Below are 220,655 nucleotides of genomic sequence, written 5' to 3' on the forward strand. Positions count from 1 at the left end.
CCCTCGCCGCCCTCGGGGCGGTCCTCCGGGTTTTACATCAGAGAGTCCCAGAAGGGCTTGGCTTAGGAGGGACCTTTAAAGCTCCTCTGGTCCAGCCCCGCGGCAGGGACATCGTCAGCTACAGCAGGTTGCTCCAGTTTAACCTGGAGTGGTTCCAGGGATGGAACAAACCTCTGGGCAACCTGTCGCAGTGGCTCCCCAGCCTCGTGGGCTTCCTGTTCTAAACCTCCCTCTTTCAGTTCAAACCACCCATCCATGTCTTGTCCCAACAGGCTCTGCTCAAAAGTCTGTCCCCAGCTTTCTTCTCCCCCTGCCTCCAGGTCCTGGGAGGCCACCAGGAGGTCTCCTGCAGCCTTCTCCTCTGCAGGCTGCCCAAGGCCAACTCTCTCAGCCTGGCTCCCAGCAGAGGGCTTCCAGCCCTGCCAGCACTGCTGTGGCCTCCTCCTCTGGCCCTGCTCCACCAGGTCCATGCCTGTGCTGTGCTGAGGGCTCCAGAGCTGCCCCAGCACTTCAGGGGAGGTCTGAGCAGAGCACAGCAGAGGGGCAGAATCCCCTCCCTGCCCCTGCTGCCCACACTGCTGGGGATCAGCCCAGCACAGGCCGGGGCTGGGCTGGCAGTGGTTGGTGTCAGCTCTGCACCCCCAGGTCCTCTCTGCAGTGCTACTCTATCTCTTCACCCTCCAGCCTGTACTGATACAGGGGCATCCTCTGGTGCTGAGGTGCAGGACCTCACACTGGGTGATGGGGAACCTTTTGAGGCTTACATGGCTCAGATTCTCCAGCTTGTCCAGGTCCCTCTGGATCCATCCTCTCCCTCAGGTGTGCCAGCTGGCTGTCAGCTGCAGACTTGCTTGGTCCCACTGGTCATGCCATTGATGAAGGTATTAAAGAGCACTGGTCCCAGCATGAACCCCTGAGGGACAGCACTCATCATTGGTTTCCACCTGGACATCACACCCCTGATCACCATGTCTGGATGGGACCATCCATCAAACTCTTTATGCACCAGACAGCCCCCCTATCCCATCCACATCTCTGCTTTAGGGAGCAGGGTGTTGTGGAGAACCATGGCAAAGGCTTCACAGGAGTCCAGACAGATGGCATCCAGAGCTCTTCCCTGGTCCCTCTGCTGTACTCACCCCACCACAGAAGGCCACTTGAAAGCCATGCTGCCTGCCTTGAGCCATTGCTCTGTCCTGCATGGGCCTTAGCAGAGCTTCCAGGAGGATCTGTTCCATGACATTCCCAGGCAGGGAGGTGAGGCTGACAGGTCACGAGTGCCCAGGGTCCTCCTTTCTACCCTTTTCAACACTGGCTGGGATGTTTCCTTTCCTCAGGCTCCAGGGCCTTCACCTGACTGCCAGGGCTGTTTAAACAGCATGGCAACTCCAGCAGCCAACCCCACAGCACTCTGCAAGGCAATGTCCAGGTTCCTTAGCTGGTCATGAACTTCATGATCTGTAATGGTGGAAAGGACTTTGCCTTCCCAGTCCCATTCTTGCAGTCCATCAACTCAGGAGGTGTAGGAAGAGAAGCTGATGATGAAAACTGAGACAAAAAGGATGTGGGATACCTTAGCCTTGCCCTCATCTGTTGTTGTCAGCTTGCTGCTCTTGCTCATTAGGTTTGTCTCACCTTCATCACTGGCAGGATGATATTGCTGTCCCCAGAGGAGCCCACCTGGTGGTCTGCTTTGCCTGTGGGCAGCAGAGCCACCATCAGAGAGCTGGAGCCAGACAGTTGCCTTCTCTGGCTGCAGCAGCTTTTGCCTGATTGCAGTGAGCTTTTGCTGGGTCCTGTCTGTGATTTTGCCTGGTTTACACTGTGTGTAGCTCTAGAAAAACTGGTGGTGGCTGCTGATGGAAGGTGGCACTAGCAAGGCAGGGGGTGCCAAAAATGTCTGCTTGCCCCCTGGGGTGGCAGAGCTGGCCTGGTCACCACCTGCAGCACCTTTTGACCCCACTCTCCCTGGACCAAACTCAGTTCTCTTGGGCTGAAAGGGGCCCTGCTGACCCCAAGACACCCTGCCTGAACCAGCACAGCAGTTGTGTGCTTCACATTGTGTGTGCTTGGGTTGTTCCCAAAGGCTGAGGTTGGCAGAGATGTTGGTGCACATGGAGCTGGCAGGGATGTGTGCATGGAGCTGGCAGGGATGTTGTGCATGGAGCTGGCAGGGATGTTGTGCACATGGAGCTGGCAGGGATGTGGTGCACATGGAGCTGGCAGGGATGTTGTGTACATGGAGCTGGCAGGGATGTGTGCATGGAGCTGGCAGGGATGTTGTGAACATGGAGCTGGCAGGGGTGTTGTGTACATGGAGCTGGCAGGGATGTGCACATGGAGCTGGCAGGGATGTGTACATGGAGCTGGCAGGGATGCGCACATGGAGCTGGCAGGGATGTTGTGTACGTGGAGCTGGCAGGGGTGTTGTGCACATGGAGCTGGCAGGGATGTGTGCATGGAGCTGGCAGGGATGTTGTGAACATGGAGCTGGCAGGGATGTTGTGAACATGGAGCTGGCAGGGGTGTGCACATGGAGCTGGCAGGGATGTGTACATGGAGCTGGCAGGGATGTGTACATGGAGCTGGCAGGGATGTTGTGCACATGGAGCTGGCAGGGATGTGCACATGGAGCTGGCAGGGATGTGTACATGGAGCTGGCAGGGATGTTGTGTACGTGGAGCTGGCAGGGGTGTTGTGCACATGGAGCTGGCAGGGATGTGTACATGGAGCTGGCAGGGATGCGCACATGGAGCTGGCAGGGATGTTGTGTACGTGGAGCTGGCAGGGGTGTTGTGCACATGGAGCTGGCAGGGATGTTGTGTACATGGAGCTGGCAGGGATGTGCACATGGAGCTGGCAGGGATGTTGTGCACATGGAGCTGGCAGGGATGTGCACATGGAGCTGGCAGGGATGTTGTGTACATGGAGCTGGCAGGGATGTGCACATGGAGCTGGCAGGGATGTTGTGCACATGGAGCTGGCAGGGGTGTTGTGCACATGGAGCTGGCAGGGATGTGTACATGGAGCTGGCAGGGATGCACACATGGAGCTGGCAGGGATGTTGTGTACATGGAGCTGGCAGGGATGTGCACATGGAGCTGGCAGGGATGTTGTGCACATGGAGCTGGCAGGGGTGTTGTGCACATGGAGCTGGCAGGGATGTGCACATGGAGCTGGCAGGGATGTTGTGTACATGGAGCTGGCAGGGATGTGCACATGGAGCTGGCAGGGATGTTGTGTACGTGGAGCTGGCAGGGATGCGCACATGGAGCTGGCAGGGATGTTGTGCACATGGAGCTGGCAAGGATGTTGTGTACGTGGAGCTGGCAGGGGTGTTGTGCACATGGAGCTGGCAGGGATGTGTGCATGGAGCTGGCAGGGATGTTGTGCACATGGAGCTGGCAGGGATGTTGTGTACATGGAGCTGGCAGGGATGTGCACATGGAGCTGGCAGGGATGTTGTGCACATGGAGCTGGCAGGGATGTGCACATGGAGCTGGCAGGGATGTTGTGTACATGGAGCTGGCAGGGATGTGCACATGGAGCTGGCAGGGATGTTGTGCACATGGAGCTGGCAGGGATGTGTACATGGAGCTGGCAGGGATGTTGTGCACATGGAGCTGGCAGGGATGTGTACATGGAGCTGGCAGGGATGTTGTGTACATGGAGCTGGCAGGGATGTGCACATGGAGCTGGCAGGGATGTTGTGCACATGGAGCTGGCAGGGATGTGTACATGGAGCTGGCAGGGATGTTGTGCACATGGAGCTGGCAGGGATGTTGTGTACATGGAGCTGGCAGGGATGTGCACATGGAGCTGGCAGGGATGTTGTGTACATGGAGCTGGCAGGGATGTTGTGCACATGGAGCTGGCAGGGATGTGTACATGGAGCTGGCAGGGATGTGTACATGGAGCTGGCAGGGATGTTGTGCACATGGAGCTGGCAGGGATGTGTACATGGAGCTGGCAGGGATGTGTACATGGAGCTGGCAGGGATGCGCACATGGAGCTGGCAGGGATGTTGTGTACGTGGAGCTGGCAGGGGTGTTGTGCACATGGAGCTGGCAGGGATGTTGTGTACATGGAGCTGGCAGGGATGTGCACATGGAGCTGGCAGGGATGTTGTGCACATGGAGCTGGCAGGGATGTGCACATGGAGCTGGCAGGGATGTTGTGTACATGGAGCTGGCAGGGATGTGCACATGGAGCTGGCAGGGATGTTGTGCACATGGAGCTGGCAGGGGTGTTGTGCACATGGAGCTGGCAGGGATGTGCACATGGAGCTGGCAGGGATGTGTACATGGAGCTGGCAGGGATGCGCACATGGAGCTGGCAGGGATGTTGTGTACGTGGAGCTGGCAGGGGTGTTGTGCACATGGAGCTGGCAGGGATGTTGTGTACATGGAGCTGGCAGGGATGTGCACATGGAGCTGGCAGGGGTGTTGTGCACATGGAGCTGGCAGGGATGTTGTGTACATGGAGCTGGCAGGGATGTGCACATGGAGCTGGCAGGGATGTTGTGCACATGGAGCTGGCAGGGGTGTTGTGCACATGGAGCTGGCAGGGATGTGTACATGGAGCTGGCAGGGATGCACACATGGAGCTGGCAGGGATGTTGTGTACATGGAGCTGGCAGGGATGTGCACATGGAGCTGGCAGGGATGTTGTGCACATGGAGCTGGCAGGGGTGTTGTGCACATGGAGCTGGCAGGGATGTGCACATGGAGCTGGCAGGGATGTTGTGTACATGGAGCTGGCAGGGATGTGCACATGGAGCTGGCAGGGATGTTGTGTACGTGGAGCTGGCAGGGATGCGCACATGGAGCTGGCAGGGATGTTGTGCACATGGAGCTGGCAAGGATGTTGTGTACGTGGAGCTGGCAGGGGTGTTGTGCACATGGAGCTGGCAGGGATGTGTGCATGGAGCTGGCAGGGATGTTGTGCACATGGAGCTGGCAGGGATGTTGTGTACATGGAGCTGGCAGGGATGTGCACATGGAGCTGGCAGGGATGTTGTGCACATGGAGCTGGCAGGGATGTGCACATGGAGCTGGCAGGGATGTTGTGTACATGGAGCTGGCAGGGATGTGCACATGGAGCTGGCAGGGATGTTGTGCACATGGAGCTGGCAGGGATGTGTACATGGAGCTGGCAGGGATGTTGTGCACATGGAGCTGGCAGGGATGTGTACATGGAGCTGGCAGGGATGTTGTGTACATGGAGCTGGCAGGGATGTGCACATGGAGCTGGCAGGGATGTTGTGCACATGGAGCTGGCAGGGATGTGTACATGGAGCTGGCAGGGATGTTGTGCACATGGAGCTGGCAGGGATGTTGTGTACATGGAGCTGGCAGGGATGTGCACATGGAGCTGGCAGGGATGTTGTGTACATGGAGCTGGCAGGGATGTTGTGCACATGGAGCTGGCAGGGATGTGTACATGGAGCTGGCAGGGATGTGTACATGGAGCTGGCAGGGATGTTGTGTACGTGGAGCTGGCAGGGGTGTTGTGCACATGGAGCTGGCAGGGATGTTGTGCACATGGAGCTGGCAGGGATGTGTACATGGAGCTGGCAGGGATGTTGTGCACATGGAGCTGGCAGGGATGTGCACATGGAGCTGGCAGGGATGTGTACATGGAGCTGGTAGGGATGTTGTGCACATGGAGCTGGCAGGGATGTTGTGTACATGGAGCTGGCAGGGATGTGCACATGGAGCTGGCAGGGATGTGTACATGGAGCTGGCAGGGATGTGTACATGGAGCTGGTAGGGATGTGTGCATGGAGCTGGCAAGGATGTTGTGTACATGGAGCTGGCAGGGATGTTGTGTACATGGAGCTGGCAGGGATGTGTGCATGGAGCTGGCAGGGATGTGTGCATGGAGCTGGCAGTGATGTTGTGCACATGGAGCTGGCAGGGATGTTGTGCACATGGAGCTGGCAGGGATGTGCACATGGAGCTGGCAGGGATGTGTGCATGGAGCTGGCAGGGATGTTGTGCACATGGAGCTGGCAGGGATGTGTACATGGAGCTGGCAGGGATGTTGTGCACATGGAGCTGGCAGGGATGTGCACATGGAGCTGGCAGGGATGTGTGCATGGAGCTGGCAGGGATGTTGTGCACATGGAGCTGGCAGGGATGTGTACATGGAGCTGGCAGGGATGTGCACATGGAGCTGGCAGGGATGTTGTGTACATGGAGCTGGCAGGGATGTTGTGCACATGGAGCTGGCAGGGATGTGCACATGGAGCTGGCAGGGATGTTGTGTACATGGAGCTGGCAGGGATGTTGTGTACATGGAGCTGGCAGGGATGTGCACATGGAGCTGGCAGGGATGTTGTGTACATGGAGCTGGCAGGGATGTGCACATGGAGCTGGCAGGGATGTTGTGTACATGGAGCTGGCAAGGATGTTGTGTACATGGAGCTGGCAGGGATGTTGTGCACATGGAGCTGGCAAGGATGTTGTGTACATGGAGCTGGCAGGGGTGTTGTGCACATAGAGCTGGCAGGGATGTTGTGCACATGGAGCTGGCAGGGATGTTGTGTACATGGAGCTGGCAGGGATGTTGTGCACATGGAGCTGGCAGGGATGTTGTGTACGTGGAGCTGGCAGGGGTGTTGTGCACATGGAGCTGGCAGGGATGTTGTGTACATGGAGCTGGCAGGGATGTGCACATGGAGCTGGCAGGGATGTTGTGCACATGGAGCTGGCAGGGATGTGCACATGGAGCTGGCAGGGATGTTGTGTACATGGAGCTGGCAGGGATGTGCACATGGAGCTGGCAGGGATGTTGTGCACATGGAGCTGGCAGGGGTGTTGTGCACATGGAGCTGGCAGGGATGTTGTGTACGTGGAGCTGGCAGGGGTGTTGTGCACATGGAGCTGGCAGGGATGTTGTGTACATGGAGCTGGCAGGGATGTGCACATGGAGCTGGCAGGGATGTTGTGCACATGGAGCTGGCAGGGATGTGCACATGGAGCTGGCAGGGATGTTGTGTACATGGAGCTGGCAGGGATGTGCACATGGAGCTGGCAGGGATGTTGTGCACATGGAGCTGGCAGGGGTGTTGTGCACATGGAGCTGGCAGGGATGTGTACATGGAGCTGGCAGGGATGCACACATGGAGCTGGCAGGGATGTTGTGTACATGGAGCTGGCAGGGATGTGCACATGGAGCTGGCAGGGATGTTGTGCACATGGAGCTGGCAGGGGTGTTGTGCACATGGAGCTGGCAGGGATGTGCACATGGAGCTGGCAGGGATGTTGTGTACGTGGAGCTGGCAGGGGTGTTGTGCACATGGAGCTGGCAGGGATGTTGTGCACATGGAGCTGGCAGGGATGTGCACATGGAGCTGGCAGGGATGTTGTGCACATGGAGCTGGCAGGGGTGTTGTGCACATGGAGCTGGCAGGGATGTTGTGTACATGGAGCTGGCAGGGATGTGCACATGGAGCTGGCAGGGATGTTGTGTACATGGAGCTGGCAGGGATGTGCACATGGAGCTGGCAGGGATGTTGTGTACGTGGAGCTGGCAGGGATGCGCACATGGAGCTGGCAGGGATGTTGTGCACATGGAGCTGGCAAGGATGTTGTGTACGTGGAGCTGGCAGGGGTGTTGTGCACATGGAGCTGGCAGGGATGTGTGCATGGAGCTGGCAGGGATGTTGTGCACATGGAGCTGGCAGGGATGTTGTGTACATGGAGCTGGCAGGGATGTGCACATGGAGCTGGCAGGGATGTTGTGCACATGGAGCTGGCAGGGATGTGCACATGGAGCTGGCAGGGATGTTGTGTACATGGAGCTGGCAGGGATGTGCACATGGAGCTGGCAGGGATGTTGTGCACATGGAGCTGGCAGGGATGTGTACATGGAGCTGGCAGGGATGTTGTGCACATGGAGCTGGCAGGGATGTGTACATGGAGCTGGCAGGGATGTTGTGTACATGGAGCTGGCAGGGATGTGCACATGGAGCTGGCAGGGATGTGCACATGGAGCTGGCAGGGATGTGTACATGGAGCTGGCAGGGATGTTGTGCACATGGAGCTGGCAGGGATGTTGTGTACATGGAGCTGGCAGGGATGTGCACATGGAGCTGGCAGGGATGTTGTGTACATGGAGCTGGCAGGGATGTTGTGCACATGGAGCTGGCAGGGATGTGTACATGGAGCTGGCAGGGATGTGTACATGGAGCTGGCAGGGATGTTGTGCACATGGAGCTGGCAGGGATGTGCACATGGAGCTGGCAGGGATGTTGTGCACATGGAGCTGGCAGGGATGTGTACATGGAGCTGGCAGGGATGTGTACATGGAGCTGGCAGGGATGTTGTGTACGTGGAGCTGGCAGGGGTGTTGTGCACATGGAGCTGGCAGGGATGTGTACATGGAGCTGGCAGGGATGCGCACATGGAGCTGGCAGGGATGTTGTGTACGTGGAGCTGGCAGGGGTGTTGTGCACATGGAGCTGGCAGGGATGTTGTGTACATGGAGCTGGCAGGGATGTGCACATGGAGCTGGCAGGGATGTTGTGCACATGGAGCTGGCAGGGATGTGCACATGGAGCTGGCAGGGATGTTGTGTACATGGAGCTGGCAGGGATGTGCACATGGAGCTGGCAGGGATGTTGTGCACATGGAGCTGGCAGGGGTGTTGTGCACATGGAGCTGGCAGGGATGTGTACATGGAGCTGGCAGGGATGCACACATGGAGCTGGCAGGGATGTTGTGTACATGGAGCTGGCAGGGATGTGCACATGGAGCTGGCAGGGGTGTTGTGCACATGGAGCTGGCAGGGGTGTTGTGCACATGGAGCTGGCAGGGATGTGCACATGGAGCTGGCAGGGATGTTGTGTACATGGAGCTGGCAGGGATGTGCACATGGAGCTGGCAGGGATGTTGTGTACGTGGAGCTGGCAGGGATGCGCACATGGAGCTGGCAGGGATGTTGTGCACATGGAGCTGGCAAGGATGTTGTGTACGTGGAGCTGGCAGGGGTGTTGTGCACATGGAGCTGGCAGGGATGTGTGCATGGAGCTGGCAGGGATGTTGTGCACATGGAGCTGGCAGGGATGTTGTGTACATGGAGCTGGCAGGGATGTGCACATGGAGCTGGCAGGGATGTTGTGCACATGGAGCTGGCAGGGATGTGCACATGGAGCTGGCAGGGATGTTGTGTACATGGAGCTGGCAGGGATGTGCACATGGAGCTGGCAGGGATGTTGTGCACATGGAGCTGGCAGGGATGTGTACATGGAGCTGGCAGGGATGTTGTGCACATGGAGCTGGCAGGGATGTGTACATGGAGCTGGCAGGGATGTTGTGTACATGGAGCTGGCAGGGATGTGCACATGGAGCTGGCAGGGATGTTGTGCACATGGAGCTGGCAGGGATGTGTACATGGAGCTGGCAGGGATGTTGTGCACATGGAGCTGGCAGGGATGTTGTGTACATGGAGCTGGCAGGGATGTGCACATGGAGCTGGCAGGGATGTTGTGTACATGGAGCTGGCAGGGATGTTGTGCACATGGAGCTGGCAGGGATGTGTACATGGAGCTGGCAGGGATGTGTACATGGAGCTGGCAGGGATGTTGTGTACGTGGAGCTGGCAGGGGTGTTGTGCACATGGAGCTGGCAGGGATGTTGTGCACATGGAGCTGGCAGGGATGTGTACATGGAGCTGGCAGGGATGTTGTGCACATGGAGCTGGCAGGGATGTGCACATGGAGCTGGCAGGGATGTGTACATGGAGCTGGTAGGGATGTTGTGCACATGGAGCTGGCAGGGATGTTGTGTACATGGAGCTGGCAGGGATGTGCACATGGAGCTGGCAGGGATGTGTACATGGAGCTGGCAGGGATGTGTACATGGAGCTGGTAGGGATGTGTGCATGGAGCTGGCAAGGATGTTGTGTACATGGAGCTGGCAGGGATGTTGTGTACATGGAGCTGGCAGGGATGTGTGCATGGAGCTGGCAGGGATGTGTGCATGGAGCTGGCAGTGATGTTGTGCACATGGAGCTGGCAGGGATGTTGTGCACATGGAGCTGGCAGGGATGTGCACATGGAGCTGGCAGGGATGTGTGCATGGAGCTGGCAGGGATGTTGTGCACATGGAGCTGGCAGGGATGTGTACATGGAGCTGGCAGGGATGTGCACATGGAGCTGGCAGGGATGTTGTGTACATGGAGCTGGCAGGGATGTTGTGCACATGGAGCTGGCAGGGATGTGCACATGGAGCTGGCAGGGATGTTGTGTACATGGAGCTGGCAGGGATGTTGTGTACATGGAGCTGGCAGGGATGTGCACATGGAGCTGGCAGGGATGTTGTGTACATGGAGCTGGCAGGGATGTGCACATGGAGCTGGCAGGGATGTTGTGTACATGGAGCTGGCAAGGATGTTGTGTACATGGAGCTGGCAGGGATGTTGTGCACATGGAGCTGGCAAGGATGTTGTGTACATGGAGCTGGCAGGGGTGTTGTGCACATAGAGCTGGCAGGGATGTTGTGCACATGGAGCTGGCAGGGATGTTGTGTACATGGAGCTGGCAGGGATGTTGTGCACATGGAGCTGGCAGGGATGTGCATATGGAGCTGGCAGGGATGTTGTGTACATGGAGCTGGCAAGGATGTGCACATGGAGCTGGCAGGGATGTGTACATGGAGCTGGCAGGGATGTGTACATGGAGCTGGCAGGGATGTGCACATGGAGCTGGCAGGGATGTGCACATGGAGCTGGCAGGGATGTTGTGCACATGGAGCTGGCAGGGATGTGTACATGGAGCTGGCAGGGATGTTGTGCACATGGAGCTGGCAGGGATGTGTACATGGAGCTGGCAGGGGTGTTGTGCACATGGAGCTGGCAGGGATGTTGTGTACATGGAGCTGGCAGGGATGTTGTGCACATGGAGCTGGCAGGGATGTGCATATGGAGCTGGCAGGGATGTTGTGCACATGGAGCTGGCAGGGATGTGCACATGGAGCTGGCAGGGATGTGTACATGGAGCTGGCAGGGATGTTGTGCACATGGAGCTGGCAGGGATGTGTACATGGAGCTGGCAGGGATGTTGTGCACATGGAGCTGGCAGGGATGTGCACATGGAGCTGGCAGGGATGTTGTGTACATGGAGCTGGCAGGGATGTGCACATGGAGCTGGCAGGGATGTTGTGCACATGGAGCTGGCAGGGATGTTGTGTACATGGAGCTGGCAGCGATGTGCACATGGAGCTGGTAGGGATGTTGTGCACATGGAGCTGGCAGGGATGTGTACATGGAGCTGGCAGGGATGTGCACATGGAGCTGGTAGGGATGTTGTGCACATGGAGCTGGCAGGGATGTGCACATGGAGCTGGCAGGGATGTGCACATGGAGCTGGCAGGGATGTTGTGCACATGGAGCTGGCAGGGATGTTGTGTACATGGAGCTGGCAGCGATGTGCACATGGAGCTGGTAGGGATGTTGTGCACATGGAGCTGGCAGGGATGTGTACATGGAGCTGGCAGGGATGTGCACATGGAGCTGGTAGGGATGTTGTGCACATGGAGCTGGCAGGGATGTGCACATGGAGCTGGCAGGGATGTGCACATGGAGCTGGTAGGGATGTTGTGCACATGGAGCTGGCAGGGATGTTGTGTACATGGAGCTGGCAGGGGTGTTGTGCACATGGAGCTGGCAGGGATGTTGTGTACATGGAGCTGGCAGGGACATTGTGCACATGGAGCTGGCAGGGATGTTGTGTACATGGAGCTGGCAGGGACATTGTGCACATGGAGCTGGCAGGGATGTGCACATGGAGCTGGCAGGGATGTTGTGCACATGGAGCTGGCAGGGATGTTGTGCACATGGAGCTGGCAGGGATGTGCACATGGAGCTGGCAGGGATGTTGTGCACATGGAGCTGGCAGGGATGTGCACATGGAGCTGGCAGGGATGTGCACATGGAGCTGGCAGGGATGTTGTGCACATGGAGCTGGCAGGGATGCGCACATGGAGCTGGTAGGGATGTGTACATGGAGCTGGCAGGGATGTTGTGTACGTGGAGCTGGCAGGGATGCGCACATGGAGCTGGCAGGGATGTTGTGCACATGGAGCTGGCAAGGATGTTGTGTACGTGGAGCTGGCAGGGGTGTTGTGCACATGGAGCTGGCAGGGATGTGTGCATGGAGCTGGCAGGGATGTTGTGCACATGGAGCTGGCAGGGATGTTGTGTACATGGAGCTGGCAGGGATGTGCACATGGAGCTGGCAGGGATGTTGTGCACATGGAGCTGGCAGGGATGTGCACATGGAGCTGGCAGGGATGTTGTGTACATGGAGCTGGCAGGGATGTGCACATGGAGCTGGCAGGGATGTTGTGCACATGGAGCTGGCAGGGATGTGTACATGGAGCTGGCAGGGATGTTGTGCACATGGAGCTGGCAGGGATGTGTACATGGAGCTGGCAGGGATGTTGTGTACATGGAGCTGGCAGGGATGTGCACATGGAGCTGGCAGGGATGTTGTGCACATGGAGCTGGCAGGGATGTGTACATGGAGCTGGCAGGGATGTTGTGCACATGGAGCTGGCAGGGATGTTGTGTACATGGAGCTGGCAGGGATGTGCACATGGAGCTGGCAGGGATGTTGTGTACATGGAGCTGGCAGGGATGTTGTGCACATGGAGCTGGCAGGGATGTGTACATGGAGCTGGCAGGGATGTGTACATGGAGCTGGCAGGGATGTTGTGCACATGGAGCTGGCAGGGATGTGCACATGGAGCTGGCAGGGATGTGTACATGGAGCTGGCAGGGATGTTGTGTACGTGGAGCTGGCAGGGATGTTGTGCACATGGAGCTGGCAGGGATGTGTACATGGAGCTGGCAGGGATGCGCACATGGAGCTGGCAGGGATGTTGTGTACGTGGAGCTGGCAGGGGTGTTGTGCACATGGAGCTGGCAGGGATGTGTACATGGAGCTGGCAGGGATGCGCACATGGAGCTGGCAGGGATGTTGTGCACATGGAGCTGGCAGGGGTGTTGTGCACATGGAGCTGGCAGGGATGTTGTGTACGTGGAGCTGGCAGGGGTGTTGTGCACATGGAGCTGGCAGGGATGTTGTGTACATGGAGCTGGCAGGGATGTGCACATGGAGCTGGCAGGGATGTTGTGCACATGGAGCTGGCAGGGATGTGCACATGGAGCTGGCAGGGATGTTGTGTACATGGAGCTGGCAGGGATGTGCACATGGAGCTGGCAGGGATGTTGTGCACATGGAGCTGGCAGGGGTGTTGTGCACATGGAGCTGGCAGGGATGTGTACATGGAGCTGGCAGGGATGCACACATGGAGCTGGCAGGGATGTTGTGTACATGGAGCTGGCAGGGATGTGCACATGGAGCTGGCAGGGATGTTGTGCACATGGAGCTGGCAGGGGTGTTGTGCACATGGAGCTGGCAGGGATGTGCACATGGAGCTGGCAGGGATGTTGTGTACATGGAGCTGGCAGGGATGTGCACATGGAGCTGGCAGGGATGTTGTGTACGTGGAGCTGGCAGGGATGCGCACATGGAGCTGGCAGGGATGTTGTGCACATGGAGCTGGCAAGGATGTTGTGTACGTGGAGCTGGCAGGGGTGTTGTGCACATGGAGCTGGCAGGGATGTGTGCATGGAGCTGGCAGGGATGTTGTGCACATGGAGCTGGCAGGGATGTTGTGTACATGGAGCTGGCAGGGATGTGCACATGGAGCTGGCAGGGATGTTGTGTACATGGAGCTGGCAGGGATGTGCACATGGAGCTGGCAGGGATGTTGTGTACATGGAGCTGGCAGGGATGTGCACATGGAGCTGGCAGGGATGTTGTGCACATGGAGCTGGCAGGGATGTGTACATGGAGCTGGCAGGGATGTTGTGCACATGGAGCTGGCAGGGATGTGTACATGGAGCTGGCAGGGATGTTGTGTACATGGAGCTGGCAGGGATGTGCACATGGAGCTGGCAGGGATGTTGTGCACATGGAGCTGGCAGGGATGTGTACATGGAGCTGGCAGGGATGTTGTGCACATGGAGCTGGCAGGGATGTTGTGTACATGGAGCTGGCAGGGATGTGCACATGGAGCTGGCAGGGATGTTGTGTACATGGAGCTGGCAGGGATGTTGTGCACATGGAGCTGGCAGGGATGTGTACATGGAGCTGGCAGGGATGTGTACATGGAGCTGGCAGGGATGTTGTGTACGTGGAGCTGGCAGGGGTGTTGTGCACATGGAGCTGGCAGGGATGTTGTGCACATGGAGCTGGCAGGGATGTGTACATGGAGCTGGCAGGGATGTTGTGCACATGGAGCTGGCAGGGATGTGCACATGGAGCTGGCAGGGATGTGTACATGGAGCTGGTAGGGATGTTGTGCACATGGAGCTGGCAGGGATGTTGTGTACATGGAGCTGGCAGGGATGTGCACATGGAGCTGGCAGGGATGTGTACATGGAGCTGGCAGGGATGTGTACATGGAGCTGGTAGGGATGTGTGCATGGAGCTGGCAAGGATGTTGTGTACATGGAGCTGGCAGGGATGTTGTGTACATGGAGCTGGCAGGGATGTGTGCATGGAGCTGGCAGGGATGTGTGCATGGAGCTGGCAGTGATGTTGTGCACATGGAGCTGGCAGGGATGTTGTGCACATGGAGCTGGCAGGGATGTGCACATGGAGCTGGCAGGGATGTGTGCATGGAGCTGGCAGGGATGTTGTGCACATGGAGCTGGCAGGGATGTGTACATGGAGCTGGCAGGGATGTTGTGCACATGGAGCTGGCAGGGATGTGCACATGGAGCTGGCAGGGATGTGTGCATGGAGCTGGCAGGGATGTTGTGCACATGGAGCTGGCAGGGATGTGTACATGGAGCTGGCAGGGATGTGCACATGGAGCTGGCAGGGATGTTGTGTACATGGAGCTGGCAGGGATGTTGTGCACATGGAGCTGGCAGGGATGTGCACATGGAGCTGGCAGGGATGTTGTGTACATGGAGCTGGCAGGGATGTTGTGTACATGGAGCTGGCAGGGATGTGCACATGGAGCTGGCAGGGATGTTGTGTACATGGAGCTGGCAGGGATGTGCACATGGAGCTGGCAGGGATGTTGTGTACATGGAGCTGGCAAGGATGTTGTGTACATGGAGCTGGCAGGGATGTTGTGCACATGGAGCTGGCAAGGATGTTGTGTACATGGAGCTGGCAGGGGTGTTGTGCACATAGAGCTGGCAGGGATGTTGTGCACATGGAGCTGGCAGGGATGTTGTGTACATGGAGCTGGCAGGGATGTTGTGCACATGGAGCTGGCAGGGATGTGCATATGGAGCTGGCAGGGATGTTGTGTACATGGAGCTGGCAAGGATGTTGTGTACATGGAGCTGGCAGGGGTGTTGTGCACATGGAGCTGGCAGGGATGTTGTGTACATGGAGCTGGCAGGGATGTTGTGCACATGGAGCTGGCAGGGATGTGCATATGGAGCTGGCAGGGATGTTGTGCACATGGAGCTGGCAGGGATGTGCACATGGAGCTGGCAGGGATGTGTACATGGAGCTGGCAGGGATGTTGTGCACATGGAGCTGGCAGGGATGTGTACATGGAGCTGGCAGGGATGTTGTGCACATGGAGCTGGCAGGGATGTGCACATGGAGCTGGCAGGGATGTTGTGTACATGGAGCTGGCAGGGATGTGCACATGGAGCTGGCAGGGATGTTGTGCACATGGAGCTGGCAGGGATGTTGTGTACATGGAGCTGGCAGCGATGTGCACATGGAGCTGGTAGGGATGTTGTGCACATGGAGCTGGCAGGGATGTGTACATGGAGCTGGCAGGGATGTGCACATGGAGCTGGTAGGGATGTTGTGCACATGGAGCTGGCAGGGATGTGCACATGGAGCTGGCAGGGATGTGCACATGGAGCTGGCAGGGATGTTGTGCACATGGAGCTGGCAGGGATGTTGTGTACATGGAGCTGGCAGCGATGTGCACATGGAGCTGGTAGGGATGTTGTGCACATGGAGCTGGCAGGGATGTGTACATGGAGCTGGCAGGGATGTGCACATGGAGCTGGTAGGGATGTTGTGCACATGGAGCTGGCAGGGATGTGCACATGGAGCTGGCAGGGATGTGCACATGGAGCTGGTAGGGATGTTGTGCACATGGAGCTGGCAGGGATGTTGTGTACATGGAGCTGGCAGGGGTGTTGTGCACATGGAGCTGGCAGGGATGTTGTGTACATGGAGCTGGCAGGGACATTGTGCACATGGAGCTGGCAGGGATGTTGTGTACATGGAGCTGGCAGGGACATTGTGCACATGGAGCTGGCAGGGATGTGCACATGGAGCTGGCAGGGATGTTGTGCACATGGAGCTGGCAGGGATGTTGTGCACATGGAGCTGGCAGGGATGTGCACATGGAGCTGGCAGGGATGTTGTGCACATGGAGCTGGCAGGGATGTTGTGTACATGGAGCTGGCAGGGATGTGTACATGGAGCTGGCAGGGATGTGTACATGGAGCTGGTAGGGATGTTGTGCACATGGAGCTGGCAGGGATGTTGTGTACATGGAGCTGGCAGGGACATTGTGCACATGGAGCTGGCAGGGGTGTTGTGCACATGGAGCTGGCAGGGATGTGCACATGGAGCTGGCAGGGATGTTGTCCACATGGAGCTGGCAGGGATGTGTACATGGAGCTGGCAGGGATGTGTACATGGAGCTGGTAGGGATGTTGTGTGCATGGAGCTGGCAGGGATGTTGTGTACATGGAGCTGGTAGGGATGTTGTGTACATGGAGCTGGCAGGGGTGTTCTGCACATGGAGCTGGCAGGGATGTTGTGTACATGGAGCTGGCAGGGACATTGTGCACATGGAGCTGGCAGGGGTGTTGTGCACATGGAGCTGGCAGGGATGTGCACATGGAGCTGGCAGGGATGTTGTGTACATGGAGCTGGCAGGGATGTTGTGTACATGGAGCTGGTAGGGATGTTGTGCACATGGAGCTGGCAGGGATGTTGTGTACATGGAGCTGGTAGGGATGTTGTGTACATGGAGCTGGCAGGGGTGTTCTGCACATGGAGCTGGCAGGGATGTTGTGTACATGGAGCTGGCAGGGACATTGTGCACATGGAGCTGGCAGGGATGTTGTGCACATGGAGCTGGCAGGGATGTGCACATGGAGCTGGCAGGGATGTTGTCCACATGGAGCTGGCAGGGATGTTGTGTACATGGAGCTGGCAGGGATGTTGTGCACATGGAGCTGGCAGGGATGTTGTGCACATGGAGCTGGCAGGGATGTGCACATGGAGCTGGCAGGGATGTGTACATGGAGCTGGTAGGGATGTTGTGCACATGGAGCTGGCAGGGATGTTGTGTACATGGAGCTGGCAGGGATGTGCACATGGAGCTGGCAGGGATGTGTACATGGAGCTGGCAGGGATGTGTACATGGAGCTGGCAGGGATGTTGTGCACATGGAGCTGGCAGGGATGTTGTGTACATGGAGCTGGCAGGGATGTGCACATGGAGCTGGCAGGGATGTTGTGTACATGGAGCTGGCAGGGATGTTGTGCACATGGAGCTGGCAGGGATGTGTACATGGAGCTGGCAGGGATGTTGTGTACATGGAGCTGGCAGGGATGTGCACATGGAGCTGGCAGGGATGTGTACATGGAGCTGGCAGGGATGTTGTGCACATGGAGCTGGCAGGGATGTTGTGTACATGGAGCTGGCAGGGATGTGCACATGGAGCTGGCAGGGATGTTGTGTACATGGAGCTGGCAGGGATGTTGTGCACATGGAGCTGGCAGGGATGTGCACATGGAGCTGGCAGGGATGTGTACATGGAGCTGGCAGGGATGTTGTGCACATGGAGCTGGCAGGGATGTGCACATGGAGCTGGCAGGGATGTGTACATGGAGCTGGCAGGGATGTTGTGTACATGGAGCTGGCAGGGATGTGCACATGGAGCTGGCAGGGATGTGTACATGGAGCTGGCAGGGATGTGTACATGGAGCTGGTAGGGATGTGTGCATGGAGCTGGCAAGGATGTTGTGTACATGGAGCTGGCAGGGATGTTGTGTACATGGAGCTGGCAGGGATGTGTGCATGGAGCTGGCAGGGATGTGTGCATGGAGCTGGCAGTGATGTTGTGCACATGGAGCTGGCAGGGATGTTGTGCACATGGAGCTGGCAGGGATGTGCACATGGAGCTGGCAGGGATGTTGTGCACATGGAGCTGGCAGGGATGTGTACATGGAGCTGGCAGGGATGTTGTGCACATGGAGCTGGCAGGGATGTGCACATGGAGCTGGCAGGGATGTGTGCATGAAGCTGGCAGGGATGTTGTGCACATGGAGCTGGCAGGGATGTGCACATGGAGCTGGCAGGGATGTTGTGTACATGGAGCTGGCAGGGATGTTGTGCACATGGAGCTGGCAGGGATGTGCACATGGAGCTGGCAGGGATGTGTGCATGGAGCTGGCAGGGATGTTGTGCACATGGAGCTGGCAGGGATGTTGTGTACATGGAGCTGGCAGGGATGTGCACATGGAGCTGGCAGGGATGTGTACATGGAGCTGGCAAGGATGTTGTGCACATGGAGCTGGCAGGGATGTTGTGCACATGGAGCTGGCAGGGATGTTGTGCGCATGGAGCTGGCAGGGATGTGCACATGGAGCTGGCAGGGGTGTTGTGCACATGGAGCTGGCAGGGATGTGCACATGGAGCTGGCAGGGGTGTTGTGCACATGGAGCTGGCAGGGATGTTGTGCATGGAGCTGGCAGGGATGTTGTGTACATGGAGCTGGCAGGGATGTTGTGCACATGGAGCTGGCAGGGATGTGCATATGGAGCTGGCAGGGATGTTGTGCACATGGAGCTGGCAGGGATGTGCACATGGAGCTGGCAGGGATGTGTACATGGAGCTGGCAGGGATGTTGTGCACATGGAGCTGGCAGGGATGTGTACATGGAGCTGGCAGGGATGTTGTGCACATGGAGCTGGCAGGGATGTGCACATGGAGCTGGCAGGGATGTTGTGTACATGGAGCTGGCAGGGATGTGCACATGGAGCTGGCAGGGATGTGTACATGGAGCTGGTAGGGATGTTGTGCACATGGAGCTGGCAGGGATGTGTACATGGAGCTGGCAGGGATGTGTGCATGGAGCTGGCAGGGATGTTGTGTACATGGAGCTGGCAGGGATGTTGTGTACATGGAGCTGGCAGGGATGTGCACATGGAGCTGGCAGGGATGTTGTGCACATGGAGCTGGCAGGGATGTGTACATGGAGCTGGCAGGGATGTTGTGCACATGGAGCTGGCAGGGATGTGTACATGGAGCTGGCAGGGATGTTGTGTACATGGAGCTGGCAGGGATGTGCACATGGAGCTGGCAGGGATGTGTACATGGAGCTGGCAGGGATGTGTACATGGAGCTGGCAGGGATGTTGTGTACATGGAGCTGGCAGGGATGTGCACATGGAGCTGGCAGGGATGTGTGCATGGAGCTGGCAGGGATGTGCACATGGAGCTGGCAGGGATGTGTACATGGAGCTGGTAGGGATGTGTACATGGAGCTGGCAGGGATGTGTACATGGAGCTGGCAGGGATGTTGTGCACATGGAGCTGGCAGGGATGTGCACATGGAGCTGGCAGGGATGTTGTGCACATGGAGCTGGCAGGGATGTTGTGTACATGGAGCTGGCAGCGATGTGCACATGGAGCTGGCAGGGATGTGTACATGGAGCTGGTAGGGATGTGTACATGGAGCTGGTAGGGATGTGTACATGGAGCTGGCAGGGATGTTGTGCACATGGAGCTGGCAGGGATGTGCACATGGAGCTGGCAGGGATGTTGTGCACATGGAGCTGGCAGGGATGTTGTGTACATGGAGCTGGCAGCGATGTGCACATGGAGCTGGCAGGGATGTGTACATGGAGCTGGCAGGGATGTGCACATGGAGCTGGCAGGGATGTGTACATGGAGCTGGTAGGGATGTTGTGTACATGGAGCTGGCAGGGATGTGTACATGGAGCTGGCAGGGATGTGTACATGGAGCTGGTAGGGATGTTGTGTACATGGAGCTGGTAGGGATGTTGTGCACATGGAGCTGGTAGGGATGTTGTGTACATGGAGCTGGCAGGGATGTGTACATGGAGCTGGTAGGGATGTTGTGTACATGGAGCTGGCAGGGATGTGTACATGGAGCTGGCAGGGATGTGTACATGGAGCTGGTAGGGATGTTGTGTACATGGAGCTGGTAGGGATGTTGTGCACATGGAGCTGGCAGGGATGTTGTGTACATGGAGCTGGCAGGGATGTTGTGCACATGGAGCTGGCAGGGATGTGCACATGGAGCTGGCAGGGATGTTGTGTACATGGAGCTGGCAGGGATGTGCACATGCAGCTGGCAGGGATGTGTACATGGAGCTGGTAGGGATGTGTACATGGAGCTGGCAGGGATGTTGTGCACATGGAGCTGGCAGGGATGTGTACATGGAGCTGGCAGGGATGTTGTGTACATGGAGCTGGCAGGGATGTGCACATGGAGCTGGCAGGGATGTTGTGCACATGGAGCTGGCAGGGATGTTGTGTACATGGAGCTGGCAGCGATGTGCACATGGAGCTGGCAGGGATGTGTACATGGAGCTGGCAGGGATGTGCACATGGAGCTGGCAGGGATGTGTACATGGAGCTGGTAGGGATGTTGTGTACATGGAGCTGGTAGGGATGTTGTGTACATGGAGCTGGCAGGGATGTGTACATGGAGCTGGTAGGGATGTTGTGCACATGGAGCTGGTAGGGATGTTGTGTACATGGAGCTGGCAGGGATGTGTACATGGAGCTGGCAGGGATGTGTACATGGAGCTGGCAGGGATGTGTACATGGAGCTGGTAGGGATGTTGTGTACATGGAGCTGGTAGGGATGTTGTGCACATGGAGCTGGCAGGGATGTTGTGTACATGGAGCTGGCAGGGATGTTGTGCACATGGAGCTGGCAGGGGTGTTGTGCACATGGAGCTGGCAGGGATGTTGTGTACATGGAGCTGGCAGGGACATTGTGCACATGGAGCTGGCAGGGGTGTTGTGCACATGGAGCTGGCAGGGATGTGCACATGGAGCTGGCAGGGATGTTGTCCACATGGAGCTGGCAGGGATGTTGTGTACATGGAGCTGGCAGGGATGTTGTGCACATGGAGCTGGCAGGGATGTGCACATGGAGCTGGCAGGGATGTTGTGCACATGGAGCTGGCAGGGATGTGCACATGGAGCTGGCAGGGATGTGTACATGGAGCTGGTAGGGATGTTGTGCACATGGAGCTGGCAGGGATGTTGTGTACATGGAGCTGGCAGGGATGTGCACATGGAGCTGGCAGGGATGTGTACATGGAGCTGGTAGGGATGTTGTGCACATGGAGCTGGCAGGGATGTTGTGTACATGGAGCTGGCAGGCATGTGCACATGGAGCTGGCAGGGATGTTGTGTACATGGAGCTGGCAGGCATGTGCACATGGAGCTGGCAGGGATGTTGTGCACATGGAGCTGGCAGGGATGTGCACATGGAGCTGGCAGGGATGTGTGCATGGAGCTGGCAGGGATGTGCACATGGAGCTGGCAGGGATGTTGTGCACATGGAGCTGGCAGGGATGTTGTGTACATGGAGCTGGCAGGGGTGTTGTGCACATGAAGATGGCAGGGATGTGCACATGGAGCTGGCAGGGATGTGTACATGGAGCTGGCAGGGGTGTTGTGCACATGGAGCTGGCAGGGATGTTGTGTACATGGAGCTGGCAGGGATGTGCACATGGAGCTGGCAGGGATGTTTGTGTACATGAAGCTGGCAGGGGTGTTGTGCACATGGAGCTGGCAGGGATGTTGTGCACATGGAGCTGGCAGAGGTGTTTCTGTACACAGAGTGCCTGCCTGGGAATGAAGGTGTATGGAGGTACACCATGCAGAGCAGGGAGTCACCTCCCAAAGCAACAGGAGGCAGCCTGCCTGGCTCCTGCACCTCCCATCTCCTCTACATCTCCTCCCAGCAGCGCCAAGGCAGGCTGTCCCTGTCAAGTGACATCGAGGACCTGAGGACTGCTCCCTCTCTCAGAGGCTTGCTTCAGCAGGGCAGTGAGGCACCAGGACTGCATGGTGTCAGCAGCTCATCCATGTGTGGAAGCAAGCAGCTGAAGGGTGGTATGGTGCAATCCAGGATCACTAAGGATCATTTTCCATCATCCAAGATCAGTTGCCTTGCCCATGGGGGGCGTTGGTGTGTGCTTGGGGAGTGGTGGCAGAGATCTGTTTGCATCATGGCCAAGGTGTCTGAGATTGACACACATTTGTTCTGATACTACTGGTACTGTGTTTAACAAGAGAAGCAAGGCTGGCATGGTTAAGGCAAGGACTTGTGTGTTTACAATGCAGGAGGAAACAGCTGAGCTAAAAAGCTGACTTAGTGGTCGGGTGGTCCCTGCAGGCACCTCATGGAGGGCACATGGGAGCTAGAGGTTGGCCAGCTGGCTGTGTTCATTCATATATCAAAGGAAGGGGAAAATCATGCATTTCTTTGACCTCATTATAGAATCACAGTGACCCCCTGCACCCAGCAGGGACATCCTCCCCTGGAGCAGGCTGCCCAGAGCCCTCTCCAGCCTCCCCTGGAACAGCTCCAGGGATGGAGCCTCAGCCACCTCCCTGGGCAGCCTGCTGCAGTGTTCCAGCAGCCTCCTGGGGCAGAACTTGTTCCTCACATCCAATCTCCATCTGCTCTGCTCTGCTCTGAAGCCATTGCCCCTGCTCCTGTCCCTGCAGGCCTTTGGGAACACTCTCTCTGCAGCCTTCTTGTAGCCCCTTCAGGCACTGGACCCTAAACCTGAACACAAGCATCTTGAAAGCCTTGCAGAACAGGGCCAGAAGCATTCCTCAGCACATGCTTGAGTTGTAGCTTCTCATTCACATCTGCCAACATGCAGCTGACACAGGAGGCAGGGCTTCAGATTCGTTGGTCAAGGAGTGAGTAGTACTTTGCCAGCACAGTACCTGACACCAAAACAAGGCACAAGAAGAATTTCAAGCAGCCCCCTCCCTGCAGAAGTTGTCTTCTGTTCTTCAGTGAAACTCTTTAGTCTGAAAACTGGAAGAGCATTTGCTGATAGATGTAGGCTGATAGATGTAGGCACCACAGCATCCTTACACCTCAAGGTCTCTTTGGACTGACTGTAGAAGAGGGCCTGTCAGATGATGTTCCCAAGAAGGTTACAGTTTGTCTGGAGCATAGGAAGCTGCTCCAGTGCAGGGATTTAAGCAGATTAACATTTCCTCAGGTGCTTGGGTACTTCACTCAGCTGTGAGGCAGCACTCTAGGATAAAGCAACTCCACTTTGAATCCTGTAGCTTCACATCTTTCCCATGCTCAAATGACATGCAAAGTTGGCCCAGTCCAGCTGGCCTGACCTTTTGGTGCAGCTCAGCACCAGCTCAGCACATCTGCTCCCACTCACACTGAGTGATGCCATCACTGAGAGAGCAGCAGCGAGGAGGCTGCTGCAGAAAGCAGCTCATTCAGGTGAGCAAGGCTGAGTCAGGCTGGGAACTGGCTCTGCATGAAACACCTTCAGAGTGTTTTGTGGACAAAGGGCAGTGGCACAGGTGAAGCTTTGTGCTTCTCTTCCTGTGTGCCCTCGTGGGGGTAAGGGCTGCATTTTGTCTGCACATCAGAAGTAATCCAGCTCTGCCCCTTCACACCAGTGCTGTGCTCAGGAGCTTTAGAGTGGGACACAGGCTGCTTGGAGGTCCCCTTGGGTTTACTACTTCAAGTACAGAAAGGTAAGTTCAGATGCTTGCTTCCAAAGGCAGCCATCAGGTTTATGGTGGCTGCCAACAGGCCCTCATGCCCAAGCCTTTGTGCTTTGTCCAGGCACTGCCACAGCAGAAGCTGCTCAGGGCCTTGCTTTCATGATGCCTGCTGCACAGCATCAGCTTTCCTCATGTCCCTACACCTCTGCTACCAGCTGGCCAAACCTGGGCTCCTGTGGTTTTTGTAGGTGTGACTGCTTCTCCCAAAGCTGAGTCTCAGCATGCTTCACCCTCCTGAGAGCTCTCCCTCCTCATGCACCCTCAGCACAGGCTGGCACCTGCTGCCTCCTGCCCAGAGCAGCACTCCCCAGGCCGTGAGCCTGCCAGGCTGCTTCCCCTAGCAGGAGCTGGGGGGCTGCCAGCTCAGACACAGGATCACAGCGTGGCTGGGGTTGGAGGCTTGCTGAAGGTTAGCACCTTTAGGGACTTTGAAGGGACATTGACTCTAGGAAGTGTAAGTTGGTGTGCTGCTGGTGTGCACAGAATAACTCTTGGGGGTTTGCATCTCCCTGCCTCGTGCCCAGGGTACTCTTATTGCAGGAAGATGACCCTGTGTGGCTGTGGTCTGAGTGCCAACAATGTGTGATCAATACTAAGTGGTTGTTCAGCAAATGCTGAGTAAACAGTGGTTACTGTGGTGGTTTGGGGTGAGGTGCCTTTATGAAACCAAAGTTGAAGACCTCCAGAGGCTAGAGAGGTCCAGGAGGTGGACTGGAAGGTGTATTTCCTTCCCTGCATCATATAAAACTGGCTGCAGAGTCACTTTTCATCCCTTTTCCCTCCCTCTCTCCTCCCAGGAGGACACACAGGATGTTATCTCTTGTGGGGAAGGCCTGGTGTCAGCCTTGGCAATGCTGCCAGTTAAGCCTGGAGCAGTCTAACTGGGGCCTGGGGCTGCCAAGCTGAGCTTTAGCTGTGTCACAATGGTTTGGTAGGAGTGATAGAGAGGCATGGGGACGGAGAGGGGGCAGGGGGCTTGGGCTTGTTGGCCTGGTTTGAGGTTTGTGTGAAGCTATGGCTCAGTGTGGTTCTGTGTTAAGCCCAGACCATGGATTCTGTGCATTTGATATGCTCTGTTCTGGTTTACCCTGGCCAGTCCTTACTGTGAGCTTTTTTGTCTTCCCCCTTCTGGAAGAGGTAAAAGAGTGAATCTGCCTGGCTCTGAACCAAGCCACTCACAAATAACACAACATACTAACCAAAATGCTGCTCTGCCTGAGCTGCAGCAGGGCCAGGAGAGGCCTCTGCAGAGCCACAGAGCTCAGAGCTGTGCAGTGTGGGGCCTGGGTTTGTCTCCTTTGTGATGCAAGCAGATTCATTTAGGCAATAGGAGCAAAACCATGTTTGGCCTGAAAGTCATCAGGGTGAGATGGGATAGGTCCCTGCTGTGACCCTCTGCTTTTCTAGGCTCTCTCTGTTCACATTTGTTGGAGCTCTCTCCTTTCTCTTTCCTTTCCCTGGGTCTGCTTTTGGCTCTGGTTGGTTTGTGTCGTGCCCCCTGTGTGCTCTAGCAGTGAGTGCCTGCACTGCCTGCAGCAAGAGCAGAGGCCCCATGTGGAGTGTAGCTCTGGCTGGCTTGTCACTTCTGAGGGACAGGCCATGGGAAGGACATTGCACTGGAAACTGTGAGCAGGGAGATAAGGGGGTTTAAAACAACAGGTAAATGAGACTGGAATGTTAAATGGCATTCTCAGGACAAGCAGCTAGGCTGTGAAAAGGCTGATGAGATTAGAACCTTTAGCAAGCCTCAGAGGCAGTCTCTGCAGAGGAGATTGTTCCTTGGGTGTAGAACAGCTACAGTAAGATGGTTAACCACCCAGGAGAGTTCTGCAAGCATAAGCTTCACAAGAAAGCAGTGCCAGGCTGCGAGCTGCTGACACATCCTGCACCCTGAGCAGGTGTGTCAGGGCAGGAGCTCAGCTCAGAGGGGCAGGAGGGTGATGTCTGTGCTGACACATGTCTGATGCTCAAGGGCTTTGTCACCACCATCCCAGGTGTGGATAGGTTTGGGGCATGCCAGACACTGGCTTTGTCTTATGTAATTCTGCCAGCTCCTTTCTAAATGTTGACTTTGTGTCATCAAATTTTAAAGCTGCAAGTGTCAGCTGATAGAACCTTTGCCACAGAGGCTGGGACTGCCTCAAGGCCATGTCTACAGGAAGGACCTCACAGTGCTGCTGAACACTCAGGGAAAATGAGACGATGTGGCTTGCTCAGTGTCACAGGGGCTAAACACCAAACTCCCTGAGACCACTCCACCTGCAATTACAGACAACTTAGACACAAACCCCAGCCTGATTTGGGGGTGATGGTAACTGGCTGTTGGCAGAGAAGCTCTGGGAATGTGCAGCCACGGCCTGTGCCCTGAAGCTTGATGGTGTTTGGCTGAGAGGGTCGCTGCTGGGTTTGCAGCCTTAGCCTTGCCATGGCTGCTGCCTGGGGCACTTCTGGTGGATTCCTGTAATCATTACAGTCAGCCACTGCCTCCACACAGCATGGTCTGCAAATACAGCAGCCCTGCCTGCCCTTCACCTCACCGAGCAGTGCAGACCACTGCACGCTCCTCACTGCACCGCCAGCCCCTGCTGCCACCTCCTGCGGCCAGAGCCCCTGCACAGCGCCAGAGGCAGGGACTGCTGGGGACTGCTGTGACAGCAGCTCAGCCACACCTCGGAGAGCAGCTTGGCTTCACAAGGTGGAGCACAACCTGCTGACTCAGCCCATCCCATGGCTCTGCAGTTGCTGCATGGGACGCCAGAAGAGGACTGTGCCCTTTCAGCAGCGTTTCACCACCAGCAGCAGCTGCTGCGTGGCCACAGTGTCTGTGACTGTGGAAATGTGGAGTGTGCTTCCTCAGCTCTGCCACGACAAGAGATTCACAGCTTCACAGAGTGCTGGGGCTGGGAGGGAGCCTCCAAGGGCACCTTGTGCAACCCCCTGCAGGCAGCAGGGACAGCTCCAGCCAGAGCAGGCTGCCCAGGGACACAGCCAGGCTGAGCTTGAATGGCTCCAGGGATGGAGCCTCAACCACCTCCCTGGGCAGTCTGTGCCAGAGTCTCCCCAGCCTCCCTGGGCAGAACTCCCTCCTGAGCTCCAACCTAACTCTGCCCTGCTCCACTTCCAAACCCTTGCCCCTTGACCTATCCCCACAGCCCCTCCTGAGCAGTCCCTCCCCAGCCTGCCTGCAGCTCCCCTGCAGATATTGAACTGCAGCTGAGGTCTTCCTGGAGCCTTCTGCATGCTGAACAGCCCCAACTCTCCCAGCCTGTCTTTGTAGGAGAGGTTCTCCAACCTCTCTGATGATCTTTGTGGCCTCCTCTGGACCTGCTCCAGAGCTGGGCACAGCACTGCAGGTGAGGAGATTGGCAGAATCACCTCTCTTGGGCTGCTGGCCATGCTTCCCTCCACACACCTGAGAGTCTGCTTACAACCAGGCCTCACTGCCTCTGCAATCTCCTCACTGCTGCTCCCTCACTTGCTCCCCACACTGCCCCTTCCTAGTCTCAGACACACACTCCTCCAGCAGCACACAGTGAGCCCAGCTGAGCTGCTTAGGAGCCGAGTCAGTGCTCTGCCCATACCACTGGCACACCTTGCCAGCCTCCAACATTGAGCTGACCTGAGAGCCAGCCTGCCAGGGGCTTGGGTAAGCAGGACAGCTGTCCTGTGGGGCCACCCCACTCCTCTGGCCACCCAGCAGGCTCACACAGCCCTTCTGCCTGCATGCTGCACACACTGTGTGCCTCACCACCACCTCACCAGAGCTAACAGCTTCTGCTTGCCTCTGCCCCCAGGGGACACACCATGGTGCCTGGTGCTCAGCAAGTGGGAGAAAAGATGTGAGGAGAGAGGAATATGAGCAGCATTGGTAAGAGCCTTCCTGTGGTGATGGAGGGGGCAAGGCTCAGGTGAAAGTCAGCTGGGTTGGTGCTGAAGCTTCCCTCCCTGCCTGTGCTCTTTCCAGCAGGGCCACAGAACGGTGTGGAGGTCCCATCCTACTCCCCAGAAGATTTGCTTTAGAGGTGCTAATAGGATCAGTGCTGGGAAGGAGATTAGAAAACTGAATCTGAACATTTTGTTTCAAGTGAGTGGATTAAGTTGTGGCTGTGGTACAGTCAGGCATCCACATCCACACTCAGGAGCATAACCATGGAGTCATTGTTCAGAAATGCTCTTTCCCTCTCCTTAAATCCACTTAGTTTTCACAATGTAATGAGATGTTGGGCTAAACATTGCCATTAACATTCTTTGAAGGGCTTTGCTTTTTCCTGACCTCTGAGGGCTGCCAAGGATTTTGTAAGGGCTGTGGTTCACCCAGAGGTGTTTGTGCCTTAGCTGCCCCTGCTGGTGTTAGAGCTGGGCACACTGCAGTGCAGAGCACCCAGCTGACCTCAGTCTGTTTCCTGGGAGCACCTGGCCAGTGCTCACAGTACAGAATCATTCAGGCTTGGGATCATCAAGTCCAACCTTTAACCCTGCTCTGCAAAGGTCACCCCTAAACCATATCTCCAGGCACTACATCTGAATGGTCACATCCAGGGTTGGTGACTCCTCCTCCTCCCTGGGCAGCCTGTGCCAGTGTCTGACCACTCTTGCTGTGAAAAATGTTTCCTAATGGCCATCCTAAGCCTCCCCTAGTGCAGCCTGAGGCTGTTCCCTTTTGTTCTATGGCTAATTACCGGTGAGAAGAGACCAGCACCAACCTCCCCACAATGTCCTCTCAGGGAGCTGTAGGGAGTGATGAGGCCTCCCCTCAGCCTCCTCTTCTTCAGACTAACCAGCCCCAGCTCCTTCAGTTGCTAAAAGCTAACCACAACCACATCAAACCAGTTTAAACTATGGTTTAATTTGTGCCTGAGGTGGCCAGATGGCACCAGCAGGGAAGTTCAGCTCCTGGCCTGTGTGCAGCTGTGTCCACTGCCTTGTGGTGCTTCCCTGCTGCCATGGGGAAACACAAGTCTGCCAGCTGGGCAAACAGGAAACAAACAACTGTTGATGGGGTCCCTCAGCTTCCCCCCTGCACTGGAGGAGCAGAAGGAAGACAACACATTACTAGGGACAGGTCCAGGAGTGCTGCAGAACCTCTCCTGTGAAAGAATTGAGGCTGTTGAGCCTGGAGAGGAGAAGGCTCCAGGGAGACCTCAGAGCTGCAGCTCAATACCTGCAGGGGAGCTGCAGGCAGCTGGGGAGGGACTGCTCAGGAGGGGCTGTGGGGATAGGCCAAGGGGCAAGGGTTTGGCACTGGAGCAGGGCAGAGTTAGGTTGGAGCTCAGGAGGAAGTTGTGCAGAGGGAGGCTGGGGAGACTCTGGCACAGTGTTTAAGTCTCTTCCAACCTCTTCCAATCTGTGAAGGTAAAAAGGAAATAACCAAGGGGAATTAGAGGTTCCATGGGTCTGGGATGTGGCTGGACATGAGGCTAGTAGGAAGTCTGCCTTCTCCCTGGAAGGTCTGGCACGTGGAAAGGTTGGAAGGAACAGGGAAGCTGACAGAGGAGATTCATTGTGAGGATAAGGGAGTCTGAGGCAGAGTCTGGTTCAGGCTGCAAGTGCTGTGAAGTCATCATCTGAAACTTACTGCACTTGGAGGGAACAAATCCATTCCAAATTTCTCATAGCTGTGCAGCACATGCAGGAGGAGAAGGTGCTGGGCTCTCCCCTACCCCTCAGGGGGAAAAGGAAAGGGAAAGGGAAAGGGAAGGGAAGGGAAGGGAAAGGAAAGGAAAGGAAAGGAAAGGAAAGGAAAGGAAAGGAAAGGAAAGGAAAGGAAAGGAAAGGAAAGGAAAGGAAAGGAAAGGAAAGGAAAGGAAAGGAAAGGAAAGGAAAGGAAAGGAAAGGAAAGGAAAGGAAAGGAAAGGAAAGGAAAGGAAAGGAAAGGAAAGGAAAGGAAAGGAAAGGAAAGGAAAGGAAAGGAAAGGAAAGGAAAGGAAAGGAAAGGAAAGGAAAATGGAGAGAGAAAGCAGTGATCAGGATCTTTACTGGGCAGGCAAGAGTGAAGAGATTCCTGTTCTAGCATCAAAGTCTTCCAGAGAGACCTGCAGGGCAGGGAAGTCTGCCTGGAGAGGAGCAAGCGAGAAGCTGCACTGCGCTGCGGGGCTGTGCAGCAGGGCTGCCGCTGCCACAGAGGCAAGGACCCTCTGCAGGGGGGCTGGAGGCTGCTCCCACCTTTGCTTGCCCCTTCTCCAGCTGTGCACAGAGGAACAGCAATGACATTGCCATCGGTAAGTGCCTGCAAGTGACCCACCTGGAGGAAACCCTGAGAGGAGCAGAGGCCACCACATCCCTTCCCCGGTGGGTTTATGGGTTGCTGGGGGCAGGGAATCTGACTGCAATCAAGAGCTGTGAGTAACCTTCTGTCAGACCTGAGCCTTCCTGCTGCCACACCTGTGCTATCCAGTCCTGCTAAATGCTTGGAGCCCTCTGAGGTGTCTCTGGTTCCATGCTGTGTTATGTGCATCTCTGTGTGTAGCTGAGGGCTTCCTGTCCTGTCCTGCACACCCAGGACACATGGCTGGAGCAGAGCAGATTTAGATTGTCCCTAAACACCTCTGGGTTTCAAGCCAGTTGTCAGAGCTTTGCTTGGAGCCTCTTTTGTTCAGGCTTCTGACAACACTGGTTTCTTGCAGGCTTGGTTTAATGTATTGGAGTGGTTCCCATTTCTGTAGCAGTTCTGTTGTGAGGATGTGAGGATTGCAAGCACACAGAGCTGTTAAAGCAAGTCCAGGAGGCCACAAAGATGCTGCCAGGGCTGGAGCAGCTCTGCTGGGAGCACAGGCTGAGGGAGCTGGGGCTGTGCAGCCTGCAGAGGAGAAAGCTCCAGGGGGACCTCAGAGCTGCCTGCCAGGAGCTGAAGGGATCCTGCAGGAAGGCTGCAGAGAGACTTCTGCTGAGGGGGTCTGGAGCCAGGCCAAGGGGGAATGGTTTGGAGCTGAGGCAGAGCAGGGTTGGACTAGAACTGAGGAAGAAGTTCTTTAGTAGGTGGTTGGTGAGACTCTGCCCCAGGCTGCCCAGGGAGGTTGTGGCTGCCTCCTGCCTGGGGGTGTTGAAGGCCAGGCTAGATTAGGCCTTGAGCAGCTGAGCCTAGTTGAGAGGCGTCCCTGCCCATGGCAGAGGCTTGCAGTAGATGATCTCTGAGGTCCTTTCCAACCTGAGCCATTCTGTGGCTCTGTGATTAGGAAGAAGTTCTTCAGTCTGAGGGTGGTGGAACACTGGATCAGGTTGCCCAGAGAGATGGGGCAGGCCCCATCCCTGAATACTATTCAAGGCCAGGCTTGAAGGGGCTCTGAGCAATCTGATCTAGCAGGGAATGTCAGTTGCAGTGGGGTTGGACACACTGACCTTTGAAGGTCCCTTCCAACCCAGTGTGTTCTATGGTTCTGTGGGCATTTGGCTGAGCAGCTCTTACGATTTCTCCCCAGCCATTGTCTGGAGGAGCAGAGGAAGAAGTGCCATGCTGGGCAGAGCATGGCCAGGAGCTGCTGGGGCAGCACGAGGCAGCTTGCCATAGCTTGCTGGGAGCTCTTTGTACCTTACCACGTGGTAAGATGGGTGCAGAAATGGGAGCCTGTTGATCCTGAGCATTGCTCCCTGGTGCTACCACTGAGCCCACGTCTAGGTCAGGCTGCTTTCCCTTGAGGAATGACCTGGGGGCCTTAGACCAGATCAAAGGAATAGATGTTTACAGTTTGTCTCCCACCCAAACCCAACAGTTGGAACCCACTGGCAGCAGGGGAAGGTCTGGGCACCTGAGTTACTAACACCAAAACCCAGTGATCCTTTAATGATAAAAGAGGCTGCACTGTAAGCAGAAGAAAGAATGAAGCAGTTTCCAACAAACATTTGAGGCTCAAACTGAAGCTGATAAAGTTCTGCAGAACTTAATTAAATACTCATTAAACCATTAAACACTCAGCAGTCAAAACACATTTGCAGCACCCAGAGAAGTTGCCTGGACTGCAGCAGTACTCCCCCTTCTCTACTGCCCTGGGGGAGCTTGGCAGCACATGCCAGCCCCAGGAGACCTTGTAAGCTGGAGGGTAGAGATACACTTGAGAGGTTCAGCTTGGAATTCCCATGGGCAAAGAACAAAATGGGAGCTTGGTGCCCTGCAGCCTCATTGAAGAGGCTAAGCCCTGCAGGGTTGTATGTAAGGAGCACCCATCCCACAGACCCACAGAACTGTCAGGGCTGGAAGGGAGCTCAAGGCTCAGCCAGCTCCAACCCCCTGCCATGGGCAGGGACACCTCACACCACAGCAGGTTGCTCACAGCCACCTCCAGCCTGGCTGCAAACACCTCCAGGCAGGAGGCTTCCACCACCTCCCTGGGCAACCTGGGCCAGGCTCTCACCACCCTCCTGGCCAACAACTTCTTCCTCACAGCCAATCTCAATCTCCCCACTTCTAGTTCTGCTCCATCCCCCCCAGTCCTATCCCTCCCTGACCCCCTCCAAAGTCCCTCCCCAGCTTGCTTGGAGCCCCCTGCAGATCCTGGAAGGTCACCAGAAGGTCTCCTGGGAGCCTTCTCCTCTCCAGCCTGCACAACCCCAACTCTCTCAGGCTGTCTGCAGAGCAGAGCAGCTCCAGCCCTCTGCTCCTCCTCCTGGCCCTCTGTGGTGAAGGCACATTATGCTCAAATACTGAATCTTGTCCCAGCATGTGGACAAGTTCCCCCCTCCTTCAGGAGGAAGACAAAAGCCAAGGCATTAGCCAGGCCAGCAGGCACCCAGCGCATGCAGTGCTGGTGCAAACACCAAGGATGGGCATATCCTAGCTTCAGGCTTTCTATAGGCTGAAGCCAGTTGTCTATGACAGTGCCCATTGGTCAAGCCCAGCCTTGAGGGATCCATAAGTATCACCCCAGTTGGTAAACAAGTTGCCCCCTCATTCACTTTGTCTCTGTGCTTGCTCAAGAGAGCAACTCTTGAGCTGCAGCCTCTGCCATTGAGCTCATTGTTGTTAGCTTCTGTCATACCTGCACCATACTGAAAGCCTCTGCATCGTGAGAAGCAATCGTGAGGATCATCTCCAGAGGGAGGACCTTCCCTGCGCTCGAGGAGCCCAGCGTCGCTACAGCCAGTCGTACCGACCGGGAGAGCCCACCGTGCCACCGGAGGGCTGGACCGACCCCCGAGGGTAAGATCTGCCCAGCTGCCAGGGAGAAGGGACTTGATCGATACCGAGTCCACGTATGCCTAGCCCTGCCACAGCAGGAGAGGAGCCGTCACGTGTGCTGCTCTGAGCCCTGTGAACCTCAGGGAAGACTGAGGCATTGTTCGTGCCTATACTGCACTGAACCCGGGACCACTCCGAGAGTCCCGCTGCTCCTTTAGGCTCAGTGAACGAGAACCCGCCGCCTAGCGCCGCCGCATTCTCTCCCCGAGGCTGTTTGCATCAGCCCCGAGAATCGCCGTGGTTGGGCTGACCCCATAGCTTTGCCTGCTGCCGCGTCCTCCGAGCCTGCCTACCAGAAACCGTCACCCCGCCTGTCGTGCGAGCCGACTTTGAGGGCCAACCCCATGGGCTGACCCTAACCAGGACCGATCCCTGCTGTCTGGAGGGAATCGACTGTGTCCTGAAGGGAACCTGCTTCTGCGCTAAGCCCAGGTTCCATTATTCCCTCTCCACTGCTGCAGAGAGAGGAGACAGTAACCCAACGCCGCCGACCAACTCGACTAGGAACCAGCCCAGCGGCAGTAGTCTGCCAGAGCCCCACCTTGCTACAAACAACAGCTACAAGTATCTTCCACCTGCTTTCCATCCACTAGCACTCAGTTCAAAGTATCCGCGTCCAGCAGAGTAAGTGCTGATGCATAGAGAGATTATAATACTGCTGTATAGAGCCAGAAGCCGCCCGCGTCCCGCCGAGTCGCCGTCTAGTGGCCAAGCGGTGGAACTGCACCCTTTGTTATATAAATAGATAAATAATCTGTGGATAGTTCAATTAAGTTCTAATCATAACACTAAGCTACTTATGGAATATATTTCACGAACGTGCACTAGAACATGGTTACAAGTTAGTGATTCCTTGGTTATTAAGAATTTGACCATTAATAACAATAATCTTTTCATAATTCATATTCCATATTCATAAATTTAATAACCATCACAGCCAGGGAGGCCCAGCTCCCCCCCAGCTGCCTTGGTGAGCACAGGGGAAAGGAGGTGGCACTGTGCTTCCTTGAGCCCAGCCCTGTCTGGCCCTGTCCCTCCTGACCTGCTGCCCTCACAGCATGGGACAAGTATGCAAGCAAGAGCAGTGGCAGGCAAAGGGATTAGGCTCCTGAAAGGGCAAGAGATTGCAATTAGCTGCACAGGTGGTTCCCCCTCTGAGAGCTCTCATGAGTGACTTGGGCAGTGCCCTTTATCCCCAGTTAGGAAGGGGCAGAAGCACATGGAGAGGAGGGGAAGGGAAGGGGAGGGGAAGGGAGGGGAAGGGAGGAGAGGAGAGAAGAGGGAAGGGAAGGGAAGGGAAGGGAAGGGAAGGGAAGGGAAGGGAAGGGAAGGGAAGGGAAGGGAAGGGAAGGGAAGGGAAGGGAAGGGAAGGGAAGGGAAGGGAAGGGAAGGGAAGGGAAGGGAAGGGAAGGGAAGGGAAGGGAAGGGAAGGGAAGGGAAGGGAAGGGAAGGGAAGGGAAGGGAAGGGAAGGGAAGGGAAGGGAAGGGAAGGGAAGAGAAGAGAAAAGAGAAGAGAAGAGAAGAGAAGAGAAGAGAAGAGAAGAGAAGAGAAGAGAAGAGAAGAGAAGAGAAGAGAAGAGAAGAGAAGAGAAGAGAAGAGAAGAGAAGAGAAGAGAAGAGAAGAGAGAAGAGACAAGAGACCTTCAAGATCAAGTCCAACCTATCAACCAATCCAGCACCACCTAATCAACTCAACGATGGCACCAAGCACCCTATCAAGTCTCCTCCTGAACACCTCCAATGATGGTGACTCCACCACCTCTCCAGGCAGCCCATTCCAATGGGCAATCACTCTCTCTGTGTAGAACTTCTTCCTAACATCCAACCTGAACCGCCCCTGGCACAGCTTGAGACTGTGTCCTCTTGTTCTAGTGCTGGCTGCCTGTGAGAAGAGACCAACCTCTGCCTGTCTACAACCTCCCTTCAGCTGGTTGTAGAGAGCAATAAGGTCACCCTTGAGCCTCCTCCTCTCCAGGCTAAGCAACCCCAGCTCCCTCAACCTCTCCTCACAGGGCTGTGCTCCAGACCCATCACCAACTTTGTTGCCCTTCTCTGGACTCGTTCCAGCAAGTCAACCTCCTTCCTAAACTGAGGGGCCCAGAACTCGACACAGCACTCAAGGTGTGGCCTAACCAGTGCAGTGTACAGGGGCAGAATGACCTCCCTGCTCCTACTGGCCACACTCTTCCTGATGCAGGCCAGGATGCCCTTGGACCTCCTGGCTGTCTGGGCACACTGTAGGCTCATGTTCAGCCTACCATCAACCAGCACCCCCAGGTCCCTCTCTGCCTGGATGCTCTCCAGCCACTCTGACCCCAGCTCTGCCTGGGGTTGCTGTGGCCAATTGTGACCAATTGGAGGTTTTCAGGAGGAGACTTGATGGAGTGCTTGGTGCCATGGTTTAGATGTTTGGGTGGTGTTGGATTGGTTGATGGGTTGGATGTGATGATCTTGAAGGTCTCTTCCAACCTGGTTTGGTTTATTTGTTTATTCAAGGTGCAGCATCTGGCACCTGGATGTGTTCAATCTCCTGCCCTTGGCCTCTGCCCATCTGCCCAGACTGGCAAGGTCCCTCTGCAGAGCCTCTCTACCCTCCAGCAGGTCAACTCCTGCCCCCAGCTTGGTGTCGTCAGCAAATTTACTGATGATGGACTCAATGCCCTCATCCAGATCATCAATGAAGATGTCAAAGAGCACAGGGCCCAGCACTGATCCCTGGGGGACGCCACTGGTGCCTGGCTGCCAGCTGGATGTGGCACCATTCACCACCACTCTCTGGGCTCAGCCTCCAGCCAGTTCCTAACACAGCTCAGAGAGCTGCTGTCCAAGCCAGGGACTGACAGCTTGGCCAGCAGTTTGCTGTGGGGGATGGTGTCAAAGGCCTTGCTGAAGTGCAGGCAGACCACATCCACAGCCTGCCCCACATCCACCAGACAGGTCACCTGATCATAGAAGGAGATCAGGGTGGAGAGGCAGGACCTGAGCCCTTGGCCATCCTTCAGGTGTGCAGTGATTGCCCCCAGCATAATCTGCTCCATCACTTTTCCTGGCACTGAGCTCAGGCTGCCAGGCCTGGAGTTTCCAGGTTCCTCCATCCGACCCTTCTTGTGCATGGGGACCACATTGGCCATTTCCAGTCACCTGGGACCTCTCCAGTGAGCCAGGACTGGAGGAAAATGATGGAGAGTGGCTTGGCAGCTCCTCTGCCAGCTCTCCCAGCACCCTAGGATGGATCCCATCCGCTCCCATGGACTTGTGAGTGTCCAAGTGGCTCAGCAGGTCCCCAACTAATTCCTCATGGATTTCTGGGGCACTACACTGCTCCCCGACCCCATGGCCCAGCTCAGGAGGCCACTCCTCCTGAACTCCTGCCTTGCTGTTAAACATTGAGGCAAAGAAGGTGTTCAGGACCTCAGCCCTTTCCTCCTCTGCAGTCACCCTGTTCCCCTCCAGGTCCAGTAAGGAGTGCAGGTTCTTCCTGCCTTCTTTTTAGTGTTGATGTATTTGTAACAGTGCTGTTTGTTGTCTCTCACAGAGGTGTTCAGCTTCAGTTCCAGCTGGGCCTTGGCCTCTCTAATTTTATTCCTACATAATCTAACAGCTTCCTTGCACATACCTGGAGAAGCCTTCCCCTCCTTCCAAAGGTGATACAGCCTCTTTTTTCCCCTTACATCCTCCAGGAGCTGCTTGCTCATCCAGGCCCAGAGCCTTCCCCTGGGCTCATCTTTGGGCACGTGGGAACCGCCAGTTCCTGTGCCTTCAAGAGCTCCTCTTTGAAGTAGCTCCAACCCTCCTGGACCCCTTGGCTCATGAGGGCTGGTACCCAGGGGACTTTACAGACAAGTTTCTTAAACAGGCTGCAGTTTGCCCTCCTGCAGTCCAAGGTGAAGGTTCTGTTGGTGCTCCTCCCTATCTCCCTGCATATTGAAACCTTCACTATCTCGTGGTCACTGCACCCTAGGCAGCCTCCCACCATCACCTCTCCCACCAGCCCTTCCCTACTGGAGAGCAGCAGGTCAAGCAGAGCCTGGCCCCTGGTAGGCTCGCTTAACAGCTGTGTCAGGAAGCAGTCCTCCATGGGTCGGGACGACATATGGGTCCCTCAGTACCCCCCAGGAGAGAGTCCCCAACAACTATAACCCTTCTCCTTCTCTTTGTGGAGCTGTTTGTTACAGCTGGTGGGGACTGCTTGGCCTCAGGCTCCCCTCGGGATGGCTGCTCCTCAGCCCTCTCATCCCCACTGCCCTCAGCCTGCAGGGCCTCATACTTACTATGCAAGGGCAGCGGAGGAGGAGGAGAGGGTCAGGGTGGATTCCTCTTGCCACCCCTGGCAGGGACCTGTATCCATGCCTCCCTGTTTCCAGGGACCCTTCCCTCAGCAGGGGAGATCTGCAGAGCCTGCTCCCACAAATCTAACTCCCTTTTGCTTTCCCTTATTGACCTCACCTAGACACCTCCTCCTTCAGCTCTGCCACTTCCTCCTTCAGCTCTGCCACCAGGCTGAGGAGGAAGTTCACCTGCTCACAGCTGGCACAGCTGTTCTCTCCTTCCCCCTCTCTTCCAAGTGCCAGGCTGAAGCAGTCTCTGCAGGTGGCAGCCTGGACTCCAGCATTCTGATGCAGCAGCTGTCTGGGCAGGTGCTGTGTCTCCGGCCCTGGTCCGAGTCGCAGCCTGGCTTCAACCTTGGAGTGAAAAATAAAATCATTTTTAAATTATTATTTTTTTTAATGTTATTCTTTGGTGAGCAGCAGAAGGCTCTGCAGCCACAGCAGCCTCGTGCACAGCCCAGGTGGCTGACCTCACGTTCCTGACCCCACGCAGGTTGCGAGAGCAGGATCCTGCCGGACCCCTCTGCCAGCCAGGAGTCCTCCCGACCCGCAGAGCCCTGCAAGGAGAGCCAAAAGCCAGGCAGAAAGCTCTCGGCTCAAGCGGAGCGGTGCTGAGCGCCGGTCCTGGTCAGCTCTCAAGCCAAAATAATGGAGAGCAGCCTGGCAGCTCATCTGCCAGCTCTCTCAGCAGTGCAGGATGGATCCTGTCTGGTCCCATGGACTTGTGGGGATCCAAGCTGCTGAGGAGAGCTCCAACCACCTCCTCATGGAACATAGGGAAACTGTGCAGCTCCCTGGCTCCTTCTGCCAGCTCTGCAGGCCAGCTGCCAGGAAGACATTCTGTCCTGCTAGTAAAAATTGAGGCAAATAAGGTGTTAAGTACCTCTGCCTTTTCCTCATCCTTTGATACAACATTTCCCTCCATGTCCACCAAGGAGTGGAGGTTGCCCTTGCCCTTCCTCTTGCTATTCATGTATTTATAGAAGGACTTTTTGTTGTCCTTCACAGCAGAGGCCAGGCTAAGCTCCAAATGTGCTTTTGCCTTCCTAATTTTCTTCCTACAACACCTAGCAACATCCTTAAACATTCCCTGGGTTGCCTCCCCTTCCAAAGATGATACACCCTCTTTTTTTCCCTTAGTTCCTTCAGAAGCTCATTGCCCATCCAGGCTGGCCGTCTGCCCCAGCGGCTCATCTTCCGGCACATTGGCACAGCCTGGTCTGAGCCTTCAAGAGTTCTTCCTTGGAGCAGGTCCAGCTCTCCTGGACCCCTTTGTTTACAAGGGCTGCCATATCCAGGCTGAAGAGAGCTAGAGCTAATGCAGGGATGGATTAAGATGAATAGCAGAACATGAGGAATAGTTTTCCAGCCCCTGCTTGCAGTTTCTATGAGTATCTCCAGACTCAACTAATCTCACCAAGCCCTTGACTTGTAGCAAATGTGAGGCACTCCCCCTGCCCCCTTCAGCTGGGCTTTAGCTGTCTGATCTAATCCCTTGTGCTTGAGGATTTCATCTGGCTGCTCCTTTCCCAAGAGTGATTTGGCTGTCAGTGTGAGAGGAACAGGAGGCCATTAATGGGTGGGTTTTGAAACTGGGCTTGGAGCAGAAGGCTGCACCAGAGAGTTCTAGGAGGTCCTGGTAATCAATATGTGACCCCTGCAAATAAAGCAGCCCCCTCACCTGCTGTCCTCTGCAGCAGTTAAAGCTCATCATGGTGAGTCACGCTTCATCCTGTGGTGATAAGGTGGTGTCAGGAGCAGCTGCTGCCTTCTGGAGGCTGCTTTTGTGTCACTCAGAATTCATCCTCAGGTTTATTTGTTCAGACTATTAAATACTTACTGAGTGACTCTACCCTGACCTGAGCAGAGAAGACCACATTTGTGTAGCTCATCGTCCAGGGACAGGGAACTGCTGGAGAGAGTGCAGGGGAGGCTGTGAGGATGCTGAAGGGCCTGGAGCAGCTCTGTGAGGAGGGAAGGCTGAGCCCTGGGGCTGAGAGCCTGCAGAGGAGAAGGCTGAGAGGGATCTGAGCAATGCCTGTAAACATCTGAGGGGTGGGGGGCAGGAAGGGGCCAGGCTCTGCTCAGTGCTGTCCTGGGACAGGACAAGAGGCTGTGGACACAAACTGGAACCCAGGAGGTTCCACCTCAACTTGAGGATGCTGTGTGAGGCTGCTGGAGCCCTGGAGCAGGCTGCCCAGAGAGGTTGTGGAGTCTCCTGCTCTGGAGACTTTCCAACCCCCCCTGGATGTGTTCTGTGTGCCCTGCCCTGGGTGCCCTGCTCTGGCAGGGGGCTTGGACTCAGTGATCTCCAGTGGCACCTTCCAAGTCCTTCCATTCTATCTGTGGTTCCTCTCTTGCTGTCCTGCTGCCCCTAGCATGGAGCCTGTATGCAAACAGGAGGAGTGCCAGGGACTGGGTTCCTGAAATATTTGAGTGCAGTGAGCTGTTCATGGAGCTCCAGCACCTGGAGTGGGGAATGAAATACCTTGCAGAACCCTCATGCCCTCCTTGGTTACACCTTTGTATACTGAGGCACACCAGAGACAAAAACCTCAGGAGGATTCCCAAGTGTCTCTCCAGGGACTCACAAAGACAATCCACAGCAGCTAGTGCTTAGCCTTTAGGAGCTAGGCCTAAATAACCTGCCTTAGGCTGCTGAGGACAACCTGGAACAAAGGCCTCCACCACAGGAAGCACCGAAATTCCTGCTTGGCTGGGACTTCTAGGATTGGAAAGTTTCCTGCTGTCACTCTTTGTGCCATCAGCCTCCCCTCTAAGCCTGCCTGCATACAGGGTATGGGCTCAGGATGCACTGAGTCAGGCTGAGCAGCTGGGCATGGGCGACAGAGAGCCAAGAGGGCTGGAGGCCTTCTGCCAGGCTCAGGGGGAGGATTCCCTGCCCAGGGAGATGATTCCCTGCCCAGGGTGATTCCTGCTCAGGGTGACGATTCCTGCTCAGGGTGATTCCTGCCCATGGTGATTCATGCTCAGGGTGATGACTCCTGCTCAGGGTGATTCCTGCCCAGGGTGATTCCTGCCAAGGGTGATGATTCCCTGCCCAAGGTGATTCCTGCCCAGGGGGAGGATTCCCTGCCCAGAGTGATGATTGCCTGGCCAGGGTGATGATTCCCTGCTGTGGTGGTTTAGGCTGGGTGCTGGCCTGGAAGCCACTGCACAGAACACACCTGGGAGGTCCCAAGGGGTGGGCCCAGCCCAGGGGGTGGTCACAGGCAGGTATTTCATTCCCATAATGCCCTGCTCCCCTATAAAGTGTCCATGCAGGGTCTTCACTTCCTCTTTTCATCCCCAGCTGCTGCCTAGGTCAAATGGCTGAGCCGCCTCCCTTGGGCCTGCCCAGGCCCAAGGCTGGGTTGGGGGAGGAGAAAGAGCCCCGGGGGGTTTGGGTGTACCCCCGGGTGGGGATGGGATGTTGTTGGGCATGTTGTGGGATCTCTCTCTCTGTCATGGTGCTTGTGGTTCTCTGCAAAGCTTTCATTGTGATTTGCTTTTAAATTGTTTTTTTTTCTATTTTAACTTTCCATCACTTTTGCAATCCCTTTGTCTGAGTCATTGTTTCAGCACGTGGTGGGGAGAGGGGGTTTGCCCCAACCCATTACACCTGCCCAGGGTGATTCCTGCCCAGGGTGATGATTGCCTGCTCAGGGTATCACGGTATCACAGTATCACAGCATAGCCAAGGTTGGAAGAGACCTCGAGGATCATAGAGTCCAAGCTGTCACCACAGACCCATGACTAGACCATGGCACCAAGTGCCACATCCAACCCCCTCTGGAACACCTCCAGGGATGGGGACCCCACCACCTCCCTGGGCAGCACATCCCAATGGCCAATGACTCTCTCGGTGAAGAACTTTCTCCTCACCTCCAGCCCAAACCTCCCCTGGCACAGCTTGAGACTGTGTCCTCTTGTTCTGGTGCTGGGTGCCTGGGAGAAGAGACCAATCCCTTCCTGGCTACAACCTCCCTGCAGGGAGTAGGAGAGAGCAATGAGGTCTCCCCTGAGCCTCCTCTTCTCCAGGCTAAGCAACCCCAGCTCCCTCAGCCTCTCCTCACAGGGCTGTGCTCCAGACCCCTCCCCAGCTTTGTTGCCCTTCTCTGGACACCTTCCAGCAGCTCAACCTCCTTCCTAACCTGAGGAGCCCAGAACTGGACACAGGACTCAAGGTGTGGCCTCAGCAGTGCTGAGCACAGGGGCACAATGACCTCCCTGCTCCTGCTGGCCACACTGCTCCTGATGCAGGCCAGGATGCCCTTGGCCTTCTTGGCCCCCTGGGCACACTGCTGGCTCATGTTCAGGCAGCTGTCAATCAGCACCCCCAGGTCCCTCTCCATTTGGCAGCTCTCAGCCACTCTGACCCCAGCCTGTAGCTCTGCCTGGGGTTGCTGTGGCCAAAGTGCAGCACCTGGCACTTGGACTTGTTGAATGCCATCCTGTTGGCCTCTGCCCTTCTGTCCAGCCTGGCAAGGTCCCTCTGCAGAGCCCTTCTGCCCTCTAACTGACCAACATCTGCTCCTAACTTGGTGTCATCTGCAAACTTGCTGATGACTGACTCGACCCCCTCATCCAGATCATCAATGAAGATGTTAAAGAGCACAGGGCCCAGCACTGCTCCCTGGGGCACACCACTGGTGCCTGGCTGCCAGCTGGCTGTGGCACCATTCACCACCACTCTCTGGGCTCAGCCTCCAGCCAGTTCCTAACCCAGCTCAGAGAGCTGCTGTCCCAGCCAGGGGCTGACAGCTTGGCCAGCAGTTTGCTGTGGGGGATGGTGTCAAAGGCCTTGCTGAAGTGCAGGCAGACCACATCCACAGCCTGCCCCACAGCCCCCAGGCAGTCACCTGATCATAGAAGGAGATCAGGGTGGAGAGGCAGGGCCTGAGCCCTTGGCCATCCTTCAGGTGTGCAGTGATTGCCCCCAGGATAATCTGCTCCATCACTTTCCCTGGCACTGAGCTCAGGCTGCCAGGCCTGGAGTTTCCAGGTTCCTCCATCCGACCCTTCTTGTGCATGGGGACCACATTGGCCATTTCCAGTCACCTGGGACCTCTCCAGTGAGCCAGGACTGGAGGAAAATGATGGAGAGTGGCTTGGCAGCTCACCTGCCAGCTCTCTCAGCACCCTAGGATGGATCCCATCTGGTCCCATGGACTTGTGAGTGTCCAAGTGGCTCAGCAGGTCCCCAACTAATTCCTCATGGATTTCTGGGGCACTACACTGCTCCCTGACCTCATTGCCCGGGTGATGATTCACAGGGAGATGGTTCCTGCCCAGGGTGATTCCTGCCCAGGGAGATGATTCTCTGCCCAGGGTGATGATTCCCTCCCCAGGATGATGGTTCCTGCCCAGGGTGATGATTCCCTGCCCAGGGTGATGATTCCTGCCCAGGGTGATTCCTGCCCAGGAAGCTGATTCTCTGCCCAGGGTGATGATTCCCTCCCCAGGATGATGGTTCCTGCTCAGGGTGATGATTCCTGCCCAGGGTAGTTGCTGGCTGTGGCACTTGGCTTTGTACACTGCTGCAGAGTCCATTTTCAGACTCACCCCCAGGCAGAAATAGGTGACCTACTTTTCAGCCCTGGACATCTGCTAGCTGCAGACCATCCCTCCCTCTCTCCCTTAACCCCTTCTTCTCTTCCTCCCTCCCTCCTCCCTTCTCTGCTGAGCATCTGCCATCTACCAGCCCTTCCAGGGAGTGCTGCTTGTCCTGCAGACCACCTCAGGCCTGGGGGACCCCTCGGCAGCCCCAGGCAGATAATGCAGGAGGCATTGCTGACACAGAGGTGCACACGTGGCATCAAAGAGGGCTGCAGGCCAGCCTCTGCCACAGGTCACCCGAGCAGTGTGCCCAAAGTCACCCGGTCCCAGGTTGCAGCTGGGAAGTCCCAGGGCACCTCACATGCAGGTGGCCCAGCCAGCCCTGCTGCTGCCAGCCCTGCTGCTGCCAGCCCTGCTGCTGCCAGCCCTGCTGCTGCCAGCCCTGCTGCTGCCAGCCCTGCTGCTGCCAGCCCTGCTGCTGCCAGCCCTGCAGCATTGCTGGGAGAGTTTCCTGGAGGATCTGGACCATCAGCAGCCATCAGCAACCTCACAGGCCCAGCTCAGCAGCCAGCAGTCAGCAGCACCCCTGAGGGCAAGATCAAACAGTCCTGCTGCTGCTCATGAGTGGAACAGAGGAGTGCAGCTGGATGGAGCCTGCCCTGACCATCCTCCCCAGCTGCCTCTCTGCTCACCAAAAATGAAAGCAGGTTATGAAGTCTCTCCATTCAGAGCCTGCCCTTGTACAGCAGTGCTGATTCCTCACAGAGGCCTCCTCTGCTTTTACAGCTTCACAAATTGCATCTGGCTGCAAGGCAGCCTCCAAAGGCATCTTGTGCAAGCCCCTGCAGGCAGCAGGGACACCTCCAGCTAGAGCAGGCTGCCCAGGGACACAGCCAGGCTGAACTTGAATGGCTCCTCAACCACATCCTTGATCAACCTGTTCCAGTGTCTCACCACCTCCTCCTCCTGGCTCCCAACCACCCCATGGGAATTCCAGAGCTGGGGAGGGGTGGTTGGAAAGCTGCAGCTGGGAGAGGGGTTTGGTTTGCTTTTTTCCCCTCTCTGTGGGGGAGGCAGAGCTTGGCCTTCTCTCAACCCACCACAATCTGCTAGAGCCTAGGGAAGCTTCACAGCAGGCTCTGGGCAGGTCACAGCCATGGCCAAGGCTCCTTGGGTGAAGCTCAACAAGGCCAAGGGCCAGGGCCTGCCCCTGGCTCCCAACCACCCCATGGGGAGCTCCAGAGCTGGGGAGGGGTGGTTGGAAAGCTGCCGCTGGGAGAGGGACCTGGGGGGGTTGGTTGGCAGGCACTGAGCAGGAGCCAGCAGTGCCCAGGGGGCCAAGAAAGCCAAAGGCAGCCTGGCTTGGGTCAGAAGCAGGGTGGGCAGCAGGGCCAGGAGGGGATCATCCCCCTGTGCTCAGCACTGGGATTTGAGGCCACAGCTGCAGTGCTGTGCTCAGCTCTGGGCCCTCCTGCAGGAAGGACCCTGAGGGGCTGGAGCCTGTCCAGAGCAGGGCAGCCAGGCTGGAGAAGGGCCTGGAGCCCCTGGGCTAGAGGAGGGCTGAGGGATCTGGGGGGGTTGAGGCTGGAGCAGAGGAGGCTGAGGGAGAGCTCCTTGCTCTCTGCAGCTCCCTGCAGGGAGGTTGGAGTGAGGAGGGGGCAGCCTCTGCTCCTTGGTGCCAAGGGCCAGGAGCAGAGGAGATGGTTGCAAGCTGCCCCAGGGGAGGCTGAGGCTGGAGAGGAGGAAATCTTTCTGCCCTGGAAGGGATCTGAGCCCTTGGCAGAGGCTGCCCAGGGCAGTGCTGGAGGGTGTTCCAGCAGCTGGGGTGACCTGTGGCAGAGGCTGGCCTGCAGCCCTCTTTGATGCCACGTGTGCACCTCTGTGTCAGCAATGCCTCCTGCATTATCTGCCTGGGGCTGCCGAGGGGTCCCCCAGGCCTGAGGTGGTCTGCAGGACAAGCAGAACTCCCTGGAAGGGCTGGTAGATGGCAGATGCTCATCCCTAGGGGTGTCCCAGCAGCTGTGGGCCTGGTGCTCAGGGCCATGGTTTGGTGCTGAGCCTGCAGGGCTGGGTGGGGGCTGGGTGAGCTTGGAGGCCTCTTCCAGCCAGGTGTGCTCTGTGATTCTATTCACTGTGCAGAACTTCCTGCTGGTGCCCAACCTAAACCCCCTTGTGGCTCTTGCAAGCAGTGCCAGCTCTGTGCCTGGGCTCTGGGCGCTGTGGTGCTCGCCCAGGCTCTGGCCTTGCTGCTCCACAGCATTTGCAGGTGTGCAGGTCATAGTATCATAGTATCATAGTATCACAGTATCAGTCAGGGTTGGAAGGGACCACAAGGATCATCCAGTTCCAACCCCCCTGCCATGGGCAGGGACACCCCACACTACATCAGCCTGGCCACAGCCTCAGCCAGCCTGGCCTTAAACACCTCCAGGGACAGGGCCCCAACCACCTCCCTGCACAACCCATTCCAGGGCTTCACCACTCTCATGGGGAAGAACTTCCTCCTCCCCTCCAGCCTCAATCTCCCCACCTCCAGCTTCATTCCATTCCCCCTAGTCCTATCACTGCCTGAGATCCTGAGCAGTCCCTCCCCAGCCTTCCTGGAGCCCCCTTCAGATCCTGGAAGGCCACAATGAGGTCACCTGGGAGCCTTCTCTTCTCCAGACTGAACAGCCCCAACTCCTTCAGTCTGTCCTCACAGGAGAGGTGCTCCAGCCCTCTGCTCATCCTCCTGGCCCTGCTCTGGACACCTTCCAGCCCCTCCACATCCCTCTTGTCATAGGGGCTCCAGAACTGGAGGCAGTACTGCAGGTGGGGTCTCCCCAGAGCTGAGCAGAGGGGGAGAATCACCTCCCTTGCCCTGCTGGCCACACTTCTCCTGCTGCAGCCCAGGCTCTGGCTGGCTTTCTGGGCTGCAAGTGCACACTGAGAATGGGTGCTGTGGGTGGTGGAGAGCAGAGTCTGCGCTGTGGAGCAGTGCAAATGCCTCTCGGTGCACGGCGGCGCTGGCCGCGCAGTGTCTGCCCCTCACCAGCAGCAGATGGCAGCTTCGGATCGAGTGTGGAAGTGCTCTGCCCGCGGCTGGGGCCGGCAAGCGGCGCAGGGGTTGGGGCAGCAGCGATTTGGGAGATGGCTTTAAGCTGCGCAGCCGAGGGGCAGCCTGGCTGCCCAGCTCTTGCCAGTCTTGGCCCTCCAGCAGGGGCAGGGCAGCCTGTGCCCTGCAGCAGCCCAGCTGAAGGTGCTCAGGCGCCTCGGGGAGGGCTGAGAGGGGTCCACTGTCCTGCTGGAGCCTGCCCCTGCCGATGCACTGCTGCTGCTTTCTACTCCTCTGCAGGGCCCAAGTCCTTTACTGACTTGGGTGCTGCATCCCCACATGCCTTGGGTGCTGCATCCCCACATGCCTTGTGTGCAGCTATGAGCTCCCAGGCGGCTCAGGCTTCCCATTTCCCATGCAAGGAGAGGAAGCCTCCAGCTGTCTCATTAGCTAGAAAATGAAAGGTTGCTCAGAGCAGACCCTGCCCTCTGGACAGGAGAGACAAAGCTGGTCCTGGTGTCATTGAAGCAAACTCTGGGTTTGTGCAGCTGCATGAGGAAGAACACAGCTTAGAGCAGGTGCTGCTTGGACAGGAGATTCCCCAGCCTGGCTCTGCCAGCTCCTGGGGCAGCTTTGAGTCCCCACAGAATGCTGCTTGTGTCCCTCAGGCTTCTCTGCCCCAGCTCAGCAGAGACATTGAAACCTGTGGCATGGAGCACAGCTCAAACAAGAGACAGTACAGAAGTGATGGAGACAGGGGAGACAAGGTACTTCCACCTGGGGACTGGGAGAGCTCTGCAGCAGCTGCTTTCACCTAGCTAGAATCAAAGAGAATTAGTTAATTCCCAGGCACTCACTCTAAGCATATGGAGGAAGTGTCACTGTATGGCTGGAGATCAGTCACAGGGGCACAGAATCCATCTGGTTGGCAGAGGCCTCCAAGCTCACCCAGCCCTGCAGGCTCAGCACCAAACCATGGCCCTCAGCACCAGGCCCACAGCTGCTGGAACACCCTCAGGCATGGGGACTCCAGCACTGCCCTGGGCAGCCTCTGCCAAGGGCTCAGATCCCTTCCAGGGCAGAAAGATTTCCTCCTCTCCAGCCTCAGCCTCCCCTGGGGCAGCTTGCAACCATCTCCTCTGCTCCTGTGCCTTGGCACCAAGGAGCAGAGGCTGCCCCCTCCTCACTCCAACCTCCCTGCAGGGAGCTGCAGAGAGCAAGGAGCTCTCCCTCAGCCTGCTCTGCTCCAGGCTGAACACCCCCAGCTCCCTCAGCTGCTCCTCCCCAGCCTTGTTCTCCAGACCCTTCCCCAGCTTGGTTGCCCTTCTCTGGCCCTGCTCTAGTCCTCAAAGTCCTTGGAGTGAGCAGCCCAAAACTGAACCCAGCACTCAAGCTGTGCCCTCCCCAGTGCCCAGCACAGGGGCACCATCCCTGCCCTTAAGCCATTATCTCTGCACACCTGCACTGCTCTCCTGAGAGCCAAAGCAGGCACTAACAAACTGCTGGTGCAGCCACACAGCTGAAGCTGCCTGGCAGAGCTGCTGATTCCACCAGCAAATACCAGGGGTTCCTGTTGCAGAGGTTCTAGGGCTGAGGAAAAGGAGCAGCAGCTCATTCCAGGACTTCATTCTCCAACAGAAGTCTCTCCCTGGGCAAAGCTACCTGAAGCAGAGCTGCTTGTTGTGAGAGCCCTGGTGCAAGGGAGAGGCTCAGCCCCTGGGGGAGGGGAAGGGGCAGCTCTGGAGCTGTGCTTCCTTTGGGCAGTAGAGCTTGGTGAGCAACTCTTCCCAGCTGGTAACTCTGCCAGCTTGGGGCTTTGCATCAAGGCCAGCTCACCCTTGGGCACTGCAGTTGGCTTTTGGCAGCAGTCAGCTGAACCTCCAGCAGCCTGGCACAGAGGCACCAGCACAGAGCAGCTCTCTGCTGCCTCTGCTCAGTGCCCAACCTGCCTGCACCAGCTGCATGCTGCTGCAGCTGTCAGCAAAAGGACAGCATCTGCTTTGGTGGCCTTAAGCCTAAAGTTTGGTCCAGGAGCCCAAATTCTGCTTGTGGGGAGGGCCACAAAGATGCTGCCAGGGCTGGAGCAGCTCTGCTGGGAGCACAGGCTGCGGGAGCTGGGGCTGTGCAGCCTGCAGAGGAGAAGGCTCCAGGGGCACCTCAGAGCTGCCTGCCAGGAGCTGAAGGGATCCTGCAGGAAGGCTGCAGAGAGACTTCTGCTGAGGGGGTCTGGAGCCAGGCCAAGGGGGAATGGTTTGGAGCTGAGGCAGAGCAGGGTTAGAGTGGAGCTGAGGCTGCTGAGACTCTGGCACAGGCTGCCCAGGGAGGCTGTGGCTGCCTCCTGCCTGGGGATATTCAAGGCCAGGTTGAATGAGGCCTTGAGCAGCCAAGGTTGAGAGGTGTCTGTGCCCATGGCAGGGGGTTGGAGCTGGTGATCTCAGGTCCCTTCTGATCTAAGCCATTCTGTGATTATGGGATAGGTGTCCAGGTCAGACAAAGAGGCCAACAGCCCTGAAGCATCCTGCAAAGGAGGAGGATCAGAGGCAGATCCATTGCAAGATGCAGAGCAGCCTCGAGGTCTCCTGGCTTGCAGTGCTGCCAAATGGCACTGGGGGCTCAAACACCAACCTCTCCTGTCTGCACCATGCCACTGGCTTGTCCCCATCAGTGCTGACACTTGCAAGGCTGGCAGGGGGCATTAACCTCTCATCAACTCCCTTTGTTGGTGTGTAGGTCACTAACCAGATAGTGAGCAGAGGGCTTGGCTGCCCTTGGCAGCTTTGATTACATTGTGGCCAAGACAGCCAGGGGCATCCTGGGCTGCATCAGAAGGGCTATGGGGAGTAGCTCCAGAGAGGTTCTCCTCCCCTTCTACTCTGCTCTGCTGAGGCCACATCTGCAGTCTTGTGTCCAGCTCTGGGCCCCTCAGTTCAAGAGGGGGAACTGCTTGAGAGAGTCAGTCCAGAGGCACAGAGCTGCTGCAGACAGTGGAACCTCTCCTGTGAGGCCAGGCTGAGGCAGCTGGGGCTGGGAGCTGGGAGCAGAGCAGCCTGAGGGCTGCCCTCAGTGCTGGGGATAAAGCTGTGCAGGGCTGGAGCCAGGCTCTGCTCAGGGATGGCCAAGCACAGCACAAGGGGCACTGGGGGCAAGCTGGAGCAGAGGAGCTGCCAGGGGAACAGAAGGGAAACCTTTGTCCCTGTGAGGCTGCCAGAGCCTGGAGCAGGCTGCCCAGAGAGGTTGTGGAGTCTCCTGCTCTGGAGCCTTTCCAACCCCCCTGGATGTGCTCTGGGTGCCCTGCCCTGGGTGCCCTGCTCTGGCAGGGGCTGGGCTGGGTGAGCTCCAGAGCTCCCTTCCAGTCCCTAATGTTCTGTGATTATTTTGGCTCTCAGGTTGAGATGGTAAAGCTCACAAACCTGAGACAACCAACCCTGACTGCAGAAGTCAAGCCCAAACTAGGCTCTAAGGAACTACTTTTCAGTTCACCATAAAGTGAACAAATCATTAGCTAAAATATTTGCTTGCCCTTACTTTAATGTTGACTGAAAAGATCCTATGCAGTTCAGAAAGACATTCAGGCCTCACCTGGTGTAGTACAGACACAGAAATGATTCACAGAGTCACAGAGAATCACAGAATGCTTGGAAGGGAGCTCAGAGCTCAGCCAGCTCCAGCCCCCTGTCATGGGCAGGGACACCTTCCACCAGCACAGGCTGCTCAGGGCCTCATCCAGCCTGGCCCTGAACCCCTCCAGGCAGGAGGCAGCCACAGCCTCCCTGGGCAGCCTGTGCCAGAGTCTCCCCAGCCTCACTCTCAACCATTTCTTCCTCCTCTCCACTCTGTCTGCCCTCCTCAAGCTTAAACCCATCCAAAGCCACTTTCCCTTCCCCCCCTGCAGGCTCTGTAAGCCCCCAGCACATCTGGCCAGCCTCAGAGGAAACAGACTGCAGGGCAGTGTCCTTCAGAGGAGGCAGAGGAGGAGTCCTCAGGACAGAGGCACCTGGCAGGACTGTGTCTCTGGGTGTTACTATTTCTTTTGCCATCTGGTGAAGGCCTGAAGCTGTTTGGCTGGGTTCCATCTCCTGATGAGCAGGCAGTGTTGCAGTACACTTCTTGGAAGTTAGGATTCAGCCTTCCCTGCACCTTCTAAAGACAAGCAAAAAGGTAGGGTGAGGACTGCACTCAGAATGAAGCACAGCCAGGAGTGAGTGAGCGAGCTGCAGCCAGGCAGCAGCTTAGGCTGGGGCTTGTCCAAGGCTCTGTCCTAACTTGGCCATTTGGTGAGGTGTCCTCAGCACTTGAACAGCAACTGTGGTACCTCTCACCCAGGGAGTGCCAGGCACCCTCATCTGCTCCTCCTTGCATTGTTTCATTTCCTGACACTGCTGGGCACCACTTGCAGCACAGTGATCAGCACAGCTCCTCCTCTGCACACACAGGCACTGGCCAGGACGTGCTGGAGGCCAGCAGGACGCAGAGATGCTGACCACGCTCCCAGAGCTCCACAGTGTGCTCCAAGGGCTCTGCTGGGGACACAACAGCTCTCCACAGCCAGAGCACTTCTAAAGACCAAGAGACAGAGCTGGCATAAAATGAATTATTGAGGTTGGGGAAGACTTCATGCTCACTGAGCCCAGCTGCAGCCCTGCTCCCATGACCACTGAGCTACATCCTGGAGCTTCTTGAACACCTCCAGGCATGGTGACTCCACCACCTCCCTGGGCACCAGCTTGTCCAAGCCCCTGCAGGCAGCAGGGACATCTCCAGCTGGTGCAGGCTGCTCAGAGATGAGATGCTGCTCAGTCCCAGTGCCCTAGAGGAAGCAGCTTCTCAGCAACCAGCAGCAGCAGCAGGCCGTGGCTGTCCAGCTGACCCCAGGCTTCACCCACCCAGGGGCTTCCTCCCCTTGGAACACCGAGGCTGCAGGGTTGGGACTGAGCGCTCAGCTCTCAGCCACAACACAAACTGCCTTGGGCTCAGTTCCAAACTTTGCAGTGGGATCCAAGCCTTCAGGTGAGGTGGTTAGGGCTGGAACAGCTGTGGCTCTTCAGAAGCTGAGCGGCTCAGCAGGACAACAGAATCAGTGAGTGGAGCTTTGCAGCCATGCAGGGTGAAGAGGGCAAAGGAGTGAAGTGTCCCTGGCTGGAACTGCAGCAGAGAGCAGCTCAGCTCACAGAGTCCCTCTGCATGGTGAGCAGGCACGGGGCACAGTGGCATTGGATCACCAGCTGCTGCAATGCCCAGCAAGTGCTGCCCTGCAGGAGTACAGAAGATGTCCTCTGGATGCACACTCCTGATGCAGCTCCCTCAGACGTGGTCACCTGGAAACCCTTTGCTTCACCAAACCACTAGCACTGGTTCAGAGCTCTGCCAAGCCACGCCCAGGGCACCTGATGATGCCCTTGGCACACTGCAGGCTGCTGTTCCCCAGCTCCTCACAGCCTGTGGAAATGGGGGGCATCTTGGTGAAGAAGATGAAGATTTAGCCATGAAGGCAGGGAAAGCTCCTTTGAGTGTCACTAACACCCCCCAGAGCCTGTCCTTGAGCTACCTGCACAGGAAGGACAGATCTGAACTGATCTCAAAACACAGACTGATCATCTCCTGCAGATGTCTGAAGCAGGCACTCGGATTGGCATCACCAGAGCTGAGCTGAGGAAGTGCCACCCACTGCCCAACCCCTCTGCAGCAGCAAGAGAGAACCAAAGCTTACACTGAGCTTTTGTATTCCCCTAGGGCCTGATTCCAGCTCCCTGCTCCCAGCCAGGACCTCTGCTGCCCTTGCCCTCCAGCACTCTGTGGGAGTTTCTCTCCTGATGCCAGCACAGCCAGGCAGCAGGGAGGGCTCTTGTCTCCCCTCCTTCTTCCCAAGGCCTTTTCTGCCTGAACTCATTTGGGGCAGATTTTGATGGGAGATGAGTGCAGTGTGTGAGCTATGCAGGTAACATTTTGCTTACAAACCAAACCACTTCCCTCCTTTAAATGACCAGAGGTGAAGCACAGCATTCTACTGGGGACAACGAGCAGGAGAGGAAGCAATGCTCTGAGCAAGGCAGCACAGGGGAACATCCCAGAGACCTGCACAGGGAGCTGCTGGGCTCTGGAGAGAGCACTGGCACTGCTCTGTGAGGGGCAGCTGCCAGGGCACAGCCACCAAAGCCTCTGCAGGCAGGCAGGAGCTGGGTTTCATCACAGCTCCCATGGGGAGTCTGCAGCCTGGCCCTGCAGATGTGCCCCCAGCTTCACACAGCTGCCCCCACACAGCCACCCCAGTGGGGAGCTGCCTGCCCTCACCCTGGGACTCACCCAGGGGCTTTAGGCCTGTTTCTTTCTCAGACCCAATCAGCTCCAGAACTGGCCCTGCACAGAGCAAGCAGGAGGCCTCTGTGCCACAGACATGGGGAAGGGCAGGAGGCCTTTGGGCCTGGTGGAGCTGCAAGCTCTGTCCAGAAGTGTTGAGGTCAGGTTTGAAGTGCAGGTCCCAGGACAGGGGCTCTGCTGTGGGCATTCAGCTCACCTGCCCGCAGGAGCATCTGGGGGCTGTGATCTTTGTAGCCCTGGTGAGCCCAGCAGCAAGCACCCAGGGCTGCCTGTGCTCTGCCAGGGCTGCCTGTGCTTTGCCAGGGCTGCCAGTGCTCTGCCAGGGCTGCCTGTGCTCTGCCAGGGCTGCCAGTGCTCTGCCAGGGCTGCTTGTGCTCTGCCAGGGCTGCCTGTGCTTTGCCAGGGCTGCCAGTGCTCTGCCAGGGCTGCCTGTGCTCTGCCAGGGCTGCCTGTGCTTTGCCAGGGCTGCCAGTGCTCTGCCAGGGCTGCCTGTGCTTTGCCAGGGCTGCCAGTGCTCTGCCAGGGCTGCCTGTGCTCTGCCAGGGCTGCCTGTGCTTTGCCAGGGCTGCCTGTGCTCTGCCAGGGCTGCCAGTGCTCTGCCAGGGCTGCTTGTGCTCTGCCAGGGCTGCCTGTGCTTTGCCAGGGCTGCCAGTGCTCTGCCAGGGCTGCCTGTGCTCTGCCAGGGCTGCCTGTGCTTTGCCAGGGCTGCCAGTGCTCTGCCAGGGCTGCCTGTGCTCTGCCAGGGCTGCCTGTGCTTTGCCAGGGCTGCCAGTGCTCTGCCAGGGCTGCCTGTGCTCTGCCAGGGCTGCCTGTGCTTTGCCAGGGCTGCCTGTGCTCTGCCAGGGCTGGGGGAGGGGCAGGACCTGGCCCTTCACTGCAACCTGCTGGCTCCTCTGGGAGCAAACCTGCAGCTTGTTCAGCCCCCTGCTCCCACAGCCTGCCTGGCTCTGCTCCCAGCCCCAGCCCCTGCCCCAGCCTGGGCGCGGGGCAGGGCGAGTGCAGAAGGCGATGGGGGCTCAGGCTGCCCTCCCCACGGGCTCACTTCATGCCAGCAGCCAGGCACACAGCAGGGAGAGTGCAAAGTAAGTTAAAAAAATCAATTTATAAATATTCTTCCTCTGTACAATTTCTCACAGCCCCAGCCCCCCCGCCCCCTCCCCCCCCTATTCACAGTTCCTTTATTTCAGAACTCCCCAATTCAGCTTCGAAACCATAAAATAGAGTCTTTAAAAATCTGTTCATATCTTCAGCTATTTACAGGGCAAGGTCCTTCAGTGGGGGTCAGGAGGAGTCTGTACAGGGCGAGGGGGGCGGGGGGTAGAGGTGGAAGTAGCTCCTCTCGGTGGCGGGGGAGGGCGGGCAGCTCTCCTCGGCGGACAGGTACTGGCTGCGCGGCGTGGGCGGCGGGGGGTAGGGGTCCGAGTCCGAGTTCAGATCCGTGTAGTATTTGTTGGCCTTCCACCTGCTGGGGGCGCAGTCGCTGTCACAGACGTCCGTGCTGCAGGGGGTGGTGGGGGGCGCGATCCCGCGGATCAGGTAGGGCCTGCAAAGCAAGCCCGGGAGCGGCAGCGTCAGCGCGGGGGGGGCGAGGGCTCCGGACCCCCAGGCCCCGGCCCGGCTCCGGCAGCCTCGGCACAGGGGCAGCCGCACGACGGGAAGGACCTAACCGTGCGGGGCTGGGACGGCAGCGCTGCCCCCAGCTGCTGAGCAGCGAGGAGAGGGGAGGCAGGGGAGGGGAGGGGAGGGGCAGGGGGGGAGGGGAGAGGGAGGGGCAGGGGGAGGGGCAGGGGGAGAGGTTCAGAGAGGTTCGGAGAGGAGAAATTAACCAGGTTAGAAAAGACTTTTGAGGACCTCCAGAGCTCCTCCAGCCCAAGCCCTGCCCCCAGCAGGGACATCCTCCCCTGGAGCAGGCTGCCCAGAGCCCTCTCCAGCCTCCCCTGGAACAGCTCCAGGGATGGAGCCTCAGCCACCTCCCTGGGCAGCCTGCTGCAGTGTTCCAGCAGCCTCCTGGGGCAGAACTTGTTCCTCACATCCAATCTCAGTCTGCTCTGCTCTGCTCTGAAGCCATTGCCCCTGGGCCTGTCCCTGCAGGCCTTTGGGCACAGTCTCTCTGCAGCCTTCTTGTAGCCCCTCCAGGTCCTGGCAGGCTGCTCTGAGGTCTCCCTGGAGCCTTCTCCAGGCTGCACAGCCCCAACTCTCCCAGCCTGCCCCTACAGAGGAGGTTCTCCAGCCCCCTGACCAACTTTGTAGCCTCCTCTGGACCCTCTCCATCAGCTCCAGGTCCTTCCTGTGTTGCGGGGCCCACAGCTGGCCCCAGCCCTGCAGCTGAGGTCTCCCCAGAGCAGAGCAGAGCAGAGGGGCAGGATCCTCTCTCCAGCTCTGGCCACACTGCCCTGGTGCAGCCCAGGCTGCCCTTGGCCTTCTGTGCTGCCAGTGCCCATTGCTGCCTCCTGGCCAGCTTCTCCCCCCAGCTTCACCCCCAAGGCCTTCTCTGCAGGGCTGCCCTCAGTCTCAAGAACCCCCAGCCTGGATTGATATTGAAGGTTGCCCTGACCCAGGTGCAGGACATTGCTCTTCTTGAACCTCATGAGCCAGCAGTGCCCAGGGGGGCAAGAAGGGCAGCAGCAGCCTGGCCTGGAGCAGCAATGCTGTGGGCAGCAGGAGCAGGGCAGGGATGGTGCCCCTGGGCTGGGCACTGGGGAGGCCACAGCTTGAGGGCTGGGTTCAGCTCTGGGCTCCTCACTCCCAGAAGGTCATTGAGGGCTGGACCAGGGCCAGAGAAGGGCAAGAGAGCTGGGGAAGGGTCTGGAGAGCAGGGCTGGGGAGGAGCAGCTGAGGGAGCTGGGGGTGTTCAGCCTGGAGCAGAGGAGGCTGAGGGAGACCTCATTGCTCTCTGCAGCTCCCTGAGAGGAGGCTGCAGGGAGCTGGGGGCTGGGCTCTGCTCCCCAGTCCCAGGGGACAGAAGGAGAGGAACTGGCCTGGAATTGTGCCAGGGGAGGCTTGGGTTGGAGAGGAGGAGAAATGTCTTTGGTGTCAGAGTGGTCAGGGCCTGGCAGAGGCTGCCCAGGGAGGTGGTGGAGTCCCCATGGCTGGAGGGGTTCCTGTGGCCATGGCTCCTGGGGCCAGGGTTTGTTGGGCACTGTGGTGTTGGGCTGCTGGTTGGACTGGGTGATCTCAGAGAGCTTTTCCCACCCAAACAATTCTCTGGCTCCTTACCTCACTAATCAGCAAGGCAGCACTGACAGGCACCAAACCCTCTGTGCCCAGAGGGTCACAAAGCCAATGGTCAACACCAGCCCTGAGCTCCCCTCCTTCAGATGGGCATTTTCTAATGAGGTAAAGTCTCCACACCAACATTTTGCTTCAGATCCCAAGCTAAAGGCCAGAGCAGTAGAGGTTTAGCACCACCTGCATCTGAGCTGTACCTGTAAGATCTTGTGGTGGAAGGAATGTTGGAGGAGTAGAAGATCTCTGCGTTGTACAGGGAGCGGTCAGTGGCTGGGGACGGAGGGGGGTTCAGGATCTGGAGGAGAAGCAGAGTGAGAGTTGGCTTAGGGACAGAACTCATTCCCTGTGCTTCACTCATCCTCACTGTAGTCTCTCCTGGATGCCTGGGTGGGTAGCTCATGATGAGACTTTGACCCCTGGCTTGGGTACACCACAGGCCTTCCAAGCTGGAACAGTGCAGGAACACAGCCACAGCGGTACCTGAGCTGCAGGGCTGGGCAGGGGTGGACATCAGCCCCAGTTCTGCTGACTCCTTGGCCAGGACTGATCCCATCCTCAGCAGATGCTAATGGCAAATTCTGTTCCAGCCCCTAAAGAGCAGTCCAGAGCAGGGCCAGGAGGCCAGGGAACCCCTCTTGGTTGGCACTCTGTGGCACATCACAACACAAAGAGACTGCACAACACAAAGAGCTTGACAGCTAAGAGCAGCCTGCCCTGGCCTGGGTGTGCACACACAGGACTTGGGGTAAGCTAGCACCAGGAAGAGGCTGCTTATGCTTCAGAGCCCTTTGGGAAGAGCCCCTGAGAGCCAGCAGGACACTGCCCCAAAGCCAAGGCAAGCTCTGCAGCCCTGCCTTGTGGAATGACAGCCTGGCTGTGCATGGAGGGGCTGGCCACTGATGCAAGCATCCTGTCCTGTGCCTCTGCTCTCCTCTCACAGCAATGCTGCAGTGGGCTTCACTGTCCAGCAAAATGACTCCTGGCCACTGAGCTGAGCTCAGCTCACTGACAGGGACAAGCCCTGCACCCACACTGCTGTGAGGGGAGAGGAGCCTCAACACTCCTTTTGAGAGTGTCTCCCCACACTCAGCCTCAGTAGGCCCCAAGAGCCCAAACTGCACACCACCCCCCCAAGAGAGGCCTCACTGCCCCCCAGCAGCAGAGCCCTCTAGGCCCAGGGGCATGGCAGCAGAGTAGCTTCTTGCAAAGGCTGCAGAAGGCCACAGGAAGGCTGCACCCCCCCCAAGCCAAAGGGACACAGCAGCTGCATGCTGCACACAGGGGGATGCGGGATTATGGGGTGGAACAACACAATGACAACCTCCTGTGCACCCCTCTGGGACTGCCCAGGCCCCTGGACCTCTCTGGTACACTGCTGAAATGCTGCTGAGAAATCAGCTCCACAGGCAGCAGCCTGACTGCCAGCCTGAGAGAACAGCAGAGCTCACTCCAGAGCTGGCCCCAGAGCTGCAGCTGTGGGCTCAGCAGAGTGGAGCAGAGGGGCAGAATCCCCTCCCTGGCCCTGCTGGCCACACTTCTGCTGCTGCAGCCCAGGCTCTGCTTGGCTCTCTGGGCTGCAAGTGCTCCCTGCTGGCTCCTGCTGAGCTTCTCCTCCCCCAGCACCCCCAAGGCCTTTTCTCCAGGGCTGCTCTGCAGCCAGTCCCTGCCCAGCCTATAGCAGTGCCTGGGATTGCCCTGCCCCAGCTGCAGGACCTTGCCCTTGGCCTTGTTGAAGCTCCTGAGGTTGTCCTGGGCCCAGCCCTGCAGCCTGCCCAGGTCCCTCTGGATGGATCCTTCCCTCCAGCTGTTGGCAGCACCACACAGCTTGGTGCTGAGGGAGCCTCAGTGCCACTGCCCAGGGCACCAACAAAGATGTTCAACAAGCCTGGTCCCAGCACTGATCCCTGAGGGACTCCACTTGTCCCTGGCCTCCACTTGGCCATGGCCCATTGCCAGCCACCCTTTGGCTGCAGCCCTCAAGCCAGTTCTGTGTCCACTGAATGCTCCTTCCCTGGAGCCCTCCTGCCCCAGCCTGGAGCCCAGGATGTGCTGTGGGGCAGTGGTGAAGGCTGTGCTCAGCTCCAGGGAAGCAGGGGGCAATGGAGGGGAGGGCATCTGAGGCCTGGGGGTTTGGCCTGGTTGGGGGAAGGGTTTGGAGGGTGATGGCCTAGTGAGGTTTTGAAGAAGCCCAGGCTGGAGCTGGGCTGAAGCTGCACATGGACTGCTGTGTGCTTTGTTCCTGCCCTAGTTGTGAGCAGTGCTCCCATTTCCATTCCCATCCCTCCAGTCCTGTGTCCAGCCTTTTTCTGCCTCCTCTGGGGAGGGGCAGAGAGCATCTGTCTGCTCCCTACAACAGCACTGCTCAGGAGGGACAAGCCCTGTTGGGTGACAAGGTGCTGGCCAGCAGCAGCCCCTGCAGCTCTCTGGACAGTTCCCATTCCTAACACTCATCTCTGAATTCATGGAACTCCTACCCAGAGGCCACAACTCTGTCACTTGCACCAGCTGAAAGCCAGAAGCTGAGCTAAGTTACAGCTGAGCAAGGCCAGGCCAAGGGAACCCTGCCCTCCCCCTGCACACTCTGGCTTCCTGGGCCAGCAGTGGACACCTGCTTTAGGCAGCCAGACAGACTTTGTGCTTGCACTCCAGTCCTGTCCTGTCTTGTCTCTGCTCCACAGGGGCCACTGCCACCAGAGCTTACCAGGGACAAAGGAGGTGGCACCTCCAAGGGGGTCAAGGCAGAAGCAGCCCAGGAACAGCCCAGCTCATCAGAACACTTCAGGTACCACACAGCATTGTGTAAAAGTGAGGGCCCACAGCAAAGCCCCTGCAGGAAGCTCAGCAGGCCTGTGTGACACCCAAGGACACACTGCTGTGAGCATCCTGATTGGTAGCAGGCATTTGTATCTTCCTGTCCTTCCCAGGTGTGCTGTCAAGACGTACCTGAGGGTAGAAAGTGGCTTTAGTGCTGGAGGAGCTACTCGAGGAGGCTCCAGTAACATGGTTTCTGTCATACAAGGGGGCACCACTGCTTCCTCCCATGAGACTCATGGAGCTGATCATGGACTTCCCACAGGAGATGCCTGCAGTGAGACAGAGAAGGGACCAAGGTTAGGAGAAGCACAATCAGCTCTACCCATGCAACCCAGAGAGCAACTGCCCAGGCTGGCACAGCTGCTGCCCTGTGTGCTCTGTCACACTGCAGCACAGCAGGGCACACCCTGCTCTGTGAACAGCTCTCTGCAGCACTCAGCTCCTCACAGCCTGCTCACACTCTGCTGAGCATGGAGTCTCCAGAACACCCAACCCAAGCCTTTCACTCCAGCTGGTAACCAATCACACTCAGGGCAGCTCAGGTGTTTGCAACAGCAAAGCATTACACAGTGCCAAGCAAAACAAGCCACAGACCTCCACAGTCCTCATCTCCATGCAAAGAAATTCACCTGCAAGTACAGGAGGAGCAGCTGAGGGAGCTGGGGGTGTTCAGCCTGGAGCAGAGGAGGCTGAGGGAGAGCTCATTGCTCTCTGCAGCTCCCTGAGAGGAGGCTGCAGGGAGCTGGGGGCTGGGCTCTGCTCCCCAGTCCCAGGGGATGGAAGGAGAGGAACTGGCCTGGAATTGTGCCAGGGGAGGCTTGGGTTGGAGAGGAGGCAAAATGTCTTTGGTGTCAGAGTGGTCAGGGCCTGGCAGAGGCTGCCCAGGGAGGTGGTGGAGTCCCCATGGCTGGAGGGGTTCCTGTGGCCATGGCTCCTGGGGCCAGGGTTTGGTGGCCATGGTGGGGCTGGGCTGGTGTTGGACTGGATGAGCTCAGAGGCCTTTTCCAAGCCAAAGAATTCTGTGTTTCCACATGGACAGCAGCCAACATTAACTACTGGCACTGAAAGAAACATTTTGAATATAAAGCATTGCTTAAACTGCAAATCATCAGAGGCAGAAGGAAGGAAGCTGCAGTGACAGGAAAACCTTCTCCAGCCTGTTCCCCTCCACCATTCACCCAACTCAGACGCCACCTCTGCAGCTTCTCCCTGGCAGGCTGTGGTGCTGGTGGAAGAGTTTAGCTTCAGAAGCTTGCAGGAACCTTTCAGATGCAGGAAATGTTTATTAGAGGCACAGTGACCAGCACCAGAACAAGAGGACACAGTCTCAAGCTGTGCCAGGGCAGGTTTAGGCTGGAGGTCAGAGAAGTTCTATACAGAGAGAGAGATTTGCCATTGGGATGTGCTGCCCAGGGAGGTGGTGGAGTCCCCATCCCTGAAGGTGTTTAGGAAGAGCCTGGCTGAGGCCCTTGGTGCCATGGTTTAATTGATCAGATGGTGTTGGGTGATAGGTTGGACTAGATGATCTCGAAGGTCTCTTCCAACCTGGTCTGGCCTGGCCCATTCCATTCCATTCCATTCCATCCCATTCCATTCCATTCCATTCCACTCCATTCCATTCCATTCCACTCCATTCCACTCCATTCCATTCCATTCCATTCCATTCCATTCCATTCCATTCCATTCCATTCCATTCCAGTTGTGGTCACCATTCCTGACAGCTCTGTTGGAAGTCAGCCATCTGACACGTGCAGAAGACACCTACAGAGGTATGACCCCCTCTGCTCAGAGCTGTCCTCTGACAGGACAAGAGGCAATGGACACAAACTGGAATCCAGGAGGTTCCACCTCAGCATGAGGTGTGAGGCTGCTGAGCCCTGGGGCAGGCTGCCCAGAGAGGTTGTGGAGTCTCCTTCTGTGGAGACTTTTCAAACCCACCTGGATGTGTTCTGTGTGCCCTGCCCTGGAGGTCCCTTCCAACCTCTACCACTCTCTGATTCTATGACTTTAACCATCCTGAACAGGCGACAAAAACCTGTGGAGACCCTTGATGGACAGCACAGACACAGGGACATCTGAGCACAAGCCAGAAGGAAGAACTGGAGGGAGCTCTCAGCAGGAGGCTAAGGGTTGCCTGGCAGAGGCACTGCAGTGCTGCAGAGGGTCCCTGCTCTGCTGGGTGCTCTGCAGGCCCTGTGCATCCCCAGCTCTGTCACCCCCACCACGAGCTGCTGTTCAGAGGGGATGTTTTCACTGCTGAATCTCTATCCAAATGAGAGACACCTCTGCAGGTACAGCCTAGCAGCTGAGGAGATGCCTCCTGGAATGCCTCAGGTCTTGCTTGTCTGATCCAAAAGGCAGATTTACACCAACCCCCTTGAGCACAGCAGTACCACTGCAGGCTGCCCCCCAGCACTCTCAGCCACGCTGCCAGGGAGCCACTGCTCTGGCACCGAGGAGCTGCAAGCCCCTTCCCATCCTTACCAGTGAAAGTGCCATGCTGGGAGCTCCCTGGAGCAATAAAGTTGAGGGGGACATGTGGGGTGCCGCTGACATAGTCGTGCGGGAAGGGGCTGTTGGGGCCGGCGTAGCGCTGGCACACCACGCGCTGGCACACGAAGTACATCCCCCCCATGACAAACAGCGAGAGGATGATGCCAATCACAGGACCAATGGCACTGCTGTGGGGCTGGGACACATCTGAGGCTGGCTTGGTCTTCTCTGGAAGGAGAGCAGGAAAACAAAGGAGGTGGTTAAGAGGGGGCAGTGTGTGGGGAGGTCCTGCATCTGTGGCAGATCTCAGCCCTTCACACAGGGCTCTGCAAGGACCTGCTGCAAACTCAGCACCTCCAGCTCCACAGCTTCTGATTCCAGGCTCTGGGCCTCCCCTGCCCTCCAGCCACACCAGGCAGTGGCGGCAAGGAACATTCCTCTCCTAGCAATTCACCTCTAACAGCACCACTTGAGACAAACTCTTATGAGGAGCAGCTGAGGGAGCTGGGGGTGTTCAGCCTGGAGCAGAGGAGGCTGAGGGAGACCTCATTGCTCTCTGCAGCTCCCTGAGAGGAGGCTGCAGGGAGCTGGGGGCTGGGCTCTGCTCCCCAGTCCCAGGGGACAGAAGGAGAGGAACTGGCCTGGAATTGTGCCAGGGGAGGCTTGGGCTGGAGAGGAGGCAAAATGTCTTTGGTGTCAGAGTGGTCAGGGCCTGGCAGAGGCTGCCCAGGGAGGTGGTGGAGTCCCCATGGCTGGAGGGGTTCCTGTGGCCATGGCTCCTGGGGGCAGGGTCTGGTGGCCAGGGTGGGGCTGGGTTGATGTTGGACTGGGTGAGCCTGGGGCCTTTTGCAACCCAGCCAGCTGTGTGATGCAGTGAAAGCAGCTGGCTGTGCAGGGCTGTGTCAGGGGGCAGCAGGGGACAGCTCACCACAGAGCAGCTCGTCGGAGCCGTCGATGCAGTCGGGGAAGGAGTCGCACTGCTGCTTCAGGAGGACGCACTGCCCGCTGGCGCAGCGGAACTGGCTGGGCAGGCAGATGGCTGCAGAGAGACAGACACAGGTGGCTGAGCTGCACCCTCAGAAACCCACAGCACCTGACACCCGAAGCCACAGAGCGTTCTGTGTCCTGGGCAGGGAGGCAGCAGATCAGAGATTCATAGAGCAGCCTGGGTTGGAAGGGACCTTGAAGATCATCCAGCTCCAGGCCCCTGCCATGGGACAGCTCCCACCAGCTCCAGGCCTCATCCAGCCTGGCCTTCCATCGCCCCCTCTGGCCCCTTACACCTGCTTAGGTAGGCCCCAGCACAGCTGCTTTGCTGCTGTGTGCACACTTCTCTGACTCTTCCTTCTTGCTGCTCCCCATCCTACTCAGCAGGGCTACAATGAAACCCTGGTCCTTTGCCAGCAGAGCCCTGCTGGAGCAAAGCTGGGCTCAGAGCAGCAAGGATCTCTCACAAGAACTAGCAGACTCTTGCTGATGTCCTGGCAGGTGAACCACGCTGACTGCTGCAGCCCTGTGTGACATCAGCTTGCCACACCACCACCACACTTCTCATCTCTGCTTCAGCAAGGCCCTGACCATGAACTCTGAATCTGTCAGCTCCAAGCACAGCAAATGGTCACTTACAAGGGCCAGGCCTCAGCAGTCCTGCAGGGCTCTGCAAAGTGAGGAAAGGCTCTTTTCTTCCAGAGCAGCCCCATGCTCCTGTTTTGCATTCCTGCTCTGGTGGCTCTGTGAAGAGGGCCTCCTGAAGAGCCATGCTTGCTGTGCCTCAGTTGGCAGAGCAGCTCTCATCTTCAGAGAGCTAAATTATCACTGCAGGAAAACCTGATCTGGAGTCTCCAAACCCATCAGCTCCTGATTTGGCCTGCTCTGCCCCCAGGAAGTTTGATGTAGCTCCAGAGTGTCCTACAGCATGTGCAAAGCACTCACGTGGTGACAGAAGGTTCTGGAAGCATCTGGAGCTCCCATCACACCACCTAGGGCCTTGCCCCATTCCCTGTAGCCCATGACTGCTGCCCTGGATGGGCTCCTGACACTTTGCAGGGCAGGAAGGAGCTTGGTGTGGGCTCACAGCTGGCTGCTCCAGCTCTGCCTGGACACCAGCCATGGCAGCTGCCAGTTTTCCCATCAGTTTTCCCACGTCCCCATGCTCCTGCCCCTGCTTCTCTCTGGGACTCAGGTCCTAAGCACACAGAGCAGCTGAAGTAGCAAAAGCTCCTTAGACCCCCCCCAGGACTGCCAGCATCAGCTTGCTGGGGGGGACCTCCCACACCAGCCACCTCAGCCTCCTGCTGTCAGCCAGCCCAGCAGCAGCCCTGCCCAGTGCTGGCCCTGCCCAGTGCTGGCCCTGCCCAGCTCACTCCCTGCTCACTGAGACTTTCTGCAGCTCAGGGCAGCTTGGCACAGCCAGGGGCTGCTCCTAGCAGGCAGAAGCTGCTGGGGACAGTTCCTGCCAAGGGATTGCAGCCCATGGAGGACACCTTCAGGAGCAAGCTGAGGGATCCCCAGGGCCTCTTCTTCCCTGGGCAGTGTCCCAGCAGGACTCTGTCCCTTCTGCCTTCCAGCCTGGTCCCTGTGTTCCTCAATCCAGTTCCTGCATCCAGCTCCCACCTGCTGCTGAGTCCAGTCTGGGACTTGCCCAGTGCCTGCCCCCAGCAGCAGTGGTGCCAACGGTGCCCTCACTGCCACCAGGGCTTGGGGCCCAGGCTGGTTTGTGTCTCTCTGTCTCTATTTCATTGGGTTGTTCTCATTCCCACCCCAGCTGGGTCAGTCTTTTCCTAGCCCACCAGGCTCTCTCCCTACCTCCCTTTGGGAAGCAGAGGGGTTCCTAGAGAGCCTCTGGCACTCAGCTGCTGGCCAGCCCAGCCCTGAGCCTTGGCAGAGCCACAGGATGAAGTCCTTCTCCCTCTGGCACCTTCAGTGACCAGTGCAAGGTGAGGTGGACACCAGGGAACAGTGTGAGTGCAGACTGATTCTGCAGGAAGAAAGCAGTGGTAAGCCCTGCTGGCTTCTTTCCTGTGTTCATCCTGAACAAGGATTAAAGATCACAGAATCACAGCCTCACACAGGGCCAGCTCAGAAGGGACCCCAGGGCCCATCCCCAACCTCTCTGGGTGGTGGAGCAGCTGCAAGGAGCTGGCCCAGCCCCCTGCCAGGCTGAGCCTCCACACTGCCCAGTGCAGGGCATCCACTGCTGCCCTGGGGAGATGATTCCAGTGCCCAGCTGTGCTCATGGGGAACATTTCCTCTGCAGCCCAAGGGGAATGTGCCCAGCAGGGACTTGTCCCCAGCAGCCCTTGGCTGCCCCAGGGGACTCTGTCCCAAGGCAGTCTCCATCCTCCTGGAGCCACCCTTGGTGTCCTGCTCCATGCTGCTAAGGTCTGCCTTGACCTTCTGCTCTGGGAAGGTGATGGGAGCAGAGGAGGTGCCCAGCCAGCTGCTCCAGTGAAGAGCAATGCACTGGCCCAGGTGTGGTACCCTCCCCAGCCTACCCCAAATCCATTGCTACATGGTCAGCAACTTCTGTAGCTGCAGAGGAGCTTCATGTGAGCAAGGAAGGGGGAGAGCAAGGCAGGACCAGGAGGGGCTTAGCTGAGTCCAGTCTGCCGGTTGCACTCAGGGAACACCTCTGCGACGCCGTGAGCCTGCTGGCTTAGGGCTGCTCCCCCCCGCGAAGCGAAGGGCCGGCCCCAGCAGGGCAGGAGCGGCGCTCACCGTGGCAGTCGGCCTCGTCGGACTTGTCCTGGCAGTCGATGTCTCCGTTGCAGCGCAGGTGAGCCTCGATGCACTGCCCCCTGCCGCACTGGAACTGCGCCGCCGAGCACAGCGGGCAGCCCTGCTCGTCGCTCTGGTCGTCGCACTCGGGGAAGCCGTCGCAGCGCCACGCCATGGGGATGCAGTCGATCTCTCCCGTGGCACAGGTGAACTGGTCTGGGGAGCAGGTGGGAGGCTCTGCAGGAGGAGCAAACACAGCCACCTCAGGCTCGCTTTCACCTCTGCATTTCGCCCCTGAGGGTCAAACCCTTGCTGCAAACTGAGGCTCCCCTGGGCTGTCGAGAGCAGCTCTGCCGTGCCCGAGGCCAGGCTGTGCCCAGCAGGCAGCCAGGGCCCCAGCTGCACCAGGGGAGCTGTCACCAGCAGCACAGGGAGGGGATTCTGCCCCTCTGCTCTGCTCAGCCCCCACCTGCAGCACTGCCTCCAGCTCTGGGGCCCCCAGCACAAGCAGGACCTGGAGCTGCTGGAGAGGCTCCAGAGGAGGCCACCAAGGTGAGCAGAGGCTGCAGAACCTCCCCTGTGGGGCCAGGCTGGGAGAGCTGGGGCTGTGCAGCCTGGAGAAGAGAAGGCTGCAGGGAGACCTCAGAGCAGCCTTGCAGTGCCTGAAGGGCTCCAGGAGAGCTGGGGAGGGACTCTGGACAAGGGCTGGGAGTGCCAGGCTGAGGAACAATGGCTTTGAGCTGGGAGAGAGGAGACTGAGAGTGGAGAGGAGAAAGAAATGGTTGAGAGTGAGGCTGGGGAGACTCTGGCACAGGCTGCCCAGGGAGGCTGTGGCTGCCTCCTGCCTGGAGGGGTTCAGGGCCAGGCTGGATGAGGCCCTGGGCAGTGCTCACAGTGCTGCTGAACAGAACTCACCTCCACAGGTCAGGAGATTCTGCAGGAGCACCAGGTGCTCAGGGCAGGAGCACCTTGGGGTCCCATCCCCTTTGGCAATGCAGATGTGTGAGCAGCCACCATTGTCACGGGAGCAGGGGTGCACAGCTGGAGGAACAGAGAGGAGTTACTGGCACAGCAGAAAAGACAACTGCCTCTGGCTGGGGCAGTCACAAAGCCACTCACAAGCTGGCTGAGCAGCCAAGATGTCCTGCAGAGCAGTAGGGCTCCTGAAGCAGGAGGCCTCAGTTTAGTGCTCCAGAGCTGGTTTGCTGCTTCCTACCTCTCCCAGCCCCCATGACATGGAGACCTTACAGGACTCCTACAGTGAGTGTGGGAGCTCATGTGAAGGGAATGAGGAGGCAGATGTGAGAAGGTGGCACTTGGAGTGCTCCTGGACAGCACACCTGCGTTTCCAGGGCAGAGGGGCATCCAGAATCAACATCTGTCACTGCAGAATGGCAGCCCCCAACCCCTCAGGAATCCTCCTTTCATCCTGAAGAGCTCTCAGGGTCCAGCCACTCCACTTCCCTGCTACTTCCAAAGCTGCATGGCAGCACACATCCATTTGCATCAGACAGGAAGCTCCAGAGTTGTGTTCCCCAATTTGTTGGCCAGAAGTGCAGGGTCCCTGAAAGCCCTACATGAACATGGGGTGGGTAAGAAGCACAGAGCTGCAAGGTCTCTGTCTGAAGACCCCAGGCCAACAGTCAGAAGAGAAGAGTGTGCTGCCTGCTGAGCACCTGCTGAAGTGATCTGTGGGGTTCCAGCCCCTGTGATCTGTGCTGCTGGAAACAGGGGCTCCTCAGGAGGGCCAAGAACTTCCACAGCCACCACAAGGACTGTGACAGAGCTGTGCCCACCTGCCCAGGCTGCTCTGATGCCTGCTCTCACCTGGAACAAATTCACCCACCCATGGACAGCATCATGTCCTTGCATGGCAGCCTGGGCTGCACACAGGAGCCTGGCCAGCAGGACTAGGGAGGGTCTCCCACCCCTCTGCTCTGCCCTGGTGAGACCACACCTGGGATTCTGTACCCAGTTCTGGGCTCCCCAGTTCAGGAGGGACAGGGACCTGCTGGAGGGGAGGCAATGGGGATGCTGCAGGGCCTTGTGACTGTTTGAGGCTACGCCTTTAAGACAGGGACACCATGGCCGAGTGTTTCATAAACAAAGGACAGGTCTAAAGGGATTTCATTGGTGGGTTGCTAGAAAGCAACTTTAAGCTCTGAGTCCAGCAGAGACTTCAGGCAGTCTTGCACTTTTCCCTCCTCCTTTTGCAGCTTGTGGCTTCTAGGCTCTCTGCCAGACTGGCCTTGGACTGACAAGCCTGAGGCCTGCAAAACCTACTAACAGTTTGCTCTAATTTATAACTGCTTTTAATTAACAACTGCTCCTTTCCTCTCTTTCTAACCCTCTCTGGGGAAAAAGGGGAGAGAAGGGGGTACAGGGGGGGAGCCCTCCTCCTAACTGGGGGAGGGGAATCTCATTCCTGTGTTACTGTGTTGTATATTTCTGTGTATGTATTGTAAATACTGTACAGTGTGTGTATATATATCTATCTATCCTGCACTCCTTAATACTGCTTGTAAATGCAGCATCCCTTTTTGCTCCTCTGGCTGTGGTTAGCTGTGGTCATTTCTTTCCTTCACTTGGTGGAGGGGAGAAGGCTGAGGACCTGCCCACAACCGGCCTGCAGCAGCTGTGTGAGGAGGTGTGAGCACCGGAGGCGGTGCCTTTAACAAAGGGACACCATGGCAGAATGTTTCATAAACAAGGCAGGTCTAAACGAGTTTCATTGGTGGAGAAGCAGAAGCTCTGCCTTAGGGTTTGATTCCCAGTGGGACTTGTCTCAGGTCAGTCTGGCACTTTCTCCTTCTGCAGCTCGCAGCTCCTGGGCTGTCGGCCAGGCTGACCTTGGAAAAAGACAAGGCCTCTGCTAAGACATTTGCTCTAACCATACTTCTGCTTTTAATTGACAAATTATTCCTTTTTCTCTCTTTCTAACCCTCTTTGGGGAAAAAGGGGAGAGAAGGGGGTACAGGGGGAAGGGAATCTCATTCTGTGTTACTGTGTTGTGTGTTTCTGTGTATACATTGTAAATATTGTAAATCCTGTCTATGAACCTGCATCCCCTGAACTGCTTTGTAAACACAGCACACAATCCCTTTGCTAATCTGGCTGTGGGGTTTTTTCCTTTCAGTTTTCTTCCCTTCACTTTACAGGGCAGGGAGAAGGCCTAACCTTCCCCTCCAAACCCTCGACAGGAGGGAAGGCTGAGAGCCCTGGGGCTGAGAGCCTGCAGAGGAGAAGGCTGAAGGGAGATCTCATTCATGGCTGTAATAAAGATCTGCAGGGTGGGGGGCAGGAAGGGGCCAGGCTCTGCTCAGTGGTGCCCAGGGACAGGGCAAGAGGCAAACTGGAGCCCAGGAGGTTCCACCTCAGCATGAGGATGAACTTCTTTGGTGTGAGGCTGCTGGAGCCTGGAGCAGGCTGCCCAGAGAGGTGGTGGAGTCTCCTGGTGTGGAGATTCCAGCCCCACCTGGATGTGTTCTGTGTGCCCTGCCCTGGGTGCCCTGCTGGAGCAGGGGGGTTGGGCTGGGTGAGCTCTGGAGGTCCCTTCCCTTCATGATGCCATGATTAACCCAACACAGTGCTGGAGACACTCCTGAGGAAGGGGCTGCTACCAGGAAAATACAGCCAGGTGTACTCCACAGACCCACAGAACCTTGGGGGTAGAAGGGACCTCTGGAGATCCTCCAGTCCAGCCCTCTGCCAGAGCAGGGTCACTTGTCTGGACAGCAGTGCCCCTGGGCTGTTAAAATCTCTTTTGTAGCAGTGCTGAGAAAACTTCTTTCTGCATCATTAACCGAGGAGAAATGGCACAGAGGAAGAGAGACACTGTGGAAGGAGAAAGGCCACCTGGGTGAGGACCTGACTCAGCATCTGCTCCAGCTTCAGCCACAGCCCTGCACAGGCTGGGCTGGAAACACTGCCAGCTGCCAGAAGCTCTGCTGCATGGCACAGAGGTGCTGCCAGGTGGGAGCCTTCCTTCTGGAATGCAAAGCACCCCACACAAACGTGCCCTCAGCCCAGACAACAGGCAGCAGTCCTTCCACAGGTCACTCAGCAGCCTCCCTGCTTCCCACAGCCGGGTTGTGCTGTGGTGTTCTGTTTCACAGCGCTGTGGAGCAGGGCAAGGGGGAGGCTGTCACCTGGACAAGTGACTGCTTTAGGACTGCAGGAGCTTGGTGGGAGGTGGTGGAGTCACCATCCCTGAAGGTGTTCAAGAAACCTGCAGACATGGTTGAGTAGCCATGCTGGTCTTAGGTTGATGGTTGGACTTGGGCTTCAAGGCCTTGTCCAGTCAAAACACTTCTGGCTCCCTAACTCCAGACAGGGAAGGTCCTGCCTGTGTGACCCCTTCCAGCAGGGAGCTCCACCTCTGACAGGAGCTTCCTGCCTGCGCCCCCTCACGGAAGGCTGTGACATCATCTGAGCCAAAGCAGAGGAGACAAGGCAGCACAAGGCTCTTCCTTCCTGTTCAAGGCTTTCCCAGGTCCTATGACTGGTGTTACTGAGAGCCCAGTGAGCTCAGCACCAGGTGAGCCTGTACAGAGTGACTGAGCACCCTGAGATCACACACTCTGGACAGCAATGAGGACCTTATTTCTCCTCCTCTTCTACAACAGCAAGCAGCCCCTTTGAAAGGACTCTGTGGCTTACTAAAGGCCTCCTGAGCAGCACTATTGCAGTACCGAGCTGGGTGAGGCCTTGCAGAGACAGTGAGCAAGGGTGAGAGCCCTCAGCCAGGGAAGGGACTCACAGAACTCCTCCATGTCGAGCTCCTCCACAGCATGAATGCCAGTCAGGTGAGCGATGCGGCCCTGGATCCTGGTCCTCTTGTAGCCATTGACCTTCTCCACCCTCTCAATCATCTGCTGCTGACGGTCAATCCAGTACAGGTGGTTGCCCAGCACCGTCAGCCCCATGGGCTGCAGGATGTTGGAGTCCTCCAGGGTCACGCGGTTAGCACCTGGGGCAGCACGGGAGAGCAGCTCACGCCGGCTGCCTGCAGCTCACACTCACACCGGCTGCCTGCAGCTCACACTCACACCAGCAGGCTGCAGCTCACACTCACACCGGCTGCCTGCAGCTCACACTCACGCCGGCTGCCTGCAGCTCACACTCACACCGGCTGCAGCTCACACTCACACCGGCTACCTGCAGCTCACACTCACACCGGCTGGCTGCAGCTCACACTCACACCGGCTGCAGCTCACACTCACACCAGCTGGCTGCAGCTCACACTCACACCGGCTGCGTGCAGCTCACACTCACACCAGCTGCCTGCAGCTCACACTCACGCTGGCTGCCTGCAGCTCACACTCACACCGGCTGGCTGCACCTCACACTCACACCAGCTGCCTGCAGCTCACACTCACACTGCCTGGCTGCAGCTCACACTCACACCAGCTGCCTGCAGCTCACACTCACACCAGCTGCCTGCAGCTCACACTCACACCGGCTGCAGCTCACACTCACACCGGCTGGCTGCAGCTCACACTCACACCAACTGCCTGCAGCTCACACTCGCACCGGCTGCGTGCAGCTCACACTCACACCAGCTGGGTGCAGCTCACACTCACACCGGCTGCCTGCAGCTCACACTCACACCAGCTGCCTGCAGCTCACACTCACGCCGGCTGCCTGCAGCTCACACTCACACCGGCTGCCTGCAGCTCACACTCACACCAGCTGGCTGCAGCTCACACTCACACCGGCTGCCTGCAGCTCACACTCACACCGGCTGCCTGCAGCTCACACTCACACCAGCTGCCTGCAGCTCACACTCACACCGGCTGGCTGCAGCTCACACTCACACCAACTGCCTGCAGCTCACACTCGCACCGGCTGCGTGCAGCTCACACTCACACCAGCTGGGTGCAGCTCACACTCACACCGGCTGCCTGCAGCTCACACTCACACCAGCTGCCTGCAGCTCACACTCACGCCGGCTGCCTGCAGCTCACACTCACACCAGCTGCCTGCAGCTCACACTCACACCAGCTGGCTGCAGCTCACACTCACACGGGCTGGGTGCAGCTCACACTCACACTGCCTGCAGCTCACACTCACACCGGCTGCCTGCAGCTCACACTCACACCAGCTGCCTGCAGCTCACACTCACACTGCCTGGCTGCAGCTCACACTCACACGGGCTGGGTGCAGCTCACACTCACACCGGCTGCCTGCAGCTCACACTCACACCGGCTGGCTGCAGCTCACACTCACACCAGCTGCCTGCAGCTCACACTCACACCAGCTGCCTGCAGCTCACACTCACGCCGGCTGCCTGCAGCTCACACTCACACCAGCTGGCTGCAGCTCACACTCACACTGCCTGGCTGCAGCTCACACTCACACCGGCTGCCTGCAGCTCACACTGGCTACCTGCAGCTCACACTCACACCAGCTGGCTGCAGCTCACACTCACACCGGCTGCCTGCAGCTCACACTCACACCGGCTGGCTGCAGCTCACACTCACACCGGCTGGGTGCAGCTCACACTCACACCAGCTGCCTGCAGCTCACACTCACACCAGCTGGCTGCAGCTCACACTCACACCGGCTGGCTGCAGCTCACACTCACACCGGCTGCCTGCAGCTCACACTCACACCAGCTGGCTGCAGCTCACACTCACACCGGCTGGCTGCAGCTCACACTCACACCAGCTGCCTGCAGCTCACACTCACGCCGGCTGCCTGCAGCTCACACTCACGCCGGCTGCCTGCAGCTCACACTCACACCGGCTGCCTGCAGCTCACACTCACACCAACTGCCTGCAGCTCACACTCACACCAACTGCCTGCAGCTCACACTCACACCAGCTGGCTGCAGCTCACACTCACGCCGGCTGCCTGCAGCTCACACTCACACCGGCTGGCTGCAGCTCACACTCACGCCGGCTGGCTGCAGCTCACACTCACACCAGCTGCAGCTCACACTCACACCAACTGCCTGCAGCTCACACTCACACCGGCTGCAGCTCACACTCACACCAACTGCCTGCAGCTCACACTCACACCGGCTGCCTGCAGCTCACACTCACACCAGCTGGCTGCAGCTCACACTCACACCAGCTGGCTGCAGCTCACACTCACACCGGCTGGCTGCAGCTCACACTCACACCGGCTGCCTGCAGCTCACACTCACACCAACTGCCTGCAGCTCACACTCACACCAGCTGGCTGCAGCTCACACTCACACCAGCTGGCTGCAGCTCACACTCACACCGGCTGCCTGCAGCTCACACTCACACCAACTGCCTGCAGCTCACACTCACACCAGCTGGCTGCAGCTCACACTCACACCAGCTGGCTGCAGCTCACACTCACGCCGGCTGGCTGCAGCTCACACTCACGCCGGCTGCCTGCAGCTCACACTCACACCAGCTGGCTGCAGCTCACACTCACACCGGCTGGCTGCAGCTCACACTCACACCGGCTGGCTGCAGCTCACACTCACACCAACTGCCTGCAGCTCACACTCACACCGGCTGCCTGCAGCTCACACTCACACCGGCTGCCTGCAGCTCACACTCACACCAACTGCCTGCAGCTCACACTCACACCGGCTGGAGCTCACACTCACACCAGCTGGCTGCAGCTCACACTCACACCAGCTGGCTGCAGCTCACACTCACGCCGGCTGCCTGCAGCTCACACTCACACCGGCTGCCTGCAGCTCACACTCACACCAACTGCCTGCAGCTCACACTCACACCAGCTGCCTGCAGCTCACACTCACACCGGCTGGCTGCAGCTCACACTCACGCCGGCTGCCTGCAGCTCACACTCACACCAGCTGGCTGCAGCTCACACTCACACCGGCTGGCTGCAGCTCACACTCACACCGGCTGCCTGCAGCTCACACTCACACCAACTGCAGCTCACACTCACACCAACTGCCTGCAGCTCACACTCACACCAGCTGCAGCTCACACTCACACCAGCTGCCTGCAGCTCACACTCACACCGGCTGGCTGCAGCTCACACTCACACCAACTGCCTGCAGCTCACACTCACACCAGCTGCCTGCAGCTCACACTCACACCAGCTGCAGCTCACACTCACACCAGCTGCAGCTCACACTCACACCGGCTGCCTGCAGCTCACACTCACACCGGCTGCAGCTCACACTCACACCGGCTGCCTGCAGCTCACACTCACACCAGCTGCAGCTCACACTCACACCGGCTGCCTGCAGCTCACACTCACACCGGCTGCAGCTCACACTCACACCAGCTGCCTGCAGCTCACACTCACACCGGCTGCCTGCAGCTCACACTCACACCGGCTGCAGCTCACACTCACACCGGCTGCCTGCAGCTCACACTCACACCGGCTGCCTGCAGCTCACACTCACACCAGCTGCAGCTCACACTCACACCGGCTGCCTGCAGCTCACACTCACACCAGCAGGCTGCAGCTCACACTCACACCGGCTGCAGCTCACACTCACACCAGCTGGCTGCAGCTCACACTCACACCGGCTGCAGCTCACACTCACACCAGCTGCCTGCAGCTCACACTCACACCAGCTGCCTGCAGCTCACACTCACACCGGCTGCAGCTCACACTCACACCAGCTGCCTGCAGCTCACACTCACACCAGCTGCCTGCAGCTCACACTCACACCAGCTGCCTGCAGCTCACACTCACACCAGCTGGCTGCAGCTCACACTCACACCAGCTGCCTGCAGCTCACACTCACACCGGCTGCCTGCAGCTCACACTCACACCAGCTGCAGCTCACACTCACACCGGCTGCCTGCAGCTCACACTCACACCAGCTGCCTGCAGCTCACACTCACACCGGCTGCAGCTCACACTCACACCAGCTGCAGCTCACACTCACACCGGCTGCAGCTCACACTCACACCAGCTGCAGCTCACACTCACACCAGCTGCCTGCAGCTCACACTCACACAAGGGCAAGCAGATGGGACACGAAAGCCACCCCTGGCCAGCAGCCACCAGCAGCCAGGCTCTGTTACAGGGCACTGTGTGCAGCCCCTCAAGTTTCTGCCAGCTTTGGGGCCTAGAGGTTCACAAAAAATCTGCCCCCCCCAGCAGCAGCTATGCTGGAGCCTACAAGCAAGGCTGGAGAGCAGCTCAGCTCCACTGCAGGTGCTCAAAGCAAACCATTTGCCATGCCAAGCAAGAGGCAAGGACACCACCCCAACCCCTGCCACGTCACACCACAGACAGAACCCTGCAGCAGGCTGCCCAGGGAGGTGGCTGAGGCTCCATCCCTGGAGCTGTTCCAGGGGAGGCTGGAGAGGGCTCTGGGCAGCCTGCTCCAGGGGAGGATGTCCCTGCTGGGTGCAGGGCTTGGGCTGGCTGAGCTCTGGAGCTCCCTCCCAGCCCAGCCCATGCTGTGGTGAAAGACTTGAGCTGCTCCACATTCCCAGCCCGTGTCAGGAGCTTGTCCCCTCTGTGGCTGTCTGACCTTGAGTCGCTGTTAGGTGCTCACAGGTGACCTGTCCCTGTGAACAAGGGAGCCCTGCTCTCCTGCCTCAGTACAGCAGAAGGGAAGGATGGGACTGCATGACAGGAGGGGAAGAGGCACCCAACACTGGGGATCAGCCTCTGGCAGGGGGCCAGCACCAGAAGGGCCACAGCCCAGTGTCTGCTGCCTCACAGCCTTTAGGTCACTCTGCACCTCCTCTGGGGCTCCTTTCCTGATACACTGATGGCAAGGAAAGAACAAATCCCAAGCCAGGGGGATGCCAGCACTGGGGGGGATCCTCTGTGCTGTGCTGCTCCCCAGAGGAGTCAGCCCAGGTCACCACTTGTGCAGCACTGTCGGCAGCTTTCCAAAGCGGGCTGTGAGGAGCCACTGCCACAGCCCTGGGACAAGGGCAGTGAGCTGGCACCTCTGCACTGCCCTGCAGCACTGTTATTCCAGGGGAGCTGCCTCATCTCCATGGATTAGGAGAAAGCCATTCTCCTTCCTCTGTTTGTCAAGCTACCTGGATTTGCTAAACTCCAGAGAAAGAAGAAACCAAGGAGGTGATTCAGGGGCTCTGTGACCAGCCCACAGCTACTGACAGCTGCTCTTGCAGAAGCTCAGAATATTCCAGCAGCCAAATGCTCTCCCCTGGCAATCAGTGCAGACACATTCACCCCACTCACAGCAAGGGTGGGAGCCCAGCAGCTGCTGCCTCTGCCCACACGCAGCTGGCACCAGCACACACAGACGTGCCGGGGTCAGCATCAAAGGGGAGCGATGCCCTGCCCCCCAGAGCTCTGCCTGCTGCCACATACCTGACAGGTCACAGCTCTCGATGCGCTTCAGGTCTGCATCCACCCAGAAGAGCTTCCCCAGCTTGTTGTCCACCACCAGGGCCACAGGGCGCAGCAGCCCCGTGGTGAACAGCACCTCCCGCTCCGTGCCGTCCAGCGCCGCCCGCTCGATCCTGGGCGCCCGCTCCTGCATGTTGGTGAAGTACATGTACCTGGGGAGGGACAGAGCTGCCTCACCCACGGCCCAGGGGCACCCCTGCCTTGCCAGGGGCAGCTCTGCCTTGCCAGAGACACCTCTGCCTTGCCAGGGGCAGTGGCTCACACAGGAACTGGGATGACTTGCTCCCAGCTCTGTCGGCTGCCCAACCCCAACCGCTTGCCCCTCAGCTCAACAGGACCTCAGGGAACTGCTGGAGAGAGCCCAGCCCAGAGGCACAGAGCTGCTGCAGGCAGTGCAACATCTCCTGTGAGGCCAGGCTGAGGCAGCTGGGAAAGCCCTCTGGAGCACCCTGCTCGCTTTCCTCAGTCCCAGAAGCTTTTGAGGTTCCCATCAAGGGAGAGAACCCCAGGAGGTAAAATCTGCTGCTATCCTAGCAGGAACCCTTGTGTCACCGAGACCCCCTCTGTGCTCCTGCCAACTCCTGTTTCACATGGCCCAGCTCTGAGCCAGGGCCCAGCAGGCAGCAGCACAGCTCTCTGCTGGGGGGGCTGTGCCCTGTGGACAGGACAGCACGTGGACATGCTTCTGCCTTGCTCTGCCCACCCGGGGCAGTTCCTCACCAACCACGAGGCTGTGCCAATGGCTCAGTCCTCAGCCAGCAAAGGAGAGGACAGCAGAGAAGGGTGAAAGGGCCTGGGAGTGCTGATGGACACCAGCAATGTGCCCTCGTGGCAAGAAGGCCAAGGGCATCCTGGGGTGCATCAAGAAGAGTGTGGCCAGCCAGGCAAGGGAGGCTCTCCCCAACCTCTGCTCTGCCCTGGTGGGGCCATGTCTGGAGCACTGTGTCCATTTCTGTGCTCCCCAGTTCAAGAGGGACAGGGAACTGCTGGAGCAAAGGGCTACAAAGGTGCTGAGGGCACTGGAACAGCTCTCTGGTGAGGAGAGGCTGAGAGCCCTGGGGCTGTTTAGCCTGGAGAAGAGCAGCCTGAGGGGGGTCTCATAAATGCTGATCAATACTTCAAGGGTGGTGTCAGGAGGATGGGACCAGGCTTTGTTCAGTGGTGCCTAGTGACAGGACAAGGGGCAAGGGACACAAACTGGAACGTGAGAAGCTCCATCTAAGCAAGAGGAAAAACTTCTCTAGTGCCAAGTGTGGTGGAGCCCTGGAGCAGGCCACCCAGAGAGGTGGTGGAGTGTCCCTCTGTGGAGACATTTCACACCCTCCTGGATGTGCTCCTGTGGAACCTTCTCCAGCAGAGCCTGCCCTGGCAGCGGGGTTGGGCCCCACCATCTCCAGAGACCCCTTCCCAAGCTCCCACTCTGCTTTGGTGACCTCACAAAGCTCGCCCCTCTGGCCGAGGCGCCCCTCCCAGTCCAGCCAAGCCCTTCCCCTGCGCCCCAGGCAGCCGGGAGCGGGGCGGGGGGCACTGACCCCCGCTCGGCGTTGAGGGCGATGGCGCGGGGCCGGTCGTGCTCCCCGCGCAGCACCATGCCCAGGGCCTCCCCGCTCAGCCGCTGCACGTTCACAGAGTTGGTGGCCTCGCAGGTCCAGTACAGGGTGTGGCTGTACACATCGATGCTGAGGTCGTGAGGCTGCTTCTCGGGGTTCTGGCTCTGGTTGGGGGTGCTCATGACGGTGAAAGGCTGTGGGACAACACAGGAGGCACAGCGCTGGTTACTGACAGCAGAAGGCCGCAGGGGTCACCCACCCAGGGCCCACAGCCACCCAGACCACGCACAGGAGAGCAGCAGACAGAGGAAACACAGCACAGCTTAACAGAAAGGGATGGAACTCGAACTGTGGAGTAGAGGAGGAAGCTGTGGACAGGCCCCAGCACTCCCCAGAAAGCAGTCCTGGGGCCTGCTGTGAGCAGAACTGATCGGCAGTGGGTGGAAGAAAAGGCTACTGGATGGTCATGCATGGAACAGGCTTGAAGGAAGCACTGCAAGAAAGAAGGCAGCTCCTGGCCAGCCCTGCCCTGTCACACAGGCAGCTGAACAAGCCTCTGTCTCTTGCCAGAGCCTCTTCACTCCTTTAGTTATGGTGTCAGTAGGTCAGACCTGCTTTCTCTTAAGAATGACTCTTTAGGAAGCTTGATTCTGTTTGCTGCCACGGCAGAGGGCTCCAGCTCTGCCTCACACCCACCCTCACACCCCCTCAGCTCACAGAGTCATGGAATGGGCTGGGCTGGAAGGGAGCCCAAGCCCTGCCCCCAGCAGGGACATCCTCCCCTGGAGCAGGCTGCCCAGAGCCCTCTCCAGCTACAAAGATGCAGAGTGCTGAGGGGCTTGGGGCTGTTTAGCCTGGAGAAGAGCAGCCTGAGGGGGATCTCATCAGTGCTGATGAAGGGTGGTGTCAGGAGGATGGGGCCAGCTCCCTCCCAGCCCAACTAAGCCACTCCTGACCAGCCTGTTTCACCGTGTTGAGCCCCACCACAGACTGCTGTGAGGAGAACCAGGGCCTGTGAGAAAGCCTCTAAAGGGAAACATCCTTCCAGTTGTTTAGTGCTGCACAGGCTCCACTGCCAGCCCCACTGCCCCTGGGACACTCACACTGCTGGGAGGACTCCCAATGCCGAAGGAGCTTTCAGAGGGGACTGCTCCTGGTGACAGAGCTGTGGTGAGGGACAGAAGTGGCTTTGCTTCAGTGTCTTCAGATGGCACTGCAATCCCTGAACAGTTCACATGCCAGGCTCAGCTTAAGGCAAAGGAACTGCAGCCTCCTGAGAAGGAGCTGCCCTCAAGCTGCAGATAAACCTTGCCTGGGCACACAGCTCCTGCAGAGCTTTGGCTCACCTGCCAAGGCTCTGTGTGGTGGCTCTGTGGAGGGGTCCCTGCTGTGGGGACAGCAGGAGGAGGCAGCAGGGCTGGCAGGCACATTTCTGCAGGGTGCAGGAGCCAGCTGGGCCGCAGTGTGGCTTAGGCAATGCAGGCAGCCTCAGCTTCACCTCTTGCTGTTCAGCAGCTGTGCCCATTGGGGGATCTCAGAGCACATTTCTCACTTGCTGGCTTTCCTCCTACCCAACCCACCTCCTTCTTTTGCTTCTCTGGTGGGCTGAGAGTCCACACATCCTGCCTGCATGTCAGCTCTGAAAGCTTGGGGCCTTTTATGGCTGCTGCTGTCTTTCAGATGGCATTTGGAGACGAACTGCTGCTCTGGGAAGCAAAACCGATCGCTCCCAGGCTGCTGTGCTGCAGGTCTGGTGTTCAGGGCAGGGTTAGACTGCAGAGTAGAAAAAACTTCACTGAAAGGCTTCTCAAAGCCTGGCACAGGCTGCCCAGGGAGCTGGCTGAAGCCCCATCCCTGTAGGTGTTTATGACACAGAGATGTGGTGCCAGGGGTTGAGCCCCAGCCTCGAAAGAGTTTGAGGTCGGACAGGGTGCTCTGACTCCATCACTGCTGACAGCCCCATGCCCCCCAGCTGGGCTTCAGCTCTGCACAGGGAGATGCAGGCTCTCTGCCCTTGCTGTACAGCTCTAGCTCTGCTCTGCTTTGACAGTGGGCCCAGAAAGAGATTTTCTCCTGGTACCAAAGGAAACATCTCCCAGGGATGGAATTCCTCTGCCTCATCTGCAGAGAGCTAACACTTGCAGGGGATCTGCATCTTCAAAGCTGTCTGCCCCAGGTAAAAGCAAACACTCAGCAAAGGAACTCCTGTTGCAATTTGCACCTAGCAAGTCCCAAAGCAAAGCTAGAGGACAACAATTAGCACCTACACAATCCCAGAAAGCAAGAGCAAAGCCTTCTTCACGATTCAGGCTCAGCCCAGCCTGCTGCTCAGCCCAGCACACCTCCTCCCACTTCTCAGACTCATGGCCACAAAAGGAAGAGAGCAGGAAACCTCACAGGATCACAGCATGGGCTGGGCTGGGCTGGAAGGGAGCTCCAGAGCTCAGCCAGCCCAAGCCCTGCACCCAGCAGGGACATCCTCCCCTGGAGCAGGCTGCCCAGAGCCCTCTCCAGCCTCCCCTGGAACAGCTCCAGGGATGGAGCCTCAGCCACCTCCCTGGGCAGCCTGCTGCAGTGTTCCAGCAGCCTCCTGGGGCACAACTTGTTCCTCACATCCAATCTCCATCTGCTCTGCTCTGCTCTGAAGCCATTGCCCCTGGGCCTGTCCCTGCAGGCCTTTGGGAACAGCCCCTTCAGGTGCTGGAAGGCTGCTCTAAGGTCTCCAGGCTGAACACCCCCAGCTCCCTCAGCCTATTCCCACAGGGGAGGTTCTGCAGCCTCTGATCATCTTGGTGACCCCCTCTGGACCCTCTCCAGCAGCTCCAGGTCCTTCTAGTCCTGAGGGCACCAGAACTGGAGGCAGTGCTGCAGGTGGGGTCTCAGCCATGCTGGCTCCTGCTGAGTCTCCCTCTTCTATCCAGTTCCTCCCCCTGGACAGTTTTGGATGGCAGCATCCCAGAGGTTCTGGCAGGAGCCAATTCAGGGCAAGGGCTCCTCGGTGCAGGTGACAGAAAGGGAAAGGCAAGCACAAAGCACAGCCAAAGCCCAGCCCAAAGCCACAGACACTGTGGGGACTTGCCTGGGAGCCATCATCTTTGGCCCTTTTGATGATGTTCTGCCGTCCATCCACCCAGTAGATGAATTTGTCCAGGGGGTCGTAGTCCAGGGCCTTGACGTTCCTCAGCCCGTGCAGGGGCAGGATGAGGTCTGGGCTCTGCTGGTCGTCAGGGATCATCCTGCTGATGGCAGACTTCTGGCTGAACAGCAGAAAGCTGGCAGGGGCTGAAAGGGGCCACAGGAGGATGGGTGAGGAAATGGGAGCCACAGAGGGGACAGGACATGCAGACAAACCCCCGAGAGACAATGCCATTCCCCGTGGAAATGGAGGGAATTCCTAAGCAGAGATCTTAGCTGTGGAGCCAAAGATGTCCCCTCCTGCACTTCTGGAGTCAGTGTGCAGCCCTGCACCCAGAGCACTGCTCCAGACCTCCACTCTGCCCAAGGGACAAGGGGCAGCAGGCACAGCACAGAACCAGGTCACTGACTCCATTAACCTCACACTGCAGGTCCACCATGGAGCCATACCCCTCAGCACCACATCGCCATGGCATTTCAATCCCTCCAGGGACAGGGACTCCACTGCTGCTATGGGGAGCCTGGGACAGGCCTTGACAGCCCTGTTGGGGAAGAAATTGTTCCTCAGAACTAACCTGATCCTCTCTTGGTGCCCCTTGAGGCCATTTCCTCTTCTCCTAGCATTTTATTACTTGGGAGGAGAGACCACCCCCCACTTCACCCCAATCTCCTTTAGGGAGCTGTCCAGAGTCTCCTTGTCTTTGAACAGCCCTGGGTCCCTCAGCTGCTCCTCCCCAGCCCTGCTCTCCAGACCCTTCCCCAGCTCTGTTGCCCTTCCCTGGACCTGCTCCAGCTCCTCAATGTCCTTCTGCCAGTGAGGAGCCCAGAGCTGAACCCAGCCCTCAAGCTGTGGCCTCCCCAGTGCCCAGCCCAGGGGCACCATCCCTGCCCTGCTCCTGCTGCCCACAGCATTGCTGCTCCAGGCCAGGCTGCTGCTGCCCTTCTTGCCCCCCTGGGCACTGCTGGCTCAGCTTCAGCTGCTGGCACCCAGCACCCCCAGGGCCTTTCCTGCTGGGCAGTTTGCAGCCACTCTGCCCCCGGCCTGGAGCCTGCCTGGGGTTCTTGTGACCCAAAGGCAGGACCCAGCCCTTGGCCTTGCTGAACCTCACACAGCTGACCTCAGCACATGGATCCAGCCTGGCCAGGTTCCTCTGCAGAGCCTTCCTGCCCTCCAGCAGATCACCTCTGCCACCCAGCTTGGTGGGCTCTGCAGACTTTCTGAGGGTGCCTGGATCTCCTCATCCAGATCAGTGATGCAGACATTAAAGAGACCTGGCCCCAGCACTGAGCCCTGGGGACACCTCTGGTGACCAGCCCCCAAGTGCAGTTAACTCCATCCCCCACCACTCTCTGGGCCAGCTTGAAGCAGGAGCTCTTTACTCAGCAAAGACTACAGCTGTCAGATCATGAGCAGCAGAATGGTGTGGGAGGTGTGGAAGCTCTGCTGCAGCCCAGGGAAGCAACACTCCCAGCTCCTCCCCTGCCCCCTACGTGCTCACTTTGCACAGGGCACCAGATCAGTCAAGCAGGACCTGCCTTTCATAGCCCCATCCCTTCTGCTAGGGAGAATGCCAGCAGCTCTGCTGGTTCATGTGCTCAGGCCAGCAGTCAGCTCTCTACTCATCTGCAATTGCCACAAGGAGCTCAAATTCCTACTGGCCAGGCAGTGAAGTGGCAGGCTCCTAATGCCACACACAGGGGGAAAGCAAACTGGGCAGGGACTGGGAAAGCTTCAGTCACCTGGTAAGGAAACCAAGAGAGATCAGACCTGAGAGCCCTGCTCTTCCTAAGGCTGGAAAGCAAACCTTCAGCCCCGGGGCACAGCACAGAGGGGGGCACAGAGCTCCCTCCTCACCACCTCTGGACTCGGAACCTCCGCGGCGGGCCGCGAGGGCCCTTCCCCTGTCCCCAGCAGAGGCAGCAGTGGAGCAGGCCGGAGCAGGCAGGACTCACAGGTGCAGTTCCTGCTGTTGGGCTCCAGGGTGTAGTGAGCGGCGCAGCCGCAGCGGAAGCCGTTGGGGATGGCCAGGCAGAGGTGCCCGCAGTGGCCGTTGTTCTGCACGCAGTCGTTCAGGCCGTCCTGGCGCGAGGAGTGGAACACCAGGATGTCCATCACGAAGTCCAGGTGGCCCTGGATGAGGGTCCTGTTCTTCCCGCTGGTCTTGTCTGCTCTCTCTATGCTGTGCAGGTTCCAGTCTGTCCAGTAGATGTAGTCACTGTACTGGGTGAGCCCGAAGGGGTGCGGCAGGTCGTCGGCGATGATCTCTCGTTCCTGCCCTGCAGAGGGAAGGGCTCTCAGCAAAGGGGCAGCTCCCAGGCCGCGGGATTAGCACTGTGACTGCACTTCTGCAAGCAAACCCCCCCTCCCCCAGGCAGCAGCCCGGGTCTGTGATCAGGCAGCGTCTGCTCGAGGGCTAACAGCAGCACCTGCATCCAAAGCCCTGATCCTGCGCCCTGCTGCGCGGTGCGGTCTGACACTGCGCACTGCCATGCCCTCCACTGCTGCTCTCACACCACCACCCCGGACTGACCCTGCAAAACATGTGCCAGAATGCCACCAGCTGCAGGAGTCACTTGTGCCAGCCCAAGGCCCAATTAACATCCACAGCAGCAACACCCTGCAGCCAACCCGAGCCCCCCGGCGCAGCACAAACCTTGAGCCACGCAATTCAGCATCCAGAGACCACCAGGGAGGAGGAAACCACCTGCCTGGCAGACACCACAGCACCCCCACACTGGGTGGCTCAGTTAGCAACAGTCACAGCAGATTTAGCACCTCCTGGAGCACGAGGGGGCCTCTGTCAGAGGTGCACTGCTGACCCAGGTCAGGCTCACTGCAAACCACCTCCCTAAACACAAAGCTCTGCGGATAAACCTCTCCTGCTTTGCTGCAAAGGAAGATGCAGCCTTCAGCAGCAGCATCTCCTCCCACCCTGAACACCCAGAACACCTCATTTTCCTTCCCATGGCCTCTCCCATTTGGCCCAGGCTGGAGGAAGAATGAAGAGCCTGCACACCAAAGCATGGAGCCGTTTCCCTCCAGCCACTGAGCCTGCAGGAGCCAGCAGGAAGGCTGGAGAGGGAGGCTGTGTGGGAGCCTGTGGCGAAGGACAAGAGGCAACGGTTTGAAACCGGAGCAGGGGAGAGTTGTGCTCAGCATTAGGAAGAAGTTCTGTACTCTGAGGCTGGTGAGGGCCTGGAACAGGCTGCCCAGGGAAGCTGTGGGTGCCTCATTCCTGGAAGTGTTGAAGAGCAGGCTGGATGGGGCCTTGAGCAAGCTGGGCTGGTGGGAGGTGTTGAGATGGAGGAGAAGCTCCCAAAGGAGTGATGGCTTTGCTCCTGTTGGCCAAGGTTCAGCTGGGCAAACACTCACCCCCCACTTCAGAGGGCTGCTGGGGTTAGATGTTTCCAGCAGCAGCATTCACTAGCACCTCTCCTGCCAAGGAGGGGGGCACTGCACAATGCAGGCCAAGCCTAACAGCAGCTCCTCAACCCAGGAGCCCAGTGGCTGGAACACTGTCAGCTCCAGCGCTCATCCCTCTCTTTCTCCCCACAAAGGAACACTAAGAGTAGGTTCAGCTTCAGTTCCACTCAGCATAGCTGGTGTCAGTGCCATGGCTCTGCTCACTGCCACAGCTTCTGGTTCAGCCTTGCCTCTGGCTATTTCATTTCTCCAAGCATAATGCATCCCAAAGCAACAAATGCAAGCAAGTCCTGCCACAGACAGCACTGAGCAGAGCCTGGCCCCTTCTTCCTGGCCCCCACCCCTCAGATATTTGCAGACATTGCTCAGATCCCCTCTCAGCCTTCTCTTCTCCACACTCACCAGCCCCTGGGCTCTCAGCCTTTCCTGACACAGCTGTTCCAGGCCCTCCAGCATCCTCACAGCCTCCACTGGACTCTCTCTCCTTGAACTGGGGAGCCTAGAACTCACACAGTATTCCAGATGTGGCCTCACCAGGCCACAGCAGAGCAGAAGAACCTCCACTGACCTGCTGGTCAGAGTCCTCTTAATGCACCCCAGGATACCATTGGCCTTCTTGGCCACCAGGGCACACTGCTGTCCCATGAAGAACTTATTGTCCACGAGGACTCCAAGGTCCTTCTCCATGGAGGTGCTTAGCAGCAGACCAAGCCCCATGCTGCTGCATGGTGCAGGCAATGCAAATCGTCACATGATTTGTAGGAAGGGCTTTTTCATCTCCTTAACCATTTAACTCTCCATTTCCTCTCATGGTGAAAAGAAGACTCCAGAGAGACTGTGCCCAAAGGCCTGAAGGGACAGGACCAGGGGCAATGGCTTCAGAGCAGAGCAGAGCAGATGGAGATTGGATGTGAGGAACAAGTTCTGCCCCAGGAGGCTGCTGGAACACTGCAGCAGGCTGCCCAGGGAGGTGGCTGAGGCTCCATCCCTGGAGCTGTTCCAGGGGAGGCTGGAGAGGGCTCTGGGCAGCCTGCTCCAGGGGAGGATGTCCCTGCTGGGTGCAGGGCTTGGGCTGGCTGAGCTCTGGAGCTCCCTTCCAGCCCAGCCCATGCTGTGAGTCCACAGCACCACCATGCACCGCGCTGCCTGGCGGCCGCCCCACACTGCTGCTGCAGAGCACCACACCTTACCCAGCATATTTGATGACTCAATCATGCTGGTGTCCAGGTCAGTCCAGTAGAGCCTCTGGTCCACATAGTCGATGGTGAGGTCGTTGGCACGCCCCACCTTGTCCACCAGGGTGAGGCTGTTGGTGCCGTCCATGAAGGCGCGCACGATCCTGGGCTTCCCGCCCCACTCCGTCCAGTACATGAACCTGCAACACAGCAGCCCTCAGCTGCACCTCACCTCTCACACTGCCTGCCGCTTCTGGGGGCAAAACCCCATCGCCAGGGGAGGGCGGAGGGCAGGTGGTGCTGTGCGGCGTGAGAGCGCCCTGGGGCTGGAGAGAGGCAGCTCTCGGTCTGCCTCTGCAGCCCCTCGGAGCCCCTGCTGAAAGGGAGCTGGAGGCTGCCAGGACGCTGCCCCCCGCAGCACCGCACACACAACCCCCCGCAGCAACACTGCTTACCCTCTGGTGGGGTCGAGAGCCAGAGACCTGGGGTTGTCCAGGTCCTTCCAGAGCAGCACCTGCCTGTGCTGCCCGTCCAGGCGAGCCACCTCGATGCGGTTGGTGCCGGTGTCTGCCCAGTACAGGTTCTTGCCCATCCAGTCCACAGCCATGCCCTCGGGGTAGTCCAGCCCGAACTCCACCACGTGCTCCACCGAGCTGCCGTTCAGGAAGGCTCTGCTGATGGTCTGCAAGACAGCAGGGCACAGCTGGGCAACAAACACCCCCTGGGGAGGCTGCTGCCTACGGACACTGCCCCAGGGGCAGAGGAGCTTAGCTTCCAGAGAGCTGCCGGCTCCTGCTGCCCAGCCCCAGGCACCTCAGCAGGGCATGGTTTCAATGCACCTGCAGAGTCCTCCTTGCCCCTCCTCTGTTTGTACTCCAGGTCTGTGGCTTTTCACAGAGGACTGAGCCTCTTGCAGTGTTTTCCACCCCAGAGCACACAGCTCAGAGCAGTCTCAATGCAAAGGTTTCCCCTGATCAGCCAGCTGCAGCAGTTGGCTGCTCTGCACACAGCAAAACCTCACTGCTGTGCAGGGCTGGAGCCAGGCTCTGCTCAGGGATGGCCAAGGACAGCACAAGGGGCACTGGGGGCAAGCTGGAGCAGAGGAGCTGCCAGGGGAACAGAAGGGAAACCTTTGTCCCTGTGAGGCTGCCAGAGCCTGGAGCAGGCTGCCCAGAGAGGTTGTGGAGTCTCCTGCTCTGGAGCCTTTCCAACCCCCCTGGATGTGTTCTGGGTGCCCTGCCCTGGGTGCCCTGCTCTGGCAGGGGTTGGGCTGGGTGAGCTCCAGAGCTCCCTTCCAGCCCTTGATGTTCTGTGATTCTGTGCAAACAAGTCCCAGGGCAAGGACTGAGCACACAAAATAAACCACTCCTGACAAGGAGCACTGAAACAAGCCCCAGGCAGATCAGGCAGGGGCAAGTGCCAGGGCCAGTGCCAGGGCCAGTGCCAGGGCCAGTGCCCAGCGACCTGCCCTTGCTGCCAGCATCAGCAAGCCTCCTGCATGCAGCCATAGTGCCTCAGCAAGCTGACAAAGGACCCTGGCAGGGTAAGCCTGTGGGAGGGCAGGCAGGAGAGGAGGGCAGTGCTGGGTGCCCAAGGGGGTGGGAGAAGACCACAAGCTGTGAGCAAAGCTGCAGGGGACAGGGGGAGTGCAAGGCCTTGGCTGAGAGCTGCTCAGGAGGCCACAGCCAAGGGAAATGTGCTCCAGCTCTGAGGGGAGGGAGTGGGGACACAGGCACTGGAGCAGCTCCAGGGGCTCACCCTCCAGCTGCTTGAGCCAGAGGTCTGCAGCACACCACTGGCACTGGCACTGCCCCTCACCCCCAGCAGCACACCACTGGCACTGCCCTCACCCCCAGCAGCACACCACTGCCACTGCCCTCACCCCCAGCAGCACACCACTGGCACTGCCCTCACCCCCAGCAGCACACCACTGCCACTGCCCCTCACCCCCAGCAGCACACCACTGGCACTGCCACTGCCCTCACCCCCAGCAGCACACCACTGGCACTGCCCCTCACCCCCAGCAGCACACCACTGGCACTGCCACTGCCCTCACCCCCAGCAGCACACCACTGGCACTGCCACTGCCCTCACCCCCAGCAGCACACCACTGGCACTGCCACTGCCCCTCACCCCCAGCAGCACACCACTGGCACTGCCCTCACCCCCAGCAGCACACCACTGGCACTGCCCCTCACCCCCAGCAGCACAGCACTGGCACTGCCACTGCCCTCACCCCCAGCAGCACACCACTGGCACTGCCACTGCCCCTCACCCCCAGCAGCACACCACTGGCACTGCCCTCACCCCCAGCAGCACACCACTGCCACTGCCCCTCACCCCCAGCAGCACACCACTGGCACTGCCACTGCCCTCACCCCCAGCAGCACACCACTGGCACTGCCCCTCACCCCCAGCAGCACACCACTGGCACTGCCACTGCCCCTCACCCCCAGCAGCACACCACTGGCACTGCCACTGCCCCTCACCCCCAGCAGCACACCACTGGCACTGCCACTGCCCTCACCCCCAGCAGCACACCACTGGCACTGCCCCTCACCCCCAGCAGCACACCACTGGCACTGCCACTGCCCCTCACCCCCAGCAGCACACCACTGGCACTGCCCTCACCCCCAGCAGCACACCACTGGCACTGCCACTGCCCTCACCCCCAGCAGCACACCACTGGCACTGCCACTGCCCCTCACCCCCAGCAGCACACCACTGGCACTGCCACTGCCCCTCACCCCCAGCAGCACACCACTGGCACTGCCCTCACCCCCAGCAGCACACCACTGGCACTGCCCCTCACCCCCAGCAGCACACCACTGGCACTGCCCTCACCCCCAGCAGCACAGCACTGGCACTGCCCTCACCTCCAGCAGCACACCACTGGCACTGCCACTGCCCCTCACCCCCAGCAGCACAGCACTGGCACTGCCCTCACCCCCAGCAGCACACCACTGGCACTGGCACTGCCCCTCACCCCCAGCAGCACACCACTGGCACTGCCCTCATCCCCAGCAGCACACCACTGGCACTGCCCCTCACCTCCAGCAGCACACCACTGGCACTGCCCTCACCCCCAGCAGCACACCACTGGCACTGCCCTCACCCCCAGCAGCACACCACTGGCACTGCCCTCACCCCCAGCAGCACACCACTGGCACTGCCCTCACCTCCAGCAGCACACCACTGGCACTGCCCCTCACCCCCAGCAGCACACCACTGGCACTGCCCCTCACCCCCAGCAGCACACCACTGGCACTGCCCTCACCCCCAGCAGCACACCACTGGCACTGCCCCTCACCCCCAGCAGCACACCACTGGCACTGCCACTGCCCTCACCCCCAGCAGCACACCACTGGCACTGCCACTGCCCCTCACCCCCAGCAGCACACCACTGGCACTGCCACTGCCCCTCACCCCCAGCAGCACACCACTGGCACTGCCCTCACCCCCAGCAGCACACCACTGGCACTGCACTCACCTCCAGCAGCACACCACTGGCACTGCCCTCACCCCCAGCAGCACACCACTGCCACTGCCCTCACCCCCAGCAGCACACCACTGGCACTGCCCTCACCCCCAGCAGCACACCCCTGGCACTGCCCTCACCTCCAGCAGCACACCACTGGCACTGCCCTCACCTCCAGCAGCACACCACTGGCACTGCCACTGCCCTCACCCCCAGCAGCACACCACTGGCACTGCCTTCACCACCAGCAGCACACCACTGGCACTGCCCTCACCCCCAGCAGCACACCACTGGCACTGCCCCTCACCCCCAGCAGCACACCACTGGCACTGCCCTCACCCCCAGCAGCACACCACTGCCACTGCCCTCACCTCCAGCAGCACACCACTGGCACTGCCACTGCCCTCACCCCCAGCAGCACACCACTGGCACTGCCACTGCCCTCACCTCCAGCAGCACACCACTGGCACTGCCCCTTACCCCCAGCAGCACACCACTGCCACTGCCCTCACCCCCAGCAGCACACCACTGGCACTGCCACTGCCCTCACCCCCAGCAGCACACCACTGGCACTGCCCTCACCTCCAGCAGCACACCACTGGCACTGCCCTCACCCCCAGCAGCACACCACTGGCACTGCCCCTCACCCCCAGCAGCACACCACTGGCACTGCCCTCACCTCCAGCAGCACACCACTGGCACTGCCCTCACCCCCAGCAGCACACCACTGGCACTGCCCCTCACCCCCAGCAGCACACCACTGGCACTGCCCTCACCTCCAGCAGCACACCACTGGCACTGCCCCTCACCCCCAGCAGCACACCACTGCCACTGCCCCTCACCCCCAGCAGCACACCACTGGCACTGCCCTCACCCCCAGCAGCACACCACTGGCACTGCCACTGCCCCTCACCCCCAGCAGCACACCACTGGCACTGCCACTGCCCTCACCCCCAGCAGCACACCACTGGCACTGCCCTCACCCCCAGCACACCACTGGCACTGCCACTGCCCCTCACCCCCAGCAGCACACCACTGGCACTGGCACTGCCCTCACCTCCAGCAGCACACCACTGGCACTGCCACTGCCCTCACCCCCAGCAGCACACCACTGGCACTGCCCTCACCCCCAGCAGCACACCACTGGCACTGCCCTCACCCCCAGCACACCACTGGCACTGGCACTGCCCTCACCTCCAGCAGCACACCACTGGCACTGCCCTCACCCCCAGCACACCACTGGCACTGCCACTGCCCCTCACCCCCAGCAGCACACCACTGGCACTGGCACTGCCCTCACCTCCAGCAGCACACCACTGGCACTGCCACTGCCCTCACCCCCAGCAGCACACCACTGGCACTGCCCTCACCCCCAGCACACCACTGGCACTGGCACTGCCCTCACCTCCAGCAGCACACCACTGGCACTGCCACTGCCCTCACCCCCAGCAGCACACCACTGGCACTGCCCTCACCCCCAGCAGCACACCACTGGCACACTGGCACTGCCCCTCCAGGCACTGCATCACCCTGCCCTCAGCACTGCTACTGCTGCAGCAGAGCCCTCAGAAGCTTCCACAGAGGCTGTGGGAGAGGCTGTGGGAGAGGCTGTGTGTGCCCTGCAGCCACTGCAGTGAGCCTGTGGCTTCAGCACATGGAGAAGGAGAGTCTGATGGCTGTTGGTTAGCCTGTGGGGAGGCTGGGCAGAGCAGCTCAGCTGCAGGGAGCTGAACCTGTCCTTCTCTCCCACTCTTTGTGCAGAGGACCACTGAGCAGCAGCCCAGCACTCGCTGCAGCATGCAGCTGGGCCCGAGCCAAGCAGGCCAGGAGCTGGCAAGCCCTGGGTGGCACACTGAGATAGGCAGCCTTGGGGGCACTGGACAAGCTGCCTGGCCCCTTCTGTGCCAAGCTGGAGCCACAGCCTGACAGCAAGCAGTGCCAGGCTGACCTGCCACGGGGGGCAGCTTGCCTGCCAAGTCAGCCCTGGGAGCAGGCAGCAGGCTGGGGGGGCTGCCAAGCAGGCTGCTCCACCTCTGAGGCCTGAGAAGAGGCTTCCTGCAGTAGGTGCAGAGGTGGATGTGGCACTTGCAGCACCCAGGGCTGGGGCATTAGGCCTGAGCAGAGAGCTCTGTCTCTGGGCAGGAGGATGCCTGCCCCCAGCCGTGCATTCACCAGCGCCTCTGCCCCTGTCTCCAAGGGCCCCCCCGGATGCAGCTCAGGGACAGCACTGGCAGCTGCAGGCCAGATCCTGTAACAGGGAGGGAGCTCAGTGAGCTCAGAGCAAGCTGCTGAGGGGGGGCCCATGCCAGCCATACCTTCAGGCTGACATCAGTCCAATAGATTCTGTTGTCAGAGACATCGAAGTCCAGGGCAGAGGCTTCCTTCACCCCGGTGAGGGGGATGGCCACGTCGTTGTTGTTGGTCTCCAGGGAGATCCTGTGGATCGCTGCCCTGCTGGTGAACACCAGGAAGGCCTCAGGCACGATGCAGGTCCTGAGGTCACTCAGCAGCTCCAGGCCCATGGGACAGGCACACCTGGCCTCCTGGGGTGTAAAGAAACACAGGTGGCTGCAGCCCCCGTTGTTCTCTGCACAGGGATTAGTGCCTTGGGAAAACAAAAGAGAAGGACAGAGAGATTGGTGCACTGTGGAGAAGGGGAAGGGGAGAGCTGAGCAGGCAGCTGCACACCCAGGGGCTGCTCCAAAGTGCTGCTGTGCTCCTGCCCAGGATCAGGCAGCAGGGTCTGGCCCTCAGCAGCACCAACTGCAGCCAGGGAGCCCAACAGCTGCCCTGGGGCCAAGACAGCCACAGGCACCCTAGGAATAACAAACACAGCCACCCTGGGGCCAACAAACACAGCCACCCTGGGGCCAACAAACACAGCCACCCTGGGGCCAACAAACACAGCCACCCTGGGGCCAACACAGCCACCCTGGGGCCAACAAACACAGCCACCCTGGGGCCAACACAGCCACCCTGGGGCCAACAAACACAGCCACCCTGGGACCAACAAACACAGCCACCCTGGGACCAACAAACACAGCCACCCTGGGGCCAACAAACACAGCCACCCTGGGACCAACAAACACAGCCACCCTGGGACCAACAAACACAGCCACCCTGGGGCCAACACAGCCACCCTGGGACCAACAAACACAGCCACCCTGGGGCCAACACAGCCACCCTGGGGCCAACAAACACAGCCACCCTGGGACCAACAAACACAGCCACCCTGGGGCCAACACAGCCACCCTGGGGCCAACAAACACAGCCACCCTGGGGCCAACAAACACAGCCACCCTGGGACCAACAAACACAGCCACCCTGGGGCCAACACAGCCACCCTGGGGCCAACACAGCCACCCTGGGGCCAACAAACACAGCCACCCTGGGGCCAACAAACACAGCCACCCTGGGACCAACAAACACAGCCACCCTGGGACCAACAAACACAGCCACCCTGGGGCCAACAAACACAGCCACCCTGGGGCCAACACAGCCACCCTGGGACCAACAAACACAGCCACCCTGGGGCCAACACAGCCACCCTGGGGCCAACAAACACAGCCACCCTGGGACCAACAAACACAGCCACCCTGGGGCCAACACAGCCACCCTGGGGCCAACAAACACAGCCACCCTGGGGCCAACAAACACAGCCACCCTGGGACCAACAAACACAGCCACCCTGGGGCCAACACAGCCACCCTGGGGCCAACAAACACAGCCACCCTGGGGCCAACACAGCCACCCTGGGGCCAACAAACACAGCCACCCTGGGGCCAACAAACACAGCCACCCTGGGGCCAACACAGCCACCCTGGGGCCAACAAACACAGCCACCCTGGGGCCAACAAACACAGCCACCCTGGGGCCAACACAGCCACCCTGGGGCCAACAAACACAGCCACCCTGGGACCAACAAACACAGCCACCCTGGGGCCAACACAGCCACCCTGGGGCCAACAAACACAGCCACCCTGGGGCCAACAAACACAGCCACCCTGGGGCCAACACAGCCACCCTGGGGCCAACACAGCCACCCTGGGGCCAACAAACACAGCCACCCTGGGACCAACAAACACAGCCACCCTGGGGCCAACACAGCCACCCTGGGGCCAACACAGCCACCCTGGGACCAACACAGCCACCCTGGGGCCAACACAGCCACCCTGGGACCAACACAGCCACCCTGGGGCCAACACAGCCACCCAAGGTCCTCCCTCCCTCACTGGAGGCAGTGGCCAGCCTGGCTCTGTGGCCAGCTCCCCAGTGTGCCCTCTGTGTACCATCAGTGGTGCAGAGGGCTGAGCACAGAGCTGCCTGAGTGCAGCCCCCTGCCAGCTGTGCCAGCTCAGGCTGAGCAGACTCACTCACAGCACTCCCAACAGAGCACCACAACCCCAGACTCATTCCCTTGTGTGAGCACCCATGAGCAGGTGGGGAGGGGCTGTGGGGGGAATGGGGACACACCAGCTCAGTGTGTGCACTTCTCCCTCTGCTGGAGCCAGAGACTGAAGCATTCCAAAACTGTGACCAAAACAAGCCCTCTCCAAGGTCACTCTCCCTCAGGTTTCTTCTGATTCTCCCTTTTTAGGGCATAGACATTTCAGGCTCCTGCCATAACTTGCAGCTCAAGGCCTTGAATGTCCTGCAAGTGAAGCTCCATGGCAGGCTGGGAATGCCTGCCCTGGCAGGGTGCAAGCTGGCAGCCTGCTGGCTGTGAGCCTGGGGCAGCCACTCTCAGTCACTTTAACCCAAGTGATCCCTTCCCTGCTGCCCCCAGGCCCTGCAGCTCCCCTGGGGGAGGCCAGCAGGGCCCCATGCAGCAGGGCTCCATGCAGCTCCCCTGAGGGAGGCCAGCAGGGCTCCATGCAGCTCCCCTGAGGGAGGCCAGCAGGGCTCCATGCAGCTCCCCTGAGGGAGGCCAGCAGGGCTCCATGCAGCTCCCCTGGGGGAGGCCAGCAGGGCCCCATGCAGCTCCCCTGAGGGAGGCCAGCAGGGCTCCATGCAGCTCCCCTGGGGGAGGCCAGCAGGGCTCCATGCAGCTCCCCTGAGGGAGGCCAGCAGGGCTCCATGCAGCAGGGCTCCATGCAGCTCCCCTGGGGGAGGCCAGCAGGGCTCCATGCAGCAGGGCTCCATGCAGCTCCCCTGGGGGAGGCCAGCAGGGCTCTGCCATCACTGCAGGATGCCAGCAGAGGGCTGCACCCTTCAGCAGGTGCAGTGCAAGAAGACAGAGCTCCAGCTGCTGGTCTCATGCTCAGGACAAGACTGAATTGCTACGATTGAAGTGCAGCTGAAGTGTCAAAGCTGAGAGCTGAGTGCCAGTTGCCTGGGGGCAAGGTCATGGGCACCTGAGAGGGGCAAAGGCATTCTCCTGCCTGACCTCCATGGAGCCTTTGTGCAGGAAGCACATACAACAGACCCTGGAGCACCAGAGGGAAAGACTCCTACAGACTGGAGGTGGAAACTGCCTCTCCAAAGCTCAGGGAGAGCAGTGGGAGCCATGGAAGGCTTGTGTCCAGTGGCACTGAACTGGAAGCCCCCAGTGCTGTGCCTTGCTCCCCATGAGACCACAGCTGGTCTCTGCACAAGCCAGCAGGAGCTGCCTGGGAGCTGCTCCAGCCCCACTCTGTGCTGCTGCTGCTTACCAAACACTTTGGACACGCTGGTTGCCTTCAGGCCCATCAGGTCTGGAAGCTGATCAATGATGATGTCCCTGCTGGCCTTTATCTTGTGCACCCTTTCAATGCTTCTTCTCTGCCAGTCAGTCCAGTAGATGTAATCCCCCAGCAGGGTGAAGCCAAATATATGTGGAAGCTTATCCTCCAGGAGGGTCTTCCTCATGGTCCCATCAATGTTTATGACCTGTGGGATGCAGGAGGAGAGAGGGGAAATGTGGGTACAGCCCAGATGGCAAAGCTGTCACCTGGGGCAGCTCTGCCTCCTGAAATTCCCAGCTTGCTCCTGGGAAAGGAAGGTTCCCCTGGGTCTGCCAGGAGAGAAATGTACTGCATTGACATGGGAGGGACCTGCAGCTTCTGGAGGGGGTCCAGAAGAACCCAGAGGCTGCAGAGCCTCCAGCATGGGGCCAGGCTGGGAGAGTTGGGGCTGTGCAGCCTGGAGAAGAGAAGGCTGCAGGGAGACCTCAGAGCAGCCTTGCAGTGCCTGAAGGGCTCCAGGAGAGCTGGGGAGGGACTCTGGACAAGGGCTGGGAGTGCCAGGCTGAGGGACAATGGCTTTGAGCTGGGAGAGAGGAGATTGAGAGTGGAGAGGAGGAAGGAATGGTTGAGAGTGAGGCTGGGGAGACTCTGGCACAGGCTGCCCAGGGAGGCTGTGACTGCCTCCTGCCTGGAGGGGTTCAGGACCAGGCTGGATGAGGCCTTGAGCAGCCTGTGCTGGTGGGAGGGGTCCCTGCCCATGGCAGGGGCTTGGGGCTGGCTGAGCTCTGAGCTCCCTGCCAAGCCAACCCTGCTGTAGTTCTATGCCAGGACCAAGCTGCTGTGTCTCAGCCTTCTCCACAAGAAATGTGAATTGAACCTGCACCAGTCCCAACCTGCAGAGACCACCACAACCAGTGGTGCTTCTCTGGGGTGGCAGTGAGGTTCAGCAGTTTCAATCTGGCTGTCACTACTGAACTGTGCACCCAGAAGCAAGGCACTGCTGGAGTGACCTTAGGCACTCAATCATGGGCATCAGAGGCACCAGAATAGTTCCAGGGCACAACAAGGCCAAGCAGGATCTGAATGTTGGGGTTTTTCTCACTCCTGTGGTAAGCAAGATCTTGAAGATGTGCAGTGAGCTGTGACTGAAACTGCAGAGAAAGCAAAACAGCTCTGGAGATGGCTGAGCCCCAGGGAGAGGAACACAGACTGCCTGGGGCTGGGAGGGAGCCTCCAAGGGCATCCTGTGCAACCCCCTGCAGGCAGCAGGGACAGCTCCAGCCAGAGCCCAGAGCAGGCTGCCCAGGGACACAGCCAGGCTGAGCCTGAATGGCTCCAGGGATGGAGCCTCAACCACCTCCCTGGGCAGCCTGGGACAGAGTCTCCCCAGCCTCCCTGGGCACAACTCCCTCCTGAGCTCCAACCTGACTCTGCCCTGCTCCAGTGCCAAACCCTTGCCCCTTGGCCTATCCCCACAGCCCCTCCTGAGCAGTCCCTCCCCAGCCTGCCTGCAGCTCCCCTGCAGGTATTGAGCTGCAGCTCTGAGCTCTCCCTGCAGCCTTCTCCTCTCCAGGCTGCACAGCCCCAACCCTCCCAGCCTGGCCCCACAGCAGAGCTGCTGCAGCCTCTGAGCATCTCTGTGGCCTCCTCTGGAGCCTCTCCAGCAGCTGCAGGTCTCTCTTGTGCTAGGTGCCCCACAGCTGGCCCCAGCCCTGCAGCTGAGGTCTCCCCAGGGCAGAGCAGAGGGGCAGGATCCTCTCTCCAGCTCTGGCCACACTGCTTTGGCTGCAGCCCAGGCTGCCCTTGGCCTTCTGTGCTGCCAGTGCCCATTGCTGCCTCCTCTCCAGCTTCTCCCCCCCAGCTTCACCCCCAAGGCCTTCTCTGCAGGGCTGCTCTCAACCTCCTCACCCCCAGCCTGGATGGGTGCTGAGGGCTGCCCTCAGCTAGGTGCAGGACCTTGCACTTTGCCTTCTTGAGCCTCCTGAGGCTCTCCTCAGCCACCTCTCAGTGCTATTGGTTAGTTAAGTCCTTACTAATTGCTCCAATGGCTGCCCCACCTTGCTTGGTGTGAGAAAGGACACTCAGACAGTGCAGGCCTGATCAATAATCCTTGGGCAGGACAGGAAGTGATCACTTGAAACCCCAAAGTCCACTCCAGCTACTGCACAAACTGCAGCATCCTGCCCAGGCCTGAGCCATCTCTGCAAGGTCTTTACCTGAGCAGCCCCTGCCCTGCTCCCACTCCTGCAGTCTGCAGCACCTCTCTGACCACAGCATTTGTGAGGTGATGCTTGGAAATGTGTCCTGGGAGCTGCACAGTTCAGTGGCAGCTTCTCCCTGGTACCAGGGGACAGGAGAGGAACTGGCCTGGAATTGTGCCAGGGGAGGCTTGGGTTGGAGAGGAGGCGAAATGTCTTTGGTGTCAGAGTGGTCAGGGCCTGGCAGAGGCTGCCCAGGGAGGTGGTGGAGTCCCCATGGCTGGAGGGGTTCCTGTGGCCATGGCTCCTGGGGCCAGGGTTTGGTGGCCGTGGTGGGGCTGGGCTGCTGCTTGGACTGGATGAGCTCAGAGGCCTTTTCCTCTTGTCCTGTCATTAGTGCTTCATGGCTCATCCCCTGGAGTCAGGGTGGCCCCAGACAGCCCTCCCCTGATCCTAGGGCAGACCTCCTATGAATCTCAGGAGGCTTCCCTCAGCTGCAGGGCACCCTCAAGGGTCTTGTGCTGGAGGCAATGAGGTTCCCTTAGAGGGAGCTCATTGTGGCCACAGGAAGAGAATGCTAACCAACCATGGGACCATCTTCCAGCAGCAGCCAGGACAGAGCCAGCTGTCACAGGCAGCTCAGAGAATGGGAGGGCTTGGAAGGGACCTCTGGAGATCACTGAGTCCAAGCCCCTGCCAGAGCAGGGCACCCAGGGCAGGGCACCCAGGGCAGGACACACAGAACACATCCGGGGGCTTGGAAGCTCTCCAGAGCAGGAGACTCCACAACCTCTTTGGGCAGCCTGCTCCAGGCTCCAGCAGCCTCACACCAAAGGAGTTTCTCTTCCTCTTCAGGTGGAACCTCCTGGGTTCCAGTTTGTGTCCCTTGCCCCTTGTCCTGTCCCAGGACAGCACTGAGCAGAGCCTGGCCCCTTCCTCCCCCCACCCCTCAGGGATTTACAGACATTGCTCAGATCCCTCTCAGCCTTCTCCTCTGCAGGCTCTCAGCCCCAGGGCTCAGCCTTCCCTCCTCACACAGCTGCTCCAGGCCCTTCAGCATCCTCACAGCCTGCCCTGGACATTACATTTCTGGCCTGCATCAGGAATAGTGTGGCCAGCAGGAGCAGGGAGGTCATTGTGCCCTGTACTCTGCTTTGGTTAGGCCACACCTTGAGTCCTGTGTCCAGTTCTGGGCCCCTCAGTTTAAGAAGGACATTGAGACACTTGAAGGTGTCCAGAGAAGGGCAACAAGGCTGGGGAGGGGTCTGGAGCACAGCCCTGGGAGGAGAGGCTGAGGGAGCTGGGGTTGCTTAGCCTGGAGAAGAGGAGGCTCAGGGGTGACCTCATTGCCCTCTACAACTACCTGAAGGGAGGTTATAGCCAGGAAGGGATTGGTCTCTTCTCCCAGGCACCCAGCACCAGAACAAGAGGACACAGTCTCAAGCTGCGCCAGGGGAGGTTCAGACTCGAGGTGAGGAGGAAGTTCTTCACCGAGCGAGTCATTCGGCATTGCAATGTGCTGCCCAGGGAGGTGGTTGAGTCATCGACCCTGGAGGCGTTCAAGGGGAGATTGGACGTGGCACTTGGTGCCATGGTCTAGTCATGGGGTCTGTGTTGATAGGTTGGACTCGATGATCCTCGAGGTCCTTTCCAACCTAAGTTATACTGTGATACTGTGATACTGTGAGACTGTGCTACCTGTGCCTCTTGACCCGAGGAGCCCAGAACTGGCCCCACTGCTCCAGCTGTGGCCTCAGCAGGGCAGAGCAGAGGGGCAGCAGAACCTCCCTTGCCCTTCTTGATGCACTGAGGACACCATTGGCTCTCCTGGCCCCCAGGGCACATTGCTGTCCCATGCAGAACTTGCTGCCCACCAGGGGAGGGTTAAACCTTGGAGAGCCGAGCTCCAAGCACTGCTGGACTGGTAAGAAGGAGACAGTGTTGGCCTTGCTGGCTTGTGAACTATGGAACTCAGTGCAGCAGTGCTGTTGGAGGAGGGCAGAGATTTGATTAGGAGTGGTTGTTTTGACCTGGGAGGGTCAGACTTCAGACATACAGCAGATTGGTGTAACAGAGGCCCTGGTGCTGTGGCAAAGTGCTTCTGCCTTGCATTAGTTTTATAGAGGGATTCTGCACCATGCAGTGGGCACCTGGCCTGCAGCAGCTGCAGCCCCACTCAATGGCAGCACCCAGCACTCCAAGGTGCAGTCAGGACAGCTGCTCATGGCCTGGCCTCCCCATGCTGCTGCCATTCACTGGCTCTCCTCCCACACAGACCCTCCAGGGTGCAAAGGAAAGCTCTGCAGAGGCCTCACAACATGTCCAAAAGCACAACCTCCTTCCACACCTCCTCAGACACCAGCTGGGCTCAGCCCTTACCATCTCAGCTGTCTGCAGCCCAGCAGCAGCTGAGGGAAGCTCCTGTGGTGCCTTCATCATTCAGCACAAGGAGACCAGAGAGGGATTTGTTCTGCTGAGGGCTTCTGTCCTCCTCCTGCAGCTGATGCATGGATCTCAGCTTGGGTCACAGGACAAATGCAACACTGAAGCTGCTGTGCTTCCCACTCACAACAGGGCCCCCCCTGTGCCCTGGCCAGGGACAGGCACTGAAAGCCCCTGCTGAGCCTGGAGGCTTCGATGACCAAGGGCCTAAGGTGGCACTGCCAGGCTCAGCTGCAATCTGTTGTCAGGATGAAAGCACCAAAGGCCTTCAGGAGCTGAATGGAAGCAGGGGCACAAAAGGGACCAAGGTGTGAGTGACATCTTCTCAGCTGCTGCTGCCATTGGCCTATGCAAAGGGGCTGAACAGATCTGCCCCAGTCTAAGACTCCAAAGCTCCCTGAAGAAGATGAAAGCAAAACAATGCAATCAAAGTCCAGGCATCAGCACAGTGCAGGCAGGCCAGAGCTCAGCTGCAGCTGTGAAAGCAAACAGCTCTTCAGCATGCAGCTGGGATGTCTTCTGAGAGAGCAACAGAGGCAGCCCCTGGCTTCCATGCAGTAGGGTAAGGCAAAATCTGTGCAGTGGCTGCACACAAAGCTGCAGGCAAAGGGATCCCAACCCCTGGGCTGAGTTTGGCCAGGCTGTGAGCAGCAGGCAGCCAAAGCAGGATGGCAGTGGTAAAGCCCCAGGGCTGTGAGAGCCACCTGGGGGCCTTGGGGGTCTGTCACAGAAACACAGAATTGTCTGGGCTGGAGAAGCTCTCCAGGCTCATTCAGTCCAACACCAGCCCAGCCCCACCATGGCCACCAACCCTGGCCCCTGTGCCATGGCCACAGGAACCCCTCCAGCCATGGGGACTCCACCACTCCTCTGCCAGGCCCTGACCACTCTGACACCAAAGACATTTCTCCTCCTCTCCAACCCAAGCCTCCCCTGGCACAATTCCAGGCCAGTTCCTCTCCTTCTGTCCCCTGGGACTGGGGAGCAGAGCCCAGCCCCCAGCTCCCTGCAGCCTCCTCTCAGGGAGCTGCAGAGAGCAATGAGGTCTCCCTCAGCCTCCTCTGCTCCAGGCTGAACACCCCCAGCTCCCTCAGCTGCTCCTCCCCAGCCCTGCTCTCCAGACCCTTCCCCAGCCATGATTCCTCTTGTGCAGGTCCTCCTCTTGCCCTGAGGAGGAGAGGAGCTACACTCTGCTTTGCTGTGAGGGTGAGTGGGAACTGGAACAGGCTGCTCAAGTGGGTTGTGGAATCTCCATCCTTGGAGGCATTCAAAAGCCACCTGGGCAACTGCCTCCAGGCAGCCCTGCCTGAGCACAGGACCTCCAGAGACCCCTTCCAACCTCAAGCACTCTGATGCTGTGAATGGCTTCAGACAAGCCTCAGAATGCAGCCAGTGCCCAGGCCCCTCTGGCTGGAGGCTGAGCTTCTGGGGTGCTACTGTGGGTGGCAGTCAGCAGGGAGGGCCACAGACAAAATGGAGAGAGGTGGAAAGCTGCAGAGGGTAGAGTCCTGCCCCAGCAGAGCAGAGTGGAGCAGCTGTGAGCAGGCTGTACCAGGGCTATATTCAGCCACTCATTAACATTTCCAACAGCTGAAACATCACCAGCTCTCCTCAGGGCTCTGGGAGCGCAGCCAGCTCCTCCTCCCTCTGCTTTCCAGGGGCTGGATGCCAGGCAGGGGCTGGCAGACTCTGCTAAGTGGAAAGAGAAGGGCCTTGAACAGTACCAGAAATGATGGCTGAGAGCTGGGGGGGAAGGGCAGGCAACAGCTATGGCTGCCAGAGGGACCTGGGCAGGCTGCAGAGGGGGCCCAGGGGACCCTCATGAGGAGCAACAAGAGTAGGTGCAGGGCTATGCACCTAGAGTGGACAACCCTTGACATCAGCCCAGGCTGGGGGTGAGGAGACTGAGAGCAGCCCTTGGGGGTGAAGCTGGGGGGGAGAAGCTGGCCAGGAGGCAGCAATGGGCACTGGCAGCACAGAAGGCCAAGGGCAGCCTGGGCTGCAGCCAAAGCAGTGTGGCCAGAGCTGGAGAGAGGATCCTGCCCCTCTGCTCTGCTCTGCTCTGGGGAGACCTCACCTGCAGGGCTGGGGCCAGGTATGCAGCCCTCAGCACAGGAAGAACCTGGAGCTGAGGGACAAGGGGGAATGGTTTGAAGCTGAGGCAGAGCAGGGTGAGCCTGGAGCTGAGGAAGGTCCTCAGTAGTGAGACTCTGGAACAAGTTGCCCAGGGGGGTGGTGGATGGGGTTGGAGCAGCTGAGCTCTGAGGTCCCTTCCAGTCCAGCCTGTGCAGTCCTATGGCTCTGATTCTCCCTCAGGTTTTCAGGCACTTGCCAAAACAAAGGGAGAGTCAACAAGCCCCAACAGACTGAGTGCTCAACATGATTGTGATCTCCAACCTGCTCTACAAACCCCACCTGGGAGCTGCTGGGACTGTGGCTGAGCTGCTCCAGGCTGAGCTGCTCCAGGCTGAGCTGCTCCAGGCTGAGCGTGCAGGGCTGCTCTGCTCAAGGGCATCAAAGGATTAAGGGTGCAGCTGGTCAGCTCTGGGACTCCTCTCTCCTAAGCAGCAACCTGATGGCATGCCTCAGAACTCCCCACAAGGGAAAAAATGACAGACAAATACCCTGCAAATAACTGAGGGCAGCTGGGGGCCAGAGCCCAAGGCCCAGAGGCTCTCCTGAAGGGGCACTGCAGTTTAACTTAGGTGGAAGTAGCTTATTCAATACATTTGGGGGCAGCTTTACCTCCTGGAAACACTTCTGAGAGCATTCTGAGAGGCTGACCAGCAGGAGCCAAGTCTCAAGGGGCACAGGACAGCTCTGGGATGTTGGTAGTGTCCATCCTGAGCACCAGCTGGCTCCCCAGCTGCTGGCTGAGCACTCTGGCAGAGGTGAGGGGTTCAGCTTGTGACAGCAGTGTTTGCAAAGCACAAACCTTGGCTTTCTCACTTCCCCTCAAAGCCATTGCAACAGTCCTGGAACCTCTTCCCAACTCTGCCAAGTCCAAACATCTCAGCAGAGGTTCTCCTGGCCCTCTGCTCTGCCCTGCTGAGGCCACAGCTGGAGCACAGTGCCCAGTTCTGGCTCCCCAGCTCAGGAGGGACAGGGAACTGCTGGAGAGAGGCCAGGGGAGGCTGTGAGGATGCTGAAGGGCCTGCAGCAGCTGTGTGAGGAGGGAAGGCTGAGCCCTGGGGCTGAGAGCCTGCAGAGGAGAAGGCTGAGAGGGATCTGAGCAATGTCTGTAAATCCCTGAGGGGTGGGGGGCAGGGAGGGGCCAGGCTCTGGGCAGTGGTGCCCAGGGACAGGGCAAGGAACAACAACCCAGGAGGTTCCATCTGAAGAGGAAGAGAAACTTCTTTGGTGTGAGGCTGCTGGAGCCTGGCTCCCTTCCAATCCAAGGTTCCCTTCCAAGCCAAACTATTACAGACAGGGAAGGAGTAGAAAGGAAAGAGAAGACAAATGAAAATCCTCCACAATCACAGAGTCACAGCAGGGCTGGGCTGGAAGGGAGCTCACAGCTCATGCAGCCCCAAGCCCATGGGCAGGGACACCTCCCACCAGCACAGGCTGCTCAGGGCACATCCAGCCTGGCCCTGAGCCCATCCAGGCAGGAGGCAGCCACAGCCTCCCTGGGCAGCCTGTGCCAGAGTCTCCCCAGCCTCACTCTCAACAACTTCTTCCTAAAGAAAGCCAAAGCCTCTAGGCCATGCTGGAGGTTTTGGAGGGACTCTGCCAGCTGTGGCTTGCACAGAGGGCAGTGCTGGGAGCAGCACTCAGCTTGGATGCTACTTTGATCTGCTCCTGTGGCATAAAGGCACAACCTTGCTGTGGCCCTTTGGGTGTGCTGGGGAAGAGATGGCACTGGGCTGCCTTGGTTTGGGGGCTGGAGCCTGCACTCCAAATCACAACCATCTGCACTCAGTGGCCTTTCCCACAGCAAGCTCACAAAATCCCCAGACACATCCTGAAGCTTTCACCAAACCTGACACCAACAAAAGCAGCTTGGAGGCTGCCTCTGGAAGTGTCCAAGGAATGTGCAGCTCTGCATGGCTGACCCAAGCACGGCAGCAGTGAGCAACCACCCCAGCAGCGGTGATGCTGAGCAAGGCTCTCAGCCACAGCACCAAGACCTGCAAACCAAATCCACTCCTGTGAGTCAGGCCCAAAGGCAGCCAGTCTGCTCAGCACAGCCTGCAGGCAGCCCTCTGCCCCTTGCCAGGTCACACCTCACACACAGCCACAACCAGCCAAAAAGAAGCAGGAAGCCATTTGGAAGCCAGGCTCTCCTGCCAGCCTCATCCACTGCCACAGGCACTGCTGGGCACTCAGTGAGACTGCTCCAGCCTTGAGCAGGGCTGCCCAGGAGCCCCCAGCACACTGACCTGCCAGGCTGCTCCTCCAGCTCTGCAGCATTAACCTCACACAGAACCACAGCCCCACACAGGGCCAGCTCAGAAGGGACCCCAGGGCTCATCCCCAACCCCTCTGGGTGGTGGAGCAGCTGCAAGGAGCTGGCCCAGCCCCCTGCCAGGCTGAGCCTCCACCCTGCCCAGTGCAGGGCATCCACTGCTGCCCTGGGGAGATGATTCCAGTGCCCAGCTGTGCCCATGGGGAACATTTCCTCTGCAGCCCAAGGGGAATGTGCCCAGCAGGGACTTGTCCCCAGCAGCCCTTGGCTGCCCCAGGGGACTCTGTCCCAAGGCAGTCTCCATCCTCCTGGAGCCACCCTGCATGTCCTGCTCCATGCTGCTGAGGTCTGCCCTGAGCCTTCTCTGCTCCAGGCTGATGAGAGGCAGCTCTCAGCCTCTCCTCACAGGGCAGAGCTGCCAGGCCTCTGAGCACTCTCCTGGCCCTTCTCTGGACACCTTCCAGCCTGTCCACAGCTTTTTTGTACAGCATGGACCAAGAGTGCAGGCAGAGCTCCAGCTGTGGGCTGACCAGCACTGGCTAGCGTGGGACAGTGACTTCTTTACCTCTGCTGGTGATGCTCTTGCCTTTGCCAACAGGTCTCCTGCTTCTATTGCCTGGTTTCTTGCTCCCAAGGATATGCTGATCCTGAGCTTGGAGGAAGTGGTTCCTGAACACCAGGCAGCTCTCTTGAGGCCCCCCTGCCTTCCCTAGCCCATGGCACCTCTACAAGCAGTCTCTCAGAGCACACAGTGAAGCCTCCTCACCTCCAAGGCTGCAGCCCAACCTCCTGTTTTGTGCCCACTGCCCCCAGCCTGAACTCTGCCTTCCCAGGACCACTGCTGAGGCTCCAGCAGCCTCTCTCTGTCAGTGCCAGGCCCAGCAGTGCCTCCCCTGGCTCCTGCACCACCTGCCTCCAGAAGCTGTTCTCTCTGACTGCTGCTTTGTGGAGCCTGTTTCTTCTAAACCCCAAGCTTCCCAGCCTTGTTACCTGCACTCCATCCCCACCCTGAGAACTGCTCCAGGCTTCAGGAACCACCCAGCCCCCAGCTGTGGGGCAGGCTGGAGCCCAGGGTGCTGGTAGAGAACAAAAACCTCAGCCCCAGCTGTGGTGCAGTGAGGTTAGTAAGCCTCCCACAGAAGCAAAGCAACAGCAACACATTCCCTGCATTTTCTGTTCCTTTGGGTAGGTTTCATTAGCTAAAGGACAGAACATGCCCCTGTAGGCTCCACAACCTTCCATGCTCCTTGTAGACCAAGAAAATTCCCACAGCCCCCAGGGTGAGGAGAGGAACAGAGATGGCAGAGTGGTGTACAGCAGGGTGTGGTAAACCACAGCATTGCAGCCTGGGTTTGCTACCCACAGGCTGTTCATCTCCCCCAGGGGTGAAGTCCTCCACACTGCAGAAGCTGCACCTCTCCAGACTGGGTTTGCAACCATCCTCTGAAGAAATAACCCCAGAGTGAGGCCCTGAGCAGCCTGGGCTGCTGGGAGGTGTCCCTGCCCACGGCAGGGGGGTGGAACTGGGTGGTCTTTGAGCTCCCTTCCAACCCAACCCTGCTGTAATGATCTGACAAACCCACTCCTGGTGCCCTTCATGGCTCCCCACGTCCTCACAGACTTGATGAACCATTTAGTAGGAGAGAATGAAGACTGCTGCCATATCCCAGGGACCTCTGGAGACCACCCAGTCCAAGCCCCTGCCAGGGCAGGGCACCCAGAACACATTCAGGTGGGTTGGAAAGTCCCCAGAGCAGGAGACTCCACAACCTCTCTGGGCAGCCTGCTCCAGGCTCCAGCAGCCTCACACCAAAGAAGTTTCTCCTGATCTTGAGGTGGAACCTCCTGGGTTCCAGCCTGTACCCTTTGTTCCTTGCCCTGTCCCTGGGCACCACCAAACAGAGCCTGGCCCCTCCCTGCCCCCCACCCCTCAGGGATTTACAGACATTGCTCAGATCCCTCTCAGTCTTCTCCTCTGCAGGCTCTCAGCCCCAGGGCTCAGCCTTCCCTCCTCACACAGCTGCTCCAGGCCCTTCAGCATCCTCACAGCCTGCCCTGGACTCCCTCCAGTAGATTCTTGTCCCTCTTGAACTGGAGAGCCCAGCACTGGGCACAGGATTGCAGCTGTGGTCTGAGCAGGGCAGAGCAGAGGGGGAGCAGAACCTGCCCAGCCCTGCTGGCCACACTTCTCTTGCTGCACCCCAGGACCCCACTGTCTCCCTTGGCCCCCAGGGCACATTGCTGCCCCATGCAGAACTTGCTGCCCACCAGCACTCCAAGGTCCTTCTCCATGGAGCTGCTCCCCATCAGGGCAGCCCCTGGCCTGTGCTGGTACCTGGGGATACTCCTCAGATCTAACCAAGACTTCCTGCTGTTGTGTTCCACTCAACTAAAACCTCCCTTTGTGAAATCAGCACAGCCTGAGGCATTGCTGGTGAGGCTGGGGAAGATCCTCACAGCAGGACTGGCCTGGTTCTACAGCTCATTTTGTCATGTTGTCTGCTGACAACAGCAGACTGGTAGCCAAGAGAAACCCAGCCCTGGTTCCCTCAGTGCTGTGTGGGGTCAGGAGACTCTTAGGATCTTAGCTGGAGACCATGGGTATCAAAGCCTGCTGGTGCAAGGCCAGACAACAGATTACTGCTCTCCAAAGGACTTCAGAGCAGCTTCCCAGGGGCTGCAGGAGATTTGGAGAAGGACACTTCAGAAAGGCAGGGAGTGACAGCACGAGGCCAAGGGCCTTGCACTAGAAGAAGCAAGACTGAGATTGACATCAGGATGAAATCCTTCCCCAGGAGGGTGGTGAAGCACTGGAACAGGCTGTCCAGAGAGGTTCTGGAGTCTCCAAGCCTGGAGGTGCTGCAAGCCAGGTTGATGTGGCCTTGAGCAACTCCAGCAGGAGTGTCCCTAGGTGAGCTTTAAGGTCCCTTCCAACCAAAGCCTTCCTACAACTCCATGAGACACTTCCCAGCTGCATCACCACCTCCTCAGCACTCAGGTTACACTGACCTCAGAGAAGAGCTTGCACTCTGAGTGGCCTCCCTGGGGCTCAGGTGGCTGGCACCTGGATCACAGCAGGAGCAGGTGCCTGGGCTGGCAGCAGCTCAGGCCAGGGCAGGACTCATCTGCCTGGGCCCTGCACCTCCTTCCTGCACAGTGTGGACAATGCCCAAGTGCTTCTCCTTCAGGAAGATGTCCCTTGTCCAAGGAGACAAACCTGTCCAGCACCTGGGGCTGCCCTTTGCCAGCACCCCCAGCTCCCTGTGCTGGCAGCCTGGACAAGCTGCAGCCTTCCCCAGCACACTGCAGCCAGGGCTGCCCTGGCTCCCACCCAGCCGTCAGCCACAGCAGCTCACACAGCGCCAGGCAGGCTGCCTGGGCTCCCCTCTGCCTTGCCAGCCCAGGAGCCTGCTGCAAAAGCTCTCCAGCTGCCCAGGAGGCCCTGCTGCATTCAGACCCATCCCCTCCAGCCCCTCATTCAAGGGTCAAGCCCAGCTCCAGGGAAGGCTGGCTGGGTTCCACCTCTCAGGAAACACAATGTCACCTGCAGAGCTCCAAGGGTAAGGCTCCCAGTGCCAGCTGAAACCCGTGCCAGGGCCGTGGAGCACCCCTCTGCTCTTTCCCAGAGCTCTCTGCCAAGCTCACATGGTAGCAATCACTCCTTCAGCAGCCTCAGGGACTGCCAACAGCTGGGTTTTGTCTCTGTGAGAGTCCCCAGCAGGGCTGCACAGGGACCTGCAGGCACTTTTCCTGCACAAAATAGTAAAGGATTTTGTTCCCCTAGTTAGATTCAAAACTGGGCTCAAAGTGCAGGGCTGCAGCACTTCTGAAGCACTCTGCCTCAGTTCCAAAAAGGGCTCAGCACTCCTGCTCCTGCCCCCTGCTCCTGCTCCACCTCTCCTGATCTCACACAGCACTGCTGCTCCAAGGCTGCTGTACCACGCAGCGGCACAGGCTGCCCAGGGAGGCTGTGGCTGCCTCCTGCCTGGAGGGGTTCAGGGCCAGGCTGGATGAGGCCCTGAGCAGCCTGTGCTGGTGGGAGGGGTCCCTGCCCAGGGCAGGGGGGTTGGGGCTGGATGATCTTTGAGGTCCCTTCCAAGCCAAGCCATGTTGTGATCCTATGAGAGCAAAGAATGAAAGCATGGGAGAGTGTCAGGGGTGCCTCTGCCCCCTCCCAAAGGCAGGGCCTTGGATGCCCATCTGCAGGTCTGGTTCTTGTGGGCTGTTGATGCACTGTTATTTATGATCAGAAAGAGATTAACTGCTGTGCACCACTTCACCAGCAGTGGTTTACAACTCCATTGGAAAACACTCTGAAACAGCTACCAACAGCTCCAAACCTCCACCCCCCCCCCAGCATCTTCCTTGCAGTGCAGAGTCCAGGCAGGCATTCTGCACTCAGAAAAGCCCTCCAATAGCTATGGGGGAAAACAGCTCTGAAGGACTCCATCACCCCTGGGGAAGGGAAAAGATAGAGCCAGCTGCACCTTACAATCACAGAATGGTTGGGTTGGAAGGGACCAGAGAGATCATCCAGCCCCAACCCCCTGCCATGGGCAGGGACACCTCCCTGTGCTTGCTCAAGGCCTCATCCAGCCTGGTCCTGAACACCTCCAGGCAGGAGGCAGCCACAGCCTCCCTGGGCAGCCTGTGCCAGAGTCTCCCCAGCCTCACTCTCAACAATTTCTTCCTCCTCTCCACTCTCAGTCTCCTCTCTCCCAGCTCAAAGCCATTGTTCCTCAGTCTGGCACTCCCAGCCCTTGTCCAGAGTCCCTCCCCAGCTCTCCTGGAGCCCTTCAGGCACTGCAAGGCTGCTCTGAGGTCTCCCTGGAGCCTTCACGTATCAATAAGGGAATAAAGATTGGAAGGCTGCAAGGAGCAGGAATGGAGCTGGATTGGAAGGCTGCAAGGAAGCAAGGAGCAGGAATGGAGCTGGATTGGAAGCAGAAAGGAAGCAAGGAGCAGGAATGGAGCTGGATTGGAAGGCTGCAAGGAGGCAAGGAGCAGGAATGGAGCTGGATTGGAAGCTGCAAGGAGGCAAGGAGCAGGAATGGAGCTGGATTGGAAGCTGCAAGGAGGCAAGGAGCAGGAATGGCCTCTGCTTTGTTTGGCTGCAGGACTTGACCCGAGCAGAGCAGAGCAGAGGCCTCAGCAGCTGCAGCAGAGGACAGGAGCAGCTTCCCCAGGGATGGGATTCCACAACAGACCCTGTCAGCATGCAGAAGTGGGGGAAAGGGCAGGGCAGGCCATGCCTGGAGCACAGCCAACCTTAACTGCTTACTAAAGAGCTCTCAAACAAGAGCTAAATGACTAACTGCACCTACGGTGCCACCACAGCCCTGCCTCCTGCTGCTCCCACAGCCCTCTGCAGACTCACAACCCTTCTGCTTCTCTCCATGTGTGCAAGCAAGGGGATGTGAGGCTGGGAGGACTTCTTCCTTCTTCCCTGCCACTGGCCACCTGCAAGACTGAGCTGAGTCTGCTCTTGTCAGTGTCTCTGCCTCCCCCCTCTCCCCTTCTGCTCTGCCTGTGCAGCTCTGGGGCTCGGTGGGTGGCTGCTGGAGCCTTCTGTTGACTTCTGTGTGCTTGGGGTTTCCCTAACTCGGTTTTTGGCACTGCACTTCGATGCAGCTGGAGAGACACTGGGTGGCAATCTTGCCCTGAACTGGAACGGGAGCCTCTCAGGTCTGCTGGGTAGCTCCAGTCCCTGAAAGGCTCAGAAGAAAAGGGCCAAAGTCAAGCCCCAAAAGGCATTTGAGGTCTCCATTTTTAAGCAGAACTGTGGAACTTTAGGTGGCCTCCTTGGCCCCCTGGGCACTGCTGGCTCCTGCTCAGTGCCTGCCAACCAACCCCCCCAGGTCCCTCTCCCAGCTGCAGCTTTCCAACCACCCCTCCCCAGCTCTGGAGCTCCCCATGGGGTGGCTGGGAGCCAGGGGCAGGCCCTGGCCCTTGGCCTTGTTGAACTTCGTCCAATTAGTCCTCCAGGGCTTTTATCACTTCAGTTTGATCACTTCATGAGCTTCATGCATGAGCTGCAGTGCCTGGGACAGCAGGACAGAGCCATCATCTGGGCTCAGGAGCACTACCACAGGCAGAGGCTCCAGGCTGCCACTGGTGGGATCCAGTCTGCACTAGGCATACATAAACTAGAGTTCTCTTTGTCCCTGCTGACAGCAGGCCCTGAGCAAGGGCTGAGGGAGAGCAGCAGGCTGTGGCTGCACTCAGGTGCTCGTGTGAGCAGCCAGGCAGGTCCCTGCCTGCCGGGGCCTGGGTGTGCTCCGAGCAGTTCCTGCTGCAGGATGCAGAGGCACCACCCCCCGTGGACACAGCAGAGATTCCTCACTTCTGCAGCCAGATTGTCCTGGAGACACACTGTGAGGCTTCACATACCTGTGCCTGATCAGAGCATGCAGGCCACCCCTGTCCCTCCCTCCTCTGCAGCAGGGACTTTCATTGCCTGCAGCCACACGAGCCTGGCTGCTCTGCCAAATGCTTGGAGATGCTGCTGCTGGCTCCATTTGAACTGGCAGAGCACCCTGGAGGGGGGGCTGTGTGTTTGAGTCCCCCTTGCCACTGCTTTGATGTTGTTTGTAACAGGACTGTGCTTCTCTTCCTACCTATCAGAGCTGCTCCCTGTGCTTCCTGAAGGATCAGGTTTCCACTACCAAACCCAGGGGAGGCTTAGACCAAGGGGGAGGCTTAGACCAAGGGGGGGAGGCTCAGACCAAGGGGGAGGCTTAGACCAAGGGGGAGGCTCAGACCAAGGGGGAGGCTTAGACCAAGGGGGAGGCTCAGACCAAGGGGGAGGCTAACTGGAGGTCACTTTTCCACTGACATATTGCAGTGCTCAGCCTCTGTCACTCTTCCTTCCATCCAGACCCCTATCAGTTGTCCCCACCTTGCCTGCAAGGAACCAAGTCAGGACGCTGCCCCACACTGCTGTGGGTCACAGGGATGGGGAACACAGCAGCAGTGGAGCCACAGGACCCACTGCAGCTGCCACTGCCACCCAGACTGCTGAAGGAAACACAGAGACCTGCCAGGAACAAGGAGCCAGGATCCCCACAGCCCTGGCAGGCACTGCAGGGGAGGGCAGAGAACAAGCTCGAGGGGAAGGTCTGAGTGGAGGTGTCAGAGGGAACACACAGGGCCCCTGATGCTCCCTGCTGCTGAGACACCAACCACAGCTCCCTGCAGAAGCTCCAAGGCCATGGACACCAACCCTTTGTGCCAGTTTTGACACAAGTGGAGCTGGTGTTCTGCCCAGTGGTTGCCCTGGGGCTGTGCTGGGACTGGTGCTGGACACAGCGCCGGGGGCTCAGGGAGCTCTGCCTCGGTGCTGAGCAGCTCACACAGCCAAGGCCTCTCCTGCTCCTCACCCACCCCACCAGCCAGCAGCCTGGGGGGGCACACAGCTGGGACACATTCCAGGCCAGGGGACATCCTGCTCAGCACGGAGGGCTGGGGGAAGGAGAGGGAAGGGGAGGGGACACTCAGAGGGATGGCCTTGGTCTGCCCAGCATCAGTGTGATGGAGCCCAGCAGGGGCTGGCTGAGCTCCTGCTGCCACGGGAGGTGCAGAGGGAGCTCCTTGCTTTGCTTTGCCTCTGTGTGTGGCTTTGGCTTTACCTACTGAAGTGCCTTTGCCTCACCCCCTGAATTTTTTCCCTTCTCCCCTTCCCATTTTCTCCCCCATCCAACCAGGGGGGAAACAGCCAGCAGCTGCCTGGGGCTGGGCTGCTGGCAGGGGGTAAACCACAGCACTCTTGAAGGCAGGCATTCCTCAAGCACCACAGGACATCAGAGGTTGGAAGGGACCTCAGGAGATCATCGAGCCCACCCCCCTGCCAGAGCAGGGTGACTTAGGGATGATTGGTGGCAGAGGCAAGACTGAGGCTGCCCCTCCGCAGCACACACACAGTGCCCAGCACTGCCAAGGCTGGGGGGCTGTAGGCTGTGCCTTTAAAATGCAGTTGCAGAAAAGCAGAAAAGTGTAAATAAATCACTCTGGGGTGTGCAAAGGAAACCAAAAGATTGATCTGAGAGAGCTGCACCACAACAATCCTCTCCTCCTCTCTCTGCTGTTCCACTTCGCTCAGGAGACAACCTGTGTGCTCTGCCTGGCCTGGGCTAAGGCTAACTTCCCTCTCCTTCCTCTTGTCCCTTTTGTACAGGGGGCAAGAGGAGAGGCAGGGAGGGAGAAGCTGGTAGCTTACCCTGGTCCAAGGCCAGGCATTTGTATCCAAAGCAGGGTGGAAAAAACCCTGCCATTAACTGAAGGTTCTGGTGCAGCTCACTCCCAAGCCAATGAGAGCCTAAGGGAGTACCAGGACCTGCTGCCAGAACGCCTGGAAGAGAAATCCCTCTGCCAAGGAGAGCTCTGCCTCCCCTCTGAGATGCCAAAGAATCACAGAACCATAAAATACATCATTTGGAAGAGATCACCCAGCCCCCACCCAGCCCTGCAGGCTCAGCACCAAACCATGGCCCTCAGCACCAGGCCCACAGCTGCTGGAACACCCCCAGGGATGGGGACTCCAGCACTGCCCTGGGCAGCCTCTGCCAAGGGCTCAGAGGTGACAGACACCTATGCTGGCTGCAGGTGCCAAGGGCCAGCAGGGGCCATGCCAGGTGGGGTCAGTGCCACAGCCATGGGGACAGGAGGAGCATATGGTGCCCCTCAGACAGCAGCACACAGACAAGGTGTCAAAGGACAAGGACAACCAAGCTGCCTCCAGAGTCAGGGTCAAGAGAAGGAAACACTAACCTGACCAGATGCCTTCAGAGTGGACTTCAGTCATGTGGGCAGCCAGGACAACCCCACTGAGAGTGGCACTGCCCAGCAGCCCTCAGCACTGCCTGCCAGCAGAGACTTCCTATTGACAGGTCAGGAGACTACAAAGGAACTGAAGAGTGGGAAACCTCTGCTGTCCTTAGCCTGCCTGGCAGCCTCTTAACATGAGCCTTCCTGGGCCTGCTGAAGAACACTTAGCTTTCTCTCCCCAACACCAGAGAGCAGGTCCAGAGGAGGCCACCAAGATGATCAGAGGGCTGGAAAACCTCTGCACTGGGGACAGGCTGAGAGAGCTGGGGCTGGAGAGGAGAAGGCTGCAGGGAGACCTCAGCTGCAGTTCAGTATCTGCAGGGGAGCTGCAGGCAGCTGGGGAGGGACTGCTCAGGAGGGGCTGTGGGGATAGGCCAAGGGGCAAGGGTTTGGAACTGGAGCAGGGCAGAGTTAGGTTGGAGCTCAGGAGGGAGTTGTGCCCAGGGAGGCTGGGGAGACTCTGTCCCAGGCTGCCCAGGGAGGTGGTTGAGGCTCCATCCCTGGAGCCATTCAGGCTCAGCCTGGCTGTGTCCCTGGGCAGCCTGCCCTGGCTGCCTGCAGGGGGTGGCACAAGGTGCCCTTGGAGGCTCCCTCCCAGCGCAGCCCAATCTGTGAGCTGTGACTCCCACTCCCTTTCTTCCTGCTTGCAGCTGCTCTCATTTGCACACCCCCACAACCAGGATCCCATCAAGCAATGGAAAGAGCAATGCAAGCAACCTAGAGCTCCACTCTTTCAAAGCCATGGAGAGGGGAAAAGGAGGCTGTGTGCAGGAGCTGGCCCTGGCCTTTTGAAGGCAGAAAAAACAGGGAAACAAAAGGGAGGAGAAAATCAGCAGCAGCTTTCACAGTAACAGCATGAGGAGGGGAAGGGGGGAGGGAAAAGGGAAGGGGGGGAAGGGGAAGAAAAAGGGAGAGGGGAGAAAAGAGAGCAAGGGGGAGAAATCAAATACAAAACAGGGGCACATGAAAGCCGAGGAGCCTCTGCCACAGGCTGAGTGCTAGGGTCCAGAGCCAATGCCATGCTTCTTTCCTCAGCACTGGAGTCCTGCTGCACAGGGGGCAGAAGAACAAGGCCTGCACCAAGCTCCTGTGAGTGCAGCCCGTGGGAGCCCTGAGCCTCCCTGCCCTGCCAAAGCAGCCAGCTGCCTGCAGAGCTGCAGCAGCAAGCCACAGGGCTCCGGCACCACTGTGCTGGGGACACAGCCACCACTCCCATCCCGACCCCCAACCCCTGACAGCAGCACCACCAACACCCCCAGAGCCTCCCCCCAGCCCCCTGAGTGCTAATTCAGCTGCTCCCTGCAGAGTGAGGAGCAGATGAAAAGGGAGCTGTGGGCTGGGCCCCGGCCAGGCAGGAGCCCTCAGGCACAGCCTCTGCCCAGCACAGTCTGCTCCACACTCCCACAGGGCCTGCAGGGGTGGCCAAGAGAGCATCTGTGAGGGGACCCTGCCCGGGCCAGGGCAAACAGCCCCGAGAGGAAGCGGCTGGCAGGAGGAGGGCTCCGGAGCTGCGCAGCTGAGCAGCAGGAGCAAGGCTGCCTGCACACAGCCTCCCTGCTGCCGGGCGGGGCAGCCGGGCGGGGCAGAGTGGGGCAGGGCGCTGTCCAGTGGGGCACAGCCGGGAGGGGCACAGCTGGGTGGGGCGCTGCCAGGCGGGGTGCAGCCAGGCGGGGCACAGTGGGGCAGGGCGCTGTCCAGTGGGGCGCAGCTGGGCAGGGTGCAGCCGGGTGGGGCACAGCTGGGTGGGGCGCTGCCAGGTGGGGCGCAGCCAGGCAGGGTGCTGCTGGGCAGGGCGCTGTCCAGTGGAGCGCAGCTGGACGGGGCGCAGCCGGGTGGGGCACAGCCGGGTGGGGCGCTGCTGGGTGGGGCACTGTCCAGTGGGGTGCAGCCTGGCGGGGCGCTGCTGGGTGGGGCAATTTTCAGTGGGGCGCAGCCAGGCGGGGCGCAGCCGGGTGGGGCGCTGCTGGGTGGGGCACTGCTGGGTGGGGCGATGCTGGGCGGGACGCAGTCGGGTGGGGCACTGCTGGGTGGGGCGATGCTGGGTGGGGCGCAGCCAGGTGGGGCGCTGCTGGGTGGGGCGATGCTGGGTGGGACGCAGCCGGGTGGGGCACTGCTGGGTGGGGCGATGCTGGGCGGGGCGCAGCCAGGTGGGGCGCTGCTGGGTGGGGCGATGCTGGGTGGGACGCAGCCGGGTGGGGCACTGCTGGGTGGGGCGATGCTGGGCGGGGCGCAGCCAGGTGGGGCGCTGCTGGGTGGGGCGATGCTGGGCGGGGCGCAGCCAGGTGGGGCGCTGCTGGGTGGGGCGATGCTGGGTGGGACGCAGCCGGGTGGGGCACTGCTGGGTGGGGCAGCTGGCCGCACAGCTCCTGGCTGTGTGTTGCTCAGCAGTCAGGCAGCCAGGGCCTGGCTCGCAGCGCCCCCAGCGGCGCTGCCCCTGCTCCCTGCTCCCTGCTCCGCCCCAGGCCTGCCCTGGGTGTCCTTGCCGGAAGCGCAGCCCCGGGGCAAAGGCAAAGCCACAACCACAGAGCCCCACCCGACAGAGGCAGAGGGGAAGCAGAGGGCAAGAGGAAGTTTGCCCCAGCTCGTCCCTGCCGCAGAGCGTGGCTGGGAGGGGCCCCCCCAGAGCCCTGCCCCTGGGAAGCACAGCCCCGGGGGGAGCCCTGGCAGCCGCTGCGTCCCTGCTCATCAGCGCCGCGGGAGCTGAGCGGGGAGAGCCTTTCACTGCCCTGGCTTTGAAGGACCCTGCTGAAGGAGCCCGAGCCAGCGAACACTTGTCAAATGCAAGTTCAAGTGAGAGCCTCTCCTGCCAATGAAGTGTGCAGATGGCTGTGGGGGTCCTGCTGAAGCCTCCCCCCAGCCTCCATTGCCAGGGTCAGCTGGGCTTCAGCACACCTCAGCCTCCGTTCCCACAGGCTGACCCTGCTCCCCCAGGCAAAGGAGGCTGCTTGTGAGTGACTGCTCTCAGCACTGAGGCACTGAGAAAGGCTTCAGAGGCACAAACCATTTTGGTCCCATCCGCACTCCCCACACTGAGCAGAACACTTTCCCACATTGCAGGCAGTGCTGGGAGAGGCAGGGAGGCTGCTGCCTGCCACCTACCCCTCACAGCTTTCCTCCTCCTCAGGGCCCAGGCCAAAGCCTGCAGAGAGCTTTCGGCTGTGTCACAGAAACCAACTTCTGCATCTCTGCCTCTAGCCTGAGGCCTTCAGCAGCACAGCAGCTGTACCTCCCTGCCAGCCTCCTGCTCCCAACATTCAGATCACAGCTCACAACCTAAGGGTGCAGAAATTTCTGCCAACAGATACAGAGCCACAGAAGAGGCCTCCAAGCTCACCCAGCCCAGCCCCCACCCAGCCCTGCAGGCTCAGCACCAAACCATGGCCCTCAGCACCAGGCCCACAGCTGCTGGAACACCCCCAGGCATGGGGACTCCAGCACTGCCCTGGGCAGCCTCTGCCAAGGGCTCAGATCCCTGCCAGGGCAGAAAGATTTCCTCCTCTCCAGCCTCAGCCTCCCCTGGGGCAGCTTGCAACCATCTCCTCTGCTCCTCTCCCTTGGCACCAAGGAGCAGAGGCTGCCCCCTCCTCACTCCAACCTCCCTGCAGGGAGCTGCAGAGAGCAAGGAGCTCTCCCTCAGCCTCCTCTGCTCCAGCCTCAACCCCCCCAGCTCCCTCAGCCCTCCTCTAGCCCAGGGGCTCCAGGCCCTTCTCCAGCCTGGCTGCCCTGCTCTGGACAGGCTCCAGCCCCTCAGGGTCCTTCCTGCAGGAGGGCCCAGAGCTGAGCACAGCACTGCAGCTGTGGCCTCAAATCCCAGTGCTGAGCACAGGGGGATGATCCCCTCCTGGCCCTGCTGCCCACCCTGCTTCTGACCCAAGCCAGGCTGCCTTTGGCTTTCTTGGCCCCCTGGGCACTGCTGGCTCCTGCTCAGTGCCTGCCACCCAACCCCCCCAGGTCCCTCTCCCAGCTGCAGCTTTCCAACCACCCCTCCCCAGCTCTGGAGCTCCCCATGGGGTGGTTGGGAGCCAGGGGCAGCAAACACTGCCCTGGCACAGCCACCCCCAAAGCCTCAGAGAAGCAGCAGCACTGCTGTGAGGTGTGCTGGTGGCAGCAGAGTGCAGCTGCTGTCTGGGTCAGCAGGCAGCTGTGTGGGAAAGCTCAGGGTTCTTCCCGGAAGAGGAGAAAGTAGGGAGGCAAAAGCAACACTGGGAAGAGGATTTCATGGAAGGGGCAAGCTCTCCTACCTCCCTTACCCACGAGCCTGACACAGAACCTCCAAGTGCAGAGACCCACAGAGACACAGCAGGGCTGGCTTGGAAGGGAGCTCAGAGCTCAGCCAGCTCCAGCCCCTGCCATGCCCAGGGACACCTCCCACCAGCACAGGCTGCTCAGGGCCTCATCCAGCCTGGCCCTGAACCCCTCCAGGCAGGAGGCAGCCACAGCCTCCCTGGGCAGCCTGTGCCAGAGTCTCCCCAGCCTCACTCTCAACAATTTCTTCCTCCTCTCCACTCTCAGTCTCCTCTCTCCCAGCTCAAAGCCATTGTTCCACAGCCTGGCACTCCCAGCCCTTGTCCAGAGTCCCTCCCCAGCTCTCCTGGAGCCCTTCAGGCACTGGGAGGCTGCTCTGAGGTCTCCCTGCAGCCTTCTCTTCTCCAGGCTGCACAGCCCCAGCTCTCCCAGCCTGGCCCCACAGGGGAGGTTCTGCAGCCTCTGCTCCTCTTGGTGGCCTCCTCTGGAGCCTCTCCAGCAGCTCCAGGTCCTGCTTGTGCTGGGGGCCCCAGAGCTGGAGGCAGTGCTGCAGGTGGGGGCTGAGCAGAGCAGAGCAGAGCAGAGGGGCAGAATCCCCTCCCTGTGCTGCTGCTCTCCCTGCTCTGGCTGCAGCTCAGCACTCAGCTGGCTCTGGGCTGCCAGGGACCACTGCTGGCTCCTGGGAGTTTGTCACTGACTGACAGCCCCAAGGCCTTCTCCTCCAGGCTGCTCTCAGCCACTCCTCACCCAGCCTGGATCTGAGCCTGGATTGCCCTGCCCCTGGTGCAGGTTTCCAGCACCCATGGAACCAGCAAGCGGACACAGAGTGGCTTACTGTGCTGCAGCCCAGCCATCAGGCTGCCACCAAAGGCTACTGGCTTCCACAGGTGCAGAAGGCTTTGCAGCACTGAGCCCAAAGCTCTCTCCTCTGCATGCAGGAAGCTGATCCCAGCAAGGGAAGTGAAGCAGAATCCCCTCCCTGGCCTGTGGAAGAGGTGATCTGGAGCCAGAGAACCTAAGATAATTGTGCAGGGAGAAAGCAGAGCCTCAGGCAGCTCAGACTGAGAATGATTCAGCTCTGCAGTTTAATACATCCTCAGGGTTTCCTCCTGACAAATCTAGCAGGAGCTGCACCTACAGAAGCCCTTCCTCAGCACCCCACCAGACCCAATTTAGAAGCTGGCTGCCAGCTGCTTGCTTTTTCAGTCACCCCTTCAAACAAAGGTAGTACAAAGCAGAGAGTCCCTGGGAATGGAGAGGAGCTGAAGCCTTCAAGGCTACACAACAACCTTCCCACAGCAGAGATGGCTGCAGGTGAATCTCAGGAGGTAGTGGCACAGATTGCACTGAGGAAGGGATCAAAGGGGAGGTGAAGCTGGCAGCTGCCATGCTGTGGGTTCCTCACCCTGAAGCTGATGGGGCCAGCACCAGGCTGGGGGCACAGCAGTCAGGGAGGATCCCTGCTGAAGTGCATCCTGAGGAGGGTCACCCCTGAACCACTGGCTGGGAGGTTTCTGCTGGTGCACTGAGTGTCCCAGCTGACACAGGCCAGATCCCCTCCTGTGGGCTCCACCTGGGACTGCCTCCACACTCAGCACCACAGATCACTGAGGCCAGGCTGGAGGAGACCCCAAGGATCACCTGGGCCAACCTTTTGTGCTGCCAGCCTGGTTTTGCTCTGCCTCTTCCCTGCTTATTCACAGTGCTGGAGGCAAGGCCAGCCACCATGACCCTTGCACTTGGAACACTTGGGTTTAGCTCCTGGAAACTGGGAACAGAGGTGGGGGGGAGGTTCATCCAACACCTCAGCACAGCCCTGAAGCCTTTTTGCCCCAGAAGAGATTTGCCTTGGCTGTGGGAACTCCCCTGCTGCTCAGTCAGCCCTCCTTGCAGCTGCCTTTGCCCACAGGGCCCACAGCACGGAGCCAGGACCTGGCCCCTGGACTTGCAAGGCACCTGGAAGGGCTCAGCTGAAGGGACTGAAATGTGCTGCTGGCACCAGGTGCTGCTGGGGACACACAGCAGGGAGCTTGTGGCTGGCACAGCTGCCTGCAGCACTGAAGTCTGCACAGCCCTGTCCCCTGTGCTGCTGCAGTTCAGCCAAGAGGTGACACAGGTGACTGGCTGAGGCTAGGGCCTCACCCAGCTGTGGGGTACCTGCACCCCCAGCACAAGAGAGACAGAGCAGAGCCCAGGGGCAGGATCCCCTCTGCTGCCCTGCTGCAGCTCTGCCTGCAGCCCAGCACACAGCTGCCTGAGGGCTGCAAGAGGCACTGCTGGCTCCTGGGAGCTGCTCAGCACCTAAGGCTGTCATCTGCCCTTGAGATCCAGGAGCTCCTGTACTGCTTGGCTCTCTAACCACCTCTGCTCTCATCTGGCAACACAAACACACACTGGGGGAAGGATCTCCATCAAGAGAGACTCAAAACAGGGCCTCTGAAATACACTTGGAGACAACTGAGGCTTGGAGCTCTGCAGAGCAAATCAGCACAAGGCAGAAATTAGTTTTTCTCCCTGGGATTTGCCATTGTCAGTGAATCAGCCCAGAGCTTCTCCTCAGCACTCTGTGACACCATGCAGGCTCTGGATCCCTCTGCTGGGACAGGGCAGAGAACACACAAAGCTGTGTCTGCTAGGGGAGAACACTCACAGTTAGGAACTGCACTGGCTGGGAGGGAGCCTCCAAGGGCATCCTGTGCCACCCCCTGCCATGGGCAGTAGGGACAGCTCCAGCCAGAGCCCAGAGCAGGCTGCCCAGGGACACAGCCAGGCTGAGCCTGAATGGCTCCAGGGATGGAGCCTCAACCACCTCCCTGGGCAGCCTGGGACAGAGTCTCCCCAGCCTCCCTGGGCACAACTCCCTCCTGAGCTCCAACCTGACTCTGCCCTGCTCCAGTTCCACAGCCCTGCCCCTTGGCCTATCCCCACAGCCCCTCCTGAGCAGTCCCTCCCCAGCCTGCCTGCAGCTCCCCTGCAGATATTGAACTGCAGCTGAGGTCTCCCTGCAGCCTTCTCCATGCTGAACAGCCCCAGCTCTCCCAGCCTGGCCCCATAGCAGAGCTGCTCCAGCCTCTGAGCATCTCTGTGGCCTGCTCTGGAGCCTCTCCAGCAGGTCCAGGTGTCTCTTGTGCTGGGTGCCCCACAGCTGCCCCAGCCCTGCAGGTGAGGTCTCCCCAGATGTGCACACTGGATACTGCAATGTCCAGGCCAAGCTTGGAAGGGTAACTGCTGCAGCTGGAGGGAGCAGGGCAGCAAAGGGTAACTGCTGCAGCTGGAGGGAGCAGGGCAGCAAAGGGTAACTGCTGCAGCTGCAGGGAGCAGGGCAGGAAGGGTAACTGCTGCAGCTGGAGGGAGCAGGGCAGCAAAGGGTAACTGCTGCAGCTGGAGGGAGCAGGGCAGCAAAGGGTAACTGCTGCAGCTGGAGGGAGCAGGGCAGGAAGGGTAACTGCTGCAGCTGGAGGGAGCAGGGCAGGAAGGGTAACTGCTGCAGCTGCAGGGAGCAGGGCAGGAAGGGTAACTGCTGCAGCTGGAGGGAGCAGGGCAGGAAGGGTAACTGCTGCAGCTGCAGGGAGCAGGGCAGGAAGGGTAACTGCTGCAGCTGCAGGGAGCAGGGCAGCAAAGGGTAACTGCTGCAGCTGGAGGGAGCAGGGCAGGAAGGGTAACTGCTGCAGCTGCAGGGAGCAGGGCAGGAAGGGTAACTGCTGCAGCTGCAGGGAGCAGGGCAGCAAAGGGTAACTCAACCATTTCTTCCTCCTCTCCACTCTCAGTCTCCTCTCTCCCAGCTCAAAGCCATTGTTCCTCAGCCTGGCACTCCCAGCCCTTGGCCAGAGTCCCTCCCCAGCTCTCCTGGAGCCCTTCAGGTACTGGGAGGTTGCTCTGAGGTCTCCCTGCAGCCTTCTCTTCTCCAGGCTGCACAGCCCCAGCTCTCCCAGCCTGGCCCCACAGGGGAGGTTCTGCAGCCTCTGCTCCTCTTGGTGGCCTCCTCTGGCCCCTGTCAGACACTGTGACAGCTAGAGTTTGTCACCCAGCTTTTCACAACTCTGTGACCAGGGTGTCCCCTCCTGGAGTGCTGTCACAGCTGGCAGCACATGGAAACTCCCTTCCTGCCCACCCAGCTGGGCACTACATCACCAGTGAGCTGCTGAAATCTGCCTCTCTAGGGCCACCTTGCCTGCATGGGGTCTCTGTCATGCAGCCACTGTGGATGCCAGCTCACAGCATCACACACAAGCCAAAGCTCCTTTGGAAGAGGTTGTGCTGGCAGGGGGGCATCTGCTGCCAAAGCCTGAGGTAAACCCTGAGACTTCAAGCTCTGAATGTCACTTGTGGCAGTGCAGACACACCAAACACAGCACTGCCTGCCCAGGCTCTGAACCAATGCCCATTTCTCCCTCCTCCTGCAACATCCTGTAAAGACCAGGTGAAGGAAAGCCCTGAGTCCTCCCCAGGTGGCTAAGCCAAGACACAGCCCCCCTGGCAGCAGCCCTGTCCTCCCCAGGGTGCCTCACAGATGGCTCTCTTACTCACCTCGATTTTATCTGTCTTGGCATCCCCCCAGTAGAGCTTCTGCTTCTCCAGATCCAGGGCCAGGCCATTGGGCCAGCCCAGGGAGGTGTTGACCAGAACCCTCCTCTCTGAGCCATCCAGGTAGGCACACTCTATCTTTGGGCTCTCACCCCAGTCTGTCCAGTACATGTAGCTGTGAAAGAAGGCAAAACAGTGTCAGCAGCTCTGCCAAGAGCTTCCCTCTGCCCCAGCTGCACCCCCAAGCCAGCCTGAACAGTGGCATCAGTGATGGCAACAGAAAGCTTCAGCACTACACAGAATCACAGAACCACAGAGTGCTCTGGGCTGGAAGGGAGCTCCAGAGCTCAGCCAGCCCAAGCCCTGCCCCCAGCAGGGACATCCTCCCCTGGAGCAGGCTGCCCAGAGCCCTCTCCAGCCTCCCCTGGAACAGCTCCAGGGATGGAGCCTCAGCCACCTCCCTGGGCAGCCTGCTGCAGTGTTCCAGCAGCCTCCTGGGGCAGAACTTGTTCCTCACATCCAATCTCCATCTGCTCTGCCCCTGGTCCTGTCCCTGCAGGCCTTTGGGCACAGTCTCTCTGCAGCCTTCTTGTAGCCCCTCCAGGTCCTGGAAGCCATTGAAACAACTGCAAAGATGCAGTGGCCCAAAGCTGTCACAGGGAGGGCAACACTGAAGGTGCAGAGAAGACAATTCAGCACTTTGCAGAATGGGTTGGGCTGGAAGGGAGCTCAGAGCTCAGCCAGCTCCAGCCCCTGCCATGGGCAGGGACACCTCCCAGCAGCACAGGCTGCTCAAGGCCTCATCCAGCCTGGCCCTGAACACCTCCAGGGTGCACACCCAAAGCACAGGTTCAGAGCAGGACATTCTCCTCAGATGTCATCTGCTGTGCACAGAACTCAGGGGATGAAGCAAGGGCCAGGCAGTGTCCTGCCTGCAGTGTCTGTCCTGAGCTTGAGGATGGTGGCAGCAGGGTTGAGTGCCTGTGGGTAAGAGGTCAGGGGAAGGCCAATGAGGCAGCTGTCCCGGTGGGACTCTGTTCCAGACCACCCAAGCAGGATCATGAGGCAGCCAGGAGGAGTCTGGTGATGGCTGCCTGCTGCCTGGTGCAGGACTTCAGCTCCCCTGACCTCTGACAGGAACAGCACCCAGTGAGCAGCACAGGAGGCTCCTGGGGTGTGTGGAGGAGACCTTGCTGGCACAGCTGGTGAGGGACAGTGCCTGCTGCACCTGCTGCTCCTGAGCAGAGAGGGACTGCTGGGGTGTAGAAGTGGGAGGCCACCCTGGGCACAGCAGGCAGGAGATGGCAGTGTTCACTTCCTGGGGAAGTAAGGAGGGGCTCCAGCAGAGCTGCAGCTGGGACTGCCAGCAGGCAGACCTGGGCCTGCTTCAGAGACAGGAGGCCCTTGGGAGGCAGCCCTGAGGAGCAAGGAGTGCAGGAAGGCTGCACAGGGCTCAGAGGGAAGCCCTAAGGGTGCAGGAACAGGCTGTGTCCATCTGCCCAAGCTGAGTCAGAGGGAAGGGGCCTGGCTGAGCAGAGAGGGTTGGGTGCTGCTGGGGCACAGTATGAGTCTGGGGACACTGGGAGAAGGGGCAGGACACTCAGGAGGACAATAAGGCTGTTGTGAGCTGGACAGGGAGAAAAGGAGAAGGGCCAAGGCTCAGCTGGACATGAGCCTGGGTTCAGCTGCTCAGGAGAACAGGAAATGCTGCTGCAAAGCCACTGGCAACAGCAGGAGGGCTGAGGAGACTCTCTGGCCTCTCCTGGGGGCAGGGGGGGAGAGTGGCCAAGGGTGAGGACGAGGCTGAGGGACTCAGCACCTTCTCTGCCTCAGCCTTCAGCAGCCAGGCAGTTGCTCACTGGGTACCCAGCCCACTGAGCTGGAGGGTGGGCAGCAGAAGCCCCTCCAGTCCCAGAGGAGATGGCTGTGACCTGCAGCACCACTCAGGCACACACAGGGCTGGAGGGCAAACACCCAAGGGTGCTGAGGCTGGTGCTGAGGCTGCTGCTGGAGGTGCTCACCAGCCCCTTCCCAGCATTTCCCAGCAGCCCTGGCTGAGTGGGGAGGTCCCAGGTGAGAGGAGATAGCAGAGTGCCCCCCATGGACAGGAAGGGCTGGAAGGAAGGCAGTGGAACTCCAGAGCTGTGAGCGTGGCCCTGGTGCTGGGAAGGTCCTGGAGCAGCTCCCCTGCAGGGTCACCATGCAGCAGGTGCAGGGCAGCAGGCCCAGCAGGTCCTGCCCCACCAACCTGAGCCACAGCAAGGGGGCTGTGAGGGGGTGAGGGCCAGGCTGGGGCTGATCTGCACTGCAGTGAAGCCTTGGCCATCCCACAGCATCCCTCTGCAGAGCCTGGCTGCCCTTGGCCTGGCTGGGGTAGGGGCTTGACTGGGTGGCAAGGAGTGGTGGGGAAGGGAGGAGACTGCAGGGGGTGCTGCCCAGGGCTCAGTGCTGGGGCAGTGCTCTGCAGTGTCTGTCACAAGCTGGGTGAGGGGCTCGAGGCAGCCTCAGCTCTGTGCAGCTGACACTGGGCTGGAGGTCAGTGCTGAGCTGCTGGAGGGTTGGAGGCTCTGCAGAGGGACCTGGCCAGGCTGCAGTCAGCTGTGTGAGGTTCAGCAGGGCCAAGGGCTGGGTCCTGCCCTTGAGTCACAACCACCCCAGGCAGGCTCCAGGCTGGGGCAGAGTGGCTGCAAACTGCCCAGCAGGAAAGGCCCTGGGGGGGCTGGATGCCAGCAGCTGAAGCTGAGCCAGCAGTGCCCAGTGGGCAAGAAGGGCAGCAGCAGCCTGGCCTGGAGCAGCAATGCTGTGGGCAGCAGCAGCAGGGCAGGGATGGTGCCCCTGGGCTGGGCACTGGGGAGGCCACAGCTGCAGGGCTGGGTTCAGCTCTGGGCTCCTCACTCCCAGAAGGACATTGAGGGCTGAGCAGGGCCAGAGAAGGGCAACAGAGCTGGGGAAGGGTCTGGAGAGCAGGGCTGGGGAGGAGCAGCTGAGGGAGCTGGGGGTGTTCAGCCTGGAGCAGAGGAGGCTGAGGGAGACCTCATTGCTCTCTGCAGCTCCCTGAGAGGAGGCTGGAGGGAGCTGGGGGCTGGGCTCTGCTCCCCAGTCCCAGGGGATAGAAGGAGAGGAACTGGCCTGGGATTGTGCCAGGGGAGGCTTGGGTTGGAGAGGAGGAGAAATGTCTTTGGTGTCAGAGTGGTCAGGGCCTGGCAGAGGCTGCCCAGGGGGGTGGTGGAGTCCCCATGCCTGGGGCTGTGTCCATGGCAGCTGGGGCCAGGGTTGGTGGCCATGGTGGTGCAGGGCTGCCGTCGGCCTGGATGATCTCAGAGGCCCTTCCCCACTCAGGCACTCGAGCCCTGCAGCTGCTCAGCGTTGGCAGATGCCAGGCTGGGGCTGGGCACACTCACCCCAGCAGGGGGTTGAGGACGATGGCTCTGGGCTCGTCCAGGCTGTCGGAGACCAGCACCCTGCGGGCGCTGCCGTTCAGCCGCGTCACCTCGATGCGGTCGGTGCCGGTGTCGGTCCAGTACAGGTTCCTGGCCACCCAGTCCACGGCGATGCCGTCGGGGTGGTTGATCTCGGCGGTGAGCAGGGTCTGGGCGCCGGAGCCGTCCAGCCGCGCCCGCCGGATGGCGCGCACGTCGTCGTCCGTCCAGTAGAGGAAGCCCTCGGCCGGGTCGTAGTCGATGGCGATGGCGTGCCGGATGTTGTCGATCTGCAGGATGATGTCGGTGAAGTCCGGCGTGTCCAGCGAGATCCGCCGCAGGTCCGTCCTCCGGGCGAGCAGCAGCACCTCCTCCGCCCCTGGGGAGAGAGCCCTGCGTGTGCCACCCGCTGCTGGCGCTGCCCGCTCTGCCGGCGGGCTCTGCCCAGCCCTGCCCTGCCCAGCCCTGCCCAGCGGGCTCTGCCCTGCCCTGCCCAGCCCTGCCCAGCCCTGCCAGCGGGCTCTGCCCTGCCCTGCCCAGCCCCGCCAACGGGCTCTGCCCTGCCCAGCCCTGCCCAGCCCGGCCCTGCCCTGCCCAGCCCTGCCAGCGGGCTCTGCCCTGCCCTGCCCAGCCCTGCCCAGCGGGCTCTGCCCTGCCCTGCCCAGCCCTGCCCAGCCCTGCCCAGCAGGCTCTGCCCTGCCCTGCCCAGCCCTGCCCAGCCCTGCCCAGCGGGCTCTGCCCTGCCCTGCCCAGCCCTGCCCAGCGGGCTCTGCCCTGCCCTGCCCAGCCCCGCCAACGGGCTCTGCCCTGCCCAGCCCTGCCCAGCCCGGCCCTGCCCTGCCCAGCCCTGCCAGCGGGCTCTGCCCAGCCCTGCCCAGCCCTGCCCAGCGGGCTCTGCCCTGCCCTGCCCAGCCCTGCCCAGCGGGCTCTGCCCTGCCCTGCCCAGCCCCGCCAACGGGCTCTGCCCTGCCCAGCCCTGCCCAGCCCGGCCCTGCCCTGCCCAGCCCTGCCAGCGGGCTCTGCCCTGCCCTGCCCAGCCCTGCCCAGCGGGCTCTGCCCTGCCCTGCCCAGCCCTGCCCAGCAGGCTCTGCCCAGCTCTGCCCTGCCCAGCCCTGCCCAGCGGGCTCTGCCCTGCCCTGCCCAGCCCTGCCCAGCGGGCTCTGCCCTGCCCTGCCCAGCCCCGCCAACGGGCTCTGCCCTGCCCAGCGGGCTCAGCCTGGCTCTGCCCTGCCCAGGCCAGCCCTGCCCAGCGGGCTCTGCCCAGCTCTGCCCTGCCCAGGCCAGCCCTGCCCAGCGGGCTCTGCCCAGCTCTGCCCTGCCCAGCCCCGCCAGCGGGCTCTGCCCTGCCCAGCCTAGCGGGCTCGACCTGGCCCGACCTTGCCCTGCCCAGCCCTGCCCAGCGGGCTCTGCCCTGCCCAGCCCTGCCAGTGGGCTCTGCCCTGCCCAGCGGGCTCAGCCTGGCTCTGCCCTGCCCAGCCCAGCCCTGCCCAGCGGGCTCTGCCCTTCCCAGTGGGCTTGGCCCAGCTCTGCCCTGCCAGCCCTGCCCAGTGGGCTCTGCCCTGCCCAGCAGGCTCAGCCTGGCTCTGCCCTGCCCAGCCCAGCCCTGCCCTGCCCTGCCCTGCCCAGGGGCCTCTGCCCTGCCCTGCCCAGGGGGCCTCTGCCCTGCCACTGCCAGCCACAGCACAGCCACCTGCCCCCAGGCAGGGCTCACTGCTGGGTGTCTCCCCCCGGCTAGCTGAGGTGCTGGCACCCTCTGCACAAGGGCAGCACCTTCCTGCTGCCCTCCTGAGCTAAGATGAAACACAGCATGGGTTGGCCTGGAAGGAAGCTCAAAGCTCAGCCAGCTCCAAGCCCCTGCCCTGGCAGGGACCCCTCCCACCAGCACAGGCTGCTCAGGGCCTCATCCAGCCTGGCCCTGAACCCCTCCAGGCAGGAGGCAGCCACAGCCTCCCTGGGCAGCCTGTGCCAGAGTCTCCCCAGCCTCACACTGCAGAACTTCTTCCTCAGCCCCACTCTAACCCTGCTCTGCCTCAGCTCCAAACCATTCCCCCTTGGCCTGGCTCCAGACCCCCTCAGCAGAAGTCTCTCTGCAGCCTTCCTGCAGGATCCCTTCAGCTCCTGGCAGCAGCTCTGAGGTGCCCCTGGAGCCTTCTCCTCTGCAGGCTGCACAGCCCCAGCTCCCTCAGCCTGTGCTCCCAGCAGAGCTGCTCCAGCCCTGGCAGCATCTTTGTGGCCTCCTCTGGACTCTCCCCAGTTTTTTTCCTATTCCTACAGAGCATCTTGGAAAGATAAAGGCCAGGCAGTGGCAAACAGTGGCCAGGTGCTGCTGGCAGCCCCTGCACTCTGACAGCTCCAGGATGCACCCAGCACAGGGCACTTCCTGAGCTGCTGCCTAGGCAGGAAAGCAGCCCCAGGTCTGTGCTGCTGCCCTCACCCTGCACAGCCAGGATTACCCCAGGAGGAGCAGTCCTGGGGCTGAGCTGGCATCTTGGGATTCAAAAACACTTCCAAGCCAAGACATCATAGAGAGAACCAGGTAAGCACAAAGGGAGGATCTTTGAAACACAGAACTGTTGGAAGGGACCTCTAAGGCCACTGTGTCCAACCAGCCCCACCCTGGCCCCCAAACCCTGGCCCCAGGAGCCATGGCCACAGGAACCCCTCCAGCCATGGGGACTCCACCACCTCCCTGGGCAGCCTCTGCCAGGCCCTGACCACTCTGACACCAAAGACATTTCTCCTCCTCTCCAACCCAAGCCTCCCCTGGCACAATTCCAGGCCAGTTCCTTTCCTTCTATCCCCTGGGACTGGGGAGCAGAGCCCAGCCCCCAGCTCCCTGCAGCCTCCTCTCAGGGAGCTGCAGAGAGCAATGAGGTCTCCCTCAGCCTCCTCTGCTCCAGGCTGAACACCCCCAGCTCCCTCAGCTGCTCCTCCCCAGCCCTGCTCTCCAGACCCTTCCCCAGCTCTCTTGCCCTTCCCTGGCCCTGCTCCAGCCCTCAGGGTCCTTTTTTACACCACAGGACTCTTACCAAACACACACCTCCAGCCCTGGACATTCCGAGCAGGTGAAGAGAGGAAGTGTTCAGGTGCACCCCACTCCTCCCCCCATCCCCTTGGAAGCTGGCAAGAGATCCCTCCCCTGGGTAATTTGTGCCAGCATCCTGGGGTTTATTACAGCACTGAGTTGGTTAGAAGCAGATTTGGGTCAATGAACAAATTTCTGGTGAAGAGAAGAGCTGGCAGCAGGCTGTGAGCACAGCACTGAGAGGTGAGGAGCTGCCCCTGGCTCCTTCCTGGCCAGCCATGCAGGGCTGGCTCCTGGGGTTTACCTGCAGCCCACGTGGGTTTGGGTTGTTAACAGTGGCAGTGATCTCCTCCAGGCTCCAGCAAGGCTATGCTGGGACTTGCCCACTGTAAGCCCAGTGCCCTGAGCCTGCCTGCTGGAGCACAGCTCCCTACCCAGGGCTGAGGTGCTGAGGGATTCTCCTAATTCAGTTCATCTTCAGAACCCTCTCTCACCACAGCCACGTCTGTAACCACAGGAGGAAGAGACTGCAGCACAACTGCTAACTGCTACAGCATGGGCACAGCACAGGCAGAATCACTGAATCCATCTGGTTGGCAGAGGCCTCCGAGCTCACCCAGCCCAGCCCCCACCCAGCCCTGCAGGCTCAGCACCAAACCATGGCCCTCAGCACCAGGCCCACAGCTGCTGGGACACCCCCAGGCATGGGGACTCCAGCACTGCCCTGGGCAGCCTCTGCCAAGGGCTCAGATCCCTTCCAGGGCAGAAAGATTTCCTCCTCTCCAGCCTCAGCCTCCCCTGGGGCAGCTTGCAACCATCTCCTCTGCTCCTCTCCCTTGGCACCAAGGAGCAGAGGCTGCCCCCTCCTCACTCCAACCTCCCTGCAGGGAGCTGCAGAGAGCAAGGAGCTCTCCCTCAGCCTCCTCTGCTCCAGCCTCAACCCCCCCAGCTCCCTCAGCCCTGCTCTAGCCCAGGGGCTCCAGGCCCTTCTCCAGCCTGGCTGCCCTGCTCTGGACAGGCTCCAGCCCCTCAGTGGCCTTCCTGCAGGGAGGGCTCAGACCACAAACAGAAGCCTTGCTGGGGGGGAGCAGGGAACACAATCTCCTCCAGCATCACAACTGCAGCAACCAACCAAAGAGTCCTCTTTGTAAACCACAGAGCAGGAAAGCAGGAGCAGCTTTGTGTCTGCAGTGCTCCCATTGAGAGAGTTAAAAAGTCCAAATTGTTGTTTGAGCTTTCATTCTTCTCTGCCTCTTTTCTTTATTCAGCAGCAGCTTTCTGCAGACCTTCCCCAGAACTTTTCAGGAGGTCTAACATCCATTAAATATCCTGGGCCCCTCAGTTCCAGAAGGACCTCAGGGAACTGCTTGAGAAGGTCCAGCCCAGGGGCACAGAGCTGCTGCAGGCAGTGGAACCTCTCCTGTGAGGCCAGGCTGAGGCAGCTGGGGCTGGGAGCTGGGAGCAGAGCAGCCTGAGGGCTGCCCTCAGTGCTGGGGATAAAGCTGTGCAGGGCTGGAGCCAGGCTCTGCTCAGGGATGGCCAAGGACAGCACAAGGGGCACTGGGGGCAAGCTGGAGCAGAGGAGCTGCCAGGGGAACAGAAGGGAAACCTTTGTCCCTGTGAGGCTGCCAGAGCCTGGAGCAGGCTGCCCAGAGAGGTTGTGGAGTCTCCTGCTCTGGAGCCTTTCCAACCCCTCCTGGATGTGTCCTGGGTGCCCTGCCCTGGGTGCCCTGCTCTGGCAGGGGTTGGGCTGGGTGAGCTCCAGAGCTCCCTTCCAGCCCCTGCTGTTGTGTGCTCAGCCCCCACGGGCAGCAGTGGATTCCCCTACACTATTTTGCAGACTCAGCTTGCCAGGGGCTGGCCCAGCTGATTCCAACTCCTCTATCACCCAGCAAGATTGGGCCTGAGGATCCTTTGGGCCTCTTCCAAGCTGTCCCTCTGTGAGTCTGTGCAAATCCCCTGGCCTGCTCTGCTCAGGGTGCAGAGCAGGATCTGCAGTTAACAGACCCCAAGAGAACAGAGAACAAAATAAACCTCTCAGGGGAGTCTTCCTCCTGCCCTGCAGACTCCATTCTGCCCTGCAGACTCCATTCTGCCTTTGCACTCAGGGACTCCTCTGGGGCAGGCTGAGAGAGCCTCTCTGTGCTGGGCCATGGGGAGCTCCCCTCCCACACCCTGCAGGCAGTCCTGTTGCATCCCCACAGCGGGAGCAGGCCTTGCTGGGAGGCTGTTGGTTTGTGCTGATGACAAATTCCTGCTGGAGCGCTGCAGGAGGCAGCTGAGCTGCTTGCAAGGCTGGCTGCAAGCAGAGGCACCACAGCCAAGCCCTCAGCTCAGCAGCCTGACCAGAGCCTTTGTCACTCTTCCCTCGGCCCACTTCACATCTGACAGGTGACAAGACATCTCTAACACAGGAACAAATGCCCCAATCTATTCACCCAGCCCAAACAAATGCTGCTGCCCAGGCTGCCTCTGCTAATCCCTGCGGCAGTCCCTTCCCATTTGTCTGCCTGCTAATTAGGGTGGAACAATGCTCCATTGTCAGGCTCTTCCCCAGCTCTCTGCATCTCCCTCTGCGCGCATCTGCAGGCAGGGGCTCAGCCTACTGCCAGGCAACTCTTTGTGGGGGGCACATGAGACAAGTGCTACAAGAGGAAGCTTTCAGCTCCTCCCCAAGAACAAAGCACTCAGCACTTCTTGACAAGCGCCAGAAGCACTTTGGCTGCAGGCAACACCTTTGCAAACTGTTTGAGCACAGTTAGCTCAGCACCAGAGTCTGTCCAGCTCTGGGGCTCCCAGCACAAGGACCTGGAGCTGCTGGACAGGCTCCAGAGGAGGCCACCAAGAGGAGCAGAGGCTGCAGAACCTCTCCTGTGGGGCCAGGCTGGGAGAGCTGGGGCTGTGCAGCCTGCAGAAGAGAAGGCTCCAGAGAGACCTCAGAGCAGCCTTGCAGTGCCTGAAGGGCTCCAGGAGAGCTGGGGAGGGACTCTGGACAAGGGCTGGGAGTGCCAGGCTGAGGAACAATGGCTTTGAGCTGGGAGAGAGGAGACTGAGAGTGGAGAGGAGGAAGAAATGGTTGAGAGTGAGGCTGGGGAGACTCTGGCACAGGCTGCCCAGGGAGGCTGTGGCTGCCTCCTGCCTGGAGGGGTTCAGGGCCAGGCTGGATGAGGCCCTGAGCAGCCTGTGCTGGTGGGAGGGGTCCCTGCCCATGGCAGGGGGTTGGGGCTGGCTGAGCTCTGAGCTCCCTTCCAACCCAGCCCATTCTATGACTTCTGCTTGCAGCTGTTTCCCACTCCTCAGGAGTCTCTCACACTCACTCCAGTTCCTTTGCTTTGCTGTCCTCTTTCCACAAGCACTTCCCATCCCCCAGACCCCTCTGGGGCTGACAGCTGAGCACTGCTTTGGAGTGCAGGCCTCACTGATGATGTTCCAAGCATGATGGAGCCACAGAAGATCCATTTCTGAGATAACACAATGTAAACAGCATGGGAATGAAGTTCTCAACCACTGGAAATCAGGGTCTGCAGAGCCAGGGAGCCTCTCACCCTCCCTGGGGCTGCACTGGGGCAGTGACAGAGAGCTGGCCACCCACTGCTTGAAGGGCAGCAGCTCAGCAAATGACCACTGGGGCTGGAGAACCTCCCCTGTGCATGCAGGCAGCCCGTGGTGAAGGTAAGAGACCAACACTCACACATCAACCTTGTGAGGGCAGGCCCAGGCTGGGGGCGTCCTGCAGCAGAGCCCCAACCCAGCCAGTGGCCCCAAAGGCTCTCAGCTGGGGATGGGGCACCAGGGAGGGCTGGAGCCCAAGGCTCTCCTGGCCTGCCTCAAGAAAAGTCTCCAGCAGGTCAAGCCAGGCTCCCAGCCCTAGTCAGACCACAGCTGGAGTGCTGTGCAGTCTGGGCTCCCCAGCTCAAGAGGGACAGGGATCTGCTTGAGAGAGCTCAGTGGAGGCTTCCAAGGGTGCTGAAGGGCCTGAAGCATCTGTGTGAGGAGAGGCTGAGGGGGACCTCACCAGTGCCTGGCTGCCAGGAGCATGGAGCCAGGCTCTCCTCAGTGATACCCAGGGACAGGGTGAAAGGCAATGGATGGAAACTCAGTCCCAGGAGGCTCTGTCTGAGCATGAGGAGAAACCTCTCTGGTGTGAGGGAACTGAAGCCCTGGAGCAGGCTGCCCAGGGAGGTTGTGGAGTCTCCTCTGCTGATCTGCAAACCCCCCCTGGATGTGTTCCTGGGTGACCCTGCTCTGGCAGGGGGGTTGGGCTGGGTGATCTCTGTGACAGGGGAGTGTGTCACCTCTCCCTCTCTACATACACAGAGCCTTCAGCCCTGCAGCACACAGCACCAGCTGCTCACCATCTCTGACTAGGCTGTGGTGGAGTCCTGGAACCCACACCAACCTGAAGGCCACAAAAAGCTCCACTGCCTAGCCCAGCAAAGCCTCTGACAGCAGAGCCAGAACAGGGCAGAGCTTCCAGAGTGCTCCTCACTCCCTGCAGGCTTCTTCCTTTCAGTGGGTACCCAGTGACAGGAGAAAGAAAGCCCTCTCCTCAGGAGGCTGTGTGGTGCTGTCACCACAGAGTGCTCCTCATTTGGGACAGAAGTGACTGTGGATAGAAACAACCTCCCTGGGTGGGAAGGGACCCTCCAAGGGCATTCAGTCCAACCCCTCTCCAACTACAGCAGGCTGCCCAGGGACACAGCCAGGCTGAGCTTGAATGGCTCCAGGGATGGAGCCTCAACCACCTCCCTGGGCAGCCTGGGACAGAGTCTCCCCAGCCTCCCTGGGCAGAACTTCCTCCTGAGCTCCAATCTAACTCTGCCCTGCTCCAGTTCCACACCCTTGCCCCTGGGCCTACCCCCACAGCCCCTTCTAACATCCTAGGCCCTTGCTGCAGTGTTAAAGTCTCCAGAGCTGTCTGCAGCAAGCAGTGTCCAGGGGCAGCAATGAGATGCAGTTCCTCTCCCACGACAGCTCACTGCCACAGCCCAGCCCCTGGCTCATTCTCCACCCTACAGGAACCACTGCAGACGCCTTGTGCATCAGAGCTCTTACCAGCACTCTCCCCCTCAGCAGGACAACAGCCCCAGAGGTGCTCTCAGCAGCTACCTGCTGGCTGCAGGGAGGCACTGCTGCAGTGAGGGAACTCTGGCTGCAGGCACTGGGGGCAATGCCAGCCACACAAATCCCTGCCTCAGAGGAGGACCACAGCAATCTCTGAGATTCAAAGGTTCATAGGATGGGTTGGGCTGGAAGGGAGCTCAAAGCTCAGCTAGCTCCAAGCCCCCACCATGGGCAGGGACACCTCCCACCAGCACAGGCTGCTCAGGGCCTCATCTAGCCTGGTCCTGAACCCCTCCAGGCAGGAGGCAGCCACAGCCTCCCTGGGCAGCCTGTGCCAGAGTCTCCCCAGCCTCACTGGAAAGAATTTCTTCCTCCTCTCCACTCTCAATCTCCTCTCTCCCAGCTCAAAGCCATTGTTCCTCCTCCTGTCCAGTCCCATGAGAGACTCCAGCTCAGCCTAAGAAAGGAGTAACATGGGACTGACAATTCCTGAGAGGCAAAGGAAGCAGGATACACCTCTGGGAGAGGGGCAATGGGGGAAATCCCCCAGCCCCCCTGGACATCTCCCTGTGGTGTCCACACACCAGGCCCAGGGCCAGGAGATCTCTGTGAAGGCAAAGCATCTTGCAACCACAAGGTGAGGCTTTCCCCAGCTGCATTTTGATCCCATGGGCAAGGGGTGAGACAGGCAGCAGGCAGGGCTCCAGGGAAGGAGGCAAACCAGCTCTGCTTTGTTAACTTTTCTCCTGACAAACACATTAGCCTGTAGCACTCCTTCCAGTCAAGGCTGGGATGCAATCAGTCTCCCTACTGATGTGCAAGATTTCTCTGCCAGCACCTTTCAAGTGCCAGGAGCCTCCTTGCAGCTGTTTCAGGTTCTTCACACAGTGCAGCAGCAGCTTTCTCAAGCACTTGAAAGAGCTGATTTACAGCAATTAGCCCCAGTCACAAACCCCTCCCTGACCCTTCCCTTCCACAAAGAGGCTGCTGCCTCTAATTAGCAGCTGATCAACTTCACCAGAGAATCACAGGAGTGGTTGGGTTGGAAAAGCCCTCCAAGATCATCCAGTCCAACCATCAACCCAAGAGCAGCACAGCCACCAAACCACACAATCAGCCTGTCAGGACCTGCAGGCTCTCTTCATGAAGCAGGAAGATGGCTCAGGACAGGACTGGCAGCCAGCAGCTGGTTAAACTGCAGCAGGGCCAGGAGGGGATCATCCCCCTGTGCTCAGCACTGGGATTTGAGGCCACAGCTGCAGTGCTGTGCTCAGCTCTGGGCCCTCCTGCAGGAAGGCCATTGAGGGGCTGGAGCCTGTGCAGAGCAGGGCAGCCAGGCTGGAGAAGGGCCTGGAGCCCCTGGGCTAGAGGAGGGCTGAGGGAGCTGGGGGGGTTGAGGCTGGAGCAGAGGAGGCTGAGGGAGAGCTCCTTGCTCTCTGCAGCTCCCTGCAGGGAGGTTGGAGTGAGGAGGGGGCAGCCTCTGCTCCTTGGTGCCAAGGGACAGGAGCAGAGGAGATGGTTGCAAGCTGCCCCAGGGGAGGCTGAGGCTGGAGAGGAGGAAATCTTTCTGCCCTGGAAGGGATCTGAGCCCTTGGCAGAGGCTGCCCAGGGCAGTGCTGGAGTCCCCATCCCTGGGGGTGTTCAAAGGTCACTTAGATGTGGTACTTGGGGATATGGTCTGGGGGAATCTTGTAGAGCAGGGTCAGTGGTGGGACCTGAGGACCCCAGAGGTGTCTTCCTGCCTCAATGATTCTATCACTCTGTGCTGCCACACTCAGCTGACTTTGTGCTTCTGCCCAAGCCCAAGGGGCTCAAGACAGAGAGCTGGGCAGCACTGGCACCTGGGCAGCACTGGCACACCTGCAGCAGGAGAAAGGGAAGCCTGTGGGTGCTGGCATGAGGCAGAAGAGACAACAGCAGCATGGAGCTTGGGAAAGCAAGGCAGCACAGAAGGGAAGCAAAGGGTCACATTCCTATGCCAACCCAGATTTCCTCTTCCCACCTTTCTGCCCTCCTTGCCCTGCCTGGCCTGACAAGGGCAAGGTGAGGGCACAGTGCCAGGCAGAAGGCCCAAGGCAGCCTGCCCCTGCTCCCTCTGCTAGACACACCAGGTCAGGCCCATGTCTGAAAGCTGTTCTGAGCATTCAGCAGGGAGTTTTCAAGAGCCTGAAAGGGCAACTTTACAGAGCTGGAAGCAGAGCTGGAAGCAGCCAAGGGAAGTCCTCTTCTGCAGCTGCAAGATCTATCTTAGAACTCTCAGCTGCAGCAGGATGAGCTGCTAAAGCTGGCCCTTAATGCCCAGAGGTTCAGTGCTCAAATGCTGCAGAGCCAAGGGGCAGAATCCCCTCTCCTGCCCACACTCCTCTCTCAATCTCTGGCACAGGCTGCCCAGGGAGGTGGCTGAATGCCCATTGCTGAAGGTGTTGAAGAGGCAGAGCTGTGGTGCTGAGGCCCATGGCTGAGCAGCAGCCTTGGCAGGGTCAGGGAATGGTTGGACTGGAGGATCCCAAAGGGCTGCTCCAAGCAGAACAGTTCAGTGATCCTGTGATCAGTGACCTCTGCTGGACATGGAATGGGAGGAAGCAGAGGTCTGCCCATGCTCCATGGGCACAGCTCACTGCTAACCAGATTGTTCTGCAGTGGCCTACACACATTGCTGCACCCCTGTAGGAACTGGCAACCAGAGCACAGCACAGCAGGGACAGTCCCAAAGCCAGAGAGGACTTCAGCTCCTGCAAATCCCCACCTGGGGCAGCCTGCCAGAACCTCTGCCTGCAGAATTTCTGCCACCTTCCTCATGAGTGCCACTGCAGTGTGCCAGCCAGCCCTTCTCAAGCCCCTTCAGCATGTTTCAGCCTTTCACTGGCACCTCCAGCCCAGGTGAGCACTGCCAGAGCAGAAAAGGAAGCTCCTACCTGCTTTGCATGTTCTGCCATCATCCTCCAGCTGCACTCCAGTGGGACAGGCACAGCTGTAGAAGGGCTCTCGGGGGGACAGCAGGCAGAGGTGTGAGCAGCCACCGTTGTCCTCCTCACAGGGAGTGTGAACTTCAAGAAACCACAGAGGCACATTTTCATTCTCCTGGAACCCCCAAAGCAGCCTTTGCTCCCCAGGAACCTACAGACTCCACAGGACTGCCACAAGACACAGGGGGGGCACAATATGAAGTGGTTGATTCCCTCCCTGCCACAGGTTTTGCTTCCAGGGGCACCTCAATGGAGGTGCAGGCAGGAACTGTTCATGGCAGAGTCACCTGAAGGGTGGTTGTAGCCAGGAAGGGGTTGGCCTCTTCTCCCAGGCAACCAGCACCAGAACAAGGGGACACAGTCTCAAGCTGCGCCAGGGGAGGTTTAGACTCGAGGTGAGAAGAAAGTTCTTCACCGAGCAAATAATTCGTCATTGGAACGGGATGCCCATGGAGGTGGTTGAGTCATCGACCCTGGAGGAGTTCAAGGGGAGATTGGACGTGGCATTTGGTGCCATGGTCTAGTCATGGGGTCTGTGTTGATAGGTTGGACTCGATGATCCTCGAGGTCCTTTCCAGCCTAAGTGATACTGTGATACCAGCTCAGCACGCCCTCACCGCATAGCTCAGCACACCCTCACTGCATAGCTCAGCACACCCTCACTGCATAGCTCTGCACGCCCTCACCGCATAGCTCACTGCACGCCCTCACCGCATAGCTCAGCACGCCCTCACCGCATAGCTCACTGCACGCCCTCACCGCATAGCTCACTGCACGCCCTCACCGCATAGCTCAGCACGCCCTCACCGCATAGCTCACTGCACGCCCTCACTGCATAGCTCACTGCACGCCCTCACCGCATAGCTCAGCACACCCTCACCGCATAGCTCAGCACGCCCTCACCGCATAGCTCAGCACGCCCTCACCGCATAGCTCAGCACGCCCTCACCGCATAGCTCAGCACACCCTCACCGCATAGCTCACTGCACGCCCTCACCGCATAGCTCAGCACACCCTCACCGCATAGCCCAGCACACCCTCACCGCATAGCTCACTGCATGCCCTCACTGCACAGCTCAGCACGCCCTCACTGCATAGCTCACTGCACGCCCTCACCGCATAGCTCAGCACACCCTCACCGCATAGCTCAGCACGCCCTCACCGCATAGCTCAGCACACCCTCACCGCATAGCTCAGCACGCCATCACTGCATAGCTCACTGCACGCCCTCACCGCATAGCTCAGCACACCCTCACCGCATAGCTCAGCACGCCCTCACTGCATAGCTCACTGCACGCCCTCACCGCATAGCTCAGCACGCCATCACTGCACAGCTCAGCACACCCTCACCACATAGCTCAGCATGCCCTCACTGCATAGCTCAGCACACCCTCACCGCATAGCTCACTGCACGCCCTCACCGCATAGCTCACTGCACGCCCTCACTGCATAGCTCACTGCACGCCCTCACCGCATAGCTCAGCACGCCATCACTGCACAGCTCAGCACACCCTCACCGCATAGCTCAGCACGCCATCACTGCACAGCTCAGCACACCCTCACCGCATAGCTCAGCACGCCCTCACCGCATAGCTCAGCACACCCTCACTGCATAGCTCAGCACACCCTCACCGCATAGCTCACTGCACGCCCTCACCGCATAGCTCAGCACACCCTCACCGCATAGCTCAGCACGCCCTCACCGCATAGCTCACTGCACGCCCTCACCGCATAGCTCAGCACACCCTCACCGCATAGCTCAGCACGCCCTCACTGCATAGCTCAGCACACCCTCACCGCATAGCTCAGCACGCCATCACTGCACAGCTCAGCACACCCTCACCGCATAGCTCAGCACGCCCTCACCGCATAGCTCAGCACACCCTCACTGCATAGCTCAGCACACCCTCACCGCATAGCTCACTGCACGCCCTCACCGCATAGCTCAGCACACCCTCACCGCATAGCTCAGCACGCCCTCACCGCATAGCTCACTGCACGCCCTCACCGCATAGCTCAGCACACCCTCACCGCATAGCTCAGCACGCCCTCACTGCATAGCTCAGCACACCCTCACTGCATAGCTCAGCACACCCTCACCGCATAGCTCACTGCACGCCCTCACCGCATAGCTCAGCACACCCTCACTGCATAGCTCAGCAGACCCTCACTGCATAGCTCAGCACGCCATCACTGCACAGCTCAGCACGCCCTCACCGCACAGCTCAGCACGCCCTCACCGCATAGCTCAGCACGCCCTCACTGCATAGCTCAGCACACCCTCACCGCATAGCTCAGCACGCCATCACTGCACAGCTCAGCACACCCTCACCGCATAGCTCAGCACGCCCTCACCGCATAGCTCAGCACACCCTCACTGCATAGCTCAGCACACCCTCACCGCATAGCTCACTGCACGCCCTCACCGCATAGCTCAGCACACCCTCACCGCATAGCTCAGCACGCCCTCACCGCATAGCTCACTGCACGCCCTCACCGCATAGCTCAGCACACCCTCACCGCATAGCTCAGCACGCCCTCACTGCATAGCTCAGCACACCCTCACTGCATAGCTCAGCACACCCTCACCGCATAGCTCACTGCACGCCCTCACCGCATAGCTCAGCACACCCTCACTGCATAGCTCAGCAGACCCTCACTGCATAGCTCAGCACGCCATCACTGCACAGCTCAGCACGCCCTCACCGCACAGCTCAGCACGCTCTCACCGCATAGCTCACTGCACGCCCTCACCGCATAGCTCACTGCACACCCTCACCGCATAGCCCAGCACACCCTCACCGCATAGCTCACTGCATGCCCTCACTGCACAGCTCAGCACGCCCTCACTGCATAGCTCACTGCACGCCCTCACCGCATAGCTCAGCACACCCTCACCGCATAGCTCAGCACGCCCTCACTGCATAGCTCACTGCACGCCCTCACCGCATAGCTCAGCACGCCATCACCGCACAGCTCAGCACACCCTCACCGCATAGCTCAGCACGCCCTCACCGCATAGCTCAGCACACCCTCACCGCATAGCTCAGCACGCCCTCACTGCATAGCTCACTGCACGCCCTCACCGCATAGCTCACTGCACGCCCTCACCGCATAGCTCAGCACACCCTCACCGCATAGCTCAGCACGCCCTCACCGCATAGCTCAGCACACCCTCACCGCATAGCTCAGCACGCCATCACTGCACAGCTCAGCACACCCTCACTGCATAGCTCAGCACGCCCTCACCGCATAGCTCACTGCACGCCCTCACCGCATAGCTCAGCATGCCCTCACCGCATAGCTCACTGCACACCCTCACCGCATAGCCCAGCACACCCTCACCGCATAGCTCACTGCATGCCCTCACTGCACAGCTCAGCACGCCCTCACTGCATAGCTCACTGCACGCCCTCACCGCATAGCTCAGCACACCCTCACCGCATAGCTCAGCACGCCCTCACTGCATAGCTCACTGCACGCCCTCACCGCATAGCTCAGCACGCCATCACTGCACAGCTCAGCACACCCTCACCGCATAGCTCAGCACGCCCTCACCGCATAGCTCAGCACACCCTCACCGCATAGCTCAGCACGCCCTCACTGCATAGCTCACTGCACGCCCTCACCGCATAGCTCAGCACGCCATCACTGCACAGCTCAGCACACCCTCACCACATAGCTCAGCACGCCCTCACTGCATAGCTCAGCACACCCTCACCGCATAGCTCACTGCACGCCCTCACTGCATAGCTCACTGCACGCCCTCACCGCATAGCTCAGCACGCCATCACTGCACAGCTCAGCACACCCTCACCGCATAGCTCAGCACGCCATCACTGCACAGCTCAGCACACCCTCACCGCATAGCTCAGCACGCCCTCACCGCATAGCTCAGCACACCCTCACCGCATAGCTCAGCACGCCATCACTGCACAGCTCAGCACACCCTCACCGCATAGCTCAGCACGCCCTCACCGCATAGCTCAGCACACCCTCACTGCACAGCTCAGCACGCCATCACTGCACAGCTCAGCACGCCCTCACCGCATAGCTCAGCACGCCCTCACCGCATAGCTCAGCACACCCTCACCGCATAGCTCAGCACGCCCTCACCGCATAGCTCAGCACGCCCTCACCGCATAGCTCAGCACACCCTCACTGCATAGCTCACTGCACGCCCTCACCGCATACCTCAGCACGCCCTCACCGCATAGCTCACTGCACACCCTCACCGCATAGCTCACTGCACGCCCTCACCGCATAGCTCAGCACGCCCTCACCGCATAGCTCAGCACACCCTCACTGCATAGCTCAGCACACCCTCACCGCATAGCTCAGCACACCCTCACCGCATAGCTCAGCACGCCCTCACTGCATAGCTCAGCACACCCTCACCGCATAGCTCAGCACGCCCTCACTGCATAGCTCAGCACGCCCTCACTGCATAGCTCAGCACGCCCTCACCGCATAGCTCAGCACACCCTCACCGCATAGCTCAGCACGTCCTCACCGCATAGCTCAGCACGTCCTCACCGCATAGCTCAGCACACCCTCACCGCATAGCTCAGCACACCCTCACCGCATAGCTCAGCACGCCCTCACCGCATAGCTCAGCACGCCCTCACCGCATAGCTCAGCACGCCCTCACCGCATAGCTCTGCACGCCCTCACCGCATAGCTCACTGCACGCCCTCACCGCATAGCTCACTGCACGCCCTCACCGCATAGCTCAGCACGACCTCACCGCATAGCTCACTGCACGCCCTCACCGCATAGCTCAGCACACCCTCACCGCATAGTTCAGCACGCCCTCACCGCATAGCTCACTGCACGCCCTCACCGCATAGCTCACTGCACGCCCTCACCGCATAGCTCAGCACGCCCTCACCGCATAGCTCACTGCACGCCCTCACCGCATAGCTCAGCACGCCCTCACCGCATAGCTCACGGCACGCCCTCACCGCATAGCTCAGCACGCCCTCACCGCATAGCTCACTGCACGCCCTCACCGCATAGCTCGCTGCACGCCCTCACTGCATAGCTCAGCACGCCCTCGCCGCATAGCTCAGCACGACCTCACCGCATAGCTCAGCACGCCCTCACCGCATAGCTCACTGCACGCCCTCGCCGCATAGCTCAGCACGCCCTCACCGCATAGCTCAGCACGCCCTCACCGCATAGCTCACTGCACGCCCTCACCGCATAGCTCACTGCACGCCCTCACCGCATAGCTCAGCACGACCTCACCGCATAGCTCACTGCACGCCCTCACCGCATAGCTCAGCACACCCTCACCGCATAGTTCAGCACGCCCTCACCGCATAGCTCACTGCACGCCCTCACCGCATAGCTCACTGCACGCCCTCACCGCATAGCTCAGCACGCCCTCACCGCATAGCTCACTGCACGCCCTCACCGCATAGCTCAGCACGCCCTCACCGCATAGCTCACGGCACGCCCTCACCGCATAGCTCAGCACGCCCTCACCGCATAGCTCACTGCACGCCCTCACCGCATAGCTCGCTGCACGCCCTCACCGCATAGCTCACTGCACGCCCTCGCCGCATAGCTCAGCACGACCTCACCGCATAGCTCAGCACGCCCTCACCGCATAGCTCACTGCACGCCCTCGCCGCATAGCTCAGCACGCCCTCACCGCATAGCTCAGCACACCCTCACCGCATAGCTCACTGCACGCCCTCACCGCATAGCTCAGCACGCCCTCACCGCATAGCTCACTGCACGCCCTCACCGCATAGCTCACTGCACGCCCTCACCGCATAGCTCGCTGCACGCCCTCGCCGCATAGCTCAGCACACCCTCACTGCATAGCTCAGCACACCCTCACCGCATAGCTCACTGCACGCCCTCATCGCATAGCTCAGCACACCCTCACTGCATAGCTCAGCACACCCTCACTGCATAGCTCAGCACACCCTCACCGCATAGCTCAGCACACCCTCACCGCATAGCTCAGCACGCCCTCACTGCATAGCTCAGCACACCCTCACCACATAGCTCAGCACACCCTCACCGCATAGCTCAGCACACCCTCACCGCATAGCTCAGCACGCCCTCACTGCATAGCTCAGCACGCCCTCACCGCATAGCTCACTGCACGCCCTCGCCGCATAGCTCAGCACACCCTCACCGCATAGCTCAGCACACCCTCACCGCATAGCTCAGTACACCCTCACCGCATAGCTCAGCACACCCTCACCGCATAGGTCACTGCACGCCCTCGCCGCATAGCTCAGCACGCCCTCACCGCATAGCTCAGCACACCCTCACTGCATAGCTCAGCACACCCTCACCGCATAGCTCACTGCACGCCCTCACCGCATAGCTCAGCACGCCATCACTGCACAGCTCAGCACACCCTCACCGCATAGCTCAGCACACCCTCACCACATAGCTCAGCACGCCCTCACCACATAGCTCAGCACGCCATCACTGCACAGCTCAGCACGCCCTCACTGCATAGCTCAGCACACCCTCACCACATAGCTCAGCACGCCATCACTGCATAGCTCAGCACACCCTCACTGCTCGGCTCAGCACGCCCTCACTGCATAGCTCATCACCCCCTCACTGCATAGCTCAGCACGCCCTCACTGCATAGCTCAGCACGCCCTCTCTGCCCGGCTCATCACCCCCTCACTGCATAGCTCATCACCCCCTCACTGCATAGCTCAGCACGCCCTCACTGCTCGGCTCAGCACGCCCTCACTGACCAGCTATGTCACTGTCTCCAAAGCTGGGCACTGCCAAGAGCTTGCTGCAGCAAAGGCCTGGGGAGTGCCATGGAAATGGAAAGCAGGGCTTGGAGGATGGGAGAGCAGCCAGTGCAGAAGGGAAACTGAACAATTTGTGCAGTGGGGGCAGCAGGGCAGCAGAGGGGATTCTGCCCCTGGGCTCTGCTCAGACCTCACCTCCAGTCCTGCCTCCAGCTCTGCTGTCCCCAGCAGCAGAAGGATACAGAGGTGCTGGGGAGAGACCAGAGTAGGCCACAAAGATGCTGCCAGGGCTGGAGCAGCTCTGCTGGGAGCACAGGCTGAGGGAGCTGGGGCTGTGCAGCCTGCAGAGGAGAAGGCTCCAGGGGCACCTCAGAGCTGCTTGCCAGGAGCTGAAGGGATCCTGCAGGAAGGCTGCAGAGAGACTTTTGCTGAGGGGGTCTGGAGCCAGGCCAAGGGGGAATGGTTTGGAGCTGAGGCAGAGCAGGGTTAGAGTGGGGCTGAGGAAGAAGTTCTGCAGTGTGAGGCTGGGGAGACTGGCACAGGCTGCCCAGGGAGGCTGCGGCTGCCTCCTGTCCTTGGACATCCCTGGATGAGGCCTTGAGCAGCCTGTGCTGGTGGGAGGTGTCCCTGGCCATGGCAAGGGATTGTGGCAGATGATCTCTGAAGCTCCTCCTAACCTAAGCCATTCTGTGATTCCATGAATCTCCACACTGCAGCAATGTTTCATCTTGGCAATCTGTACTGCAAAGCTTTCCCAGCAAGAGAAAGCACTGGTGAGCTGGAAATCCAGGGGAGCAGCAAGTGAGCAAACAAAGACCAGGCAGATGTGGGAGGAGGGATGAGGAGCAATCACAGAGCAGTGTGGTGCAAACACATCACACCTGCAGGCACCTAATCTCTCTACCTGGGGAAAAATCAGCAGCAGACCTGAAATTGTGACCAGAACAAGCAGGGGAGGGGAGGGCAGGCTGCTAAAAACTAATGATAGAAGTGGCAGGGTGTGCCAGGTCCCTCCAGACATCAGCCACAGCCTGAGCAAGAATCTCAGCTGCTTCAGTGTTAGCAGCACAGCTTCTGGCTAAGTTGGTTGTGTTATTTCCACTGACAGGAGGAGGGGAAGGAGGGAGGGAAGGAGGCAGGGAGGGAGGGAAGGAGGCAGGGAGGGAGAGAGGGCTCCTGACCTGGCTGAGGTCAGTGGCACCTCAGCTACTTGTACCATGTGTGCTCTGTGAGTGGCCCAGAAGCACAATGACCCAAGGCTGTGACATCCCCTGGGCTAAAAGCAATGGCAGGAACTCAGCACAGACAAACTCTTCTCTGGAGCTGGGAGATAGAGCAGGCTGCTGTGTGCACCCAAGGCCTCAAGGGGATGAAATCCCCAGGTCCATCACCAAGCTCTTTCTGCTCAGTCTCAAGGCTCTGCAAAGCACAGCACACATGGTCTGCATGGAAGCAGATTTCACAGTCAGTATAAACAAAGAAGGCATCCAAAGAGCAGAACACCTCCAGGAGGCATGAGACACACTACCAGCATGACCACCACTGCTCCCAAGTCCCATTCACAGCATCACAGAATGGCTCAGCTCGGAAGGGACCTCAGAGATCATCCACTCCACCCCCCTGCCATGGGCAGGGACACCTCCCACCAGCACAGGCTGCTCAAGGCCTCATCCAGCCTGGTCCTGAACCCCTCCAGGCAGGAGGCAGCCACAGCCTCCCTGGGCAGCCTGTGCCAGTGTCTCCCCAGAAATCCTGTCAAGGATTTCCTCCAGTCTCACTCTCCCCTCTTCTAGCTTCAAGTTTCAGAGTACTGACTGGATTGTGTCACGTGCTGGGTGATCAGGGAGCTCTTCCCAGTGCAGGTTGGACTTTTCAGAGGAAGGTGCAGGATCTGGATACTTCCAGCCCTGGCAAGCAAGCCCCTGGCCAGGTCCCAACCCTTACACCTGCACAGTCACCACCGGGGGGTCAGTGTGTTCCTGGCAGGCAAACAGAAGCCATGCAGAGAGCTGCAGGGCACAGGGACACGTACAGTATGGCTGTCTGTCTGGGCTGAGGACCTGGATGTCCATGGGGGAGTAGAGGGCAGAGAGAATCTCCCTCCTCTTCTCCCCTGTCCTCTTGTTGCAGGCGTGGATGGAGCGTGTCTGCCAGTCCGTCCAGTACAGCGTGTCCCCGGAGAGGGTCAGGGCGAAGGGGTGGGTCAGGCTGCCCTCCACCACCTTTTGCCTAGGAGGAAGACAGGAGAAGGGTCAGAAATGCAGTGCTGCCACTGAGCTGTGTCTGGCTCTGTACAGCTCCTGCTGCAATTGTGGCCTTCCAAGGGATTCACTGGGGCAAGGGATTCACCTGGAGATCAAGAGGGTGCTGGGGCTGGAAGGGACCTCTGGAGACCATCCAGTCCAACCCCCCAAGGACAAAAGTGATGGATGGAAAAGCAGACTCTGCCCCTCAGAGCAGTGAGGACACAAACACTCTGGGCTTCACAGCAGAATGAGGGGCTCAAGGCCAGCTTGGATGGGGCCTTGAGCAACCTGGTTGAGTGGAAGGTGTCCCTGCCCCGGGGAAGGGGCTGGAACTGGATGATGTTTGAGGTCCCTTCTGCCCCAGACCACTCTCTGAATCTGTTATGTGACTCAGCTCCATGCTGGTCCCTGACAGCCCACACCAAAGCTCCATCACAGAGCTGTGCAAATGCCCAAAGACCACTGCCTAGGGTGGGGGCAATACAGAAAGTGTCCCCAGGATTCTTCATCTGTGTTCAGAGATGGAGGAATTCAGAGAGGTCCCTGCAGGTCCCAGGCCCCAGCAGGGAACGTGGAGAGCACAACACAGAATTATTCTGCTGCTTCCTTCCGCTGCAGAGACCAAACTGGAACTGCTCTACAGTCTCTGTCCTTCCAACCCCCTGCAGACACAAGGCACAGCAGCACTGATGGCACTTTGCCCTTCCTCTCTCACCCCAGCAGGGCTTGTCTCCTCCCCTGGCAGCAGCTGCTGGCCTCTCTCTCGCCCCTCTTTCCATGAGTCTTGGGTATCAAGTCTCTCCCCCTCCTGTAATTACATCCCTTCCAATCCTTCCAGCCCATGCTCTTGCAAACTGAAGCTGCTAGGATGCAGCAGGCAGAGTGCCCCAGAGCCATGAATTCACCCTGCAGAATGCACATCTCCTCTTCCCTTCAATGGTGAAGTGGTTCTGGGATGGGGAGAAACATTTCAACCCCCAAACGACCTCTCCGTGCACAAGGCTGGCTGAAAGTTACTTTGCTCTGTGGTAAAGGGACAAAAGCAGCCTCCAAAGTGATCTTCCACTTAGAACCATGACTGAAGTCTACCATAAGAATCAGAACAGGAGAGGCTGGAAGGGGCCTGCAGCGCTCACCCCGCCCAAGCCCCCTGCCAGGAGCAGAACCTGAGTCTCAGCTGCACAGACTCCTGTGCCAGCACTGGTCAGGGGAAGGGGAAACTTCAGCTCAAGAGTTGAAATTCAGATCAATACTCTCAGGTAGCAGCACAGGCTGGGGGCTCAGCAGCTGGAGAACACCTATGGGGAAAAGAACCTGGGGCTGCTGGTGGACAACAGGATGCCCAGCAGCCAGCAATGGGCTAGGAAGGCCAAGGGCATCCTGGGGTGCATCAGAAGGGCTGTGGTGAGTAGGTCCAGGGAGGTTCTCCTGCCCCTCCACTCTGCCCTGCTGAGACCACTTCTAGAATATTTTGTCCACTTCTGGACATACATTTCCAGAAGGACCTAAGGGAGCCCATCCCAGAGCCACAGGGTGCTGCAGGCAGTCAACATCTCCCTGAGAGCACAGGCTGAGGGAGCTGGGACTGTGCAGCCTGCAGAGGAGAAGGCTCCAGGGGCACCTCAGAGCTGCTGCCAGGAGCTGAAGGGATCCTGCAGGAAGGCTGCAGAGAGACTTTTGCTGAGGGGGTCTGGAGCCAGGCCAAGGGGGAATGGTTTGGAGCTGAGGCAGAGCAGGGTTAGAGTGGGGCTGAGGAAGAAGTTCTGCAGTGTGAGGCTGGGGAGACTCTGGCCCAGGCTGCCCAGGGAGGCTGTGGCTGCCTCCTGCCTGGAGGGGTTCAGGGCCAGGCTGGATGAGGCCTTGAGCAGCCTGTGCTGGTGGGAGGTGTCCCTGCCCATGGCCAGAGGAGCTTTTAGATCCCTTCTACACCAAGTCTTATCTTGAATGTCTCCAGGGCTGGGGCCTCAACCAGCTCCCCAGGCAACCTGTCCCAGTGTCTCCCTCCCACCATTGCCCCTTGGCTTATCCCCACAGGCCCCTCTGAACACCCTCACCAGCTCTCCTCTAGGGAGGTTTAAGGTCTCCAGTACCTAGGTCTGCCCTGTCTGAAGAGTCACTGCTTTATGTCTACAACAGCCAAAACTCAGCAGCAGCCTTGGAGAGGAGCCCCCAGCTAAAGCTTTCCCTCAGGCTTTAGGAGACTCTGCTGCCTGCTCTCTGGGAGTCAGGCAGCAGCTGAGCTTGCTCAATTCCCAGGCATGCCACGAAGGACACCTTGGAAGGGGCCAAGGACAAGTGTGTCCCAATGCCTCTTCCCTGATGGAAAAAGACCATCAGCAGTGCCAACCCTGCCAGGTCAAAGGTGAGTCTGCCCCGGGCCAGGGGGAAGCATCTTCCACAACTTCCAGGACAAAGAGGAGCCTACAAAGGCAAACTCCTGCTGTGCAGGGATCACTGAAGCGTCTAGGTTGGGAAAGACCCTCGAGATCATCAGACCCAACCATTAACCCATCACTGACCAGTCTACCCTTAGCCCATGCTGCTCAGCACCACACCTCTGCACCCTGAACACGGCCCCAGGGATGGGGACTGCAGCAGTGCCCTGGGCAGACCGCGCCAGCACTCCGCAGCCCTCCTGCCCGAGGGAGGTTCCCTCAGGGACCCTCTGAAGCTTCCCTGGTGCAACCTGAAGGCCATAAACTGTGCACAAGGAAATCCTGATCCCCAAACCCTTCCTCTGGAGAGCAGCCTGCTGGCAGGGAGGCTGTTTCACTCTCTGCCAGGCTGCCACTGCCAACCCCAAGGGGCTCTGGGCTCGCTCCCAGACGGCTGCCGAGGGACGGCTGGGAGGCCAGCGGGGCCTGCCCGCCCCCCACGGGCGACAGGAGCCTTACCTGAAGGAGCCATCCAGGTTTGCCCTGTGGATGAAGCTGAGCTTGGCATCAGCCCAGTAGAGCTTCTGCTCCTCCAGGTCGATGGTGAGCCCGTTGGGCCAGTAGATGTCCGAGTCGACGATGATCTTGCGCGCGCTGCTGTCCATGCCCGCCCGCTCGATGCGGGGGGTCTCGCCCCAGTCCGTCCAGTACATGTACCTGCAGGGACCCCACAGCCCATCACAGCCTGCCCAGCCCGAGCCTGGGGGAGCAGCCCCAGGCAGGGGGCAGCAGCCCCAGCAGCGCCCTGCAGAGCCCCCAGGCCGGCACAGGGCCAGAGCCGCAGAGGCAGCCACACAGCACACAGCCACAGGGCTTGGGAAGGACCTCCAGAGCCCACCCGGGCCAAGCCCCCTGCCGGAGCACACTGACCTCCCAGAACAGCCACAGACCACTACCATCAACTGAAGCACAGCTGCAGGGGGGGCAGGGAAAGCCCTTCACAAAAGCCTGGCACACAGCATCGCCTCTGCACCACCTGTGCCTGCCCCGGTGCTGGGCTGCGCTCCACCGCCCGAAGCCCTCACAGCGCACAATCCCCAGGGGCCATGGCCACAGGACCAGCCCTGGCCATGGGGACTCCACCACCCCCCTGGGCAGCCTCTGCCAGGCCCTGACCACTCTGACACCAAAGACATTTTTCCTCCTCTCCAACCCAAGCCTCCCCTGGCACAATTCCAGGCCAGTTCCTCTCCTTCTAGGCCCTGGGACTGGGGGGCAGAGCCTCCTCTCAGGGAGCTGCAGAGAGCAATGAGGTCTCCCTCAGCCTCCTCTGCTCCATTTCCTACCATAATATATCCAGGTTGTGATCTCAGGGTGCCAGGGGTGCAAAGAGGACAGTGCCAACTCCTGGCACAGCTGCCTCAGGCCACTTCAGAGTAACCCCACAGCTTCCCCACCAGCAGCACAGACATTCCTGGCAGGGTCTGTGTCAGGAAGCCTTCAGAGCCCCCAGAGAAAGCTGGGGGTGCACTGCACTGCCCAGCACTGCTGGCTCACTGCACTGCATGGGCACCAGCTGGGTGCACTGAGCTGCACCTGAGCTAAGTCCTGTACCACTGGAGCACAGCAAAGATTCATCATAAGAAGGACACAGAGCTGCTGGAGAGAGGCCAGAGGAGGCTCATGTCAGGGCATTGGAGTAGATGATCTCTGAGGTCCCTTCCACCCTGAGCCATTCTGCTCATCTCTGCAGAGCTCATGCTCACCACATTCCCAGCCTGGATCCCCCTAGGTGCTCAGCTCCCCTGAGGCAGACAGCAGTGGCTCTGCAGCCCTGCCAGAAACCACACAGGGAGTAAACCAACATGCCTGGGGAACACACATGGAGGGAGAAGCAGGTCCATGGCTCCCCCTCTGCAAGGGAATGCTCTCCACTTTGGGAACAGAGAGGGGAGCACATCTGTGACTGCTGCATGCTCCCCAGCAGGGCCCTGCCCTGGGCAGCAGAAGGTGCTGCTGGAAGCTGCAGGAGCTCCCTGGCTGCTTCAGGCACAGCTGGGGCCAGCACTGCAGCACTGCAGTGAACCCCTGCACATTTCCCTCACAGCTCACTGGACTCCAGGGCATTCACAGAACCTACCTACAGCATTCTGATCAGAGGGAATCAGCAGCTTGTTTGTGCCCCTGCCCACAGGCAGGCAGGCCTGGCTTGTCCCAGTGACACAGAGGGTGGGAGGGGAGAACAAGGAGTGTTCTACCTGCAGAGCTGAAGCTGCCAGCACAACAGTCCTCAGGTTTCTCAGACAGCTGACCTCAGAGTGGCTGCAGTGGAGCCACATCCCCAAAGCAGGCAGGACAGACTGAGAGCAGCAGCAGCTGGGCTGCCCCAGCTCACAGCACAGCCTCCCAGCGTCACTTGCCACTCCTTTTGGCGTTCCTTAGCCAGGCAGGCTGCAATTTGTGGCAGCTCAAACTGCATGGGGAGGCAGCTACTGACAGAGGGGAAGCCAGAGAGGAGCAGAGAGCAAAGGAGCTGCTCTGCTCCACCAGCTGCAGAATCAGACCTGCAGAGTGAGCAGCACAAGCTCTGCTTTCCGGGCAGGCCAGGCCAGCTCCCTGCTCTGCTCACCTGCTCCAGCCTCAGCACACACAGCATCAGAGTGACAGGGGCTGGAAGGGGCCTCTGGAGATCACCCAGTCCAAGCCCCCTGCCAGAGCAGGGTCACCCAGGACAAGTCACTCACCTCCCCAGAAGATGCACAGATCCTTACCATGAACCCCTCTGGGCAGCCTGCTCCAGGGCTCTGTCACCTCACAGGGACAAAGGTTTCCTCCCTGCTCCTGAGGCCCCTCCTCTGCTCATGGGCATCCTCCTGGCCAGCAGCACCCCCAGCTCCCTCTGCCCTGTGCTGCTCTCCAACAGCTCAGTCCCCAGCCACTCCTGGTCCCTGGGGTTGTTCTCTCCCAGCTGCCAGACTCTACCCTTGCCCTTGTTGGACTTCAGTCAGCTTCTCCCTGCCCAGCTCTGCGGCCTGCCCAGGTCTGGCTGAAGGGCAGCACAGCCTGAGGGCTGTCACCACTTGGGTGCCACCAGCAGACTGACTGGCAGTGCCCTCTGTGTCCCCAGCCAAGCCAGGTCACTTCACTCAGCTTCTTCTACAGGGATGAAGATGCACAAAAGAGAGACTTGAAAATCAGCCCAAACCTTCACCTCCAACAGCCAGAAAACCAGAAGGCTGACATGGGCTCTACCAGGGGGCTGTGGCAGCCCCAAGCTTACTTCTGCACTGAGATCTATCAGTGCAGGCTACAGAGAAGCTGAGACCAAAGTATAAAAGCCCATGGCAGCTGCTTGCATGCAACCCCAGAGAGACAGAGCCTTCAGAGCAGCTTAAAAGGATGAGAACACATCCCCAGAATGCAGCCCCTGGGCACAATCCCTCTGCTCAAGCCCCCAGGAAGGCTGCAGCCTGCCCTGAGCTCAGCACATGCAGGTGAAGAAAAGGAAAGAGAAGTCTCTGAGACAAAGGCCCTCAGGGTACTAAAGGAGCTCCAGCCCACCACAAACCTGCTGCCTAATGCCACAGGTGACCAGGGGCAGCCTGGCCACACAGAGGCTGCCAGACAGCAGCAGATCTTTAAACCACACATGAAGCTGCCAGAGGAAACTGCCAGAGGGACCCAGACAGGCTGCAGAGGTGAGACCAAGACAACCTCCTGCAGTCCAGCAAGGCCAAGTGCCAGGTCCTGCAGCTGGGGCAGGGCAATCCCCAGCACAGATCCAGTCTGGGAGAGGAGTGGCTGAGAGCAGCCTGCAGGAGAAGGCCTTGGGGCTGGCAGTCAGTGACAAACTCCCCAGGAGCCAGCAGTGGTCCCTGGCAGCCCAGAGCCAGCTGAGTGCTGAGCTGCAGCCAGAGCAGGGAGAGCAGCAGCACAGGGAGGGGATTCTGCCCCTCTGCTCTGCTCTGCTCAGCCCCCACCTGCAGCACTGCCTCCAGCTCTGGGGCCCCCAGCACAAGAAGGACCTGGAGCTGCTGGAGAGGCTCCAGAGGAGGCCACCAAGAGGAGCAGAGGCTGCAGAACCTCCCCTGTGGGGCCAGGCTGGGAGAGCTGGGGCTGTGCAGCCTGGAGAAGAGAAGGCTGCAGGGAGACCTCAGAGCAGCCTTGCAGTGCCTGAAGGGCTCCAGGAGAGCTGGGGAGGGACTCTGGCCAAGGGCTGGGAGTGCCAGGCTGAGGAACAATGGCTTTGAGCTGGGAGAGAGGAGACAGAGTGGAGAGGAGGAAGAAATGGTTGAGAGTGAGGCTGGGGAGACTCTGGCACAGGCTGCCCAGGGAGGCTGTGGCTGCCTCCTGCCTGGAGGGGTTCAGGACCAGGCTGGATGAGGCCTTGAGCAGCCTGTGCTGGTGGGAGGTGTCCCTGCCCATGGCAGGGGCTTGGGGCTGCATGAGCTGTGAGCTCCAAGCCAAGCCATTCCATGCATGCTCTGTAGCAGCCACCATGCCTCACACTTTGCCCCTTCCCAATGCCCGCAGCACGCAGGGGCAGGGGCAGGGGCAGGTTAGGGTTGTGCAAGCAGCAGCTGTTTGTGTTGGGACTTTATGGGCAGGGGGAGACCTCAGGAGAAAGCTCAGAGCAGCTTCCCAGAGGAAAAACCAAAACATCCTGGGCACCCTAACACCTTCTGAGCCAGGGAGTGATGCAAACTGACCTTGATTAACAGAGCTGAAAGCTGTGAAGATTGCCTAATTCAGGCAGGGGGAACTGAGAGATGATTTCCAGCTGGGCTCTGAGCCCAGGGCAGGATCCAGCAACATTCAGGGGCCCATGCAGAGAATCCCAGCCCAACACTGCTGTGCTGGCAGAGCTGGGGAAGCCTGCTGGAAGGAGAGGCTCTGAACCACCACACCAGAGAGCCTAAGGGCCCTCTCTGGGTAGCTCTTTGGTTGCTTGGTTTTGCTGGTGGTGCTTTCCAAAGCAAATGACACAGCCTGGAATATCACTGGGCAGGGGAGAAGACAGCAGCTGCCAGGAGCTAAAAATATCAGCCCCCAGTGTTTGGTATCTGACTGCCCAGGAGATGCAGCATGCTCTGGGGACTGAGGTTGGGCATCCCAGCAGCCCTGAATCCCACCTGCCCTGCAGCAGGTTAATAAAGTTACAGCAGCACTGAAGCACAGAACCTCAGAACCCATCCATGTGGCAGAGGCCTCCAAGCTCCTCCAGCCAGCCCTGCAGGCTCAGCACCAAACCATGGCCCTCAGCACCAGGCCCACAGCTGCTGGAACACCCCCAGGCATGGGGACTCCAGCACTGCCCTGGGCAGCCTCTGCCAAGGGCTCAGATCCCTTCCAGGGCAGAAAGATTTCCTCCTCTCCAGCCTCAGCCTCCCCTGGGGCAGCTTGCAACCATCTCCTCTGCTCCTCTCCCTTGGCACCAAGGAGCAGAGGCTGCCCCCTCCTCACTCCAACCTCCCTGCAGGGAGCTGCAGAGAGCAAGGAGCTCTCCCTCAGCCTCCTCTGCTCCAGCCTCAACCCCCCCCAGCTCCCTCAGCCCTCCTCTAGCCCAGGGGCTCCAGGCCCTTCTCCAGCCTGGCTGCCCTGCTCTGGACAGGCTCCAGCCCCTCAGGGTCCTTCCTGCAGGAGGGCCCAGAGCTGAGCACAGCACTGCAGCTGTGGCCTCAAATCCCAGTGCTGAGCACAGGGGGATGATCCCCTCCTGGCCCTGCTGCCCACCCTGCTTCTGACCCAAGCCAGGCTGCCTTTGGCTTTCTTGGCCTCCTGGGCACTGCTGGCTCCTGCTCAGTGACTCCCAACCAAACCCCCAGGTCCCTTTCCCAGCTGCAGCTTTCCAACCACCCCTCCCCAGCTCTGGAGCTCCCCATGGGGTGGTTGGGAGCCAGGGGCAGGCCCTGGCCCTTGACCTTGTTGAACTTCAGCCAAGGAGCCTTGGCCATGGCTGTGACCTGCCCAGAGCCTGCTGTGAAGCTTCCCTAGGCTCTAGCAACTGGACTCAGCCTCCCAGCCTGGTGCCACCTGCAGGCTCCCTGGGGCTGCCTCAGTGCCCTCACCCAGACCAGAGATGAAGATATTTTAGTGAAGAAAATAGGAAAGTAATTTCCTGGAGAGGTAATGAGAGCAACATGACAACAAACCCACTGGGGGCAAACCTGACTGCCAGGCAGACAGCACAGAGCAAACAGCAACCTCTTGGGATCCTTCAGAGATGCTTCAGTGTCCTCTCCCTTACTGGCACAGACTCTAACATCCAACAACCCTTTGGCAGCTGCACTGACTCTGTCCCTGAGTTCTGCACTGTGCTGCACCAAAGCAAGCAGCAGGAAGAGAGCAGAGCAAGAGCCAAGCTTCATCAGGGAGCAGAGGTCAGCTTGTGCTGCCTTCTGAGCACACAGCCACCAACAGTGCAGCCACAGCTCACACAGGGCCAGCTGGGGAGGGACCCCAGGGCTCATCCCCAACCCCTCTGGGTGGTGGAGCAGCTGCCAGGAGCTGGCCCAGCCCCCTGCCAGGCTGAGCCTCCACCCTGCCCAGTGCAGGGCATCCACTGCTGCCCTGGGGAGATGATTCCAGTGCCCAGCTGTGCTCATGGGGAACATTTCCTCTGCAGCCCAAGGGGAATGTGCCCAGCAGGGACTTGTCCCCAGCAGCCCTTGGCTGCCCCAGGGGACTCTGTCCCAAGGCAGTCTCCATCCTCCTGCAGCCACCCTGGGTGTCCTGCTCCATGCTGCTAAGGTCTGCCCTGAGCCTTCTCTGCTCCAGGCTGATCAAAGGCAGCTCTCAGCCTCTCCTCACAGGGCAGAGCTGCCAGGCCTCTGAGCACTCTCCTGGCCCTTCTCTGGACACCTTCCAGCCTGTCCACAGCTTTTTTGTACAGCATGGACCAAGAGTGCAGGCAGAGCTCCAGCTGTGGGCTGAGCAGCACTGGCTAGAGTGGGACAGTGACTTCTTTACCTCTGCTGGTGATGCTCTGGCTGACAGAACCCAGCATCCTGCTGGCTGCCTTTGCCCATGCTGAGCCCTTCAGCCAGCACCCAGGGGTACCAGGCTGAGAGCTGGCAGCACTGCTCTCCCAGTAGGCACAGTGGCTCCAAGCTTCCCTCCAAGCTTTCTAGACAGGAGGCAATTAAGAATTGCATTTCAACTGCAGGCAGCCAGTCCCTGGGCTTTGGCACACACTTAATTAACACGTTGAATTAGAGCTTCAGTGCTGTCAGAAGAGTGGGACTGAAAGCCACCCTGACAACCAACCAGCTCTTAGAAGCTGCTAAACAGCCCCCCTGGGCTTTTTCCCCCATTCTTATTTCTGCCTGCTTGAGCCACTGGGAAACTGCAGGAGCAGAAAGGAGGTGAGGAGCACATCTCCCCTGGGGTTTAAAGCTGCAGGTCTTCTCTTCTTCCTGCTGCTTCAGCTCCCTCCTCCTCAGCTGTGAGAAGACCACAGCCACAGCCTCTGGAGCAGCTGAGCCCCACCTGAGCTGGAAGGCAGCAGGGACACAGCAAACAGCCAGCACTGCCCAAGCACCTTCCCCACCTCCCTGCAGGCAGCAGGGCTGCCAAAGCTTACACAGGCTGCTGAGAGCAAGGGGCAGTGGCAGAGCTGCTGGCAATCAGCACAGACTGCTCCAGGGCCAGCAGTGCTCTCCAGCCCAGGGCACACACCAGCAGCTCACAGGAGACTGCTGTGGGGTTCAGATTCCTGCACACTGGAACTTCACCTCCCTCAGCCCAGCTCTCAAGGCAGGGCAGCTCAGCTGCCAAACCCAGCAGCCCCAAGTGTCTGCAGCAGGGAGAGCAGCAGCTCTCTAATTGCTTACTCAAATTACCTCTTTGTTTCCCTTCCCAGGCACTGCACTTTGAGACCTGCACGTTCCTGACCAAAGCCCCGACAGCAGGCCCAAACACAGCACAGCAGGCAGCCTCCCAGCTGATCCCTCTGGGCTGGCTGCAGTTGAAGCAAGGAAACCCCCCCAGAAGCACCTTCAGCACAGCTTTCCTACCAGCTCCTTTGTCCTGCTGGTTGGTTGGTGCAAAGCATCCACACCGAGCAGGGGCATCCAGCACAGGACTCTGCAGCTGGCAACAAAGAGGAGCTGTGCAACCAGCAAGGCTGGAAAAGACTTCTAACACCACTGAGTCCAACCATCAGTCAGCTCCCACTCCCTGACCACTGTCCTGGAGCACCACATCTGCAGCTTCCTGAGCACCTCCAGCTCCCTGGGCAGCCTCTGCCAGGCCCTGACCACTCCTGCAGCAGAGAAATTATTCCTGATCTCCAACCTAACCCTCCCTGGCACAACTTAAGCTCATTTCCTCTCATCCCCTCCCTGGTTACATGGGAGCAGAGCCCCCACACACACACTGCAACCTCCTTTCAGGGAGCAATGAGGTCTCCCTTCAGCCTCCTCTTCTCCAGACTGAACAACCCCAGCTCCCTCAGCTGCTCCTTGTATGCTGCCCTGCAAACCCCTGCCCAGCCTTGCTGCTCCTCCCTGGACACCCTCCAGCCCCTCAGTGCCTTTCCTATCCCGTGGTGGCCCAAGCTGTGTGCTCCCCTGGGCCCAGCACAGCACCACCACCACTGCCCTGCTCCTGCTGGCTTTGCTGCAGGGCAAGCCTCACAGCCCAGCAGCTGCCAGCTCTCTCAGCACCCTGGGATGGATCCCATCCTGTCCCATGGGCTTCTGGGGATCCAACTGGCTCAGCAGACCTCTAACTGCTTCCTCCCGGACCACAGGGGAACTACACTGCTCCCTCCTCTGCCAGCTCTGCAGGCCAGCTGTCTGGCAGACAACCTGTCCTGCTAGGGAACCTTGAGGCAGAGAAGGTGTTAAGCACCTCTGCCTTTGCCTCATCTTTAGTTACTCTGCTCCCCTCCCTGTCCACCAGGGAGTGGAGGTTGTCCTTGCCCTCCTCTTGCCAGCCACAGATTTGTAGCAGGATTGTTTGAGTCCTTCACAGCAGTGCCAGGCTGAGCTCTAAATGGCCTTTTGCCTCTCTAACTGCTCTCCTGCATGACCTAACAACATCCTTACACAGCCCATGGCTCACCTCTCCTTCCTCCCAAGATGCTACCTCCTCTTCTTTCCCCTTAATTCACCCAGGAGCTCATTGCCCATCCAGGCTGTCTGCCCCGGGGCTCACCTCCAGCACAGTCTGCTCTGAGCCTTCAGGAGTTCCTGCTGGAAGCAGGTCCAGACCTCCTGGACCCTAAGGGCTGCTTCCCAAGGTGTCTGACTTAGTTCCTTGAGTCACCTGAAGTCTGCCCTCTGGCAGTCCAGAGTGGAGGTTTTGTTGCTGCCCCTCTTAGCTTGGCTGCATATTGACCACTCAATTATCTCCTGGTCACTGGAGCCCAGCCAGCCTCCAACCACCACAGCCCCAGCAGCCCTGCTCTGCTTGCAGAAAGGAGGTCAAGCAGAGCCTTACCCCTGGCAGGCTCAGACACCACTGCCATGAAGCACTGCAAGTACAGAACACAGCTCACACTGCTCACACTGGTGGGAAGGAGTGAGACACCCAAGTGACTGCACACAGGAAACCAGGCACAGGCTCAACACAGCTCCAGCAGCCTGCTCAGCACTCAGGTGACAACTGCTCTGCTAGGCTCTGCTCAGGCCTCACCTCCAGCCCTGCCTCCAGCTCTGCTCTCCCCAGCAGCAGAAGGACACAGAGCTGCTGGAGAGAGGCCAGAGGAGGCCACAAAGATGCTGCCAGGGCTGGAGCAGCTCTGCTGGGAGCACAGGCTGAGGGAGCTGGGGCTGTGCAGCCTGCAGAGGAGAAGGCTCCAGGGGCACCTCAGAGCTGCTGCCAGGAGCTGAAGGGATCCTGCAGGAAGGCTGCAGAGAGACTTCTGCTGAGGGGGTCTGGAGCCAGGCCAAGGGGGAATGGTTTGGAGCTGAGGCAGAGCAGGGTTAGAGTGGAGCTGAGGAAGAAGTTCTGCAGTGTGAGGCTGGGGAGACTCTGGCACAGGCTGCCCAGGGAGGCTGTGGCTGCCTCCTGCCCGGATGGGTTCAGGGCCAGGCTGGATGTGCCCTGAGCAGCCTGTGCTGGTGGGAGGGGTCCCTGCCCATGATCCCAGGTCCCTTCAGATCCAAACCCCTCCAGGATTCTGGGCCTGCAGTGATGCTGCATTCCAGGCTGAAAACTCCCTGCCATCATCTCCTCACTGCTGCTCTCTTCCCTTAATACATCTGCAAATCCTGAGTCCCTCTCTCCAAGGATTCTTTCCCTCCATGGTGTTGTGTATCCCACAGCCACAGAATAGCTCAGGTTGGAAGGAATCTTTCCAGCTAGCCTGAAGCACTGGACATGGTTGGTAACACTTGTGAGTACCTCCCTCACATGCTGAGCAAACAGCTGTGCCCCTCAGCTCTTGATCCTCACTGCAGTGTCTCAAACAGCCAACAGCTTCCAAACAACTCCTGGCCTTAGGGACTGAACAGAGACACTCAGGACACAAACTAACCCCCACCTTCCCAGGCAGAAATCCTGCAATCATAGAATGGCTCAGGCTGGAAGGGACCTCAGAGGTCATCCAGTTCCAGCCCCTGCCATGGGCAGGGACACCTCCCACCAGCAGACCTCATCCAGCTCAAGACCTCATCCAGCCTGGCCCTGAACAGCCCCAGGCAGGAGGCAGCCACAGCCTCCCTGGGCAGCCTGTGCCAGAGTCTCCCCAGCCTCACACTGCAGAACTTCTTCCTCAGCTCCACTCTGAGCCTGCTCTGCCTCAGCTCCAAACCATTCCCCCTTGGCCTGGCTCCAGACCCCCTCAGCAGAAGTCTCTCTGCAGCCTTCCTGCAGGATCACAGAACCACAGAATTGTCAGGGTTGGAAGGGACCCCAAGGCTCAGCCAGTCCCAACCCCCTGCCATGGGCAGGGACACCTCACATTACAGCCTGGCCTTCAAAACCCAGCCTGGATTTGTGCCTGGGACTGTCTCTCCAGGACTGCAGGACCTTGCCCTGTGGCTTTTTGAACCTCATGTCCAGGTCTGCCTCCCAGCTGGGGCACTCTGCCCTTCAGCTGCACAGCCACCAGTGCCAGTGAGAGCTGCCACAAAGCAACCCCTTTCCCTCTGCCACCTTTGGTGTTTGCCTTCCCCAGCACTTGCAGCAGCTGCAGGTTTTGGTTCAGCACTCCCCTGCCTCTCAACTCTGCCAAGGGGCTTCAGGTAGATGACAAACTGCCAAGCCCCTCACCCCTCCCAGCCACCTGCACCAAAACATTCCAATGCTCACTGCAGTGCAGCTCCCCAGCCCAGGCTGCAGCACACAGACCTCATGGCTGCAGCACACAGACCTCATGGCTGCAGCACACAGGCCTCATGGCTGCAGCACACAGGCCTCATGGCTGCAGCACACAGGCCTCATGGCTGCAGCACTGAAAGCCACCAGGCTCAGCCTGAAGCACAGCAGATGCTTGTGTGGGAGCAGGGAAGCAGCAGCACACAGCACTGCAGCTCTGAGTGCTGCTGCAGCCACAGCTGGGAGCTCTGCAGGAACAGACATCTGCCTGGCTTTGCTCCTCTGCTGAGGAAATCACACAGTGGGAGGGGTTGGAAGGGACCTCCACAGATCATTGAGCCCAACCCCACAGCCAGGGCAGGCTCCCCCAGGGCAGGCTCCCCCAGGGCAGGCTCCCCCAGGGCAGGCTCTCCCAGGGCAGGCTCCCCCAGGGCAGCATCTCCCAGGGCAGCATCCCCCAGGGCAGGCTCTCCCAGGGCAGCATCTCCCAGGGCAGCATCTCCCAGGGCAGTGCAGCTCCCAGGGCAGCATCCCCCAGGGCAGGCTCCCCCAGGGCAGCATCTCCCAGGGCAGGCTCCCCCAGGGCAGGCTCCCCCAGGGCAGCATCTCCCAGGGCAGCATCCCCCAGGGCAGGCTCTCCCAGGGCAGCATCTCCCAGGGCAGCATCCCCCAGGGCAGGCTCTCCCAGGGCAGGCTCCCCCAGGGCAGCATCTCCCAGGGCAGGCTCCCCCAGGGCAGCATCTCCCAGGGCAGGCTCCCCCAGGGCAGCATCTCCCAGGGCAGGCTCCCCCAGGGCAGGCTCCCCCAGGGCAGCATCTCCCAGGGCAGCATCTCCCAGGGCAGGCTCCCCCAGGGCAGGCTCCCCCAGGGCAGCATCTCCCTGGGCAGGCTCCCCCAGGGCAGGCTCTCCCAGGAGTGCATCCACATGGCTTTGGAAAATCTCCAGAGAAGATCTCCACAGCCTCTCTGGCCAGCCTGCTCCAGAGCTCCAGCAGCCTCACACCAAAGAAGTTTCTCCTGAAGCTGAGGTGCAAGCTCCTGGGTTCCAGTTTGTACCTGCTGTTCCTTGTCCTGTCACTGGGCACCAGTGACCAGAGCCTGGCACCCTCCTCCTGACCTGTCTCCCAGTGCAGGATCAACCAGAAACTCCACCACACCTGTGGCTTCTCCTGAGCCCTTGCATGAACTCAGCAGCCCTCTGCTAAGTCTCCAGGCTTGGAGAATGTGTCAGCTGCTGTGCACAGGTGAGAGACCTCCCTGAAGAGGCTGAAGAGAGAAGATGAAGAGACCCCTGAGAAAGGGCTGTGACAGTGGTGGCAGATTAGCAGCAAACCACCTCACTTCTGCACACCAGAGACCTGCACCCCACTTCTTTTCCCCTCATCCTGGGGTCAGTGGAGAAGAACAGACCTTCAGACATCACTGCAATGAATGTGGGGCCCAAGCTGCACAGCATCAGCCCTGTGTGTGCACAGGGACAGCAAGCAGCACATGGGAGGTGCCAGGGAGTGCTGAGAAGGGAAGAAGGAATCACACAGAGGTGCAAGAGCACTCTGCCTTCCAGAACGTGAAGAGATCCTGCAGGAAGGCCGCAGAGACTTCCCACCAGGGTGTCTGAAGACAGGACAAGGAGGAAGGGTTTGAAGCTGAGGCAGATCAGGGTTAGCTGAGGAAGAAGTTCTTCAGAGTGAGGCTGGGGAGACTCTGGCACAGGCTGCCCAGGGAGGCTGTGGCTGCCCCCTGCCTGGGAGTGTTCAAGGCCAAGCTGGATGAGACCTTGGGCAATCAAATCCACCCCCATGGCAGGGGGTAGAGTTCATGATCTCTGAGGTCCCCTCCAACCTGAGCCGTGCCAGGGTTCTATGATCCAGCCTGCTCCCTTGATCTCACCTGATCAGTAACAGCACTGGGAGTCCCCAGCTTCCCCTGGATCCTTTCCCTTCCCAGCTCAAACATCATTGCTCAACTTCCAAACACTCTGATTTTGTTTGCAGAGCACAGCAAGAGAAAATTCCCATTCTGCCTTCTGGGTCTGGGAGCCTGGCACCACGAATCCAGGTTAGCTCAGCAGGCAGCACAGCAGCAAACACCACCACCCCGGGCCTGGAAACTCCATCACCTTCCAGAGGTGCAACCAGGCCATCACACAGGTGGAACATTTAGCTTGGCACCCAGGAACAGCTGCAGTCTTCTTCTGGGCTCTATGTCAGGGCTGTCACAGTGTCACAGAATCACCAAGGTTGGAAGACACCTCAAAGCTCAGCAAGTCCAAGCTGTCACCACAGACCTCATGACTAGACCATGGCACCAAGTGCCACATCCAATCCCCTCTGGAACACCTCCAGGGGTGGGGACTCCACCACCTCCCTGGGCAGCACATCCCAATGGCTAACAACTCTCTCTGGGAAGAACTTTCTCCTCACCTCCAGCCTAAACCTCCCCTGGCACAACTTGAGACTGTGTCCTCTTGTTCTGGTGCTGGCTGTCTGGGAGAAGAGACCAACCCCCACCTGGCTACAACCTCCCTTCAGGGAGTAGGAGAAAGCAATGAGGTCTCCCCTGAGCCTCCTCTTCTCCAGGCTAAGCAACCCCAGCTCCCTCAGCCTCTCCTCACAGGGCTGTGCTCCAGACCCCTCCCCAGCTTTGTTGCCCTTCTCTGGACACCTTCCAGCAGCTCAACCTCTTTCCTAACCTGAGGAGCCCAGAGCTGGACACAGGACTCAAGGTGTGGCCTAACCAGTTCTGAGCACAGGGTACAAGGACTTCCCTGCTCCTGCTGGCCACACTCTTCCTGATGCAGGCCAGGATGCCATTGGCCTTCTTGGCCCCCTGGGCACACTGCTGGCTCATGTTCAGGCAGCTGTCAATCAGCACCCCCAGGTCCCTCTCTGCCTGGCTGCTCTCAGCCACTCTGCCCCCAGCCTGTAGCTCTGCCTGGGGTTGCTGTGGCCAAAGTGCAGCACCCAGCACTTGGGTTTGTTGGATGCCACTGAATGTCCTTCTTGCCACAGAACATTGCAGCCCAAACTTTTGCCCAGCTTGAGAGGAACCTGGAGGGGAAGCCTTCGGGGAGGCACAAAGCACAACACCAGGCTGCAGCTCCGGCTCAGCAGCAAGGGGCTCAGCACACATCACCTCCACGCCCCTTGAAGCACTGAGGTCCCAGTCACACTTACCCATGAGCAGGATCCAAGGCTATGGCCCTGGGCTGGTCAAGGTCCTGCCAGAAGAGGACCTTGCGAGAGGTTCCGTTGAGGTTGGCGACTTCGATCCTGTTGGTCTCCGAGTCGGTCCAGTAGAGCTTTTTGCCAACCCAGTCGCAGGCCAGGCCGTCCGGCGACACCAGGCCGGACACGATGACGTTCTGCACCGCGCCGCCGCTCTGGTTGAGGTAGGTCTGCTTGATGGCCTCCTCGCTCACGTCCGTCCAGAAGACGATGCCCTGCGCGTACTGGAAGTCGACGGCGGCGGCGTCCTCCAGCCCGCTGACCACCACCGAGGACTCCAGCCGCGCGCCGCCCGCGTCCACCAGCCGCACGTCCCTCCGGTTGGCGAAGAGCAGGAAGGGAGAGGCTGCAGGGGCAAAGGGCACAGCCGGGTCAGTGCTGCGGAGCTGCAGCCCAGCGGCGCGGAGGAGCGGGGCGGAGGAGCAGGGTGGAGGAGCGGAGCGGGGCGGGGGAGCGGGGCGGAGGAGCGGGGCGGAGGAGCGGGGTGGAGGAGCGGGGCAGGGCGGAGGAGCGGGGCGGAGGAGCGGGGCGGAGGAGCGGAGCGGGGCGGAGGAGCGGGGCGGAGGAGCGGGGCAGGGCGGAGGAGCGGGGCGGAGGAGCGGGGCAGAGGAGCGGAGCGGGGCGGGGGAGCGGGGCGGGGCGGGGGGAGCGGGGCGGAGGAGCGGGGCGGAGGAGCGGAGCGGGGCGGGGGAGCGGGGCGGGGCGGGGGAGCGGGGCGGAGGAGCGGGGCGGAGGAGCAGAGCGGAGGAGCGGGGCGGAGGAGCGGGGCAGGGCGGAGGAGCGGGGCGGAGGAGCGGGGCAGAGGAGCGGAGCGGGGCGGGGGAGCGGGGCGGAGGAGCGGGGCGGAGGAGCGGGGCGGAGGAGCGGGGCGGAGGAGCGGGGCGGAGGAGCGGGGCGGGGGAGCGGGGCAGGGCGGAGGAGCGGGGCAGGGCGGAGGAGCGGGACAGGGCAGGGGAGCGGGGCGGAGGAGCGGGGCAGGGCGGAGGAGCGGGGCGGAGGAGCGGGGCGGAGGAGCGGAGCGGGGCGGAGGAGCGGGGCGGAGGAGCGGAGCAGGGCGGAGGAGCGGGGCAGGGCGGAGGAGCGGGGCGGAGGAGCGGGGCGGAGGAGCGGGGTGGAGGAGCGACTCTCTTCCCGGGGTGCAGCAGAGGGGACGCAGGCTGCCCAGGGCCGCGGCTCTGCCGGCAGACAGACACCCTCCCGGCCCTCCCCAGAGGGGCACAGCACTGCCCACAGGGCTGCAGGGAGCTGCCAACTCAGAGGGAAGTGCTGCCCACACCTGTCCACAACAGCACAAAGCCATACAAAGCACTCACAGCCCCCAGCACCACACAGCCCCCAGCACCACACAGCCCCCAGCACCACAGGGCTGTCAGGGCTGGAAGGGACCCCAAGGCTCAGCCAGCCCCAACCCCCTGCCATGGGCAGGGACACCTCACACCACAGCAGGTTGCTCACAGCCACCTCCAGCCTGGCTGCAAACACCTCCAGCCAGGAGGCTTCCACCACCTCCCTGGGTAGCCTGTGCCAGGCTCTCACCACCCTCCTGGGCAACAACTTCTTCCTCACAGCCAATCTTAGTCTCGCTACTTCTAGTTCTGCTCCATCCCCCCCAGTCCTATCCCTCCCTGACCCCCTCCAAAGTCCCTCCCCAGCTTCCCTGCAGGTCCTCAGCCTCAGCCCAGTTCTCTCCAACCTGGGTTTTTTTCCCCATAACACCACTAGGCAACATCATCCCAAAACCTCCCCAAAGCAGGGCAAAACCCCAGGCCTCAACGCTCCCTCCCCCCACAGTTCCATAACCTCCATGCCCAGGCCCCAGCTGCACAGAAGAAATGAGCTCTGCCAAGGCGGAGCCAGGCTGAAAACTGCCCCAGGAGAGATAAGGTCTGGCTGAGAGCAGAGGGAGGAGGGAAGGGGCAGAGCAGCCTCTGCTGTCCATTTATAAGGGGGCTGCAGGCTCCTGTGAAATGACACAGGTTAGACCTTCCAGCACACCTCCAGGGCTGCCTTGTCCCTGCAGGACCACACTCCATGGTCTTAAACCCAGAACACCTAGAACCTCCTCTCTCCATGTGCCAGACAGAGGAGGAGAAGACAGAGGGAGGAGCAGGCCCAATTCATCTGTGGGACATGAATGTTCTCTTCAGCACAGGTAAGACTCCAAAGGGAGGCACTCCAGCACTCTGCCAACCCATAAACCCCACCTTAGGACAGAGTCCTGGAGGTCTGAAGGCTCAGCTCAGCCAGCTGAAGCAGTAACAGTGCCCAGGAGGCTTCCAGCAGCAAGCTGGAAGCCAACAGCACCAGGCACCTTGAAATACTCCTACCAAGAGCCCCCCTGGATGTCACAGAGGTTCAGAACCATCATCTCCTCCCCTGCAGCACCGTGAAGAGGAGCTCACAGCTGAGTTTAAAGACAATGATGTGGGCTTCCCCTGGCACAGCTTGAGACTGTGTCCTCTTGTTCTGCTGCTGGCTGCCTGGGAGAAGAGACCAACCCCCCCCCGGCTACAACCTCCCTGCAGGGAGTTGGAGAGAGCAAGAAGGTCTCCCCTGAGCCTCCTCTTCTCCAGGCTAAGCAACCCCAGCTCCCTCAGCCTCTCCTCACAGGGCTGTGCTCCAGACCCCTCCCCAGCTTTGTTGCCCTTCTCTGGACACCTTCCAGCAGCTCAACCTCCTTCCTAACCTGAGGAGCCCAGAACTGGACACAGGACTCAAGGTGTGGCCTAAGCAGTGCTGAGCACAGGGCACAATGACCTCCCTGCTCCTGCTGGCCACACTGTTCCTGATGCAGGCCAGGATGCCCTTGGCCTTCTTGGCCACCTGGGCACACTGCTGGCTCATGTTCAGCTGCTGTCAATCAGCAGCCCCAGGTCCCTCTCTGTTTGGCAGCTCTCAGCCACTCTGCCCCCAGCCTGTAGCTCTGCCTGGGGTTGCTGTGGCCAATGTGCAGCACATGGCATTAGGAACCAGTGTGTCCAGCAGAGCCAGGGAGGTTCTCCTCCCCCTCTGCTCTGCCCTGCTGAGACCTCCCCTGGAATATTGCATCCAGCTCTGGGCTCCCCAGGTCAGGAGGGACAGGGAGCTGCTGGAGAGAGTCCAAGGTAGGCTCCAAGGATGCTGAAGGGACTGAGAGAATGAGAGCCCTGGGGGTGTTCAGTCTGGAGAGAAGGCTGAGAGGGATCTGATCAATGTCTATCAATAGCTGAGGGCTGGGGGTCAAGAGGGAGGGGACAGACTCTGCTGTGTTGCACCTTGTGACAGGACAAGGAGCAATGGATGGAAACTGCAGCACAGGAGGCTCCACCTCAGCATGAGGAGGAGCTTCTGCACTGTGAGGCTCCCAGAGCCCTGGAGCAGGCTGCCCAGAGAGGCTGTGGAGTCTCCTTCTCTGGAGCCTTCCCAGCCCTGTCTGGATGTGTTCTGTGTGACCTGGGCTGGATTCTGTGCTCCTGCTCTGGCAGGGGGCTTGGACTGGAAGATCTCCAGAGCTCTCTTCCAAACCCTAAGATCCTATGACACCCAGTTCCAACCCCCTGCCATGGGCAGGGCCACCTCTCACTAGCCCAGGCTGTTCAGAGTGGCTCCCAGTGACTCTGGGATTCTTCACTCTTAGTTTCAGCAATAGCTCTGAAAGAGCCTGGCAGAGCTCAACACATTCCCACATCAGTACTAAAATGGACTTGAAATACACTCAACAGAGCATTTTCACCAGCTGCTGCCTAGCTCAAGGCTGTGAGAGGTCTTAGCCATGCTGCCCAAGAAGGTTTAAGAAGTGACAGTTCCTGCCCTTGGCTCAGCCTTGCTGATGTGCCTGCACTTTGCCCCCTGCCCCCTCAGCCCAAGCAGACAGGCATGAGAATGCTCTGGCCTGTAAATGATTCCTGCTCTTGGATCCATACCCATAAGTAGAGTCACAGAATGGGAGGGGTTGGAAGGAGATCAACCCAACCCCCCTGACCCCCTGCCAGGGCAGGGCACCCAGGGCAGGGCACCCAGAACACATCCAGGGGGGGTTGGAAAGGCTCCAGAGCAGGAGACTCCACAACCTCTCTGGGCAGCCTGCTCCAGGCTCTGGCAGCCTCACAGGGACAAAGGTTTCCCTTCTGTTCCCCTGGCAGCTCCTCTGCTCCAGCTTGCCCCCAGTGCCCCTTGTGCTGTCCTTGGCCATCCCTGAGCAGAGCCTGGCTCCAGCCCTGCACAGCTTTATGCCCAGCACTGAGGGCAGCCCTCAGGCTGCTCTGCTCCAGCCCCATGGCCAGCACAGGAGCAAAGCCTTGCTGAGCAGTGCTTCAAGCAGTCAAGTGGGCTAAAGATCCTGGCAAGGTTTGACTGTGCTGCTCAGAAGAGTGCCCAAGGACCTCAGGAGCCTGCTGCACAACATGAAATGAAGATCTCCTTTTAATAAGCATCCAAACTAAAATAGCCCTCCAAAATTACAGCATGGGCAACAAGTTGTGTTCTAACCATTATCTCAGTTCTCAACAGGAGAAATGCATAGGAGAGCTCTGTGGTTAAGCCATCTGCCCTGCTGGAGAGAGGGAAGAGCAGATCATGCCTGCAGCAGTCCATGTCCCAGACCACAAAAACATTCATTACCAAGAACAAAAACAACCCCCAGCCCTGCCACAGGCACAAAGGATGGCACAGAGCCAACATGGCAAAGCTTCTGCACCCAAGGCTGGGCAGCCTCCTGCAGGCCCCAGGCAGGGGTTGCAGAAAGCAGGATCAGCTTCCTGTGCTTAAAGAGAGCCTCTGCAGAAACAGCAGCACAGAGGTAGGGGCCTGGCAGCCTGGGAGGCAGGAAGGAGAGTGTGGCCAGCAGGTCAGGGGAGGCTCTCCTCCCCCTCTACTCAGCCCTAGTTGGACCACATCTGGAGTGCTGGGTCCAGCTCTGGGCTCCCCAGCAGCTCCTGAAGAGAGTTCAGTGAAGGCTACGAGGATGATGAAGGGTCTGGAGAGACCTGGAGAAGGCTGAGGGGAGACCTCAGCAGTGTCTACAAGTATCTAAAGGGAGGCTGCCAGGATGGAGCCAGACTCTTTTCAGTGATGCCCAATGGATGGAAACTCAGTCAGAGCTTCCCCCTCAACATCAGGAGAGACTTTGGGGCTGCTGGAGCCTCCTGCTCTGGAGAGCTTCCAGCCCCGCTGGATGCTTCCCTGTGTGATGTGCCCTGGGTGCCCCTGCTCTGGCAGGGTGTTGCACTGGATGATCTCTGGAGAGATCTTCTGTGGTTGTGTGATAAATCAGCTGGAGAAACCAGTTCCACAGTGATCCCTCCTGCCCAGCTCCAGCTGCTGGGGAGCAGGAGGAGGCCTGGGCCTTTGACATGCAGCACAAGGCTCCTTCCAAGCTCCCAGGGAAGGAAACCCTCCCACATGTTGTCATCCTTCTGGGCACTGCCCCCATTTTCATGGCTCAGGCTCAAGAAGAGAGAGGCAGCAGCTTGTGGCAGCAGGCAGCTCCCATGGCAGGGCACACAGACACTGCTGGGGCCATGCAGATGTGGGGGCAAGAGAGAAATTCAGGCGTGGGGGGGAAAGGAAGGAAGTCAAGAGTCTGCCAAACCTGCCTCACCAAACCAGGCACAGCTCAAGACCCCAACCCAGCCTGACACCCTGCTGGAGAGAGAGGCACAGGGCATGAACAAACCCCACTGAGACAACTGGGAGAGATTCAGCAGAGAAAACCTCCAAAGCAAGCTTCCTTCCTCCATGCCAGAGTGCACCAAGGTGGGTGGCAGAGAGCAGCTGCTGGGGGGCAGGGAGGCTCTGCAGAGAATTAGGTTGCACCAGGGGGCTGAGGTCAGGGAGCTGAGCTTCAACAAGGCCACAACAACCACATGAATGCCCCAGGGGCAGAGATGGCCCTGAGGGTTTGACTGATGAGCAGGCAGCGTGCCCCGGGGGCCAAGGCACCAGTGGCATCCTGGCTGGGATCAGCAAAGGTGTGAGCAGCAGGGCAGGCAGCGCCCCCCTGCTGGCTCAGGCTGGGGCACCTCAGCACAAGAGAGACATCAAGGTGGGGGAGAGCTGCAAAGAGGAGCAACTGAAGTGGTGAAGGGTCTGGAGAATGATGAAGAGTGGCTGAGGGAGCTGGGACTGCGTAGTTTGAGGAAGAAGAGGCTGAGGGGAGACCTCAGCACCCCCTACAACTACCTGAAAGGACAATGCACAGAGGCTGGTGCTGGTCTTCTCACAGGCAAGCCGTGATGGAACAAGAGGGGAAGGGACAGCCTCAGCCTGCACCAGGGGAGCCTTAGGCTGGGCACTGGGAAAAACTTCTTCCCAGCAAGAGTGGTCAGAGACTGGCACAGGCTGCCCAGGAGGTGGTGGAGCCCCCTGCCTGGGGGTGTTTAAAGGTAGTTTAGATGTGGTGCTTAGCAGCAGGGATTAGTGGTGAACAGGGAGCTGATGATCTCAAGGGTCATTTCCAACCTGTTCCATGAGGCGCTCTGCACTCTGGACCCTGCCCACTCTTCCTGGCAGCTGCTGTGCTGCAGGGGATCTGGAACCAGCACCTTCAAAAGCCAGAGGAGAAATTGATCTTCCTGTACCAACTGCACACCCTGAGCCCAGGTCTACACTTGCCAGACACAGGTCCTGGCTGTCACCCTGCAGCTGTGGAGACTTCCCAGGGCCAGTACTACCTGGTAGGATGTTCCTGCTGCAACAGAGAGGTGCCAGCAGTTTATACAGCACAGGGCTGGCAGCCATGGCCACAGGAACACCTTCAGCCATGGGGACTCCACCACCTCCCTGGGCAGCCTCTGCCAGGCCCTGACCACTCTGACACCAAAGACATTTTTCCTCCTCTCCAACCCAAGCCTCCCCTGGCACAATTCCAGGCCAGTTCCTCTCCTTCTGTCCCCTGGGACTGGGGAGCAGAGCCCAGCCCCCAGCTCCCTGCAGCCTCCTCTCAGGGAGCTGCAGAGAGCAATGAGGTCTCCCTCAGCCTCCTCTGCTCCAGGCTGAACACTCCCAGCTCCCTCAGCTGCTCCTCCCCAGCCCTGCTCTCCAGACCCTTCCCCAGCTCTGTTGCTCTTCTCTGGCCCTGCTCCAGCCCTCAGGGTCCTTCTCATTCAGAGAGGCCCAAAGCAGAACACTGATGGATGGAACAGCCTCCCAGGCTTGTAAATCAGCCAGAAGTTCATTCTGCCTTCCTCACATCAGGACAAGGTCAGGGTGTTCCATGGAGCTGCAGAGGTGGGGCTGAAATAGCTGTTGGCTAAATTGGGCAGTCCCCAGGCACGGCTTTTGCACAGCTAACTCCTGCCTCAGTCAAGGACTTTCAGCCCTGTCTGGAAATGGAAGACAAAAAACCAGTGGCCTGGACTGCCCAAACCATTCCACTGCAAATCACTGATCATGGAACAGCCCAGACTGGAGGACACCTGAGAGATCAACTACTCCAAGCCCCTGCCATGGGCAGGGACACCTCCCACCAGCACAGGCTGCTCAAGGCCTCATCCAGCCTGGCCCTGAACACCTCCATTCCAGAGTCTTACCACTCTGGCAGTGAAGGATCTCTTCTTAAAGTCCAATCTAAACCTATCCTCCTGCAATTTAAATCCATTCCCCCTTGGCCTGGCTCCAGACCCCCTCAGCAGCAGTCTCTCTGCAGCCTTCCTGCAGGATCCCTTCAGCTCCTGGCAGCAGCTCTGAGGTGCCCCTGGAGCCTTCTCCTCTGCAGGCTGCACAGCCCCAGCTCCCTCAGCCTGTGCTCCCAGCAGAGCTGCTCCAGCCCTGGCAGCATCTTTGTGGCCTCCTCTGGCCTCTCTCCAGCAGCTCTGAGTCCTTCTGCTGCTGGGGACAGCAGAGCTGGAGGCAGGACTGGAGGTGAGGTCTGAGCAGAGCCCAGGGCAGAATCCCCTCTCCTCTCCTGCTGGCCACACTCCTCCTGACAGCTCCTGGTCACAAGGGAGTGGAGTTGCTGATGGTTGTGTTTGGGTTTAAAGAGTCCTCCAAAGCCTCCCAGCACTGCTGCTCCCCTGCAGCACACCAATTTAGCAGCTTCATCCCACAGCAGTGCTCCAGCTGCCAGCTCTCTGCATTTCATGTTGCCATAAACAAGCAGGAAGGGCTCTGGAGATCTTGTTGTATTTTCTGGATGCTGTAGGGCTGTGTGTCCCCCCCCCCATAATGAAAGGGTTTTAGCAAGACAAGAGACTTCCTTCAGCCTGCTGGTTTTGCTTGGCAGCACACAGCTAACAAATCACAATGTTAGGAGGAACAACAAAACCTAGCACTGATCACATCCCATTCCCTCTCCCCTAGCCTGAGTGAGTTCATTTCCCTCGGTCAGGAGATGGCAAAGGAGGTCTCTTGAGAGCATGCTCTGGAGACCAGCACAGCCCCTGGAACAGGTTGCCCAGGGAGGCTGTGGATACTCCCTCCCTGGAGTTTGGCACAGCAGCATCTCTGACCTTAGGCTTTTAGGAGAGTTACACAAATGCTGCTGGGCCTTGGTCTGCAAGGGGTTTGCATCCTGCTCTCAGAAGCAGAGTCCACAGGGGGAGATGCTGCACATCCAACTACATCACCTTCAGTACCTGAAGGGCTCCAGGAGAGCTGGGGAGGGATTTTTCACAGGAGCTGGGAGTGCCAGGCTGAGGAACAATGCCTCTGAGCTGGGAGAGAGGAGACTGAGAGTGGAGAGGAGGAAGAGATTGTTGAGAGTGAGGCTGGGGAGACTCTGGCACAGGCTGCCCAGGGAGGCTGTGGCTGCCTCCTGCCTGGAGGGCCTCAGGGCCAGGCTGGTGCCATATACAAAGTATGACACCTGGGATCTGTTCAGGCTCTCTGGGATGGCCATGCAGTGTTGTCCAACTCCCCAAGAGCAGGCTCTGAGCTCACTCATGATTTTGGGCCATCAGCTCCCTCCAGCAAAAGCCTTCACATAGCAGAGGAGCCAAAGGCCTGGATTCAGTGTGGCTAGCTCAGTGCACTCCATCTCTGCAGAGGCTGGGAGCAAGCTGTTTGTCTTGGAGATGCCTTTTCTCTGGGCACATTCTTTCAAAGGAGTGTTCCTCAAACCTTTCTGCCTTTCCCACAGACCACCCACTGACAGGCCCCATGAAACCCCTCCTGCTGCAGGAGCCAGCGGCGCTCCCAGCCTGCCCTCAGCAGCCCTGCAGCAGGTCCTTAACTCGGTCACAGGAGCAGCAGATTTCATCTCCTCCTAACAGCACTCAGCAGCTGGGGAGGAGAACAGCCAAGGCCAAGTCTACACAGACCACCAAGCAGCAGGCAGAACACACTCAGAATGCTGCTGGAAGACTAAGCCCAGAGTGTCAGCCGTGGTGTGGGGACAGGGCAAGCTGCTGAGCCCCCAGCAGACAGCAGGGGCCAGCCCCTGAAGCCCGGTGCTGGGAGCAGAGCACAAAGCACTTCTCCGCTGGGCTGCCTCCTCAGAGGCCATTTCTGAAGGCTGTTGCAAAACTGGCTCTTGGCAACCTCTCCCTGTGCAATGCACCACTGGTGCTCAGCCAAACACTTGTGAGGCCTCCAGCCCTGCGAGCCTGACTGCTAAAGCTGAACAGACTCCAACCCTGCAGCCCCAGCCCCCAGCCCCTGCCCACCTCAGGTGCTCCCCCAGGGCTTACAGAGGTGCAGACAGGCCTGGGATGCTGTTCACAGCAGCTCACCTCTTCTCCTGAGGACAATGCTGCCCTCTGTGACTCCAGACCCTGCACACCAACAGCTGTCTGCTGGGGACTGAGGCATTTTGGCTCCAGACAGGCAGACACCAACAACAGGACTGGAAGAACAGCACTCTGGAAATGGCTGTGAAGCTGAACATCCTCCAGCCCCAAAGCTCAACTCTTGACTTGGCTCAAAGCAGAGCCTGCACTGAACTCCAGTGGAGGTTAAACAGGAATTGCAGCAAAGGGCAGTGCTGGTGGCCAGCACCCAGCAGGGCTGCTGGCAGCCCCAGCCTACAGCAGACACCGAGGCCCACAGGCAAGGGGAAGCTTGCCCACCTGGGAGAACACTCAGGCAGCAGCACCCCTCAGCTCTTCTCTGGGATGCTGCAAGCCAGAACTGTGTCCAAATGGAGGAACTGGACACAAGAGGGAGATTCAATGGTCACTGACAGCCCAGAGCCAGCTGAGTGCTGAGCTGCAGCCAGAGCAGGGAGAGCAGCAGCACAGGGAGGGGATTCTGCCCCTCTGCTCTGCTCTGCTCAGCCCCCACCTGCAGCACTGCCTCCAGCTCTGGGCCCCCATCACAAGGAGGACCTGGAGCTGCTGGAGAGGCTCCAGAGGAGGCCACCAAGAGGAGCAGAGGCTGCAGAACCTCCCCTGTGGGGCCAGGCTGGGAGAGCTGGGGCTGTGCAGCCTGGAGAGGAGAAGGCTGCAGAGAGACCTCAGAGCAGCCTTGCAGTGCCTGAAGGGCTCCAGGAGAGCTGGGGAGGGACTCTGGACAAGGGCTGGGAGTGCCAGGCTGAGGGACAATGGCTTTGAGCTGGGAGAGAGGAGACTGAGAGTGGAGAGGAGGAAGAAATTGTTGAGAGTGAGGCTGGGGAGACTCTGGCACAGGCTGCCCAGGGAGGCTGTGGCTGCCTCCTGCCTGGAGGTGTTCAGGGCCAGGCTGGATGAGGCCCTGAGCAGCCTGTGCTGGTGGGAGGTGTCCCTGCCCATGAGACAAGGACAAACGTCTCCAGATCCTCCAGCCACCCTTATGCTGCTGTCCCTGTGAGGAGCAGATCCCCAAGCACTGACAGTTTGTAATCCTGGGTGCAAACCCCCAGGCCGTGGGCAGCCTTCAACCAGCAGGGTCTGGCTCTGTGTGGCACACAAAGGCCTGCAGTGACCCTGCCACAGCTGGAAGTCCAGCTCAAAATCTCTGAATGTCTTTGTTTGCAGAGGCCTCCAAGCTCACCCAGCCCAGCCCCCACCCAGCCCTGCAGGCTCAGCACCAAACCATGGCCCTCAGCACCAGGCCCACAGCTGCTGGGACACCCCCAGGCATGGGGACTCCAGCACTGCCCTGGGCAGCCTCTGCCAAGGGCTCAGATCCCTTCCAGGGCAGAAAGATTTCCTCCTCTCCAGCCTCAGCCTCCCCTGGGGCAGCTTGCAACCATCTCCTCTGCTCCTGTCCCTTGGCACCAAGGAGCAGAGGCTGCCCCCTCCTCACTCCAACCTCCCTGCAGGGAGCTGCAGAGAGCAAGGAGCTCTCCCTCAGCCTCCTCTGCTCCAGCCTCAACCCCCCCAGCTCCCTCAGCCCTCCTCTAGCCCAGGGGCTCCAGGCCCTTCTCCAGCCTGGCTGCCCTGCTCTGGACAGGCTCCAGCCCCTCAGGGTCCTTCCTGCAGGGATGGGCCAGAGTTGAACACAGGTCTCTGAGGACCCCTTTTGGAGGAGATCCCATCAGAAGAATACAGCTGCTTAGGGCAGGCACATTCCCACCTGGGGCAGGCCCATGGCCCTCCTGAGCTGACACAGGCACCCCTCCTGCAGCACATCCACAGCACTGCTGAGCAGCAGCTCAGCCTGGTGTGAGCACAGCTGCTCAGAGCACAAAACCTTAGGGGCAGAAGGGACCTCCAGAGCTCACCCAGCCCAACCCCCTGCCAGAGCAGGGTTACCCAGGGCAGGGCAGACAGAACACATCCAGGAGGGGCTGGAAGCTCTCCAGAGACTGGGACTGGGCAGCCTGCTCCAGGCTCTGTCAGCCTCACCCCAAAGAAGTGTCACAGTTTCCTGGGTGAGAATCAGTAAGGCTCTCTGCTTGTACCCACCAACACTGGGAAGACATCCTGTGGGATTTCTGCTGTCCTCTGACTTTGGAAGAAGCAGAAGTGGCCCTGAAGCAGCCTCTTGTGTGGTGCTGCTGCTGGGCTCTGCCAAAAGGCAGTGCTTAAAGCTAGGGCCGGGGGCTGTGGCAGGGAGAGAGCCCCCCCGGGCTGCCTGGCGTTCTGCAAGGCTCAGAACCTGGGCCAGCCTCCTGCTGCTGCTCCTTCAAATGGAGCAGGCAGGAATTTCCCCCCAGCCCTGCCTCATGCTCAGAGAGCTTTCAGCACTGCAGAGGACTCTGCAGATCCTGTCCCAGTCCTGCCCTCCTCCAACGCCTGAACTCCACTTGTGGAACAGCTCACAGCTATCCAGGGCTGCAAGAAGCCCTCCAGAGCCCCCCTGGATGCCAGGGGGAGCCAAGGCTCTCTTCTGGGCTGGCCTCCCCCACCCCCCAGCTTATTTCACTCCTCCCTGGCTTGGCAGACAGCTGCCTGGCCAATAATAGCAGCCTGAGCAGGGAGGATGGTTCCAAAGTTCTGATGGATAAAGCAGTGGCTCCACAGCACTTGGGCAATTTGGCCTGCTGGCTGGGGCAGGCCTGGGACAAAGGCAGGCTGAACAAAGGTATGCTTGTTCCTGAGCTGAAGTGCTTCCAGCCCTAGCTCCAGATGTTAGCTTAACTCCAAAAGAGGCAAGCTGGGGAGAGAGGAGAGGGATGCTTGCTCCTGAGCTGAAGTGCTTCCAGCTCCTAGCTCCAGAGGTTAACTCCAAAAGATGCACAGCTCAGGGATATTGGGAAAAGGCATTTGGGTTCCCTGCCCACCAAGGGCACAAAGAGCACCCCTGGAAACATAACCTTTGTGCAGGGCAGGAGAGGGCTAGCAGGGGCTGGGGCCAGCTGCTGGAAATGGTGTTTATGGGGACAGAAGTTGTGGCAGGCTCCAGCACAGGTTCCACAGCCTGCCAGGGTAAGAAGCTTCCCAAACCAAACCAAGGTGTGGAAGGGAACCTGCCCCATGAGGCTGGGCTTGGAAGGGGTGAAGCTCAAGGCAGGTTTCAGTGCCCAGTCTTGGACAGGACTGGAGGGGTCTGGGCAGGTCTCAGGACTGCTGGATAGGCAAGACTTGGGTTTGTGAGAGTGTGGCAGGAGGGAGGGCAAAAAGAAGATGGAAAAAGCTAAGATGAAGGGGCCAGGCTCTTCCTGGGGGTGCCCAGGGACAGGGCAAGGGGCAATGGACACAAACTGGAACCCAGGGGGTTCCACCTGAACAGGAGGAGAGACTTCTTTGGTGTGAGGCTGCTGGAGCAGGCTGCCCAGAGAGGTTGTGGAGTCTCCTTCCCTGGAGACTTTCAAGCCCCCCTGGATGTGTTCCCTGGTGGCCCTGCTCTGGCAGGGCTTGGATGGATGATCTGCAGAGGTCCCTTCGTGTCCCTACCCCTCTGTGATTCTTTAGCACAATCTGTAGCTCTGTGCTTGCATTTCTGCTGCTGCCAAGCCTCTGTTTGCCCCTTCTGGGGCAGCAAGCAAACAGTCATCTGCCTGCAAGTCACTCCTTGCTGGAGAGGATTCTGCTTTAGCCAGGAACCTTGGTTAAACTAAATGCATTCCTTATGGCTCCTTTTGTCTCTCTAGGGTCAGCTCCTGGCATCCCAGGACTACATGAAGAAAGATTCTCTGCTCCCTTCCTTATTCTTCTTCTTCCACAAATGTCCCTGGCTCCCAGTGCTGGGGAGGCACAGCCATGGCACTTCAGCTCACACAGCTCCTCTCAAACATCTCAGAGCGTGGCCAGCACCTCACTCACTTCTCTTCCATCCTCTGGCAGAAGTCAGCCACGGGTCATGAAAACAAATCAAACAACTCAGCTGACTTGCTTTATTTGGGGGTTCAAATGAACATGGTATGCTGCACACTGAGCTGGAGATTCCACTCCTGCAAGGGCTGAAGGGAAGCCTTTAAAGAGGTGCCACAATGCCACCCACTGCAGCTGTGTGGATAAAGGGATTTCATGTGCCTGTGGAGGAGCAGGAGACTTTTATAGACACAATGGATCTGATGCTCTCTGGGCCATGCCTGCACCCTGCTCCTAATGCCAGTTAGAACCACTGAATGCTTTAGGTTGGGAGGGACCTTTGCAGATCATCCAGTCCAAGCTCCCAGACAGCAGGAACATCTGCAACTAGATTAGGCCCAGGGGCAATGGCTTCAGAGCAGAGCAGACTGAGATTGGATGTGAGGAACAAGTTCTGCCCCAGGAGGCTGCTGGAACCCTGCAGCAGGCTGCCCAGGGAGGTGGCTGAGGCTCCATCCCTGGAGCTGTTCCAGGGGAGGCTGGAGAGGGCTCTGGGCAGCCTGCTCCAGGGGAGGATGTCCCTGCTGAGTGCAGGACTTGGGCTGGCTGAGCTCTGGAGCTCCCCTCCAGCCCAGCCCATGCTGTGATCCTGGGATCAGCTTTTGGGAACTGTTTCAGGTGCTGTTGGTTGCTCCATTGCAGATCTTCCTTCAGACTTCCTTCCATCAGAAGGGGGAAAGCAGCTGTTGGGTTTTGTCAGTGTTGGTACTCAGCTGAGCTAAGAAAGCAGTTTAACAGCTCATGGAGTTGCAAAAGGCCTTACAGTGACCTGCAGGGGAAGCTCTCTTCTCTGTCTTGCTGCTGCTTTAATGCTTGTATCTTAAAGAGGCATGCTGTGGCTCTGAATTAGGTTGCTCAGCATCCCATCCAACTTCACCTTGAATGTTCCCAGGGATGGGTGTCCAGCACCTCTCTGGGCAGCCTGTGCCAGTGTCTCACCACTAAACACCAGATCCAGGCTGAATCTCCCCTCTGCTACTTTCAAACCAGCCTTGTCCTATCAACTACGTGCCCTGCAAGGCCACAACGAGGTCTCCCTGGAGCCTTCTCCAGGCTGAACAAGCCCAAAGAGCAGGCAATGGACTACAGCTTAAAAAAACGTGCAAGAAGGGGGTGAAAAGGTGGCAGAGAGGTGCTGTGCTGGGAAGGGGCAGCATGTGGAAGAGTTAGGGAGCAGAGAGAGCAAGCAATAGCATCCCAGCATGCTGCTGCTGAAACTGCCACTGGGCAGCACCCAGGGCTGCTTACAAACTGCTACAGCCTGCAGTACTCTCCTGATCTAACCTGTACCTATGATATAAACATCTAAATGTAACATCACTGCTGCTAGCATCTCCACAGTCACTGCACTCCACTCCCGTGCAGAGCATGTGCTAACCTCCCAGGGAGCTGAGCACGGCAGCTGAGTGAGCACTGCACATGGACTGACTGCATCCACAGCTCAGACTGCACTGGGCTGGGAGGGAGCCCCCAGGGGCATCCTGTCCAACCCCCTGCAGGCAGCCAGAGCAGGCTGCCCAGGGACACAGCCAGGCTGAGCCTGAATGGCTCCAGGGATGGAGCCTCAACCACCTCCCTGGGCAGCCTGGGACAGAGTCTCCCCAGCCTCCCTGGGCACAACTCCCTCCTGAGCTCCAACCTGACTCTGCCCTGCTCCAGTTCCACAGCCCTGCCCCTTGGCCTATCCCCACAGCCCCTCCTGAGCAGTCCCTCCCCAGCTGCCTGCAGCTCCCCTGCAGGTATTGAACTGCAGCTCTGAGGTCAAGTCCAACCAGCAACCCAGCTCCACTTCTGTCCCCTGAGACTGGAGAGCAGAGCCCAACCCCCACCTGGCTGCAGCCTCCTCTCAGGGAGCTGCAGAGAGCAATGAGGTCTCCCTCAGCCTCCTCTGCTCCAGGCTGAACACCCCCAGCTCCCTTCCAGACCCTTCCCCAGCCTGGTTGCCCTCCTCTGGCCCTGCACCAGATCCTCAATGTCCTTCTGGGAGTGAGGGCCCAAAGCTGAAGTGCAGCAGGAGCAGATGAACCCAGTGCAAGCCTCCCAGTGAGGAGCAGGGGAGGGAGGCTGCTTCCCTGCTACTAAAGCTGGAGGCCTTGCTTCAAAACATTCAAAGTCTAATGCCCCCAAAGTCAGGCTGCTGTGAGTAACTGAGCAAAGAGGCAGGCAGGAAGCACTCTAAATTTCATTAGTGAATACAGGAAAACTGACCCCAGGGCCTGCACCCTGCCAGCATCTGCAGCTCTGCCTGAAAGCCTCAACAAGGAGAGTGCTGGTCAAGCCCAAGGAGAACCTCCCTTCCCTAAGCCCGGAGGTAATCCAGACCACAAAGCTCTTGCTTCTGATGAAACCCTGCTTGCTCCTCAGAAACAACAACCCAAAGCCACCCCAAAGAAGCACAGAAACTCTTCATTAATGGTGGCAGAGTTGGGGCTGCTCAGCCTGGAGAGAAGGCTCCAGGGAGACCTCAGAGCAGCCTTGCAGTGCCTGAAGGACTCCAGGAGAGCTGGGGAGGGACTCTGGACAAGGGCTGGGAGTGCCAGGATGAGGAACAATGGCTTTGAGCTGGGAGAGAGGAGACTGAGAGTGGAGAGGAGGAAGAAATTGTTGAGAGTGAGGCTGGGGAGAGCCTGGCACAGGCTGCCCAGGGAGGCTGTGGCTGCCTCCTGCCTGGAGGGGTTCAGGGCCAGGCTGGATGAGGCCCTGAGCAGCCTGTGCTGGTGGGAGGTGTCCCTGCCCATGGCAGGGGGTTGGGGCTGGAGGTCCAGTTCCAGACCTTCTTGCAGGTCCCTTCCAGCCCAACCCATCCTGTGATTCTATGATTCTGTAACAAAAGAGCTGCTCAGAGCCAGAGCCACCTTCCCTCTCCCTGCAGGGAGCTCTGGAGCACTACCATGGGGCAGCACCAACAGGCAACTCCTTCATCGAGCTCCCCCAGTGCAGAACAGAACTCAAGATGCAAATTACTCCTTGTTTTCCTTCCTCTTTTAAAGAGGGGAACCAAAATCCACAGCTGCCTGCTGCCATCAGTCCTCTGTTCATCCCCATGAGCAATGCCATCAGCTGTGCCAGCAGCACAACTCACCTGGGTGACTGCTGTCCTGTTGCCAGGACCTCTCTGGGCTTTTGTCTCCTTTGCTGTGACCAATCCTTGTAGCCTCAACCGACCTTGTGCAGTGCACACTGCCAGCTCAGCAGGAAGGAGACCCCAAACCACCACACCTCACAGCACCCAGCAGGAAGCCTGGAGCCCTGTCCTCCACCCAGGGCTGCTCCCTGGGACCTGCACCACGAAGCAAGACGTGCTTTAGTGCCTTGCTGTCAGCAGATGAAAACCAGCAACTCTCTCATGTTTTCCTTGGCAGTTAGGGCATCTAAAGCCTCTCAAGAATGTGCCCCACTGCTTACAGCATTATCTGGTTTCCTTTACAAAGCCCTAGAATGCAGAGCATGTTTATAAAGACAGACATGGTAGGGGATGGAAGAGACTTCCTCACATCATCCACTCCAAGCCCCTGCCAGAGCAGGGCACCCAGGGCAGGGCACACAGAACACATCCAGGGGGGACTGGAAAGTCCCCAGAGGAGACTCCACAACCTCTCTGGGCAGCCTGCTCCAGGCTCCAGCAGCCTCACACCAAAGAAGCTTCTCCTGATCTTGAGGTGGAACCTCCTGGGTTCCAGTTTATGTCCCTTGCCCCTTGTCCTGTCCCTGGGCACCACCAAACAGAGCCTGGCCCCTCCCTGCCCCCCACCCCTCAGGGATTTACAGACATTGCTCAGATCCCTCTCAGCCTTCTCCTCTGCAGGCTCTCAGCCCCAGGGCTCAGCCTTCCCTCCTCACACAGCTGCTCCAGGCCCTTCAGCATCCTCACAGCCTCCCCTGGCCTCTCTCCAGCAGTTCCCTGTCCCCCTTGCACTGGGGAGCCAGAACTGGGCACTGTGCTCCAGCTGTGGCCTCAGCAGGGCAGAGCAGAGGGCCAGGAGAACCTCCCTTGCCCTGCTGGCCACACTTGTCTAGACACACACACACACATCTATATATACACTTACTAAGGTAACAAGATCTGACATCAAATGACACCAAACACTGGAGAAGAGGACAGCAGTGGAAGCTTTCAAACTGAACTCTTCATTCCCCTCATGCAGCTTTGTCCAGAGCCAGACATCAAACAGGAGCAGCCCTGCTGCAGAGCAGTGAATCCATGCAGCATCACAGAACCACCAAGGCTGGAAGAGACCTCAAAGCTCAGCAAGTCCAACCTGGCACCACAGACCTCATGACTGAACCATGGCTCCAAGTGCCACATCCAATCCCCCCTGAAACACCTCCAGGGGTGGGTACTCCACCACCTCCCTGGGCAGCACATCCCAATGGCTAACAACTCTCTCTGGGAAGAACTTTCTCCTCACCTCCAGCCTGAACCTCCCCTGGCACAACTTGAGTTGTAGACAGCAATAGTTGTAGAGAGCAAGAAGGTCTCCCCTGAGCCTCCTCTTCTCCAGGCTAAGCAACCCCAGCTCCCTCAGCCTCTCCTCCCAGGGCTGTGCTCCAGACCCCTCCCCAGCTTGGTTGCCCTTCTCTGGACACCTTCAAGTCTCTCAGTGCCATCCCTCTCCACACCACACTCTAACTGCAAACACAAGCTCCAATCTGCTTCTGCAAGATGTTCCTCCTGGCACCAGGGAGGTGCAGGACACACAACTGAAGACTTGGCAAAGCAAGAGGGTTGGATTTTGTTTGGGTTTTTCTTTTTCCCTTTAGCAAACAACAAAGCCAAGCAAACCCCAAGCAGCCAAACAAGAACAGGGCCCAGGCTGAGCACCACCTGAGCCCCATGGACACGGGAGGCCTCTCCTGCCCCTCCCAGCTGCCCATCTCTAACCCATCAAAGCCTTGCCCTTGCACTACCACAGCCTTTGGACTACAGAAAATGAGATGTCAAGCCTATGTTAGCCTAGACCCAGCCCTCCTCCTCTCACTGATGCAGGTATTCATTCAGGACATTTGATGAGAGGGCAGAGAGGTGAGGAGAGGAGAAAGGGAAGGAGGAGAGAGCAAATCCTAAAGTGAGGATGACTGAGCAAGGGAAAGAGACTGCAAAAGAGGTGGTGAGCAAGGAGGGCAGTGCAGCCCACTCCTCCAATCCACTCTGGTACACAGCCACAGGTTTGTGCTGGCACTGCACAGGGCATGGCTGGAGGCTGGATGTGCTGACACCAGAACTGCTGACCCTGGCCCTCTGCTCTGCCCTGCTGAGGCCACAGCTGGAGCACGGTGCCCAGTTCTGGCTCCCCAGTGCAAGGGGGACAGGGAACTGCTGGAGAGAGGCCAGGGCAGGCTGTGAGGATGCTGAAGGGCCTGGAGCAGCTGTGTGAGGAGGGAAGGCTGAGCCCTGGGGCTGAGAGCCTGCAGAGGAGAAGGCTGAGAGGGATCTGAGCAATGTCTGTAAATCCCTGAGGGGTGGGGGGCAGGGAAGGGCCAGGCTCTGCTCAGTGCTGTCCTGGGACAGGGCAAGGGGCAAGGGACACAAACTGGAACCCAGGAGGTTCCACCTCAAGATCAGGAGAAACTTCTTTGGTGTGAGGCTGCTGGAGCCTGGAGCAGGCTGCCCAGAGAGGTTGTGGAGTCTCCTTCTGTGGAGACTTTCCAGCTCCCCCGGATGTGTTCTGGGTGCCCTGCCCTGGGTGCCCTGCCGGGGCTTGGACTGGGTCATCTCTGGAGGTCCCTTCTACCTCTCCCAGTCTGTGATCCTGACACACCTCTAATCTGTGCCAGGTGTTACAGCCAAATCCCTTTGTGTTCAGACTTAAAGCAAGAGCACTCCCAGCAGCCCCCAGCCCATTCAAACCATGGCACAGCACTGCTGCAGCCTCACCTGCACTGACCACAAACAAGTGTCCCAGGATTCAGGACACGACCAAAGAGCCACTCCTGGAGTTCAGCTGAAGCCTCACATCAGCCCCCAGGGAAGGAATGGAACTAAAGTGTGAACAGCAAGCTGCAGATAAAGCAAACCCAGGGGGCTGCCTGTACCCTTTTGTGTGCCATCCAAATGAAGCCCTTGCTGCTCGTGCCAGTTCTACAGCTGGAGAGCAGGATGTGCTCTGAGCTTGCCAAGGGACAGGCTGCAGGAATTCTTGGGTTGGAGCTTGCACTGACAGCTGTCAGACCTGGAAGGGTTCATGCCATATCAAAGAGCAGTGGGAGGAATTCCAGGCTCATGGTGCCTGCTTTGCTGACACACTGCAGGAGCCAGAGCAGCAACAGGTGGAGCTGGAGGATTTGCAGCAGCCCCCAGAGTCACATCCTGCCCTTGGCACACGCCCAGCTGAGCTGGGGAGGGCTGTGTGCCGTGGACTGCTCTGCTTGTTAGTGGCTTGGGATCACCCCAGCAAGAGCTACCCCCCTCAGCAAGCAGGACTATTCACAACAGGACTTGGGTGACCACTGCAGGTTTCAGAGCCCTGCTGAATAGAGATGGTGAAACACACTCAGAGTGGCCACACAGCCAGCTGGCAGCTGGCATCAGACACAGCAGGAACCACACCAGAACAGAAGAGGCTGATAGCTTTCCAGGCCACCTTTACCTTCCAAAGGTTTGAAACTGAGCTTGGAGGGCTTAAAAGTTGAGCTTTCATTGAAAGCAAAGTTGCCAAGTGCACTAAGCAAACACAGCTTACAGTAAGCTCTTCCCAGCGTCCTGCTGATGCTCCCCTAGCAAAACAACCCTGCAGAGCACACTGCTTTCCATGAACAGGCAGCACCAGCTCAGACTTCACAGCAGACTACTGCTGAAAGTCCTTTTGGCAGCCCCAAGTGTGCACCCACAGTGCTCACCCAGCTCCCACCCTGCCTGCCCTGGTCATGCACAGAACTTCTCCAACCCCCAGTTCCTCCAGGAAATGGGGAGGGGGCTGCAGAACTCAGGGCATTCCTCCTGTGCCACCCCAAAGGGGCAGCCAAGGGGTGCAGGAGGAGGCAATGCATGCAGCTGCAGCTCAGAGCACAGCAGCTGACAAGTGGTATTTTGATCCCTGCACCCTCCCCACCTGCCTGCTGATGCCTGAGCCTCCCAGTTTCTCCCCAGCACTGGTACAGTCTCCCAGCTGCTGGGAAGCTTCACTGACCCAGCAACAAGCACCCAGCAACAGAGCACCAACAGCCACACCAGCAGGGAGGAGAGGCCTGAAGCCATTCTTGTTTCCAGCACAGACCAAGATTCTATTCATAACAAAGAACATTCAAAGAACTGAGGCTGGAGCATCAAAATGGGCAGAGGTGAGAGGGTGCAGAGCAGCCTCCTCCCAGGTCATGGCCAGGGAACTCAACCATGGGACCTCACCTGCAGTGCTGTGCCCAGCACAAGGACATGGACCTGCTGGAGCACTTCTGCCGTGGGGCCAGGCTGGGAGAGCTGGGGCTGTGCAGCCTGGAGAAGAGAAGGCTGCAGGGAGACCTCAGAGCAGCCTCCCAGTGCCTGAAGGGCTCCAGGAGAGCTGGGGAGGGACGCTGGACAAGGGCTGGGAGTGCCAGGCTGAGGAACAATGGCTTTGAGCTGGGAGAGGGCAGATTGAGAGTGGAGAGGAGGAAGAAATTCTTGACAGTGATGAAGAAGAGACTGGGGCACAGGGAGGCTGTGGCTGCCTCCTGCCTGGAGGGGTTCAGGGCCAGGCTGGATGAGGCCTTGAGCAGCCTGTGCTGGTGGGAGGTGTCCCTGCCCATGGCAGGGGCTTGGGGCTGGCTGAGCTCTGAGCTCCCTTCCAAGAACAACCCATTCCATGACCCTGTGCGTCTGGGGCAGGATGTGAGCAGCAGGTGCTCAGCTGCAGTGACTCAAGCCTCCTGCAGTCCCAATCCCTGCAGCACAAAACAAGCTCCAAGGCTAGGACTGGGCAAGGACCACAACAAAGTATTCCAGAAGACATCCCTGTGGGGAAACCATCCCAAAATCCAAGCACCCCTGGGGAAGAGATTGTGGAACAGCTGTCAGGGTCTGCATTCAGCCTCCCTGGCAACCAAGGCAAGTTCCATGGCCCTGCAATGGCTTTCAAATCTGCACCAGGAAGGTGACACAAAGAGGTCCTGAGAGCCCTCCTCAAAGCTGGGCACTGCAGGATCCCTCCTTCAACACAGAACACTGCCTTCTGTCTCCCTGCAACACTGGATCCAGAGAATCCCAGGAGTCAAGAGGCACAGTAAAGGCACACCAGCAGCTCTGGCTGCAGCCACCAAGCACCATCTGCACGGGCACAGCAGCTTCCACACCTGCACTCTGCACTTGTCCCAGCACCAGTGTCAAGGAGCAAGCGTGGCCTGGAGATCTGAGTCAGCTGCTGCAGCGCCCTCAGCACTCCACATCCTCCCTGGCTGCACACAGACTTCCTCAGGGGAAAAACACAATACAACAAAACAAAACAAATCCATCAGAATCCCAACACAGACAAGCCCACAGAAAACCACCACCACCAAAAGAATCCCAAGCAGGCAAGAGGCCAAGCTTGTCAAGATCCCACAGCCACTGCTCCGAGCAAACAAGGCCCTTGCATCATTCCCCACACGCAGCAAGCTCCGGGCTGGCCGAGCTCTGCCTCCCCGGAGCGCTGCCAGCTCTGCTCCATCTCCAGATGCCAGCAGCCCCACACCCTAGGGAGCAGCAAGCAGAGTGATTTTCCATGAGCTGCAATCGCTGCAGGAGGCTGGAGAAGGGCAGGCTGCATGGAGCTGCTCATGCCCCAGGAAGGGAGTCCCAGATCCCTGCAGCCTTTGGCCCGGCCCAGGCACGGCCAGACGGAGAATGGAGCGGAGGGCACGGGCCTGAAGTGCTCCTGCTGGCTCCTCCTCTCTCCCCTGGGCACCAGGTCAGATGCCAAGCAGCCCAGGCTGAGCTGCAGCTCCTCCAGCCCCACCAACTCTGCCAGCAGCAGGGGCACAGGCTGGGGGCAGCAGGTAGCCTGCTCAGGTGCCAGGCAGGGCAGGCTGCTCCGGGGCTGGCTCCAGTGGCTGTGGGTTGGGTTTGGCTTTCCTTCCATTCAAGGATGCTGCCTCATCAGCCTGCTTGAGAAGCAATCCAACAAGTTCCCAGGAGCTCTCTTGACCACTGTTTTTAATTAGCCACCTACAGACATTCCAGCCTTCAGCAATCAGGGCTCTTCAGACGGCAGGGGAAAAAACCACACCACAGAGAGGCAGGTAAAGGGAAAAACAACAGGCAGGGGCCCTGCCTGGAGAGCCTTCCCCTGAGAGCTGCTGCCAGGACAGCAGAGGGGTGCAGCAGGCAGAGCCTGGGAAGAGCAGCTGCAGAAGTGGCTGTGCAAAACCAGGGATCTGGGTGCACACAATTGATGAGGATACACCCCTGAGGGGACCCCTCACCCACCCCCTGCTGCGGGTGCTCACTCCCCTCTCACACAGCACCCGTCCCAGGGAGCACTGCAGTGGGGTCACACCAAGCAGCTTTAGCATATGGAGAGGGAAAGACCCCTCTGGGGTGCTGCTGCTTGTGTCCAACACCCCAAGCTGCAGAGAGCATTTCTGTGCCCAGGGCTGGAGCAGCTCTGCTGGGAGCACAGGCTGAGGGAGCTGGGGCTGTGCAGCCTGCAGAGGAGAAGGCTCCAGGGGCACCTCAGAGCTGCTGCCAGGAGCTGAAGGGATCCTGCAGGAAGGCTGCAGAGAGACTTTTGCTGAGGGGGTCTGGAGCCAGGCCAAGGGGGAATGGTTTGGAGCTGAGGCAGAGCAGGGTTAGAGTGGGGCTGAGGAAGAAGCTCTGCAGTGTGAGGCTGGGGAGACTCTGGCACAGGCTGCCCAGGGAGGCTGTGGCTGCCTCCTGCCTGGAGGGGTTCAGGGCCAGGCTGGATGAGGCCTTGAGCAGCTGAGTCCATTTGAGAGCTGTCCCTGCCCATGGCAGGAGCTTGGAGTGGATATCTCTCAGGTCCCTGCCAACCTGAGCTCTATGATCATGATTTTCAGGGCATGTTTCAGTACCACACTGAGCTGCAGCCCCACACCCAGCACCTGGGACACTTCCCTCCTTCAAATAACTGTGGAGAACCCTCAGGAGTTAAAATCTGTACAGTAAGCAGGGGCAGCTTTTCAGAAACAAAGTTCTTCAGCAGGACAATGGAAAGAAAAAGCAGCAGGAGAAACGGGTTAGCCAGGTGCCTGAGGAGATAAGGACACACACACTGCCTGCACAAGTCCCTGCTGACTGCAGGAGGGTTGGACAGGATGACCTTGGAGGGCCCCTTCCAGTGAGCACTTCATGACTGTGCTGTATGTAGGTGGAACACCCCTGGCCTCAAGTACCTCTCACCCTTCCACATGGACATAGGTCAGCATGGAGCAGCCAGGACCTTCTCAGAGATGACTGCTGGTCATCAGCACCTGTGTGAACCAACCTGTCCCACCTCCAGGGACCTGAGTGGGCTGACACCAAGGGAAATTCAGGCACTGCCCCTCCTCCAGCACTGGCACAGTGGCTTCAGATCCCACCTGAAGCCTGCTTTAAAACACACAAATGTGCCATCAGCAGAAGAAGCTCAGCACAGGGAATCTGTCACAACCATCCACACCTGCACAGACTGCTGTGGGCTGGGAGGGAGCCCCCAAGGGCATCCTGTGCAACCCCCTGCAGGCAGCCAGAGCAGGCTGCCCAGGGACACAGCCAGGCTGAGCTTGAATGGCTCCAGGGATGGAGCCTCAACCACCTCCCTGGGCAGCCTGGGACAGAGTCTCCCCAGCCTCCCTGGGCACAACTCCCTCCTGAGCTCCAACCTAACTCTGCCCTGCTCCAGTTCCACAGCCCTGCTCCTTGGCCTATCCCCACAGCCCCTCCCGAGCAGTCCCTCCCCAGCTGCCTGCAGCTCCCCTGCAGGTATTGAACTGCAGCTCTGAGGTCTCCCTGCAGCCTTCTCCTCTCCAGGCTGCACAGCCCCAGCTCTCCCAGCCTGTGCCCATAGCAAAGGTCCTGCACCTAGCTCAGGGCAGCCCTCAGCACCCATCCAGGCTGGGGGTGAGGAGGTTGAGAGCAGCCCTGCAGAGAAGGCCTTGGGGGTGAAGCTGGGGGGGAGAAGCTGGAGAGGAGGCAGCAATGGGCACTGGCAGCACAGAAGGCCAAGGGCAGCCTGGGCTGCAGCCAAAGCAGTGTGGTCAGAGCTGGAGAGAGGATCCTGCCCCTCTGCTCTGCTGAGACCTCACCAGGAGGTCCAGCTCGTGCTCATGATTCCAGCCCAACTCACTGAGGCTTAACTCAGGTTTTCCCTGCCCCAGCCACACCTCACTCAACTCTGCCTCTGCCACTCGCTCACAGCCAGCTGTGTGCCTCTGTGGAGAAGGCTTCCCAGCACAGGCACACCTGCACACTTGACTTGGAGAACATGGGCAACAAACAGTCAACTCTATCCAGACAGTAAAGCCCAGGCTGTTAAATCCCAGACAGACAAAAATTCTCCTGCACTACAGACTTTTTTTCACTCAGCTGTGGAAGACACAGACAATACAGAGACTCTCTTCTTAATCATCCCCAGCTGGGCAGACCTTCCAAGCACAAAATGCAGCCCAGGTGCAATGGAGTGCCCTGCACTGGGCAGTCTGGAGAGGCAGCTTGGCAGGGTGCTGGGCCAGCTCCTTGCAGTGCCACCATTCCCTAGAAGGGTTGGAGCAGATGAGCCTTGGGGTCCCTTCCAAGCTGCCCCTCTGCTCTGCTCTGCTCAGCCCCCACCTGCAGCACTGCCTCCAGCTCTGGGCCCCCAGCACAAGGAGGACCTGGAGCTGCTGGAGAGGCTCCAGAGGAGGCCACCAAGGTGAGCAGAGGCTGCAGAACCTCCCCTGTGGGGCCAGGCTGGGAGAGCTGGGGCTGTGCAGCCTGGAGAAGAGAAGGCTCCAGGGAGACCTCAGAGCAGCCTTGCAGTGCCTGAAGGGCTCCAGGAGAGCTGGGGAGGGACTCTGGACAAGGGCTGAGGAACAATGGCTTTGAGCTGGGAGAGAGGAGACAGAGTGGAGAGGAGGAAGAAACTGTTGAGAGTGAGGCTGGGGAGACTCTGGCACAGGCTGCCCAGGGAGGCTGTGGCTGCCTCCTGCCTGGAGGGGTTCAGGGCCAGGCTGGATGAGGCCCTGAGGTATCTGGGAGGTGCCTTCTGTGACTTCTATGATTTCAGGATTCTGCCCTTTGCACAAAGCCACATCCAGGTACAGCACCAATGGAAATTTCTGAGGCTAACAGACTTTCTCCTCACAAGCAACACAAAACCACACCAGGCTTCAAGCTGCCAACTTTGGAGCAGGAGAAGCAGTCAGAGGCAAATCTGCAAGCAGATGCAAACTCTTGATACCATTTCATGGCAAAATTCATTCCCATAGGGCAGGCAACTCTGAATGTCCCAATTGTTCCAGAATCAAATCAGTCTCAGTTCTTGCAATGAAAACAAACAGAGAAAATAGGAAACTTGGTGGCCAGGAGTGACCCTCCCTCAATGGGGCAAAATTCCTAAGGGAGCCACAGGTGGTTTGAAAGGAGCAGGAATGCAAATGAAAGCCTCCAGAGCTGCTTTGAGCTGTGGCACAAGGTGAGCAGTGCTGGCTGCACTTCCAGCCCTGGGTAACTCCTGCTGCCACAGCCAGAGGTGGCACCTTCTGCAAAGCTACAGGAGGGCAGGGTCAGGGGAAGGGTCTTTTGGGGGGAGAAGCACAAGAAGCAGCCTTCTGCCTTCTGTACTGAGCTCCAAGTGTTCAGTGAGAACACCAAGACTGATGTCCAGACAAGCCCTGCAGTCACACAGCACAGCTCTCATAACCTTCCACTCCTTCTCCTTGAACACTTCACTGTCCAGAGACAACTTGGGAGCCAAGAGCCAAACTCTTCCATTTTTCCCCTCCCCCTGTGGTGAAATGTCAAACAGATTCCAATGCCACTTCAGAACACACTCTGCTGGCACCCTCAAGGTGCTGCTCCAAGAGACTGAACCAAGGCCCCAACATCCTCCAGGTCCCTCCACGTGCCCTGGCTTTGTGCTTCTCCTTTGCCCCCAGAACCTTAGCTTACAGCTGCACAAAAACTTGCAAAAGCTGCCCTGAAATAAGCCCTGAGGAGCTGCACTGGGCCAGTGCTGTGTGACATCTGTGTCAGTGGCAGGGGCAGTGGCACTGAGGCTCCCTCAGCACCAAGCTGTGTGGTGCTGCTGACAGCTGGAGGGAAGGATCCATCCAGAGGGACCTGGGCAGGCTGCAGAGCTGGGCCCAGGACAGCCTCAGGAGCTTCAACAAGGCCAAGGGCAAGGTCCTGCAGCTGGGGCAGGACAGTCCCCAGCACAGATCCAGGCTGGGGGAGGAGTGGCTGAGAGCAGCCTGCAGGAGAAGGCCTTGGGGGTGTCAGCAGGTGACAAACTCCCCAGGAGCCATCAATGGTCCCTGGCAGCCCAGAGCCAGCTGAGTGCTGAGCTGCAGCCAGAGCAGAGAGAGCAGCAGGGCTTGAGGAGGGCAGAGTTAGACTGGAGAGGAGGAAGAAATTGTTGAGAGTGAGGCTGGGGAGACTCTGGCACAGGCTGCCCAGGGAGGCTGTGGCTGCCTCCTGCCTGGAGGGGCTCAGGCCCAGGCTGGATGAGGCCCTGAGCAGCCTGTGCTGGTGGGAGGTGTCCATGGCAGGGGGCTGGAACTGGCTGAGCTCTGAGGTCCCTTCCAACCCAAACTGTTCAGTGGATCTATGAATAACAAAGCTGTCAGACCAGCAGCTTCATTTTTCCAGTTGCATCATTTTACACCACAGCTCAGGAACTCCAACATCTCATTGAGCAATTCCCTGCCTGACCTCTATCCTCTCAAAAGGAGGACCAGAGTTCACAGAATGGGATGGCTTGGAAGGGACCTTAGAGATCATCCAGCTCCAAACCCCTGCCCTGGGCAGGGACACCTCCCACTTTCAACACTGCCAGGCTTGGAGGCTCCACAACTTCTCTGGGCAACCTCACCACTTTCATGGGAAGAATTCCTCCCCAATGTCTGGCCTCACTCTAAATTATCCCAGTTTGAAGCCAAGATCCCTCACTCTGTCACCCCATGCCTTTGTCCAAAGCTCCACCCCAGCTCTCCTGTAGCCCCCTTCAAACAATGGAAGGCTGCTCCAAGGTCTCTCTGGAGCCTTCTCTTCTCTAGGCTGAACAAAGCTGAAGATTCCAAACCCCCATATTCTGCCTGCCCCAAAGACCACCTTCACTGCTGCTGAAAGGAAGGCAAGGAAATGGAGCTTCCCCAGCTCAAGCTATGTACAAAGACAATTAACAGATCCTACATCAGCTGATACTCATAGAACAGCATCACAGCATGGGCTGGGCTGGAGGGGAGCTCCAGAGCTCAGCCAGCCCAAGCCCTGCACCCAGCAGGGACATACTCCCCTGGAGCAGGCTGCCCAGAGCCCTCTCCAGCCTCCTCTGGAACAGCTCCAGGGATGGAGCCTCAGCCACCTCCCTGGGCAGCCTGCTGCAGTGCCACACACCATTGTATTATCAAGCAGGAACATCTTGAAACAGATGCTAGGATCTGAGAGTCTCAGACCACAGACACCTGCAGCTGGAGTGTCCTACAGCATCTGGAGGCAGTGCTGTTCACTGCAGCAGCAACCAGCTTCACACTGTGAGATGAAGACAACTCTGCAGCTGATTCACAGGTCTGAAACTCCCTCTCCCTGCAGACTGTCCCTATCCAGCTGATCTTACACAACATGCTCAAAGCATTGGTTTCAGTGCATGGAATCACAGAATAGGAGAGGTTGGAATGGACCTCTAGAGATCATCCAGTGCCAGAGCAGGGCACCCAGGGCAGGGCACATCCAGGTGGGGTTGGAAAGGCTCCAGAGCAGGAGACTCCACAGCCTCTCTGGGCAGCCTGCTCCAGGCCTCCAGCAGCCTCACACCTAAGAAGTTTCTCCTGATCTTGAGGTGGAACCTCCTGGGTTCCAGTTTGTGTCCCTTGCCCCTTGCCCTGTCCCAGGACAGCACTGAGCAGAGCCTGGCCCCTCCCTGCCCCCCACCCCTCAGGGATTTACAGACATTGCTCAGATCCCTCTCAGCCTTCTCCTCTGCAGGCTCTCAGCCCCAGGGCTCAGCCTTCCCTCCTCACACAGCTGCTCCAGGCCCTTCAGCATCCTCACAGCCTGCCCTGGACTCTCTCCAGCAGTTCTCTGTCTCTCCTGACCTGGGGAGCCCAGAACTGGACACAGTATTCCAGATGTATTCTCACCAGGGCAGAATAGAGGGGGAGTAGAACCAACCTTGCCCTGCTGACCACACTCCTCTAGATGCACCCCAGGACACCACTGGCTTCTTGGCCACAAGGGCACATTGCTGTCCCATGGAGAACCTATGGTCCACAAGGATACTGAGGTCCTTCTCCTCAGACCTGCTTTCCAGCAGGCCAATCCCTCCCCTGTCCTGCTGCAGGACTTGTTCCTCCTCAGGTGCAGGAGTCTACACTTGCCCTTGGTGAACTTCATGATGCTCTCTTTCCCAACTCTCCACCATGGCCAGGTCCCACCGGATGGCATCACAGCCTGAGGGGATGTCTGCAACTCCTCCCAGTCTGCTATCATCAGCAACCTGGCTGAGGGTCCACTCTGTCCCCTCATCCAGTCAGTAAGATGATGTTGAACAAGCCTGGAGCCAGTCCTGACCCCTGGCCAACACCAGCAGCCACAGGCCTCCAACTGGACTCTGCACCACTGATCACAACCTTCTGAGCTCTCTTGATCAGCCACTTCTCAAGGCACCTCACTGTCCACTCTCCTGACCTGCACTTCCTGAGCTCACCTAGGAAGATGTTATGGGAGACCATGTCCAAAGTCCTGTTGAAGTCAAGGCAGACACCATCCACTGCTCCCCCTGCATCTCCCCATCACAGAAGGCCATCAGCCTCAGTCAAAAATGTATTCAGCTAAATGAAACATCCTGCAATGCCCCTGACCCTCAACACCCTGACCAACCCTTCAGCCACCCCACACTCCCCAGCCCAGGTCTTCAGCTATTTTCAGTGCTCAGTGAACAGCAACCACAAGGATGCAATGCTGAGGAGCTCCACAACCTGATTCTTCCAAGAAAGATCTAAACTGAAAGAAGTGTTGGCTCAGGATCTCCTACCAAAAGCTCCTCTGAACAATACTTTGTGGGGCAGGCTTCCCCTTTTCTCACCACAGCTGTTTGATCACCCAAAGTCTCCAGAGCTGCTCCAAAGTATCCCTCAGCCCTCTCACCAGACTGTCCACGGCCTAAACCACTGGGGGTAGGAGTCTCCAGAAGTATTTGTTCCAGTGCAGGAGTCTCAGCTGTGGGAGATGGCACATCTTTAACTCCTTCAGAAAGTCCCAGCCATCCAAAGAACACCTGGAAGGGCTCTGGCCTGCTGCAGCCCCAGCCAACATCCTGCTGAGCTGCTCCTGCCCTAAGGAGCTGGCAGTGCTGGGGGACACATCCTGCTGGAAAGCAACAGTGTGGAACATGAAACACACCCCTGCAGCCTCTGAACAAACCAGACTCCCCTGGGCAGAGTAGGATGGGCTCATAAACTGGCATGGCCATGAACTGGGGGGATCACAGAATGTTAGAGGTTAGACTGGACCTCAAAAGATCAAGACCAACCCCTGCCAGGGCAGGGCACCCAGAACACATCCAGGGGGGGTTGGAAAGGCTCCAGAGCAGGAGACTCCACAACCTCTCTGGGCAGCCTGCTCCAGGCTCTGGCAGCCTCACAGGGACAAAGGTTTCCCTTCTGTTCCCCTGGCACCTCCCCTGCTCCAGCTTGCCCCCAGTGCCCCTTGTGCTGTCCTTGGCCATCCCTGAGCAGAGCCTGGCTCCAGCCCTGCACAGCTTTATCCCCAGCACTGAGGGCAGCCCTCAGGCTGCTCTGCTCCCAGCCCCAGCTGCCTCAGCCTGGCCTCACAGGAGAGGTTCCACTGCCTGCAGCAGCTCTGTGCCTCTGGGCTGGACTCTCTCAAGCAGTTCCCTGAGGTCCTTCTGGAACTGAGGGGCCCAGAGCTGGACACAAGACTGCAGATGAGGCCTCAGCAGGGCAGAGCAGAGGGGCAGGAAAACCTCTCTGTACCAACTCATCACAGCCCTTCTAACACACCCCAGGATGCTTATGCTACCACAGCTCTTCTCTTGAAGCTATCTGACTTGTTCACAGAGGTCTTGAACACAAAACACCAACTATTTCCTCCAAGTGCTGTGGACTTTTCCAGACACATCAACTGCCATGAGAACTCCTGAACTTACAGAAGCCAACTGTTTAGCAGGGGCTTAGGTTGAAGAGGCAAGGGGAAAAACACAAGCTAAGAGGATCTCTGAGACTGCAAAGAAGTGAAGTTACCACAATAGCTTCTTTCTCCAGTCATTTAAAACCAGTTATTGTTCTCCACCTCAAGATGGCAGGTTGCTTCCACCCAGCACAGTACGTCCACACAGCAAAACCCACAGCTCACATCCAACTAAACCTTCTCACAGAGGTCCTTCCTGAGCATCACAAAGACTGACGTTGATTCCTGCTTTGACAAAGAGAGAAACAGCTCCTTTCAACTCTGCCCTGCTGGCTAAACTTTAACCAGAAGCAGAGCTGCACTGGACATTCTCTACAGGCCACGTGTGTACAGTGGAGGAGAGGTTTTGTAACCTCTGTTTGCTGTTCTGCTGCCAGCCCTCAGCATGACAATAAAGGATAACATATTCCCAGAAACAGCCTGGAGAGGAGACAGCTCCAGGGAGACCTCAGAGCAGCCTTGCAGTACCTGAAAGGCTCCAGGAGAGCTGGGGAGGGACTTTGGAGAAGGGCTGGCAGTGCCAGGACGAGCAGGGGCAGATTTAGAATGGACAATGGAAAGAAATGGTTGAGAGTGAGGCTGGGGAGACTCTGGCACAGGCTGCCCAGGGAGGCTGTGGCTGCCTCCTGCCTGGAGGGGTTCAGGGCCAGGCTGGATGAGGCCCTGAGCAGCCTGTGCTGGTGGGAGGTGTCCCTGCCCATGGCAGGGGCTGGAGGAGATGATCTCTGAGCTCCCTTCCAAACATACTCTGGTTCTACAGTGGGAGGAATTTTGAAACATCTCTGGATGAAGTGACTCTAATTCAAATGAAATAGTAACAAATACCCCTACCCAAGAGACAACTCATCCCATCTGGAGAGGTGACTCAGTGCTCTGAAGTATCAGCTCAAACTTCACAATCAGTCTGGACTCAGACTCCTAGAACTCTTGAGGCTGGAAAAGGCCCTGGAGATCTCCAAGTCCAAGTACTCACCTAGAGCTCACAGTCCCAGCACTGCTGCTAAGCCACCACTTGCAGCACTTCCTCCTTGATTCAAGAGGATTTATGACGGTGACTCCTGGCAGAGCCTCACACCATGCTAGCAGCAGGATGAAAACAGTCCTGAATCAACGAGAGCCTGACTACAACGGCACTGGAGCGCAGCTGAGGACTCCCACCCAGCACACTGCCCCCTTCTCAAGGCAGCAAGTGCTCCCCCCTGCCAGGTCCTGCACTTAAACATCACCACAGGTGTCACCAGCTTCAGGTCATCCCAGGCAAGCCCAGGCAGATCAAAAGCCATTTCTCAGTTGTGCTCAAAGGTGGGTTTTCTTTCACACTGCATCTCTACTTCCAAACTCTTGCAACCATCCTGCCACGCAGAACTCTCTGTTCACCTTCTGTGTTCCTTAGACTCAGACTGAGACGCCTTCCACTGGAGAAAGCTGAGACACAGGCTCACAGGTTTAGGAAGTCCTCTGGTACAGGACAGGCAACAGGCAACCAACCTTTTGTGAGTTCACTAGTAGTCATTCTGGCCTGAGACAATCCTTAAGCAATTACTTCATCAAGAATTATCTCAACTCCTTCCAGGCTTTAAGAGCCCCACACACAACACCTGTGCAGCACTGGACAGTCCCAGCTTACAGCACTGCTCTGCTGTGGCTCCTTCATCCCCTGCACAAGCAGGAGATTCCTCCCCTGACTCAACCATCGTTTTGTTTTATCTCAGTGAAAGCAGAGCTGAGTGAAACCCCTGGCTGGAGCAGGTTTCTCTTCATTTCAAGCCACAGAAACCAAACCACTCTCAACACCACCGCATACAGAGCAAGGACTCAGCTCCACAGCAAAACCATTTCACAGCCAAAGAATTCAAGATCTTTCTGACACTCCAGACTTCCCAGAAGCTTTAACCCTGCCGAAGTTCCAGCACATCCCCCTCTTGCAGAGGTGTGTTTATGTGTTTTTAAGATAAGCACATCAAAACACTTTTTTAAGAGGCAAAAGCCCCTTCCAGCCAGGCTGAGGGAGTGGGGTTCTCAGGAACGGAACTAAAGCCACAGAGAGCCTCTGCCCAGCACATCTGAGCCCCTTCCAAAAGGCCAGCTGAGGCATCCAGAGCAAGCTCACAAAAGAATCCCATAGCACCCCACAGTACGGGGGCAGAACAAAAGCAGCAGCATTAACATTTACAACCAGAGCTCTTTAGCTAATGGCTAAAGCCCAGTACATTTGTGGAAGAGTTTCTCCCTGCTTGTTAAGGAAAGTGACTACTGACAGGGCCCCTACACCACCATAGAAGAACCACTCTCTCTGAAGCCAGGTGAACCAACACCAAACTCCAAGCTGCTTGCCCAGTCTGGCTGTGATCTCTTCCTAGGAGTTCCAAACACGAAGTTATTTATCTCTTAGAAAATACTCTTTTCTATCAGAGTTTATGAAGTAAATGCCAGAAAACCCTCAGCTTGCTCTCTCTTAAGACTCCAAGGAGTCACACGGGAACACGTCCAGGTGGGCCCCACGGTTTGCTCCTTCTCTCCTGCCCAGAAGATGCCAGTGGGGAGATGATGTGGGTCAGGGATGCCTGGGGTACGGGGTGGGAACCGCGACGCCCTCGTACTCAGAATAAGCAAGGCAGAATTCACACCTACACAGGGCTGCAAGCGACAACACAGAGCCATGAGGTCAACGGAATCTGGTCTGTTCTTCTGCCCTCACGACAGTCCCAATACCCACGGGAGGTGTGGAAAGGTGGCCCAGTAAAAGAGGCCCTGCGGTGATGCCCCGGCAGCCTCGGCCACGCTGCCGACTTTTCCGCACTCCGCGACACGGCACCAGCTGCGCTCGGCCGCCGGGACCGCCAGGCTGGGGCTGCCGGCTGCAGCCGAGCACAGCCCGCAGGCGCGGCTCTGACCCCCACCCGCGGCGGGACCAAGCGGGGCGCGGAGCAGCGCAGGGAGCTCGGGCGGCGATCGGACCCCGGCCCTCTCCGCACGGGGGCTGCCGGCTCGCGCGGGACCGGCAGGCTCGCTCCAGAACGGCGCTACCAGGGCAAGGCAAAAGGCAGGCTCCGTGCCCGGGATGGAGCAGCGCCCGCGGGACTGCACCCGGGCCGGGCCCCCGCGGGCCGGCCGGTTCCTCCCCGCCGCCCGTCCTGCTCCCGGCGACGGCCTAGAGCCTGAACACGGGGCGGGGGGGATCGCTCGTCTTCCCCCCACCCCCTCCGCAGCTCCGCCAAGAGTTTGTCGAGCGACACCCGACACCCACCGCTCCAAACCCCGGAGAAATCCCGGCCCCACACTGCGGGGCACGGGAGCCGGGGGGCGACTTTTGTTTCACCTTCGGCAGCCGCGGGCGCCCACCTGAGCCACCCCCGGGGGAACGGCGCAGCCCCCCCGGCCGAGCGTCCCGGGAGAAGAGCGAGGAGAGGCCTCCTCTTCCTGCGCCCCCCCTCTGCGGCCGAGGGAGACGAGGAGCAATAGTTTGGCTCGGGCTGGGGGGGCACAGGCACCCGCACCCAGCCGCCGTCCTCCTCCCGCCCCGTCCCGTCCCGTCCATGTGCGCGTCCGCGCCCCCCCGCCCCGCCGCAGCCCGTCCCGCCACCGCCCCGCCGGCGGAGCGCGGGGGAAAGTTTGCCCAAGTCCGACAACAAAAGGGAGAGCGGCTCTCGGCTCCCGCGCCCCGGGCCCCGCGCCCCCCGGCAGCTCACCCGCGGCCGAGCCCGGCTCGCAACGAAGCACCGAGGCGGCGAGAAGCCGCAGCAGCAGCAGCAGCGGGAGCGGCGGCGCCGCCGCCTCCATGTTGTGCCGCCGCAGCTGCCGGAGCGCACCCAGCGTCTCAGGCGGGCTCCATGCTCGGGGCGCTGCGCTCGGCGAGGAGGGAGGAGGCGGGGAAGGGGCAGGCGCTGGAGCCGACCCTCCCTCCCGTCCTCCTCCTCCTTCTCCTCCTCCTCCTCCTCCTCCCCCCGCCGCCAGGGAGGGGTCTGGGAGCCTGCTCGCCTCCGCAGCCCGGGGAGGAGCCGGAGCGCGGCGTCCCGCCGCAGCCGGCCCCACGCGTGGGTACACCTGGCCCGGGGGGGCATTTCAGGGGGTGCTTCGTGACGATTGGGTTTTCTCTCGTTCCTTCAGCAGCAGCTGTTCCAGAAGCAGGCAGGAGGCTCACAAAGCAGCCTTCCTCCGGCGGGTCCCGGAGTTCAGCGCAGGGATGCCCGCTCCTCTCCAGGCTCCAGGAAAAAGCGTGGCTGTTTGCTTCCCAGAGGGAGCTTTCGCCTTCCTCCTGCCACCCAAACAAAGGTCTGACCCAGCCCCGCTCCCACCTGACCTGGCAAAGAAAGGCGCACTCGGCAGCAAGCCCTCCGCACGTCGCGTTCCGCCGGCTCACCTGAAGGCATCGGCGCTGGGGAAGCGGCAGGAGCTCTGACCCGGGACGGGAGGCCTTTGCGGTGCTGGGGGCAGGCTGGAGAGGGCTGAGCAGCTCCTATCCTGCACCTTCCCCACGGCAGGACCGTCCCTACCTCCCCGGCAGGGGGAAAAAGGAGCAGTGCACATCAGGAATTCCTTCCGAGCCTCCATTCTGCCTTCTGCTGACACCAACTCCACAACAGGCCAAGAAAAGTTGCTAGGTGGCTTTGTACAGAGATGGGACAGGGGTCTGGCTGGCACCTCCCAGCCATTCCTGCAGCTTGCAGCAGCTGTAAATCACTGCAGGGAAGCAGCAAATGGTTGTCAGGTGTGGGAGTTTGGATCTGTATCAGAGGTGAGCAAGTTCCAGGTCTGCCAGTTGCCATGCACTGATCTATCTACCTTGCCATAGTCAGCGCAGGACTGTTTCAGTTGGAGATGACCTCCAAGATCATTGAGTCCAACTGCCAGCCCAACACTACCATGGCCACCAAACCCTGGCCCCAGGTGCCATGGCCACAGGTTTCTTGAACACCTCCAGGGATGGGGACTGCACCTCCTCCCTGGGCAGCCTGTGCCCACAGCAGCAGCTGACAGTACTTCTTGGTGCCCCGTGGATCCCTGCCCATCTCAAACACCAGGAACAATCCTCACTGTCAGTCCAGGCTGGGGTGATAGAAACGGCCCTGAGGAAAAGGACTTTGGGGTGCTGGGGGGGAGAAGCTGGAGAGGAGGCAGCAATGGGCACTGGCAGCACAGAAGGCCAAGGGCAGCCTGGGCTGCAGCCAAAGCAGTGTGGCCAGAGCTGGAGAGAGGATCCTGCCCCTCTGCTCTGCTCTGCTCTGGGGAGACCTCACCTGCAGGGCTGGGGCCAGCTGTGGGACCCTCAACACAGGAAGGCCCTGGGCCTGATGGAGAGGGTCCAGAGGAGGCTACAAAGTTAGTCAGGGGGCTGGAGAACCTCCTCTGTAGGGGCAGGCTGGGAGAGTTGGGGCTGTGCAGCCTGGAGAAGGCTCCAGGGAGACCTCAGAGCAACCTGCCAGGACCTGGAGGGGCTACAAGAAGGCTGCAGAGAGACTGTGCCCAAAGGCCTGCAGGGACAGGCTCAGGGGCAATGGCTTCAGAGCAGAGCAGAGCAGATGGAGATTGGATGTGAGGAACAAGTTGTGCCCCAGGAGGCTGCTGGAACCCTGCAGCAGGCTGCCCAGGGAGGTGGCTGAGGCTCCATCCCTGGAGCTGTTCCAGGGGAGGCTGGAGAGGGCTCTGGGCAGCCTGCTCCAGGGGAGGATGTCCCTGCTGGGGGCAGGGCTTGAGCTGGCTGAGCTCTGGAGGTCCCCTCCAGCCCAGCCCATGCTGTGATCCTGGGATCAGCTTTTGGGAACTGTTTCAGGTGCTGTTGGTTGCTCCATTGCAGATCTTCCTTCAGACTTCCTTCCATCAGAAGGGGGAAAGCAGCTGTTGGGTTTGGTCAGTGTTGGTACTCAGCTGAGCTAAGAAAGTTTAACAGCTGATGGAGTTGCAAAAGGCCTTACAGTGACCTGCAGGGGAAGCTCTCTTCTCTGTCTTGCTGCTGCTTTAATGCTTGTATCTTAAAGAGGCATCAATTTAGGTGGCATTGCAAACCCAGGACACAACTCAACTTGCTTGAAGACAGGAACAGCAGAGGTTGGGCTTCTGTCTTTCTTGTTGGAAGGTCTGTATGAAGCTGGAGTCCAAATCTGGGCTGCTGTAAATCATTCCTGGCAGAACTGTGTCTGAACCCCAACTGAAGAAAGGATTTGTTTTCAGTCTGTCTCAAATAAAAGCTGCCTGACAGCAGACAAATAACTGGAAGAAGGATTCCTTTGTTGAAGACAGTGATTTGACTTCACCTTTGATGGGTCCAGCCTCCTGCACTGTGGGAATTACCCAGCAGTGTCGCTGGGGACAGCTGAAGTCAGAGGTGGAGGCAGGACTCAGGACACAGCTGCACTTGCAGCAGGCACCAGGGAGCAGCACTGCATGGAGAGCACAGAATCACAGCATGGGCTGGGCTGGAAGGGAGCTCCAGAGCTCAGCCAGCCCAAGCCCTGCACTCAGCAGGGACATCCTCCCCTGGAGCAGGCTGCCCAGAGGCCTCTCCAGCCTCCCCTGGAACAGCTCCAGGGATGGAGCTTCAGCCACCTCCCTGGGCAGCCTGCTGCAGTGTTCCAGCAGCCTCCTGGGGCAGAACTTGTTCCTCACATCCAATCTCCATCTGCTCTGCTCTGCTCTGAAGCCATTGCCCCTGGGCCTGTCCCTGCAGGCCTTTGGGCACAGTCTCTCTGCAGCCTTCTTGGAGCCCCTCCAGGTACTGGCAGCTGCTCTGAGGTCTGCCTGGAGCCTTCTCCTCTCCAGGCTGAACACCCCCAGCTCCCTCAGCCTGGCCCCAGAGCAGAGCTGCTCCAACCCCCTGAGCATTCTCATGGCCTCCTCTGGACCATCAGCTCCATGTCCTTCCTATCTTGAGGGCTCCAGAGTTGGATGCAGCCCTGCAGGTGAGGTCTCCCCAGAGCAGAGCAGAGGGGCAGCATCACCCCTCTGGATCTGCTGGCAGCACTGCTTTGGGTGCAGCCCAGGAGACCCCTGTGCCAAACCCCATCAGCCTGAGAGGAGCAGCACCCACAGCCACAACTGGTTGCTGTGTCTCCATGGAGCCTGGCCTCTGATGGCATCAAGTTGGCTTCCCTGCACCAGCCACCTCCTTGCCCTAACTGGACCAAGGGAAAATTGTTGCTGAGATGACTTCACCAAAGCTCCTTGGGGTCTCAGAGCCTGCCCATGAGGCTGCAGGGGGGCAGCAGCAGCTTCTCTTTTAGCTGCCCACTGCTCCCAGCACTGATTATCCTGGGGCCTAAGATCCCACACTGGGATGTAACATGGCTGCTGAGATTCCTGCTCCATCCCAGTGTATCTCCCTGCCTGACTGCAGGGAGAAACAGCAGCATGGGAGCAGCACCCGGGGAGAGAAGCAGCACTGGAGAGAAGAGGCTGAAAGGGACAACACTGACTGAAGGGATGGCACTGGGAGACTTCCAAGCAGAGCAGTTGTCACCCTAAAAACAGAACCTGAGACCAGGGAGATCCACTGGTGATTGATTCATAGAATGGTTTCAGTTGGAAGGGAGCTCAGAGCTCAGCCAGCTCCAAGCCCCTGCCATGGCAGGGACACCTTCCACCAGCACAGGCTGCTCAAGGCCTCATCCAGCCTGGCCCTGAACCCCTCCAGGCAGGAGGCAGCCACAGCCTCCCTGGGCAGCCTGTGCCAGAGTCTCCCCAGCCTCACTCTCAACAATTTCTTCCTCCTCTCCACTCTCAATCTCCTCTCTCCCAGCTCAAAGCCATTGTTCCTCAGCCTGGCACTCCCAGCCCTTGTCCAGAGTCCCTCCCCAGCTCTCCTGGAGCCCTTCAGGCACTGCGAGGCTGCTCTGAGGTCTCCCTGCAGCCTTCTCTTCTGCAGCCTGATCAGGGCCACATGCCAACTGTTCTGCCATGGGTGACTATCTACAGGGGCAAAGCACTAAGTTCCATGTGACAGTGAAGTTTGCTCTTCAGCAGAGCACAGAACTGCTGGAAGGTTCATTCACAGAGTGGAGTATTCTGGCCTGCTACTCCCTTTCCTTCCTGACTAGGTCTGCCACCTCCAGTAGAAGTAGTGGTAGAGAAGAGGAGCTGAGAAGAGTACTGGTGGAGAAGGGGAGAAGAGAAATTGAAGGGGGAGGAATCTTATTGCTCTGTACAACTCCCTGAAAGGAGGCTGGGGTGAGGCTGCTGGTGTTGGTCCCTTCTCCCAAGGAGTCAGTGTCAGGATGAGAGGAAAAGGGTTTAAGTGGAGGGTTAGGCTGGATAGCAGGAAAAATTTCTTTCTGCCAGAGTGGTCAGGGGTTGGCACAGGCTGCCCAGGGAGGTGGTGGAGTCCCCAGCCCTGGAGGGGTTCAGGAAGCTGTAGGTGTGGTGCTCCAGGCTCATGGCAGCTGTTGGACTCGATGATCTTTGAGGGCTTTTCCAGCCTTATGATTCTACCAGGACTAGCAGGCTGGGTGGTAGCCACAAAGCTAAAACAACATGAGGGGAGAGACCTGCCCATGGGGGAAGGCAGCTGGGGAGAGAGTAGAATAGAATAGAATAGAATAGAATAGAATAGAATAGAATAGAATAGAATAGAATAGACCGGACCAGACCAGGTTGGAAGAGACCTTCAAGATCATCCAGTCCAACCCATCATCCAACACCACCTCATCAACTAAACCAAGCACCCTATCAAGTCTCCTCCTGAACACCTCCAGGGATGGGGACTCCACCACCCCCTGGGCAGCACATTCCCGTGGGCAATCTCTCTATGAAGAATTTCCTCCTAACATCCAGTCTGAACCTCCCCTGGCACAGCTTGAGACTGTGTCCTCTTGTTCTGGTGCTGCTTGCCTGGGAGAAGAGCCCAACCCCCACCTGGCTCCAACCTCCCTTCAGGGAGTTGGAGAGAGCAATGAGGTCTGCCCTGAGCCTCCTCTTCTCCAGGCTAAGCAACCCCAGCTCCCTCAGCCTCTCCTCACAGGGCTGTGCTCCAGACCCCTCCCCAGCTTTGTTGCCCTTCTCTGAAGCCATGGCAAACCAAGTGTGAGCCTGGAGCACAGGATTCCTCCCACCCAGCAGATGCCATCCTAAACTCAGCTCTGTGTGTAGGGGGATCTGGAGGAAATTAAAGTGGGGCAGCCCTGGAAAGAATTCTCACCCATGTGCTGCCTCCCCCCTGCTTTCCAACCCTGCAGTACCTCCTCCAGCAGGAGCAGGGGAGGCAAAGCTGTGCCATCCCTGCACTGTCTGCTGTGGAAGTGACAAACATCTTACCAGGGCAGAAAAACCCTGGTCCCATCCTTCCTCCTCACAGAAGGGAGAAGGATCCCTTCCCGTGCTGGGGGGCTCACAGGGCCCAAGCAGGGCTGCAAGAACAGAGCCAGGAGTGTATTTCACCCTGGCCAAGCCCAGGCCCAGCATTGCCTCAATGTCTCCCAGAGTAAAAGAAGCAGGGGGAATGATTTCCCTGCCGTTCCTCCTTTCCACATGGATTGGGAAGGCAGCTGCAGCAAGTTTGGGTCCTGGCCATAGGCAGCAGGAAAGGGAGAAATGCAGACTGGGAGCCCAGGGCTCCCTGGCCGAGCTCTGAGCAGCCCAGGGGCCGTTGCCATTGCTGACAGGGAAAGCAGAGCCATGCAGCGACACAGGAGGGGACAGGAAGAGCCCAGCTGGATCTGAGCCCTCAAGGTGTCCTCCATGGTGAGCCGGGCAGCAACCTTGGCTTGACTGAAATGCTCCAAGTGCTTTCTGCCTGTTTACTCCTCCTGGATCTCTCCTCTCTACAGCATCCTCTGCCAGCTGCCAGAGCTCTCTGAGCTGCCATGGAGCTGACATTTGATGGCAACTGCAGAGCCCTGAAGTGAATTTGCTGCCTTAGAAATGAGACTGAGAAGCACACAATGCTGGATGACTGGAGATCACCCCCTGCCGGAGCAGCATCACCTGGAGCAGGCTGCACAGGATGGTGTCCAGGTGGGTTTGAATGACTCCAGAGACTCCACCACCTCTCTGGGCAGCCTGTTCCAGCGCTCCACCAGCCTCAAAGCAATGTTCCTCCTGTGTGGATGGAACTTGTGATGGTCAGAATTGTGCCCATTACCTCTTGTCCTTTTGTTGGGCACCACTGCACAAAGCCTGGCCCTCTCCTCCTGACACCACCCTTTGGGTACTGATCAGCACTGGTGAGGTCCCCCTCTGCTGCTCTTCTCCAGACTAAACAGCCCCAAGCCCCTCAGCCCTTCTTCATCACAGAGCTGTTCCTGTGCCCTGCTCCTCTTCATAGCCCTTTGCTGTAGCCTCTCCAGCAGATCCCTGTCCCCCCTGAGCTGGGGAGCACAGCACTGGACACAGTGCTCCAGATGTGGTCTTTCTCCATGGAGCTGCTTCCCAGCAGGAGGATCCCCAGCCTGCAGTTAGGAAGGTGTTGCCACCACCACCACCTCCTCATCCAAAGAGAAGCTGCCAGCCAGAGGAGCAGTGCTGTGGTTTGTGTCATGCAGCTTCCCTGGCATGGCACCTCAGCAACCCAGCCTTGTCTGCATGGCAGCTCCCTTCCTGCCCAGATAACCTCCCAGAGGCACTGCCTGCTCGAACCAGCACATTCTGCTATGCAGAGATGGGAAGGAGCCACCTTCCCAGCTCAGATCCAGCGCAGTGATCCTTCAGCCTGGGCTTTCCAGGCTGCTTTTGAGGTGCTCCTAAAAGTGACACTGAGAAGCAAACCAAACTTTGCTTCCTTCACATCGTCTCTGCAGGACACTTCCTGGTTCTTGGGAAGGTTTTAAGGGTTGCAGAAAGGTTGAAAGGCTTGGGGTGCTCAGGGAAAGGTCAGGTGTCAGAAGACACCCTGTGAAAGAGCAGAAGGGCATTGGAGATACCACTGCAGAACCGTCACATGGGGCTGGAGCACCTCCCTATGGGCACAGGCTGGCAGAGTTGGGGCTGTGCAGCCTGGAGAGGAGAAGGCTCCAGGGAGACCTCAGAGCAGCCTCCCAGTACCTGAAGGGCTCCAGGAGAGCTGGGGAGGGACTCTGGAGAAGGGCTGGGAGTGCCAGGCTGAGGAACAATGGCTTTGAGCTGGGAGAGAGGAGACTGAGAGTGGAGAGGAGGAAGAAATTGTTGAGAGTGAGGCTGGGGAGACTCTGGCACAGGCTGCCCAGGGAGGCTGTGGCTGCCTCCTGCCTGGAGGGGTTCAGGACCAGGCTGGATGAGGCCCTGAGCAGCCTGTGCTGGTGGGAGGTGTCCCTGCCTATGGCAGGGGGCTGGGGCAGGGTGATCTTTCAGGCCCCTTCCAACCCAACCCCTTCTGTAACTCTGACTTAGCATCCATTGTGCTTACTGTATTCTACCTGAGCTGGAGAACTTCCCCAGCCAGGCTCCAGTGCCACCTCTGGAACTGCAGCAGCAGCATGTCAGTGCAGCCACTGCCAGGGCCACCAGCTCAGCCAGGCTGCTTGTGGCAGACACAGGCAGGGCTAACAGCCCAGCAAAGCCCCAGCTCTGTCAGATACACAGCCTCTATTGCAGGGGATGGATCTTGGTGGGGCTGGCATGGGTTAAGGCAGAGAGCAGCAAGCCTGCAGCTTTTGCCAGTGCTTGACTTTGTCCACAGTTCCCAGGCTCTGTCTGCCAAGAGTTTCTGCTCCAGCAGGGACAAACAGGACACATGTGCCAGAAACTCCAGCCCAGGGAAATCTGTGGACACTGCAAGCCAAAGGGGTCAGAGTGCTACAGGACAGCAACTTCCTGGCAGAAGGGAGTTGAAGGCTCACAGAGCTCTGCAAGAGGAAACTGATATTGAAAGAAGTGTGGCAAATGTCCCACTGCTATCATCTGAAACAACACTGCAGGGGGGTCTGTGTCAGTGGGGGGGTACAGAGCCTGTTCCCCAGCCTCCCTCTGCCCAGCAGCCTCAGCACAGAGAGGCTGGCACTGCCTGAGAGCACCGCCAGGAAAAGTCCTGCAAACACACAGAGAGCTCCCTGGGGTTTGCTGGTGGGGACTCTTGGACTGGGAATGCTCTCCTGGTTCCAACTGCACTGCTGCTGGAGCCAGCAGGACAGCAGCAGCTCCCTGCACCCCACCAGCAAGGGCTGCTCTGCAAAGCCTCCATGGCAGCTGCCTTTGCAGGGCTGCTGCTGAATGACCTCTCGTGGGATGGACATGCTTGGCACTGCAGCTGCACCTCAGCTCTGCTCTCTGAGCTCTGGGTCAGAGGGGAAGCATTCTGCAGTGACAAGGAAGTTCAGCTGCAGAGGAAGGAGACCTTCACCATCTGCAGTCTGCCAAACTCCTGGAGATCTGCTGCTGAGGACCCCTGCTCAGTCTGGGGGCCTGGGCTTACTGCTGTGCCTGGGCTGAGCTTTGCCTGCACACAGTCCAGAGGGCTGCTCTGTGGTGTTCTGCACTGACTTGCAGGCACTGTGCTGCTGTTCAGAGCCTGCAGCTGACTGGCAGTCATTTGCATTTCAGTTGTTCTGATAGACAAAACTCATCTGCTGCTTGTGCCAAGCCTGCATTCCTTGAGGGGGCAGATTGAGAGTGGATAGTGGAAAGAAATTCTTGCCAGTGAGGCTGGGGAGACTGGCACAGGCTGCCCAGGGAGGCTGTGGCTGCCTCCTGCCTGGAGGGGTTCAGGGCCAGGCTGGATGAGGCCCTGAGCAGCCTGTGCTGGTGGGAGGTGTCCCTGCCCATGGCAGGGGGCTGGAGCTAGCTGAACTCTGAGGTCCCTTCCAAGCCAAGCCTGCTGTGAGTCTGTGAGGGCAGGAATCCTGCCCTCAGAGCTGCTCTGCCCTGTGCTGCCTGAGCAATGCCAGTATTTCTGTGGCACTCTAAGGCAATGGCAAAACCTGAAGCTGTCAACACAGAGCTAAGTGCTGAAGTGGCATGAAGCCCAGACCTGAGTCACAGCATCACAAGACTGCTCTGGGTTGAAAGGGACTATGAAAGGTCATCGTGCAGCCAGCAGGGACATCCCCAACCAGAGCAGGTTGCTCAGACCCACATCGATCCCTGCCCTGCACTGCTGCCAGCCATGGGGCAGCTCCCAGCTCTCTGGGCAGCCTGGGCCAGGCTCTCCCCATGCCCAGTGGCAAACATTTCTCCTTCTCTCCACTCTCAATCCCCTTTTGCAGTTCAAACCGTCCCCCCTCAGCCTGGCCCAACAGGCCCTGCTCCAACCTCTGTCCCCAGCTTGCTTCAGGTCCTGGGAGGCCACCAGAAGGTCTCCTGGAGCCTTCTCCTCTGCAGGCTGCCCAAGGCCAACTCTCTCAGCCTGGCTCCCAGCAGAGGGCTTCCAGCCCTGCCAGCACTGCTGTGGCCTCCTCTGGCCCTGCTCCAGCAGCTCCCTGCCTGTGCTGGGCTCAGGACCCCAGTTCTGGGGCCCCCAGCACAAGAAGGACCTGGAGCTGCTGGAGAGGCTCCAGAGGAGGCCACCAAGAGGAGCAGAGGCTGCAGAACCTCCCCTGTGGGGCCAGGCTGGAAGAGCTGGGGCTGTGCAGCCTGGAGAAGAGAAGGCTGCAGGGAGACCTCAGAGCAGCCTTGCAGTGCCTGAAGGGCTCCAGGAGAGCTGGGGAGGGACTCTGGCCAAGGGCTGGGAGTGCCAGGATGAGGAACAATGGCTTTGAGCTGGGAGAGAGGAGACTGAGAGTGGAGAGGAGGAAGAAATTGTTGAGAGTGAGGCTGGGGAGACTCTGGCACAGGCTGCCCAGGGAGGCTGTGGCTGCCTCCTGCCTGGAGGGGTTCAGGACCAGGCTGGATGAGGCCCTGAGCAGCCTGTGCTGGTGGGAGGCATTGGAGCTGGATGATCTCTTAAGGCCCTTCCAACCCAAAGCATTCTTTGCATTTCCTGTGAAGGTGCAGCACAGACTGGAGGTCAGGAGCTCCACTGCCAGCCACAGCCGCAGACTGAGGTCCTTCCCTGGATGTTGACAGCAGTAAGGAAGTCTCTTTGCCTCTGGCAGGTGCCTCAGATCAGGGGTGATGTCAGCAGGGCTGAGGCCATGCTCAGCTCCGTCCTGTGGGTGGTGAAGCTGCCAGGCAAGGCTTGCTCCATGCCAGTAGCATGTGAACCTGCTGGGCATGCCGTGGGAAGGGCCTCCTGGCCTGGCTCAGTGCCATGGCCACGGAGATATTCTCATGGGAGATGTTGAAACTGACCCTGGGTGCAGGCTGTGAGCCCTACCTGCTGTCTGCTGGCTGACAGCCTGCCTGTGGGTCCTGCTGGGACTGCACAGCAGCCTCCTGCTGGCTGCCAGGCAGAGGAGAAGCAAGTTCAGGGAGCAGAACATGGAAGTGAGCTGAGGGAGAATGCTGCAGACAGATGTAATGGAGGGGGTGAAAACCAGCCCTGAGTTGAAGGAAAACCAGCCCTGAACTGAGGGAAAAACCAGCCCTGATCAAGTCTGCTACAAGGAACTGCTCTGGTGAGACCTCACCTGGAGTGCTGTCCAGCTCTGGGCCCCCCAGCACAAGAGGGACCTGGAGCTGTTGTGGCAGAGCCAGGGGAGGCCATGGAAATGCTCAGAGGCTGCAGCAGGTCTGCTGTGGGGCCAGGCTGGGAGGGTTGGGGCTGTGCAGCCTGGAGAGGAGAAGGCTCCAGGGAGACCTCAGCTGCAGTTCAGTATCTGCAGGGGAGCTGCAGGCAGCTGGGGAGGGACTGTTCAGGAGAGGCTGTGGGGATAGGCCAAGGGGCAAGGGTTTGGAACTGTAGCAGGGCAGAGTCAGGTTGGAGCTCAGGAGGGAGCTGTGCCCAGGGAGGCTGGGGAGAGTCTGGCACAGGCTGCCCAGGGAGGTGGTTGAGGCTCCATCCCTGGAGCCATTCAGGCTCAGCCTGGCTGTGTCCCTGGGCAGCCTGCTCTGGCTGGAGCTGTCCCTGCTGCCCATGGCAGGGAGATGCCCTGGGAGGCTCCTTGCCACCCGTGCAGCCTGGCTGTGCAGATGCCGGTGCCGAGGCAGCCGCTGGAGCGGAGCCTGCTCGGCGCCGCGGGCAGAGGAGGAGAGCTTTGCCGAGAGGCAGGCGGCACCCTGCCCGTGCCACAGCTGCGGAGGCTCTGTGGCAGTGCCTGGAGGTCCGGAGCAGGACCAGGAGCCTGCAGATGGCAGCAGTGCTGAGCACCCAGCCAGCTGCCGGCACCGCTGCAGCAGAGTCCTGCTGGGACCTGGGGATCAGCTTCTGCTTGGCAGAGAGCCGCAGGACGGTCTGGGCTGGAAGGGAGCTCCAGAGCTCAGCCAGCCCAAGCCCTGCCCCCAGCAGGGACATCCTCCCCTGGAGCAGGCTGCCCAGAGCCCTCTCCAGCCTCCCCTGGAACAGCTCCAGGGATGGAGCCTCAGCCACCTCCCTGGGCAGCCTGCTGCAGTGTTCCAGCAGCCTCCTGGGGCAGAACTTGTTCCTCACATCCAATCTCAATCTGCTCTGCTCTGCTCTGAAGCCATTGCCCCTGGGCCTGTCCCTGCAGGCCTCTGGGCACAGTCTCTCTGCAGCCTTCTTGTAGCCCCTGTAGGTCCTGGCAGGCTGCTCTGAGGTCTGCCTGGAGCCTTCTCCAGGTTGCACAGCCCCAACTCTCCCAGCCTGCTCCCACAGGGGAGGTTCTCCAGCCCCCTGACCAACTTTGTAGCCTCCTCTGGACCCTCTCCATCAGCAGCATGTCCTTCCTGTCTAGAGGGCTCCAGAGTTGGATGCAGCCCTGCAGGTGAGGTCTCCCCAGAGCAGAGCAGAGGGGCAGCATCACCTCTCTGAAGTTTAGTCTTCCCCATCTGGGAGATCTCAGCAGCTCATGGGACCTCTGGTCTGTGCTGAGGACTCTGCACCGGGCACTGTGTAGCTGTAGTTGATAGGGATGCTGCTGTCCCTGGAGAGGCAGAACCCACAATCACTTAGGCAAAACCTGAGGCTCCCCTGCTCTGCCACCACTCTTTGAAGAGCACACAGAGGCTTTTTCAAGGAACCTTAATCTTGGACTTCAAGCACCCTGACAGCTGCTGGAGACACAGCAGGGTGAGCTGCAGGCCATCCAGGAGACTCCTGGGATGCATCAAGGATAATTTCTTTGAGCCAGCAGTGTGCACTTGTGGCCAAGAAGGCCAAGGGCATCCTGGGGTGGATTAGAAGGGCTGTGGTCAGTAGGTCAGAGAGGTTCTCCTCCCACTCTATTCTGCCCTGGTGAGGCCACATCTGGACTATTGTGTCCAGCTCTGGGCCCCTCAGTTCCAGAAGGACCTCTGGGAACTGCTTGAGAGAGTCCAGCCCAGAGGCACAGAGCTGCTGCAGGCAGTGGAACCTCTCCTGTGAGGCCAGGCTGAGGCAGCTGGGGCTGGGAGCTGGGAGCAGAGCAGCCTGAGGGCTGCCCTCAGTGCTGGGGATAAAGCTGTGCAGGGCTGGAGCCAGGCTCTGCTCAGGGATGGCCAAGGACAGCACAAGGGGCACTGGGGGCAAGCTGGAGCAGAGGAGCTGCCAGGGGAACAGAAGGGAAACCTTTGTCCCTGTGAGGCTGCCAGAGCCTGGAGCAGGCTGCCCAGAGAGGTTGTGGAGTCTCCTGCTCTGGAGCCTTTCCAACCCCCCCTGGATGTGTTCTGGGTGCCCTGCCCTGGGTGCCCTGCTCTGGGGCTGGGCTGAGTGAGCTCCAGAGGGCCTGTTCCAGTCCCTAGCATCCTGTGACTGATCTTAAGCCAGGTGACAGACAGCCCCAGCAGGGCAGGTGTGGAACTGGACTGAGAGTCCCCAACACAAGTGAGCTGCCCTGTGCCTGGAGGCAGCCTGGGCAGCAGTGCTCAGGCACTGGTGCAGCTCAGGGTCCTGAGGGACACCAGTCAGGTGAGCAGCAGAGCCAGGACCCTGGATTTCAGGAAAGCAAACTTGCAGCTCTTCAAGGAGTCAGTCAGAAGGACTCCCTGGTTCTCAGGCACAGAGCTGGCAGCCCTCAGACAGGCACAGGGAAGGGCCAGCAGGGCTGAGCTGGGAGCTGCAGTGGTGGTGGAAGCAGATCAGGTGTCCTGGGAAGAGCACAGGGACATTGCTGCCTTGTGTAGGGATGGGCTCAGGAAGGTCAGGGGCAGCTGGAGCTGAGCCTGGGAAAGGATGCAGATGTAGGAAGGGCTTCTAGAGCTGCACCATCTGAGAGAGGAAGGTGAAGGGGAGCCTGCCCCTCCTTGCCCCAGAGACAGGCTGCTGACAACAGGTGAGGAGAGGGCTGAGCTACTCAGCAGCTCTTTTGTCTCAGCCTGCACTGGCAGCCCCCTTCCCACACCTCCCAAGCTGCTGGAGCTCAAGAGAGGCACTGGGGGAACAAGGTCCCCCCCACTGTAACAGAAGTCCAGGTTCAAGACTACCTGAGGGACCTGAGCACACACCAGGCTGTGGGACCTGAGAGACTCCTGAGGGAGCTGGCTGATGGAGCTGCCAAGCCCCTCTCCAAGACATTTGCAGTCAGGTGAAGGCCCTGGAGGCTGGGAGAAAGGAAAAATTGCACCCCTTGGAGAAAAGGTAGAGAGGAGCACCCTGGCAGCCTGCCAGCCTCACCTCCCTGCCTGGGAGCCTCGTGGAACAGATCCTTCCTCCAAGCTCTGCTGGGGCCCATGGAGCACAGGCAGGTGACTGGAGCCAGCCAGCATGGCTTCACCAAGGGCAGGCCCTGCCTGGCCAACCCAGCAGCCTTCTCCACTCTGCTGAGACCACACCTGGAGCAGTGTCCAGTCCTGGAGCCTCTGAACATGGAGCTAAATGAATTCAGGTCCCAAGGGAAGGAGGTTCACAGGGAAGAGGACAGGGAGCCTGTTCTGAGGCACTGCCTAGGATCAGACTCCATAATCACAGCAGGGTTGGGTTGGAAGGGAGCTCAGAGCTCAGCCAGCTCCAGCCCCTGCCATGGGCAGGGACACCTCCCACCAGCACAGGCTGCTCAGGGCCTCATCCAGCCACATCATCCCTGATCTGAGGCACCTGCCAGAGGCAAAGAGACTTCCTTACTGCTGTCAACATCCAGGGAAGGACCTGAGTCTGTGGCTGTGGCTGGCAGTGGAGCTCCTGACCTCCAGTCTGTGCTGCACCTTCAGAGGAAATGCAAAGAATGCTTTGGGTTGGAAGGGCCTTAAGAGATCATCCAGCTCCAATGCCTCCCACCAGCACAGGCTGCTCAGGGCCTCATCCAGCCTGGCCCTGAACCCCTCCAGGCAGGAGGCAGCCACAGCCTCCCTGGGCAGCCTGTGCCAGAGTCTCCCCAGCCTCACTCTCAACAATTTCTTCCTCCTCTCCACTCTCAGTCTCCTCTCTCCCAGCTCAAAGCCATTGTTCCTCATCCTGGCACTCCCAGCCCTTGTCCAGAGTCCCTCCCCAGCTCTCCTGGAGCCCTTCAGGCACTGCAAGGCTGCTCTGAGGTCTCCCTGCAGCCTTCTCTTCTCCAGGCTGCACAGCCCCAGCTCTCCCAGCCTGGCCCCACAGGGGAGGTTCTGCAGCCTCTGCTCACCTTGGTGGCCTCCTCTGGAGCCTCACACTCCCATGTCCCTGTGCTGGAGGCTGCAGGGCTGGCCCCAGCATTGCAGGTGGCAGGGGGGTTGGAACTGGATGATCCTTGTGGTCCCTTCCAACCCTGACTGATACTGTGATACTCTGATACCTCACCTCCCCTTCGACCTTCCACTCCCCCTGGCAGGACCCTTTGCAGAAGCTCAGCAGAGCAGCCACAAATGCTGCACTGCTTCCACCGTGTGAGCTGGAGCTGGCCTCAGAGCAGGCTTCCAAATACCATTGCTAAAGCAACACCTCCTTGAACACAGAGGTGGAGAGCCAAGCACCCGGCCCCTGCCACAGCTGGGTCACCTCAGGTGAGGGCAGCAGGCTGCTGCCCCGCAGGCAGAGGGTCCCTGCGGGTCCCACCCGGACTGTTGAAGTGACCTCTGGCGTCCTGCAGCCTCTGTCCCCTCTCCCTGCCTCCCGGCCCCGGCACACAGCGGAGCCTCGTCCCGAGCGCTGCTGTAACGCGAAGCAGCTGCGGCAGGGCAGGCACGTCCGGAGCGAAGCCTGCCCCGCTCCTGGCGGAGCTGCCTGCTCCCTGCCGCACCCCCAGGCTTTATATTTACTGCAGAAAATCGCAGCGCAGCCTCTCTGCCTCCTCCAGGCTGTAATTTGCTGCCTGGCAGGCCGGGCAGTGCCAGCTTCCACTTGCTATTCTTATCTGCAGCGCCCGCTGCCCCCTGCCCGGCGCTCGGCAGGGCTCTCGGCTCCAGGAGCAGCTGCTGTAGGGCAGGGCAGCACACTGCCTCCTCGGGAGGAGACCGCAGAGCCTGGCTTGGAGTAGAGAGAGGAAAATCACTGGAGTGACAGGACCCCTCTGGGCTGTGCTAGACCTGCCCGGCAGGCCGGGCCCCAGCTCCGCTGCTGGGGATCGTCTCTCCTCTCTCTGGGGCTGTCCACTGCATCCTGTTCTGTCAGCTTTCCTCAGAAACCACTGTGGCAAAGCTGAGAAGGGAAGCCCAGGCCTGGGACATTTCAGGTCCAGTTGTGCACTCTGGGGAGGTCTGGGTGATTGAGTTTAGTTATCAGTGCAAGGTCAAGAGAGGGCTGCCCACTGTGAGCAGGAGACCAAGGAGCACTTCAACCCTTCAGCCTGGCCATGGAAGTGAACTCATGGAATCATACAGGGGCTCAGGCTGGAAGGGACCTCAGAGATCATCAGCTCCAACACCCTGCTGTGGGCAGGGACACCTCTCAACCTTGGCTGCTCAAGGCCTCATCCAGCCTGGTCCTGAGCTCCTCCAGGCAGGAGGCAGCCACAGCCTCCCTGGGCAGCCTGTGCCAGAGCCTCCCCAGCCTCACTCTGCAGAACTTCTTCCTCAGCTCCACTCTAACCCTGCTCTGCCTCAGCTCCAAACCATTCCCCCTTGGCCTGGCTCCAGCCCCCCTCAGCAGAAGTCTCTCTGCAGCCTTCCTGCAGGATCCCTTCAGCTCCTGGCAGCAGCTCTGAGGTGCCCCTGGAGCCTTCTCCTCTGCAGGCTGCACAGCCCCAGCTCCCTCAGCCTGTGCTCCCAGCAGAGCTGCTCCAGCCCTGGCAGCATCTTTGTGGCCTCCTCTGGCCTCTCTCCAGCAGCTCTGAGTCCTTCTGCTGCTGGGGACAGCAGAGCTGGAGGCAGGACTGGAGGTGAGGTCTGAGCAGAGCCCAGGGGCAGAATCCCCTCTGCTGCCCTGCTGCCCACCCTGCTCTGGCTGCAGCCCAGCACACAGCTGCCTGAGGGCTGCAGGAGGCACTGCTGGCTCCTGGGAGCTGCTCCTCACTCAGGTTGGAAACTGGGCACCCATGAGAGCTGATTTTTGTAGATTGCACTCTGAGGGAGCCATGGAAAACACAGAGTGCCCTGAGCCCCAGGAGCCCTGGTGGGAGATCATCTGTCAGCTTTGCTGCTCACCACCTGCCAGCCACTGCCCTGGCCAAGGCAGGGAGGGTGAGTTCAGGCAGCAGCAGGACATCAGCCTGTCCTGTGCTTTGTAGTCTGTACAGCACTGACTGCTTTGTCATTTACACTTTCCATCCCTTTTGCAATCCATTTGTGTGATCAGTGTCATTCTTTTGCCCCTCTTGGGGGCAAGAGAGGATCTGCCTGGCCTCAAACCAGGACAGAAAGGCAGCTCCTGTGTCAGCCTGATAGCCACAGAACAGCTTTTACCTCCTGCTTGGTGTTCCATCTCAGCCCAACCTTGCAGTACCTGAAGGGCTCCAGGAGAGCTGGGGAGGGACTCTGGACAAGGGCTGGGAGTGCCAAGCTGAGGAACAATGGCTTTGAGCTGGGAGAGAGGAGACTGAGAGTGGAGAGGAGGAAGAAATTGTTGAGAGTGAGGCTGGGGAGACTCTGGCACAGGCTGCCCAGGGAGGCTGTGGCTGCCTCCTGCCTGGAGGGGTTCAGGACCAGGCTGGATGAGGCCCTGAGCAGCCTGTGCTGGTGGGAGGTGTCCCTGCCCATGGCAGGGGCTTGGGGCTGCATGAGCTGTGAGCTCCAAGCCAAGCCATTCCATGCATGCTCTGTAGCAGCCACCATGCCTCACACTTTGCCCCTTCCCAATGCCCCCAGCACGCAGGGGCAGGGGCAGGGGCAGGTTAGGGTTGTGCAAGCAGCAGCTGTTTGTGTTGGGGCTTTATGGGCAGGGGGAGACCTCAGGAGAAAGCTCAGAGCAGCTTCCCAGAGGAAAAACCAAAACATCCTGGGCACCCTAACACCTTCTGAGCCAGGGAGTGATGCAAACTGACCTTGATTAACAGAGCTGAAAGCTGTGAAGCTTTGAGGTCACTTCCAACCCAACCCATTCTGTGAATCTATGAAAGCAGCACGTGGGAGACTCCTGCTCCCAAAGGGAAGGAGCCAAGGAGGTAAAGGCACTGGAAAAAAGGGCCAGGACTTGGACTAAACCACAAAGTAAAGCAGAGCCAGGAGTGCAGAGCTGTCCCCATCACTGTCTGGAGGAGGGCAGGCTTCTTTTAGGAGTAGCACCCATCTGGTAGTGGTCAATACCCCCCAGGTGTGCTGCCACTGCTCTGTGCAGCCATCTCTGCCTGGAGAACACCTCAGCTTCCTCACAGTGCAAGGGCTGTGGGGCAGGAGGGCTTAAGCTGCCAGGCAAAGCCTTCTGAGCTGTGGGAAATGTGTTGGTGGTGTGGCTAGCAGGGGAGAGGAGCCACTCAGTGTCCCCAGAGGCTCTGAAGGTTCACCAACCTCTTTTCCAGCCAGTCAGAGGAGCCCAGCAGGCTCTATGCCATGTGGTGATGGAGATGGAAGCTGCAGCTCAGGAAGCTTCTAGACCACTGACTGCTGAAAGCTGAGGCTGCCTCAGGGAGCCAGCACAGCCAGGTTTGGTGTCTCCCTGTTCATGGCAGACACCTGGCACTGGGCTGCTTGGCAGGGCTGGTGGGGAAGTGCCCTCCAGCTACAGCTCTCTGCCTCAGCAGAGTTTGAGCTCTTCCATTTCTCCCACCCAAAGTGTCTCCTGCTTAAGGGGAAATCACAGAAAACAGCCATCTGGAGGAGACCTCTCTGAGGTCCAACCTCTCTCCCAGCCCAAGCTCTCACCCAGCCCAAGCACTCACCCAGCCCAAGCTCTCACCCAGCCCAACCTCTTACCCAGCCCAACCTCTCACCCAGCCCAACCTTAGATGACTGGTATAGGTAGACTGGGAATGATGAGCACCTGGAAAGCAGACACTGACTTTGCCTCACAGGAAACAGAACCAGCAGAGGGACATAGGACAAAACAGCTGAAACACAGAGATTTAAAAGCAAAGAACATTGTTCACACTGCTTCCCACCTGGAGGTGGATCTGATGGCCACAGGGCTTCTGCCAGGGGCTGGGAGTGCCAGGAAACAGTTGCACCAAGTTGGGATCTCCAAAGCTCAGTGGCCCTGGAGCAAGCCTCAGCAGGAGGAGCTGGAGGTGGCTGCATGTGCTGGGAGCAAGTGGCTCTGGACAGGGCAGAGCTCCCTGCAGTGATGGATGGCTCCTGGTCACTCTCAGATCTCCACATCTCCAACCCCTGCAGCTGCCTCATGCCCACCAGGCCAAACTGCCTTTGCTGCTCCTCCAGAGCCCTGTGTGGGCTGCCCAGCTGGCTAGCACAGGGACTGGCACATGGGCAGCCCACATGGTTCTAGGTGGGCTAGAGAGACCCTGGGGCAGAGTTCTGCTGCTCTTCTCCCCAGCTGCAGACCCAAGCTGTGCTGCTCTCTTCTGCAGTGTCATGGAATTCCTGGGCTCTGGGCTGCCACGGTGAGGGCCAGCCCCAGCTGCCACCAGTGGGCAGCACTGGCATCAGAGGAGTCAGCCTGGGGAAGAGATGACTCAGAGTGACTGGACACCAACTGGTTCCAGTGGGGGACACAGTCTGGGCCCCTCACTACAAGAAGGATGGTGAGGTGCTGGAGCACCTCGGGGAGAAGGTGCCCCAAAGAACAACAGCTGATGTGCTGAAGGGCTTTGAAGACAGGCCTGAGGAGCTGGGGGTGTGCAGGCTGGGGAAGAGGAGGCTGAGGGAGACCTCCTTGCTCTCTGCCTCTGGAGCCAGGTGGGGCTTGGGCTCTTCTCACATGCAACAGGCATCAGAAAAGAGGCAATGGCCTCAAGTTGTGCCAGGGGAGGGTTAGGTTGGACACTAGGAACAGTTTCTTCCCAGCAAGGGTTCTCAGGCACTGGCCCAGGCTGCCCAGAGAGGTGGTGGAGTCCCCATCCCTGGAGGGGTCTTCAAGACCTGTGGATGTGGTGCTGAGGGACGTGGTACAGTGGCTCTGGCTCAGCAGCAGGGGTGGAATTGTGAGCTCTGGGTGAGGGGTTGGACTTGATGCTCTCAAAGGTCTCTCCAAGCCTCAGCAGCTCTATGGTTCTGCCATTCCATGGCTCCTCTACTCTCCTGAGAGGAAGGTTGAGTTCAGCTGCACCTACATTTCAAGCTGGAGGGCCTGGCAGTGCCACAGCTCAAGCAGGCACACAGTGAGCCCTGCAGGCAGTGCACATTGCTACCCCTGTCCCAGGACACTTTAGGTCACTTCTCCACCTGCTCTCCTGGCAAATGGCCTCCACAGAAGAGTGTCCCAGGCTCAGCTGGGCATCCTCCCTGCCCTCCAGCAGCCTCCAGCAGCCCAAAGGTTTCTGGCACAGCTCTCTGGCACAGGTTTCTGCCCCGTGTTTGGCAGCCACGGTGCTTGTAGCTGACAACCTATTAGCCCTGGGAAGCTGCTGTGGAACCTGCTGGAGTGAGATGATGAAAACCTCATCTGAGCCAGAGAGTGCAGAGACCAAGGGTTACAGGACAACAGAGGACATTATGGGATGGTCTCCAGCTGGTGCAATAACACAGCTGGCTTGGTCCAGTGTGCAGAACAGCAGCACTGAAGCAGACCAAAGGCTGTGCTGGATGGCCTCACTGAACCCCAGGGCTGGCACTGCCTGGAGCCATGGCAAGTGGCAGCAGTTATCTGCAGGCTGGTGTCAAATAGAAGGGACCAGGCTCTGCTCAGTGCTGTCCCATGACAGGACAAGGGGCAAGGGGCACAAACTGGAACCCAGGCAGTTCCACCTCAACAGGAGGAGAAACTCCTTTGGTGTGAGGCTGCTGGAGCCTGGAGCAGGCTGCCCAGGGAGGTTCACAGTCTCACAGTATAACTTAGGTTGGAAAGGACCTGGAGGATCATCGAATTCAGCCTATCAACACAGACCTCAAGACTGGACCATGGCACCAAGTGCCACGTCCAATCTCCTCTTGAACACCTCCAGGGATGGGGACTCCACCACCTCCCTGGGCAGCACATCCCAATGGTGAATGACTCACTCGGTGAAGAACTTTCTCCTCACCTCGAGTCTGAACCTCCCCTGGCACAGCTTGAGACTGTGTCCTCTTGTTCTGGTGCTGGTTGCCTGGGAGAAGAGGCCAACCCCTTCCCGGCTACAGCCTCCCTTCAGGTAGTTGTAGAGGGCAATGAGGTCACCCCTGAGCCTCCTCTTCTCCAGGCTAAGCAACCCCAGCTCCCTCAGCCTCTCCTCACAGGGCTGTGCTCCAGACCCCTCCCCAGCCTTGTTGCCCTTCTCTGGACACCTTCAAGTCTCTCAATGTCCTTCTTAAACTGAGGGGCCCAGAACTGGACACAGGACTCAAGGTGTGGCCTCAGCAGTGCTGAACACAGGGCACAATGACCTCCCTGCTCCTGCTGGCCACACTATTCCTGATGCAGGCCAGGATGCCATTGGTCCTCTTGGCCACCTAGGCACACTGCTGCCTCATGTTCAGCTGCTGTCAATCAGCACCCCCAGGTCCCTCTCTGTTTGGCAGCTCTCAGCCACTCCAACCCCAGCCTGTAGCTCTGCCTGGCATTGCCTTGGCCAAAGTGCAGCCCCTGGCACTTGGACTTGTTGAATGCCATTCTGTTGGACTCTGCCCATCTGTCCAGCCTGGCAAGGTCCCTCTGCAGAGCCCTTCTGCCCTCTCACTGACCAACATCTGCCCCCAGCTTGCTGTCATCTGCACATTTGCTGATGACTGACTCAATGCCCTCCTCCAGATCATCAATGAAGATGTTAAAGAGCACAGGGCCCAGCACTGCTCCCTGGGGCACACCACTGGTGCCTGGCTGCCAGCTGGCTGTGGCACCATTCACCACCACTCTCTGGGCTCAGCCTCCAGCCAGTTCCTAACCCAGCTCAGAGAGCTGCTGTCCAAGCCAGGGGCTGACAGCTTGGCCAGGAGCTTGCTGTGGGGGATGGTGTCAAAGGCCTTGCTGAAGTGCAGGCAGACCACATCCACAGCCTGCCCCACAGCCCCCAGGCAGTCACCTGGGCAGTGAAGGAGCTCAGGCTGGAGAGGCAGGACCTGAGCCCTTGGCCATCCTTCAGGTGTGCAGTGATTGCCCCCAGGATAATCTGCTCATCTGCCAGCTCTCTCAGCACCCTAGGATGGATCCCATCCAGTCCCATGGACTTGTGAGTGTCCAAGTGGCTCAGCAGGTCCCCAACTAATTCCTCATGGATTTCTGGGGCACTACACTGCTCCCCGACCCCATGGCCCAGCTCAGGAGGCCACTCCTCCTGAACTCCTGCCTTGCTGTTAAACATTGAGGCAAAGAAGGTGTTCAGGACCTCAGCCCCTTCCTCCTCTGCAGTCACCCTGTTCCCCTCCAGGTCCAGTAAGGAGTGCAGGTTCTTCCTGCCCTTCTTTTTAGTGTTGATGTATTTGTAACAGTGCTGTTTGTTGTCTCTCACAGAGGTGTTCAGCTTCAGTCCCAGCTGGGCCTTGGCCTCTCTAATTTTATTCCTACATAATCTAACAGCTTCCTTGCACATACCTGGAGAAGCCTTCCCCTCCTCCCAAAGGTGATACAGCCTCTTTTTTCCCCTTACATCCTCCAGGAGCTGCTTGCTCATCCAGGCCCAGAGCCTTCCCCTGGGCTCATCTTTGGGCACGTGGGAACCGCCAGTTCCTGTGCCTTCAAGAGCTCCTCTTTGAAGCAGCTCCAACCCTCCTGGACCCCTTGGCTCATGAGGGCTGGTACCCAGGGGACTTTACAAATAAGTTTCTTAAACAGTCTGCAGTTTGCCCTCCTGCAGCCCAAGGTGAAGGTTCTGTTGGTGCTCCTCCCTATCTCCCTGCATATTGAAACCTTCACTATCTCGTGGTCACTGCACCCTAGGCAGCCTCCCACCATCACCTCTCCCACCAGCCCTTCCCTACTGGAGAGCAGCAGGTCAAGCAGAGCCTGTCCCCTGGTAGGCTCACTAAACAGCTGTGTCAGGAAGCAGTCCTCCATTCGCTCCAGGAATCTTCTGGGCTGCCTCCTCCCTGCTGAATTAAGTTCCCAGCAGATATCTGGCAGGTTGCAGTCACCCACAAGGACAAGATCTGATGGTCTTGATACAGCCTCCAGCTGCTTGTAGAACACTTCATCAGCCTCCTCATCCTGGCTGGGTGCTCTGTAACAGATTCCAATCAGGATGTCAGATGTGTTAGGCTGCCCTCTGATTTTAACCCCCAGGCTCTCAATCCCTCATCTTCCACCTCAAGTTGTGTGGCAGAGAGTGACTCCCTAATATACAGAGCCACCCCTCCCCCTCTTCTCCCTCTCCTGTCTCTCCTGCAGAGCCTGTAACCCCCCAGTGCAGCACTCCAATCGTGGGTGCTGTCCCACCATGTTTCTGAGATGGTGACTACATCATAGTCACCCTGATGGATCAGGACCTCCAACTCCTCTTGCTTGTTGCCCAGGCTGTGTGCATTGGTGTACCTGCACTGCAGCTGGGCTCCCACTTCTCAACTGACCCTACCTTGTGCCCTACTCTTTCCTCTGCAGAGGGACCGATTGCCTCTCCCACCCCCTTCAGACCTAGTTTAAAGCCCTCCTGATGAGCCCTGCCAACTCCAGTGCCAGGACTCTCTTACCCCTTCTAGATAGATGCACCCCATCGGAACCCAGCAGGTCAGGTGCAGTAAAAGTTGCCCCATGACCAAAGAACCCAAAGTTCTGCCTCTGGCACCATCCCCTGAGCCAATTGTTGATGGTGTGGATTCTGTTCCTCTCAGTGTACTCCCCTGCCACTGAGGGAACTGAGCAGAACACCTCTTGAGCTCCTGCCCCATCAATCAATTGTCCAAGGGCCCTGAACTCCTTTTCCATTGCCCTGGTGCCCTTCTTGTCAGTTTCCTCCCTCCCAGCTTGTGTTACCAGCAGAGGCTAATGGTCAGAGGCTGGGTCAGCTTTGGGAGTCTCCTTGCAATGTCCCTAACCCCTGCCCGGGTAGGGAGCAGAGCTCCCTGTGGGATGGGTCGGGACGACATATGGGTCCCTCAGTACCCCCCAGGAGAGAGTCCCCAACGGCTGTAACCCTTCTCCTTCTCTTTGTGGAGCTGGTCCTTAGAGCTGGTGGGGACTGCTTGGCCTCAGGCTCCCCTCGGGATGGCTGCTCCTCAGCCCTCTCATCCCCACTGCCCTCAGCCTGCAGGGCCTCATACTTACTATGCAAGGGCAGCGGAGGAGGAGGAGAGGGTCAGGGTGGATTCCTCTTGCCAGCCCTGGCAGGGACCTGTATCCATGCCTCCCTGTTTCCAGGGACCCTTCCCTCAGCAGGGGAGATCTGCAGAGCCTGCTCCCACAAATCTAACTCCCTTTTGCTTTCCCTTATTGACCTCAGCTCTGCCACCTCCTCCTTCAGCTCTGCCACCTCCTCCTTCAGCTCTGCCACCAGGCTGAGGAGGAAGTTCAGCTGCTCACACCTGGCACAGCTGTTCTCTCCTTCCCCCTCTCTTCCAAGTGCCAGGCTGAAGCACTCTCTGCAGGTGGCAGCCTGGACTCCAGCATGCTGGTGAAACAGCTCTGTCTGGGCAGGTGCTGCTTTCCTGCCCTTCATCCGAGTGCCGACCATGGTGCAACGGTTGTGTTTGTTTTGCCCCCAGCCGCTAGGCTAGCGAACCACAATGGTTGTGGAGTCTCCTGCTCTGGAGACTTTCCAGCCCCCCTGGATGTGTTCTGTGTGCCCTGCCCTGGGTGCCCTGTGCTGGCAGGGGGCTTGGACTGGGTGATCTCCAGAGGTCACTTCCTACCCCTCCCATTCTGTGGTTCTACAGTTCAGTGAAGGCCCCAGGCCGTGGACAGGCGAAGCAGAGGGGTAAAGCAGACGAGCAACAAGGAGGGAGCCTTGCTGTGTCCCCCCTCCCCGCGAAGCCTGCCTGCTCCACTCGATGCTGAGCCCCACACAGAGCTCCTCAGCAGGGAAGCTCTCAAACCCTGCCAGCCTGCAGCCTCGGCAGCGGTGCTGCAAGCCCTCAGAACAAAGGCAGGCAGCAGGCAGCAGCAGCTGTGCTCACAGCTCCTCTCAGCACCGCTGTGCTTGCTCACAGCCCTCTCTCCCTCTGCCTCCTCCCCGAGCAGGGGAAGGATGTGGTTCACCAAGGGCCATTTTCCAAATTGATCCCAATTGCCCAATTAATTTCCCTTTAGCTCCAGCATGAGGAAGCAGTTTCCACCTTCTGCAGCAGGTCTATTTTTGGTGTCACATCAGTTTGCTGTGTGCTGCTATCCTTGCTCGCTGCCAGCCCTGCCCACACAACCAATCTGGTGCTGATCACTTGTGGCAGGCAAATACTTTTGGCTTAGGCTATGAAAGAGGCAAGAGGAAGGGTGCAGGGAGAGGGACTCTCAATCACGAGAAGGAGCATCAGTGTCCCTCAGAATGCACATGGAGAAGGCAAACTTGGCAGGAAGAAGAGGAAGGGAGGAAATCTTCTCAGCAATGTGCAGAAGGGAACTTGGCTTTGTTTAGAAGGCCACAGACCTGACAAGCATCCCTCAGCAAACTCAGGTCCCTGAAGGGAGGCTTCAGGCTTGTTTGGCATTCCTGGTGGGCCAAAGACCATGCCTTGCTACCAACCCATGGCCCCAGGGGAGGCAAGCCTGGGAGAGCATCCTGCAGGCATCTCCTAGCCTCACAATCGCCTCTGGCTCTGAGCAGCTGTCAGACAAGAGACTTGATGCTACCTGGGAGCTCACCTCTGTGTCCACTGCCTGCCTGAGATGAAAACAGGTCTGGGGGTTGCTATTGTGACCCAGAGACAGGACAGCCAAGAAAAGGTTCTCTGGGTGATGGCCCTTGAAGGGGACAAAGGGAGAAGGGAAACATCCCCTGGGCTCCATTGACCCAGCCTGCAGTGATGGTGACACCAGGACTGACCTGCAGGGAAGAGCTCTGCAAGCTCTGCCAGCCTGAGGAGTGACACCACAGAATCACAGCAGCACAGAGCATGAGAGGTTGGGAGGCAGCTCTGGAGATCACCAGAGCAGCCAGAGCAGGGGCCCCCAGGGCAGGTCACCCAGGAACACAGCCTGGTGGAGTTGGAAAGTCTCCAGAGACAGAGACTCCACAACCACCATGGGAGCCTGCTCCAGGCTCTGGCACCCTCACACCGAAGAAGTTTCTCCTCCTGTTGAGCTGAAACCTTCTACATTCAAGCTTGTAGCTGCTGTTCCTGGTCTCATTACTGTGCACCACCCAAACCAGCTTGGCCCCCTCCCCTTGCCCCCCACCCCTCAGATACTGATGGGCATTGATCAGATCCCTCTCAGCCTTCTCCTCTCCAGGCTGAACAGCCCCAGGGCTCA

At 59.1% G+C, this 220,655-nt stretch overlaps 1 protein-coding gene and 1 long non-coding RNA gene across 2 annotated transcripts; one reads left to right on the top strand and one right to left on the bottom strand.

Annotated features, from left to right (window-relative positions):
• The first annotated feature begins 23,748 nt into the window (after positions 1-23,748).
• LOC137455647 (uncharacterized) lies at positions 23,749-28,060 on the top strand. Its single transcript, XR_010990861.1, has 3 exons — positions 23,749-23,811; positions 27,636-27,709; positions 27,806-28,060. It is a non-coding gene; the product is annotated as an uncharacterized lncRNA (long non-coding RNA).
• Positions 28,061-53,329: 25,269 nt separating this feature from the next.
• On the bottom strand, positions 53,330-194,901 carry LRP5 (LDL receptor related protein 5). The gene is made up of 23 exons (XM_068166684.1): positions 194,767-194,901; positions 160,145-160,541; positions 146,223-146,420; positions 143,115-143,311; positions 134,292-134,423; positions 123,270-123,666; positions 119,872-120,043; positions 93,217-93,433; positions 89,881-90,170; positions 84,543-84,769; positions 84,103-84,287; positions 81,442-81,765; positions 79,433-79,635; positions 76,336-76,547; positions 74,765-74,955; positions 69,258-69,467; positions 65,414-65,539; positions 64,499-64,735; positions 61,710-61,820; positions 60,773-61,009; positions 58,418-58,557; positions 55,672-55,769; positions 53,330-53,789 (listed from the first exon to the last, which is right to left on the bottom strand). The coding sequence occupies exons 1-23, from the start codon at positions 194,855-194,857 to the stop codon at positions 53,528-53,530; spliced, it is 4,854 nt and encodes a 1,617-aa protein (XP_068022785.1). The 5' UTR covers positions 194,858-194,901; the 3' UTR covers positions 53,330-53,527.
• Positions 194,902-220,655: the final 25,754 nt, after the last annotated feature.

Source organism: Melanerpes formicivorus, unplaced genomic scaffold (assembly GCF_026170545.1).
Source record: "Melanerpes formicivorus ecotype bairdi unplaced genomic scaffold, bMelFor1.0.p_v2 SCAF_103, whole genome shotgun sequence".
In the NCBI taxonomy this organism is placed as follows: Eukaryota; Metazoa; Chordata; class Aves; order Piciformes; family Picidae; genus Melanerpes; species Melanerpes formicivorus.

Bases quoted from the DNA above. Each gene is read 5' to 3' on its own strand.
- LRP5 (XM_068166684.1), bottom strand. From the start codon at position 194,857: ATGGAGGCGGCGGCGCCGCCGCTCCCGCTGCTGCTGCTGCTGCGGCTT. The intron at 74,956-76,335 runs GTCAGTGCCCCC...GTCCCTCCCCAG, and splicing joins GCCCTCAACGCCGAGCGGGG to GTACATGTACTTCACCAACA. The intron at 61,010-61,709 runs GTGAGCTGTCCC...CTCTCCTTCCAG, and splicing joins CTCCGACGAGCTGCTCTGTG to AGAAGACCAAGCCAGCCTCA.